Source organism: Rhinolophus hipposideros (assembly GCF_964194185.1).
Source record: "Rhinolophus hipposideros genome assembly, chromosome: 7".
NCBI lineage: Eukaryota > Metazoa > Chordata > Mammalia > Chiroptera > Rhinolophidae > Rhinolophus > Rhinolophus hipposideros.
This window is the reverse complement of record NC_138053.1, coordinates 89894291-90182648: the sequence shown is the minus strand read 5'-3', so window position 1 is coordinate 90182648 and position 288358 is coordinate 89894291. Positions and strand designations below refer to the sequence as shown.

The following is a 288358-nucleotide window of genomic DNA, read 5'->3' as shown; positions in this document are numbered from 1 at the left end:
CCTGATTTATACATCAACATGATGGTTTGCAATAGAGGATTATTCAGGGATTAATTTTTGCATACAATATGCTCTTTTTCTGTATATCAAAATGAGCATTACAATTCATTGCAAGACTAATAACAGAGCATATTCTAAGATTAACTGAATGAGCAGAATAAACAATGTTGAAATAGTAAATTCCTAAGAACAAAATGTGTTTTATAAAAGAAACATTCTCTCAAAACCTATAAGTAAACTCTGTATTAAATATCAAACCTTTCTAAAATATAATCTATTTATTCACTTTTCAGAAGAAAAGGACAATTAAAATGTACTTGCTGTTGCTATTGGAACTAATTTCACTGCAACTAACCCTAAATAGTTGTCATTCTGAGTGCTATCATTTTTAGCCCTTATTGACTCATTTGATATTAGACTAAAACAGGAATAAAAATAAGCTTTATGGCAACAAAGATGATACATGTCAGTAGAAACACATTTTGTGACATAATTCTCCTTATTTTAGTTTCTATTAGTCTTATTGAGAAAAATAGTCTTGGAGTTAAACTTTCTATTATTTGTCCATGTCTAAAATGATGTTTAAAAAAACAAAACACATTTTGAAATAGTCCATTTAGTCACTTTCTCCTGGGCCAACCAATCTCAAAATGACTATAATGATGACATATCAGTTTAGGAATGATGGCAACCACCACTGAGGAGAGGAAATTAATTTATATTTGAATGGGATCCATTATTTTTTTTCAAGTACAAAATCAGTACTCTCTCCCTTCTTAGCAGAAAATGTACTTGTTGGGATAAAAACATCCCATTCAGGCTTCCTGGACTCAGCCTTCCATCTGATTTAATCTCAACCGAAGGGGAAAATTACAGAGTTGATGTCAGTAAAAGAGGAATATCTGGTTTCCTCTTGGTTTAGAAGATGGTGGGCAGCTTCCACCATAGCCTCCTTCTCCAAACATAATGTTTATTTAGCCCATTGCTTTAATGACATAGTATCACCTCATACCACTGTATTTCTGCCTTCCAGTCACGGTAGCTGGTGGGGGAGATATAGACACGCTCTAATAATCTAGTACAAACTGAGTTGTGCTAAATGGTACAAAGGAAGCTGCAAGTCCCTGGGGGTGGTAGGGATGTGGGTATCTGGGAAAGCTTTCTGGAATGGTGGCAATTCAGTTGAAGCTTCTAGGACTTCAACAAGGTAGGAGAACATTACAGACCCAGGAAGGGACTTGTATAAAGTCCCAGCAACTTGAGTTCTCAGGTTCCATTCTAGGAAGAAGGCTGCAGGGAGGGATGCGTAGAGAATGTAATGGGATGAAGTGGGAGATATAACTGGGAAAGGATGGAACACCTTACTTACCTTTTTGTAACCCCCTTTGTCACTACTATGTGTAGGGCATAAACATATAGTCAATTTCTAGCACGTGTCACACTACCAAAGCACTACCCGGAACCCGGAAGTTGATACCAAACAGTTCATGCACTTCCCTTTGAGAATCTCTCAGCCTGTAATGAGTCGCTCTCAGGGGTTCCTGCGTCAGTCTCCCTATAGAACTTTTTTAAGGAAGTATAATTCTGATGATAATGTACAATATAAACTGGAGGCAGGAGAAGAGCCAGTGTGTTTTGGTTCAAAAGGGTCAGTGCAATACTCCCTAACTCATTTTATGAGGCCAATATTACCCTGATACCAAAACTTGGCAAGGATAACATAAAAAAAGAAAATTACAGACCAAGATCTCTGATGAATACAGATGCAAAAATCATAAACAAAATTCAAGCAAATCAAATAAAACAATGCATTAAAAAGATTATATACATCACGACCAAGTGGGGTTCATCCCAGGGGCACAAGGATGGTGGTTCAACATACACAAATCCATCAATGTGATACACCACATAAACAAAATAAAGGACAAAAATCATATGATTATATCAATAGATGCAGAAAAAGCATTTGAAAAGACACAACATCCATTTATGATTAAAACACTTAACAAAATAAGTATTATTAACATAATAAAGGCCATATATGACACTCAGTTGATATCATAATTAATGGTGAAAAACTGAAGCCCTTTGCTTCACAACAGGGCTGTCCTGTATCACCTCTGCTTTTCAACATAGTGTTGGAAGTCCTTGCCAGAACAATCAGGCAAGAGAAAAAAATAAAAGGCATCCAAATTGGGAATGAAGAAGTTAAATTGTCACTCTTTGCAGATGACATGATGCTATATATAGAAAACCCTAAAGACTCCACCAAAAAGCTATTAGAAACAATAAACAAATACAGTAAAGTTGCCAGCTACAAAATCAAAGTACAAAAGTCCATTGCATTCCTATACACTAACAATGAAATCTCAGAAAAATTTAAAAAGAAAAAATTCGTTTTGCAATTGCAACACAAAGAATAAAATACCTAAGAATAAACTTAACCAAGGATATGAAAAACCTATATATTGAAAACCATAAGACATTTTTAAAAGAAATTGAAGAAGACACAAAGAAATGGAAAGACATTCTGTGCTCACGGATTGGAAGAATCAACATAGTTAAAACGGCCATATTACCCAAAGCAATATACAGATTTAATGCAATCCCCATCAAAATCCCAATGGCATTTTTTAAAGAAATAGAACAAAAAACTCATCAGATTTGTATGGAACCACAAAAGACACTGAATAGCCAAAGCAATCCTAAGAAAAAAGAACAATGCTGGAGGTATCACATCCCTGACTTCAGCTTGTACCACAGGGCAACAATAATCAAAACAATATGGTATTGGCTTAAAAAAAAAAAAAAAAAAAAGACACAGAGCAATGGAATAGAATTGAGAACCCAGAAATAAACTCACATAAATATGGACAGATAATTTTTTACAAAGAGCGAAAAACATGCAATGGAGAAAAGACAGCCTCTTCAATAAATGGTGCTGGGAGAATTGGAAAGCCACGTGCAAAAGAATTAAACTGGACTGCTATCTGTCTCCATGTACCAAAATTAATTCAAAATGGATCAAAGACTTAAGCATAAAACCTGACACAATAAACAGTGTAGAAGAAAACATAAGTACTAAACTTATGCACCTTGGGTTCCAAAAGCATTTTATGAATTTGACTCCAAAGGCAAGGGAAGTAAAAGCTAAAATAAATCAATGGAACTATATCAAACTTAAAAGCTTCTGCACAGCAAAAAAAACAATGGACAAAATAAAGAGGCAACCGACTGAATGGGAGAAGATTTTTGCAAACAACGCCTCCAATAAAGGGCTAATATCCAAAATATATAAGGAACTCATACAATTTAACAAAAAAACCAACAAATAATCCAATTGGAAAATGGGCTGAGGACCTGAATAGACATTTCTCCTAAGAGGACATACAAATGGCCAATAGACATATGAAAAAATGTTCAACATCACTAAGAGAAATGCAAATAAAAACCACAATGAGATATCACCTCACCCCAGTCAGAATGGCTTTCATCAACAAGACAAATAGTAACAAGTATTGGAGAGGCTGTGGAGAAAAAGGAACCCTCATACACTGTTGGTGGGAATGCAGACTGGTGCAGCCGCTATGGAAGGCAGTGTGGAGGTTCCTCAAAAAATTACGAATAGAATTACCATATGACCCAGCAATCTCTCTCCTGGGTATCTATCCAAAAAAATCTCAAAACATTTATCCGTAAAGACACGTGTGCTCCAATGTTCATTGCAGCTTTGTTTACGGTAGCCAAGACATGGAAACAACCAAAGTGTCCTTCGATAGATGAGTGGATAAAGAAATTGTGGTATATATACACACTGGAATACTATTGTGCCATAAGAAAAGATGATATAGTACCATTTGCGACAACATGGATGGATCTTGAGATTATAATGCTAAACAAAATAAGTCAGGCAGAAAAAGCAGAGAACCGTATGATTTCACTGATATGTGGTATATAAAACTGAAAACAACAAAAGAACAAGACAGAAAAATGAAGAAACAAAAACTCATAGACATAGATAATAGTTTAGTGGTTACCAGAGGGTAAGGTGGGAGGGGGGTTCTGGAAGAAGGTAAACAAGGTCAAATATATGGTGATAGAAGGAGAACTGCCTCTGGGTGGTGAACACATAATGTGAGATATAGATGATGTATTACAGAATGGTACACCTGAAATCCATGTAACTTTACTAACAATTGTCCCCCAATAAACTTTAATTGAAAAATAAAGTGTCAGTGGTTGCCAAGGATTGGGGGAGAGAAGGATAAATAAGCAGAGCACAAGATTTTTAATGCAGTGAGACTATTCTGTATGATATTATAATGGTGAATACATCTCATACATTTGTCAAAACCCATAGAATTTGCAACACCAACAGTGAATCCTACTGTAAACCATGAACTTTGTGTGCTAATGACATGTCAAAGCAATGTGGGTTCATCACTTATAACAAATATACAAGTCTAGTGCAGAATTGTTGATAATGATGGGAGACTGTCCATGTGTGAGGGCAGAGGGGATTTATGGGAAATCTTTGCATCCTCCACTTCATTTTGTTATGAACCTAAAGCTGCTCTAAAAATTATATTCTACTCTTTTGAAGTCTCTGACAAGAAATAATTCCAGCCTTCACTTGTCAGATGGCACATGTAGGTGCCATTTATGGCTCGAGCAGACATCGTTAGTAAACCCACAAAGACAAAATCTCTAAAGGAGACAGAGGGTTGGAAGAGACGCAAAGAGTTTGCCTTAAGGCTGTCAGCCTAGGCAGTGATACTCTGTCATTCAAGCAGTATGCAGATTGTATTTTCCAAGATGGCCACAATAAGAGTCCCATCCCACATTTCTTCTTCCTACGTGATGCTGACATTTATCCCACAGAGGAGTGGAGCTTTGTTCCTTCCCTTAAATCTTGGCAGGCCTGTAATGACAGCAGAATTGATGGTATGGAACGTCCCACGGCTAAAACATAAAAGGCCATGTGGATTCCACCTGGTCCTCTTGAGACATTTGTTCTGGAACTCAGCTACCATGTTGTGAGGAAGTGGCAAGACTGTGTAAAGGCCAGGGGTTACTTTCTGGCTAAAGCTCCAGGAGGTCCCCAGCCAACAGCCAGCATCAACCTCTTGACACGTGAGTAGGTGAGCCACAAGATGACCCTAGCCCCAAACATCATTAAAGCTCCCAAGCAAACACTACCTAAATGCAGTCAACACCCACAACAACGAGAAAAAATAATAAAGTGACTTTTGTTGCTTTGGTGTGATTACTTATGTGGTAATAAATAACCACATAAGTGCAACAGGTGCAAAAAGAAGCCCAGGTGGGTGGTTGTTGCTATTTAATAAACCAGTAGAAAACAATAGTTAATAATATCATGCCTAGTTTTTACATTCATTTTTTAATATGTTGATCAAGCTATCCAAGATCTCTTTTAAGGACTACCATATTGCCCACCATTCCTAAGTGTGCTACCAAGATTGACAGGATCCTGCTTTCTCCAAGGCAAATGGCCTATAGGCGCCAGCTGGCTAGGTAAACACAAATTATGTTCAAATTATTATGTATATTTTTAATCTAAAAGAATTGCTTATCATTCCATAGGTACTGAGCTGATGGGATCAAGTCACAAGATATGAAATCCTAGAGATACAATTCATTTTTACCTCCTTATTTTCAACATATTAATTCATCTTTTACTTTTTCTGCTGATGCAGTCACACATCTCCTGGGATCACTAGAAATCTTGGTAAGGCCCATGGCATGCACTTTAACCTAATTATAGCAACAACTCCAATGGCCTATCATTTACTTGGATGCAATGAGATGCATGACTTAACAGGGTCACATTCTTGGGTTAATTCCTCTCTTCAGTCCACTAAGATGCAGCTGCTTGAGCACGTCCAAGGACGTAGAATGTGGCCACTCATGCTTCCAAGCCAATCTCCACCCCCTTCATTCTCTGCAAAGAAATTCTCTCTTACTTTAGGGCAAAGAATAACATCAGCTCTCTGGCTTCTGCTGCCCAATTTTTCTTCTTATTTGTATTATCACACTCCTCATCTATTTACAGTCTGAGAATGATGTGTCCTTGCTATTCCAAGTCAAAATCATCATCTTTCTCCTTAAGCCTACCCTTTCCCACCTTCTCGGAGATTTTCCCATTAATAATTCCCTCTTTCCTGTATCTTCAGATCCTCCCGCTTTCCTGACTCTTGATGCTCTGCCAATAAAACTTTTTTAATTTTCCCATTCTAAAGATTAACTTTTCCTTCTGTTTGCATTTCTATAGATACCACTCTATCTTTCTTTTTCAAGCAACCTTCTCAAAAATCTTGTCAATATTGTTTTCATTTGCTCAATTCTTATTTATTACTTATTCTAGTGTCATGTGGATATTGGCCACCCTATTTGAATTGTTAAGGTTACCAATGATCTTCTGAAATTATTTCTAGTCTTGTTGAACTTGATCTTTGTAAGTCTTTAGAGATTTTAGACCATTTCATACTTTGGAAATAGTATATCTTCCCTGATTTCCGTGTCACTCTCCTAATTTGACCTGCCTCTTTCCCTCCATTCTTCCCTTCTTCCTTCCCTCTGTCCCTCTCTTCATTCTTTCCCTCTTTCTTCTTTTCTTCCTTTCTCTCAACAATATATATGTTCTTGTATCAGTCAGCTTGGTCTGCCATAACAAGATATTATAGAAGAAGGGGTGGCATATAACAAAAATTAATTTTCTTTACAGTTCTGGAGGCTAATAATCCCAGAGCAAGGTGGCAACCAATTCAGTTCCTGGCGAAAGTTCTCTTCCTGACTTGCAAATGGCCACCTTCTCACTGTATCCTCTCATTTGCCTTGTATGTATGCAGACAGAGAGAGAAATCGTTTTCTCTTCCTCTTCCTATATGGCCATCAGTCCTATTGGATTAGAGCCTTCCCCTTATGACCTCATTTAACCTTAATTACCTCCTCAGGATCCTATCTCCAAGTACAGACGTATTGGAAGTTAGGACTTCAACATGAATCTGGGGGAGGGCATGGGGGAGACACAATTCAGTCTATAACAGGTATAATTTGTCACATGAACATTAGGCAGAGGCACACAGGTCTAGGTTTGCTTGCAGCAAAACCCCACAGGTGCCTCTTTCTTTCCCCTCTGCTGCCCTTAGTGAATTATTGGCTTTTATTTTCATGCCTGCTTCTTCAGAGTCCCAACATGGAAGCTACAGTTATAATTATCTCATCCTCAGACAGCTTCGTTGAGGGGCTGAAAACAGGCAAATCTATGTGCTGGGTTTATTTTTTAGGAGCAAGAAAAACAATAGCAGCCCTCTGACTTCCCCTATTTCTTCCTAATCAGAACCATCTCATGTGCTCACTGGCAAAGGGGAATGTCCATGATTGTTTTATCCTAATCAATATCCACTCTCCACGGGATAATGGAGAGGCATTATTCTATAGCACATAGGGTTCCATCAGCCATGGAGGAAGGAAGCCACACATGACTTCTCTCTTTCTGACTATCCTTTCAGTCTTCATAATGTCCTCCTCTTCAATTAGATCCTCAAATTTTGGCCTTTTCCAGGGTTTCTTTCTTGGATTAATATTTCTCTACACTTTTTCCCCAGATAAACTTATTTATGTCCACTGTTTGCATTATGCCTTACACATTATAAATTTCCAAATCATCTTTTCTAGTCTAAATCTCTTTTCTTGGTAATGTTAAGTATATCCAAAGGTCTTCCTGGAATGTCTGCCAGGTTTTTGCACAGATATCTCAAAATCAACAGTCAAAAAATGAAACTCCTTTTTTTCACCCCCGCTGCCATTCATTTTCCAACTCATTGCTATTCTCTCTGTTGTTTGGTGTCGCGATGCTGTAACCATTTACCCAAACAAATAAACCACTATCATCTTAGATGCCTTCTTCATTTTTGCCTACCACATCTATTTAATTACCAACTCTCATTGTCTACATCCTAAAGATCTCACAACCCTCTACCCGTTTCATCCCCACTGCCACTGCCTTCCTTCTCTAGCTTCATTTCCACTTTCCTTCTGTCTTGTTATAATACTTATCAACCCAGGGCCTGTTATACTGATGCATGTATTTGTTTGGCTATCTTTTATCACTACCAAACTTTAAGGTACAAGAGGGCAAGAACCATCCCTTGCACATTTTTGTACCCATCACAACTACAACAAGGTACATGGTATACCTTCATGAAACTACGCATAAATTCAATTCAGCTGCTCAAACTCATATATACAGAAATAATAATGCAATCTCCTTGCACTGGGCTTTCTTTCTCATCTCAGCATAAGATATTTGAAGGAAGAACCTCTATCATTCACTTTCCTTATAACGTCTCAAAATACTGGGTCCAGCACTTTCTGCTAGTGATGACAAAAGCATTCAAAAATATTATTGGATTAACTAACTCCTGAAAACAAAGTGATATATCCTATAGTTGTAAATGGACATTACATTAATTTATTTTTCCATTTCGTACACAGTGCCTTTCTATCTGCATTGCACATAGATTTCCAGAGTGAGTCATCATGAGAGTGTTTAATTCTATAAAATGGAATCTTGGATCAGGTCCATGGTGTCTTCTGGATCTCATGTCTTATGATTCTGTGATTATAAGATTACTGAGGGGAGCAAGTTTATTTTGACATAAATAAGGCCATTAATTGAGAAAGGGAAAGTCCTTGATGATGTTCTGAAGTAATTGTTTGGCTCAAAGTAAAGTCAATATTTTACTTTTAGTAACATGGGATAAATCTTAATTATTGAAGGTTTCAAAGGTGTGATTTTCATTTTGTAAAACAGCTTAGGAACAGAAATGGAAACGTATTTCTTTGAATTGGGGTCAAAATTTGAAGGTATCACATCAATGATTATATCAGAACTACTGAAATAATCATAGCTATTAAGATATTCTTTCTTCAATGAAATTTTATCAGTGTAATAACTATTTCCAGAATACACCCCTATAATTAAAGCTAAGACAGAATTAAAGTACTAAAAAACAATCACACTGCATTTAAACAGTTTGTCTAAGTTGAGAGAAATTTGCTTTGCTTTGAAGAACTCAGAAGTGGTTTTCAATTAATTTGTCACAACTGAAAAAGTTATTCCTCAGGGATATTGTGGATACCTGATCATGGCATTGTACACCAGAAGCTAAACAATAATGAATGCCAACTATAATTTTATATATATAATGTGATGGTTCAGTGTGAGGTCGGAGGGATAGTGGATGGGGGGAGGGGGGTTCACAGTGTGAGGGATATAAATGATGAACGTCTAAGTATTACCTTGTTTTGTACACCTGAAACTAATAAATAAAAAAAAAAAATCTTTAAAAAGCAAAAGCAAAAAGCAAAAATAAATAAATAAATAAAAATTAAAAAAAAAAAGTTATTCCTCTAAGTAAGTTCTTATTTCCATTTCGCTATTGACTTTCTTCTTGTTTTGAAAGTTTTGCACTTGAAATTGTCATATTTACTCATAAATTTCCCTCATGTTTCTCAAGGTGTGAGGAGTAAAGCACCTTATATTTATAAAGTGTTTTACAGCATATGGTGTCCTTTCTGATCTATGTAATTATCTAAACTACATGTTAATCTCATAAGGTAGATAAACCAGATATAATTTCACAGATGAGGAAACTGTCACCTTTATCAAAGATGACATGATTAGAAAGTGACAGAACCAGGACAAAATTCAATATCTTCTGATATTTATTTAGCCTACTGCTCTTTGAAACTTGGCAACCATTTCAAAGTTAACAAATAAATCTCTCTCTGCCTTTTCTAAAACATCATTTGGATCGCACTGGAATGTCCAGAGTACAAAATTGCTTATAAGCTTTTGTCTACTTCTTTTTTTTTGCCATTTTAGGTTTGAAATGGCAGCTCTTGGGATCATATCCAACGTTTATACTGCGAAAATTTTATTTCCCAGGCCTTGGGAAAGTCTAGCCAATATTGTTGAAATACAAAACAAACAAACAAACAAACCCAAAAGACTGTCCTCATGTAATATTCATAAGACAAATGAATGTTTTAAAACTTGCAAAGATGGCTGAGTTAAAACTTCACAAGTTGTGTTTCAAAACACGTTAGAGGTCTTCTACTTGTGGCCATCACAAAGTAACTTGTACCAGATTAAACTTCTCACCAGACAGAACTATAAAACTGGACAAAATGTAGAAACTGATTATTTTAAGATAACAGGCAACACAAATCTGTGGTCCCTGATAATCAGAGACATAAGATGTATATCATGGTTACACCAGCTTTTTTCCCGCAGGCACTCTGCAAAAAATAGTGCAGAGGGAGGGAGCCCAAAATGCCGAGGACTCACTGGGCTGAGGAGGCAGATATCATAGCTCTGGCTGGACATTGTGAGGCAGGAAAGGAGAGCAGGGAGCTGTGCTGAACAAGAACATAAAAGAACAAAACAAAACTCCAGAATTCTGCATATAGTACTCCTTACTCTTTGGTCCAATACATAACTGTGTATGCATGGGGCAAAATCCATACGATGGTACAAAAAAACAACTACTGAACAAAAGAAAATTACTGGAAAAATTTGAGTTGAACAACTACTAGGACTCACTGAGGTTGGGAGACATTTGAGTACTGGCCAGACAGAGTAGAGACATCTCATTGAATAACCCTGACATTGAATACAGACCCAGGGAAAGTCATGCTAATCTAGTTCCACAATAAAATCTACTCTATAATTTCCCTTAAAGAGCTTAAAAATGAGTCAAGCTTTTAAATTAACTATTATATCTGTTGGAACAAAACTTAATATTCTATTAAGGAAGACTGCGAAAGCCAGTTATTCAGCAACATAGCATCTATAGTATCCAGCCTGTGATAGAAAATTACTAGACTTTTTGAAAAGGCAGCAAAATATGATGCAGCACCAGAAGAAAAGTCAGTCAACAGAAATTGTAAATAGTTTATTTTCAGCGATTTTTATTGGGATAAATCTCAATCTTTAAATGTTTTAAAAATATGATAGCATTTTGGAGAACTATTTTCTAAAATAATAGAGGGATAAAGAGAAAATCTTAAAAGGAGTCAAAAAAATAAGAGTGACTGTTAACCTCATTAGAAACAATTAGAAGACAGACTATATTAGATTGATATCTTTAAAGTACCGTGTTTCCCCGAAAATAAGACCTAGCTGGACCATCAGCTCTAACATGTCTTTTGGAGCAATAATTAATATAAGACCCAGTATTGTATTGCATTATATTATATTATATTACATTATATTATAAAGACCCGGTCTTATATTAAAATAAGGCTGGGTCCTATATTAATTTTTGCTCCAAAGGACACATTAGAGCTGATGGTCTGGCTAGGTCTTATTTTCGGGGAAATACGGTACTGAAAGGATAACTAAAATTAAAAAAAAAAAAAAGGAAAACCAAAAAATCTAAAATTTTGTGAAAATATCCTTCAAAACTGAAGGAAAAATAAAGACATTTTAGTCAAACAAATGCTGGAAGAATTTGTCACCAACAGACAGCACTACAAGATATATTAAGAGAAGTTTTTCATACTAAAGGAAAATTATACCAAATGGAAATTCAGCTCTACACAAAGGAATGGAGAGCTCCATGAAAAGTAAATATGTAAATAAACATAATTTTTTTCCTCATTGCTTAATTCTAGAGGAAAATGGTAGTGTACTATTGTAAGTATTATAATTGATACTTATATTAAATCAAACAGGACATAATTATAAGGTATGGATTATCAGACTGGATTTTTAAAAAGTAATATGCTGCTTGTAAGAGAGAAAAGGATGAAAAAAGTATACCTCTGAAATAGTCATCATATGACTTCTGGAGTGGCTCTATTAATATCAGATACATTAGACTTCAGGACAAGAAACATTATCAGAGTTAAAGAAGAACACTCCAAAATGAAAACATGGTCAATTCACCATGAAGATATTAAAATTGTAAATGTGTATACACCTAACCATAGAAATTCAAAATACACAAAGACAAAACTAATGGAACAGAAGGGAGAAATAGGAAATTCTACAACTAAAGTTTTAGATTTCAGTATCCTTTCTCAGTAATAGATATAGAATAAGTGTACAAAACACTCTGTGTGGGTATAGACTTGCACAATGTTATCAACAAACTTGACTGACACAATACGCATTTTTCCCCAAAGTGATCATGGAGCATTCACTAATATAGACCATGTATTGTGTCATAAAACAAGCTATAATACATTTAAAGAATTGAAATCATACAGAGTATATTCTCTGATAAAAAAGTAGTTAAGTTATAAAATTATTTAAAAATAGATATCAGAAAACACCCAAATATTTGGAAATTAAGAAACTATGTCTTAACCCCTAAGTCAAAGAAGAGGTTAGAAAATGAATAATAATGGGAATACCACATATCCAAATTTATGGAATACAGTGTTTAGGGGGAATTACATACTTCTACATACTTACATAAAAAGGAAGAAAAGATTAAAATGAACAGTTATTGCTTTTACCTTAAGAATATGGGGGGGGAGTGCAAATCCAAAATAAGCAAAAGAAAAGAGATAATAATGGTAAGAGTGGATATTAGTGAAATAGAAAACAGATGTATAATAGAGAAAATCATGAAAACAAAATTTAGTAGATTGAGAATATTAACAAAATTGGTAACACTTAAGCATGGCTGATCACAATAAAAACAAAGACAACACAAATCACCAATATCAAGAATGAAAGAGAGAACATCAGTAATGACCCATAGACATTAATGAAATAATAAAGAAAGTTTATGAACCACTATATATTGATAAATCCAGCCATTTAAAGGGCAAATTACTTGAAAGACACAAATTACTGAAACTGACATAAGAGGAAATGGAAAATCTAAATAGTCCTACAATAATTACAGATGTGCATTTTTATTCAAAAATCTTCCCAAAGCAAACTCCGGGTTCACATGGCTTCACTCATTAATGCTACTGAAAAATTAAAGAAGAAATAATATCAATTTCATAAAATGTATTAGAGCTCAAAGCATGGTTTTTGTCTTTACTTTTTTACCTTCAGAGCAGCAGTAGTGTTCGAGATTGGCCCAATCTCTAAAAGATATGACTATCATACAAATCTTACAAATGGGGCTGAGGAACTAGAACTAAATCAGAACAAGAAATCTAATTTAAAACCACCAATGTTTGTGATTCTTCCCTGAGCTCAGTAGTGGGCTAAGGGCATCAAGTCAGAGAGTTCAGATAGGTTTTACCCTGCTCTGCCTCAGTTATACTCTGCTATATGATCCTAGTTACCGCCTCATTTTTCTGTTCTCTTTCATGAGTTATCCAAATTCACTGCTTCCACTTCCTCTTCTCCCAGTCCCAGGAGAGACATCTAACTCAGCCTAGAAATGGGGAGAGGCCAGGGAATCTTCTATGAGGTGGTGATGTCTATGCTGGGCCCTGAAGGTTGCACATGTATTGTGTGCAGAAGTAGGCAAAGAAGCCAGGAAAGGCAGTGTGGCCAAAAGTACAGACATGAGAACCTTGGCATGTCAAAGAACGGGAAGAGGTTCTTCCACGTAGGACCAAAGAGCAATAGAGGGATTCAGTCTGAGGCCACATTCTGCATGTGGCATGCTTTTGAGGATCTGATCTTTAAAAGTGGGAAGCTACTGAAGGATTGCAAGCATGATTAAATTTGCAGTGTAGAAGGAAAACTCTAATAGTACGAGGGAAGAAGTGTAGGCCTGTTTATTGGATATTGGAAGACGATGAGAGTCTGATCCATATTAGAGACAGTGGAGAGACAGAAAAGAGGGTAGTGGATACAGGTACAGAATCCATAGGACTTTGTGATGGATCAAATGTCAGGGGTGAGGAATAAGAAGGAGACTGATTCCAAGGATTCCTGCTTAGATGGCTGTGTGGATAGTGTGTCATTCACTAAGATAGGGGTCCCATGGCTGTGTGGATAGTATGTCATTCACTAAGATAGGGGTCCCATGGCTGTGTGGATAGTGTGTCATTCACTAAGATAAGGGTCCCAGCAGGCTAGGTAGATATTATGCCTACACTTGTGAATGGATGAGTTTTGAGGTGAAATGTGGAGGTCTGTTAGGCATTTGTATATATCTCACATTCAGGAAAGAGGACTGGAGACTAATATTTGAGTTTCATCAGTACATGAATTGAATGTACAACCATGAGTACATAAAATGAAAAAAAAAGAAATATGTGTCTATTGAAGCCATGTGAAAAGATGAGATCTCTAAGATATAGAAAAGGACATTAGATAAGTAGAGTTAAAGAGGAATTTTCATGTTACAGTTATGAATACATAATTTTTTAAAAATAAATTTCATTGGGGAATATTGGGGGACAGTGTGTCTCTCCAGGGCCCATCAGCCCCAAGTAGTTGTCCCTCAATCTAGCGGTGGGGGGTGGGGCGCAGCTCAGCTCCAAGTCCAGTCACTTATAGGTGCAGGGGACACAGCCCACTATCCCATGCAGGAATTGAACCGGCAACTTTGTTTCTGAGAACTCGCACTCGAACCAACTGAGCCATCCAGCTGCCCCTCCAGCAGCCCAGAGGGGAGCTCGTTGTCCTCAATCCAATTGCAGAGGTTGCAGCTCACCTGTCCATGCAGGAACCAAACCCGCAACCCTGCTGCTCAGAGCTCAGTCTCCAACCGAGCCAACTGGCTGCCCCCTGAATATATAATTTCTATGTAAGCAAACACTTTCCTTGCTCCAGATCCAACCTGTATATTCCTAACTTCTGACAGTAATTTCAAGGATGACTTCTTTTAATCATAAAGGAAACTATTTGAACAAAACAACAAAAAATCTAACTCAGTGATTATCTCTTGATTACAAACTATTAGGAAAAATATTAAATGTACAAATGTGTACTAATGATGGTGGCACCATAGGTTAGCAAAGGTTAGCAATGATTACTTCTCCTTCAAGCTATGAATTTTACAACAGATTCCCTCTCCTCTACAAATGCTACTCCCAACACCTCATCCTCCTGCTTTCTGTTGTCAGAATACCACACAAAGTCCTTTGAAGCTATAATGCAAATTCATATCCACTCTTCAACAAGACACCACCAATAATCTGATGGTGAAGTCAGATGGGATTTACTGTGAAGCTATTAACAATTAGCCTTGTGTTCATTTGGATGTACAGTTTCTAATATTTGCAAAGGTAAGATATTTTTATATTCTTTTCTCAAAGAGGTCGCCCAAATTATAGGAGCTGCAGCTAACCTGCACCTCCCCCCCAGAAAAGGACCATAATACAAATGTTACAGATAATAGATTAATGAAATTAATCTAATATTTTTTAATTCATTAAATTAAATTAATAAATTTGAGACTTGGGCCTCACACTCAAGTCTTTTGACATCAGGGCCTTTGTGCTTTCCACGATAGCAGGAGTTCTCCATCCTGGTTGCATCTCTGAATGCAGTATTGAGTATCTGAATGCATGCCTAACGGGCATGCAGTATTGAGAATCATTGCATTAATGCTACCTCTGTTAACATTTCTTAGACTTAAATGAGTTAACAATTCTGAAAACACATTCTCAAGGAAATTTTCCAAAAGCCAAAATAGTGAAACAACAAAATGGAAGCTCTGCATTTATTTTTAAATAATCAGTTCATTGATGATTCAATTATCCAAAGTGTTTTTCCTATCAGGAGACATTCTAATATGACAGACTATTTATATTTGTTCTACAATCAGTTATTGATAATTTTTCTGACTTGGAATGCATAATTACATTTCTAGCATATCTCTGTGTTGTAATCCACATCAGTTGGAATCAAATTATTTTTGTTCAGGTTTTATTTAGTTGTCCTTTGAACCTTCCATTGAGGACCACCACCTACACTGGTACCTTCACCTCATTGATATGTTGTCCCTTGCCTGATAGTCTAGGTATGGAGGAGAGAAGTATTTCCCTCCACAGTGGAGTATTTCCCTGCTATTGCCTAGTTTAAGCCTTACCATTCTTTATGAAAACTATTTTTTCAACCTATCTTTTCAACAATTAAATTCCATCTCTAATAAGGGGCGGAAAAGCAAGAGCAACTATATGTGACAGAAATTACTTGAAAATTTTCAAATCCCCTAGTGATTCTTTGGGTATAGAGTTTGCTGTTGTTTCGTTAACCTCTTCATCCATTTAAATTAAAGTGTCATTTCCTACCTTCCAAGTACATTTTTTTTCTCCTTTTACGCAACTCAAATCGACCTGTGATGTAGGAAATAGATAACTGAATAAAAGTCTTCGCTGCTGGTCCCAGCTGAACAGCTATGTAAAATTGACCAAGATTCTTAAACTCTGTGAAACTCTTTTATTTTTCTTCTGTAAAATTAGAATATAAATATTCTAATATAAATCTGTCCAATTAATGCAGTTGGTCAATGACCAAACGTGATAGCTCTACCATGTTTTATTTGACAGGAAGATATTTGCTCTTTGATTGCAAAACCTTTGACTAAATATATGTCAGTTTAGAAAGCTGTATCATGAAGTATATTTCCAAGAAATAGTTTATCCAACTAAGATTTTCACCTGAGTGAAACTTTACCACTAAACTACAAGAAGCCTGATGTCTTTCTTCACTAATTGGAAAGGATTATTTACATTCAATATTTCCTTTTATTTAGAAAATGTCTCCTAGGAAGAAATATATTACCATAATTTGAGAATACGATGTTTCTGAAAGGTTTAAAATATGATTAAGATTGAGTCATTTCAAGGGCCACTCTTGATTACTAGATATGAGTACCTATAGAATTATTTCCTTGTGTAACATTATTTCTCAAAGCTTCTGAAGTCAGTAGAAGCTCTCCAAATGTGGGATGATAAAAATCACAGCAGCAGCTAAAAGTCCATGAAAATGCTAGAGCAAAGACTGCTGTTCACATAGTCATTGAATGAGACAGAAAACACATATATTACCTATTGAACAGATAGATCTCTCATTTGAGAAATAATGAAACAGATTAAGTAGTTATATCAAGAAGATATTTTGTTGTAGAGTTGGGATTAAAACCCAAATCCCCTAAATCAAAATGTACAGCTCTTTTAACTACTCCATACAAACCATCAAGATAGTCTAAATATCTTTAGATATTTTCACATTAAAATAGCAAATTTTTTAAATTGGTGGGGGTGGGGAAAGAATATGTTTAAAATGTAAGGAAGCCACATGTTTAGATTTTTATCCAAACTTTAACAAAGATTTCCATTTTATAGTGTTTTATGAGAGTTGTTCATTCATATAACATCTGAGTTCTTGATTCCAACATAGATTTTCTATTAAACTATTAGAGTCTAGTTAAAACATATTTAATTTAGTTGCTTATTCATATTTGCAGGACTGATCTTAAGTTAGAATTTAATTATAGAAATCATTATACTAAATTAATCTCATTGGAGTTCATTTTATTATCCTTATGCAGCAATTTTCAAAAAATTATCCTTAAGAAAAAAGAAAAAAAACCCAGAATAGTCTCATATAAATTCTTTCCCAAGAGATCGATCCAGTTTAAAATCTACTAAACAGCCTCATGAGGTAAATATTCTTCTTTATTCAGGCCAGGCATTAGGTGTACATTTTCAAAGTAATGATTATCAAGATGTTAGCATCACTAAATATTGTCAGTTCTGCAAAATTACATGTAAGGTGTTCTGGACATTTTTAATCTGCATAAATTGTAAAGCAGGGAAAATCACCTAGAAAATTTAGCAAAGATAATCAGTCTTGGCTTTGCCCCTGGAGTGGGGGAAGGGGCATTCTACACTAAGCCTTCTACTACAGCTGCTCCCAAATTCTTGTGTGGCAGTTGCAGATAGGAATGCTTTCCTCATAAATGTTTAACTCCAAGGTTATGGCCCTTTCTTTAAGAACTAGACTTCATTCCAGTTGTTCCCTCTTAACAAAGGATTGCAGTAGGTGGATATAAACTTGTTATCAAAATAGAAATTATTTTTTCTGATAAAGAAAATAGTTCCCAAACATTATGACGGTAAGAGGGCCTGATTCCGTTGGAGTCCCAGCTCTATTATGAATTAATGTTGGAGAATCCCTCTACCCTCCCTGAGACTCGGTTTCCTCCTGTGTAAAATGATGATCCTTATAGCCCATTCTATGTCAACTTTGAATCCTCCCAAATGCCCAACTTCATTGTTCAAAGCAGGCTTGTGAGTTCTTCACCAAAGGCTAAGATTATACAAAAAGTCAATAATTTATTTTGCTAAATTCAGTGCCACAACCCTTTCTCTGTTAATGAATGAATGAATGGAGTACAAATAATAACAATTATGTAGGAGCCAAGAGAATGAGAAGGCTGGATATTCATTGTTAAAATGACTAATAACCTAGATTACCATAAGATGTTCAGATATATCAATGGAGTGGATGAAAACATGTCTTCTAGGAAAAAAATAATCTCCCCATTTGAGGTAAGTGATTTTTGTTGGGTATATTGTTTGCTGCTCTCTTTCTGTTTTATGCACACAGAAAGGGCAAGCTACACTTTCACATAAAATCCACTCAGAAAACAAAACTGATGAATTCTGAGAAGTGTGATGAAGGAATTTAACCTTCTGCAGGAGGGTACATCTGGTGAAAGTTTCCATCCAATTTTTAGAGATGAATCACCCACTGCAATGACTATGACATAGTCTAGAAAAAAACATGGGACCAAGAGATGGAAAAACCTGAATTTGTCCCCCCCAAAGAAGGGGGGAACACATCTTTCTTGTTTTACTTTGCATCCCTAGAACTTAGTTCAGCACATGACATATAGTAAGCACTTGAAAATGAGGAACTTCTATGCTGCTTCCTATGTAAGTGTGTGCTGAGGTCTCTCCTAGGGAGGTATAGCTACAAGGCATTAAGAATGAAGAAGAAAGAACAGAAAGCAAATGAAAGGTGGTATGTATGCTTACTGAGCCAGGAACAGATTGCCAAGACAGACACAGCTGGTTCCTAGCACAGGATGTCATCCAGAACCATCCACCAGGAGGAGGAATTTGTTTCTCAGTCCCTCCCTATGTCTCATCTCTCATTCCCCCCACCCCCCCGTGGCATTGACTCCCACACACCTGAGAGATGTTACCTGGCCCTGCTGGGCAGCTCCTGGAGCAGCCATACTGCTTTGCCCACACACAACGCCTCATCTGAGCCCAGAAATAGAGTAGGTAGAGGAGGTAGAACCTATGGCTAAGTCAGGCTGAGCTTTGGCACAGGAGTGGCTCTTCCTTCAGAGGCGTCATGGAGGTCATGCCAAAGGCCAACACCCCCAGAACACCCACCCCACCAGGCTTAGAGAGTCTAATGGCTCTGAGCAAATGGCTAAGTCCCAGGAGACAAGCAAAACTAAGTGAATGTGGGGAGGAGATAAACTGGGTCAGGGACAATGTGGCATTTTAGAAAATTAGTTGACCCAAGTCTTAGTTTCCTCAGCTTTAAAATGGTGATCATACGTATGTCTTCATATGTCTTCACATGTCCTAAGGGCATCATGAGTATAAAATGAGACACAACTTCAACCTTCTTCTCCTTCTCCTTTCTCTCTAGTATCCACCTCACAAACCTCCTATGCAGGAAAAAAGTGCCTACCCACCATCTCCGTGTTTAACACCAGGTGCTATTAAAAAAAAAAAAGAAAAAAGAAAAACCCACACAGCCAATCAAATTGGTATTGCCAATCTCAAGTGGGCTCTCCTCCAGGCCACTCAACCTTGGTGCATTTCCGCATTAAGCTCACACTCTCTCTGAGCCTTTGTTACTGGATCAAACCAGGTCCAATTATTCAGTAGTTGCCAGCCAAAAGACAACTCGGAGATACTTTTATAGGAAGGATCAAACTTTATTGTGAGCTGGCAAGCAAGGAGGATGAGTGGGAGGCGGGGTCACTTCTCAAAGTGGCATGTCCCCAAACAAAGATCGGATTCATCTTTATTAAGGGAAATCATGGAATAAATATCCAGGTGAGCTTCATTATGGAATGTATAGGTGGGGACAGTCCTACACATGTGCAGTTAGAAAAATATGCCTATAGGTACATCGCATGTTTAAAATTGGCTGAAAATCTCTGCCCCTGAGAGGACATTTCAGTATTATAATGAAAGTATGATGAGAATAGGTCATGAGGAGGTCAGCAGAGGGTCCTCCAGGCTGTTTTGCCTGGCTTTAGATGGTTTCAGACTTATCAGCGCCCCCAGTCCTGCAAATCACCTTGAAAAACCGCTCTCTCTGGCAATCATCAATGCCAGGGATGGCATAGGTACAGAAGAAAGTGTAATTAATTAAGTCTCAGTCCTTCTGTTAAACTCTTAGCAAATTACAGGATGTGGTTACACAAACCTTATAAAATCTAGGGTGAGCTAAGTGAGTACACATGTTAATCTAAACAAAGTTATTAATTCTAAATAAAACAGTCTATGCTAGACTACCTGCAAGGCGCGCTCGCTCTCTCTCTCTGTGTCTCTCTCTCTCTCTCTTGGTTTCCACACACCACAGGAGAATCTTTTTGACAACCAATCCTTTTGTCAACCAATAGGTTATTCAAAATGCTTTTTGATATACACACTCTGATTTTTGCCATATAACTCAGAAGGCATTTGAAGAATTAAATGGTTTTGCTAGAACAAAAGTCCTTCCATTGTCATCTATTTATTTCTGTGAAAAGTTTTTTGGGATTATATTAATAAAAGTAAATAAAATAGGAAAATATTGATGTGGAACTCTGTCTCATTCTCACAAAAAGTAATATTAAACAATGGATACTTAAACTACTTGGCAAAAAAAATAAAATCCCTCCGCCTATCTCATTAACAGATACATTTTCAGTACCTTTTATATGTTTAACAATTACTGTCAAATTTTATAATGCATTATATTATTTTGACCAATTGTGAGCAAATATTAATGTAAAAAAATTCAATGCACAAGAAAAATATTTAATACTTAGAAGTTTACTGTTACAAGACTTTCTTAAAATTTAATTTCAATGTCCATATTTTAGTGCAAACATTGCTCAAAAAAGATTTCCAAACATAAAGATGTATTATGAAAAAATTCTGTAAAAGAAATCAAATGGAAGGGAAAAAGAATGGCAAAAAATTTCCAACTCGTTCATGAATATTTTAAATGAATTACTGAATATCAAATTGTTATTGTATGTTGATCTTACTAGATATACTTTAAAAGACCACCACACAATAGTTTTATCTTAACATTTCAATAACTACAACATGCCTGCTACATTGTGATTTATAATTAGAAATGTTTTTAGCCTTCATCCCTATTTCATCAGCTCCTAAAACCCTTGGGATTTCCTGAGTGACAGAGTGATACAGGTGTCTTTTGTTAGGTTAATGAGGTGGCTTTTGGACCCACTACGGATGGGAACCAGAAAAAAACCAACCAACCATGTGATTAGAGGTTTTGAACTTTCATTCCAACACACCCCACCCCTACCTCCTGGGAGGGGAAAAGGGCTGGAGGTTGAGTTAAATTGCATGATTTATTCAATCATGCCTATGTACTAAAGCCTCCATAAAAAACTCAAAAGGATGAAGTTTGGAGAACTTCTGTGTTGGTGAGCATGTGCAGAGGGCATGGAAGCTCAAAGCCCTGTCTCCATACCTTGCCTATGAGTCTCTTTCATCTGGATGTTTCTGAATTATATCCTCTCATAACAAACTGGTGATCTGGTAAGTAAAATGTTTCCCTGAGAGCCACCCTAGCAAATTAATCGAACCCAAGGGAGGGTTCGATTATGTGTTCAACTAAATTGAAACATGATTCTAACATTTTTATAACAGTAGTTATATTTTATAGTATGTCAGCTTAAACATAATTTCTAAGGTCCTTGGATAACCTATACCTTAGACTATAATTAAACTGAATTAATTAATGGAGAGCCTTTGGCTATCAAGATAACTTTCATGTAAGATAGAATACTGAAACATAGACAGCTAAGTCATACACACACACACAATCACATCCCAAATATACATATCGCATAATATATATATATACATCCCAAAAGTATAGCCATCCTATAGCTTAGGGAAAAAAAAGAGCAAAAGTGTACTAGGTCAGGATATCCAGCACTACCTCTAGTGCAGAAGCAGAAAACTTCATGAAAGCACACGGCTAATCCAAGACCTCAGAACAAGAATGAATTACTTAGGACTGAAGGAATCGATGAGTGAATAGTGTAAGCATTTATTTTAATGTTTCATTTTCTCATGGGTATATAACAGAGTCTGTCCTTATGCTCTCCAAGATGGGGCAGAAATTATTCTGCTGAGACTCTCCTTCCCCCAGAGCGTTCTCTTCCCATCTATCAAAACACTTTCTCTGGTTTTCCTCACCGCCTATTCATAATGTCAATGGCCAATGGATAGTAACTAAAACACAGCCAGGCTTAAAGAGAGCCCAGTTTGGAGTAACATGAAGTTCTGTCCAGACCCTTGCTATCTGGGCTAGCTTATTTTCAAAGCCCGCTGACCACCTGTGGGGACAGAGCCCCAGAAAGCAGTTTCCAGGCTCTCGGCCTCACGTGGAAAGGTGCTGGCTCAGGTAGTAAATGGCCATCAACTGTGATTGGATGGCCTTCAGCTGTGGCTAGTTGGCCGTCAGCTGTAACCAGTGAGCCATTGGCCACTAATATAACTGCCGTGGCTACGCTAGCAGAGAATGGGGGCTAGCAAGAAGACGGTGGCTGAGCCTGCAAGCGAAGCAGTGAGAGTTGCGAACAGTGTGGCTCCTGCTTCCTGTGTCTCCAACCCAGCCACCAGCAAGACTATAGTAGTATGACTCCCCTATCTATGGCTCTGTGGGTGTTCCTTTTTGGCCTCACTGTATCCTGCGTTCTTATGTGGGGAGCGGGAGCAGAGACCCCATCGGACACCCCGCACGACACCACCATATGCCCGTTACTGTCTACATGAACTTCTCTTGCAAAAGAGAAAATATATTTGGGAATAAAAGTTTTTTTCATTTATTTCGATGACTTTAACACAGGAACAAAATTTCTTTCAAGCAAAACAATGTACAGAAAACCTTTCTTTTGATGAACATTCAAGTGTATTGATAAGATAATCATCATAAGTCATTTTAATGGTAAAGAAAAAAATAACTGCTACTTTTTCCAATGCTTCCTATATAAGGATTTCAGTTCAGTTATTTTTGACCTCTTCTTTCCATCTTGTCAGCCTCTTCCCATCCCATATATAATACTTAACCATTGACCTGCCTTTTGGAAGCTACTGCCAAAGTAGAATGTCTCTTTTCCCTTTATTCTCCATTCCTACTGCCACTAACCTACCTAAGACCAGGGTTACTTCTAATCCAAACTGTGACAACATTGTCCTAACCCATCTCTCTAACTCCAATCTCCTCACTCCTTCAGCCTAACCTCCTCACCCCACTGCCAACAATCTGCAGCCTTAATTATCCACACAGAACTCAGCTATAATCATTTAATTACTTGGCTCACAGAATAAAACTCATATCCTATCGTGGAATTGCAAGACCTTCTACCATCTGGTCCCACCTTCATTTTCCCATTTGTAGGTTTTAGGCCCCTCACACTTTCCAAATGTGCTGCTTCTGTTCAGAGTTCCCTTTGCTTAGGAAGCCGTTCTTTTCTCCTATGTATAGCCCATCTGTGTTTGCATGTTTGAACTATACCTGGGCCACACTTTCCTCTAAGAGTGTTTTCTGATCCTTTTTCTTATGTCTGTTAAGAAAAATCGTCTCAAACTTTCTGTTTCTAGAAACGTTGATCTTTACCTCTACTCTGTGTATGATCATTTACTGCTCTTATGTTCTGCTTGGCATCAGTGGATTCCTTTGAACCTCTAATGTCTCTATATTGATGGTTAAGCTTTAATTCTTGTAGGAGAATTAGAATACTTGTCCTGTTTCCCATCATCTCAACTGATTATTTTGGGGATTCAGGATTTAATAACATCCCCAAGGAGCTCCCACATGAAAACACTATTTTCAATGTCATGTATAATAAGCTCATATAAAGATTCTTTAATTATCTCAGCAAATGCCTGATTCTGACTTTGCTGTTAAGACCTTAGTCTCTGTGAAATTTCATGTTTACTTGTAGATTTTCTCCTGGTAGAAAACATAATCCTCAAGGTTATGATTTCCCTGCCCTGTAGAACATTAACCAATTTTATACCTAACCTACTTGTCATATTCTAACATTTTTTCTCAAAGTGCCAGTGAATACTCAGTTCCTCAAAATACTTTTTGGACCAGGTTTATCATTCAGTGTTTCCCTCATTAATGAGTTAATAAAACTCTGACTTATGTCATTCTATATTTGCATGAGAATGTTTTTAACTTTTTAAAAATTGCATTTTAACACTATCACTTAGAAGTACATTTAACACTATCACTTAGAAGTATCACTCAGAAGTATGACTCCTCTTAATTTCTATAAAAATCGGTTTCACTTGTAGTTTTCTGTGCTGTCCATTTTATTAAACTATCAGCTCCTAGAGGTCAGGCCTCTGGAAAAATTGACCTTTAAATTCTCTAGAGACTTTACATTGTACCTTACAAGTGGTACACGCCAATAAATATCTGTTAAATGTAAGTGAAAGTATAAAAGAAAAACTGACTCTTTTTTTATATAAACTACTTAAATCATTTTAATTGGAAAATATTGGTTTTAAATATCTATTTTAAAACATAGATTTTTTCCCTCCTATTTCACTGGAAACAACTTCAGAAGCCCTCAAAGAGCATGCCAGCTTGATACCTTCTTTAATTTGAAAAAATTGTCTGAAGAGTAACAATTTCACTAAAGGAAAAGGCCCAGTATCTTCAATACCATACTTTTAGTATTTGTTCTTATAAATAACAAATGAAGTCTCTCAAAATAAACGATCATAATAAAATAATCACTGAAAGCAAACTGGGAAATGTCCAGCATAATTTTAGTAAAACAAAAATATCTCTGATTAATGTACAAAAACAATTAAGGAAATAACTTTTTATCTTAGTGTTTTTTTAAATTTTGCTTTACATGAAGTTCTTGAGAGCTGAGATCACTTATGTTAGCATGATCTGATTACTCCAGGTAATTCATGCCTTGGAAGATAAGACTGTAAACCAATAATTAACTTCACCTTTCGCTCCAGGAAATCCTTGCAAGCCCATATATCAAGGCAAACAGTTTCCTCATCCCAGGAAACAGCTCTCCCATCAGAGCAATAGTTTGCTCACCTATGCAAACAGTTTGCTCATCAGAACCCTGCTTTGCTACATTACCAAACCTATATTTTTATGTCATGGGCCTTCAGTCCTACTCAATCTTTGCTTTGAAAGACCCATCTTAAACACTTGGTCCAGAACTCAAAACTCTATTTAAAAAAAAACTAACAAACAAACCAAAGCCAACCATAAAACACCACCCTTCCCTAACCTCTTCCTCTTAGGATAAGATGATGATTTCCTTTGCTACAGGAAATTTAATAAATTCAGTCAACTTTGCTAACCAACAGATCTGTGGGGAGGAGTCAACATGCAATAATCAAACATCACAAAAGAATTATCTAGTACTCCAAAAGCTAGTGTTGTAGGAAGCCTTATGATGGTTTTCAAATTATTCTGCTGTAAGTCATTGGCTGATACTGAATACTGCATGTTAAAGATAGAATTAGACCTCTAAAGGATACTTAGAGTTTATCGATAACAACGTTATAGAAATGTAATCCAAACTGTACTGGGCACATGGTGTGTCTTCCTTATTTTTCTATATGACTGTTCTGTGGAACCCACAGAGAAGATGAAAACATGAATGAGTTTTGAAATGGTTGGGCAATCCATCTTACCCACACAATATCCACTACTCAGAATTGACTCCAGGCAAAATTTTAAAAATAGAGTTTATCTTTGAAATTCCCATTTTCTCTCCTTTATAGATTTTATTTTCTCCACTCTGTCAGGAAACCAAAACCTTCCTATAGCCCTCTTGCTTCTATTGCTCACAGGCCTGGATCTTATCCTGAATCAGTCATTCACACCTGGGTATCACTGGGTTTCCAACGCTTTATCTTTTTCCCTCCCCCTCATCCTCTGCCTTAAAGTCATTCACCTGTGCCATCTCCTCCATTGTACTTTCTCCCAAGGTATTTTCATTTGAAATCTTTTGTTGTTGTTGATGATGATGATGATAAAATGAAAATATTTATCCCCTGTTAAAGGAATTTCAGAAAACTAAGAAAATTTTGGCAGGACCAGAAAATTCCCTATACTTAGTCCTTTTAATGTGTCCTGTTAGTCTGTAAGAAAGCTCAGTCATACTAACACTAAGATAATTCAGATTATTGCAGTGAAATAGGCAAAAATATCCGATAAGAATAAGTTGTCATGCTGCATGCAGGGTCTCTAGTCCCGCTCCCCACATAAGAACGCAGGACATGATGAGGCCAAAAAGGAACACCAACTGAGCCATAGATAGGGGAGTCAAACTACTGTATTCTCACTGGCGGCTGGGTTGGAGACACAGGAAGCAGGAGTTACACTATCTGCAACCTGCCGTCCACTTCTCTGCAATCCGCAACCTGCACTCCACCTCTTGCTAGCTCAGCCACCATCTTCTGGCTAGCCCCCATTTTCTGCTATGGCAGTTATATTAGTGGCCAATGACTCACTGATTACAGCTGATGGCCAACTAGCCACAGCTGATGGCCATCCAATCACAGTTTTTGGCCATTGACTGCCTGAGCCAGAACTTTTCCACGTGAGGCCGAGAGACTGGAAATTGCACTCCTGGCTCTGTCCCCGCAAAGGAAAGATACTGTAAGAAGCAACCAGATAAATCCACATGTGACATTCTGGAGGACAACTGGCCTAGACACATCAACAATTCAATGTCATTAAAAACAAAGACTTTTCTAGATCAGGGGTCAACACATCTTGTCTGTAAAGGTTCAAATAGTAAATATTTTACACTTTGTGGGCTGTATGGCCTCTGTCACAAGTACTCAAATCTTTACAGAGTGAAAGCAGCTATGGACAGCACGTAAATAAATGAGAGTGTCTGCGTTCCCATAAAACGTTATTTACAAAAATAGGCATTCTGATGGATTTTTCCTGCAGCCCTTGTCCGAGATGCCAGACTTACTATAACAACAAGATACATTACATAGTCCTGGTTTAGGTTCTTGGAACAAACCAGCTGTAAAGACATTAGGGGCAATTTGATATGATTGGGGTACTGGATGGGATAGCTTTGTTTACATAGAAAAGTAGAAAATGTTAAATGACAAAAGCAGATCATTCACCACATATGTACCCAAGCCCCACACGAGGCTCCCCAGCCCTGTGCTGGGGAAGAAGCATTCCCACAACATCTGACAGCGAAAATGAGCTGGAAACCCAGACACCCTCTTAAAGAGCTTTCCCACAGACTTGCCTGCTTGCAAACACTCACCTGGTCTCTGGTGGAGGCTCAGCAACAGGAGAGGTACCAGAGTCATACAGGAAAAGACTGAGTTGTGTGGCTTTGCAGTGAGGGATGAAAGGAAAGGACCCATTATCCCTGTGTGGAGCCTGCCTCACGTGTAGCCTACAGCAGGGCGTCTTTTCCATGTTGAACCCTCTTCCGAAGGACCAAATCTGAGATGGCACTGGTGTGGTGAAATCCACCCGGTGCACTACTTTGGTGACACCCAGAATCTCTACCCTACTAGGCTAGTACTGCATCGCCCCAGGGCACTCTGGGCTGCTGAGTGGCGGGCTCCACCCCCACAAGCTTTGGAGGCCTTTTACAGCAGCAGACAGCCTGCAGAGGCCCAGGAACTATTGGTGAAGGACAGTAACCCAGACCCTGCACTGTGGCCCCTCGGGGACTCTCAGGGACCTGCAGGCCTGAGGAGAGCAGTGGCTGACCACAGTGTTCACAGGGCATTTTTATGAAGTGGTAGCAGGCCCAGCAGGAAACAATATAGCAGTTATTCTGTTAAAAACTACTGCCCACCCACCCATAGCTCCCTGGAACCAGGCCCCTCCCACTTAGGGCTGCCTTGCCATGGGCATTCTCAACACCAGGTCAACCAGTCTGGCCCACACACCCAAGGAGGCTCTTTCAACATCTGAGCCTTACTGGCTGCCAGCAGGGAGTAACAAATACAGGGAGCCCTGGGCCTTTTGCTAAGCTGCCTCAAGACCAATACTGGTGGCAGCTGGTCTTCATTCGCATCTAGGCCACCCCACATGACTCCAGGTCCAGCACAGGCAGCAACCAACCACATAAAGCTGTGTAGCTACCACTGGGTAGCCTGGCTGATCACAGGCAAAGCTGAAATGGGCCTTCATGGGAGACTCTCCCAAGAGACATCAGAGAAGACACACTGAAAGTCTGGCTTCAGATCACACCAGAGCATTACCCGGTTAGCCCCACAGTTGCATACTCAAAGGATAGACTCAACAGGCACAAGAGCCCATGGGAGCAACCCACTTGGAGGGGTCAGCCCCTACACAGCAGCTCATAAACTGTGGGTGCAGCCAACCTTCACAGTCAGTCAGCCTGGAGACAATCCCATCCACTGATCCCCCAAAAGTAATCTAGCTATAACAAGAGAATACACAAAAAGGACACTTCTAGAAAACATGCACAGGAGATCAGGGAGGTTGCACCACTGGACCACACAGGACACTTACTACACCCAGCAAAGACTGAGAGACATAGGAGATCTGCCCAATACACAGGCGCAAACACAGAGAGGCTGCCAGAATGAGAAAACAAAGAAACATGTCCCAAATAAAACAGCAGGAGCAATCTCCAGAAATAGAACTAAATGAAACAGAGGCAAAAAAAACCTACCAGAGACTGAGTTTAAAATACTGGTTATAAGAACGCTTAAGGAACTTAGTGAGAATTTCAACAAAAGCATAGTAAGCATAAAGAAGGACATAGGAACCATAAAAAAGAATCAGTCAGAAATAAAGAATACAATAACTGAAATGAATGTACTAAAAGGAATCAACAGCAGATTAAATGAAGCAGAGGTTTGAATCAGTGATTTAGAAGGCAAGGCAGTAGAAAACACTGAATTGGAACAACAAAAAGAAAAAAATGTTAAAAAATGAAGATAGTATAAGGGGCCTCTGGAACAACATCAAGCGTAATGACATTTGCATCATAGGGGTACCAGAAGGAGAAAAGAGGGAGCAAGGAGTTGAAAACCTACTTGAAGTAATGACTGAAAACTTCCCTAACCTGGTGAAGAAAATAGACATATAAGCACAGGAAGTACAGAGAGTCACAAACAAGATGAACCAAAAGAGGCCCACAACAAAACACCTTATAATTATAACTGCAAAGGTTAAAGACAAAGAGAAAATTCTAAAAGCAACAAGAGAAAGACAACTAGTTACTGACAAGGGAGCTCCCATAAGATTGTTAACTGATTTCTCAACAGAAACTTTACAGGTCAGAAGGGAGTGGCAGGAAATATTGAAAGTGATAAAAAAAAAAAAAAAAAAAAAAAAACCAAGGGTCTACAACCACTAACACCCAGCAAGGCTATCATTTAAAACTAAAGGAGAGATAAAGAGCTTCCCAGACAAGCAAAAACTAAAGGAATTAATTACCACCAAGCCAGTATTACAAGAAATGTTAAATTTCTTTAAGCAAAAGAAAGAAGAAAACAAACAAATGAAGATTAAAAATATGAATAATAAACAGGCAATAATTATGTACATATCAATAATCACTTTAAAAGTAAGTGGATTAAATACTCCAATCAAAAGACAAAGAGTAGCTGAATGGATAAGAAAATAAGACCCACACATATGCTGTCTACAAGAGACCCACCTCACATTGAAAGACACACATAGACTGAAAATAAAGGGATGGAAAAAGATATTTCATGCAAATGAAAATGGGAAGAAACTTGGGGTAGCAATACTTATATCATACAAAATAGACTTTAAAATGAAAATCATAATAAGAGACAAAGAAGGACATTACATAATAATAAAGGGATCAATCCAACAAGAGTACATAACCCTAGTAAACATTTATGCACCCAACATAGGAGCACCTAAGTACATAAAGCAAATATTGACTGACATAAAGTCAGAGATCAACAGTAACACAATCATAGTAGGGGTCTTTAACACCCCACTGATACCAATGGACATTTATTCCAGACAGAAAATCAACATGGAAACAGTGACCTTAAATGACACTCTAAACCAGATGGATTTAATTGATATTTTTAGAGTATTTTACCCCAAAGCAGAAGAATACACATTCTTTTCCAATGCGCATGGAACATTTTCCAAGATAGAGCACATGTTAAGCCACAAAACAAGTCTCAATAAATTTAAGAAGACTGAAATCATATCAACTGTCTTCTCTGGTCACAATGGTGTGAAACTGGAGATCAATCACAAGAAAACAACTGAGAAACACACAGACACATGGAGGATAAATAACATCTACTAAATAATGAATGGCTCAACAAAAAGATAAAGGAAGAAATCAAAAGACACCTTGAGGCAAACAAAAATGAAAACACAATGACCCAAAATCTATGGGACACAGTGAAAGCAGTCCTAAGACGGAAATTCATAGCAATGCAGGCTTATCTAAAGAAACATGAAAAATCTCAAATCAAGAGTCTATCTTTACATCTAAAGGAACAGCAAACAAAGCCCAAAGTGACTACAAGTAAGGAAATAATAAAGATCAGAGCAGAAATAAACAAAATACAGGCTTAAAAAACAATACAAAAGATTAATGTAACCAAGAGCTTGGTTTTTGAAAAGGTAAACAAAATTGATATAACTTTAACCAGACTCATCAAGAAAAAAGAGAGAGGACCCAAATAAAAAAATCAGGTAGAAAGAGGAGAAGTGACAACATCACAGAAATATAAAAAAAAATTTAAGAAAATACTACAACAAACTATACACCAACAAATTGGACAATGTGGAAGAAATGGATAAATTCCTAGAGGCATACAATCTTCCAAGGCTTAGTCAAAAAGAAACAGAAAATCTGAACAGATCAATTATCACTAACAAAATTAAATCAGTTATCAATAAGATCCCAACAAACAAAAGTCCTGAACCAGATGACTTCACAGGGGAATTTCACGAAACATTCAAAAAACAATTAACGTCTATTCTTCTCAAACTATTCCAAAAAAATCCAAGAGGAGGGAAAGCTCCCAAATTTATTTTATGAGGCCACCATTACCCTGATTCAAAACCAGACAAAGATATGACAGAAAGGAAAACTATAGGCCGATATCCCTCATGAACATAGATGCAAAAATCCTCAACAAAATCTTAGCAAACCAAATTCAGCAATACATGAAAAAGATCACACACCATAATCAAGTGAGATTCATTCCTGGTATGCAAGTTTGGTTCAATATCCACAAATCAATTAATGTGATATACACCACATAAGCAAAATGAAAAATAAAAATCATATAGTCATATCAACAGATGCAGAAAAAGCATTTGACAAAATTCAGCATCCATTTATGATAAAAACTGTCAGCAAAGTGGGAATAGAGGGAACATGTCTTAATGCAATCAAGTCCATGTATGAGAAACCCACAGCTAATATCATACCCAGTGGGGAAATGCAGAAAGCATTCTCCTTAAGATCAGGAATAGGACAAAGATGCCTACTTTGACCACTTTTATTCAACATAGTTCTGGAAGTCCTAGCAACAGCAATCAGACAAGAAAAAGAAATAAGAGGTTGGTGCCTGGTTAGCTCAGTTGGTTAGAGCGTGTTGCTAATAACACCAAGGTTGCCGGTTTGATCCCCACATGGGCCACTGTGAGCTGTGCCCTCCTTAAAAAAAAAAAAAAGGAGGCATCCTTTTGGAAAAGGAAGAAGTGAAACTGTCATTATTTGCAGATGACATAATACTATATAAAAAAAAAAGTCCACCAAAAACTATTAGAATTGATAAATAAATTTAGTAATGTAGCATGATACAAAATTAATATTCAGAAATCAGTTACATTTTTATACATTAGTAGTGAACTATCAGAAATAGAAATTAAGAAAATGATACCATTTACAACTGCATCAATAAAAATACTTAGGTATAAACTTAACCAAAGAAGTGAAAGACCTGTACTCAGAAAATTATAAGACATTGAAGAGAGAAATTAAAGAAGATACCAATAAATGGAAACATATACCATGCCAATGGATAGGAAGAATTAATATCGTTAAAATGTTCATACTACCGAAAGCAATCTACAGATTCAATGCAATCCCTATCAAAATACCAATAGCAATTTTCACAGAGCTATAACAAATAATCCTAAAATTTATATGGAACCATAAAAGACCCTGTGTTATCATGGCAATACTGAGAAAGAAGAACAAGGCTGGAGGTATCACACTACCTGATATCAAATTATACTTCAAGGCCATAGTAATCAAAACAGCATAGTTTTGGCATAAAAACAGACACATAGATCAATGGAACAAAATAGAGAACCCAGAAATAAATCCATGTGCCTATATGATCATTTAATCTATTAAAAAAGAAGCAATCATTTACATTGGGGTAAAAACAGTCTATTTAATAAATGGAGCTGGAGAAACTGGACAGATATATGCAAAAAAAGTGAAACTTACACCATATACAAGAATAAACGCAAAATGAATTAAAATGAATTAAAGACTTAAATGTAAAACCTGAAACCATAAAACTCATAGAAAAAAATAAAGGAAGTAAACTCTCAGACATTACCCTTAGGACTACTTTTACTGATATATCTCCTCAGACAAGTGAAACAAAAGAAAACAAACAAATGGGATTACATCAAACTAAAAAATTTTTCACAGCAAAGGAAACCATCAACAAAACAAAAAGACATCCTACTGAATGGAAGAAGATATTTGCCAACGATACATGTAATAAGGGGTTCACATCCAAAACTTATAAAAAGCTCCTACAACTCAACACCAAAAAACCAAATAATCCAATTAGAAAATGGGCAGAGGACCTGAACAGCCTTTTCTCCAAAGAGGACATACAGATGGCCAATAGACATATGAAAAGATGCTCAACATCGCTAATCATCAGAGAAATGCAAATAAAAACCACAATGAGATATCACCTCACACCTGTTAGAACGGCTATCCTCAACAAGACAAATAGTAACAAGTGTTGGAGAGGCTGTGGAGAAAAAGGAACCCTCATACACTGTTGGTGGGAATGCAGATTGGTGCAGACAGGAAGGCAGTGTGGAGGTTCCTCAAAAAATTACGAATAGAATTGCCATATGACCCAGCAATCCTTCCACTGGGTATCTACTCAAAAAATCTGAAAACATTTATCCATAAAGATATCCAATGTCCGTTGCAGCTTTATTTATGGGAAAGTTCACTTTTAATTTATAAAATATAGAAGAAAATTATTTACTCAAAATCCTTAAAAATTAATATGTTCCTTGGGTGACTGGAAAGAATGAAGAAAGCTTTAAAATTTCATCTTTTAATTTTTGTATAATTTTTTATGGTAGGAATACAAATAAGCTAATTTCTTTTTAAAATATATTTTGTAGAATGAACTAAAACAAAAATGATTCCACAAATAAATAAATCTCCAATTATTTTAGACTTTCTTCTAATTTTTGATAGTTTTTGGAACTGTCCTCAACAGAATAAGAAATAGACTGCACACAGATTTGTGACTTATAAATCACATTTATTACTGCCCACAGGAAATTTCATACTTAATGTATGCAATGAATTATGTGTAGCAATAAATGTATGTCATTAAAAATACATAGAGAGCTATTAACTCTGGATTTTACATTTTATTAAAGGAATTCTGTAATGCATTTCTAAGTGGTTATTATTTAACATATCTGAGGCTGAATTTATATAAGGTAAGTATTTCTGAGTAAAGTGTATTATTTGACTCATATTTTATTTTATTTTATATTTTTACTTTACTTTGATTTTCTTCCTATAATAAATTTGAGACTGTAGTTGTAATACTTGTGTAGGCACATTTGCTTGGGCCAGGTATTCAGAAAAATGTAGTAGAGTTAAGTGAAGTCCCAGGTCAGATGATGACAACTTACTCTACAAGTAGGTGCTAAGGGTACTTTTCCTGCACCATGAAACAGTGACCTCCACACCGACACATAAGCTTTCTTAGATAACACACTAGACTTCTGTGGACTTCCCATTTCCTCTTTGAAAGTGAAGGTGTTTGGATGACTACTTCTGCAAAGGCCCATTTAGAGCTGTATGCCATGGCTTAATAATTGTGTATCTCATTCATTCTTCTTTCATATTCATTTTTTTCATTACAAATTAGAAAACAAACCCTGCCATAAACAGAGCACAGCTGGCTTCTCACTCCTATTCCCAGTGCCCTCAGCTCATCCTCTATTTGCCTCAGATCAGTCCTCCCAACACGGCTATCCCTCTGTCCTGAGCAGCCAGGCTCTGCCTCACTCTTGCAGGCTTTCCACAACCCACCCAGTCTCTATATTAGCAGCATGCACAACAGTTGAAAGATGGTTTTAAGTTTCCTTCTTTGCACACTCTTCTGCAAAGTCTCTGTACTTCTTTAAACTCATGCTAATGTCAGATGTGATTGAAAAGGCAGCAAGTCGGGGTTATGAATCCTGATTGTCAGACTGTAAAGTTCCACACAGTGAGATCACCATACTGATGAATTCCCCGATTCTTCTCCCAGTTTTCCCCTTTCCAGCCTGCACTCCTCTTCCTGTCTTTTTCCTTTGACATGTCAGCCCATAAGCACGCCCTTCTCCTCTATATATCACAATGGTTTTAGGAATAATCATAAAACGAAACTAAAGTTAATAATGGCCAGAAAAGAAATAGACACAGTGACAATTTTATGAAGTTTTGCATATAAAACTTGACAAAAATTAAAAGAGTAAAAAAATAAAATAAATATTGCAGTGTAAGATAAGAAAAAAAGTCACTGTAATGGGTTGAATGGTGGCTCCCCAAAAGATTTGTCCAAGTCCTAACCCCTGGGACTAAAGTCACTGAAAATACAAAGTGATCTCAAGATGAGATCATCCTGGATGAACGAGGTGATCCCTAAATCCAATAATAAGTGTCCTTATAAGAAGAGGAGAAAGACATGGGGGAAGGCCTTGAGAAGAAGGTGGCAGAAGTTAGGATTGTCAGCAGCCATGGGAATGTAGGAGGGAGACACGAACCAGATTCTCTCTCACTCTCCGATAGGAACCAACCCTACCAACACCTTGATTTCAGATTTTTGGCCTCCAGAACTGTGAGAAAATCAATATCTGTCTTTTTAAGCCACCCACTCTGTGGTAGGAACCTAACACGGGAGTGGATTAGTACTTTTTATTACAAAAATGTATTTTTGAAAAAGGACGCAAGATTTTTACCCCCATTTGAGCTTTCACGGTAATGAATAATAGCATAACGTTTTCTCTTTTCAAGCCTTCCCTTTGCAAAGTTCTCAGTGACTTCATCAACATTGATCTTCACACATTCTTGTTCAATGCACAGCATAATGAGATCTGTACATCGAGTTTCAATCAATAGTTGATTGAATCCCACTTTTTGTTTATTTTCTTTTAGAAGAGTTTCACATTAAGCCTCAGACCTACAAGCGGTTAGGAAAAGTCTTAAATGCACGAATAAGTTTGGTAGAGAATCATAAAAATCTGATCTTGCAATAAATTTCAGGAACCACAATACTACCCATGTCTTTGCTATCCTTTCTAGCAACTTTTAAATTTCTCCCCTCCATTGAAAAATTATAAATACAGACAAAAACTCCAAGTGGCCACGTGGGGAGGCAGAGTGAAAGTAACTTGTTTCATTTTCACATTCACAGAGCTATCACTGTTTACTTGGAATCTACTCTCTACACACACGAACATGTAGTATCAGATGGATGGAAGACACAAACCTTACATAAATCGAGAGCTCGAACAATTCTGAAACTTTCCCCCGAAAGGAATGTGAGTAGCTGAGCCTGTCTGTAGTGCAGGCTGACTGTATAACTGAGAATTCTCCAAATTAAGTTCCAGGTAGAATTTAATGTGTAAATGTGTAAATGTGCTAATTGGAAGCTTACATATGTATTTTGTTTTTCTTTGCTTCAGGTGCATAATTAAAAGTCAACGATAAATGCAGCAAATGTTTAGCTCTTACACCAATACCCCATCAGGGGGGAGGAGTAATTGATGATTACTGAGGGTTTGGAATTGGTGATGTGTGCTGATAATAAAGAGTCCGACTCTTGGTCCACTGTTACTACTGTTTGCTCCATAAACAGCGCACCCCTTCCTGCTGTACCCACAGTGGACTTCTCCCACTACCCTGCCTTTGGTATTCTATTGTCGTGAAGGACAAGGAAAAGGAGAGGGATGTTATATTCATTTCCTAGGGCTGCTGTAACAGTGTTACAAACTAGGTGGCTTAAAACAATGGAAATTTCTTCCTTCACAGTTCTGAGACTCAGGGTAGAATTCTTGCTGGCTTCGTCCTAGGAGCTTCTGGTGGTGGCCAGCAGACCTTGTCCTTCCCTGGCGTACAGCAGCCTCCCTCCTGTCTCTGCCTCTGTCCTCTCATGGTGCTCTTCCTGTGTGCCTGTACCTGTGTCCAAATGTTCCTCTTTTTATAAGGTCACCAATCATATTGGATTAAAAGTCCATCTTACGATCTCATCCTAACTCAATTACATCTGCAAAGACCCTATTTTCACATTCAGAGGCACCAGGTCTTAGGACTTCAACATATCTTTTTGGGGGACAAAACCTCAACCCATAATAGAAGTTTACAATTTCCCAGTGCTTATTAACTGTAAAACATTTTGCATTTTTTAATGGAGAGGTCGTTTGAGGTACCTCCTTAGTAACCCTACGAATGATTCATTTAAAATGTTAACAATTCCTTTTTAGTAGCAATGTACTTAAGGGTGTATATACTTTTTTTTTTAATCAGACCGATGTTTTTAAAAATTGACTATTAATTTCTCCAGGCCATTACAAAAAGAATCATGGAGTTTTGTCTCACTAATTAATATTGCTTTTTTTCCTGGAAGTTCTTTTTATCGCTATGTTATTGAAAACACTTCTAAATCACTTCGGCCACTTTGTTAGTGCTCTGTTTTTTTTTAACCCATATATTTTTCCTTTTCCAAGTTTTCATTTCTTGGATAATTTGTGGTCTTTTAAAAATTATCAATAATTTGTGTGTGTGTGTGTTTTACTTAATAAAACATCCTCATATATCTTTAATTTCTCCCTAAAGCCTTAGGTAACTAAAAAATACTTTTCTCATTTAGCTTTACCAAAGGTTGGGAGGCCATTTAGCCTAAATTATGAGATCTTGTAAAATTCTGCCCTTCCTCCATATATGTTCTGTCGTTTTGTCTTTTTATTACTTGTTTCTCCATTTTTAAAAAAGCTCTGAACATCCATATATCTTTTTCCCTCTTCCTCCTAGTTCTTTAATATGAAAACTTTTTTTCTGTACTGTACTGGGTTTAGTATTGTATATATATTTGTGTCCCACAATTTTTCTTACTATTTTTTCATTTTAGTCCCTACTTCCTTTAGAACTGGAGAGTCTACTAGTTCCTTCCCAACATGGCTGTCTGCCAAAAGGCCCCGGACTTCATGGCATAATAAAATAGCAATGATGTCATTTATGTATGTGTAACTTATACCCTGACTACTGCCTAAAATGTTTTGGGGAATTTAAAGAGAAATTCAATGATCATATTTGTTGAGCCAAAAATACCCCAACTTTTTCACAGTAGAAAAGTTTATCGTGTGGATTCTCATCTGAATGACTTTGAACATTCACCTAACAATGTTAGAGAAGATGAAATGTGTGGGGACAGAGCCAGGAGTGCACTTTCCAGGCTCTTGGCTTTACGTGGAAAGGTGCTGACTCAGGTAGTAAATGGCCATCAACTGTGATTGGATGGCCATCAGCTGTGGCTAGTTGGCCGTCAGCTGTAACCAGTGAGCCATTGGCCACTAATATAAGTGCTGTGGCTACGCTAGCAGAAAATGGGGGCTAGCAAGAAGATGGTGGCTGGGCTAGCAAGCGCAGATTGCAGTTAGGACTGTGGGTTGCGGATTCTGTGGCTCCTGCTTCTTGTGTCTCCAACCCAGCCGCCAGCGAGACTATAGTGGTATGACTCCCCTACCTATGGCTCCGTGGGTGTTCCTTTTGGCCTCACCATATCCTGCGTTCTTATGTGGGGAGCGGAACCAGAGACCCCGCGTGCCACCCCACATGACACATGGCGCAGCGAGCCGGGTCTCCTGCACAACAAAATGTTTTTCAAGCCACCATCATTCTCAATTTGAGGTGAACATATAAAACTGTAATTAATTATAGGCATTGAACAATCAGGTGTAGACCACAGATGAAGCTTTTTCATGATCTAAGGTGGTACAGCTTCTGAGAAGAGGCACTGGAGAAGCTGGGTGTCCCCTGAGCAGACTTCTAGTGACATGAGGGCACTAAGTCATGGTCCAAGGCCCAGCAGGAAACAGGATTTATCCCGAGGCTCTGATGAAAGAACTCCTCACAGAGGCATGGGAAGGGCTAACAGAAAACACAAGAGACGGTGAGGAACAGCAGAAGTTCTTCCAATCCTAAAACTGGAGGGAGGAGGACAGGAAATGGTGTGGAAAGAAGCCTAGTGAGAGTTGGAGCCTTGAAGGAGGAACCATGGCTTACTCACAAAGAAATCAGCTACTGAGAGAGACAGGCTACTGAATAATGGAGGTGAAAATACCCTTCTTCTCTCCCCTCCCAACATCTGAGCCCCTGCCAGTGATTCTTTTTGGCCAAACCCAACTGGAAGGGCAAAGGAATCCCTCCCAGGGTTGTACTTCCTTCCAGGCAAAGAGCAGGATGAGAGGCTAGAGAATACATTTAGGGGGACAAATGGAGACCAGCTGGCACAAAAATGCACTGAATTGGCTGGTTAGCAGAAACTAATAAGCCCTAACTGACTTCTATTTTATTGGTTGTGTACGGGCATCATTTGAGAAACTGGGATCTCTTGCAAATTGCAATTCAAGCTGAATAAAGTGACATCATTTCTGAATTACTCAAGTTTAATTTCACACCATAACATTCACATTATTCAAGATTACTGAAAAATAGAAAATAGGAGTGAATAAAATAGATATAAGAACTTGACTTACATTTGAATCATATTCAAAAGTCACTGGACTGGGGTGTGTTTTTTTTTTCTTGACTTAAATATTGTCATCACTAGTGGTTGTCTGATCAAAATGTGCACCTGATTATGTATTCCACCACTGGAATCCATGTGGACACTACCAGGCAGTTTTCAAAGTGTGTTCTCTCATTTTATCTAACGAAACACAAAGGTGGTGGGAAGCCAGTAGGACAAGAAAGCAGAAAAGAAATGTAAACTTCTGCTATGAGGCAGACCCTTCCAATGTCTGACTTCATGCATTGTACCCAGATCCCAGAGAGTCACTAAATTGTTCAAGGTCACACAGTTAGTAATAGACAAAACCAAATTTAGAGTCCAAGTTGGCCTACTCCCAAGTTCTTTCCATTACACCACACCACACCCATTATACAGATAAGTACACAGGCCCAGAGATGCCATCTATTACATTAAATCAACATTGACAGGAAGAGCTAAAGTCCAGAGCAGAAGCCTTACCTGGTGCAGTCTCTAGTACATTGCACCCAGAGCAGGGGCCACAAGGAAAAGCATGTGTTGAATATACTGGAAGAAGAAAGCCCACCTAGAAGGCTCGGAATGGGAGGGGCCGTGTTCCCTTTAATTACTGACCTCACTATCCTTGGGAACCACACGCAATGTGGCCGGTAGGGCTCACACAGTGTGTCCTTCTCCAAGCTCCTTCTTTGGGGGAAGGCCATCCATCTAGGTTACTGCAGTAATAGTCCCAATGAAATTCAACCAGGAGACAGAGAAATTATGGCTCTGATTTATGCTGCTGTGGTAAACTGTGAGGTGAATTGCAATAAAGATGATGCTGTGATGTCCCGAGTGAAAAAAGAAAAGAAAGAAACAAAGGAAAAGTAACAGGATTTTCTATGTCAATGAAAGTTAACAGAAGGATAGGGAAAACTAGGAAGAAAAAAAAGTAATGTTAATACGAAGACCTCAGAGTAAATAAAAACCAGAGACCCTGGCAAGAACGTTTGCTAGAGTGTCAGTATCATGCCCTTTAATATAACTGTCAACTTCAAAATAGATGTTATTGAAAGGCGAGTGTAGTGAACGATTGTTTTTCTGCTTTAGAGATGTTCCATTTGGCAGAGAGAGAGGACGTTTGTCACTGTGTGTACCAGACCTAATTAGGCTGACACCATGAGCAAATATGTGGCGCATGGGACAGTACTTTAAAAGGAAATTATCTTATTTCAAATAGGTGGTCTCCATTTTTAGCATATGATTATTTCAAATTCTATATGATCAGTGAGGAAACTTGGATTGGCATTTTAAACAAAGAAGAACAATTATCAAATACATTAATAAGGATCTAGTGCCATTTGCCCCCCAGTGTTGACCAATGTTTTTAAACTATTTTTTACAGTCACTGGTGCCTCGTAGGAAGAGGAAATATAACTGAATTTTACAAACATTAATTTCACACATAATTATGATTTTATATGTGGAATTTGTCTGGAAACACTTTATATTCCCAGAATAGAAGCAGAATGTAAATCCTAGAGATCTGTGTGGTTTTCTATCACAATAGAAAGGAAGGGGAAACTTAAACAGCAAATGTGTTAATTAGGAAATTGCAAGGGAGTCTTGGAGGTTGAGGGGGCAACTTTTGATCCCTCTGTAAGCTAAGGCGGTCCACTGCAGCAGCTGGAGGGGGGAGAAGTAGACTGAATGTTTGTAAATGCAATCAAAGGAAAGCACTACATATGCAGAGAACACTAATTTTCATCAGTGGATCCCCATGTGCTGTGTGCGTATGTGTAGACAATTCATTATTATCATCACTATATATAACTCCAGTCAGTCTGAGCTAGGAAAGAACAGCTGTCTCCCACCAAACAATGTGCCTCTGAGGAGTCCCTAAGCAAGTCTCTGAGCAATCAAAACTGATTAAAAGGATGGTATTAAATAGCAGCCAAGGCAAAGCAAAGGGGGAGAAGGATGGAGAGACCATTACTCCAAAATCAGACTCGTATCAGCCATAGGGATCACTAAACCGTGTAATCATGCTGATAGCTGTTTACAGTCGTGATTACTTGTTCTAATGAGGAAATTAAAAAGTTCTTTGTTATGCCACATATCTAGTTATGCAGGTATAAATCATGTCATGTTCCCAATACACATAGTGTGAGGTTCATCCTCATGCATTTGTATAGAGTGCAAACACAGCAGGCATGAAGAATTCAAATTATTGATGTTCTCTCTAAAGTCAGCACCCTGGGAGGTTATAGATTGATTCCAATGATGCCCTCCAAAACTTTTAAGTTTCTCTTTTTGCGGGGGGGGAGTGCATCAGTCTTTGAAGAGTTTCTCTCTCTCTCATACACACCCAAATCCACATGCACACATGCAAATACACACAAGTGAACGTGCACAGAGGAGACAACTGATTACACTATTGTCATTCTAGATTTAGTGAGGGGAGTTACTAAATATATGTTATCCAAGATTGCCCATCATTACCCAGTAGTAGTTCACCCTTTTTTCTGTAATAATAACCCTCTGATATTTAGCTGGTATGTGGTACATAACTACAGAGAATAAAAGCAGATTTTTCTGCTTCCCACACAGCTAGCTAGGCTCAGTCATGTGGCCAGATTCTGGCCAATGGTGTGTTAGTGGAGACAACGTGTGCAACTTCCAGGTTAGTGTCTTATAGGCAAGGAGGTGCTCTACCGTCTTCCTTCCTACCTTCCTTGATGGATAGTGAGTCATCTTGGAACAGCCAATTGTGTCATAGGGATGGCAGACTAACAAAATGGAAGGAGCCTGGGCCCTTAGAGACTCTGCAGAGCAGAGCCAAGATACAGCCTGAACTCTTAAAACAGAGAAAAATCAACTATCTTGTCTTAGACGTTGCTACTTTGGATCTGAGTCACTTAAGGACTTCTAGCTAATAGAGTTATTTAAACATTTGTTAAGTCTATCCTCACAGTGAAACAACCTGCCACTGTGATCACAAATCTTCCAAAGGATCTCTGAAGAAATTCTCCAAGAGGAGCTGCAGAAAATGGCTCAGCCATTGAACTGTGCTGTCTGGCTGACATCCATGTGACAAGAACAAAATCATGTGGAAAGATACATGTCAGTGTGTGTTTAAAAAGAATTATTTGCATTACTTTTTAAGTATATAAGGGTTGCTATATAATTATAATTATATAAGCACCCCTCTGAACAAACATAGGCCAACAGTGAATACATGTCTGATCACATCTGCATTAGAATACCCGTCATCACCTGAAGGAATTTCAGAATATTCTTCATAATCACATAAATCTCTTGAAAGTTCCACTAGAACATATCAAGTCTCCATATACTACGAATCCTACGAGAAGGTAAGCAACCTCTATCTTTCCATAAATGATTGCGATTGTTTATAGTATCTTATTCTGATCCTTTGTTTAATCAACTGAAAGTGGAATTCCAGTTTCCATTAGGAATTTACTATTTGAAAGTCTGGGGAGCAGCAGAGCTGATATTAAAGGAGTTGTCTGTGGTAAGACCTGGCCAGGTGTTGAAAGCACCTATTCCAGAATTAAGTATTGATTTGGTGTCCTGGCTGCGCCCGTTGTTAGATGTTTTCATTACTTCCCATATCTATCGTTTCCATGGGGCTTTACTCCTGTCCTAGCTGCTGGAGAGGTGAAGTGAATTGCCATTTATGTGAATTAGTCCTTGGCTAAATATTCCCCACCTACGACAGGCCACAAATGTGGGACAGAAGCCAGCTACATGAGGTTTACACCAGAGAAAAAGACTCAGTGAGGAAGCGAGAGAGCAAATCAGAAGGCAGAACAGAGATGGAATGGGGTGTTGGCCGCAAACACCTCCAGGTCTGGCTTGTCGGGATCCATTGGGGACCATTTGGAGGCCAATTAGCAATGGTGCCAAAACTGCATCTGGGCGAGAAGGATGGTGACACCTTTAGCGGGGTCTAGGGTTCTCTCCTCTTTCTTTCTCTCCTCAACAAAATGTGAGGTTCCTGCCTTTCTCCTGGGCTGCTCAGACATTGACTGACATCCTCGGGCAGTGGTGACAGGAAACCAGTATCACGGATGGTAAGAGGTGTTGGTAGGGTGTTTGGGGTTGTGTGTGCATGTACACGTGTGTGTGCATGTGCGTGTGTGTGCATGTGCGTGTAGGCGTGTGTGTGCATGTGTGTGCGTGCGCATGCGTGCGTCTGTGATTTTTGAAGTTTTATTTATTTATTTATTTATTTTGGGGTATCATGAAAACTCAGTTTGAGTCCTAGATTTTTTGGTTGTTATTTAGACTTTTTAGTGTGGAAAATTTCAAACATATATAAAAATAGAGGAAATAGCATGATAAATGTTCAGTTTCAGCAATTTTGTTTTATCCATAACCACCACCACCAGCACCACCTCCGCCCCCGGATCATTTTAAAGCATATCTTAGGCAAACATATAACTTCATACAGAAATATTTCAGTGTACCAGTCTAATATAAACCTAGAAAGTAAGTTTTAGCTTACACTGAGAAGAATATTTCTTTTGTTCTTTGCAAAAAGTACAGTTTGGATCCTACTCTTCAACAGGACAAATTGCTAATGTACTTCTCTCTCTTGCTTACTTTTCTCTGCCTCCAGAATAAATTCCATCAGGAAAAATTACTTCACTCTCCTCCTGTGGACCCTGAAAATTCTACCCATTGCTCAAACGACAGTAGGAAAGAATAGTGCTACATCAGTTCCTTATACAAGTATATGGAGTTCTCTTTCACACTCAGTAAAAAGAATTTTCACGTAGTATAAATGAGAGGTCCAAAATGTCGCTTCCACCAGTGGCTCAGTCCACTGCCATTCTTCAGGCCCCTTCATGTGTTGTGAAGGCCCCAACATGAATCTCCAAGTTCGTCCCTTCCCACTAGTACTTCCTGCACGTAGCCTTCAGGGCCATAGGTCTTAAATACCATGTTCGTCATGTCACTGCTGCCCCTCAAGAACCCACATGGCTTCCTATTACCTAATAGTCTTCTACCTGACTTTTTTTTTGCAAGAATCTCCACCAGTTGTGACTTCAATTCTTATTCATCCATTCATTTCTCCACCTCTCCTTTCCAACCAGCACAAGTTGTTAAGTACAATCGTCACATAGTTTTCCTTCCCTTTGCCACTGTGCAATTTTTCCCCCATGATGCGATTCTCCTCTTTGGGTGCAACTCTTTCGTGTTTGGTTGTCATTGTTCCCATTTAACTGTATTTTCTTCCCTTGCGGATGAGGTCAAATAGCAAGATGAAAAAAATTACCTCAATTAATTTTTTAGGTGGGAATATCATGGGTCAATTGTTTTTTAGAGGTCATAAACAAAAACATGGGTCCTGTCACATTAAAAGCTTTAATCTGAGTGGAATTCCGTTTTTCAGACTGGACTGAAGCAAAGAGTAATGGCTACTTATTTGCTAACCTTCCTATAGCAAGCTTTTGCTTATAGAATTGTTTTGTGAAACATGATTTGATACATAAACTATGTTACACCATACAGTGATCATTTATGGAATATGGAGTACGACGTGAAAACAGGTCTCAGACTTCTTCATTCATTCAGCAATTTTTTACTGAGCCCCTATTATGTTCCAAGCATTGAGGTCTCATTCTAAGCCCTAAGGAGATATCAGTAAACTAAATAGACTAAATGCATATATTCATGTAACTAAAATTCTAGAGGAGGATCCTGAACAAACAAATAAGGAAATAAGTATATAATGTAATCTCAGGTACCAATAAGTGCTATGAATCAAAATAATCCAAGATTAAAAGAAAGAAATCAATACATGGGATGGCCATTTTAACTAAGGTGGTTAAGTAACATTGGAGAAGAGACCTAAAAAAACCCATAAGAGCAACCTCTTTAAAGACCTTTTAGATGAGTGTTCCAGTGGGAGGGGCTACAAAGTACAAATCCTGGGCCATATATGACCTTGGTGTATGCACAGATCAGAAAGAAAGCCCACGCTGATAGACTGGAATAAACAAAAGAGGAAAATGGTAGATGATGAGATTATTAAAATGGGCAGGGGCCAGATCATGCAGTAATTTATAGGCCATATTAAAGTATTTGGATTTTGCTCTGTTTGATAGAAAGCTGTGGGTTGGAAATATACTGACTTGCATTTTAAAGGTTCACCCTGTGGAAGTTATGATGGAGCAGGGAGATGAAGGTGACTTGGTCTAGGGTGGAAGAAGGGAACGTGATAAAAATTGGGGTTGGATTCATGTATTATTTAAAAGTAGACCCAACAGGACTTGCTGATGGATTAGAAATGGCATATGAAGGAAAATATGAAATTGGGAATCAACTCTTTGATTTCTGACATGAATAACTGGAGGAGGATTGGTTTGGGGAAGGGTGGAATCAGTTTTGAGTTGGAAATAAGCTTGAGATAACTCAAGGAGAAGATGTTGATGTGGTGGTTGGTTAGAAAAGCCTGGAGCTTGGGGGAGAGCTCAGAGAGAGGCATAAATGTTGGGGACATAATCATATAGGGCATTTAAAGCTACATTTGGTAAGATAAATTAGAAAGAAGAGTTTTGAGAACCGAGCTGTGGAACCTCCCAACATTAAGAGAAGGGCAGAAATGGATTCATCAAAAGAGCAAAAGAAAAAAAAGCCAATGGGGTAAATGGACAACAAGGAGAAAGTCATACGAGGCAAATAAAGTGCTTCAAGGATAGAGTGGCTACATCAAACGTGCTGAGAGTTCAAATAAAATGAGTATCAAGAATTTTATGTTAGATTTGCCAAGATGGAAGTCATTAATGACTTAAACAAGAGCACTTTTGGTGAGTGAGTGAACAGGGATAAAAAATTAAATAGAGGAGATTAAAAACAAATTTGAGGCAAGGAATTGGAAATAGAAAATATAGACAGCTCCTTAAAGAAATTTTGCTTAAAAGGTAAGCAGAGAAGTGGGGTAGTTTCTGGAGATTCTAAGATCAAAGGAGAATTTAAAAAAAAAAAACTTGTGGCACATTGTCGCCTTTCTGTGTATGGATGAGATGGATCCAGTGAAGACGTACCAATTGGCCCCGTAGGAAAGAGAGGCGATAGTTGCAGAAGTAAAGTCGTTGAGTCACTGAGCTAGGATAGGACCCAAGCACAGGAAGAGAAGTTGGCCTGTGATAGAATCAGGCACCCTCCATCACATCAACACGACAACAGGCAAAATAAGAGGATTTAGACGTTGTTAGGTTGATAGATTTGCTGGCGGAAAATGAGGTTGTTCTTCTCTGATTGCTTCTATTTTCTAAGGGAAATGAGGAGCGACATAATCAGTTAGAGAAGAGAAAATGTCAAACAGTTGTCTCAGAGAATGGGAGAATTCATTGATGAAGGAAATGTAGCATATTTCAAGGCAGTTCTGAGGTCCTACTTGAGATCCTGTACTCAGGAGTTTTCTGCAGCCACAGTCAACTGCCTGGAATAAATGTCACGAGTTGAGCTTAACTAGAGTTAGGGTTTTATAGTCAAGTACAAAGGTGAGCAAGGGAATGAGGATATTTGTAAGGGAGTCAAAACGGATAGAATACAGAATCTAAGCTGCACAAGGAGGAAAGTATGAACATTAGAGGGACAAAGAACAGTAAAAGAGAGGTAGATCAGTTGATTAGAGGTTTTCAGAAAGTTGAGAGTTCTTGGACTGGGAGTTCTAGGGTCAATGAGCTAGGAAGTTAGGAGGTAGTGTAGGGTGTGAGACCCTGGAAGTCAAGATGATGGTGGTTGTTCAGTCACTAATTATGAAAAGACCTAGAGTATAATCATTCTGTAGAGCTGAGCTATGTCATATGGTAGCCAGTAGTCATATGTGGCTACTGAAGCCTGAAATATGGCCAGGTCAAAACAAGATACGCTGCAAGTGTAAAGTACACATTAAGTTTCAAAGACTTGGTACAAAGCAACATAAAACATAGCATTAGTATTTTTATATTCATCATCTGTTGGTAGACTATTAATTATTGCCAGCGGGCAGAAGATTCAAAGGACTGTGTGATTGTTTGAATTTGAAGAGGTATGGGAATTAGTGTCCTAGAAGGATGACCTGGGAAACCTGGATCTCTGCTGACTTGGAAACCATGGTAATTAGACCCTATGCTCTCGCACAGTGTATAAAGGATCTGGTCTCCTTCTCATCTGGGTCTCTTGACATTCACAGGGGTGACAGAGTGGTGTCACTGTGTGGAAGGCATGATTGTGTGTTCTTACCACGAACACAGCAGTTCAAAGTGTGGTGGGAGGCAAAAGCACAGGGGATTTTGGGGAACCACCACTGCCCCGGCCGTATTTTAAGAAGCACTGTTCAGGTTAGTTTTTACTTCTCTGCTTGGCACATTAGGCTGGATAGTGTCCCCAAATTCATGCCCACCCAGAGTCTCACAATGGAACCTTATTTGGAAAAGGGTACTTGCCGATGTCATTGGTCAAGGATCATGAGATGAACTCATCCTAAATTTGGGGTGGGCCCTGGATCCAAAGATTGGCATCCTTGTAAGAAGAAGAGAGGACCCCGAGACACAAAGGAAAGAGGTTATGTGAAGACGGAGGCCGAGACTGGAGTAACGCATCTGCAGCCTAAGAAACACCAAAGATTGCTGGCAGCAGCCAGGAGCTAGGAAGAGGCTCGGGACAGTTTCCTCCTCAGATCCTCCGAAAGGTACCAATACTGCTGACATCTTGATTTTGGACTTCTGGTCTCCTGAACTGTGAAAGAATACATTTCTGTTATTCTAATCTATCCAGTTTGTGCTAATTTGTTACCATAGTCCTAGGAAATGAATGCACTTTGTATTAAGTGTATTAATGGGGAAAGGGTTAGGGCTTCAGAATGATATTCTATCAAGTCACCCATGAAGCTAGACATGTCATCAGCAGTTCATAAATGTATTTCAAATTAACCCAACCACTTCTCAAGTCTATGGGAACAAAATTTCTTATACCCCCTTTTTTTAAAAGTTTATTCGACTGGCAATTGTTAGCAAAGTTACATAGGTTTCAGGTGTACAACTCTGTAATACAACAAAAAAGTTTTTCTTACACTCTTAAACTGTTCACATAAAGAAAAATTCAGGGAGCCATTTAAAGCCATTTCCTTACTGTAATACACTTTGTGTGAGTGGCATAAAAGTTGAGCAACATTGTTTCAGCCACCTGGACACGGGAATATAAATTCCTTAATGTACCCCGTTTCCCTCCATTAGTGTTTGCCAAGCTAGAAAGTCTACATATATTTTTCTAAATTGCTCTCTCATTGAGGTCAAATCCCCTTATTATTCCAAGAAAAGCAAGTTCAGGAATTTCATTAAAGTTCTAAAAAATATTAGCCTCCATCCGCGCAGGCATTTTTACAAAGTCCATTTGTGCTTTAGAATGGGAGAAGAACACAATCATAGTCATGATATTAAGCTTTGTACTGATAAAGCTATTTTCTACCAAATGATTCCTGATCTCACTTTCTGGGTTAGGAAATGGCAACAATTGGAAGTTGGCGGCTGGACTATGTCCTCTTGGATTCAAGTGACACTCTTTACCCAAATGACATTGTTCACTAGTAGGATTTTAATGTTATGGCCAAATTATTTAGATTTTTAAAATCTGCTGTCTAACCAGTTTCTCTCCCCACTGAAGGAAAGCACAAAAGGAAAATTATAAGGTACTCTTGTAGGTGGGCGGGTGACCTGGAGAGCATCAGTCATTGCTTAACCCAAAATGGCTTTGGGGGAAATAAGAGTGAATGATTTAAAAGGCATAAGACAAAGAATGTTTCAGCCCTGTGGGGATAGGGGGCAGGAATTGAGATGAAGGAAAAGCGCCTATGTTTCTCCCAGCCTCGTGCAAGCATGAGTGTGGACATTTCTCTCTATCCCAGTGTGTCACCCCTGGCCGTCCTATGTTTGGTATCTTTCACTTTGAGGACAGAGGGAAAAATCAAAAGAGGGAAAGGTGATATAATCAGAGAACAGTAGGAGTGGAAAATAGGGGACTAGAAAGAGAAGGGGATAAGACTTAGTTTTGATTGATGTAAAAACAGTATAATAAAAGTTGCCAAAAGAAAGCAGTGCAGAATTTTCTTTATTTCCCCCTCCATGTCTCTACATCAAATATTGGTGGATGGGCAACCAGAGTGGCAGGCAATGCAGACTGACCTGAATTAGGAACAGCTTGCTTTGACAACCCTCCCAAGAATGTTGATAAACCTGGCTCTAACTAGAGCAGCAGGAATCCTTTCCTCCTCTTTTCATTTCACATTTATGATCCTTGGGTGATGCTGATTGAATTAATTTTACAATATATTTATCTCTCTTACTTCTGTTCCACCAAGCTTTTTTTGCACTTTGCTCTACTAATATGTCTATTAAGAAATATTTTTTAAAATAAATAATACATATACACATTAGCATGAGAAATAGCCCTGCAGAGTAGTAATCTGTGGAAGATATATACAGTACTTTTTTCAGAATCATACTAGTGCTTAAAATATTCAGGGGGCTCCTTTTATGAAATCGCTTACAGACCCTATGACAAATCCCTCAGAAACAGAAACTGCTCAGTGTGTCATAGAAACTTAACCTTTGAGTATGGATGAGCTTTCTGGAAAATCAGAAGCCACTCAGAAGGAATAATGGAGCCTAAGGTGGGTGGTCAGATTAGGTGATATTTTTGTACAAAAAACAAATTCACAGAAAATTTGTTATCGAATGGAAAATGCCTGCTATTGGCATAACTACTTTGGAATACAATACAACTCTTAGTTGTATTACAACTAAGAGGTCTACATAAGGAAGGATATATGCAACATTGTTTATCACGGTGAAAAGCTATATTTATACAGTGCAATACTACAGTAGCCAAAGCCACATGTATCAACATGGATTAATCTTAACATAATTTTTAACAACAGAAAAAAAAATGTTTCAGGTGGATATATATGGTAGGATGCAATTTATATAAAGTTTTCAAATTTTGCAAAGCAACTATACATTTTTTATGGATGTATACATATTAATGAAAGTATAAAAACATGCATGCGAAGGATAAACAACAAATTTAGGAGAGTACTTAACTGGAGAGAGAGGAAGGATCATGAGAATGTTGAGGCGTATATAATCTACCATAGCCATCAAGGTTTATTTCTAGGGGGGGAAAAAGAAAGAAAAAAAAATTTGAACAAATAGGGGAAAATACAATTTGACAAATTGGTGAGAATCTGAGTGTTTATTATAGTACACCTGCACCTTTCTAATTGCTTGAAATTAATTGCTTGAAATATTTCATTTGGGGGGATAAAAATAAAGATAAGCAGTGATCAAAATAGACACACACAAAATATCTCTGCTTTCATGAAACTTATCAACCAGTAAAGGAAGTCAGAGTGCCATGGAGATTCTTTTTCTTTTTAAAGTAGAGAGCAAAGAAGGAAAACTGGAACCTGCAGGAAAGAACAGATTATATTTAAGCATAGTGGCCAGGGTAGACCTTTCAGAGAAAATGTGCTTTGTGCAAGAACTGAGAAGAGCTGAGGAACCAAGCTATGTATTTTTCTGGGGTAAAAGCTTTTCAGGCAGAGGGGATTCCAATGCAAAAGCCCTCATGTAGGAGATGTCTAGAATGCTCCAGGGAGTACAAGGCAACCATTGTGACTGGAGCAGAGGGACATGGGAAAGAAGAAGATGAGGTCTGAGAGGTGACAGACATTCAGGGCTGAGGACAGGGTGAGGCAAGAGAGGCAGTCATCTAGAACACAAAATGAAGAGACTCCAGAAACTCAGTACTCAAGAAAATAATGTACTACAGCAACATCCTTTAAAAGTCAAATGAATGCAACCAGGCCATGATGAACAAAATATCAAAATTTTAAATGAAGACAGGATCAGTATTTTATTCAGTTTACTGATTTTTCCTTTTACCTCAGAACCAACTATGGGACAACCCGGCACTGACACTAATCTTCTCTTTATTCAAATTTTTAGTATTTGATTCATCATTAATTTTTTTGTATTAATTTTGGTTTTAAAAAATATTCCAGTGAAATATTGTTTATGTTGGTGGTCCCCTTCAATTTCACACTTGAGACTATGGTTTTCTGTGTCTCTGTTGAGTCTTAGCCTTGAAATCATTTTGCACTTTAACAAACAGCTCCCCATCTTTATAAAAAAAATGGACTTTATATTTTTAGAACAGTTTTAGATTTAGAGGAAAATTGAGAAGGCAACACGAAGGGTTCTCATACACATCACATCCAGTTTTCCCTATTATTAACATCTCACATTAGTATGGTCCATATATTACAATTAATGAACTAATTAATTGTAATTCCATTTACATTCTTATTAACTAAAGTCCATAGTTTATTCAGATTTCCTTAGTTTTAACCTCATGTTCTACTTCTCTCCCAGGATCCCAAGCAAGACACCACATCACAATTAGTCACCACGTCTCCTTAGGCTCCTCTTGGCTGTGGCCATTTCTCAGATTTTCCTTGTTTTGGATGACCTTGACAGGTATTTTGTAAAATGCCCCACTACTGGAATTTGATGTTTTTCTAATTATAAGACTTGGTTATAAGTTATCAGGAGGGAGACCGTGGAGGCCAAGGGCAATTTTCATCACATCACTTCATGGGTATAGACAGTCACGCTGATTCTGACTGTTGATGCTGAACTTCATCGCCTAGCTATGGCAGTGTTTGTCAGATTTTTCCACCGAAAATTTATTCTTTTTTTCCTCTTCCTTTCCATACTGGATTGAAGTCAATATTTGCAGCCCACACCTAAGGAATGGGGAGCTGTACTCTCCCTCCCTGAGGGCGGAGTGCTTATATAAATTGTTTGGATTTTTGCACAGGAGATTTCTCTCTTCCCTGCATTTGTTAATTTACTCACTTATTTATGTCAGTATGAACACATGGATACTTATTTTATACTTCAGGTTATAATCTAATACTACTTTATTCATTTTGCTGCTCAAATTTGTCTAGTTTTGGCCAATGGGAGCTCTTTCAGTTGGCTCCTGCGTTCCTTTGACAGACTCTATCATTGTGGGGGTTTGGAAAGAGAGGGGGACTTCCTTACCCCCTGAGGCTAGCAGATGCTCTAGACTGATGTAGTACATTTCCTGGTAGTCACTGACAAGTGAGGTCTGATAAACCTGGATGTGAACTCAGTCTCTGTGCTTTCTATTGTATCATATATATCAAGCTCAGTAAGTAGGGCTTCTTGTATGTGTTAATGAACTACTTTATCATATATTATGGACGCTTTGCATTAGTTACATTAGTGACATTAAGTACCTAGTTGATCACTGAGGATGGAGTAAGAAGTCTCATAGGCCTTCCTGTAAACTTTTCGCATGGGGAGATCCCCTGTGTTAGATTATATTATTGTTCCTGCACATTCGCTGCCCTCCCTGTGAGAGCATGATACAATCCTGACTGGTGTCCTATGACTTGCAATGCTTCCCTGTGCAGTTTAATTCTCTGTCCTGGGCTACTTGGCCATATGGCTAGCTTTGGTCAATGGAACATCAACGGAAGTGATATGTGCCATGTCAGAATAAATGCTTTAAAGGTCATCATATGCTCTTGCTCTCTTCCTTCTGCCCTGAGAATGGAATCTTCTAAATGGAGGCTTCTCCTTCAGTCTGAAAGCCCAAGAAACAAACTGTTGTTGTTGTAAGTGATTTCAGGCCTATTTATTACTGCAGCACTCCTAGTGAAAACTGACTAATATAATTGCTTTCATCCAGTTGACACCATCTCATTTCAGCCTCTGCTCTGGCTACCAGATCAGCTCATGCATCTAGCAACTTCGTCATGCGAGTTCAATCTGACAGTACCTCGCTTGGACCTGTGCAAATGTCTTGATTTCTGCATTGGGGCTTGTCTATTTCTGCAGCATGGGATTTCCATGAGAACATACTTGACATTCTGACACATAGAACTTAAATGTACAAGGAGTGTTATCATCCATGAAGCTAACCTTAGCAAACAGTAAACTGGGGTCAGTGGAAATTTTCTTCTTCCTTTATCCTTCATATAGTCAGTTCAGAGACACATTACATAAGGCTTCTCCGAAGTTCCAACAGAATAGAGCTCTGGCTGCCCAGAGGATTGGCCAACCCAGTAATGCATCTCTGTATGGGCTTTCGTGCTTCATTTCCTACTCCTGCATTTCTGCTCTCTAGAATCACATTCCCAATTAAGCTATCTGGACATTCCTAGCCTTTGTCTTAGGCTCTGCCTTCAGGGAATCCAGGCTCAAACAGAGTCCTGCTTTTCCATTTGCTGTACATGTAGATTGTGTAGTAAGTGGAACCTGGCCACTAGGGCCCATTTTCTGTCCAAACCTTGGCTACTTTTTCTCAAAATTTCTTTTCAATATTTCACTGCCTCTGTTGATTCTAATGATGTAAACATTGAAAGCATTTTTTAGCCTATCGGGGCTTTACAATTTCTTTTATAATCTGACCTGTGTAATAAGTGTCCTATTGCTCTAGCAGAATAATCCAAATTGGAAATAAAGTATTTGAGAAGTTCTTAATTTTATGTTAGAGTGAGGGTCCCACTGGGCTTTCTTTCCTGAATAATTATGTAACTGCTGGGTCATTCTGTTCCAAAATCCCTGATCTGATCTTTGAAATAAATGAGTCCTGTCACTTTTGCACATGTGTGTTCTTCTGCCATCCCAAGAATATGATGAAGGTGGCCAATTAAGTTCACAAACTCATCCTAGAAAAAGTGGTATATATCTCATTGCTGAATACCACTACGGTCACCTTCAAAGTACTCCCCTTGGGAAGCTATGCACCGATGACAGCACCCAGTCCACCCTTCAAAGCAATTTTGGAACTCTTTATCTGGGATGGCCATCAGAGCTGTTGTCATGTTACCCTTGATGTCCTGAATGTCATCAAAATGTCTACCTTTCGTGCTAGCTCCGGCAGCACATATACTAAAATGTCTACCTTTCAATATTTCCTTTATCTTCGGGTAAATAAAGAAGTCATTGGGGGCCAGATCAGGTGAGTAGGGAGAGTGCCCCAATACAGGTATTTGTTTACTGGCTAAAAACTCCCTCACAGACAGTGCCATGTGAACTGGTGCATTTTCGTGATGCAAGAGCCATGAATTGTTGGCGAAAATTTCAGGTCGTCTAACTTTTTCACGCAGCCTTTTCAGCACTTCCAAATAGTAAACTTGGTTAAGTGTTCATCCAGTTGGTACAAATTCATAATAAATAATCCCTCTGATATCAAGAAAGGTTAGGAACATCATTGCAACAAATTTGAGAACTTAGTTGTCCAGTCTTGTACATATACAATCACTTAAATACATTCCTATGGGCAGTATTTCTTCCATAAAATATAATTTACCTGACTATTCGCAAATGGCCAGCAATGGAAAGAATAAGCTTCTCTCTTGGTCATTACAGCTTTATGCGAATGTCGCCTAATTAAAAGGATAGATTTGGTAGTGGTGCTGAACCACAATGAAAGATAGAACATACAAATCATGGTGTTATTTCTATCACCTGCCCCCTTTATCTTTCGGTGCCAAGGCATGGGGGTACAAAAGTAAAGGAACAGGACTACCAAGGGGCTCTCTGGAAATCTCCCCAGTAATTCAATGATTTGAAGCACTTCCTGCAGGTCTCCAGAACATGTGTGTGCACACATGTGTGTTTGAGTGTACATGTGTAAAGAATTCTGCATGTGTGTGTGTGCGGGCACACACACACACATATGCAGATAAGTTCATGAACTTATTGCAACCATGTTGATAACCTTTTTTCATATCACAGGGATTATTTACTATTCATTTGTACTAACTGGGCAAACAGTTAACCAAGTTGACTATCTGGAAGTGCTGAAAAACCTCCATGAAAAAGTTAGACGAAAACAACCTGGAATTTTCGACAATTCATGGCTCTTGCATCATGACAATGCACCAGCTCACAGGGCACTGTCTGTGAAAAAGTTTTTAGCCAGTAAACAAATAACTGTATTGAAAAACCTTCCCTACTCACATGATCTTATCCCCAATAACTTCTTTTTTCACCCAAAGATAAAGGACATAATGAAAGTAAGACATTTTGATGACATTCAGGACATCAAGGGTAATACGACAGCTCTGATGGCCATTCCAGAGAGAGTTCCAAAATTGTTTTGAAGGGTGGAGTAGGTGCTGAGGCCAGTGCATAGCTTCCCAAGGGGAGAGATTCGAAGGTGGCCGTAGTGATATTCAGTAATTAGGCATGTAGCACTTTGTCTAGGATGAGTTCATGGACTTAATTTTCAGACCTTGTATAGCATTAAGGACTGATGATGAAGAACGGCAGCTTCTGAAGGATTTTCAGAGGCCGACTACTCAACAGAGATGAGGACTGAACACAATCTTAGCTGAGCTTTCAGCCAGAATAACTATTTTCTAATAGTAACATCAGTGAGTTAACATTTTCACAACTGTCTACCACTGATATAAACGTTAACGGATTTGAGGGAAGTAGGAAGTAACGGATTTGAGAGTGAGGGCAACCAATTTTGCTGTTTGGACAGAATATGCAGAAGGCAAAGAACTTTTCTTTCACTCGTGTGGACAATAGACCTCATGAACAGAGATGGATTCCTCTCAGGATTCCTGTGCACACAACCCAACTGCTTCAAAGAGGAGGCCAGATTGCGGGACAGGCTGATCAGCAGCTCCGTGATTCAAACAATGAGTCACACCCTGCGGTGCCTCGCTCTAATGGGCAAAGGAGCAAGTGCCCCTTGTCTGTGCTTTGTGTCACTCCAACTTTATCCATTTTTTTCCTCCCTTTTTCTAGCCTTTTGGTTTTTTCCACTCTGTTGAACACAAATTTTTATCTTAAAAATGAATACACTTCAAAATGCACACAGTCGTAATTACCTTATGGTACTTAATTATCTTTTATCTCCGATAGTTGTATGGCAACTTTTAATTCCTCAGAAGACTTTAAACTAGTTCCTGTTTAAGTATTGAATCAGGGACTTTAGAAAATTATATTTAAATTAATATTGAAGAATAATACTATTACTTAATGTTAAGTATCTTTTTAAAAATGACACTCAAGGTATTTTCACAGATAATTTAAATGGACATTTAATTTATAGGAGTACATAATTTGTGACATTGTTTCAGTCTTACAAGAACCATCTTGTAAAAATAATGGTTATTTAAATTATATTTTAACTTAGCTATACTCCCAAGTTGACATTTACGTACTCTTAAATATTTGCATAGGTAATAAAATGTATTTTGACTTATAAAATAAATGTAAGAAAGTTCATTTAATTTAGTCCTTGTACAAAACACCCCAAATATTCTGTTTTTATGTTCCATTATCTTAATAAGACAGTAACTTACTCTTCAATAAAAATAAGATATACCGCCATCATTTAAAACCAAAGCTCACAAAGTAATTTAACTTTTCAAATGATTTTCCTTGAGTGGGTATATTAAGTGAATCTTAAATTAAATTTAAGTGCTAAAATTTATTTTACCACGTGCAATTGCAACCTCCTAATTCTTGGTTTGGAAGTCTTCATACAAAATATTACTGACCACAACATTTCCAATTTGTTGTTGGCTCAAAAAGGCTGTGTCCTCTCTCACCTTCATGTTGCCTCTACAGTGATGCCACTGACAAATTGTGGCAAACTCTGACCCATCTTTTAATGCAATAAAGGTGTCACCCAGAGGTGTGCTGGAGCTGAGTGCTATAGGCTCCTCAGACCTGACTGTCCCCACGACCTTGCAGCTCCACGTTCAGTGACATTATATTCGTAGCTTGAAATTAGCCATGGTGGAAATATTTACACCACAGAAATCAGCAACACTACAAATCACGGTGTTTTTTTGTTTTGTTTTGTTCTGTTTTCTTTTTTCTGAGAGCTCGTTGTTACCATTTATCTGCCCACCACTGATATAACTTCATTGGTGAAGACCTGAGCTAATCAGGCAGAGCCTGAGTACTGATGAAGAGAGGCTAGGTTAGCCTGTGGAACCAAACAATCCTAGAAGCTCAAGATCTTATCAGAACAGAGGTTTATTTCTCAACTCGAGCTATCTGCTGCCAGTCTAAGTAATAACTACTACCCAGGTGGTGCCTCAGGCTTACAGGCCCCCCCACCCCCGTCCTGTACTTGCACCATTTGGAACACGTGACCCCCGTGACCCTTATGGTCCATGCTGCAGGGAAACAGCACATTAGAGAGTCTCGTGTGGAACTAAAATGCTTCACTGTATTAGTTCCCTATTGCTGTTATAACAAATTATCACAAATTCAGTGGCTTAAAACAACACGGATATATTATGTTAGAGTTCTGGAGGTCAGAAATCTAAAATGGGTTTACTGGGTTAAAATCAAGGTATCAACAGGATTGCATTCCTTCCAGAAACACTAGGGGAGAATCCATGCCTTTCCTAGCTTCTACAGGCTGCCTACATTCCTTTACTTGTGGCCCTCTCCTCCATCTTCAAACCCAGAAGTGTAGACTCTTCAAATCTTTCTCCTGACTCTGGTCCCTGCTTCTCTGATCACGTCTCCTTTTTTTCATCTGCCTCTTTCTTCCATCTTTTAAGAACACGGTGATTACGTAGCCACCAGGATAATCAAGGATAACTTCTTTGTCTTAAGACCTTTACCTTAATCACATCTGCAAAATTCCTTTTTCCATATAAGGTACTATAATCACAGGTTCCAGAGATCAGAATGTGGATGTTTTCAGGGCGTCATTATTCTGCCTGGTTTAATTGGACTCGTTGATGTAAGAAATATCTAAACCTAGAGAATGTTTATGAGTTTATTTGAGCCAAACTGACAACAATTGCTAAGAAGCAAAATGTCAACGAATCGAGAAAATGCTCTGGGGAATGGCAGTTTTGCAGCTTACTTTACACGTTAGAATCAAAGGAGGAGATGTAAAGAGGGTTACATGAAATCCATTGGTGGTAGATTCAGGGGACTGGAGAAAGCAAAGTGGGGAGATCACTGGGACTGGATACAAAATCAAATGGCGAGACACGTTCTTTGACATTTATGGGTCCAGGATAATTAACACTTACAGCACACAGAAATGGTATGAAGGGAACAAAATAACGAGGGGTTCTGGGGTCTCCTGCTCTGGTGCCGGTGGTTGTATTCTGATGGATCTGGAAAAGGAGATTACTCTAACAGTTCCAAGGGTATGTTATGTTAGATGCAAAAAGACAAAAGACAGGTTCACTCAAGGTAGATTGACCTTTGTCAAGGAAGCTACAGGGCCAGGATGTGACTACCTGCCATGACCTGCTTTCAGTTAGGAATTTTTATGTTCAGGCCATCCTATGTGGTTACTTTTGGTGCCTGAGTTTGTAGGACCTGCCATGCTAGCCTATCCAAGCTTGTCAGGTTTACTGTGTGGCCCCCTTTTTTGTCCACAGGCTAAACATGCTTCTGCAAGAAAAATAAACATTTTCACAGTCTTTGAAAAGGTTAGTATTGTCATTATTAATTCAGCCTTCAATCCAGGTTTAAGTGTGTGTGTGTGTGTGTGTGTGTGTGTGTGTGATACAAATATACATACAATAGGGATATATAAATATACATATAGAGGTAACCCCCGTATAACACATCACTTCTATAACACGGTTTTGCTCTAAAGCGGTTCGAGAATTGGGAAAAACCCTCATACAACACGGCATCCTAGAAAATGGATTCATTCTAACACAGTTTGAGAATTAGAGAAGTCCCCAAACAACACGGAGAGTAATAAGAGCTTATAAGAGCAAAAAATATCTCATTTGAAATTAGGTAAATCCCCAAACAACACGGAACATAACAAGAGCTTTTAAGAGCAACAGATACCTCATTTGAAATTTTTCATTCGAGTGTGGATGTCGTATCAGATTTGACTGCAGAATTTTAAAATTTATTAGAATTTTAAATCCATTTTGTTTGTGGAGTATTAAGTTCAGAGGATTAAGATATCTTGCCAAAAAGAAAACACCCTCAGTTAATGGTGCTTACTAGTAGTGATGACGAAGAAAACATTATTTAATACATATTAATATGTATTAATATATGTATTAATGTGTTAATACATACATTAATACATAATATATGTATGTTATATTTTTGGTGAAAGTCGCTTTAATAAAGATATTTCTCTTAATTATAAAAATATAATAGTATTTTTTAATTTTTGGAACCTAACCCCCTTTTTTGTACTAGTTCTTTGTTTCGTATAACACAGATTTGCATAACACAGCATTTTTTAGGAACCTAACAACCATGTTATACGGGGGTTACCTGTGTTCCATTACTCTTATCATTTGCTTCTTCAAGGACCATTCTTAGAAGATGCGTACTTTGGGGAAAATTCTCCTATTTCTTGGTACTAGTAGAGAGAGAGGAGATGGAGTCTCCAAGCATTTCTGTCAAACAACTGTGGCTCCTTGTAATTCTTTACTGTTTATTTTTATATAGGACGCATATTGGGACTTAAGTCCAAGAGTTAGGCATTGTCATAAGTTTTATGCATCAGCCAGTAGGATGTGGGACCCCCTTTTCCTGGCTAGGGACTCTCCCAGTCACTAACAATCAACCCCTCACACGAGTTTTCACGCCTGTAGTTCCGGGGAACCTAGGGTCTCCTCTATGCCTTTATGTTTCTCTTTAAAAGAAGAATTTAATTTGATGAAAGGGCCTATTTTCTTTTTTTCTCCTTTTCTTTTTGTCTTCTTTCTTTCCTTTCTATCTTCCTACTTTCCTTCTTTTCTTTCTTCCTTCCTTCCTTCCTAATGAAAACTGGGATTAAAAGTCTCTAGAATTTTAAAGTCCTATACTGAAACACATGATTTAAAATGAGAAAATATATTTTGACTCAATCTGATTCATAAAACAGGGAAATTTATCTTCAAATAATCACCTTTAGGAATGATTTTTGTTGTTGTTCAAAAGCTAGAAATTAAAAACAAATGTAGAGTCTTACAGGGTAAATATGTTGACCTATAGACTTCCTTATGATTTATAAGTATATAAAAAACACTGAATTTGATAAATCAGAGTTGAACAATGTCTAATCAGATAGCCTGTTAATGAGAAGAAATGTGCGTTGCTTGATTCTTGTGGAAGGTGAAAGCCAATATGTTTGTGCTTGGCGAATTATAGAAGTCTATTTAGGTGCAAACATGAATAGTAAGTCAGTTCCCCCAAACAATTGTATCACATGGTAGAAAGCATGGATGTTACTTTTCTTGATCATCAATTTTACTTCTATTGAAGCCTCTTTTCCCACCACTCTCTTGAAAGTGAGAAAGAAGAATGTATACCATTTCATCCACATGCAAATTCAGAATCAAAGAATAAGAAATCTTTTTGTTTTAAGCTTCAGAGTGATCTACTCTCTCTGGCAATTACACAGGTCATACAATGGGAAATGCAAAAATCTAGGGACCCACTGAAGCTTAATTACTCTCCGTTTTCCTCTGATCCCTTCTTAGCAGCCTACATCTCTGCCTTAATTCATAGCTAATAGAGGGCAGAGTCAGGGTTAATAGCCTGCAGCTCAACATTCATTAAGTCATTCACTGATCATTAAAACATCCTGAAAGTGCTTTGTGTTGAAGTTTTAATAGCAGCAATATATGGAGACTTGCTGTTCACAAATACTAATAAGGAAATAAGGAAGTGTGTGCCTCTGATGGCTAACATTAATTCTGATTACAGTTCCACTTTCTTAACATGAATTCAAAAACAAAATTTTAAGAAAACTTCCAGAAGGATGAGATTTCAATAGAAGTTTCTGACACAGGAGCAAGTGTCATAATTTGGGGGATCAGTGAGTTCTCTTGGTGCTAACAGAGACATGTATGGGAACTGCCATGGAGCTGGCCTGGGATATTACTCTAATCCTGGTGTAGTCTTCCAGTCTATCCAGCAGACATCAATTGAGTACCTATGATGGAAAGGCTCTAGACTGGGGACAGAGTAGTAAACAAGTTCGATATGACCTTATGAAATCTCTATTCTAGTCACCTAGAAAAATTCCCTGGCCTCTTAGACGGAAGAATCTGGAGAATGATGAAAGAAATCACATAGGTCTATACGCATCATCAAGAATGGGTTTCAAACACATTACAAACGTTTTGCACATATAGCTATTTGTGTAACTTTAAAAGTATAAAACAATAACATAGATTGTCTCTCAACATTTAAGTAGGTTTATGAGTATTTTCTAAAGGACTGGAGATGTATATCGAATAGTGTTTTATTTTTTCCAAGTTGGGGGGGTGAAGCGTAGGGAAGATGGAAATGTAGGATTCGGGAATAGAATCAGGATGGTCAAAGGAATCTTATTTGTAGGATTCCAACCCATTTATTACAACATTGTTGTTTTTCTGCCAAAAATAAATAAACTGTATCTAATCATTAGGAAATATCATAAAGATACAAGTTAAGGGACATTTTACAAGATAACTGGCCTATACCCATTAAAACTGTCGAGGTCATAAAAAACAAAGGGAGCAGAAGAATTGACTAAAGAGATATGACAGCTAAATGCAATGCATGATTCTGCATTGAATTCTGAGCCAGAAACAAAAAAATAGCTATCAATGACATTATTGGGACAATTGGAAAATATTGACTGGGCTATGACCTAAATAACAGTACTGTACCAAAGTGAAAGTTCCTGATTTTGATCATTGGAGTGTCCTTGTTTGTAGTAAACACACATGAAGTATTTTGGAGTAAACTAAACACTAGAATTTATCCTCCAATTTTTCAAAAAATAACTGTAGAGAGAGAAAGAAAGATCGAGAGAGAGAGAGAGAAGGGAGGTGGGAAGGAGAAGAAAAAGAAAAGAATAAAGCAAATGAGGTAAAATGTTTGCAATTGGTTTATCTGGATATAAGATATAGAGAAGTTCTTTGTATTATTCTTGCAATTTTCCATTAAGTTTAAAATTATATTTTAAAAATTTATCAAGAAATGGTAATATGTCCCTATATTACCAGCATAATTGTGTTTAGTATCTACGTAAAAAAAAAAAAAAAGAAAGATTAGAAGCAAATATGCCAAAATATTGACAGGGTTAATTCTTGGTGATGGGAGTATGGGTTTTTTTTAAATTTCATTTGTAATTTTCTACGGTTTTGAAATTTCTAAGAAGAAAAAGAAAAATCTGGAGGATTTAGAGGAGAGCCAGTTAGGTCTAGGCCTCAGCACAATTCAGTGGGGATTTTGGAGAGTCAGAATGAAGTTAGGACTTATCTCTTCCGTCAATATATTGACACCTCAGGGCCACTCTAGACCCAGTCTTCCCATCCAGGGCCTTGACAATGGTCTTCAAGACCCAGGTGTAGAACTTTGGTGGTAATTCCATTTGGAGTGTCCTTGTGCCTAAAGGTGAACTCCTCTGCCTTCAGAAAGATGGACCAGGAGGCCTCTGTGGGCCCTGGAGGCAGGCTGAGGGCCACCTAGGCAAGGTATTCCAGGATCCCAGGACAGGTAAGCAATTCATATGGGCCTGTTCCATTGATGAAGACTCCTCACCCCAGGGGAGGAGTGCACACAGTCAACGGTCAGAGTGGGACCATCTAAAGCAAGGTTCAGGGAACCAGAGTCTAAGGGTGGTGTGACCCCAGGGTCTGACCCAGGATCCAGCTAGGGCAGATAACAGGACAATCGTGCTCCTCCTGCTGCTGAGAACACCCGAGATTCTAACTACAGCTCGCTGGTCTTCCACCTGTTCCACAGGATTCTTCTTTGCTTCCTCTTTTGCTTTCTCTCCCCTTTGTTTTTCCTATTTCCCAACTCCTTCCTTTTATTTTAATATTTGGTGTCTTTCTTCTTCACTTTTCTTCTTCAGTCTAGACCTCTCTGTTTACACAGCCAGCCCTATCCGGCAATAGAGTGGTGTGCAAAGTAAGAATTTCCAATCTTTATTGGTGCCTCACAGGTGAACTTACGTTATAACACCTATCATTTCTAGGATGCTTCATATAAAAAAGGCCTCCAAGCCACTACCTACTCATCTGTTTATTGATTCATTCCTCCTACATGCTTTTATTGAGTGCCTGCAAAACACCAGCTTTTTTAAATTTCACCAGAGCAGTAAAAGCACATAGTCTTTGCCTTTTTCTTTCTAGTGTAGGAGACAGCAAGTAAACCAAATAATCCAGGTCAGAGGAATTAACACTTGATAATGTGAGCAAGAGGTTGTGAAGACACAGGCTAGAATCCTAGAAAAGATGGTTCTGAGCTGAAGTGCTGAAAGGTGAGTAAGTGCTGTCTAGCTGAAGAGGAAAGTGAGGACACTCAGAAATGATAACATGGAAAATCCTACAGGTATGAAATAGGATGTCTTTCTGCATGGACCAAAAAGTGAATGTGGAGCAGTAGAGGGTCCAAAAATAAAAAACTGAATCAAGGAGAGCCATACACACATGCTTGAGTTCAGGTTTTTCTAAAGGTGAAAGGAATTGGCCACAAAATGATTTTAAAATGACAGAGTGACATTTCTAGCAGAGTGGTTGAGGGGGACAAAACTGGAGGCAGGGAGGTCTCTTAGAAGGCCTCTCCAGAACTCCAAGCAAGAAGAGAGGAGGGGCTGGATGAAGGAGGCAGATTTGGGAGACACTAGGAAAGGGGATCCTGTAAGACTTGGTACTTGATTGGATAACAGGGGGAAGGGGAGCTAGGGAAGTCTAGGGAAAGTGTTTGGTTCCTGATTTAGGCAATATATTAGTCAGGGTTCTCCAGAGAAACAAAACAAATAGCAGAGAGAGAAAGGTTGATTGACTAATTGATTGAGTGATTAGCTGATTGATTGATTTTAAGGAATTGTCTCACATGATTGTGGGGTCTGGAAAGTCTGAACTTTAAAGGGCAGGCCAGCAGGCTGAATACTCAGATAAGAGTTGATATTGCAGTCTTGAGTCAGAAATCCATTGGGTAGATGAGCAGTCTGGAAACTCATGCCTGCTTTCTGTGTTACAGTCTTGAGGCACAATTCCTTTTTCTGAAGGAAACTTCAATTTTTACTCTTAAGCTCTTCAATTGATTGGATGAGGCCCACTTGCATTATGGAAGATGATCTGCTTTACTTAAAGTCAAGTGATTGTAAATGCTAATCACATCTACAAAATACTTTCACAGCAGCATCTTGACTAGTGTTTGACCAAACAATTGAGCACGATAGCATGGCCAATTTGACACATAAACTTAACCATCACAGGCAGCTACTAGCATGATGGTGGTACTAAGCATTAAGTTCAAGAACACAGGAAGAAAAACATTTGAGCTGGAAAATGAGTTCAGCTTCAGACATGTTGAGTCATGAATGCCCGTGAAACCACCAAACAAGCTGTTGAGGAAGCAATTTGATATATGGATTTGGAACAGATCACAGAGTTGTGTTTGGACTGTGCCAGTAAGAAGGGAATGTTTTTAAAATGAAGATGAGTTGGAAATTTCAAATATTAGAGAGAAAAACAAAGACGCCCATCAAATGTGCTAGTCTGGACCTCAATCATAAGACTGTTGAGAACGTGGAAGCTAAATGGTAGAAATAGGAAAAACTGAAATTAGTTGAGTACGTATGGACTGCTCTTTGAGAAATCTTCCCAGACAGCCCACTTATTTCCAGGAACATCAGATGCAGCAAAATTATATTTAAACAAGAGTCATTAACTGGAGTCCAAGATACAATTCAGAGGAAGGGGATGAACTAGGCAAGGGACACCATTACTATGTTACCTTGTGTGACACACCACTGAACTACTCTGATCTTTAGTCCTCTTATCTATAAAATTGAAATAATTATATTTGGCTTACAGAAATGAGTATTAAATTATATGTACATATATAAATTAACAGTAAATTGAAAACAGATACAATTTTTAGTACTTATTATAAGTTGTCGTTCCTATTAAGCATTTACCCAAAAATAAAAGGATCTTATGTCGAAGAACTTGGTTGAGTCTTTACTGAAAGCCTATATTATATTCTTTTATGCAAAACCATTTAGATTTATTTCATAATTTTATAGATAATAAACACAGATCTTGGAAAATAGAATCTCAGAAAACACTGTAAACATTGAACTATTATTTGAATTTTTGCTGCATTAAAAACCATGTGGTTAGGCTTTCCTCTTTTTGTATTTATGAACTAAGCGCTAACAAAAATAACAAACTTTTTCAAAGGTAACAAAAATAATTTCAGCATGAAGCTGTACTTGTATTCTTAACTAATTAGGGTCTGCAATCTTTTCGATAATCTGAACCTTTTGTTATCTAGGCAAAAATGCATCTAAGTTTTTATTGCAAAAATTCAAGACCATCTATTTTTAAAAGTAATTGTCATCGATTCTTTTCTTCCCACTGAAGCAAGTTACTGTGAATTCATTAAAAAAGGAAAAGAAATGTTTAAAAAAAAGAACTTAGTGACTGACAAGCATGGCTTTCTGCTCTCTGAAGACAAACTACTGATGAGCCATTGGGGTAGACCAGAGAAATTGTTGGCTGGTCCCTGGATGTGTCCACGTTTACAACGGGATGACATCTGTACTCTGATTACTGATGTGAATAATGCACATTTATAGCACTTAAAAATCTCTGCTCCTTCAGTGTTCTCATACCAGTACCGTTATGTAGGTGAGATTCATTCATAAATATTTATTACCAATACTCAGCTATTAGAATATCCAAAATCCAGAACACTGACAAACACCAAATGTTGGTAAAATGTGGAGCAACAGGAACTCTCATTCCTTACTGATGAGAATGCAAAATGGTACAACCACTTTGGAAGACAGTTTGGTGGTTTCTTGCAAAACTAAACATACACTTACCATAAGACTCAGCAATCGTACTCCTTGATATTTACCCAAAGGAGTTGAAAACTTACATCCACACAAAAAACTGCACTTGGGTATTTACAGAATAAATAATACTTAATATTGTCATTAAATTATTAATTTAATAATATAATTATTGATTTTAACAATTGATTAAAATGAATTAATAAATGGAGGCAAACTTGGACACAGGGAAGAGTTGGGAGCTGTTGCTGCAACACACAAGAGAAAGGGGCAGGAGGTAGGGGGTGGTCTGGACCAGCACAGTAGTACTGGTGATTTTGATTAGAAAAATATTCAGATTGTGGTATCAGCAGGACTTGATGGCTGACTGAATAAGGGAAGTGAGGGAGACAGAAGAAATTATTTGCCAATCAAAATAACCAAGTTGCTTTCAGCTTATGTTAGAGATTGAATGTTTATGTCCCCGCGAAATCCATATATTGAAGCCATAGCTCTCAATGCGATGGTGCTTGGTGTGGAACCTTAGGATGATAATCTGGTTTAGATGAAGTCATGAGGAGGTAGCCCCCATGATAGGTTAATGTTCTTACAAGAAAAGAAAGAGACCAGAGGGCTCTCTTTTCTTCACCAGGTAAAGACACAGCAAAAAGATAGCAGTCTGTGAGGCAGGAAGAGATCCTCACTAGGAACCGAATCTGCAGGTCCAAACTTGATCTTGGACAGACTCTCCAGACTCCAAAACTGTGAGCAGTACATGTCTGTTGCTTAAGCCACCCATTCTATGGCATTTTGTTATATCAGCCCAAGCAAACTAAGACAGTTTATAAATGTAACATTCATTTCCGTACCATCTGCACTTCCTTGAATGGTTTTATATTCACATAGCCTTACCTGGTTTTAAGTCATTAATAACTGTAATGTAATTAAGTACTTCATTTTCAATAGTTTGCAGGAATATGTTCACTGAAAAGAATTTACTTTTTTTTTTTTTAATGCCTTCATGGATCTCCTTTTATGCTCTAACATTTGTATGAAGCTTCCACTATGGGTAGTGTTTGACATTTGTGATATAATTCTAACATGGTATTTGCTCCCACAGGTGAATAAACATAAATTCAGATGTGGGTCAAGCATGCCCTTATTATTAAAAAGAAGTTATTGAAAGCAATTGTCACTGATGAATGACATATGTGTAAATACCTTTCAAAAAATAAATACTGAATATTATAAACACATTAAATTTTATTTCAAGATTCACTAATGTTCCTATCTTTATTAAATTTGAAAAATAAATTTTTACAACAGCTAACAGCAAACCATGTTGTAGTCTATGCTCCTAGAGAAAGGCCAAGGCTAATGGATACATTCAAAGGTTAAGTTTCCGGGCCCTAGACCAGGTTTGATTCCTGCTGTTGTATAATTGCAGGCCCATGGCTACCCTCGTTGGTTAGCAGGCTGCACTAATGAGGCCAGAGCAAAAGTTCAAATCCTCAGGCAGGCAATTTATTTTTCTCTGCTTGTGGTGATGGCTGGAACACCTATCCCAAGCCAGGCATCTGAAATGTGCGCCGGTCGTCACTGTGTTAAAGAGAAAGTGCCAAGGGCTTAATGAAAATCTGTCCCCTCACAAAAACATCTCAAAACACACGTGCAGCTAAATAGAGGGACGGCGGTGTCACCTTCAAACACAGGAGTAGAACATTCCTCATGTTACAACAAACAAAATTCCTGCCAGAAGCAACTCATAAATGTCACCTAGAATGATCTTAAATTAGACTCCACATGAATAATTTCTTCATTTTTCATCTTTGACCAAACAACACTAAATTTGCCATTAAGTAAAAACCATGTGAAGTGCACATTTACTTGCTTCCTTCCTGTCTCCCAAAATTGTTATGAGAATGAATCGGATAATATCTTGGAGGCATTTTAAAATAATAAAATATTAATCCAAATTGTCCCCTTTTGACCCAGTGGGGGAGTAGATATATTAAGTTTTCATAATATGAAAGCAACGGACGACGCAATTCAGCCTCAGACAACAGTCAATTCAGAAAAGAAAAACAGAATTTCTAGCCTGCTGTCTGAGTGAAACAGTTGAGTGAATTAATGATAAATTGGAAGCATGAAGTGGACAGCGCCATAGATAATTCTGACATAACCATTCTTAGATGTTCAGTTGACTAGAATTCAGAAGGTTGCCCCCCCTTAGAAACTATCTAGCAGGTTCAGTGACTTTATTAACAAAAGGTCTCCCTGGGACACAGTCCCACCTGTGACACGGGGCTCTCCTTGGCATGAAGACCTGCAAGAGATACCTGGCTAGCTGGCTAACTGGATATTCAGGTAGGACCTTAAATAAAGGAAGAGGAAACAGAAGTATGGGAAATTACAGATGCCTGGGTCTGGCCTTTAGATTTGTAGCTGACTGAATCCATAAACCAAAATTCCAGAAGTCACACTTGAACTGTCCTTCCCGTGCACATGTGATCATTTACTTAAATGTTCTTCTCATGCACGTCTAATCATTCTACTTCCTAAACGTTAGTCAATCCTATCCATTCCACTCCATTCTCTCTGCCATCACTCTGGTTCCGATCTCCACCATTCCCTACCTGGATTATGTGAACCATCTTAAAACTCCTTTAATCTGGTTTTGTTTCCTGCCATTTTTTTAGCCACATTACTGCAAAAGTTATCTTTAGAATAAGTGCAAGTATGCCTTGAAACCCTCAATGGCTCCCCATGGACCTTCAAATACAGTCCTTACAGTGGATTGCAAAGCCTCCAGCAATGGAGCCTCATTTCAAAACTCTCTTCCCATCATACATTTCCTGCTCCAGCTACACCAAACTTATTCCCGTTTTTCAGATGTGCCAGTCTTTCTCTCAATTCCAAAACTCACCAATGTTTTACCCTTTGGTGAAGCATTCTCTCTCCCAACAATCCACTTCACTGAACGCCTACTCAGCCTTTAGATACCAGCTTAAATGTCTCTACCTTTCATGAGGAATCTTCTTGGAGCTCAGGACTTGGTCCCAACCCCTGTTTTCTGCTCCCCTAATACCTTACACCTCCTGTTATCCCTGTAATGAATATTTATTATACCAATTGTAGTAATCAATTTAAATCTTGTCTTTTCTGCTAAGCTCCAAGCTCAGGGAGGCAAGGACAGAATCTGCCTTGTCTCCCTGTGTTTGTAATGAGACAAAAGCTCCATGAGCTCAGGGATTTCCTTTATTTCTACTATATTCCCAGCTCCAGAGCAGTTGTGATCATAGCAGACACTAAATACATTCTTGTTGAATAAATAAATGAATGGTAGCCATTCAAAAAATGTTTGTTTAAAAGAATCCATGAAGGAAATTCAAGGCCACACAGAGCTAAAACAAAACAAAACAAAACCTCAAAACTATCAAACTCATTGGAAATATTTTTAAAAAATCAGAATAGTGATGATTTATTTCTTATTTCACATCAGGAGTATGATCTGCATCTGTTGATTGCTCAGGACACTCCCTCTTAGTAGGCAAACCTACTTAGAGATCCAAAGGGTATTCCATAATCATAGAATTCATTTCAAAAGGGTTAGAGGTCTTAAAAGACATCTCCACCAAACCACAGGCATTGAATGCATTGTATTCCTTTTTTTCTACATATTTCTGACTGATGAACGCCATAGTGGTGAGGGGGCAGGAGATTGATCTGATCCAAGGAGGTAAATATAGATGTTCAATATTGTTAAACATTCCTCAGTGCTCAGTCCTTGGAGCAAGGATATTTGTTTATGGTCAGGACATGAGCGAGAGTTGCCTCTTCTGCAAAGCAGGAAGGTTAAGCTACATCCTCTCTAAAGTCCCTTCAGACTGAGCATCATTTCAAAAGTCAAGAAACTAAAAGTTAACTACAATCATGAGCTTTGTCATTAAAGAATTCATTGCTATGCTTCGAGGCATAACCAGAATGAAAAGTTCTAGAATTGGGAGTCTCACGATAAAACTTCTTTCTGTGCTTTCCTGATTACTCTGGGAAAGTCCGTGAGGGTATTTTAATTAACCTAATTAGAAGTCAGAAAGTCAATCTCAAGAGGCACGATACAAGATCTGACAATTAAGTTCGCGAACCTGCCACCACACACTTGCATTGGCAGCACTGTACAAACAGCTCAGGAAAGTTTCATAACGTTGGTATATCAGTGTCTCACAGCTGTGTTCGAGTCGACGTGTGGCAGTGTCTTGCTGAGGGATGTTCGTTATTGTAGTTGCGTGTTTTTATGTGATGTTGTGAGAATGTCTGAGTTTGAATTAGAGCAAAGAACAAACATTAAATTTCTTGTTAAACTTGGCAAGAGTGGAAGTGAAATCAGGGACATGTTAATCCAAGTTTATAGGTATGCCATGAAGAAAACGGCAGTGTACAAATGGATTTAATGTTTTGCTGAGGGGAAAAAAATGCATCACTGATGAAGAGAGTTCAGGGCGGCCAGTAACGAGCAGAACTGACAAAAACATTGCAAAAATTCGTTGAATTGTGTGTCAAAATGGTCAGCTGACTGTAAGAAGCATAGCAGACCAAGTAAACATTGATACAGAAACAGAAAAATCTTAACTGAAAATCTTGGCATGAAGGTGTGTGCAAAAACGGTCCCAAAGGAGCTCTTGCATCACGACAATGCACCAGCTCACACGGCACTGTCTGTGAGGGAGTTTTTAGCCAGTAAACAAACAACTGTATTGGAACACCCTCCCTACTCACCTGGTCTGGCCCCCAATGACTTCTTTCTTTACTCAAAAATAAAGGAAATATTGAAAGGAAGACATTTTGATGACATTCAGGATATCAAAGATAATATAACAACAGCTCTGATGGCCATTCCAGAAAAAGAATTCCAAAATTGCTTTGCAGGGTGAAGTAGGTGCTGGCATCAGTGCATAGCTTCCCCAGGGGAGTACTTCGAAGGTGACCATATTGATATTCAGCAATGAGGTATGCAGCACTTTTTCTAGGATGAGTTCGCGAACTTAATTGTCATACCTCATACATAACTCTTACTTTTAGATTTGAGCACAGATTATAACAGGTAGTTCTTCTAGAAAATTTGCAGAAAGTGCTTTCCCCTACATGTTTACAGAGACAGCCTCTTTCCTCTCTCTGAATATCCAAAGCTCAAATATGACCTGGTATACAAAAATAGGCCTCACTTGCTATAAAAAAGTGAATAGCATTTTTAAGAAACTTTTTAACATAGTCAGATGTCTAGCATGATAAAGGGAAATTATCTCTATAGTAAATGCTTACTGTATAGGGAGGTAAATTTGGTAATAGAGTTCTCTAAAACACCATGTTCGTTCTTCCTTCTCCCTCTGCCCTGTCAACACGAAGGATGATATGAGAACAGAGCCAGAGTTCTGAAGAAGGAAAATAAATTAACTTAAATTAAAGGTAGAGAGATTTTAGTCGGGCATAAGGGGAAACTATTGATCTTTGCTATGACAAAATATTGAAATAGCTCAATCAGAAGTTGTGAAGTTTCTATCTTTGGGGATTTTCTATAAAGACTAAAAAAATTTTCTTCTTGGGTCCTTTATTTGTTCATTCATTTATTCATTCATTTGACAGAAACAATTGATTACCTAATGACTGATTACCAAAATATGTAGAAAGCATATTTCTGAGCTAAAAAACAGAAATCAGGACCATGTGGTTTCTTTTGGTTTGTGGCATTTCTCAAATGTTATGAAGTGTTCAATAATATGCATGTGGAGAGAATGGCTAAAAGAAGTTCACCTAGGGAAACATTTTGACACAAGCAGAGAGTTATCTTATTGCTTATTATCATATATGGTTCTTTGTGATAAAGAACATTTCTGTGAAATGAGGGTAAGTCATCCAGTATAATTTACTTCAGAGGGGAAAATGACCTCCAGGGATAGTGAGTTCTCCATTACCAAAGTTATCCAAAAACTAGATGACCATCTGTCAGATAGGTGCTAGATGAAAGTCCCATGTTTTATTTGGAAAATAAAAATAATGACCCTACTGTCTCACTTCTAATTGGCTGGCAGAGAAGGACAGAATCCTAGACACTTAGGTAGGAAGGAGCTTTAGAACTCATTAGAACCAATTTATCGTTTTAGACTTGAGCAAACAGACCTAGAATAACGTTGCTGAATTTGTGACATGCAAATCCACTTAAGCTACTTATGACTGTTAACATTTTAAGTGTATGAGACCTAGTTTTCCATGTGCGGGAACCCTGAGAGTCTTCAGTTCCCAAAGCTCTGTACTAACGTATTCTACATTTGGGAAAGCAAGCGACCCCAAAAAAGTTTCTTTTGTTTCTGGAACAATTAAATTATCCTCATGAGGATAGCTGTTGTAGGTTGCTGTTTTAAAACAAAACGAAACCAAGAACACCTTAACAATGTATATTAAACACAGTTCCAGGGCCTAGCAGATGCTCAATAAATGCGTATTAGCTGCCAATGGAAGAGATACATTAAAAACAAGCCCACCCACCATTGTTTGCATTTATTATAAATACATATTTTATGGAAACATATCATTATGAGCAAAGCAGTTATAACTCTGAGGCTCTGGGCAAGTAGCCAAAGTGATTCTAAGCCACACGGTCCAACATCACTGTTGTGTAACTCCACACACCTGACACGAGGATTAAATCACCTTATCACGTCTGCCTCTCCTGGCCGCTATTCTCTTTCTCCTTTAGTCAGCAGAACTTAAGGCTTTCCTAATTTTTATTGGTTCTTCTTTCTTCTGTGATCACAGAAATTGGTTCTTCCTTCTAGGATTTCTCATCTTTGTCCCTCTTGCTATTTGGGGCTGGATCACTCTTTGTTATGGGGGGGACTGTCCTGTGTATTCTGTCATAGTAAGCAGCATCCCTGGACTCTATTTACTAAATGCCACTAGCACCTTCTCACTCCCCAGTTGTGACACCCAAAATCCTCCAGACATCACCAAACGTCCCCTAGGAAGCAACACCACCCTAGTCCCATGGTAAGAACCACTGCTTGAAAGGAATCTGCTGGAAACAAAGAAGTCAAATCAAATTTAAATTCAAGGAAGCATCTGAGAGTTGAAAGGGTCTAAAAGAACTCCCCTCCACGGAGTAGGAGCTTGTTTTCTTCCCAATGGTTCCCTTGACCTCGGAGATCTCTCCATATGCAATTCTCCAGAAATTCTTTTTTATGACCCTCTAACCACCACTGCTGCTTTGGGACCATTTCCTCTTGTGATAAACTGTGCCATCCTTTTCAGTTCTAACCTGTTTTGTAACTAAAGCACTATGTTTGTGGGGAACACCAAATTTATTGCATTCAGGCAAATAATCAATGATTGGGTTTTCTTTTTTATGGGGGAGGTTCTTAATGAAAGGACATGGAGTGACTGGGAAGAGAGTGGGGAAGTGGCTTAGGGAACTGTGCCTGGCCAATGTAAATTTACCTGATTAACATATTTGTTGATCCAGTGATTCTAGAAAGTTCTTTGCAAAGTTGGGTAACTTTGGTCACATTCTGATGCCAGCCATTTATCCAGGGAATTAGAATGTGACCAAATGCAATATGGGGTAGAGGTTTCCTGTATGCTTGTCTGTGCAGTACCCTCATTTAAATTCCCTCCATCTTGCTAATTTATGGCAAAACTCCATCCAACTCCATGACCGAAACAAAATAATGCAGCTCATTAACAACCACCAGGGAGTATTTAGGAAACATGCAAAAGGAACAGTTCCTTTATTTCCTTTCCCTGGAGTCTTATTTCCACTCTAAGTTTTTCTCCATTTCTTCTAGTTTGAACTGAAAATTGGCTTGAAAAATAACTTACCACTATAATTCATCTCTGAGCTAGTATTTTTTTTTAACTTTTATGTTTCCTGAAGTGCATGTGTTTCACTTCCAATTCCAAATTCCAACGAGCAAAATGAACTCATATTTTTCATCTCCAATTAAATAATTCATTTCTCTAATTCTAAAGTATTCATTTCATCCCATCATGTTGACAGAAACTCATCTAGCATATTCATTAGAAATGCACCTTTCCTTCTGTCCCCTCCCTTGTGATGTTGCGTGTCATGATTTTGGTACTTGTTTCAGAGTACGCTGAGCCACAAAATCAATACCTCATTAAGTTATTTCAAATCGGTGAACTACAGCTGCATCAGAGCATAAGCATGAAATATGGTTTCATCAATAGAATCCCAGACTCTGTCTACACAAAGACAAAACAATTGGGTAATTTAGTCATTCTGTTTTTTTTTCTTTTTAAAAAGTCAAATGGGTTTCTTGGTGTTGGGTAGGCCAAACAATAATTTGCTTATTTTTGTTACATCCACGGGCTGTGAGAACTGATAGACTGTCATGATGTTCCTAGTCCATTTCTTTGAGTTCCCGTAAGACTATAAACAGAGGAATGCCTGTTCTGTCCTTAAATGCTGCCAAGAAAAATTCTCTGCCCATTGCCCATGCGCGTGTTCTTTCCTTGTCTAACAAGCATGAGAGTAACCAATTATTCAGTAAAAATCGAACATTTACTATGAATAAAGCCCAAAATTAGAGAGATTTTTTTTTAAAGATTATGAGACATGAGCCCTATCTTCAAATGGCTGGTAGTCTAGGTAGGGGGCCAAGACTAGCATACATGAAAAAAAAAACCCAAACCTGCCAACAATCCAAGGCAGAATACTGGTCAACAATGTGGACGAGGAGCCAACATTGGAGAAGATCCAAAGAAGATCCAAATCTTCAAGGTCTGGCAACATTTTTTAACAAACTTATTAGTTAATAAAGTTTTTACCTACATTCCAAATTGTACACTATATCTAAAACAGTATTCTTCTGCATAGGAAAATGTGCTGACTTTGTTAGCAAATTAGTCTAAGTATTACAAATTAAATTTATGCATTTAAGAGTATGTGCTGTCTAGAGACAGAAATGGACTCATCACCATGAAATCATCCAAGAACCAAAACAGCAAGGATCTGACTTCTTCTGACAGATGAATTTAATAAGTGAATTCTAAATTTTTAGAGCAAATAAAGTACTTTTTACCCTCAACAATGGCAAGAGGCTGCCAAAGTCCAGATGAAGATTTTGGAAGCACTTCCTCTATATACCACAGGCTTTTAAAAGCACCAGGCGATGCCTCAGGGCCCTCACAGCCTGGCTTCGATTGCAGGGCCCCTTGGTAAGGACTGTTTTCTCTTTACACTCTTCCTCAATTTTCTGTTCCTTTTTCAATACTAGTGTTTCTTCTTACCTTATTTTTCTTCTTTTTAAATTATTTAAAATAGTCCCTTTATTGAAGAGAACCCATATTCAGAAAAAGTATACTGATATTAACATGTAACTTAAATTATTTTAATACAGAAAGTGGACACAACGTGTAATCAAAACCCAATTCAAAAAATAGAGCATTGCCAGCAGCAGAAAACCCTTTCATATCGTCCATCTCCCAGTCACTGTCTTGACTTCTAAGAACAGAGAATTAGTTTTTCTTGTTTTTTAACTTTATATAAATGGAATCATACAGTATACCTGGCCAGCTTCCTTTGCTGAAAATTGTTTATGAAATTTATCTATGTCGCAGTGTGTAGCAGTGGTTTATATATTCACATTGTTCTTTAGTATCCTATTATATGAATATCCTACAATTTATGTATCCATTTTACTGCTGATGAATATTTGGCCTGTTTCCAATTCAGGGTTATTGCAAATAATGCTGCTATAAATATTCTTGGTAAACACACATCCACATTTCTTTTGGGTGATACCCAGAAATGGGATGGCTGGTTCAACAGGTATGTATAAGTTCAGTTTTGGTAGATATTGTATTGTTAAAGAGTTTCCCTGAGTGGTTGTACCAATTTGCCTTTCCAATAGCAGTCTATGAGAATTCTCATTTCTTCATATCTTCTCCACCACTTGGTTTGTCAGTCTTTTTCAGTGTATCCATTCTGGTGGGTATATGTAGTATCTTGTGGTTTTAACTTGCACTTTTCTGAAGACCAATGATGTTGACCATCCTGTCACATATTTACAGGCAATTTGCATATGCTATTGTGCAAAATGTCTATTCAAGTCTTCTACCTATTTTTCATCTCTTTTTTCTTACTGATTTTTGAGAGTTCTCTATATTTTTTGTTGGAAATATCTTCTCCCATACTTTGGCCTGTCTTAATTGTAAGCAGTTCCAGTGTTGGTTGATTCAGCAGTTTAGCAATGTCAGTTTTTCTGTACATCTCCTGACTTTTCCTCCAGGGTTTCAAGATGGCTACCACATTGCCAACCAAGCTGTCCTCTCATAACAATATCTAAAAGCAGGAAGGAAGCAGAAAGAAGGCTTCTTTTTGCATGTCTATTTCTTTTTATGTGGGAAGAAAATCTTTCTTAGAACATCTTTCATTCTTCCAACAACAGACTTCTCCATTTTCACGAGCCAGATTTGGGTCACATGCCAACTCCTAAGCCAATCACTGGCCAAGAGGAATGGGGTTGCTATGACTGGCTCAGAACAATCACCATTCTTCTCCTAGGGAAGGGTCTAAGAAATTATCATTTTCAGGTTTCTAAATAAAATTGGTATTCTGTTAGCAAGGAAGAAGGAAAAAGGGAAAATGAATATTGGCTAGGCAACCAACCACATTTACCTACCACACTCATCAAGTGAACTTCAACTGAAATTTGAGGGTAAAATGAGGTAAAAATAGCCATTTAAAACTGTAAAATTAAGTTTTAAATTTAATTTTAATTTAAATTGAAAAACATAATAGGGTGTTCAAGGTATTATTTACAGTTAAGTAAAAATAATGAGGATTTTGGCCTAGAAATAAATGTATAGCCCTAGATATTGCTGACATACAGAGAATGGATTAAAATGACCTTGGAAATATTACTATAAGCAGGCAAATACAGTCACAGAAATAGTGGAAGGTCTTGGTAGGATTTTTATCATAGTGATGGAAATTATCCAATTAGTTATAAATTATTAGATTACAAATAATTTGGGAATAATAACTGTGTCTGTATTAATGACAACAGTGTATAATTATGGACAATTTGACTGTTTATACAGAGATCTGGTATATATTATCTCCTTTGAACCTCTTAACAACTCTGTCAGGTAGACAGGGCAAATGCTATTATCTCCATATTTATAGATGGTGAAATTAAGAAAGAAGAATTAATAAAGAGAAATTTAGAAATTAATTAATAAATTAAGAGAATATATTCTCTAAGATCACAGAGTTGATTTATGCAGTTGATTAGAACTCAGGTCTCTTGCTTCTTAGATCATTTATCTATCTATTACATCCAACTGTTTATTAATTCATTTATTGACATATGTAATAACTAAAGATCATTAATAATGAGCAAATTAATGAAATACTTATGTTAATATTTATCAGCTAAAGATTTTCATATTTAACTGATGGTTACTTTCTCTGGGGGAAGAAAGATAGAGAGAACTTTTACATACTCATTTACTTTATTATTTATTTGATCCAACATCCTAGAAAAGATTATGAAGGTTAGCCCTCCAATACAATGTGGCCCCAGGTATGTTGTGTAATTTCCATGACCTTTTTTTCTCCAAAGTTATTGCAGAGGATGTCTTGCAATCATAATAAGAACCACAAGGGCCAGTCCAGCCACAACATTGGTTATCAATAAGCTGAGGCAGGCACACAACAAATGGGTTTGCCCATGTTTGTTGAAGGAATTTAAAAAAAAAATCAAAAGGAAAAAGAGATTGAAGATCTAGAAAGAGATGTGAGGGAATAAAGTCAAGTATACATATAGGTGGAAAATGGAACCTTATCAAGCAGAAGTACACCTCATTCTGGGACTGAAATGACTAACGCAAGATGAAGAAAATAAATTTATAGGTGGGAAGAAACTAGGAAGATGGTGAAATACATGTCAATGGCTTTAGTTTGGGATAATTTGATAACAGTAATAAAAATGAAAAATGTGCTTGGTGTCATTATGTGCAAGACATTCTGCTACGCATTTTCCCTGAATTATCTCATTTGATCCCTTGAACAGCCTTCTGAAGTAGATGCTATTATTATTATGCCTAATTTGCAGATGAGGAAACTGGGGTTTGGGTAGATTAGATTGCCCAAGATCACATGGCTAGCACAGAGCTACAGAGCTAATGATCAGTACAGCACTGAAACTCTATGGCATGAGATCTCTAGATCCACTGGTTACATCTCTTAGCTTGAAGAATGTGAGGACCGAAGCTTGCAGACTTTCCTCATGGTACTGGGCACAGATATTCATCCTCACCTAGGCAAGAGGTGCTAAGTGACAAACACCTTAAGGATTTAATATATCACCTCTTAACAATATATATATACATATATGTATGTATGTATATTCCATTTTCCATAAGCATAACATTAAATTAGCTTAGTTCACATAAGGCTTAAATGGTATTTGATCTTAGTTTTCTATTATTCTCAGCTGATGATTCTTAAAATATTGTTATAGCTGAATCGGCACTTAAAAGAGTCAATTTTTACAATTTCTTTTGAAAATTAAAGTTGCTGTGTCAGTAATAAGTCAGGAGACTCAGCATTTCAATTGAAAATGTCCAATATCTTCCCATTAATTATCTTTTTGAATAAGGAACATAAATCAAATGAGTCAACTTTACCCAAACCTGATAAAATCTTGATATTCCAAAGCAGCATATATGGAAGACACAGTATTTCTGAACCACCATTTCTGGGAAACACACTTTCCTTTGTGGTCCGGAAGAATGAATGAATTTGTGACAATCTCTCTGTAGTCTTCTCTCCATTTGTCCAAGTGACCTGGAGAATTGGATGAGGAAGTTAAGAAGGTATAAGTACATTATCTGGTTAGAAATGCATGCGATCACCAGGATTTGTTTTGCGTGAGTGAGTGTGGGTGTCTCCAACTGCCCAATAAAACACTTCTCTCCTACATTGATTTCATGCCTTGCCCATATGGACACTCAAAAAACTGGGTCTCCAACAGTATGGATGAAGGCATATGTTAATACTATGAGGCCCTAACCTCCTTGTCAATACATGCAAAATCCAAGTAAGTTATTGAATAGTTTCTTTGGCTCTCTCAAATTAAAAAATATTATCATAGCTTTTTTTTTATTATTATTTTAGTCATCATGTACCTAGCAGGCTCCTCCAAAACAGTGGAAGCTTTTGCAATGACTTGCATAATATCTGTTTCATAGTACTCAACAAAAAATAGAATTGAATTGAAAATATAAGTTGTAGAGACTAATATGATGTATATTTAGGGTGCGTTGAGTAGTATTATCAGTATCCTATGATCTAAAATATTTCTTACTAAATTCATATATATACTAGTTGAATACACTGATATTTTGGTTCAAACAGGAGAAATTTTTACTTTCTCATTGATTGGTGAAGATACTGTTATTCCAGAAGTTTTAACCTTTATTTTTGAGCCACGTGTCCCTTTGACAATCTAATGAAACCTATCTTTATAATTAAAGGAAAAGCTTAATTTCAGTTAGAGGTTAAAAAACAAGAATGTAGTATTATTTTCCACCTGTGTTTGCAGCCTCCCTGAATTCTATGATACATGGACACCAGGTAAAGAAGACCTCTGAAATCAATTTGAAATGTGCATGTTATGTCCACAATGTAGGTAATATTCTCTCTTTATTGTCATTCTATTTTTTTAACAATGTGCCAGATTTATTGCATATGTTCCCGTGTCTTGCATATAATCCCTCTACTCTTCCAAACATTTTGAAAGGAAATGTCCTCCATGGATAACTAACTTCGAATAATTGTATATGGCTTTTCCCCAAACTGGTAACACTAGCTAGAATACCCCTGTGCAGGTAAGATGAAAACAAAGCACCCGAATCTCCATGTTTTTCTCTTTATTTTCTCCTAATTAGCCACATGGTCTACGCTGGGGAGTAGAGAATAAACCACAGTGTTACTATATGTTTAGAGCCAACTGCGTGGTCTTTCTCTTCCTTAACAAATGCTTAAGCCACACAACTGGATCTTGAAACTAAATCCTAAGGACAACTTTTTAAAATCACACATATATCAGTTCCTCAGTTTCTCCTCTTCCTTATCATACATATTTATGGAACATTCTTTTTATCATGGAGTGAGAATTTGCTAGAAGATCTGAGGCCCCAGTAGAAATTCTAGGTTCTGTTTGTTATGAAATCCTAGGTAAATAATCACTCCAGTAAATGGGAAGGAAGAGCTGAAAGATCATTGAAGATTATTTAAGTTGTCCATTACAACAAAAAACAACAACCCTCTAACATTCTTCACCCAACTATTTTAATGAGAAAATAATTTGAACAAAGAAATGGAATCCTTTGGTGGCTTCTTTTTCACGTAAGCTATAAGCCTCATTGTTATAAAAGGTATGTAGTTGGCAGTGGGTGGGAACTAAGCCATTTCCTTAGATTGTACTCTTGCATTAGTCTTTTTAGAAATAGAGGAGCTGAAGCAAGAAATGGAGTGTGCCCTTTTATTACTTTTTTTCCCTTTAAACTAAGCCTTCTTTCAGTGATCCATGTCTACATTCTCCAAAAGCACAGCTTCAATTTTCTCTGTGAAAAATGGGCTCAGGCTACATTCTTCTCTGCTGGATGTTTAATTTGTTCTGGCCTTTCTGGAAAGCATCATTCTCCTGGGTTCTGCCAGCAGCAGAGCAATGGCCCCGCAGTGTGCCATCAGGCTCATCAATGCGAACAGCAGGCATTGTCCGAAACAGAGAGAATACCTGGCTTTCGACATTGAGAACGCTCTGTCTGCAGTTTTCCATCTTGTGTCTCTCTCCAAATCCTAGTCAGCATGAGACACTCACTCCTTAGCTAGGAGCAGCTGTTGTGAAAGAGTCACTGGCCAGAAACATAACCAAAAGCCTCTGTGGCAATGAGTCTTTTGAAACTGCTTGAGACAATGCACTGGATCTGAGACAATATCCAGGGAGAATGTGCATTGTAATCCCAGTGGCTTGCTCAGCAAGGTCCAGTGTTCTGTTCTGTTTTCTACTTGCAAACCATTATCCATGGCTTAGAAACCAGGCCTCCAGGAAGGGATTATGTTCTTCAACAGATTGTATCATACTTTGATGCCTTCACTGATTTCCCTTCCCATTCTCACTAATGTTCCAATCGTGATCTGAAAGCAACCATGGTTAGACCACAGCAGCTCTGAGCTGGGCCTCAGCAGGTAGAGGATGAGTTCTGAGCACAGAGGGACTTTGCAAGTGTCTGCTGCCACAGGATTAATTTATTTTGAGAAGTTGCTTTATATGATTGCCAACCATGGCCCTAAAACTTCATAAAACCTCCACCAAACTTGAAAGGCCCCACTACACAGTAAAAATGCTATCAAACATGAAAGTCTTTTCATTCCTTATTCATTGAGGTCAGGGTTTCTTAAACTTTTTTTGTGTGCAATGGATCACTTTGGCATTTTCATGAAATCTATAAACTTAGAAAACGTGTCTGTTTGTTATTAAATCCTAAGGTAGAATAAATAATTTTAGAGAGGAAACCAGAGATACTGAAATATCTTTATCAAAATATCCAAACTTAAATTTGGAGGTTTCTGGTCCCCCATGTAAGGAGCTTAGAAGTCGCCACTCTATTCTAACAAGAAGCTGAACAAACTGAAAAGTCAATAACTCTCCTTAGAGTCATCAGAGAAGTTAAGTCATAGAGCATACCACTGGCCCCCAAATTAGAGACAGACGGGCAGAAACCAAAAATCACAATTTAGTGGAGCAGAAACCCATGTGCAGAAACCACTTCCGGAACATGTTCCGGGTAGCAGAGCCTGAACTATAATCGGGGAATTGCTGCAGGCTTGGTTTAGACAAGCTTAAGAGTTAAAAACTCTAGAACAGTCTCAGGGTGGGTTGTGGGGAGGTAAAGGTACCACATTTTCGTGACTTTTACCTGAGTTCTACCATATCTCACAGTGAATTCTGGAGAAAAATCCCCTGTGCTTCTGGAAGGGGGAGGTAAAAAGTAACCAGTTTGAAATGCTCCAGAGCATTCTCTTTTTCTTAACCAGGACTGCCCTCCAGGAAAACTAGTTAACCACTAGTTAACTAACTACCTGAGGGAAGAGACATAACCAACTAGAGCTAGCTCTAGCCTTCCATGTGAGGAAGGGAAATACCCAGCTCCAGCCCCACCCCAGCCATTCTGTCCCACCTAAAGGGGATGAGAGGGGACTGAGAAGAGCTGGTAAAGTTCAGTCCGGGACACAGGCTCACCAAAAGATGAAGGACAAAGACACAAGCAACTGGCTGAATCATTCATTGCTTGACTTGAAAACAAGGGAAAGTAACCAAACAAAAAAAGAGATATTTTCAATGGGGAACATTTTGTAATTTTATAGGCAAACAGGAAGAGAGACCAGGAAGGTATTGAAAACGAAGGAAAGAGAAAGATTGGCACAAGATGTGGCAGCATGGAGTCTAGCTCCCAACTGGAAAGGGTGGCATTTAAGAGAACCCCAGATCTCTGTTCCTCTGAGACAGGAACCATTTCTAATGCTAAAGTGGAAAAGAAAGAAGGTAGGGCACACTCGTCAAGTAGCACATCTTCTCTTTGTTAGGAGGTCATGTTATTGGCTGAAGGGTTGATAAAGGTGGACTGGGTTTGAGGCATGGTAAAAGCTGGGGGGCATGCCAAAAAGACTTGGCCAGAGACACAAAAAGCACACAAAAATGTGGAGCAATGTTGAGGGACTGTCTACATTATTCTTTCTTAATTCAATATTTCACTTCTACTCTTAAAAAACTCGAAGTGAAGTGAGAACAACTGACAGAGATATAGGAGTCTCTCCAAGAGTGTTTGCAAGCCTGAGAGCAGGAGCTGAGAAATGGCATGGTGTCCTACCTCCAGGAGGTAGAGGTTGGCAGGTCTGGTGAGGAGAAAGGACAAGGGGTTGGAGTCTGGTGAGAGTTGTTCAAGTCACTGTGGAGCCCCATTGAGACGGGGAAGATGGAGCAATGCTTAACGCATGCCATCCTTATGAGATACCCATCCAACAAACATTACCACCTATACTTTACAGATGAGGAAACAGGCTCAGAAAGATGAAATAAATTCCCCCAGGTGACCCCACTGGGTAAATGATGAGGCAGGATTTTTTTTTTTTTTTTTTGCCAGGATTTTAACACAAGTCTTTTTGAAAATTTTCCGATTCCCCACATCTCACGCAGAGTAGCAAAGGTTAAGTTATAAACCTGAGTTACAAGTGTGATGGCTGCAGAAGACATGCAATCGGGCACTGATTACATCGATTCTGAACGCCACTTTCTGGACAGAGGAAAACTCCGTCCTGGGTAGGAACCATCAGTGATGCTAAGAACCATCAGTGACTTTAGCTGAAAGCTCCCTACTAAATGCTGCTACTCAGGTGGTACCTGAGTGAAACACTAGTTGACACCTTAACAAAACGGAGCCTTATGAAAAGCATCACTGCACATCTGGGCAGCAATTCACAACCTAGTAAAAATGAAGCAACTGTTTCTTTTCCTGGAAGAGTCCTACAATCTCCTCCTTGGCAAGCTCCAGTCTCCTGTTAGTGTTCGGTTATATAGAAGAGCCTTGAGGTTCGTCTCATATGTGGTGCCATTCTTCAAAATTATGGCCCTTAACCAAAGGCTGAACTCTAAAAGTTCAACTGCCATGCCTCTACTCAGTCAGATGAAGGATAAAGACACAGACAACTGGCTGAATAGTTCATTGCTTGACTTTGATTTTCATACTTCACTTCTAGAATGTTTTACTCTGCCCCCGCCTCTGTCTAACTCAGGCTATCTTCTTCCACACAAGTGAAGCTCTAAAAATAATTAAAATGTATTTATGGGCTCTAATGGGGGGATGGGGGTCCCAGTAATAACTGTGACATGCTGTGTGTCCTGAATTTAGAGTTAATAGCCAACCTTCTTTCTCAAAGACCCGATCCAGAAAAATCAATTTGGTTGAAATTGCTTTATATTAGGAGTGCTATAGATAGTTTACTTCTTGCTCCCAGCAGAGTTAACTATTCTCAGGCCATTAGAAGTGTGAATTGTTATTTCTTACAAAATATAAGAATGGCCCAAAGTTTACAATACATGACCAGCCTGATGCTGCAATGTTCACACATTTCACATTCACTTGTTTCACCCTGATAGCGGGAAGTGTGACTACCATTTCCAACTATGGCAAAAGTGAAAGCATTCAGTGATATAGGAATGCTTTCTTACACAAGGTCAGAAAGCTTAAGACCAACTTCTGAAATATACCTGGACTGTAGATTTTTATATAACTACCAAGTTTATCCAAAAAGTTAGAAGTGGAAAATGATTTTCAGAAATAGAGATTATCTAGCCCTTTCGACAGTATGTGTGTGAACAGCTCCTTTATTTCTCAAGTACAAGGTCTCTCCCATTCCTGGAACAGACCGGCTATGAGCCGCTTTCCCATTTGTGGAGAATAGGAGGGATTTGGGGGAGGGGGTTTCTGACTTGGGGGGTTCAAAGTGGCAGTAGTACACACAAGCTATATTTGGGTGACGCTTTGACAAGTTTAGGCAGGAAAGACTTGTCACAGCATGAGACTGACCTGAGACTGCATTGGGGCCACCATCCAGAAGAGGAGGAGGGCAGGGGAACTCCCGGTGGTGAGGGAGATCAGAGAGGGTCCCTCACATCTAAGTGACATGACTCGGCAGGCCAGCGGGGAGTCTGTGGGTCAGGGGGCTTCCAAGGGCAGCAGCACTGACTTGGGGTCTTTATATCCCCGGGGTTTATCTTTTATATAACCAGCAGATATGGGGCAGTGTCACGGGGTATGCAAACAAGGCAAGCTCTAAATGGGGGGGAAAATGTGTTTATTTGGGGTATGTTTAAAACAATTGAATGTGTGAAAATTTGAGTTTGACTCTGACAGGCTTTTGAGCTAATGGGTCTCAAACTGCTGTGAAGAAATAAACAATCAAGGGGTCAATACGCAGAGGCCATCTTTGGCTCATTTGTATAACATCATCTCTTCCTTCCATGTCCTCTCTCACTGCATGGAGTTGCTGTTCCTGCTCAGTCACACCTCATCTAACCCTAGAATCCCAGGTTCTAGGGTTCCTGCCACCTCTACGTGGTTGTGCCAGCCCATCCCCCCCAATCCTATAATTCCTTGGTTCTCACAGAGACTGGGGTTGTGACGCTCAGATCGTTACTCCGTCTCTGATGGCGCATCCGGCCTGGGCTTTGTCTCCATCCCTGTGTTTTCTCTGGTACCCAGGTGGTTTCCTATCTCCTGACTCTCTTCCCCTTTATTTTTTCATTGTTGTCTTAATAGGACTGATCTCAGGCTGCAATTAATTCATTTCAAAATGTGTGTACTTTTTAAATGTTATGCATGTTCACCTTTCCTGTACTAGAGAGTGAGTCACCTGAGAACGCAGACCTCCTCAGCTTTGCTTACCCCTGAATTACCAATGCCTGGAAGGGTGCTCAGTGCAGAGTTGATGCAAAGTTACTGAATGAAAGAATGAACGGAGAGATAGTATATATGCCTCGTGGCCGTGTAATCTAAACCTTCTCTGAGAATGAAGTGTACCTTTCTTCAAAGCCATTTACTTTAAGTGATCATATTCATGTGTAAGTTCCAGGAAGTTTGCTTTAAACACAAATCGATGATTAAAGTCGCTTTATCCTACCTTTCAATATTGCATCCCACAGGGATCACGTTTTCATGATTAACTTAGGTTTGGGACCAAAAAGTTGCTCATATCAGTGACTACCCAGGAACAGTCACCACAACACGATATTCGTTAATCACGTGTTTCTGGACATGCGGCTTTAAAACTGAGAAAATGCTGCTTACATTTCATTACTTTATTAAATATTTATTAAACATCTATTACGTGTCACGTACTAAGCTAAGTCTGCAAAGTCAAAAATGGTAAAGGAAGACAGACAGAATATAAATTACGATATTCTCTACACCAGGATTTTTCCAAAATGTGTTCTGAGCAGCATAATACAAAGATACTTCTTTGAAGAAAGTCCATGTTTTCCATAGTCAGAGGGGTTTGGGAAACCCTGTAGATGAAACCTGCTTATGAAGATCTATCATGCAGATGAAAATGGAAGAGGCTGTGAGAAGTCCTGTCATTTGAAAGCAATCCCAATGCAGAATTTTTGAAACTTAGATTTGACTATGGAAATCCTAATCACATACCTCAGAACTGTTCTTTGGGAAAATATTCCTGGAGTATGCTCTTCTAGTTAGCTCAGCTGCAAACAAGCAGACACCAGAGCCCAGAGCAATTGGTCATGTGAGAAACTTGAGTTGCAATCCAGGGAATAATAATAAGGACTCAGGATCTTTCAGGTCAGCAGAACAACCTTTTCCAGCATCCATGTTTATCCACATTTGCATTCGGGCTTTTAAATATAATTGGCAATCCGCTTACAATATTTAATCACCCCCACTAGCTTCTTACCAGAAGCAGCACTGATCATTTCATTAATTTCAATAAAGCGTTTGTGCTGCGACTGCTTTATTATTGTAGCATACAAAAATAGGCAAAGTATATGGTTTACCAGGTCTTACTTAAAGCAGCACGGGTTTAAGAGACTGAAAAACCCATTTCAGCCATATTCATAATAGCTAATGTGTCTTGAGTTCTTACTATGTGCTAACCTCTTTACCTAAATTATTTCCTCTAATTCTAATAACATTCTTATGAAGTACCTGCTAATATTACTTCTGACTGACTTAGAGCAAACAAAACAGCTAGTACATGTACATGTGTGTATGTGGGGGGAGAGGGGAGGGATCTAAATCCAAATCAGGCAATCTGACCCAGAACCTACTTAATTACTACACTAAACATATAATGATCCTTGGGGATTTGCACCGTCCCATACAGTAGCCACTAACCCCCTGCAGCTATCAAACACACACGAATTGAGAGGAGGCTGAGGGAACTTCCACATCTGAAGATGAATGATGAAAAAGAATTAAAAATGGAGCCTGAGAATGAGGAAACTGGGCAAATGGAGCAATCTGGAAGCCAGGTGAAGGAAGTGTTTCAAGAGGACAGAGAAATCAACTGTATCAAGTGCCAAAGATCACATTAGATAACTACCGAGAATGGACCACTGAACTTGGTGGTGTTGATGGCAGTGATGGTCTTAGTAGAAGTAATCATGGTGCCTTCATAGGGATGAACACATGGCTAACGTCCATTCAACCAGAGAAGAAAAGTTGGAGATGGAGAGCAGACAACACTTTCAAGAAATTTTGCTCTAAAGGGAAGGAGAGGAATAGGACGATATCTTGAAGGTGAAGTAGGTTCAGGAGAAGGGTGTTTTTGGTTTTTTTCTCGAAATGGACAAATAAAATATGCTGATAGTTACGATTCAGTAGATTGGGGGGAAATTGCTGATATAGTTGAGAGGGCTTTTAATTGCTGGAGCAATGTCCACGAGGAGAGACACCAGTGGACGGGTTATTCACAGAGCATTGGCTCAACCATAATAAGAGAAGTAACATTACATGGGCACAGACACAGGTAGATGGGTAAGTGTGGTGGTGGGAACTATGGCAGTTCTCTGCTGGTTACTCCATCTTTTCAGGAAAATAGGAAGGTCATCAGCTGAGATGTGGAGGTCTGAGAAGAGAGGAGAATGGAGGAAACTGTCACCTAGCGAGCAGAAGGTTGGATGAGCTAGGGAGCATACTTGGGCCTACTTGATGTTAGCAAACAGGAATTTAGAGTGACACCAATCCACACTGCTGTGTGTTTTTCTCCAGCTATATTCATGGAGACAAAGAAATGCTCCTAATCAAGAAAAGAACAAGGGGGCTGAGATATTGACAAGGAAATGATTTTAATGATTGAGCCTGGAAGGTAAGGAGTGAAGTTAGGGCATGAGGGCTGTAAGGGACAGTGAGAAGATGATAGGACCCTTGGGGGCAGCTGGGTTGTTGGACGGTTGGAATCAGGATACTAAAGGGAGAGAGTTTTAAAAGTAGGGTGTAGGAGAGATGCAGAGTTTGTAGTTATTGAATGACAAAGAAGGAGTGAGAGTCTGAGATGAAGGCGGATAAGATCGGTAATGCATGAAAGTCAAGGAACCATGAGGCTACCCAGGTACTAAAACCCACAAGAATTATGTCTGGAGTAGGATTGGAGCCAGTGAGTCAGGAGCTAAGATCTTTTAGGAAGGGGAAGGAGTGACAGGGGAAAGGGACACATAGGCAAGTGGCCCAAGAGGACCACAGTTGGATTGGTTTAGCTGTTGCGAGTGTAACCAGACTTAGAATGGATGGGATTGGACAGACTCAACTGCTTGATGCAGCCACGAAGCAGCCAGCTGTGTGAATAGGAGTAGACAGAAACATGGATAGAAACAATCTGAACCCATCAGGCATTCTTCCCTGTGGCATATCTACATAGAGAGCAGCCAAAGCCTGTAAAACTCTGACTGCCAAAAGCATGCTATGATATTGCCTCCTATTTGGTTCACAAACACATGCACACATTAACAGAGTAAAATGAACAACTAGATTATTTATTATCGGGGTCGGGGGGTGGGGAGGGGAGAGGACTGTCTTTCCCAAAACCCAGTGAAGCCTTTCACAGCCAGATCTTTAAATACTTGACAACTACTGGAGAAAACTGTCGTTTTAATTACTTTCATATGCAACATTTTCAAAATCCTCCTCGTGTAACTATTGCCACCTACCCTTTAATTATTCATCTCTTTGTTTCAGTCACCAGCTCTGCCAGGGTAAGCCCATGCCAGCGTTCTCATCCACCGCTTCTCTCTCCAAATCTGGAATAACTGTTTCTCACGTCCTAAAACAGCCATGTTTACCAAAATAAATGGTCAATGGAACAGGCATCGTATTCAAAATCAGGAAGCAATTAATGCCACCGGGCCCATAATTCAGATAGTCATTTAAAGGAGGGCATTCTTGAAAGGTAAAGAGACCACTTACACTTCATCATGCTCTCCCTTCAAAGTCTTTGTTGCACATATCCTGACTACCTTAAGCTTTCTCCCCTCAGACATCAGCTTGGCTCACTTCTTACTTCAGTCTGGCCTCTGTTCAAATGTTATGTCCCCAGTGAAGCCTGCCTTGATAACCCTCTCTAAACTGGCACCTTATTCAATGCCTCTCTCACCCATTGAACTACTCTTTTACTTTTCTTGGTCGTTACCTGGGACTGTGTCTGTTTCGGTTACTAGGAGACACCCAGAGTCTAGGACACTGGATCTGACACAAAGCGGGCACTGCATAAATATTTATTGAGTGAATGAACAGATGAATGTACAAATGAACAAATGAATGAAAGAAAGGCCATCCTGGGGAGAGAAAACTTTTACAAATGTTTTAGTTTCATAATAAGAAAGCAGTAGTTTAAAATACACTTTGAGGAAGTTTAAACCATTAAAATAGAGCCATGTCACAGAAGGGAATATAGTGAAACTTTTTGTTGAAAAGAGAATTCTACTGAACCAAGAAAAAGCAAAAAAGAAATGTCAATCTAGAGGATAATTTTCCTTGAAAGGTAAGTACTCAAAAACAAAGTGTTATAATGGAAGTGTTTCATCAAGCACATTGCATGCTTGACAAAGCACTTTCATTTAGTGTAATTTATGTCATGGTTGGTTTGAGTACGCCAAGATACACACATATTAAACATAACAACGACACAAAGGTGTACACAGAACTCCTTGTCTAGCTGTGAGAAATAGGTAAACCTTACTTCTGATTGATAATCACATTGGTATTTATGGGAATTGCTGTGTTAAATTACACCAGGTATTTCTTGCCAAAGGATCAATTTAATGTGCTACCCTAAGGAGCATCAGTGGTCTGAATAATTTCCTCCTTATAGTTTCAGGCATTGTGAGACAGCATTTGCAGATATTCCTGGCTGAAGTCCAACTCCGTATTCACAAATTCATTGATTTGGTTGGGGGAATGACGGAGGAGGATGGCGTGGATGGGGGATGGGTAGGCACAGAGGCCCAAGCAAACCAGCTGAATTATAACTTCCATTCTCGGTGCAGACCTACAAATAAAATATAACTATAGCCCAGTTTCAGAAATTTCACTACTATCCTGCTGTTTGTTTTCCATTTTCAAGAAAGAAACTCTTCTAGCCTAGTGATATTACATATATAGATATTTGTCTGTCTATTCATTTCCAAGTATGCCTTATATATAATTCACTCAGCCCCAAGATTTTGCTCCATTCTTTTGTTCCAGAACCTTGGGCATCACCTTAAGCAGAAATCTACAAATGTCCTTCTGAAATTCTTTGCCTTAGTTTGGGTAACCTAACAGTCAGAAAGGAAAAATATTCACATCTACCCTAGACATCACACCTAACTAGCTACCCAAGTTAAACCTTTCATGAAAATGTCTATTTTTTAAAAGACTTATAACTTGTTTTCAAGATTTTAATCCACTTCCCTGATACATAATCCTGTGGTATGTGTCACATATCTTACCCAAGTAGTAAAGGGACTATGTACATAGTTTCAATTTGATAGAACTTGAGCTTGACTGTCTTTAGTCTCAAACTTAGTGCACAATCTTCCAAGACTAAAGGACTTAGAACAAAAAGAAGGTGAAATGTGTTTCTAGCATATCAGATAATCTTGCCCTATATGCTGAGAGATTTATCTTCTGTTCCCTAGCTAGTGGCCACTAGCTTTCTTTTCTGAAGTCACTCATTCATTTACCCGTTGTTCATCAAGCCTTTCTGTAAGCACCTACTGGTGAGACGAAAGGTGTTGAAACAGTACAGCTCATCAGTAATGATTTCCTATCTTGTTTTCATTACTGTCCCTCTCACGCTGGAAGGCACAGCCTTTGTGATTTGCAGAAACTCAGTGTTTCACATTCACCTAGTGACCCCCTCAGAGAGGGGTCATTACCTAACTTCAAGAAACAGATATTTGGATGCATAATATTCCCTTGAGGGGGTGCTGCCTTTATCTTCTCGGGTATTTCAGGATGTCCATGAAAGATGCTCGCGGAACATATTCAAAGACCCTTGATGGACTAATTTCATTGCACTATGCTGGACTCAGGAAGTGGTTCTTCTCCAAAGAGTCAGATCAGATGTCCTATGGCATTTGATGTTTTCTTTACCTTCTTCCGCCCTGAATAATTGATCAAAAAGCATTCTCAAATTCTGAACAACACAAATACAGAATGAATTATTAACACAAGCTTCCCCTAATCATGTTGTCTTCCTCTTTGACTTTATCCTCCTTGCCACTCTTATCATGACTCAGTAAAAAAATTCTCTATCCTGTGCTCTTCCGTCAACAGGCTGGGTACTAGAAATGTTTGTGTCTTGTTTCTTTATCTGTAAATGGACTTAAATGATTTTATGGCCTGCAGCTAGGCTACTTTGTCATTTTGATATCAAGATTTAGGAGTAGGAGTGATTTTTCCCCCCAGTGCAATCCAGCTGCTTTTCTAAATGAAGATTTGAGAAATCTCCCTATGCTGGGTGAGGTCAAGGCTTAGAATAGAGGGATACGGTTAAACTGGTTATTAGCATAATAATGGAAGCAAGTCATTGCTAGCACTCGTTCAAAACTGGAAGCAGATGAGGAGAAAATCAAGTGGGAGACGGAAATTAGGGTTTAACTGCTCATTAACGAATTCTCTGGAGAAGATTCTTCCAATTGCTTCCTTGTTCTTTTACTGCATCTCCTGGCAGACTTCAGGCCTTTCCCTGAATGTCAAAAAGTTTCAACCTGGTGGGTATGCTCTGCCTTTATTTACTTCTTGCCACTTTTCTCTTCATCACTCCTCTCTCCACCTCACCCCAGACCCCTTTTTCCTTTTGTGCCAATCGCTATTTTCCAAATCTGAAATGGAGCTGAAAGACAGGGGAGGGGCGGGGAGGGAGACAGAGAGGGAGAGAGAGAGAGAGAAACAGAGGTGTGCACTGTCTACTGGAAGCAGAGAAATACACTTAAGAGCAGGGAGTGACTGTCATGCATTTACTTTCTCTGCTTCCCTTTGTTCCCGGTCCAAGAACTTTCCATTGAGATGTGGTACAGTGTGACCTTGTGGGCATGAAAGAAGACTTGGTGCTGATGGTGAATGGTCTAGACTAGCATATCCGTAATGAGTGTGCAGCCTAGCAAGATGTGGTGCCTTCAGGGAGCCAGGTGTCTGGGACTCTGCAATGATGGCTATGAAGCCAGCAATCTGTCAAAGCAAGTGGAAGGGGGGTGGGCAGGGAAAGGGAGAGGTGAGGTGGAGAGAGCAAGAGATGGGAGTGAAGAGGAAGAGAGAGGGGGTGTGCATTGGGCTCTGACAGTATTTGCATCTAAGTCAGTGCATTTCAGCCAGGAAAACTTGGCTAGGTCTGGCGGTGGATGACATCAGACTTTAAAGATGTTTTACTTCAGCACCTTTAAAAGGATAGCTACGTCCACAAATGTCATGTTGGCAGTCTAAGTAACTTATCCTGTGTGACAGAATGCCATACCTTAAAATGGAAGATGTATTATGCGTCACTGGAAAACACTGCATCTGATGTACACATGTTCTCACAAATGGTTTCTTACGGGGTTATGAAGATTAGACGGAACTTTGCTTACTTGGGTTTCCCATTTATTGTAAACATGTCGTGGACCAGGCGTTGGAGCAGGAAAGGATGAGGAAGGCATGGTTTGTACTTTTGAGAAGCTGATAACTCTACCAGGGTGGGATATCGGTCCGTCTTCTTGGTGGCCAGCAACAGCAACCTCTCTGGCTGTTTTCAACAAAGAAGGTATTTTTAAAGGACTTTGTTGAGTAGCTCAAAGAATCACCAGATAGCTGGACACACACTGGAACTAAGAGAGGCCACTAGTGCCCAAGGCGTGTTGAGGAGCTGTCTGGTCGGGCCACTAGTTGTGACAGCATGCCCTTTTGTCACTTAACCTCGCCTTGAATTCTATTCATGACGGAACCCTGTTACGTGTCCCCACACATCAGATGTTAATCTAATTATTAAATGTAAATCCCTGCCCCGAGGGGAGCCCAGCTAGAGCACAATAAACATTTGTGGCTGTGAAGTGTCGCTTAGGTCCAACGCATCTTGTCAATGGCATCGGCTTCTGTTTAAATTAAAATAGAAGAAGCAGAACATAGAAATGATGGCTTCCATTTTATTGAGCATCTTTCGTGTGCCAGGCACATATCATGTGGATTATTTCTAATCGTTGTTTAATCTGGACCCCCAAGTCTCCACCAAATAAGCCTGAAGCAAACAAGCCTCTGCGGCTCGCACAGGGGTTCCATTTCCTTGCAAAGTCCACTCCCTGCACCCAAGGATTTTGGGGGTGGGTCAGTGTGAGCTGGGCTTCTCAGGTCTGTTGAGGTGACCTCAGAGTCACATGGACACCACACCACAGAGGCTGACTCCATGTCTCAGGCCTCTGTCCTTTGATTAGCTCCCACTGGCACCCAGCCATGCCTCCCTCAGTGTCATCTGGGCAGAGGCGTCCTCCAACAAGGGTGAGGGGAGACCGTTTTTGAATCACACTCACAATCTCCATTTGCTCTTCTATAAAATGGGGGCTCCCAATTTTCTTTTATCTTATGGTAACATTCTCCCCCCTCAGTGGCTTGCCCTTCCTCCTAGCCACCTGGCTGCAGCTGGACCTTTCTCGTCTGTCGAACATACCTCATTATTCCTGAATCCCAACCATGGACCTGATTTTTGTGTCTTTCCTCACTGAGGAACCCCAGTCTCTGGAGATGTATATTCTGAGAAGGGGGTTTCTTGCCAGGATCCACTCCCGCATTAATAGTCAAATGATATTTGTTCCATTATCAGCAACCTAGCAAGGAGATATTATTATCCCTGTTTCATGTAAATGCTTCCAGTATGAAATGTGGTAAAATCAAAACAGTTATTTTGCCAAGCTGACAGAATCATGGGTCATTTTTTTCCTTTATTGATGTTAAATTATTATTTGCTCATAAAAAAGCAAATAGACTTCCTAGGAAACTCAAGGACTTACTGCATCTGTCACAGAATAGTAGACCAAATATTAAATGTATAGAGGAGAAATTTTTAATTATATCCCAAGGACTCTGAATATAAAACCCCACAATTGTTGTCAGCAATCATTGCCAAGAAAGCAATATTTACCTTTATGGTGACCTACTAGGCCTTACAGGATTTGTGTCTACCACCCCCTTTGTTGTCACATTCTCTCATTGGCTCACTCCAGCCATGTTAGCCTCTTGCTAGTCTTTTGTTGTTGTTGTTCTTTTTTTTCTTTTTTTTTTTCTTTTTTAAGATTTTATTGGGGGAAAGGGAACAGGACTTTATTGGGGAACAGTGTGTACTTCCAGGACTTTTTTCCAAGTCAAGTTGTTGTCCTTTCAATCTTACTTGTGGAGGGTGCTGTTCAGCTTCAAGTTGTTGTCCTTTCAGTCTTAGTTGTGGAGGGCGCAGCTCAGCTCCAGGTCCAGTTGCCGTTGTTAGTTGCAGGGGCACAACCCACCATCTCTTGCGGGAGTCGAACCGGCAACCTTATGGTTGAGAGGACGCACTCCAACCAACTGAGCCATCTGGGAGCTCAGCGGCAGCTCAGCTCAAGATGCCATGTTCAATCTTAGTTGCAGGGGGCACTGCCCACCATCCCTTGCGGGACTCAAGGAATTGAACTGGCAACCTTGTGGTTGAGAGCCCACTGGCCCATGTGGGAATCGAACCGGAAGCCTTCGGAGTTAGGAGCATGGAGCTCCAAACGCCTGAGCCACCGGGCCGGCCCTTGCTAGTCTTTTTATTGTTGTGGTTTTGTTTTGTTTTGTTTTGTTGTTGTTGTTTTGGTACTACAACTGACTCCTTCTGAGCAAAGAACTTTAGACCCTGCAGCTTCCTCTGTCTGTTGGACTCTTCCCCCAGGTGGTCTCATACTTCTCTCCCTCCCATCCTCAGGGCTTTGCTCTAATATCCCCTTCTCCATGTGACCTTCCCTACAGCCCTATCTGACACTTAAGCCCACTTCTCCCATTCCTGTCCCTTTCTGTTTCATTTTTCTCTTGAGAACTTGCCCTCATCTAACACTGACACCATAATAGCAAACGCTCCTAGAAGGCTCATTATATGCTGGGCCTGTTCTAAGAACTTTACATGCACGCTCTCATTTCACCCTCTTGACAACAGTGCAAAGTGGGTCCCCTACTGATCCCATTTCACAGATTAGGAAACTGAGGTGCAGAGAAATGAAGTAGCTTGCCCAATATCACACAACAACCAAGTGGTGGAGTCAGGATTTCAGCTCCATGCAGTATGGCTGGAGAGTCCACCATGCTTTTACTACTTAATGCGTGTATTTTGTTTATTTTGAGACTTCCCCCACTATATTGTAAGCTCCGAGAATTTTGATTTTTTTTTTCTTTGCTGTATCCCCAATGTTTGGCACAGTGCCTGGCCCATAGGTGTCTAATAGATATTTGCCTAATTAATTAATCAATTAGCTAATTAATATACAAAAAGTATGACAATTACGTTCACGAACTTAATTGTCTTTTTTGTACAACGCTAATACCTACTTCAGTTTCTGGTATATTCTTGCCTAGTATTCAGTGCCTAGTAAATATTTTTTAACATGATGTAAATCCATAATGGCACATTTGCTTAACCATGTTCTCCCATTGCCCTGCTCAGGAGGAAACAAGTGAATTTTAGAACAAATTTAAGTGAATGTTAGAACAAAACTCTTTCTATTTGACTTTTGGACAAAGACCCAAAGGCCAAGGACACAACAGTAAGTGCCAAGGGTCCCACATTCCAAAACAGTGATTCAGAACAGGCAAAGAAGGGTTGAGGCTCTTTTCCAAAGGCAGAGGAGAGTGGGAAGGTCATGGAGAGAGGCTGGGCGCCCCTCTGCAGCATGATAAACTCTCAGCTCCAGAAACTGAACCTGACAGCAACAGTATCTTCTGAGACATGCATGTCAGCTTTCATCTCTGTCTCTGTGCCTGGCCTCAGAACCAGACAGGAGCCACGCCACAGCGCTTGGCCTCAGTGATGGGCACCTATTCTCAACCCATGCTCCCCAAGCCTCTCCCCGGCACACCTGACAGGAAGCAATGCTGAGGCTCCATCTCAGTTAATCCACTAGGATATGCAACCATCTTGAAATATGCTATAATTCACATCCACCCTTTTCACCTGTGTCCTGCCCCGCATCCTAGATACCAGGCCTCCACGCCCCCCATGAAGACAAGAATCATGATGAAGATCAGAATTATCTGACTGCATTGCCTGCCACCTCTTGGAATTAAGCAAGGTCAAAGCACCAAATCACAACATTTCCATTCTCTTTCTTAACCTGTTGGGTTAGGGACGAGTGACTTTAGCTGTGCTTTCTCCCATCTCTGCAGAAGAGCTCAGACTGCATAACAGTTTCATCCATGGAAGCCGGCAGCCTGCCCTTCCCCAGTGCAACTCTCCAGATACAGTTTCCATCTCTGGGCAGCTGCCGGCCGGCCTCACCATCTGTCAGGCTGGCCTTCTGCCCATGGGAGGATATAAGCCAGTGGTTTACGGCAGCCAGTGAAGGCGCCCAGGAAGGTGGGGATTTGCTGGATCAGTGGCACTGTGTTTCCACATTCCAGCCCTCTTGCTGGAAGCCCTTCCTGATGACACCTGTTGACAGTTGTAGTAGTGGAAGAATCGACATCTGACAGCATAAGGAGCTCCTGCCCCAAGCAGGGTTGGTAGAGCGATGACTCCTGACGCAGCCTCTACTGCTCTTCCTCAGCCTGACACCTTGTGAAAGGAAGGTCTTGGAAAGCTCAGCTCCATTTGTGTAGTCCATCCCTGCTCTTACATTACTCAAAACCACCCGGGAAGGATTTGCTAGTGGGGAAGAATTGGACCAAACTGACTTGATTGTCTCCTTGCGATCTCTGATTGCATGTCTGCATAACAGAAATAACTAGAACATGGTCTCGGCTACAAGATTGTGTGTTTACTTTCATTGTCAATTCATTTCATGGTATAACTTCTCAAGGGAGGGAAATTGGTGTATAGAAACTAGCCTGTCTCAGACCCCCAGTGAGCCGCATTCCTATCAACTTGTGCTCTATCTTAGGACAGAATGTCTGCCATTTGAGGAAGGGAGGCGAGTGCAGGAGGTAGAATGCGGAAATAGGCATAAAGAGAGGATAATTAATTACATATGCCAATTTGCAATCAAGTCAGGATTCTGATAAACTTGTCCCTATGCACCATGTAATAAAAAAGAGAGAAATGAGCATTTTCTAGGATACGTTAGAGAACATCTGTGGAGGTCGTTACAACCCTGTCAAGCTAATCAGGTAGCATCTAGAACAACTGAATAGAAGCATACTCTCCTCCACAGTGTGAGAGAGTCTAGTAGTTTCAATGTCATCTTTACAAAAACACACAGTACCAATTTGGAGGCTTTGGGAATGGAGCTGAGGAATGGAACACTCCCAGACGTACACTCCTTTTAGGGGACAGAGAGCCATGAGTCTGGTTTAGCTGATTTATGATCCCAGCCAAGAATCTATGGGAAGGCCCATAAGCCCAAAACCAGGCCTCAGGGGACCCTTGGCCTGCTTCTATCCTGAGGCCACAGGAAACAAACCACACCCCAGTCAATTCTCTGTACATTTGCACATTCATCATATAAGGGAATTACAAAAAAGCATGGCAGAAACAACTCCCAATTACCTTCTTCCCAAATGCCAGTGGGATAGGTGTCTGCGTGCAGGGCACATATTACTTTTAGGGACACACCTGGGTGAGGGAAGCTCTGATTCAACACTTGCATCATCCAAACCACTGTATGTTAGAGCACTCCTCTGATCCTGCAGCTACTGTCTACTTCCTTTTCCGGTTATGGACTTTCAAGAGACTAATTTATTTATTTGTGCTTCAGTGAGACTTAAGTTTATGATGGTCCATAAACGGGCACTGCTGTTCAATGATACAAGCTCTCTGCTGGGTTGCAATGCCAGCTGGGGGGAGAGGCTCCTCTCGCGCTGTGCTGGAATTCTTCTCCCACTCCACAAATGAGTCCCTGGTCACCAGCTAAATTGTGTATGGCACAGATCACTATCCACCATTTGCTGAATTGAGACCATGCAATTTACTTTCCTTCAGAAAAGAAATCTAACTAAAGCCAAGATGTTGGAGACCATTAAACATATTTCCATCCATTAAGTAGGCCAGGAAATTGCTTATTCCTTTCACTGACTTTCTCTACATGAATTGAAATACTCATGAAAGACGCATAAGTGTAGATTATGAAATAATATTGATTTTCCAACTTCAGTTTACCTACTTTAAAACACGTTCATCCTCAAACATAAATGATACATTATTGGAACATCATGTCACAGTCTCTTTATATCCTTAAGTGAAATGGGTCTTGCATCATTAGCAGACTTCCTAAATGGACTTAACAATTGTGATAAAATTATGATCTTAAAGATCTTGGATATAAAAAGAAATAACCTGATGGGAAGAATATGGCTCCCCAGAGCTAGGAAATGGCTTGTTCCTAAACCACATGCTCCCTTCTGACCTTTGATTTCCATGTGAGTTCTTCAACCTAACTTCGGTGTCTCCCAAGGAACAAAGCTCTCCCAAGTGACCTACTCCAATAAGTCTTCCTTTTTCTGCTTTACTTGCTCTCACAGACCTCTTAAATAACCTTGCTGTCAAATATTTCTCCCATTCTCCCATCCCTTTCTTATGCATTCTTATCATTAAAGCTTCTAGCTTCTAGGAGAGCATTTCAGATGAGCACTTCTAGACTTGTTTTTCCTGAATTCTCTGCCCAAACCAAGCATGTATGCTTTGCACCATTTTGCTTGCAGGTACATAGTTTGAATTTCTCTTGTCTCTGTGCTGTGTGTGCACGTGTGTGTGTGATGCTTCTCCAACTGGATCTACAGATGCAGAAGCTCTCGTTATATGTCTTTTACCTCGCTGCTTGCTTAGAGCCTCTAAGGCAGTACACAGTCAAGACAACATACTCATCAAATGAACTCAATGATGGACTCTCATGACATCTTAAAATTCAACTCCAGAGCTATCCCTTTCATGATATTACACATCCCCCAAGCCCATGTGGGAATTAAATTTTCCCTCATGTGGGCTTTTAGAGCACTTTTCCGTTATTGTAGTACTTATTATAGACTCCGTCTTGCAACATATCCAGTTGTGCGTGTTTCTCTCCCCTCTGAGCCAATTATGTACACCTGTGCTAGCTTTACATGTATTATCTCTAATCCATACAGTGATCATTCCATGCAGATATTACTATCTCCATTGTAAACACCAGAGCTTATAAAGTAATAAATAGTGAGTAAGAAGCTGAGCTAAGATACTATACTTGCAAGGTAATTCTTCTGCCCTTTTCCTGGGGTTTTCTTTCAAGAGAAGTGAACCCCAAGAGATCCAAGATAGCAGAGCAGATAAACACTGTGCCTTTCATGAACACATTAAAATTACCACTACATTATAGAACAATCAACCTGGAGAGTAATCTGAAATCTAGCTGAACAGGAGTTTTATAACTAAGGATATAAAGAAGAAGCCATGTTGAGACTGGTAGGAGGGGTGGAAATGCGAAACTGTCTAGCCCCAAACCTCCCTGTGGTGGTTGACAACTGGGAGGGATATTTCAGCATGAGGGTTCTCCCATGAGGAGCAAGGGACCCCCAGCCCCACACCAGTCTCCTTAGTTCAGAGCAGTGGTACCAGAAAGAGGAGCCCCCACCACAACTGCCTGTGAAAAACAGTGGGGATTCTGACCATCCTGATAGGAGGGAAGGCTGCAGGAAACCCAGCTTTTGCTGAGTAGCTCCAAGCTCAGCACTGGCATCAAACCAGAGTCTACATTAACCTGTTGACTACACTCTTCCCACTCTAGTGACTCCCTGAGACTCTGCCTCATGCAACTCATGTGCAGCATGAGGCTTTATCAGTAGCTGAACTTTAAGGGAGCTGACAGGTGGCAGGCCTCGGGATGTCCTGGCATTGTATGGTGCTATCCCAGGCCCACTACTGGTGGCAGCCATTTTTGGTTTGCAGCATGGCCTCTCCCACATGCCTCCAGGTTTAGCACAGGCAGCAGACAATCGTGGATCACTTTGTAGCTTCTACCAGGTAGTCCCTGGCTGCTCACAGGCAGTGGGTGACCTGGGCCTGCACCGGAGCTCATCCCAAGAGGCCCAAGAACCAACATACTTGGAGTTTGGCTCAGACCACAGCAGAGCACTCCCCAATTAGCCCCACAAGCAGCACATCCAAAGGGCAGTCTCAACAGGCACCGGAGCCCAGTGGGGAAAATCCCACTCCGTGGGGTAAGCCTCCCACACAGCACCCTGTAAGCTTGAACATGGCCAAACCCCATGGCCAATTAACCCAAGGGTCAATCCCACGCACTGACATGCCAATAGTAATTGAGGCTCAACTGTAACAAGAGGGCACACACAACCCACACAGAGGACACTCCTGGAGCATCTAGAGGAGTTGACCAGGGAGACCTGCCAAGGTCCCACAGGGCCCCTACTACATAAGGCCATCTGGCCAAGACTGGGAGACATAGCAGATCTATCTAATACATAGAAAGAAACAAGGAGAGGCAGCCAAAATGAGGAAATAAAGAAATATGTTTCAAATGAAAGAACAAGAAAATTCCAGAAAAAGAACTAGATGGTTACATAATTGTGCAGTTGGATTTTATGTACTATAGGCTGACAAGCTTTATGGCTTAGGCTATATAATATTTTGAACTTGTTAAGTGAGGGCAGCTTATGACAGCCTTGTCCACAGACCATTAACAGTCAGAATTGCTTGCATAGGGCTGGAAGCTGATAAGGTCCATAAGCCTCAGCAAAAGAGCAGGGCAGTGGAGGAATCAACAAAGGCACAGGGGACCAGAGCCACCAAAAAGCACCAGGGCTCCAATGGTGGTAGCAAGGGCACCACAGCCAAATATGATTCATACAGATGCCTTCCATAGCAGTGCCTCATGGGACCTTTGTAAATCAATGCTGGCCCTGCAGACCTCAGCAAAGGTATGGGTCATTAGCAAGTGAGGGCGGCCTCTGAGTAGAGATGCTACAGCTTGTGACCTACAGAGGCGCAGGTTTTCCTAAGCAGACATGGCTGAGTCAGTGGTTCAGCCACATAGAAAAGAGCCTCTTAGATATCAGGATGCAGAACACGTTTGCTGTTCTTAAATTACAGTGCTAGAGAATTCCTTTTTCACTACAGAGTGCTGAGTGAGGTCCTAGATTTAAACTTTTAGTGTCAGGCACCAGCAGGCAAAGCACTGGGAATTGCAGATTGGTAGGTTATGGACCTACTGGGTGGCCAAGACAGAAACATCACCTACTTGTGATGAAGGTTACAGTAATTTCAGATTTCTAAACTTAGCAAGAAGGCAGCAATGCCTCAAATGCCACTGTTTGAGAATGGAGATGTGGATTTCCTTCTAGGCATGGTAAATGCCTTTGCTAGGAGAATTCTTTTCCCAATCAATATTAAGTTCAAAGCTCATGGATTCCATACACTATTAGGTTGGTGCAAAAGTAATTGCGGTTTTTGCAATTATTTTTAACCTTTTAAACCGCAATTACTTTTGTACCAACCGAATAACATACGTGCTCTGACAATTAAGTTCAGGACTTGTTGCAACGATGTTGCTAACTTTTTTTTATATCAGAGGGATTATTCATTATGAATTTGTACCAAGTGGTCAAACAGTTAACCAAGCTTACTATTCAGAATTACTGAAAAAGTTAGACAAAAATGACCTGAACTTTTCGCCAATTCCTGGCTCTTACATCACGACAATGCACCAGCTCACAGGGCACTGTCTGTGAGGGAGTTTTTAGCCAGTAAAAAAATAACTGTATTGGAACACCCTCCCTACTCACCTGATCTGGCCCCCCAATGACTTCTTTCTTTACCCAAAGATAAAGGAAATATTGAAAGGAAGACATTTTGATGACATTCAGGACATCAAGGGTAATACAATGACAGCTCTGATAGCCATTCCAGAAAAAGAGTTCCAAAACTGCTTTGAAGGGTGGACTAGGCACTGGTGTCGGTGCATAGCTCCCCAAGGGGAGGACTTCAAAGGTGACCATGGTGACATTCAGCAATGAGGTATGTAGCACTTTTTCTAGGATAAATTCACAAACTTAATTGTCAGATCTCATAGTCTGGAGAAGCCAGAAGCTGGATGATTTTCTCTAGCTACCGTCTCCCAGATTTTTCTGGTTCTCTGCTATGTCCTGTGGCAAACTACTTTCTGGGGTCTAAAAACCTAGTTTTGCAGGGAAGAGCTGTCCTTTGAGTTAGGGATTTGCTGTTTTCCTCTATTTAGTGGGTGTGTGGGGGGAATCAGATCTCTGATACTTGTGTGCGTCCTGTTCTCTCTTTGAACTCTTTGAAAAACAAAGGTACCCAGGAGGGGACTTATCATTGAATGAATACTACATCTACAGCCTAAAAGGAATAATGCCCATTTCAGGTAGGACGAACCCAGGCATCACCTCAGACGAGACCACAAAAGATGGCCCACAACTCCTAGGAGGGAGCCAAAATTATTTTCTTAATAAGAGTAAAATAGCATTTGTTCTTTTCATTTGTTTACTGATGGTGCAAACTCAAAGGTCTGGTGTGTAAACTGCTGGAACTTTAGCAGGCGTGACGCCCAGCTGTACGAGCAGTCATTGAATTCTTGACCACCACACATTCAAAAATAATTTTTTTAATCCACTTTCCCTTAAGAATGTCCTTGACAAAACTATAAAAAATATGAATTTTACTAAATCTCATCCCTTGAGTACATGGCCTTTTAATATTCTATGTGACAAAATAAGAAATCTCTCATGGGATACCTTTGCCGTGTACCATATTGCAAAGGTTGTCTCGAGGACAGGCACTTGTGCAAGTGTGTGAATTCAAACCTGAAATAGCCTTTCTTTCTTTTCTTTTTTTAAAATGAGCATCTTTTTTTACTTAAAGGAACTACTATGGTTATCCAAACTTGGTTATTTGGAAACTATTTGCTAAAAAATGAACAAACAGCATGTCAGTTCAAGGAAAACAGCAGACAATAATTGCCACCAATGATAAAATACAAGCTTTCAAGCCAAAATTAGAGTTTTAAGAAATGTGTATCCACCACTATGAGCTTGATCATTTCCTAATCTGAAAGACTTTTCTGATGAGATGGATGGTGATATTAACAAATGTGATTTTTTTTATATTGTATAGTGAAATATGTCAACATTCAGGAGATCTGCCTACCTCAGGGAACCTATATTTTCCAAATGACCAAAATATGGAACAAAATATTAACAAAATTATGTATGGGTAAAAGATCTTTTCAAAATGTCAGATATTCCAATAGATTTTAATGTAATGAAACATGAAAAGTACATTTGATATTGTTTCAGTTTCTACATTTAACTAAATTTTAAGAAATTAGCACTTTTTAAGTGTTAGTAGAGTATCAAAGAAAACTCCACAATTTTCTAAAACAGGTTTGAAAATACACTTCCCTTTTTCAACTGCATATGTGTGTGAGGATGGAGTTCCTTCAGATTCTTCAATCAAAAGAAGAGTTTTACAACAGATTAAGTGCAGAAGCAGATATGAGAATCCAGATGTCTTCTCTTAACAAAACATGAAAAAGATTTGCAAACATGGAAAAAAAAATATGGCACTCCTTTTCACTATATTTTTTGTTTTGGAAAACATTGTTATTTTTAATAAGTATACGTTATTTACATTAATTGTAATGGGTTTGTTTTGTTATGGTTAAGTGAATTGATAAGCATTTTTAAATGTCTCGGTTTCTATTTCTAATATAATCAACATTGACCACTACTTCGGGGTTCTCAACAATTGTTCAGAGTTTAAAGGTAGGCTGAGATAAAAAGATTTAAAACTATTGACATAGGCAATGAGAACTTTCTGGCTAAAACAGCCAGAATATGAAATTAAGGGATGAAGGGATTATAAGATCTTTGAATTTTTAGCTCACGTGGAAAACAGAACTTCCTTCCACACATTAATTCTTGTGTATATGAACTTCAACTTGCAGGGAGATTTCATCTTTGGACTATAATTTCCTGCTGGGAAATTTATAATAGGAGAGGGTTTGAAGTCAAGTTGGGATATCTATGTTGTTGTACTATATATTATTGTACTTTGTTAATAATGTTGTCCCTTAATTTCATCTCAGAATTTCTGAATTACAGATACCAAAATGAATGGAATTGGACCATGTGGCTGATAATAATTAGGAATAGAAATGGAAGAAGGATTATGTTTTCAGCCTTGGGTTCAGGGTGGTGTTGGCTTTGGTGTCATTAATGCATCTTTCTACCTCATCCCAGAGAGTGTCTATAATGGAAAAATCACACGTGTCCACAGAATATCTGAATCCTACATCTGTTGCTAATGATGAGCAGTGCAGTACTTTTCTTCTTTGGCCACAACAAAAATAAATAAATAAAAGTTTAACCCAATCATGTCAACACATAACTACAATGTAACATGATGCGTATGCTGATAGGAATGTGTGCTTCATATATAGAAAGACTAAAGAGAGCTGTTAACACAGTAGGGCACAGGATGAATGTTCAATATCCACAAAGAAATTAATGTGATATACCATATAAACAAAATGAAAAATAAAAATCATATGGTCATATCAATAAATGCAGAAAAAGCATTTGACAAAAATCCAGCTTCCGTTTATGATAAAAACTCTCAGCAAAGTCAGAGTAGAGGGACCATAACTCAACATAATAAAGGCGATATATGACAAACCCACAGCTAATATCATACTCAGTGGGGAAAAGCTAAAAGCATTCTCCTTAAGATCAGGAACAAGACACTTTCACTACTGTAATTTAACATATTACTGGAAGTCCTAGCCACAGCAATCAGACAAGAAAAAAAAATAAAAGGCATCAACATGGGAAAGGAGGAAGTAATACTGTGATTATTTGCAGATGACATGATAGTATATACAAAGATCCCCAAAGATTCCTCCAAAAAACTATCAGAACTGATAAATGAATTTAGTTAAGTAGCAGCATACAAAATTGATAATCAGAAATTGGTTGCATTTTTATATACCAATAATTAACTATCTGAAAGAGAAATTAAGAAAACAATCCCCTTTACAACTGCATCAAAAAATAAAATAAAATACTTACAAATAAATTTATCCAAGGAAGTAAAAGATCTGTACTCAGAAAACTATAAAACATTGAAAAGAGAAATGAAAGAAGATAGAAATAAATGGAAACATATATTGTGTTCATGGATAGAAAGAATTAATATAGTTATGTCCACACTACTCAAAGCAATCTATAAATTCAATGTAATCCCTATCAAAATACCAATGGCATTTTTCACAAAACTAGAACAAATAATCCTAAAATTTATATGGGATCATAAAATACTCTGAATTGCCATGGCAATGCTGAGAAAGAAGAACATAGCTGGAAGTATAATGTTACCTGATATCCAATTATACCTCAAGGCCATAGTAATCAAAACAGCATAGTTTTAGTGTAAAAATAGACACATAGATCAATGGAACAGAATAGATAGTCCAGAAATCCATGTGCTTATATGGTCACTTAATCTATGATAAAAAAGCAAGAATTTACATTGTGGTAAAGACAGGCCACTCAATAAATGGTGCTGGGAAAATTGGACAGATAATGTGCAAAAAAATGAAACTTATACCATATATAAGAATAAACTCAAAATGGGTTAAAGACTTAAATGTAAGACCTGTAACCATAAAACTCCTAGAAGAAATGTAGGAAGTAAACTCAGACATTACCCTTAGTAATATTTTTACTGACATATTTCCTCAGACAATGGAAGCAAAAGAAAAAATAAACATGTGGGACTACATCAAACTAAAAAAAATTTTCAGAGCAAAGGAAATCATCAACAAAACAAAAAGCCATCCTACTGAATGGGAAAAGATATTTGCCAATGATACATGTGATAAGGGGTTCACATACAAAACTTATAAAAAACTCATACAACTCAACAACAACAACAAAAACAAACAATCCAATTAAAAATGGACAGAGGACCTGAACATTTCTCCAGAGAAGACATACAGATGGTCAATAGACATATGAAAAGTTGCTCAATATCACTAATCATCAGAGAAACGCAAATAAAAACCACAATGAGATACCACCTCACTCCAGTCAGAATGGATATCATCTATAAATCACCAAACAATAAGTGCTGGCCAGGATATGGAGAAAAGGGAACTCTCGTGCCTTGTTGGTGAGACTGCAAGTTGGTGCAGCCACTGTGGGAAACAGTATGGAGGTTCCGCGAAAAAGTAAAAATAGAACTATCTTATGACCCAGCAATTCCACTCCTGGGTATTTATCCAAAGAAATCCAAAACACTAATTCAAAAAAATATACACATCCCTATGTTTACTGCAGCCCTATTCGCAATAGCCAAGATATGGAAACAACCAAAAGTCTCATCAATAGATGATTGGATAAAGACAGTGTGGTACATTTATACAATGGAGTATTACTCTGCCATAAAACAGAATGAAATCTTACCATTTGCAACAGGATGGATGGACTATAGGATATTATGCTAAGTGAAATAAGTCAGACTGAGAAAAATACCGTATGATCTCACTTACATGTGGAATCTAAAGAATAGAATAAATGAACAAATAAAACAGAAATAGACTCATAAATACCGAGAACAAACAGATGATTGCTAGATGGGAGAGGGTGGGGGGTGGGTGAGGAAGGTGAAGAGATTAGGAAGCACAGATTGGTAGTGACAAAATAGTCACAGGGATGTAAAATACAGTATGGGGAGTATAGTCAATAATGTAAAAACTATGTATAGTGTCAGATGGGTACGAGACTTATCAGAGGGACCACTTCTTAAATTATATAAACGCCTAACCACTGCCCTGTATATCTGAAACTCATATAAAATAGTATTGAATGTCAACCATAATTTCAAAAAGAAAAAATATATATATGGTCATGGGATACAAAGTGCAGCCTAGCAAATATAGTCAGTGGTATTGTAATAGCTAGGTGTGGTGTCAGAGGGATAGCAGACTTCTTGGGGTTATCACTTTGGGAGGCATGTAAATGTCTAATCATTATGTTTTTTGTACACCTGAAACTAATAATAACAAAACATGAGACACACACACAAAGTTATACTCAGAAAACTCGGCGTGTTCACAAATCTTAAAATCGTCAATCAGAGAATAAGATTTCAATCACTGTCACAAAGTCTGCCTAGTAGAGGAAAAAAGGAGACATGCAACCCCAAAGAGTTTTAAACAAGTACAAAGTAAAACATACTATGCTTACTACTTAATGAACTAGAAAAAAATAAACTCAGACATCTAATTTTCTGATGACTTTAATTAATACCAATTACATGATGTGAAAATATCTCATCTACTGAGATATCTCCAATTGGGGATCTGAAAGCACTTATCTTGGCATTACACTTTATCCAATACACCACACACCGTGTAGTGGTTAAGAACACAGCCCCGGAACCTGACTTCCTGGAACCATAGCTTGGCTCTGTAAGTGCCACAGTTTCCTCATTGCTGTTATTGGCCCCCAAAATTGATAGGTTGAAGTCCTAACCCTAAGTACCTCAGAATGGGGCTATATGTAGAGATAGGGTCTTTACAAAGGTAATTACAGTTAAATGAATTCATGAAGGTAGATCCTTCCAATATGACTTGTTATCCGTGTTAAGAAGAAGAAGAGGGGAGGACGCAGGCAAGCACAGAGGGAAGATGTGAGAGGACAGTGAGTAGGCAGCAATCTACAAGCCAAGGAGAGAGGCCTCAGAAGAACCAACCCAGCTGACTAATTGGTCTTGGACTTCCAGCCTCCAAAACTGTGAGAAAATTCATTTCTGTGGTTTAAGCTACCCAGTCTGCAGTAATTCATTATGGTGGCTTTGGGAAACGAACACATCTGCTAAAAAGGACAGTACTGAATCCACGTCATAGGGTAGTCATGGGGATGAAATAAATCAATACATGTAAAGTCTTAACAGTGACTAACATTTCCTACCACTTACTATATGTGCCAGCACTAAGAGCAAAGCCTCACTTACTGTATATTTTTATTATTGAAAACAAAAGATCAAGGTTTACTCAGTGAGAAGAAAATGTTATTCTGACCATAATTTTAGATTTGCTGTTAAATATTAACTATGGGGCTCACCTTGCTTGCAAACTTGGGGAAAAATTGTCATCCTCTAGCATGTGTGGCTGCCATGTGTAGTTTTTGATCGGTACGTGGATCAACTTCCATTTGAGGAACGAAAATAATTCACTGAGCCTCATCCAGGGGGATTCATGCTATTTTATGTGTCAGACACCTAAAGGAGATGTTCAGTTCTGACCCACATTTCCCCTTTTTAGATGCCCTAACCTCTTTCCTTGGAGTGGTAGGAAGTTGGATATAAATGTTTAAGTGCTGTCAGAGGATACTTGCTATTTCTGTGGGAGGCCGAGACAGCTGGAATAAAAGCATGGTTCAGGAAGAGTCAGAAAAGCAGCATGAGAGTAGCTAGTAGTAAACTTGCCTGGATGGGGCAGGGAGTGAAGACAAAATGTATACATTAAGCGCCTGGTGGTAAATTAAGAAGCTTAATGCAGGTTATGATATGATGACAAACAAGCACGTTGGGTGCAGTGATTTTAGTATCGACACATAGGAATAACTGAGAAGCAGAGACTGTGCAGTGATCCTAGAAAACCTGAAAACTTCTTACCATCACGGCGAAGGGGTCACTTGACAAAGTCACCTTGAGAGGAAATTCCCTCATAACCCTTCTGCTGGTTTTATAAAAAGACTACGTGCCAAGAAACCCAGGACTTCACAGTCCACCTGAAACAGCTGTGCTGAGTTCTCCATTCTGGCCCTGAACCAGGGGAAAATTATTAAGGTCAAAGTTAATAAAACACACTAATGGGGAGAAAGACAAATTTGGATTTCAGAAGACTTCAGCCCAGTTTCTGTATGCCAGGGACATGCAGTGACTTGAAATAGATGGCAAAATATAGGCTAGTGGAAGTACAGCTGACTTTGTTTAATGACTATTTAAGAATCACATATAATGAAGACATAGGCAGTACTGTGGACTCTTGAACAATGTGGGGGTTAGGGGTGTCCACCTCCCCTATGAAGTCGAAAATTCCTGTATAACTTTGGACTCCCTCAAGAACTTAACTACAGTCGTCCTTCAGTATCCACTGGGGATTGGTTCCAGGACCCATCTCAAGTACCAAAATTCGAAAACGCTCAAATCCCCCATATAAAATGGTCTAAAACAATGCACATAGTCAGCCCTCCACATCTGTGGATTCCCAACCGTGGATGGAAACTATTGTTTTCTCTCAGTGGTTGGTTGAATCCGTGGTAGAAACCGTGGATACAGAGGGTGGACTATATTTATTAAAAAGAATGTGCGTATAAGTGGACCCTCGCAGTTCACACCGTGTTATTCAAGAGTCAACTGTATTTATGCATAATGAGTGATTTAAAGTGTATTTTTTTATTTTAACAACTTAAAGTTTTATGTTGTTCCACATCTTAATCAAATATCTTGTGATTAACAGATAAACTTCAGTTCAGCCTCTTGACCAACTAAATGATCATAAATTCCACATTTATTGCATCAGGTAATTGAATTCTTGGTCATTCTTTGTTTTATTGTCTGTTCTTACTCATACCTCACCCCCAAACCCACTGCTAAGATGACTGCCCCATTCATTTACAACAAACCATCTTCCAGGAATTAAACCAACTTCTTAGTCTATGAGTTATTTTCTATATATTCTTAATGTATAGTTTAGTTTAACTCAATATGTTAATTTATTAGGCATATGCCAAAGTTGGATAATTTTGTCCCACAAAAGCCTAAGCCCCACCAAATTAAAAAGACAAAAATAAAAAGCAGAACGTTTTCTTCCCTCTAAGTTAGTTAATGTGATGTTAAGTATTAAGTTGCCCCAAATAACATTTCCTGTTATGAGCTATTTCAAATATGTTGGGAGTCTAAAAAAGTTTTTTAAATAAGCTTGCCTTTATCCTGCATCGTGGAGTCATGGCTGGAGGGTTGGGGCTGGAGCTACACTGTCAACTAGGAATATTCTGTATAGCAGTTTGATTTTTTATACATTGTAGACATACAATTACTAGCTGAGTGCTGACTGCAAATTTACAACTGAAAAGACAGGGTTTCTTTGCCAAGCTGTTAATTGAGTTTACCATTGTCAAACTAGCTGTCATTTTGATTTGTACATAAAACCAAAATGATAAAGACATCACTGGGAAAAAAAATTCTTGGACTTACATTTACAAAAAGAATATGCTTGATGATTTGCAGACTCGTTTGATTAGATTAGCTGATGTGAACTTTAAAATTCATCAAACCAATTATTTTACTGAACTGACTGCTAATTCATTTTTAAAAATGCAAAAGTTAGCCCCTTATGTAGAACTTAAAATGCTACTCTGTATCCTGACTTTGTCTTTCAGATAGATAGCTGTAGGCCTTAGGTTCTTTAGTGGTTACAATTTCTATTTGCACGCCTCCTGCTCCACCTTGAACAACCCCAGGTAAACCACATTTAATCAATGAGGAATCATTATGTTGTAATCAGTAGTAATGTCATAGACTTCTATGAGACCCTGCAACAAACAGTCTCAGGATAGGAATGGAAATGGAAAACATAGAAATAAAAGTGTCAGTTTCCAGACGGGAGAGAGAGGCCTCCCTATTGTTTCTGCTCAATGATGGAAATTGTTATTACTCAGATGGATATTAAGGAACAGCAGGAAAGTGAACTTGCATTGTTACAGATTCTCGCACACAGTGACTGGGAGTGTTAATTTGTTATCCATGTAACCGCATGAAAGTTATCAACATAATTTCCTCTGACAAGTGATTCATCCTAGGAAAAAACAAAAACTATGAAACCTCTGTGGGTAGTTATCAGACGTCTGCAAATTGTTTTTCCTTCTCCCACCCAATCTGTAGGTATTCGAGCAGGCTTGACAACGCTAATGCTATGCAAAGGGAAGCCTGTGATTTACCGAGGCATATCCTCTTGTATAAACACGGCAAGGTTTATTATCACTTATAGAAAGTGTCTCCAACGGGGTGACAATGCATGTTATAAATAGTGTTTTCTAAAGATCAGAAACAAAATGAGCTGGGCTTGGCATTTGAAAACGCATTGCAGACAGACCAGGCTGAATTAGTATGCACCCTGGAATTATCTCAGCCTCCTAATGGCACTAACATTTATTTTTACTTAATCGCAGGGAATGACAACTGGGAGAGGAAGACAATAAGTATAAAAGAATGAAATGTGCCAGATAGAGAGAATTCAACATCCTGACCAATTTCAGCCTCTCTCGGGAGAACTTTGTGTCAGCACTTAAAGAGGAAAAGAGAGGAGGAGGCACCATCTTCCTTCTGTTCATTTGTTTTGACCCTTTACTTCTGTTTGGGCCGGAGACTAAGCCATGAGTCATTCTGCGTAGAGAAGGGAGGGCAGAGGGAGAGAAGCGGAAATGGAAGCAAGTCCTCTCTTATCTATTGGCCAGGGCTTTATTCGAGAAAGCCTAAATATAATTGAAGCTAATATTATTAGCGTGCATCAACTCTCGGATTTTTTTTTAAAGATCCATTTGTTTGATACGCTCATTTTCATAAAAGCTTTTGCATGAGTTTGATGCTTTTAACTTTCACTCTATTAACCGAAAGTGGTCAGGAAGAAACTGAATATTCCAGAGCAGCAATGGGTTCTTGTTTAAAGACCTCAACCAGATCGTTGGCGTATAACCACCAGAGTCCCACTGTTTTTTTTTTAGAGTGGTGCTGCGTAAGACTGAACACTTCATTCTTAGAATGATGCCCCACCTTGCAACGCCCTACATTCAGAAATGCAGAGGAAATGGTTTGACCAATTTTAAGTTTTTACTGTCAACCTACCAATAGTTAAACGGCTGTCTTAATATTTCTGGAAACTTCTTTTATTTATTGTTCATTTTTTCCAGCCCTCTCACACAGGCACCACTCAGTTGTGAAGATAAGATGTAAAGTCATAGCACAGCGGCCAGTACACACAGATGTTCAACTATTTCTCGCCGTTCTCCTTACGTGTCCATAGCCTATGTCTGCCTAACGTGGCTTACATCATATGGTGGAGGATTGATTTGTTTTGAGATCAAACTAGGAAAGGGGCCAAATGAATGAGGAAACAGTTGATTAGGCACCAACACACTGAAGAATGAACAGCGTCTGTGGATTCGGAGAGGAAACACGAATACCAGTTAGGGCACTTAATAGCAACACGACTTTGGGCAAGTTACTCTAATTCTCCGAGTTTCTGTTTCATCTTCTGTAAAACAAGGTAAATAATACATTGCAGGATATTTTTGAGGCTTACATAAAAATACACAAATCAAATACTGCAGGTCCTCGAATAACATCATTTCATTCCACATCATTAAATGTGGATGAAATGCCACAGGAACTTAACTCTTATTCACATCAACTAGCCTATGGTAAAATGGGTTTTGTTGTAGGTCATTCCGCTTAAAGTCACAGAACCTATCAACAACATTAAGTAAGGACTTACCATATTAGAATTAAAATATACTTAACACCTAGTCCTGTATTTGGCTCATAGTAAGTACTCAATAAATATTTTTATTATTAATTTAAGTAAACACATATTTTGATAATAATGTTATTAAAAAGAAAAAACAATACTGATATTTTCAGTGCAGATACCATGAAAACTTCTTGTTTTGAAGGCAGCAGGCCGTAAGTCCCACCAGTAGAGCAACCAGATTTCATACAAACAAATTTGTTCTGCCAATTTCACCATTTGAACACAGTGGAAAAGAGAAGAAGATGGTTGTCCATTCAACAAAGGGGGAAAGGAAAGGAATTTTAAGTTTTGAAATGTGTTCTCAAATAAATCAAGTGCTTAGAGCTGGTAAAACGAATTTAGGCTATTCACGACTTTCCCTTTCTGAATCAGGCTGCAGACATTTAGGGATAAAATCATGCCCTCTAATTTTCTTGTTTAACTCACTCCTTACTTGGCTACAGATACAAGTAAAAACAAGCTAATGGGAACTTGAAGTCCAAGAGCTTCCTGGATCATAAACATATTTTCCAAATGGCTGGAAAAGCTTCAATATTTTGAATCCTGTATTTACATCAAAATTATGTCACCACCACGAGACTGATGATTCAAGGACAAGTGACCTGATCTCTAATTTAATATCAATTTAATCACTGGGTCACCTTTACATAAGAAGCCAACATCGATTTCCTAATTCAGCAACATAACCTCAAAAACTTTTTGAGTATTTGAATTAAATGAATTCAAATATGGACCTAAAAGTTCAAATTCATATTTGCGCTCAGGGAGCTGTTCAAATGAAGCCCATACCTGTTATTTGTCAAATATTTGAACTCCCTGGCTGATTTCTAAATGTATTCATTAGCTATAACCCCCTAAGAAAGAAAAGAAGGTCTGTGCCCACTGAGAAAACTCAAGGGCACTGGAATGTGGACAGTAGCAAAGGATTTTGAAAAGAAAATTATTGCCTGAGGACAGAGAGAAGAAAAAGGTGCAGTGCTCTTGGTTTCTCAGACGGCCGCTATCATTTCTGGCCCCAGAGAGCTGTGAGGGAAAAAAGAAGCTCTTGTTGACATCATGAAGGTGGAGAAACAAGACAAAGGCAAAGAAAAAGAGAATAAGACAGAAGAAACTCCTCTGCTGCAGGGGACCTGGGCCTATGGGGATATCTGACTGATGCCCAGGCACTTCTGTGATTTCCAATGAGTACACCGCCTACCCTCCTGCCTTCCGCCCCCTGCGTCCATTCAACATATATCACTAAGCACCTGCTATATGCTAGGCAATGCTGGGCACTGTGGGTGATCACTGTGGATAAAGGGACACTCTGTTCTGTGCCCAAGTTCAATTCCAGGAACCACAAACAATTCTTGTATACTTGGACGCCATTCCAGCCTCAGAAAATCCTATTTTACCAAGCACAGCCCAGAATCCTAGTGGTAAGACTTCTGTCACCAGGTTTTAAGCTCCTAGAAGACAATGACTGTTTTCCATGCACTAAGCGCAGTGTCTTTCACATAATACGAGCTCACAATATGCCACGAATAAACTAATGTGAGAGTGGATATTTCAAGTAGAATTTTAAAATATTTTATAATTATAAAATATATCGCGTTGACTGTATATATAACAAACACTATAATTGGTATTTATTTATATTTATTATTTAACGAATAATACGATAAGTCAAGACTCAGCTAAACAAACAGATTTTTAAGTCTTTGAAGCCCTCTACGAGCATTTCTCCAATTGCCGCCCAATTCCTCAGTTCCACAGTGTAATAACTGATATCACTGCTTACAACCTTGTTGTATTAGACTCCTACTTCTCTTTTACTCCCAAATCCCATTGATTACCCAGTTCCGTCCTGATGGTGGAAGTGTATCCTTTCCCTCCAACAGACACTTCTATGGCCCTGCAGTCATGTTCCACTTAAGAACGGGGATTTATTCTGAGAAATGTGTCCTTAGGCAATTTTGTTGTGCGAACATCACAGAGTACACTTACACAAACTGGGTGGCATAGCCTACGACACACCTAGGCTGTGTATATATTATCTTATGGGACTGCCATATTGTGTATACAGTCCAGTGCTGACTGAAACATCGGTGAATGACTGTATTTCCACCTGTCATATTTCTCCCAAATTATTGAATTCACCCTCTTCATGGACTAAATTTTTCTTATTCACATTTTGCTAATTAAACAAATCTTCCCTAAGGTATTATTTCTGTAAAAGAACAGCTTGAGCAGTGAGATAGCTTTTGGGTTTGTTAAAATGCATTTCCGGCATGTTGATATCATACTAGTCTCATTCTCTCGGGTACGTATGGCATACACAGCACACACAAAGGAACTGTGACAACAGACCTCACGTTTCTTTTCATTAATTTGTACAAATTAAAGCTGCTGGCAGTACATCAATCGTTATTAATTAACCACCTCCTTGTACAGGGCACTGGGTGAGGAGCTGAGGGGGATATAAAGATGTCTGAATAACAACCTTGTAGTCTAGAGTCCACACAATCAATTAATTCCATTGGTTGACTGTTTGAATTCCTTGTTATGTTTACAGAGACTAACGGCCAGAATTGTTAGTCCTCTATTATCTCTCTAGCCTTTAGCCCATTAATTAACTGGACCTCCTAATGTACTACACACATCCACTTCATAACTTACAGCCACAAATATAGTCATTTTTAAATCCTGGTTCAAAAGATATTTTGTTTCCTCCCATTCCTAACCATAGCAAAAGCCATTGTCCCTGAGACAACTCTAATGCTTCCCCAACCTCCTTAAGTCCAAGGACATTGACTTTACCAACTATTGAAGGGAAAACTTTTACATCTCTGTCCTCCAAAGGAGTCCTCTATATGCAATGCTCACACTGCCTCCAAATTCCTCATTCCCAGAGTAAAATAACTAACATCATCGCTTAAAACCTAGTGTCATATTAGACTCCTTTACTGCCAAGTCCCACTGGCTACTCGGTCTTGTCCTGGTGCTGTGATGAACCCGCTCCCACTAGTAGACATTTCCATGGCTCTATAGCCATGTGCCACGTGAGGGCTGGGACACTTCTGAGGACTGTGTCCAATGAAATGTGAAGAACCCCATTTTTCCATTTTGGAAATCACACTATGTTTTCTGTGAGGCTGGAGCAAAACATGTTAATGTGCTGAGAGGAATTGGGTAATTTGGTCCCTTTGCATTACCAGCGGACAGAGTAAGATTATCATTGTTTTGGGAGCCCTCCAGGAGAGGGGATGAATTATGTAAATGTGCCAGGACTGGTGCTGATACCTGAAGGCAGTATCTGGCATGCCTGATTTCTCAGAGCATGCGGGAGCTCACAGTTATGCCACTTGATAAAAAAAAAAACAGTCCTTTTTATTTTTGATTATACAGTCACAGACAAAAAGTGAGGCGACATTAATGGTGTCTCAACTAAAAAAAAAAATAAGTAGGTTTTATAGATAGCTTTTTCTTCTTGCAGTGAAAACAAAGGGCATCCTTACAAAAGGCAAAAAAACACACCAAAAACTGGATTAGTTCAATGAATTCGGTATTCATTCATTGGCTTTCTTAGCCAATGACTTCTCTTAAACATCTTATTTCTCCAGACCAACGTGTGTCATACCACCTGTGATGAAATTGCCACAGGAAAATGCGGTTTGAAAGTTTGACAAGGCGTTCATCACCGGGGAGGTGATAAGGCACGATGAGGTTTCTGTGTTTACATGCATGCACTGACAATTCCAGCATTAGTAGAGCACAGCTTTGTCAGTCATTTTTCTTCTCTGAAAAAAATGTTTATGACCATTCCCTGGACTGACGACCAGGCCATCAGTTACCATTTCAGTCTGCCATGTGACCTATGTGAGTCAGTCTTCTCCAGAGAAACAGAACTAATAGGATATGTGTCCATATAGGGAGAGATGTACTTGAAGGAACTGGCTTTTGTGATGGTGGAAACCAGCAAGTCCAAAATGTGCCAGCGTAGGCTGGCAGGCTGCAGAGCCAGGGAAGAGCTGCAGTTTGAGTCTGAAGGCCAGGTGACGGTAGAATTCCCTCTTCCCTTGGGAAGAAGGCCTTCAACTGATTGGATGAGGCCCACCCACTCACATTATGGAGGGTAATTGGCTTTACTTAAAGTCTGCTGTTTCAAATGTTCATCTCTTCTAAAAAGTAACTTCACAGAAACATCCAGAATGATGTTTGATGAAATATCTGAGTACCATGGCCCAGCCAAGTCAACACAGAAAATTAACCATCACATGACCCAAGTGGCTTAACCTCTCTTTAAGGGACATTTACCCAAGGTTTCAGGAACTATGGTTAGAAATGTGACATCATGAGAGCTTTGGCGGCTGAATTCCAGACATCTGTCCTCCGTGAGGACCTTGTAAGCTCTTTTCAACTCAGGCTACTTTTCTGGAAATTATACTCGATTCAGTGTTAACCAAATATGGGTAGGGAGCTCCTGCTCTGTTTACTTTGCTTTATTTTATTATAACAAACAGGTATATCGTGGTTTACAATGTAAACTCGGATACACTTATTAAGATAAATCTAGGCTTCAGGGAAGAGCTTTTGTTTCTGTATGCCGTTTTGGGCTGTGAGCCTCCTTGTCTCCCGGAGGCAAGTCTTCCTAAACTTGCATTTCTTTGTAAGGTATAAAAGGTATGAGGTATAAAAGTTGAAGAATTGCTGTGGGAGCTTCTTCTGGGTCATCTTAAGCTCTTGCCCCCCTTGAATAGGACATTTTCCATTGGCTGTCTCCATGAAGCTAAAGCACAGCCGAACCACTTAGCATCGCTAGGCCAGAACACTTTCAACTCCCGTCTGCAAAGGAAACAGGGACACCGTTGGGTGTATTCATTCTGAACCCAAGTAGGCAAACAGTTAACCATGTCTGCTGAGCACACAGGCCTGAGTCCAAGAGGGGCAGAACCGTGCCTCCTTCCTGGCTGCTGGAAGACGACAGGGAGAGACATGAAGTGTGACTCCTGTAGAGCAATCCAGCGCTCAAGCTTAGGATAAGTGCGCTCAGCAGGAGGAATCTCTGAATTACTGTTTCCGATAAAACAACAGCATATGACCTTTATTCATCAAGCAAGCTGTTATGGGGCACTTACTATACAGTGACAGCACTCTTCTAGCATGCTGGTTAGGGTATGAGTCGTATGTGGGGCTTGCTTTCAAGAGGTCTGTCGGGATTCAAACATACATAAGTATGAGGGAGAATCACCAACAGTCGGCTTCATCCTAAGTATGTTTGTTACATAATTGAATTTGATCATTCCTTTTAAGTCTTAGCGAAAAACCAATTGCAGAAAGCCTTTGACTTAACTCGATGATTTCCTCCTACTGGAAATTTAAAGGAGAAAATACCCTATTATGTAATAAATTGTCTGCATTAAAAATACATTAGTAATCAATCTTCAGAACATCTGGTGACAGCCACATTGCTTATTAAAAAACAACAACACAGTCTCTTTTCTCCGAGTGTGCCTTTTATGATTCTCTTAAAAGAAATTCATTAAACTCAACCAGAGAAGAAAGTAAACTGCTTTACAATATATTAGTATGCTATAAATAAGAAAATGCTTTGCATAATATTTTAATTGGTATTTTAATTTAATGTATTGCTGTCTAAAATGTCTATTGCAAAAACTAAAGAACAGTTCTTACCATTGACTGGTAAACCCTAGAAAGAAGACTAGCAACAGCATTTATTGTTCCTACGCTTCTAATGAAAGGACCAAGGATTCTAAAGTTCTCTTGGAACTATCCAAAGCAAATGGCATTTTCCTCCTTACTTGGAAAGCTCAGTGAGCCCATGTGGTCCGGTGTCCTCAATATTCCTGGTTAGAAAGGCAGATGCTTCAGAAGGTGCTTTGGCTCTTATACATTGACGTTGATATATTGCATTTTCCTGTTTTCAAGCCCTAAATGTGTCCACGGTTCTTAGTTCTGACTTTTTGTCAGGAGAGACAAAAAGTACCACAGAATCTAATCAGCTATGGCTTTGGCTTGCCTAGTTTCAGACAAGGGGTTCATTTCTATATTTGATGGATGAGGAGGCGTTATTTACAAAATAGAAAAAGAGGAGACCCCCACACAATGACTCAAAACTCCTGGAAGCCGACAATCCACTCTGTGTCCTCTGTGCTCAGAGAGATGGGTGGGAAAGAAGTATCTGGAGAAAGAAGGCTGAGGAGCTGCCGGATCACATGACATCCAGCCAAGTGAAAAGAAGATGGTAGTAAAAGGGCATGAAAGGAAAGAATCATTCGAGGTTTGGGGAAAAGGAGAAGAATGTCACACAGCTGGGAAGCTAAAAAGCAGAGTTAAAGAAATAAACTGTTATTGTGGAAATAATAATGACACAGCCAAATTCAGAAAATAAGAGGTCTTGCTCTCATTTTGAATACCTCTGTCTCCTTCCCCTACTTGCTCTCATTCTCATCAACTCCAGCACAGTCCTCTTTCCTTTCTTTTCTCCTCTTCTCTGTTTCTTTTATGTGTATGTGGCCTGTTTCCCATTTGCTTTTGAAGTCACCCTCCCACAGTCACTGGCTGGAAGAAAAACCTGGTCCTCTTCCCATTTCCACCATTTACTGGACTCATGATCTTTGACAAATTTATTATCCTCTCTGCACCTCAGTTCCATCAGGGGTAAAATAGGGACATTAGCAGATACCTCATATGACAGGTACATGGAATACTTTCCCCAGGAGTGCTGATGTCAAGCCCACTGTTGTGTAATTCCGTAATTCCTCGGGGGTGGGGGGAGATGTTTATATCCTGACCCCTGATCCCCGAGGCCTAACTGCCCACTCACCCTCAGTGTACCCACCATCAGCTCCCAACCCTCATGCCAACTCTGTTATTGCCAATTCCTGAAGTTCCCAAACCTGACTGATCATCGGAATCACCTGAAAATTTGTCTCAAAATGTTAATTCCAGGGACCAATTGAATGAGAATCTCTGAAACTACTGAATCAGAATCCCGGGGGTGGGGGGTAGAAGGAGGATAGCGTTGGTTTGTAAACAGGCCCCCCACACCAGAGGGCAAAGAAAGAGGCAGCCCATCCGGATTGGTAAGTGGCAGGTTTAACAAGCAAGGAACTTATGAGGCTTGTCTTAGATGGCTGCAAGATCTTTGCCAGAATCTTAAGTGTTTATATAAAGGTCTTGACTGGGGTTAGTCCTGTGAATTGTCCAGATGGTCTCAACAACACTTTGCTCTCTCAAAGCTGCGTCCATGAAATGGCTCCCGCTGTGGGAAAGGTGGGTAGAACGCACATTCCAAGGACAAGGGAAGGGTGAGAAGCCACGGATTTCCTTGGTCCAGCTCACGGGTCAATCCCAGTCACATGCCCTCCTTGATGACCTACTCCAGCATGTGGGACTCAGAGGCTCCGCATGCACTTCTTGCAAAAGCTCTTCGCTTAATAATTCTGAGGCATCCTCAGGCCCCATTCAAGTTCTATTTTCCTGTGAGGAGCATTCACCCAAACCAATGCCTGCTCTGTGGCCTTGCTTTTGGTGACCAGTAATGTTCTAGAAACCAACTTAAGTGGTTTTCCTCCCCCTGGAGTTGCCTGAGTCCTCCCACTGAGACTGTCTCATTCCTGCTCCTGGCCGTGTCTTTCCCAGACTGTCCCATCCTCTGCACTGACTCTCCCAAGCCCAGCTTTCCCATAAGGCAAGCCACCCTTAGCCTTTTACCTATTCTTTCCCCTGGAACATAGACAGATGATCTTCTCACATCCAGGGTACATATCTGACTACGCCTACTGGTCCCATGCTTAGCTCTTACTCCAAGACTGCATGGCTGTTTTCTCCCAAGACTTCCTCCTTTGCAGGGCATCAAACAATCCTTCTAATTAGTCATGCAAATCCCACATAGTAGTGTGTCTCTCCTGATCCCACTATAAACACCTCACATCCCTTATCCGGGCCCACTATGTGGGCATGGTGAGCCCTGAAAAACAAACCCAGCCTGTTGGGATTTTCCTGCTAGCACTGAGTCAATGGAATGCAAATGTTTCCTTGGCAAAAGCCTCAGGAAAAGCCTGAGAAATCTCTGCATAAAGACGACAGGAGCTGCCCACATGGCTGTAGGCATCTCATTCAGTGCCCAGACCCGGCTGTGACTCAGAGCCAGTCCTGGCCACTGCCACTTTACATGTATGTATTTTGTTCCTTTCATCAGTGTTCCCTGGACACAGAGAATACATCACACACACACGAACTAGAAGGACGTGAATGAAGGCACCGTGTGTGCACATGTGCAGCCTTAAGCCTGGTGCCAGAAGAAATGAACTATGTCAGTGTTCGTGACGAGGAGCTGCCTTGGGCACAGCTCCAAAGAGCGAGTGTGCAAGGGAAGTTGGAGTGAAGAGAGTATCAGGATGTTTTCAGCTGCAGGGTCCTAAGTACTCAATGAAAAGTAGCTCAAACAATAAGAGTATTTATCTCATAAAGCTAGAAGACTAGAGGAAAGGTAATTCCCAGATTGGAGCAACAGTTTGATGATAGATTCCAAGGTTCTTTCCATCTCTTTGCTCTGCATTCACCGGGATGCAATGTCTTCCCTCAATGCTGCAAGGTGGCTGCCACAGATCCAGGCATCACCACAGTCATAACAGCATCCGGTGAAAAATATTGGTGTTTCCTCTTGTGAATCTCTTTTGATTAGGGAATCCACCTTCCCTTAAGATCCCCCTCATATACGCACACATACAGCATTCTTCCTCTTAGATCTCATTAGCTAGAACCAGCTTCCAGAAAATGTAGGAACATACCTGCAGTGTATATGTCCTGGTGGGAAGCTGGATCTGTCAGGAATTATAAAACCATGGGGCAGAGGCAGGGGCAGAATGGCGGTGGAGTTAAGAGCCAACACTAGCTGTCCCAGGGGCTCAGGACTGGATGAGCAGAGGACAGAAGAATTTTTCCTGCCTGAACACTGGGTGGTCGCTCTTGGTACCACTGTGGAAGTTACCATCTAGACATATGTAGATGTACCTCAGAGGTGAAGATCCAGATACCTGGGCAGCACCATTTTCAGTCACTACTTAAGGATATCAAAAAGCATTTTACATCTTTCCAGACAGCAGGAGAAACCTGAAAGACACACACTACATAGAACCACAAATTCTGTAAAAAGCTGCCTCAGTCAGCTCAGGTTGCTATAACAGACTCAGTGGCTTAAGCAACAGAAATTCATTTCTCACAGTTCTGGAGACTGGGAAGTCCATGATCCAGATACCAACATGGTCAGGACCTGCTGAGAACCCTTTCCAGGCTTGCAGATGGCCGTGTTCTTGCTATATCCTCACACGGCAGAGAGAGAGAAAGCAAGTTCTCTCGTGTCTTTTCTTATAAGAGCATTAATCCCATTCGTGAGGGCCCCACCCTCATGACCTAATCATCCTCCACAAGGCCCCACCCCCTAATACCATCACATTGAGGGTTAGGATTTCAACATATGAACTGGGGAGGGACACACACATTCAGTCCATAGCAAGGCCGAGAGGAAAAGAGGAGAAACGGGTGGGTTCCAGTGCCTGGACTCACAGCTCAAACTTCTGGCTAACGGTGGGCAGAGTCCACCAAGCACACTGAATAATCGCTGAGGCTCACCAGGGTTTCCACAGCGAGTAGCTGAACTGAAAGAAAGTGAATAAAGGCACTATTACAGAAGTTAATTTCACTCTAGAGCTTGTGAAGCCTGCAAAATTGCGGATAAGGAGAATTAACAAGGAAGAATGTCAGCAAGTAATTGTTGAAGCAGAGGCTTAACATCAGAATCTGGGCTGGAGGCCAAATCTTGGCCGTGGATCATGGCATGACCTTGGACAAGGCACTCCAGGCAGGGTAGGGCCTCCAGGACATCATTTAAATAACATGCAGCATGTTCTCAGTCAGAAGCGAGAGGAAACAGGGATTATTCCCAAACAGGGTACTTGGCAAATTCAAGTGGCACAAAAGTTAGATCTCTAATACTCACTGACACAGTGAATAGTGAGCGAGACCCTGCAGTGTTTGGCAATTCTATAACTTCCATAGTGGTGCTACTTCTATGGAGAGAAGGGGCTCCACACCTGTCTAGCCCTCCTTACACGCCCGCTTAGCTCTGTACCCCCCCGCCCCTCCCCTTAGCTCTCATGTATCTGGTGCTTTATGGGGCCAGAGGCTCTGCAAGCTCGCTCCTTCAACCCCTGAAGCATGTCACCACCTTGGAACTGTCTTCTAAGCCTGTTTCTTCTGTAATATTTGCATTTTATCAAAACTTACCATTCTTTTGCTTTAGAGGCAGTATACTAAGAGTGGATACAAGTGTAGGGTCTGGGGTCAGGGCAGTGGGGGTTCATGTCCTGGTTCTATCACTTGTAACTCTGTGAACTTGGGCAGGCTATTTAATGTCTCCACGCTCAAATTTTCACACAAGAAAGAGAGAGAGAGAGAAAGAAAGAGAGAGAAAGAGAAAGGAAAAAGGATTAGAGTAAATACCTCAATGGATTGATGTGAGAATTTAATGAGTATTACAGACTGAACGTTTGTGTCCTCCCACTTCCCAATTCATATATGGTAGTATTTGAAGCCCTAACATCTAACCTGATGATATCTGAAAGTGATCAAGTTTGGTGATCAAGTTTAAATGAGCTCATGAAGGTGGGGCCCCAATGATGGGATTAGTGTCCTTATAAGAAGAGGAAGAGAGAGTTCAGTGTATCTCTCCCTCTCTCTTTCTCTCTTTTGCTCTCTCTCGCTCTATCTATCTATCTATCTATCTATCTATCTATCTATCTACCTGTCTGTCTATCATCTATCTATCTATCTATCTATCTATCTACCTACCTACCTACCTACCTACCTATCTATCTCTATCTATCTCTTCCCCCATGTCAGGACAGAGCAAGAGGGCAGTCATTTGTAAGGCAGAAAAAGAGCTCTTATAAAAATCTGACTATACTGGCACCTTGACCTTGAACTTCTAGCCTCCAGAACTATGAGAAATAAATGTCTGTTGTTTAAGGTACCTAGTTTATGGTACTTCATTATGGCAGCCCCAGCTGACTAAAGCAATGAGTTAATGCATGGAAATAGAATAGAATGAAAGACACTGATTGTGGAAAGGACTTATAGACATCAGTTTGTTGATACCCTCTTAAATTTTGTGTCCAAAGTGAGTGTCCTATTCATCTCACCTAGTCCCAGCCCTGGTTACAATTCCCTGATACTTGGGAAGCATTCAGTGACAATTAGTTGTTTACAGAGATTAAAGACAGCAATGTATTCATTAATGATATTTTTACAAATATTTTGGAGTTTATTTCCTAATTGTTCTGGTAAGGAAATCCATCCACAGATCCCTTTCCTGGTGTTTCTGGGTCTTCGCATTGTAAATGAGAAAGAGGTCAGAATGTGATGAAAATAGCATAAGTTGTGTCACGGCCTGACGCAGAAAGATGTCTGACCTGTGGTAATGGATCAGCCTAAATTTGGGTGGAAGAGGTTTGACCAGATAATCAATCTCCATCCTGTTTAAATACAGAACAAGTTTAGGATGGTTCTTTTTTCCTCTGAGTCCCACCTGCCTCTTTAGGGCTGACTTGTGTCCTGTCTGAGCTGGAAACTATAGAAAAGATTCTCACTTCATGTTACATCCCAGCCACCCACAATTGATGCCCCTCCTGCATGTGATGGGCATTGTGACAAACATCACCAAAAATATTTCTCCTTGTGATCCCCCTGGATATCTGTAGCCCTTTTCATTCAGGGAATTTAAATTAGTTTCCAATACCCACCTATCTTTACAACATCCCAATGCATCAGCCCAGAAGAGACATTATTTCTTCTACTTTTAAGTGAGGATACTGCATAAAGCAAGCTTACACCTCACCTAATCAGCGCGTAATGAGGGAGTACAAACCATTCATTGACACCGTGATTCTTGCTCTTCTTTTCCCTAACCCCCCAAGTTCCTCTTCCTCTCTTCACTGCTGCTCTCACCTCCAAGATTCGAATATTAGAGTTCAGTTGGATCATTAGCAAAAAGATCATTGCAAAACACTTTTAACTGGGATTCTCATTCCCAATGGGTAGAGCTCTTCCCAGCAAGTATGCATGAAAAGGAATCTTTCTATTCTAATTATCTAATTATGGACCACCAGGATAATCATTGTGGTTGTTGGTCAAGAAAGTAAAAAGGGAAAGAGCAAAGGTACTGAACATTTGTGGGTGGCCAGAGTCCTGATGCAGTGGTTATTTGGGGGAGTAAGTCAAACCATGACGTCTACATGAAGAGGCCAGAACAGGTCACTAGTGCAAGTAAGCCATCACTGAACTCTCGTGAACAAGAAAGAACCACCATAGAATTCTGGCTCTGTTGTAGGAGTCAGGAAACTAGACTCTTGGTCCAAGATATGTCCCTAACAAGGTGTGTGACTTTAAGAAACTCATAATATCTGGATCTTGGCTACCTAATCTGTAATATGTGGGATTTAGACTAGACAAGTGGTTTTCTACATGGGTCCCTCTGACAAGTGGAAGTGACTTAAGGCTACTTAAGGGAGCAGGCATGAGGGACCCACGCTGATGGGACTCAGGAGGCATTCTGCTCAGGCCAGAGCAGTTTCCCTTTAATCCATTTTATATTAGGACACCATCAAAAATTTCTATCTAAATAAAGAGCTCTGTAGTTGACAATAAAACAAAACAAAACAAACAAAAAATGATGGAATGGATGGTCTGAAATATTTCTTTCAATGTCACTGGTCAATGATTTAATAAACCAAGTGATATGTTTTATACATTTACCCTCTGTCAATGTCCTCCAGCCAAAGATATCAGGAACACACCATCATCCAACAGGCTGGGTTTATTTTTTTGTAGCAGGGAGTGAGTACATTCATCAAGAGGAATCATTAAGAAGGTATTAGAAGGAACGTATTCTAGGGCTTGTGGTTTGGTTGGGTCATTGGCAAAGGGGGAGGTAGGTAAGGGGAGGTAAGCCAGTTCTAAGGAAGTGGGGGTTTGGTCTAGATTGGGTGCTGTCAGAGAGTGGGAAAATTCTGTGATTGCGTATATTAATACAGCTTATCTATAGGGAGAGTAGACTAGAGCAAGGGTAAAACTATAATTGGTAAAGAAGCAGCAGTCACTCATTTCAGCTGAGAGAGAAGATAGGTGGGATTTTATGAGCTGCACAATGACCTTGTTTGGTCTCACTTCATCATGGCCTCAGTGACTGTGTCTGATGTGTTCTGTGAGATTGTTTATGAGCAGAACAGCAGGGTCTAGTGGTGAGCATCAGGCCAGCTCCCAGATGTCAGGGTCAGCTTTTTATTTTCTCACCTCCCTTAAAAAGATGTTTTAACTTTAAGACAAATACTTAAGTCAACGCCTACCCCCCTCAGATTTCCTCAATACCATCAGATGTTTCTGTGAATAAGCTGGTGAAACATTCATGTGAAAAATCTTCCTCACAGTGTCTCTCTCACCTCCCTCCCCTCACATACCACAGCCCACCCCACCCAGAGCTACTGAGAGATTTGTCTGCCCTGTGTTTATATCCTTGAGAAATTCTGGGAGATAACACAAAAGAGTAAACAAAGAACAAAAGGGGAGATGGATGAACATAGCTGGAGACATGTCGAATTTTTCATTAATGCAACTCAGTGCATCAATCAGCCAGACAAAATGAAAACTGCCTGTTTTTCCTTCAGTTGGTGACCAGCCAGAAGCTCCATTAGCAGCAAGGTGAACTCTTTTGTAGAGAAATAATTTGGAAAGTATGTGTGTCCCCTTGAAAGAAAATGAAACTGAAATGAAAAAGTCTAATGGAGGAGAGATCCAAGATGGCAAAGAGGATAAACACTGTGCCTGCTTCCTTCTGTGAACACACTAAAATTACAACTAAATTATAGAATATTCATCCTGGAGGACTATCTGAAGTCTAGCTGAACAGAAGTTTTATAACTAAGGATATAAAGAAGAAGCCACATCTTGACTAGTAGGAGGAGCGGAGACACAAATCAGGCTAGCCCCAAACCCCCGTGTGGTGGTTGAGAATCAGAAAGTCTATCTCAGCTGTGAAAATTCCCCCTGGAGGAGTGAAGGACCCCAGCCCCACAGCAGGCTCCCCAGCCCGGAGTACTGGTGCTTGGAAGAGATGCTCCCACAACATCTGGCTGTGAAGAACAGTGGGGATTCTAATCATCCAGGTGGGATGGAAGGCTGCAGGAAACACAGATGTCCTGTTAAAGGGCCTGCACACAGACTCACTCACTCACAGGCACTCATCTTGGGCTCTGGAGGAGGGATGGCAACTTGGGGGGTGTTGGAAGCATACGGGGAGCAGACTGAGGTGAGTGGCCTTGGGGCAAGGCCTGGAGGACAGTCACCATTTTCCCTGTGTGATGTCCTTCTCCTGTGCAGCCCACAGGTGGGCACCATCTTTCCTGTGTTGAGCCCTCCCTCACAAGCCAAATCTGAATCTGAATTAGTCTGGTGAGCTCTGCTGGGACCCTGCTCTACCCAACTCCACCAATGCTGGAGACACTTTCTCAGCGAGCAGCCAGCCCAGTCCACATTGCACTTTCTTGAAAAACTAGTGGAGCCCACAGGCTCCAGGCAGGGGCAACTGGCCTCAGTGCACTCTGAGACTTTTGATGAGTACCTCCAGGCTCAGCATTGGTACCAAACCAGAATCTACACAACTCTTCCCACTCTAGTGACTCCCTGAGACCGTGCCACACCCAACTAGCATACTGCATGAGGCTTTATTGGTGGCTGAACCTTAAGTGAGTTGGCAGGTGGCAGCAGGCATTGGGGTATCCTGGTTCTTGCAGAGCTACCCTCGGCCTGGTACTGGGGGAAGCTGTTTTTGGTGCACAGTATGGCCTCTTCCATGAGTCTCCAGGTTTAATACAGGCAGTGTACAACCATGGATCACTCTGTAGCTCCTACTAGATAATCCCTGGCTGGTCACAAGCAGTAGGTGACCTGGGCCTGCACCAGAGCCCCTCCCAAAAGGCTCCAGAACCAACCAACATACTTGGGGGTTGGCTTCAGACAACAGCAGAGCACTGCCCAACTAGCTCCATAAGTGACAGGCACAAGAGCCTGCTGGGGTGAATCTCATTTACTGGGCTAAGCCCCCTGCATGGCATCCCATGGGCTGTGGATGTTGCTAAACCCCACAGCCCATCAGTCTGACAGTCAACCCACCCACTGACATGCCAATAGCAATCAAGGCTCAACTATAACAGGAGGGCATGACAACCCATACAAAGGACACTCCTGGAGCACCTAGAGCAGGTGACCAGGGAGAATGTGCCAAGGTCCCACAGACACCTACTATATAAGGCCATGTGACCAAGACTGGAAAACATGGCAGATCTATCTATCAAATACATAAAAACAAACACAAAGAGACAGCCAAAATCACAAATGAAATGAAATCACAAATGAAAGAACAGGAGAAAACTCCAGAAAAAGAACTGAACAAAATGAAGGCAAGCAACCTACAAGAGACAGAGTTCGGAACAATGGTTATAAGGATGCTCAAGGAAATTAGTGAGAATTTCAACAAAGAAATAATAAGTATTAAAAAAGGACATAGGGACCATAAAATAGAACCAGTCAGAAGTGAAAAATACAACAACTGAAGTGAAGAATGCACTAGAAGGAATTGCCAGCAGACTAGATGAAGCAGAGGATCAAATCAGCTATTTAATAGACAAAGTAGTTAAAAACACCCAATCAGAACAACAAAAATAAAAAAGAATTTTAAAAATAAGAATAGTTTAAGAGACCACTGGTACAACATCAAACATAATGACATTCACATCATGGGGTACTGAAAAGAGAAGAGAGAAAGCAAGATTGAGAACCCAACTGAAGAAATAATGACTGAAAACTTTCCTGACCTGGCAAAGGAAATAGACAAACGAGGTGTGACCAAACAATACAGTGAATGTTTAAATTAAAAAAAAAATTATTACAGTAAAAGACACATTGCTATTAACCCCCCTCAAAATATTCCCCCTCACTTTGAACACACTTAATTGATCATTCTTGCCACTTTCTGAAGCAGTTCTGGAGTCCTCTTTCATGAGTGTCTTTAGTTGTGCTGTCATGGCTGCCTCGATGTCCTGCATCAATTCAAAACGTTTAGCTTTCATGGTCATTTTGACTGGGGAAGAGCCAGCTGTCACATGGTGCCAGATTCGGTGAATAAGGTGGATGAGGACACACCGTAATGTTTTTATTTGACAGAAATTGCCATATACCAGAAACAATGTGTGACATGGAGCGTTGTCATGATGGAGGATGATTTATGACACACTTTAAAACACACCTTCTCTCAACCATATCTCACACCCAACTGACTGCACTGAACAAGTTGAAACTTGTCACACACTGTCACTAAGGTTTGATGTGCCACTTCCCACATTGAAGATCCCTGCCTTTCTGTTGGATGGCACTCAACAGCAGCCTTCACCGTATATTGTGATCACAATGGAAAGGCTCCATGTCACACATCGCTTCTGGTATGGCAACAGGGATGAATGGCAATGTGTCTTTTACTGTAATACATGTTTGAAATTTAAACACTCACAAATTTTTTATCATACCTCAAGCCCAGGAAGTATAGAGTCTCAAACAAGATAAACCCAAAAAGGCCCACACCAAGACACATTACAACTAAAACGCAAAGGTTAAAGACAGAGAGAATCCTAAATGCAGCAAGAGAAAGGCAACTAATTACCGACAAGGGAGCTCCAGTAACATTGTCATCTCTCAACAGAAACTTTGCAGGCCAGAAGGGATTGGCAGGAAATATTCAACATGATGAAAACCAAGGACCTACAACCAAGGTTACTCTACCCAGGAAGGCTGCCGTTTAAAATTGAAGGATACATAAAGAGCTTCCTAGACAAGAAAAAGCGAAAGAAGTTCATCACTACCAAACCAGTATTATAAGAAATGTTAAAGGGATTTCTTTAAGATGGAAAAAAAATCAAAATTATGAATAATAAAATGGCAATAGCTACATATCTATCAATAATGATCAATCTTTCAATGTAAATGGATTAAATGCTCCAATCTAAAGACATAGGAGGGCTGAATGGATAAGAAAACAAAACCCTTACATATGCTGCCTACAAGAGACTTACTTCAGATCAAAAGACACACAGAGATGGAAAGTAAAGGGATGAAAAAAGATATTTAATGAAATTGGAAATGAAAAAAAAAATCTGAGGTAGCAATACTTATATCAGACAAAATAGACTTTAAAACAAAGGGTGTAGCAAGAAACAAAGGAGGACCTAGTAATCCCACTTCTGAGTATTTATCTGAAGAAACTCAAAATGCTACTTTAAGAGGACCTGGGCCTCCATATATTATTACAACATGGTTTACAATAGCTGAGATGTAGAGGCAGCCTGGGTGTCTGTCGATGGAAGAATGGATAAAGAGGAGGTGGTATATATACAATGGCATATTGTTTGGGCATGGAAGGGAATATGTTCTTGCCATCTTCAGCAGCATGGATGGACCTGGAGGGTACTATGCTGAGTGGAGTGTCAGACAGAGAAAGACAGATGAAATGTCATTGTGACTATATATGGAATGTAAAGAACAAAATTAACTAACAGCAACAAAAATAAAAAAACCTAGAAACTCATAGGAGCAGAAAATATTTTGATGGTTGCCAAATGGGAGGGGGCTTGGGGATATGGGTGAAAAAAATGGGAAGGGGTTAAAAAGTACAAATTGATTGTTACAAAATAGTTATAGGGATATAGGGCATAACAGAAGGAATATAGTAAATAATATTGTAATAACTACATATGGTGTCAGACGGGTACCAGATTTGTTGGGGTGATAGATGGGAGGGGGTTGGAGGGCAGAGTAAAAACGGTGAAGGGACTAAGAAGTACAAATTGGTAGTTACAAAATAGTCATGGGGATGTAAAATAAAACATAAAATACAGTTAATGATATGGTAATAAATATGTACACATATAGTGCTAGGTGGGTACTAGACTAGTCAAGAGGATCACTTCTTAAATTACACAAATGTCTAACCACTATGCTGTACACCTGAAATTAACATAAAGTGATATTGAATGTCAAGTGTAATTGAAAAATTAAAAAAGGGGGAGAAGGTGAAGGGGAATAAGAGGTCCACACAAATCAGGTATAAAACAAACAAGTCATGGGGATGTAAAGTACAGAATAGGGAATAGAGTCAGTAATATTGTGATAGCGTGGTACAGTGTCAGATGGTTGCTGGACTTATCATGGCGATCACTTCTTTAAGTATATAAATATAGAATAACCATGGTGTACTCCTGAAACTAATAGAATATTGTATGTTAGCTATATTTTTAATAAAAATATTCTTAAAAATTCATTAAAAAAGAAAGAGCAGATGTTGACTTAGGACAGAAAGAAGTTTAAAAAATAAATAAAGATACCATGTTCTTAAACAAGGCAGCTTGTGTCAACTTCCCAAACCAGATACATAGATTTGGTGTTGCTTCAATCTAAATATCAGCAAGATAGTTTTATTAATAAAATGTTACTTTTTTCAAGACTAATAAATGTACAAAGTAGCTATTAATAAAAAAATGAGAAGAGTTGCTCTAATACATAAATAAATGAATAAATAAATAAATATGAAATGGACACTTTATTCTTTGCAGGGGTACCAGGGATGAGGGGATATGAAGATCAATTATATTTGAACTGTGAGGATATGTGTGTAAAAATTATTGAATAAATCAACTAAAAACCACTCTTACTTACATAGCAAAATATACATGCTTTGCTTGCTTTAAAATAAAATAAAAATTACCTATGATTTCCTTGCAGGGATAGGGTTATTTAGTAGATTAAATTATTAGCAGGAAATATAGCATTGGGCACATTGTAAGTTCCTGGTTTAGACTTTCCTCATTCTTGTTCAGCCCTGGAAGGATGACCTTATCTGTCTTAAGATGAGAATGGCAATGATTCAGAGGAAGGAAGCTGGTGAGGAATCAAAGATCCACATTTCCAGTCCCACAGTGGACTAGGAGTATGACCTTGGGAAAGTCACTGAGTCTCTGTGGAGGTCCAGTGTCCTTGGCTCTCTAATGTAAGATTTGGACAAAAGATGCTTGAAGTTCCTTCTAGATGATGTGACTCACATCTTCTCTGCATCAGAAATTGATGCTTTTCTTCTGTGGTTGGCTGACCCCTCAAACATGAGATCTATAGATTGGGCTCCAAGTAAGTATAGTGAGCATTTTTGTTGGTTTTGGCCTTTCAATATCTGTATTAGTGAGGGTTTGCCGAAGAAATAGAACTAATAGGATAGATAGAATAATAGATAATAGATAATAGATAGATATAGATGCAAACGAGAGGAGATTTACTACAGGAATTGGCTCATGCAGTTATAGAGACCAAGAAGTCCAACAATCTGCCATCTGCAACTAGAGAACCAGGATAGCTGAAGGTAGAATTCAATCTGAGTCCAAACACCTGAGAACCTGGAGATCCGATGTCTGAAGGCAGGAGAATGGATATTCCAGCTTGAGAAGAGAGAGAAAGAAAATTCACCTGACCTTCACCTTGGTTTTCTATTTGGGCCTTCAGTGCTTTGGGTGATGTCCATCCGAGTAGGTGAGGGCCATCTTTTCTACTTGGTCTACTGAGTCAAATGCTAATCTCTTTCAGAAACACCCTCACAGATACACCCAGAAATAGTTTTACCAGCTATGTGGACATCCCCTAACCCAGTCTAGTTGACATACAAAATTAATGATTAGAGCCTCTATTTACACTATGATTAATAATTTCTATTTAAAAGCCCGTTTTGTTTGAGGACCTCGCTGCGTCAGCAACACACTGTTAGCAATCCAGGTGGTTTGGATGAGTGCCTTCCCCTCTGCAAACCAATCAGAATAATTCCATCATTTTGGCCATCATTTTGATTGGTCAAATGAATACCTAACTTAGTTTTGTTCAATCAAAATGAGTCTTTCAACTTGAGAGAACTAGGAAGAAGTCTTTTTAATCTGGGAGGACTGGAATCTGATTAAGTCTCTAATCCAAAACAAGTTTATGAGAAATACAAGGGGGAAAAAATGTATTAACTATTTGGGGGATGCAAGAAGCAACTGTGGGACTCTTTAGAAAAAATGACCTAGTTTCCCCAACAGAAGACAACAGAATAGGGGGTAGGGGGAGAGAACATATAGATACAAAGAGATCTAAAAAACCTATTAACCAATCACTACGTATGGAACTTATTTGGATTCTGATTCAAATATCAGAAACAATTAAGAAAGTGTGAACAGAGAGGGTATTTGACAATATTAATACCCTACATTAATTTGATTAATTAATAACTATTGTTACAATTTTTAGGTGTGACAATGATATTACAGGTATTTTTTTTTAAAGAGTCTTTGTCCTTCAGAAATTCAAACTGAAAATCTGTATATGAAATAACATCCAGGACTTGCTTCAAAATAATTGTGGGGTGGGGAGGGAATAAATGAAACAAGATTGGGTGGGTGTTACTAACTGTTGAAGCTGGTGATCGGGAAGCTGGGTTCATAAGATCATTCTCCCTAGTTTTAGATATACTTGAAATTGTGCATTAAAAATTTTTAAATGAAATTAGACATATACTTTTTTTATACAATAATTCCACTTCTGAGAAATGGTAAAACTTATAGACAAAAAAAGATGTTCATTTGAAGATTATTAAGAATGGAAGAAAACTAAATGTTGAAACACAGGTCAAGTAGATTACAGTAATTCTGCAATGATATGCACCCTTCAACTATTCTAGGGATAGTTTTTATAGACATGGGAATGTGCTTATATAATATTAACTGAAACGAATATCAAGATTATAGTATTATCTCAAATAAGTGAAATATGCATCACATAACAATACAGTGAGATAAGAAAGAATTTTATTCTTATAACAACACTGTGAGAAGGAATCAAATGATAACTACTTACAAAATGAAAACTGAACCTCAGTTGCGGAGAAGTTGAAGGAACTTTCGCAAAGGTGACCCTGGTAATCTGCTAGTGGTCCTAAATCATCTACCTCGGCCTCCCGGCTTCCTCTCTGCCAAGACCCCTTTCTGCAAGCGATAAGTGTCACCATGTGTCTGACTGCTAGCCGCTACCCATTAGGCCCAAACATTATTTTTAATCCCTCTGCTCTGGTAGATAATGGTTCCAAATTCCAGGGCTGGAATGATAAGGGCTCCCCCATACTAAGCACTGGGAGCCAGAGCTGTTTGGTGTGCCTGGGGCTGATGATAAGTGACAGTACTAAGTTGTTCCTGTTAAATTTAATTCTCCTGCCTCAGGTTGCCCTGCCTCGGCCCCTCCAGAAGGATGGTGTCCCGCCAGCCCATCTTGATTCTGAGGAGTTTTATCTGCACCTCATGATTAGCCTTCTATTTGTATGCAAATAAGGACTGGCCTTTGTTGCTTGTGTATTATTTGCTATAGTAAATAGTACTGTGTTTCCCTGAAAATAAGACCTAGCTGGACAATCAGCTCTAATGCGTCTTTTGGAGCAAAAATTAATATAAGACCAGGTATTATATTATATTATATTATATTATATTATATTATATTATATTATATTATACCTGGTCTTATAGTAAAATAAGACTGGGTATTATATTATATTATATTACATTATATTATATTATATTATATTGTATTATATTATATTAAAGACCCGATCTTATAGTAAAATAAGACCTGGTCTTGCATTAATTTTTGCTCCAAAAGATGCATTAGAGCTGATTGTCTGGCTAGGTCTTATTTTCGGGGAAACACGGTAGCTCTTCTGAATCCAAAGAGTGGTGGGAATGTGGGACATAAGGACAGGAAATGACCTTATAGAATAAGGAGTCAAATTTCTTTATTTTAAAGATGAGGAAACTAGGACTCAGAGTGACCAAGCAGAATTTTCAGGGGCATTTTACTAGCGAGTGCAGCCAGTCCAAATATTGAGGCCCCCATCACCCATATTATGTCTACCCTAGAACCCGGGTTCAGCTGGAAAAAACCACCACAGACTAACATCAATCTATTAATTACTCTGTGTGTGTGTGTGTGTGTGTGTGTGTGTGTGTGTGTGTGAAAGAGCGAGAGAGAGACAGAGAGAGAGAGAGAGAGAGAGAGAGAGAGAGAGAGAGAGGGGGGCTGACTGACTCAGAAACAGAAGAAAGGAGTAGGAGTTTTTATCCCCAAATCGTTGGCTTCCACACTGTGGGACTCATCCCCTTAAAATGGGGATTGTGCTCAGTTAATAATAAACGTAGTCCGTCAATTCAATGAACTTCTATTTTTTAAGAAAAAGACGTTTTTATCCTTTAAAGAAATGTAGAGGACTAAATTATTGACCAATTAAATTTGGTAAACAGTCTTGTTCATTTGATACTGTTAAATTAATTAAACACGGAGGCCGTTACACTGAGGTGGCTTTAATGCCCCCACACCTACATAAGCAAACCAAAAATCTAAGCCTGTAAATGTCCTAAAGTTACAAAATCAAAACCTAAGAACAACTAATCATAGTCAACTAGGCTTTAAGCTACAGCCAATCAATCATTTCCTTGCTTTGCTTCAGTCTTTTCTCTGTAAAACTCTCTTCTCAGCTCCTTCCAGTTTGGTGCTGCCCAATTCCAACTGATTTTTTGCTCAAATAAATTCTTAAAATGTTTACTATGCTCCAGTTTATTTTTTTATCAATACTGAAAGTACAAAAACTACCAAATGAATGCCTAATAAATATTTTAATGTAAAAGGAAAAGAAACCTCATTAACAACAACAAAAGAAGATTAAGTTTTATTACCATATAAAAAAGGGGGGGTGGGGGGACAAAAGGAAATTCTGGGAGGTTCTGGCTATGCCTATTATCTTGATCATGGTGATGGTACCAGGGGTGCTTGTGTATGTCCAAACTCATCAAATTGTCCACATTCAATATGTGCAGTTCTTTTGTTTTTCAATTATATCTCAATAGAACTTCAATAAAATTGTTTTTAAAAAAATTGTCGGGTGTGGGGTGGTGGGGACGGCCGGATGGCTCAGTTGGTTAGAGTGCGAGCTCTCAACAACAAAGTTGCCGGTTCAATTCCCGCATGGGATGGTGGGCTGCACCCCCTGCAACTAAAGATTGAAAATGGCGACTGGACTTGGAGCTGAGCTGTGTCCTCCACAACTAGATTGAAGGACAACGACTTGGAGCTGATGAGCCCTGGAGAAACACACTGTTCCCCAACATTCCCCAATAAAATTAAAAAAAAATTGTCAGAGAATGCTATTATAAGTCAAAAGGGAAAGATAAAAGATGGGTTAAAATAATAATTTGAGGATGAAAAGAAAGAGAGTAACAACCACAATTAATTAAAAAGTAAATCATTATCATTAGGGGTGGCTGGTTAGCTCAGTTGGTTAGAGGGTGGTGCTAATAACACCAAGGTTGCTGGTTTGATCCCGGCATGGGCCACTGGGGCCACTGTGAGCTGCACCCTTCTTAAAAAAAAAAAAAAGGGAAAAAGGAAATCACTATAATAGACATCCATGCAAATAATAATAATAATAATAATAATAATAATAATAATAATGGCAAATGAGTCGTGTTCATCATCTCCATCTGCTCTGGTAGGACTAGAAAATGCCCTGGGACGATAGCCAAGCACTCAGGCCCAGGCAAGAGCACAGAGAAAACAGAACTTCCCACCGTCTCTCCTAAACAAGGGAGATTCGCGAGTTCTTGCCACCGATAGGAACACCACCCAACCCTGAGGACAAACCTGTACCGTGGGGGTACAGTTCTGGAAGGGAGCAGCCTTTCTGAGGCCCAGCTGATAAACACGGAACTCTGCCTGACTGGCTGGTAGAAAACTGATGTGGGCGCAAGAATACTAGTAAGTGCCTATCTTTACCCCAAGCTCCAGTCATTCTGGCGATCGCGGCAACATGCTCAGGAGTGAAATTCAAATGGAAGGCACTGGGCTTTAGATGGCAAGATGGGCAAGAAAGCCCCAAAGGGCCGTCAGAAGGGCCTACAGAGGATGTCCCAAATGATTCAGGGGGTGCTCGGGGGGACCTAGGAAAGGCCAGAGTGGTTCACACATGCAATTTGCAGAACTGTGACCCCTGTGGGCAGCCAAGTCCCTATGTTGATGTGCTTGGGATATATATATATATATATATATATATATATATATATATATATATATATATATATATTACCAGGATGAGGAAGGGTAAGTTACTTGTGCTCAGAGATGAGGGTGAGATTGGGACAACATGGCAAGGAGCCTCCCACATCCTGCCCACTCCCATTCCCATCTCAGCCAGGCTAGATTTGAGCCCCAAGAAAGAGGTCGTAGGTCAAAGCATGAGCTAGATATCTTCAGGGACTGGGGAGGGGGGGCCTTACCTACTTTACATATATGATCTCATTTAATTTTCCAACTTTCCTATGAGGTAGGTACTATTATTATCCATATTTTACAAATATGGAAACTGAGTCACAGAGTGGGTAAGCACTTCTCCCCAAAACACACAGCAAGAAGTGGAACCAAGATTCTATCAGAGATGGTCAAATTCTTATCCGCTGAGCACCACTGCCTCAGTACCTAGGGCCTAGGTGACAGAAGACATCTGGCCCCAACCTTCCCAGAAACCAAGGAAGTGAAGGGGAGCCGGCTCTGGCAGACACCTTGGAGCAGGAGCTGCAGGGACCCCCTGACCAGAAGTGTAGAGCAGACGGGGAGAGGATGCCCCACCCCCAGACACCCCCAGACACGCCCGGGCCACACATCCAGGGTCAAGCAGGAGCCTGGGTGTTGTCAAGCAAAACACAAAGGTTTAGGCTGTGATAAAGGACACACACATGCACACACGCATACACACAAGGGAGGGGCTGTAATCCAAGAGGCACAGACTGAGGTAACAACATAAAATGTGCTCTGAAGGGAACAAGGCAGGTGTAGAAAGGCAAAAACCGTATGTAAGGACTGGCCCCAGTTAGGTCTGGCCGCATTTATGTAAATGAAGGATGTTGGCTAGGTTAACGGGGATTGGTTAGGCCCATTATTTAGATGAAGGATGCTGGTTGGTTAAACTGACTGGCTTCTTCCAGCGTAAAGAAGGCAGATGGTGTGGTTGCCATGGTAAGCTTGAAAGTTCAAGAGTTCAAGAGTGGGACATGCGGAAGGCAAACTTCTTTATGGTCTCCCAGCTCAAATTTTCGTTCCCTTGACATAAACGACGTGGCAATTTCCATTCGGAGTGCTCTGAAGGCGTGGGTGTTGGTGTCAGCGGGGCCCACACAGGCTCCCAGTTCTGGATGGGAAAATGGCCAAAAAGAGGAGGAAGACTCTCCTTTCCGCTTCCTCCAAACTGCCAGATGACAAAATTAAAATAATTTAGTAACAAGTTTGATGTTCTTTATTCAAGACAAAACAATTGATGTATGGGAGGGGTCGTGCAGAGCGTTTCACAAGCAGTGAAGATTCTTCTTGAGGGGCTTTGGGCAACAGTGAATTTTAAGGAGCGAGCGTTAGAAGAGGCAACTCAGAAACATGCAGGATTGGCAGGGAGGTCACAGATTTCCTTAAAAGACGGCAGGTCTTCCTATTTTCTAGGGTGAGGTGAGCCTGCTAGGGCTGAACTGCAGGATTGAGATTGGTGTGGTAGGTTTCCTTGGCAGGTCGTAAGTACAGGCTGACTTAGGCTTAGGTTTGTGTCCTGGGCCAGCCTCCGTCTGCAAGTCTCAATATACGAATAAACGTTATCATCGCCTAGGCCTTACCCAGCCTCATCCTTCATTGGACTCATGCCGAGGCCTCCATGACTCAAATGACAGGCATAAACTGGAGAGGCTTAAGCTGTTATTATAAACTGAACTAATGACACCATCTCGGAAATCATCAACCTCAATGAGCCCAAAAGACTTAGAAATACTCTCTGGGCTCCCAAACTGGTGTAAGAAAGTGGGCATTGGTGGAATGGGAGATGTAAAATCTCCCAAATGAAGTGGTTGCATTTACTATTCAGAAGAAGAAGAAGCTGGACCACTCTCGTGTCCCCTGGCATCTGGGTCTCTCACCAGGTATGTAAAATGTGCCCAACTGCCACCATCAGCAGACTGTCGACGCTGCTTCAGCAGAGGGAACTGGTAGGAGGTGCCACCAGAAGAGAGCCGACCTTGCTCCTCCCTGGGGACCCAGGTGACAAAGACTGTGGAGTTTTGCTTCAATTAGGAAAGACCAGCTCCCACGGTACCCTTCTTTGTGTCCCCAAAGGAAACCAACACATTATTATTCCTCTGTCATCCCACAAGTTCCTGAGCCTTGAAAGACCCAACAGGGGTGGCAGCTGGAGCATGGCTAAGGGGACAGTGTCACCTTTAATTGCTTCACACATGGATGCTGGTTTATGGGGCCTTCATCTGTCCTTAACACCTCAGCCGGTGATGGACTTCCACTGTGGGAAATACATGCCCGTCCTCTGCACACTGTTTCATAACTGACAGGAAAAGACGCCCTCTCGCTCTGTAAATTGTATCTGGCCTTTCCAGCCCAGCAGTAATTAATGTTTGTTCTCATCCAATGGGCAGATTCAAAGAAATACAGCTCCCATTAGCTCCTGCTCAACTAAGAAAAATGTTCATCTGTTCCTGTGACTCAAATGCTGCTACCAAGCTGGAGAGGTGCGAATCACGGAGCTGGAAGGACCAGGGAGCCCAGCAATGCCCCCAGCCCAACAATGTCCAGACTCCTCTTTTTCCCCTCCCCACCCATTCCACGCCCACCCCCCAAGGAACGAGAAGTATGATAATGACTGATGTTCACTGAGCACTTACTCTGTGCTGTCCTAAACATACACGTGAACCAACTCATAAACGACACACAGGGACTAGCTCTCACAGGATGAACACGAACTAGGTAGGTCAAAATGGTGCCGAGGAATGAGCTCTTTAGTCATGGTCACAGATCTATGACCCTGAGGGTCACAAGAACGAACAAGAATTTGAACAAGAGTTCAAATCTACTCCTGCAACCTATGAGCTCTGTGACATTGGGCAAGTCACCAGGAGGAGAATCTTGTTTTATTGCACTTTCAGTAAAGATACTGCATTTTTTACAAATTGAAGGCAAAGCTCCCCACCAGCAAAAAGATTATGACTTGCTTTATTGCAGTGGCCTGGAACAGAACCCACAATATCTCCGAGGTATGTCAGTACCGGATCAAAGCCCAGTGGTAATAAGGTGATGCTCTGGGGTGGACGTCTGCATGGGCGAGTTCCCTTCACTTTGTTTCCTTTCCTCAGCCTACACTCAGGCAGCCGACTCCCAAATGAAATGCTGGTGATTGGTCACCAGGGGTGTGAGGAAAAAGAAGAGAATGGACCAGCCAAAATCCATCACCATCCTTGAAAATAACACCAGTGGTGTCATGTTTGTACACCTATAAGTTGGAGCTCAAGATTACCAATTGTAGGGGTGTTAACTGGCAGGACCCCTATGGAGGACAATTTGCTAAATACGTCAAAATTCCAAATGCACATATCTGTTGACCTAAGTGATTCTACTTTTAGGGATAGATCCTAAAGAATGAGGGGAATGTGTGTGCACGAGGATATTTATGGCTATATTGTCTGTACTAACATGAGACTGGAAATATGTAGATGGGGAACTGACTAAATAAATTACAGTATATTTATACAATGGAATTAATACGTAGCTATAAAAAAATAAAGGCAGCTTTAACTAAATTCAAGTGGAATAATCTCCAAGATATTTTGTTAACTGAAAAAAAGAAAGGTGTGCTTGGTATATTTTTAAAAAAGTCTCTAATCATTTGCTCATATACGCATAGAATATCTTTACAAGAAACTCAGCCTGGTACTAATCACTGCCCCTGGGTAAGGACTTACGGTGAGTTGAGGCCTGGTGTAAGAGAAATATTTATTTTCTCTGGATAAATACCCTTTTTCAATATTGAACTTGTGCCATAGGAACAAATTAGGTGGGCCTCATTCAACCCGTTGAAGACCTTAAGAGAAAAAGATTGAGATCCCCTTAAGGAAGAGGGAATTCTGTCTTAAAACGGCCTTCAGACTCGAGACTGCAACACCAACTCTTCCCTGGATCTCCAGGCTGCTGGCCGACCCTGCACATTTCAGCCTCCCACAATAGCATGAGCCAATTCCTTAAAATAATGAGAGACAGAGAGAGACAGAGAGAGAGAGAGAGAGATGCATTGGTCATGTTTCTCTGGAGAACCTGACTCATACACTGTCAGAGGGACAAGTCCTGTCATCACAGGTCACACAGCCCTCTTGATGCAGCCTCTGCTAGTCTCTTATTTATTGTACGCGTATGTCCAATCCAGCCAGCTAGGCTGTAAGGTCTTGTGAGCAGGCACTACGCCTCCATCATCAATGTGTTTCTAACATCCAACAGAGAATCTGCATCAGGAATGAGTGACCACGAAAGATGTGTTGCTGAATAAAGCAGCACTTTTAGTGACACTGGTTCTGATGCTAAATTCTTGGTTTGGCTCATCTACAGGTCAGCCTCCAAACTAACTCACCGCAGAAGAGGAGCAGGAAGGAAAAGGAAAGAGAAAAAAAAAACACCCTTACCAGTTGTTTTCAATTATCAAGACACATTATCTTACATGTTTTTTCTTACACAGCCACCTGAAGACCTGTCAAAGGCAATTATTGTTCACAAGTCATCGAGCCAGCCCCAGCAGTGAAACTTCCACAATGGGGAACTTAGCTTACACTGCTTTAAAATTAAAATCAAGAATTCTCTTTTGAAATAAGATATATTTAAATAGAATAAAATATAAAGAAAAATGTTATCTGTGATTGTCACCCTCCCTGCAGAATTTCATTGCCCATTTTAAAAGAGAAAATTATGACCCTCAACTTCGGGATCAAAGTACCATTCCTGAAAATCAAGATTAAATCCCAGATTAGAAACCTCTGCAGACGGCCTTCACAAAAGTTTTTTTTTATCATTTGCCACAGTTTAAAGGATAACAAGATTAATTCATCTTTGACAAGTCATCTGAATCTTTATGCGAATAAAGAACCAATTGGGTTAGTTTTCTGATCAATAATGCTATTTTCAATGAGCGCCAATGCCAACAATCCTGTCCCCTGGGAAAACTGATTTATAAGCATGTCAAATGGAGATTTTCTTTTACTTCCTGTTTTTACTGCTCTGCCTTCAGCTGTCAACCCAGAATGTAGAGGTTCTCCCCGGAGAGCAAGGAGGCCAGAGAGTGTGAGGCCTTCAGAGGTCATCCTTGAAAGCAGGAAACACTCAGCTTTGACCTGGTCTATTGAAATCAATACGGCATGGCCTAGAGAAAGGAAGCAGGTGGTGGAGTATAGTTACATCAATATTTTTCTTTATTATATAGTTTGCATTCAATTCTGCTACAAGACAAGAGGATTAAGTTGACCATGAAAGATACAAAAAGAATATGTGATGAATCATGTCCCAAACGAATTTTAATCAACACTGTAAGATTTGTGGGAGAGGCTTGTGTTTCTTTTAATAGAGTTATCTTATTTCTTTCCATTCTGTTATGTGGAAAAGTATGGTATGAAGCATAAACACGAGAAACATGACCTGTTAGTCCCACCATCAAAAGATACAACTGCTAACATGTTAGCATGTTTGATCACAAGAGTTTTTCTATGCATTTTTTATATAATAATGAATCCTGCTTTTCCATTTAACACCATAGCAAAATAATTTCACATGTGATTATAACTCCTTATAAAGATTCTTATTATCCTCTAAGTCCCCAGAGCTAATGAGCAATAGAGGTGGGATTCTAAACCTGTTTGACCCACCTCCAAAACCCATAATCTTCCCACCCAACTACCTTAAAAAGAGTCATTCCTTTTGATCCAGTAAATCACCTTTTGGGAATCTATATGGAATCTGAAATGTGCCAGAGGAGCCTGGGACATCTTGAAATGCAGAAAAGCAAGGAACTATTAAAGACTAAATAGGTCACGTAAAAGGACAGCCAACTTGAAAGAGACCCCTTCAGTCCAATGGCACAGTATGACCATCCAAAAGAATAATCACGTTCAATGAAAGTACTAATATACAAAAATTCATAAGTTCATGATACTTTTGAAAAACTTACTAGTTGCCATTGAAGGTTGTTGGACACCAACTCATTACTCTGAAAATTGATATACACTAAGTTGGTGCAAAAGTAATTGCAGTTTTTGTAATTATTTTTAACCTTTGAAACTGCAAATACTTTTGCACCAACCTAATAGAAAGAATCAAGAATTGGTCCTGCCTTTTCTATATAAATTGTATTTCAGGGCAGACAAATAATTGATGAAGATAATTCTTCTTTATAGAGAAGAATGGCTAACTAATGCAGAAGGAATGACAATGAGGAAATTGTAACTTCAATCCTTAATAACACACCGGATGTAGGCAATGGTTGCCGGCGAATGCTACAGCCCTAGATGAAATTTCGGAGCATCTTGACATCAGCTGGGATGATGACTGACATTACGGAAAGTGAGCCAACCAGACATCATGAGCTCTTGATATGATTTCACAGGAAGTTCACAGGGTAAGAAATATTAAGTAAAACACATCTGAACTTTAATTGAATCAAGTCGCAAATCTAACTACCAGTTTATAGGGAATACAGAGAACAGAGGAACAAGTTAAAAACATCATAGAAAAACAATGGTGCAATTCTGGAATATGGGACATAAAGGATAAATAATCCAATTTTCCCCAACAAATTCAACGACACGAGAGGGAAGAGGGCCTATGTAGACTAAAATTCTTAAGACATAGGGTAACCATGCAGCTTATGGTCAGTATTAGTTCTTAATATTTAAATAACCAACTGTAAGAGAGCAACTTTGACACAATTGGGGATATGTGAGTATGCACTTGGTATTAGAACATTGAAGATATTGTTACTTGTTGGGTATGAATGATAATACTCAGGTGGTTATTTTTCTTAAAAGTGGAAAACCATACAAAATACTTTATGAGAAAAATGACACAATGTATAGTATTTCTTCAAATATTCCAGGAAAAAAAATTATGGGGCGTGTGTGTGTGTCTTGGGAAGGGACAGGAGATAGAGATGGATAAATGAAACAAGATTTGCAAACTTTTGATAATTGTTGAAGCTGAGTGATGGGCACATGAACGTTCATTATACTAGTCTCTCTATCTTTGTGTGTATTTGGAAAATTCCATAATAAAGAAAAAAGAAAAGAAAAAAAATTGATGTTTAAGAGGACATTAAAATATATAGAAATGAAATCCCATACACAAGGACTAGAGAAGCATGGAATAAATTATCTGGAAAAAAAACTGTCAGAAAAACCTGCTTCATATGCTTTTTGTTGATTTCTTATCTATATTTGAAATGGAATAATCCAAATATTATCTGACTAATTTTGAAATTGATGATTAAAGAAATGATAAATTATCTCCTACATTCTTTTGATAACTAACACTACCACCAATTTCAACAGAAAATGTATCAAAACTATCAGTTTAAGAAAGAAATTCAGTGAATTACAAGATCTGTTCTACACTCAGTGAACATGTCTTTCCTGCCGCAAAGAAATAATTTGGAGACAGAGAACATAAATTCTGCAGAGCAATTGTCTATAATCTTCTTTAAAGAGGTGAAGGTGCTGATTTTTTCTTTTTCCCAAAAAAATCTGATGCTGTAGATCACAAAGTGAAACAAAATTGTAAGTGGTGGGAGGAAATGAACACTCATAATAGTGCTGCTTTTCCAGGGATACAGTGAAGCAAGCCAACAGCATTCAGGGGTTAAAAATAAGTCCATTCATGACATGCCCACACACATTCCGTATAATGACAGCTGAAGATCTAATTTTAAAAACACACTACATTTTCAAAATACCTCTGAAACATTTATCTAAACAATGGATTAGAACTTGATTAAAAAATAAATAATTGAAACACCGAAAGCTCATTGAAGGAGATGCTAGCTGGATGCCTTCCCATACAAACACAGCCTTTTGTGTTCAGCAAAATGTTTTCTGCTGAATGAAACAACTGAACATTTTAATTTTCAATTTGTGAGGGGAGAATGATTTCTTCTTAGTCACTGGTTTGTTTTTAACCCCAGAGTTACAACAACTGGGAATATAAAGGCATTTATAAGATGCTGAAACCAGAGCATGCTCCTAGGTCGGGGTCCTGGGAAGCAGACCCTGAGATGGACACACAGGTCCTGCACTGGGGAGCGTCTCAGAAACCCCTCTGTGAGGGTGAGGGAAGCGGGGTGGACAGAGGGAGAAAGTGAGCTGTGACGCAGTTGCAAAGAGGTCTTAGCCAACACCACAAGGAGATCCCAGCTGAAATGGCCCTTCCGAGTTTTCCTCATGGAGGCAACGGCACCAGGCCTCACTAGCCTCACGTAAGCCCATCTCTAGATGGCTTTGCAAATGGGCTGTAACTTTGGGCCATTCCTGAGTGGGACTCACTGATGAGTCTGGTCCCTACGTAGCAGTCATAGGCACCTCTCCTGACTGCTTTGGAAATGGATGCGTTGGTCCTGACGGGAAATCTAGGGAGTGAAACTCCCTGCCCGTTACCATACACCTCTCGAGCCGCCCAGATCTAATACCTTCATAGAGTAATTCCATCCTATCTGAAAATAGCTCCATATGATTCTGAACAATCTTTCTGGGGAAACGTATGAGGAAGGTTTAGCGGATAAACTACAGCCCCTGCCACTACAGGTGGTGCCATTATCTTCGTCTACTGTTCCTTCGAGGCTCCCCACACCCTCAGAAAGCACTTCCACTAGTCTGCGTTGCTCCTCTGCTGGGGTGAACCAGACTCATCCCTGAGTGCTCTGAGCCCTAGGTCACCATGAGGACATGGTTGTGGTGATAAATGGCCAAATTCAAGCCATAGCTACTGTACTTGCTCATTTACCATTCAAATTTGGCAAGGGAGTACACACAACCACCTGGAAATCACCTGGCTAGACGCGGCTGCAGGTAGGCAGCCGCTGTAGCTTAAAGTCTGATGGAATCCTTACTGTATACCCTGAGGGTTCTCTCTCTGGGGACCAGGATCCAAGTGACTCTGTGCAGTGACAAGCAAACACAAATCCCTGAAGCAGAGCACTGGGAGTAATGGTAAGTGGGGCCAGAATGGCTTCCAACTCATCTAATGAACCCATCACCTTTGCCTACTGGGAGCACAGCACTGTATGTTGGCCACTGATTTAATGTCACCTCATCCTCACAGGGTATCACTTCCAAGCTGTCACCTGAGCTGTGTTTTCAAAAGGCTCTATTGGGCAACAGCTTCTGGGCGTGGTATGGTGTGGGTGGGATTCAGTGGGGTCCTTGGCCCAGGGTTACGACATGTAGGATTCCGTGTCAGTTTATCCATCAATCCACAGACTCATGGATGGAGTCCCTGTGGGCAGGAAAGGCAAAGGAAGTTTTTGAATATTGCCGATTCCAGTCAAGATACGTTATTGTCGATTCCGTATTGAAAGGGATCCCAGGTAATCAAACTGCTAACAAGTGGTTTGTCTCCTCAGGAGAGGATGTTGTTTTGGGGTCACAGTGTTGGCTTCTGTTGCTGGCAGGTTGGGTATTCATTAGTGGCAATACATACATTCGGTATTTAGCTGACATTATGGCGGTCTGCTCGCAGTTATCAGGATCCCTGGGTTTGCAGGGTGGCAGAATGGTGAATTAAATGACATGATGGGGGCCACCAGCCTTGTAGTGCTGAGTGGATTAAGGGTGGCAGAATGGTGAATTAAATGACATGATGGGGGCCACCAGCCTTGTAGTGCTGAGTGGATTAAGGGTGGCAGACCTGCATTGGAATCAGCGGGTTGGAAAATAATCTTATTTCCATTAATCTTAGAAAATGTATGTTTAGCTCACATTTCACTGTTTAATATTAGTGTGTTGGGTGTTTATTTAGAAGTTTGGTGATGTTTGTGTGACCATAAGTATGCCGTAGAACTTCACCCTTGTGTCAGTTAGCCTGTGGTAAAATCGGTTTTGTTATGTTGTTTTGCTTCAAGTCAGTTTCCAAGAACCTACTGACGACCTTGAGCACTTACTGGACTTACAATTACCACTTTCCTCGAACCTCTGAAATACACAGATCGTGCACATACCAATGCATTCCCCCGCCCTCCAAGCTCTCACCACAGGGAAAGTTTTGACCGTTGCAGGGCTACAGCCTGCCCAAGGCTAGCAGTACTCCACCCCCCACCCCCCAGGGACGGTGTCCTTCCTGACCGCCCGCCAGCTGGTGACCCAGTTCCAAATCCCATTTAAGAACCTCCTTCCTTGGACCATTCCTGGCACCAATGGTTTTAGTTATGCTTCTCAGAGAAACAAACTGCGATGGAGATTTCCATGCAGGACTTTCACCGGGCAGTGCATTCAGGGTCAATATCTACAAAGAAGGAAGAGAAAAAGAATTCCACGTCGGGGGAAGCTGAACTATGATGTAGTTGCAATAAAGGCCTTAGGCAACCCCATGGAGCATTCCGGAGCTGGGGAAGCCTTCAGCGTTGTCCTAATCAAGGCAAGGCGGCAGCGACTGGATAAGGCTACCCCTGCAGAGGGGCATTGTAAATGTTCCTAAAGAAATTCCAGAGAATGAAGGCAGTAAAGTAGCAGTAGTTTACTGTCTATAGAAATATTAAAATCCACTTTTAATGGGTAAAATAAGAAAGGGGGGGTTGAGGGGGAAGGACAGAGAGGGAGAGAAGGAAGGAGAGAAAGGAAGAAAGGAGGAAGGGAGGGAAGGAGGGAGGAAAAGAGAAGGAAGGAAGGAAAGAAGAAAGGAAGGAAGAAGGGAAAAGAGAAAAAGAAAGGAAGAAAGGAGGAAGGGAGGGAGGGAGACAGGGAGGAAAAGAGAAGGAAGGACGGAAGGAAGGAAGGAAGGAAGGAAGGAAGGAAGGAAGGAAGGAAGGAAGGAAGGAAGGAAGGAAAGGAAGAAAAATAAAAGGGTAAAGGCCAAGTCCTCACAACTCGGTGCAGCAGTCATTTCTACTTAACATTATTATAAAAAGTTTGTCTACTTCCCTGCATTTTAACAAACAACATTTGCTGTTTTTTGGCGTGGCTGGGGAGGGGGACATTTGAAAACCATGATGCTGAATTCACAACAGTGGCAAACCTAAAGAAGTCTGCTACAATTAAAACTATATGTGAAATTGGAATCAACAAAATAAAGTGCCTACTAAGGTATGTAGCATGTATAGACGTCCAAATAAATGTAACTTATGTGACCCTGAACTTAAATTTAGCACAATGGTGTAGGTAGAGGCAGAAAAAATAGGTTTAAATTATTTTTATCTTTGTAGCTGCAAATTATTTTAATCCCTCCCCCCCCCAAAAAAAAACAGTAGTTGAAGTGGTATCTTGGGATGCGCACGCCTTGTCATAAAATTATCAATTTGGATTCTGTTGAATTCTTCAGAAGTTTACTTCCACGTACCTGTAATTTTTTCACGATTCAACATTAATTCGTAGCCAGGACTTTTATTTTCAAACAGCTTCAGCCTTTATTTCTCTGTGAAATTCTGTAAGTTGGAGATTATGAGCGTGAAACAATCAGATAGCGCTCTTGTTTACAGGGTTTTGTATGTGTTCAGTTTCCATCCATGTGAATGTAGTGAGTAATGCATTTTATTTGTTTCTAAAATATATCAACTCACCTTATCTTTCTTCTTCAGAAAATTAGATTTCTGGCTAGGTGAGTTTTCAACAAAACTAAAGACAAACTTTCTGTGCATTCATTAAGACATTTATTTAGGAAAAAAAAGACGAAAGGTCTGTTGATGCTGTTAGTTTCATTTCAACACACACACACACACACACACACACACACAATCAACATGTCTAAGCCCCTCTCCTCACCCAAAGATGACACACAGTTGGACTTGGACTTTAGTTTGTAGGCAACTGCCAAAGAAAGGAAGTCAGAGGCCGCTGCTCCGTCCCTGGGACCCCGGAAAGCGGGTTGAAAGGCAAAAGCTAGCCCAGCCCTTTCTGGATCCCGAGATGCCTGCTTCTTGCTCACGGAGTTGAGAGAAGTACCTGAGGCCGCACGGGCACCCCTCGCTTGGTGCCAGCACAGCAGCGTTTGGTTAGACCCACAAGCCCTTACCCACAATGCAAGACTCCCCAGAGCTCTGAATACTGAGAGATTTTTTGTAAATCTTTTGGTATTGAAACCTGGCCTGGACAGACATAAGGCAATTTCTAGGACTTGGTGTAGGTGGAATAAGTTCGCCTCTAGAAACAGGAATGTGTTCCATTACCAGTGGTCCTCTAGGTCCCATAGAGATCTGACGCACCCTATTAACTTTTTAAACCCCAAAATTTATGAATCTCTAAACACATCTGACTTCCAGCACCTAGCTGGTTCTCAGATAGGGGTTGGGGATCTGCCCTTGCTGGCTCTTTTTCTTCCCTTTTTGCGAACATGAACGTGAACCCCCTCCTTCCTTCTTTGGATGTCACCGGCCAGTCTGGGATCAAAGCCACCCTTGGTCAGCCATCCTTCCCTGTGTCAGAACCTGTTGGGCACGTTGTCTCACGTTTTGGTATTCCTACAAAGCCTCTGCCAGGGATTTGTAACTGGCCCTATTTTAGATGAGGAATCGGAGACAGAGAGAAACAAAAGTAACTTAGCAAAAGTCAAGAACTCCCAGGCAGAAACCAGGATCGCACCCCAGTCTCTCATACACTCGCTGCTCCTTCTACACACCGAGCTGGGATTTACTTGAGGAAACACTGTTTCTTAAGGAACACTCAGTATGCAGCAACGACACTTCCCCCTTGTACTGAGAGGCAGTTAAGTGTAATGCAGTGTTTCTCAAAGTGCGATCCTGGTGTCCAGAGACCCGTTTGGTGTGTGGGAGGGGGATTGCCAAGTCAAAGCTATTTTCATAATAAGATGTTATCGGCCCTTTCACCCTTGTTCTCCTATAAAGTTATAGTGGAGTTTCCAGGATCTATGTAACATGTCATACAATAAATAGACTGAATGCAGAAGCAGATATGACAGTCTAGGTGTCTTCTGTGACCCTGGATGTGAAAGATAACTGAAAATGTAAACTCCATCCACCCTCGTTATTACAGGTTTTTTTAAAAGAAATATTTTTTTCATAAAAATATATTAATGTTAACATGCAATGATTTTATTATTTTTAAATAAACATTTAAAACTTTTCTCAGCCTTAACTTCTGATACAGTATATAGTGATAGATGCGACCAACAAAAACGGAAGCTCTTCAGGGACCTGGATATATTTTAAAAAGTGGAAACGGGTTCCAAGATCAAAAGATTGAAGAACTCCTCGAGGGTAGTGGTTAAAAACGCAGCCCCTGGAGGGGACTACCTAGATTCATAGTCCAACATTGCCACTTACTAGCCCTGCAGCCTTTATACCTCAGTTTCCCGACCTGGATAAATGGAAATATTTCCTACTTCAGAGTTGTTCTGAACACGAAGTTAGTTAACACACGTAATGTGCATGTAACAATATCCTGTGTATAAGGTATTTGTTTTTGCTCTTATTGTTACTGATTTTTACATATTACATTTTTTGTGCTTATTTCCAGGAGAAATACCCCCCAAGTTTCAAGATGAATAGAAAATATATACTACCAAATTACCCAAATAGATTTCATTCACTTGAATTAGAAATAGCAAAGACTTGTGGAAGGAGAGTCATGTTTCAAGCATAAAGTGACAATAGTTTTCATTTACTGTCAATTTAATATTCTCCTCCTCTGGCACTAAGCATTACAAAAATCTCTTCAGAAAAAACGAAAACCCCTCACCTTTATAAGTAGAGTCTTATGCTCCACACTTGCAGACGCTGTGTTAGAAATGGGTAATCCTGGGCAGGGCAACGTGTTTGAGACACATTACCCCAGGTGACAAAGGTACTTGAGAATGGAATACCAAATATAGTGATTAATAATCAAAGATAAGGGATAAGATAACGAACGCCCTGAATTCAGGATTTAAAGGTCATCTACAATGAAATCGACATTGTAGATTTCGGAAACAGATTTGATGTCTTTAACATAGTTTTAATGTTTTGCATAGTTTTAGGTTTATGCTAAATATAGATGCATTCTTTCTTCTGAAGAAATGCATCATGTTTACTCAGCAAACAGTTTATACTAAAAGGCTTTTTGGAGTTGAAAAAGTACTACAGTGACTAGCATGTACAATGAGGAGAAACAGCTTTTCCCTCACCTGCTGTCAATTAGTGATGTGTCAGAGTCCCATCAGACCGTCCAGAGCACCCAGGTTCAGCCCACAAGTGATCAGTAAATTATTATTCTAGCATTAAAATGTTTGCAGCAGTATTAAGCTAACCAAATCTTCCTAATGTCCATCAATTTTGGTGTCAAAATGGGCTGCGTACAAATGAGTCTAAAATGAAATGACACGTATTCTTCAAAGCACTTATCTCTAGATTGCCAAAAATGATCTTACAAAAAAGTCTGCACATTGAGCTGGCAACACTGCTGGTCTTCTGCATATGAATTATTGTGAATTCCAAATCAAAAACGTCTAATGGGATCAGAAAAGAGTTTAGAAATAACTAAAAAGAGTTTATTAGAAAGCAGCTTAACAATTATGAACCCACACATAACCAAAATTGGCAGAGAGCAAAATTCGTTCACGTTCTAGGCAAGAAAATGTATTTTATTTCATGTGTGTAACATGTGTTACTCATGTGTGCATCATGCATGTAACATTAATGTAAACATTCGATTCCATGTATTTCTAGATTTACAGGATTCTTGCAGAGCTGCTGCTAATTTCATTGACTAGAGGAAATGTTTGCAGTCCAGTGAGTGTGCTCCTTAGGACAGGATAATGCTCAGGCTTCTGTCCCGTGTATCGCAATATTAAGAATAACCATCTCTGGCTTTCTTCTGTGTCTCCTTAAAAAAGTTACTGACCGGTGATGGAAGGAGAACTGACTCTGGGTGAACACACAATGGGATTTATAGATGATGCAATACAGAATTGTACACCTGAAATCTATGTAACTTTACTAGCAATTGTCACCCCGATAAACTTTAATAAAAAAGAAAAAAAAAGTTACTGACCTGTCTTGAGTCTATTTCCTCATCTGTAAAAATAGGAATGCTGCCTATACCTCATGGTGGAGGAAAAGAAATGCTGCATGAAAAGCAGCTTATACACACTAAAACATGAATTCACACCCCACAGAGCAGGAAGACTAGATAAGCCTGTGTCTAGTCTGCAGACACAAAGTACAAACAACCAGCACAGCCGCCGGGGGCTTCCGTAACATGCAAGGGAGGGAATACATTACATTTGCTCACTTTTTATCCCACTTTATTTTCAAAACAGCTTTGTTGAGATATAGTTCACATATCATACAATCCACCCACTTAAAGTGCACTGTTGATTGGCTTTTAGTGTATCTTGAGCTGTGCAGCCATCACCACAATCAGGTTTGATCCCAGTCTTGATGTCTTAAACTAAAGACAGACATGTCAATTCGCTAGGGCCATATGGCCCTGAGATCACTCCCAGGAGGAAAGATTCCACAAGCCAGGGCGAGCCGCCGGCTGCCGCGCCGAGCGCCAGCTTAGTGTGGATGAAGAAACTTTAATAGCTTTACCCTGGCATCCACCATAAATGCAGACAACTAGCTGTCATAAAGGCAACAAGCAACAGGGGAAATACCCATAGGGATTGGATTACAAACATGGATTTAGCAAAAAGTTAATTTTGGGTTACTTTGGATTAGTTTTAGATTTAATCAAAACGAAATGTGAAGAATAAAAAACTGGAGAAACAAAAGCACTATTGCAACAACATTGTAAGTGGGTAAATTTAAAATGATCAAATATGAAGTTAATATGAAGGAATGCCAGCATTCCCTATTAAGCTTCTACCCTTGTTTGGCAAGTTCTGCCTACTTCTCCCATGTGACAGGAATAAGAAAGCAAGAAAGAACGTGTGGCTGTGAAAGGACCAACGTGGGGGAGAACTGGTAGCTGCAGAACTGGGAACAGGCAGGAAACCCAAGGGATCCTAACTACGAAAGACAGAGAGTGAGGAACTGTGTGCCACGAGAAAGAAAAATAGACACATTTCCAATGAGAGGATAAGCAGGAAACAAACTACCAGACAGTCCCGTCCTTTCCTACACCACAAACAAGGCCCCTCAAAATAAGCACTTTGTCTTGTTTCTTATCTTGTTCATGCAAATGTAAGGAAATGATGTTTAAATCTCTCTTTGCTTTGTCCTCCACCCAAATAGCATTTTACTCCAGAAAAGCAAAAACAAAATCATACAAAAAACCCACAGAATTTTATAGAATTGAGATGAGATAGTGGATTTTTTTACAAACCCAGAATCAGAACTAAGAAGGTATCTTACTGAAGCCTGGCAGTAGATAAATAAACGGAGGGAGTATTTTATAGATCAGCAAGCACAATGTCCTCGCTGCCCCCCACAGGTGAAAATGCTCAAAAGCAACAGGGTATGGATAGAAGCAAGGTACAGTCTAGTGCGGGCTGGTGTGGAAACGACGCTGGAAACCAGCAGGTGCCAGCGCCGGGGAGAGGTGAGCACCGTGGGGGGCTCGCTAGCTGCCTTGCAGCCGTCAGGCGTAACCAACCAGGGTTATCACATTGAGGGAATGAAAAAACGACACCGATAAGAGCTACAAAACAGTATCACGTGCATGCAGTTAAGTGTAAACTAAAAATATACCTCATGGGAAGCTCCACCTCATTTTCCCAAGATACAGATTTAAAAATGTGTCAAACAACCAAGGACCCAAGCTGGCAGAGTATGTGAACACTGTCCCCGTTTCCTCCCATGAATACAGTAAAATCACAACTAAATTATCAACCTGGAGATCCACCTGAACAGAAGTCCTACATTAGGAATATAAGAAGCCACCATGTCATGCGGGGTCTCTGGTCCCTCTCCCTGCACAAGAACTCAGGACATGGTGAGGCCATAAAGGAAGACCCACGGAGCCATGGATGCGGGAGTCACACCACTAGTCTCGCTGGCGGCTGGGTTGGAGACACAGGAAGCAGGAGCCACACAATCTGCAACCTGTTGTCCGCTTCTCTGCCAACCAACCCACCCACCAACCCCACTTGCTAGCCGCAATCCACACTAGCCAACTCAGCCACGGCAGTTGTATCAGTGGCCAATGGCTAACCGGTAACAGCTGATGGCCAACTAGTCACAGCTGACAGCCATCTACTACCGAAGCCAGCACCTTTCACGTGAAGGCGAGAGCTTGGAAACTGCTCTCTGGGCTCTGTCCCCACACTCTGTGAGACTGGTAGGCGGGACAGAGACATGCACAGGCCAGTGCCACCCTTGCCTATGGCAGCTGAGAATCAGGAGGGATCACCTCCGTGTGGAGCAAAGGACCCCAGCCCCCCCCACCTGGCTCCCCAGCCCAGAGTACCAGTGCAAGGAGGAAGAGCCCCCACATCCAGCTGTGAAAAAGTGGGATTCTAACCGCCGGGTGAGCCTGGAAGGCCGCGGGGGAACCCACACGTCCTCTTACAGCGCCCGCGCGCAGACTCACTCACTCACCTCGGGTTCCAGCGGTGGGTCAGTGATTCCAGGGCAGTTGGAGAAAAACGAGGAGATTGAGCCGTGTGGCTTGGGACAGGCAAGAACTGGTGGGACAGCCACCATTTCCCGTGTGGTGCCCTGCTCCCGTGCAGCTAGCAAGCGGGCGCCATCTTTCCTGTGTTGAGCTGCCCCCACGCCCATGGCCAAATCTGCATCTGAATTGGTCTGGTGATTGGCACCATGCCTCATCCAACACTCCTACTGCTTTATCAGCAGCTGAGCCTTATGGGAACCAGCAGGCAGCAGCAGGCCTCAGGGTGTCCTTTTTGCAGAACCACCCCAGGCCTGGTTCTGGTGGCATATCATCCTCTCCCACGTACTTCCAAGGTTAGCACAGGCAGCAAACAACCTCAGATCACGTTATAGCTCCTACCAGGTAGTCCCCAGCCAGTCATAGGCAGTGGCTGACCTGGGCCTGCACCAGAACCCCTCTCAAGAGGTCCCAGAACCAACACACTTGGAGGCTGGCTTCAGACCACAGCAGAGCACTGCCCAATTCGCCTCACAAGCGGCACACACAAAGGGTGGTCTCATCAGGCACCAGAGCCTGCTGGGGCCAATCCTGCTCTGTGGGGTAAGCCCCTCCCTTCCCCCACACAATGGCCTGTAAGCTGTGGATGTGGCCAAACCCCACAGCCAGTCAGCCTGAGGGTGCATCCCACCTACTGACATGCCAACAGCAATCGAGGCCCGACTATAACAAGAGGGCACACACAACCCACACAGGGAGCACTCACAGAGCACCTGCTAAGTTACTCTTCTTAAAGTCAAACTAAGTTTGGAGCAAACAAGTCACTGGAGTTTCCCATATTATTCTGACAGCCATAAATCAGATAAGAGCCGAGGCAATGAAGACACTGTCCAGTAGACAGGTCCTGAGTCCAGTGGACACACCACTCACGCTGTGAAAACAGAATCTTTAAACCCCGTCCAGAAATGATATTTGAAAGCCAGTATGACTCTGCCTTTTATTATCAGGTCAGAACAGATGAAGCATAGGGAGACAGCAGCAGTAAGGCTCCGTTGTAGAATGTGGCTTCCACTAGTGCTCAGGTAAGGACACGCGTGAAGGAGATGATGACTCGTGAGCAGCAGACACTCAGAACATCACCTGGGCCCTGAAATGCATCTGCTTGGTGGCGTTGTTCTTCATGCCTGTCTTCAGCATCCACTTGGACTTCATCCTTTGGACATACTGCATGTCCCGCTGGCTCCTGAGAGCTGCCCCTTTGGTCAGGAAGGAGGTAAGAAATGAGGCAAAGGGCTGTTACTTGTCATCAAAGAAAACCCAATCTTTTCGAAGAATTTCAAACTTAGCTTGGGGCTCTATATTTACAGAAAAGTTGCTAGGTTGGGGTCTCTACACAATGCGCCAGGGGTTATGTGCACCCTGGAATTGCATACCAGAACTTCTCTCTTTATACTTTTCTCTGAGATAAACCTCTTTTGTTTTCACCATCTGGAAAGCGTCTATAAGCCCAAAAGGTGAAGGCCCACTGATGTGAGGGGCAGAGACAGGCAGAGATTATAATCAAGTCAGAGAATTCCTGACAACAGTAACATGAAGTCCATGTCTGCTACGTTTAAGTGGCCTCACAGCTCCCAGGCAGCCACGGTGAAGGCAACCACGTGGATACACACAGTGGCAATGAAAATGGGTTTCAGTTGTGCAGAGCTTTCCAGGCCATCAGGAAAGCTCTCCTCTTACCAGTTCCAGTCTTCCAGTGGACTGATGTTTTCCTGAAGAGCTAAGGATAGAGCTTCATACAGCAGACACATCAGAATAGATTTAAATATTTCACAGCGATGAGGTATCCAAAATTAACAAGCCAGTGGCCTGCTTTATTCCTCTGACTCTTACTAAGTCTTCTTTGGGAACGTCACAGAAAGGAGTGACAGCCATCCTTGATTATGTGCATGTACTATACGACAAGTGCCTTATGATATTCAACACGCATGAGTCTACGCGGTAGGTCCTATTATTACCATCTTCATTTTGTAAGTGAGGAAAAAGAGGCCCAGGTGAATCACATCACTTGTGCTCATCATACAAGAACCTACCAGCGTATCAGACAGCTCATGTTACTTACCACGGCTCAAGCTATTTGCCACAAGGATACTATCTAGTTTCTCTGTGTAACCTCCTGGACAATTTCAACGTTTGATGATTATTAAATAATTATTTTGGTAACTATTCCCTTCTGAAAAAGTTAGTGGTGTATATGCAGTTTTAGAAAGTTACTGTGGCAGGAATATGAAGTTTTTAAGTCACATAGCTTTGGGCTTTTGCCGTAAACATATTAAGTGGTAATAGAAGCCAAAGAGCCAAGAGGCTAAGATTTCCCTAGAGAGGCCCCACAAAGACAACATAAAAGAAAGCGGCTTCAGCCCAGCCCCTTCCTGAAAACGAGTTCCTGGGCGGGTCCACGGCTGTCCACCTGACATACCTGTGCTGCCAGTCCATCCCAGGGCTCTGTACTGCTGGAGTACCCGGCCCACGGCCTTCTGATTCTTGGCAACTGCCACAGCTCTTGACAAGCCAAATCGCTGTTTATAGTATCTCATCAAGGAGCGATGACCCACTCTGGCACCTATTTTTCAAAGAGCAATATTTAAACACTAAGTTGAATAGTTTTTCAAGGCAGAGCTATAAAGCAAAGGCTTTCCAAATCAGACTTTTAAGGGTATTGAGCTGGAAAATGGATATGCCAGACGAAACGGCACTCTATCTTCTGAAGAAAGATGAAGCAGCGTATTTAAAAATGAAAGAAATAAAACCAAAGAGTAGGAAGATTATTTTAAAAGAATGGCAAGTCACCGGTAAGTGAAAAACTCAGCATCTTGTACTTACTTATACACAACACGCCTCCCTGGAAATTCACATAGCAACACCCACTAGTACAGCTAATAGGACCCTAGGAGGTAAGGGATTGTAACTTTTTTTTAATAAAAAAGGTTAAGCAGAGAATGGTCTTGATGTTTCGGACTACAAGCCACAGTCTAGACCTTTCCTTTGCTTAAATTCTCTATGGCAGCAGTTCTCAAAAGGGTGATTTTACCCCAAGGACAGGTGGCAATGATTGGAGACATTTCTGGTTGTTACAGATGGAGGGCAGCTAGGGCGTCTACTGCGCAGAAGTCATGTTATAGCTAAACATCCCACAATGCACAGGACAACCCTCCATATTGAAGAATTATCTGGGCCAAAATGTCTATAGTGCCTAGGTTGACAAACACTGCCCTAATGCTTTCTAAATGATGGAAATTATTGGGTGAACTAGAATTTTAAAAGAGGCTTAAATTGTATTCTCTCTACAGCTTTTGCTTATTAAAAAGGATCTAGTAAAACTATACAAGTCAATCATGTATTCAGAAATGACTATTTGGTTCTTTACAGGAAATTGCTGACCCCGACATCTCAGCTTCACAGCAGGTGAAAGGGAGGGGGCGGGCCTCCGGGCCAGTGAACTCCAGGCTCCCTCAGAGCAGTGGCTCTCAAAACGTGATCCTGGGCCAGTGGTATCAGCATCAGCTGAGGGCTTGTGTCCTCACAAGAATATGAATTAAAATTAATAAACCCAAATAGGTTTAACCATGTAGAGATTTAATAACAGCATACACAGGGCAAGAACCAGCTATTTCCACTGAAAATGAATAAAGGAAATAAGGCTAGGTAGAACCGTGTGTACAACTTCTAGGAAATTTGACATTTATACATATAAAATCATTTCTTTCAGAATCCTGTGTAGAAAGACCATAAACAGGATACTATGAATATAGCACATGGCTGCATTTGCTTTTAGGATCTAGACGTTTAATTTACATGAAAAAATTCTGTCCGTTTATTTTAAGTCTCTCTACCTGGCAAGCTACCTGAAAAGTTTACTTGCTACACAGATATGGAAAAGCAGCTACCTCTAGTTGACTGTTTTGTGATCAGACTCAAGGGATGACAAAAACAAACATCCAAATCAAAGATGCTATGGCCTTTGAATACCAATATGGATGAAAACACATTCTGCTGAAGCTGACTGTTTTGGCACCTTAGGAGTTAACAAAGCTCCTAGATCACAAGAAATAAAGAAAACACAGCACTGGGTAAACACTCAACTTAAATAGAGGCTCTAGCAGGAAGCCCCAGCATCATTCATTGGGGTTTTCTACTTATACGTTTGGTCAGGGTGCTCCAAGTTGGTAACGATGACTACTTAAAATCATTCAATGATAATGCTGGTCATTAGCACCTAATAAATCAATACTCTTATATTCTTAAGCAGCATTTGGAAATGTGTATTATTGAAGTTTGGCTTTTTAAAACATCCTTGAAAAGGTTTCATTACTCAATGCCAAGGTTTCCGACAGCTAGCATGAGAAATGCAAACACGCAGTGTTTCGAGCTACCCGTGCCCTGTGCCAATGACAGTGAGCACTGACATTCAGCGCAATGTGCTGAGAACAGCTCAACTTGAAGGCCCTCACCAAGGAAAATTATTTTTAGAACACACTGTTGACTGCCCAATAGGTAACAGATGGTTATGTCTGAGTTACAGTGAAGTCACAACCTGTCCATCTACCTTTCACCACAGCAATAACCACTTACAGAACTGTCCACTCCTACTTTAACAAACAGCCTAAGAACCGATGACATAAGATACTGGAAAGGAAAATACCTTCAACTGTACTTTTCCTATGATCGCCTCTGTACCTCTTGTGGGTCCACCAACAGCTCCATCTGGTCGGTGAGCAGCTAATGGGATGTGTCTTTCACACCAACTTACTCCACAGCAACAGAAGAGCAAGGGACTCCAGCGACTGAGCCAGACCACGTTTCAAAATTATGCCCACAGTGCCCTCTACCGGATGCTCTTTGTCACTGGCTCTGGGATCAGGTACTTGATCTGAATTAACGAGATTTAAGGTATCACAACTACTGCTTTTAAAACTAGTTTGAAACGAAATCTACTAAGTGTGGTGGATAAAATATGATTAAACTCTTCACATTAGAGTCCTTCTCAAATTAGCTTCTTGCTAACATCCGTGCCAAACCTTTCCATGGAAAAAAACACTTGCACGGCCTAGTTAAGCAATCAGGCAAGAGAAAGAAATAAAACGCTTCGAAACTGGGAATGAAGAAGTTAAACAGTCACATTTTGCAGATGACATGATTCTTTATATAGAAAACCCTAAACACTCCACCAAAAAACTATTAGAAACAATAAATGAATACAGTAAAGTTGCTGGCGACAAAAATCAATGTAAAAAATCCACTGCATTCCTATATACCAACAATAAAATTTCAGAAAAAGAAAAAAGCAACTTCTTTTGTAATTGCAACAAAAATAAAATACCTAGGAATAAACTCAACAAAGGATGTGAAAGACCTATACACTGAAAACTGTTAAGTCATAGTATATTCATAGTATCCTGTTTAAAAAAAAATTGAAGAGCATACAAAGAAATGGAAAAATATTCCATGTTCATGGATTGGAAGAATCAACATAGTTAAAATGGCCATATTACCCAAAGGAATACACGGATTTAATGCAATCCCCATAAAACTCCCAATGGCATTTTTTTAAAGAAATAGAAAAATCATCAGATTTGTATGGAACCACAAAAGACCCCAAATAGCCAAAGCAACCCTAAGAAAAAAGAACAATGCTGGCGGTATCACACTCCCTGACTTCAAATTGTACTACAAAACGACAATAATCAAAACAGCATGGTACTGGCAGAAAAACAGACATACAGACCAATGGAATAGAATTGAAAACCCAGAAATAAATCCACATATATGTGAGCAGACAATTTTTGACAAAAAAGCCAAAAATATACAATGGAAAAAAGAAAGCCTCTTCAATAAATGGTGCTGAGAAAATTGGAAAGCCATGTGCAAAATAATGAAACTAGACTGTTATCTGTCACCATGTACCAAAATTAACTTAAAATGGATCAAAGACCTAAACATAAGACCTGAAACAGTAAACTGCATAGAAGAAAACATAGGTACTAAACTTATGGACCTTGGGTTCAAAGAGCATTTTATGAATCTGACCTCAAAGGCAAGGGAAGTAAAAGCAAAAATAAATGAATGGGACTATATCAAACTTAAAAGCTTCTGCCCAGCAAAAGAAACCATCAACAAAACAAAGAGGCAACCAACTGAATGAGAGAAGATATTGCAAACACCTCAGATAAGGGGCTGATATCCAAAACATAAAAAACTCATACAACTCAACAAAAAAACAACAATCCAGTTATAAAATAGGCAAAGGACAGAGCAGACACATCTCCCAAGAAGACGTAAATGGCCAGCAGATATGAAAAAAATGCTCAACTTCATTAGGGAAATGCAAATCAAAAGCACAATGAGATATCACCTCACACCTGTTAGAATGGCTATCATCAACAAGACAAAATAATAACAAGTGTTGGAGAGGCTGTGGAGAAAAAGGAACCCTCATATACTGTTGGTGGGGAATCTAAATCGGTACAGCCACTATGGAAAACAGTATGGAGATTCCTCAAAAAATTAAGAATAGAATTAATCCGTCTCCTAGGTATCTACCTAAAAAACCTGAACACATTTATCTGTAAAGATATATGTACCCTGATGTTCACTGCAGCACCATGGAAACAACCAAAGTGTCCTTTGAAAGATAATTGGATAAAGAAGATGTGGTACATATACACAATGGAATACTACTCGGCCATAAGATGAAATACTGCCATTGGTGACAACATGGATGTATCTTGAGATTATCATGCTAAGCGAAATAAGTCAGACAGAAAAAGAACCATGCGACTTCACTCATATGAAGGATATAAAACTGAAAACAACAAAGGAACAAGACAAACAAAGAAACAAAAACTCAGACCTACACAACAGTTTAGTGGTTGCCAAAGGGTAAGGGGGAGGAGTGTGTGTGATGGGCACACAATGTGAGATACAGATGATGTATTACAGAATTGTATACTTGAAACCTACATAATTTTACTAATCAATGTTACCCCAATAAATTTAATAATAAAAAAAAGAACGTCTTGGCTATAGGTTAGGTCTTTCCAGAGTCTGTGTCTAAAAGCACAGTATTTCTCAGCACTCTACCACCAAACCAGTTACCTCACTACATCCAAGGCCACACCAAAGCGCTGTCCTGAGGCTTATTATCCAAGTTTAAAATAACATGACTCAGTAAGTGACCTGCAGCTGTAAACAAGGAAACCTAGGCTTTAAAACCAGGGACATTCAACTTTCAAGCTCATCTCATGCCGCTTTCTTTGACTATCTGATGATATAGTCTGCCCCAGTACTGCAGGGAAATATGATTCCAAGGCCCTGAGGCATGTTGTAAAAATAAAACATCTGCCTGAACATGCTAACCACCCAGGAAATACAGGTATTATTTGGATCTCATCATCTCTACCATTCCATTCCTTTTCATTCTCTCATGTATCTTCTGTAGCATCTCCCATTCTTATTAGCTAATCATAACATTGTAAACAATAGTGGATGCTTCTCGTATTCTTGGTTTCTTCATCTCTTTATACCTGTGTTAAATTCCCACCATTATGAATACCGTTCCCCAAAGTAGAAGACAGAATTCAAACTCTAAACCTCCCCCCTATAACCAGAAACAGACACCCTGGGCACTGTCAATCAGACACACCCATGCCAGCCTACCACTTGGAAGTCTGAGCAACACAAGGAAACAGGAATCAATTCAAACAAGAGTAAGGTCAAGATTAACAAGAAAAACCTAGGTGAGCCCCACCCCCAAATATTAATATATAAACAGAACAGAATAGATCTGCATATTTGAAAAGGAAAGAAATGACTGATCCAAGCATTCTGAGTCAGAACAGAAGTGAGCAAAAACACCAACCCAATTTAAACAGCCAACACAGAGCTAAGTGGCAGCCTTCAGAGCGTACCACATCCCTGAGGACACAAACACACACTTTGAGTTTTATGTTCTACTTCCCTCGGTATGGAAAAGAATGGATAAGAACATGCCTCTCCAACAGTTTCACTGGCATCAAGCTATTTATTTCTGACAAATGCACTTACCAGAAGGCAGAATCAGCTCCATGGTTTCATCATCATATTCCAAGGTCTTGTCAGAGGACAACTCGTCAATCTCAGGGGGCTCCTCCCCATCTTTGTAATCTGGGTAGCTACTCCTGGAAAACAGTGAAAGGGCATTAACAAATAGACTGATACCTCAAATTTAACTAAAAGACATACACTATATTTGCAAATGTGGCAAACTCACCAGCTACCTAAAAGGTTTGAGAGAAAACTTGTTAGCCTTTTTCTCTGTAGCAAAAGTTGCAAATGACCTAAGAACTCAAAATGGATCACAGAACTAAATGAAAAACACAAAACTATAAAACTCTCAGAAGACAACACAGGAAACACATAGGTACTATATAAATGTCTCATCACTATGCTGTACACCTGAAACTAAACAGTGTATGCCAACTGTAAATCGAAAATTTTTTAAAAAGTTAAATAATTTCTGGAATGGTGCTGTCCAATAGAACTCTGTGATACAGAAAGTTTCTGTGTGTCCAATATGGTAGCTACTAATCATTGTGCTTTTAACCACTGAGCTTTGACATGTAGTTGTACAACTGAAGAACTAGTTTTAAAATTTTAATTTCTAATTAACTTAAATAGCCACAGGAGTACATCCAGTAATTACCATATTAGACAATGCAGTTCTAGAACAAGCTTTATGTTCCTAGAAATGTTCACAAATACATAGAAAATAATTGTAGAAATGCACACTAAATTGTTAGCAGTAGATGATAACCCAAAAGAAAAACAGACAAGACTTGATCAAACACTTCACGAGACATCTAAATAGCCAATTAACATATAAAAGGTTTTCAACTACAGTAGTAACCTCCAAAGTGGCAAAAATGAAAAGCTCTCCCTCACTATAAAAGAGAAATGAGAAATCAGCAGGAAGATGCAAAAGGACAACAGAAAAAGGCAGGACTTTTCTGAACACTTGACTGTGTCACAGAGATTGCATGCCTGGCATGGTTAATTATACATACCTGCTTGTGTAGCACACCTGCTTGTGTAGCACACCTGCGCAGCACACTAGGATTAGCTGTTCAAGATTGCCCAGCATAGACTCGGTGCATGCCATACTATAAATTAGACAAGTCTCTAGGAAAGGGTGAATGAACCACCTATGGGATAATCTCAAATGACTGGGACTGGCCCAGTTCAGCAACCGTCTCAACTCCCTTAGGCGACAGCTTGTGATTCAAGGACTCTCAGGGAAACCAAAACATGACACCAAATTTCTCTGCCTCTGTTCATAAGGTAGCTGGCAAAACTGAACTCTTGACCATTAAACCATTAAAACAACACAAAACAAAGATAAAAAACAACCCAAGTTTTCACGTCACACAAACTTCAGTTTGGGTCTGCGATTTCTCCTTATCAGACGTGTTTAACCCAGTTACACTCAGTTTCTTATTTACAAAATGAGAGGGAATAACCACTCATAGAGCAGTTATAAAGTGTATATGGTACAGCGCTAGACACACATCAGGCACTGGCTTCGCTTCACATTACAATCCACTTACCTAAAATCATAGAAGTCGGCGAATTCCAAAGCGGCATCACCCTCCGTGAGCAGCTTACAGTGGCTTTTGTCGTTCATGTGCGCCTGCACAGCTTCTGTGGAGTAGAACGATTTCCCCTTCTCGTTGCACCACAAGCACATCTTCCCAACACCAACTTTCTCTCCTGGAAAAAGAATTTGAGGGAAAAAACATGAAAAAAGCTTTTGCAGCCAGATTAAGTCTCACCATTTATCTGCACGATTCATAAAACATGCATCAAGTTTCTGATCTTCATGAAATAAACAGGTAATGAAATCAAAGACTGATGAGAAACACAAAAGTAGCGTTCCCTTTAAGACGTGCCCCGCAATAGTGTGCTATTCCCTCCTTCCAAGGAAAGTTATTGTACTTACCCAAGTACCGAATCAGCCCCTTCAGGTCCGAAAGATACTCTATGTCGGGAATGAAGAAGCTGTGGATTTTAGTCATATGGGCCACGTTCTTCATAAGGGAGCTTGAGTGATGGGGACAAAACAGGCAGTCCGTTACGGGGATGGCACCAGGGGCGGCGCCTCCCCCGGCCGCTTCCTCCTCCGCTTCCTCCTCCGCTTCCCGCTCCAGGTCGTCCACCGACTCGGCATCCGCGCAGTCCGGTTCTTCATCAGAATCAACATCTTCCCAATCTTCAAGCAAAACACGGTTAGTTCACAACCAGAGGTGACCGCCAGGAAAGCAGCCCCAGAAACACAAGCCCGGGTGGGACGGTCCTGCATGTGGGACGACGGGGTGCTGGCCCCCCAGGACGAGCCCTCATTTAAGATGTCAGCGTGAGCTATTCCTGTACCAGCGACCCGTCTGTGCGGCTAAGAAACAGCTTCCTCTTTCTTCTGCAGCCCCGGGGACAGCCCCGCAGCCGCCTTCGCTGCTCCCTGGGTCTGTCTGCGCCCAGACGACCGGCGACCGCCGGATGTGCGACCAGAGAAACCAGCGACAACCCCCAACGCGCAGGGGGCAGGCGGCAGGCTCCCGCCGCACACTCGGCTCAGGCAGCTGCCTCGGAACCCCTCGCATCGTTTCAATCCGACAAATTAAGTGCAAAGCCGAAGTGGAAACTGCACAGTACAAATTCCACAGCAGAAAGCAGGCCCTCCCCTGCACGCGTGAAAAGCCTCCTTGTTCAAAAGCGAGAAATCCATCCGTCCCCGCCCCCCAGGACGTTTCTACACAGAGCGGACTCCGGGCGGGGTTTAGCCACCAGGCCCCTCGGCAAGCAGCCTCGCGGCCGCCCCGCACCCGCGCCCCGCACCCGCGCCCCACACCCCACGCCCCGCCCGCACCCGCGCCCCACGCCCCGCCCGCACCCGCGCCCCACGCCCGCGCCCCGCACCCCGCCCCGCGCCCCGCACCCGCGCCCGCGCTCCACGCCCCCCGCCCCGCGCCCGCACCCCCGCCCCGCACCCGCGCCCGCGCCCCCCGCCCGCGCCCCGCACCCCCCGCCCCGCGCCCCCCGCCCGCACCCCGCACCCCGCGCCCCGCGCCCACGCCCCGCCCGCACCCCACGCCCCGCACCCGCGCCCCACGCCCCGCACCCCCCGCCCCGCACCCCACGCCCCGCACCCGCGCCCCACGCCCCGCACCCCCCGCCCCCCGCCCGCGCCCCGCACCCCCCGCCCGCGCCCCCCGCCCGCGCCCCGCACCCCCCGCCCGCACCCCACGCCCGCGCCCCACGCCCACGCCGCGCGCGTACCGTCCCCGTCCAGGCCCGCCTCCGCGCTCCCCGGCTCCTCGCCCCGCCTCCGCGCCCGCCGCTCCAACCACTGCAGCCGGGGCGGCCCGTCGGCCCCGTGTCGGCCAGCGGTGACACGCCCTCCGCCCGCCGGGGCCGCCCTCTTGGGCGACGGCCGGGCCCGGATGGCCTGCTGGATGGCCGCGTTCACCGCGTCCTTGTCCACGCCGTCGCCGCCCAGCCCCTTCTCCAGGTTCTTGGCGTTCATGAGCTGCACCTCGCGCTGCACCGCCCTCCGCTCCAGCTCCACGTGCCGCCGGGACCCGAGGTGGTTCCCGTAGGCGTTGAAACACGCGAACTTCTTACTGCACACCGCGCAGTAGGTGGCCGTGCCCCGGCCCGCCTGCTCCGCCACGGCCCGCTGCGCCCGCACGCGCTCCTGGAAGCCCTCGGCCGTCACCGGGGCCATGTCCGCCACCTTCCGCTTCAGGTTGTAGCGGTGCCAGTCCGTCTTGTAGTGGGCCCGCTGCAGCTCCGCGTCGTCGAACGCCACCCGGCAGGTGATGCAGGTGTACGGCGCCGTCGCCGTCGCCATCGCCGGACGGGAAATAACGGGAGACAACGGGCGAGATCCAGCGAACAGCGAGCGTCCTGACCCGACGAGGCGCTCACACCTTAGCTTACCTCGGGGCCCACGAACAGCCACGGCAGCAGCCGACTTGCCCACTGGCTCTGCCGGAAGAAGTCGTGCAGGGGGAAGGTTGTTCCCGGCCGGACAGGAAGTCCCGCCTCCCCACCCGCGTCCTTTCCAATGAGCGGCCAGGGAAGGCGAGAGCTGCTATTGGCTACTCAGGCCCCGCCTTGTCGACCTGACGTGGGTGTTGGTACTAAATCGTGCAGCTCCAGCGTGTGTTTTACAAGTCACGGCGCAGGTCAGCTCGGACTCCGCTAACTGTGGCCTCCTACGTAACAGCAGCTCTCTAGGAATCAGGAAGCGTTCAAAGCTTAGGCGATGCTGGGCTCTTGCGCACGGCCTCGTCAACCCGTCGAACCTAAGTCCTTTCATCATCTGCTTGGAATGTCCTTTTTTTGCTAGCTAGCTTGTTTCCTTTTAAGGTTTCTGCCCAAAGGCCTTTGTTAAGAGACACCCATCCCTACCCTCTTGTCAAATATAGTGCCCACCCCCAACCCTTAAGTCTTTGCTAAACATAACGTTGCTCTGTAGCGCTGTGGTAGTTACCTATTCCTCTATACAAAATTATCCCCAAACTTAGCAGCGCAAAACAACAAACCTGGATTATCCGAACTTCTGTAAGTCAGACATGTGGGTGGCTGGGGCGGTCATGAAATTGCAGGAAACATATGGGCCAGGGCTGGAGTCAGGCGAAGATTTGACGGTGGCTGAAGGGACCCCCTTGGAAGATGCCTCGTTTACAGGCTAGTGGCGAGGTCTTGTTTCCTCCGGGCGGCGTGAGTGTCCTCGTCACGTGGCAGCTGGCTTCCTCCAAAGAGAGCAAAGGGGAAGCCGTCGTCTCGTGTAACCCAGCGTTGGAGGTCACACGTGTGCTGTGACCCACCATGTGCTGTCCCAGGCACGTGCTGCTTGGGGATGGGGATAGGTGCTGAGAACGAGTGGTAGGTGACGTGGTTGTGCAGACATCACACTGCACTGGCACCAACCTCGATGGCACAGCCCATCACACTCCAAGCCTGTATGGTACAGCCTATTGCTGTCAGGCTACGAGCACGTACAAAACAACTGAGATTAAACCAAGCACAAGAGGAAATGGTGCACTCAAGGGACGTGGTAAACGGGCGATGTGTGCGGCGGCTGCCAGTGTGACAGCGTACTGTTTTATACCACACTTGTTTTCATGGGAGGGTCGTGGAAATGGACTGGGAAAACAAGTTTGGTACAAAACAGTACATTCTAAATAACATAAAAAGTATGCTAACTACATACACCAGTGACATAGTCTTTTATCAGCATCAAATGTTATGTACTGTACATAGTTGCATGTGCTATACTTTTATACAACTGGCAACATAGGTTTTTCACACCAGCATCGCCACCAGTATATGAGGAATGTGTTGCGATGTCCCTCGGCTATAGAAAATTTTCAGGTCTATTATAATCTTACGGGACCACTCTCATATGTGCGGTCCATTGTTGACTGAAATGTCATTATGCGGTGCAGGTACTTACAAAGGTCAGCTCTATTTAATGTGGGAGGGGTTTACATTAGGGTACGAATGGGGTGTCTTTGGGGACCATTTTGGGAAATTGGCTACCACGAGTACTTGGTGTTTGTGACTGGTTTCCCAGCTTTAGCCCTGAAAGTCTTGTATGCCCGGAATGCCCTCCATCCAGGGCAAACCAGGATGGTTAGTCACATTATAGGTTCATCACCCACATCTGGACCGTGAGCTCCGTGAGAGCAGGGTGCTTTCATTGCTATATCCTAGAGCAATGCCAGAGTAGTGCTGACTCCTACGTTGCTCAGCATTTTGAAATGAATCTTTTGTAGTACAAAAGTTAAGTCTGATGGTGATTTGTATTTCAGGAAGCTTGATTTTGAGGTGATGGAGATCTTGTAAAATAGCAGAGACCTCTGGACAGAGACCCATTTTAAGAAATGTAGCTAAGTATTAGTAGTCATCAGCTGGGTTAAGCAAAACAATGTCTATTTTCATGCTTCTCTGAAGAGTCAAGAAGATGGCTATATGAATTAAGTAACTTCTGGTTTTACTTTTTCCTATGATTGTTCTTACCTGGTTCTTCCAGCATCTGTTCCTTCTTCAGATCATTATTTCCTCCCTGCCCCCTCCAGTCCGTTTCCGTGACCCTCCCATTTCAGCCTCTTTGAACTCTCCATGTTCTTTACTTTTCCTCCTCAGAGGAGCAGTCTTCTCCAACATATTCATTCTTCTTCCGCTGTCTCCTAGCCAGTCTCACTCTTTCCTCTTACCCTACCCTACGGTACTTAATCAAACTAATTTTCCTAAACCATTGTTCCTTTTATGTCACTTACTCTGTTGAAGAATGGTTGTTGCCTATAAGGGTGAAATTTAAATTCCTTTGTCTGGTTTTCAGTATCTCCTATAACCTTTCCCCCATTCTACTTATTTCCAATACGTGTGCTTTTTCCATGCTACTAAGCAATTCTCTGACACCAGCTGAGATTCTCTGACACCAGCTACATTTCACCTTAATCCTTACACTCTACCTGGAAATAGCATCAGACCCTACAGATTGTTACCTGTGCTTTGACCCATGGGCTCTAACTGGAGGCTCCCATCACCCCCTTCTCAGTTTGATTAATTTTCCAGAACAGCTCACAGAACCCAGGAAACTAGTTTACTTACTAGATTACTGGTTTATTACAAAGGACGTTATTGGATACAAATGAACAGCCAGAAGAAGAGATACAGAAAGTGTGGTCGGGAAGGGTCCCAAATACCAGAGCTCTGTCCCTGTTGAGTTTGAGGTGCCCCACCCACTTGGCTAGGATACCTAGAGCTTTCCAAAAGTCACCTCGTTAACGTATTAAAAGACAACTATATAGCTCTCATCACTTAGGAAATTCTAAGGGGTGTAGAAGCTCTGTGACAAGACCAAATGTATATTTCTTATTATAAATCATAGCATGACCTATCCTTTATAATATTCAACTGATTCTAAATTAAGACACCCCTATTTTTATTTTTGGGATGTTATGAATGTAAGAAATACACAATTAACTAATACAATAAAGATGGAGTCAAGTGCAATGAAATAGAAAGAAGCATTGGGATCTTTACAACAGAGAAACATCAGGTAGATCAGAAAAGTTTTCATTAAGTTGACATTTTAGAAGGGTCCAGAAGGAGGGGGGACATTGAGGACTTCTGCAAGTGAAAAAGGGATCAGGTAGAATAAATACTGTGGAGGAAGGAAAATAAGGAACATATTTAGAAAGAATGTAAGTCTGCGTTGGGTGAAGCGTAGGATGCAGGTAAAGAAGGATAAATAAGATGAAAATATTAAGGTATCATCGGGTAAAGTGAGGAATGCTAGAGCTTGCTGTTCATTCTTCATTTAGTAAACAGTAGGGACTCAAAAAGCGTTTCAGTTTATATGGGCATCGGGAATAGAGCTGGGTCTTCAGTAGACCCAGCAGCAGCAGCTGGAATTGAATGGAAAAATCCTACGAAAAAGGAGCAGGTCTACAGAACAGCTCAATGGTAAATGTAAGTCAACTGACTAAAGGACCTGTGACTTAAATTGTCCACAGCATATCCAGAATACTATGTTAATGTGTCTAATCACTGTTGAAAATGTTATTAAAACTGTTACCGAATCAATCATTCTATTGCAGAATTTAAATTGAGACTGCCCATGACAAAACAATTTAGATTTGAAAATATTGAAAAGTAGAATTCCTTTTGGATACTACGACACATGCCTTAAGATAGTTCACTTGATTATCAAACTGCTAATGTTATGGTACAGTCAGTAAAGTGACGGTACCCAGGATGATGTGGTTCCTTAGCGGTCCTCGAAGGCGTTGGGATGTTGATTTTTGATAATCACAAAATTTAAAAAGTTAGTAGGGTCACCTTGAAGTCAACTGATACTGCAATCACAATATTCGCTTGTGACAGTGTGGGGACAGAGCCCCAGAGAGCAGTTTCCAGGCTCTCGGCCTCACATAGAAAGGGGCTGGCTCAGGTAGTAAATGGCCACCAACTGTGATCAGCTGTGGCTAGTTGGCCATCAGCTGTAACCAGTGAGCCATTGGCCACTAATAAAACTGCCCTGTCTACGCTAGCAGCAAATGGGGGCTAGTAAGAAGATGGTGGCTGAGCTGGCAAGCGCAGATTGCAGTCAGCACGGCAGAGTGTGGACAGTGTGGCTTCTGCTTCCTGTGTCTCCAACCCAGCTGCCAGCAAGACCATAGTGGTGTGACTCCCCTACTTATGGCTCCGTGGGTGTTCCTTTTGGCCTCACTATCTCCTGCGTTCTTATGTGGGGAGTGGGAGCTGAGACCCCAAAGGCCGCCCCGCACGACAGACAGGTTTACTATTTTCACATTTCTATACTGCAGTAGCAACTTGGTTTTTAAAAGGAAAACTGTAAAGGGGATTGTGTTGTTGAGGTTAACTTTTGGAGGGTAACAAATATAGAATATAAAACTAACATACATTTATTAAATGGTTTGCAGTTTCTATGAATTCTGTGTTCAGAAAAATATTAACTAAAGTGTTACAATTTTCAGTAAAAACAATTTTAAAACATTTTACTGGCTCTTAGTTTTTGGATATCTAGATATGCCAAGTTTTGTTCTTAATAACAAGGAATAGGAATTTATAGAAAAACCTGGTTCTTACAGCACTTAAAACATATAGGTCAAATGGTTTCTGGATTCTCTGAAAAAGCAAAATCAACCTAAATCAAATACAATTAGTCTTTAATATTTGCTGAAATTCTGTTAAACTATTTAAAATTATGATCATTCTTAATACATATTTTTAAAAACTAGATAAAATCGACATATTAGAAAGAGAATAGGCTTTGGGGTCAAGTGACTTTTCCCCTTACTAGTTAGGTGCCTTTGAACAATTTAACCCTGTTCTTCTGAAAAATACTCTTAATCCACTTTACCATAGAGTTGTGAGGTTTACACACGATCCTAATGGTAAATGAGTGTTTTCTAAGTATTAACCGAACCGTTGGCAAACTTTTTCTATAAAGGGCCAAATAATAAATATTTTAGGCTTTATAGGCCTATGTTTTCTGTCACAACTATTCAACTGTTCGGCTATGGCATGAAAGCAGCTATAGGCAGTACATAAATGAGTGTGGCCTATTGTAATAAAACTTTGTATTTATGGATGATGAATTTTGAATTTCATACATTTTTCACGTCATGAAATATTCTGATTTTTCCCTCAACTATTTAAAAACTGTAAAAATTAACCTTAGCTAGTATTCCATATAAAAACAGGTTGGCCCACGGGCCATAGTTTGCCCACCCGTCTGAGACACTTAATCCTCATAACATACTATGAGGTAGGTGCTATATCTTAGTTTTATGGATGAAAGTAACAGGTACAGAGATGTTAGGTGATTTATTCAGAGTTCCACAGCTAATAAATGTTAGAACCATTAAAAATGACTAGTGTATAGTGTAGAACCTCACACATAATCCAGAGTCAGCTGAAATAATAGACATTTTTGCAAAATTTTTCATCCTTTTATTCCATAGCATTTATTGGATTATGAGGCCTAATATAGTGCTAGGCCCATTAAAAGAAACTTAAGAATTTCCTTGTAAGCAGGTACTTGATTTTGTTTTAATGCTTTAAAAGATGGCTTAGTTGAAACACAGGCAGGAAAAAAAAAAATCACCTTAGTTGAAACCCAGGCAGGGAAAAAAAAAATCACTATCTTGTTTTTATATAGCTTTTTTTTTTTTAACCCTAAAAGTGTTCTAGACACTTTCTTTTCTCATCCATTCTCAAAACATCCCTGTGTGAGAAGCATATTTCCGACATTCCATCCTAACTGAAATGCTGCAATGGAAATGGAGGAATAATACACAAAAATATATTTCTGGGACTTTCTCACTTCATCATGATAACAAGACCTACGACAAGAGTTTAGTAAAGGTTTTCAGAATAATTTCAACCTTATAACTAACATAGCTGGAGCAGTGTAAAGAACTTCATCAACCTAAATTATGAACAGAAAAGGTAAATGTTTAAATCACCTTTTCCTTAAATGTAGATTTGCTTTTAGCCTACAATCAGTAGTCTGCATTTTGTCACTTTCGTAAGAGGAAAAAAAGTTGCTGCTGACATTAGCGACTTTTGTAAGAGGAAAAATAGTTGCACCTATTTCATATATTAGAGTGAATGCCTAAACATGTGGAGGATGGTTGCCAATCGCAAAACCTTATAAAACTTTCTTTTCCTGATATAATACTAAACTGGGGAGGGGCAGTTTTTAAAAAATGCCTTTTGAAGATTTTTAGGATAAGAGGAAAAAGCAAAGACGTTTTAGAATGAGAATGTAAACACTGCTTTAATCCTGGGTTGACCTTCCACAGCAAGCTTGATCTTCCTGGGCCCTGCTTTATTGTTTCAGATGAAAATGTATGATCAATGTATGCTATTCCCATTGTATGGTTTTGCTCAGCATTTCCTACAGGAAGTGAACAAAACATTTTTCTACAACTCCTCTATAATTAAAAACAAAAAAATCCATACTTCAAATTTTAATGACTGCATAAATTCTCATGGTAAGGGATTCGTAGCCCCCCCTGTACTGGATCAACCACAGGGTTTATTGTGACTGTATCTTAAAATCAGAAACAAGATTATAATTCTCTCCCCACCAACACATACACACCCACCCCCAAACACCAAAAGCCCTTGACATCGTTATGTTGGTTTGAATTTAGAATACCATTACTGCATTGCGTAACTTGGTTGTCACATATATTCTTGAACAAACAATATTGAAGTGTATATACGGTGACAGTGGTACTGTGTATAGAGAGCTGGGATGCCTCCTCCATTGTGCAGATAGCACATTTTCTACCCTCCACTATCCTCATCCCCCCTCTATCCCTAAGCCCCTTTGAATGTATAGTTTATAACATTTGATTCTAGCGTATTTGAGTTTATCTTCTCTTGTAAGCTTGTCCAGTGACTTGTAACACATTCTTTAATTACTTGGATTATTAAACTTCTTTTCCCCTCAGTGAAGAAACTGAAATGACCTTTAACTGTTTTACTTCATAGCCAAGAATATTTTTTTTCAATGAAGAAACAGACACATTAAAAAAATAAAAGGATCCTGGTAACAACTATTTTATAAATATGTGACTGTATTTTTCTTCATGTCCAGAAACTCTTATTGACTAGAATTCAGGTATATTCCTCCCAAACCCACACAGGTCACAAATCTAACACCAGGTTTTAATTTGCACCAAAATGGGCAAGATAACGAAGGCACAGGGTCACTTTGTATGAATGCAGAACATCAAACACAGTCATGAGGCACTAATGACATAGAAGCAAAGTCAATCACGAAAAGCAAGTGTTCCAAGTCTGCAGTAACTTTTCTCCCTTTAAGATTTGGCAAAATTCAGTCTAGATATTTTAACATCTCAGAAAGAAAAAATAAATAAGAGATGCTACATTAAAATGTCAGATTACCTATAATTAGTCTTTAGGAATAAAAAGAAAGGGGACCACAGATTTCCTGTATTTTTGGATTATCCTTCCTTTCTGAGGGTCTCAGATGTCTGTATGTGTCTGTAGAAATGCCAGCTGGACCCGAAGATTGAAGAGATTGTTGGTAGTTGCTGACATGGTCCCTCAACACTATTAAAAGTTATACCACAAAAGCAAGATCCGCTTGATTTCTGCTCTTTAGTGCTTTGTTAAAAACCTAAGTCAAATTTGATTATTTAAAGGTGACCTAAAAAGTTTAAAATAAAGGAAAAAATACATTGTGGCTTCCCAATGAGAAACAGATTAAATATTTAAATTTCAATGGCAAATATAAAGATACTTTAAAGCCACACAAGTTTTTCTCCTGTAGGAGAATCTATACAGACTACAAAAACAGTTATTGTTTCTCTACTGCTGATGACCACGTCACACACAGAACATACCAGGAGCTAGTTTCATGGGGTTAAGAGACTTTTTCCATGAGGCTATACGAAAGATGAGAGCTTAACCTAGGTCTGGGCAGGTAGAATACCCCTATTACAAATCTATGACAATAAAACAACAAAGTACAGCCCAATCTTGGTTTACATCAAAACCACCATCTATGGGATATAGAATTACTTGCTTTCTACGGGTTAATACCACCCATTGCAAGACTAGAGCTGGCAATCAATGGAACGTGCCATTTACAAATAAGCCTACGTCTATAGCTACAGAAAAACATGGAAATGTATCAGCCTATCCAAAGGAGTTAAATACGTTTTTAAATTTTTTCCTAGGAAATTAATTTTGATATTATTTCCCAAGTCCTTCAGCTAAAGATGCCTTGATATTTTTTGTTTTTTTTACATCAAAATCTACCAAACACGTTGAACTGTTTCCAAGCATTAGGAACAGAGTAGCTGGCATAGCATGTATTCATGATTAATTGTTAATATTTCAGTGAGTTACAATAAACTGTTTTTGCATGCTTGAAAAATTAATTGTAAAGAAAACATAAGGAATACTTATGGAGGACCTCAATAATTTGGTGTGGTTTTTTTTTTTTTTTGCTTTATAAACAACCCCTAATATTCATCTCTCTATATATACAGTTGACCCTTGAACAATGCAGGGGTTAAGGGCACCCTCCAATGCCCCTGCTGCACACTCAAAAATCTGCATATATCTTTTGACTCCCCCAAAACTTAATTACTAATAGCCTACCATTGATCGGAAGCCTTACCAATAACATAAACAGTCAATCAATACATATTTTGTATATGTATTATATACCTTATTTTTACAATAAAGTAAGCTAGAAAAATGAAAATGTCATTAAGAAAATCATAAGAGAAAATACACTTATTTATTGAAAATAATCCATGAATAAATGGACCTGTGCAATTCAAACCTGTTTGTTCAAGGGCCAACTGTGTGTACGTATGTGTGTACATATATAAGCATTTCCATGCTTATTACATAAAAATAACTATCAGAAATATCAGTCTATCAATTTTAGTTGATATATGTCCAATTAATTCACTGCAGAAGGGAAATTAAGGCCAAAAAAAAAAAAAAAGCTAATCAGTAAAGCTCACAGTTCAAAAACATTTTTTTCCTTTTCCTTTTTTTTCTTTTTCTTTTTTTTTTTTTTTTTGCTTGTTTGAAATTTTTTTGGTAGTTTATCTGTGCTCTGTTATGCAAGCTGATTCCCAGACTAATGGCCTCCGAGTAGATTTGAAAGGAAGCCTGAAGACTTCTTATTTTGCTGTGCTTCTGCTTCCTGGTCTTGTGACAGTCCCAATTCACTCTCAATTTGATCGAGCTCTGACTGATCAAGGAGTTCAAAGTCATCCACTTCTTCAGTGTCTGTGTCCTCTCCTGGGCTGGGTGCAGCCTGAGTCAGGGCTTGCTGCGTGCCCTCTAACTGGTCCTTGATGGCAGCAGTCACTGCAGCTGTGATGACGTCCCCAGCCAGGTTGCTCATCAAGTGAAAGGTTTGGTCACTGCTCAGAGGAAGGGTGAGGCCAGCTGCGGACTGCCTCTCTTTGCTCGCTCTGCGACCACTGTCCAGCTGTTCCTTTTTCCTCTTGAGCTCAGTGGGCAAGCCAAGACTTACTTCATCTTCATCATTTGTTCCCAGGCCATTTTCTGGAGATGGAAAATCTGAAAGATCTCGAGCGAAAACTTCCTCACTAGGTCGGTCAAGATCTGTGAAATACATAACAGAGGTTCTTGTTGAAGCACCACCATAAATTTGAAATAAAAGAGCTGTCTCAAAATGACCTGATTTCACTCTGAATCCTTTAGGCAACCCTGGCATTCATCTAGCCTCCTGGTTCAGCTTAGGTCAACTTAACCACATGTCGGACCCCTCCCAAATCTGGGACACTATCTCTCCAAATACCACCTGTTCCCCATACATCTTTAATTTTCCTTGTAAGCACAAAACAGCGTACGGAACGACTGAAGATTCAACCCATCTAATGTTAGCTTGAGGCTTAAGCTAAAGTTTAAACGTTCACCATAAACAAAAATTCCATCCCGCCTCTGGGGAGAGAATTAGATTAAGCCAGTGTGAATATGTATGATCACAAAATAAAAAATATGTCAATTGGAGGTTTTTGTGGAATCTGGTACAGGAGATGTGGCCTATTACCTAACCTTAGCATTTTCACCTGTGGAGATCCGAGTATCTGTAACCTGCGTTTGTTTAAAGCAATGAATTAGAAGAAGCTATTGCTCTTTCTATTCCATATTCAAGCTCTGAGCTTGAATATGGAATAGAAAAAGCAATAGCTTCTTCTAATTCATTGCTTTAAATATATATATATATATATATATATATATATATATATATATATATATATATATACACACACACACACTTTTTAAGATTTGGGACATTTGAAAGCAATGCCCGGTTAGTAGGCAGAGAGTGATTTTATTTTATTTTTTCACTTTTCATAGAAAATCTTTCAGTATAATGGTTAACTCTTTACAACAGTGATTCGAAATCTTTTATGTAATTACTGAAATTTAAGCCTCGTATGTGGGCTGGATTATTGTTGCCCTTTGTTTGTGTAAACCTGAGATGGGATGCTTCAGAACAAAGTGTTTTCTTATCCTGCTCGTGTAGATATTTCGAGTTGAAGAGATTGAGTGGACCCAAGAGATCCTCTTGTCCTAATGCAGTTTAAAGATGAGGAAATTGAGGTGCACAGAAATTTTGTCACCTGTTCAAGGTCATACAGTTAGTAATGAAGAAGGCAAGCTGACAGTTGGGTCTCCTAATTAATCCCCAAATATGTCTCCTTTCAAACACTGCACAAGCTCCCTCTTTCTTCTGAAAAAGAAAGTGCGTTCTTGCTTGTAAAACTACATATAAAGCAACTTATTCACAATCTTCCATTATAATCTCATATTTTCAGTGTATGGCTCACAGGACTTGAAATAATCCAATGAGACTAGCAACAGTTACGTTCATGCACAAGAGTTGTGTCTCTGTTTTAAATTGTATTTAACTTAATTATTAAGTTGAATTATTAAGTTATTAAAATAACTTAATTATTAAGTTAAATACAATTTAAAACAGAGACACGACTCTTGTTAATTATTAATTAATTTAACTTAATTATTAAGTTAAATAGGTATTTTTGTTCGTTTGTTTTTTAACTAACTTTGAAGAAACATGAGAAACCTTGGAGTCAGCTTTGGATTTGGAGAACTTGCCCTCCATGCTTCCATCCCCTTTAGTGAGGACTAGCCCTGGAAATGTGGGATTAGCTTCTCTCTTCCCCTCCTCCCATTATTGCTATAAACAATGTCACCAGACATTTCAGAAGTTAATTTTGTTTGCTGTCAATATCCATTTGCTTTCAAAATAAAGGCGGATTTTAGACATTGACTTGCTCAGATTTTTTCTCATACTCAAAAAAATAGTATCTTTGAGATATAATTCACATACCATAAAATTTACCCCTTTAAAGTGTACAATTCAGCGGTTTTCAATATATTCACAAAGGTGTACAACCATCACCACCATCTAACTCTAGAACATTTTTATCACTCCAGAAAGAAACTCATACTAACTACCGGTCACTCACCATTCCCTCTTCCCAGCCCCTAGCAGCCACTCGTCTCCTTTCCATCTATATGGCTTTGCCTATTCTGCACATGTCATCTAAATTGGACTTGTGTGTCTGGCTTCTTTCACTTAGCCCAGTGTGTGGAAGGTGCGTCCATGTCACAGCAAGTATCAGCACTTCATTCTGACAGCCAATGGTATTCCATGGTATAGATATATTCCCTTGTGTTTAGCCATTCAGCAGTCGACAGAATTAAACGTTTCTGCAAGCACTCATACTCACAAAAAGAAGAGTATCTAGAAATGGGAGCGTACCGTCAGAAGTGTCTGTCTGTGGAGTGTATCCTTCTGAAAGGTTGAAGGTCCCGTTGTCAGTCCAGGAGACCTCGGATATGTCTGTGTCAGACACAGAGAGCTCTTTGGCGGCCACGTTGAGGCTAATCTGTGTCAATATAAATACCAAGCCCATTATAAACTTCTGTGGGAAATCTTTTGAAAACTCCACACGGACACCGAAAAATGTCAGAATCATAAAAACCAGATGAGTATTTTCCTTTCAGGACTGTTCAACCATCTTAGAGAAATAGGAGGAGACTCTTAGGAAAACCAATCAGCAGGAGTGCATGTCAACAAATTTACAGCCAAACCACACAGGAACAAATTGAAAACTAAACAAAAAATACCTTAGGACAAAGAGCTGAAAAGTCTAATTCACTGTCATCTTTGTGACTTTTTTCTTTGTCTGCTTCTGTTGAGAAAAAATTTGGAAGCTTTCAGTTTCCTGGCCAGCGTAGACATAAGTGTATTTTATTATCCATTACATCTCCTTACCCACATTCCTCATATTCTCCAATGCCTTCACAGAGCTAAATGTTCGCACAGAACAAGCTTCACCTATTGGCAAATGTCTGAATTCCAAGGCAAATGGTCCATCTCAGTGGTTCTCACAGTGTGGTCCCTCAACCAGCAGCATCACCATCACCGGGAACGTTTTTAGAAGTGTCAATTCTCAGGCCCTACCCTAGACCCACTGAATGAGAAACTGGGGGGTGGGGCCAGCAATCTACACTTTAGTAAGCCCTTCGGGCAGCTGTGATGCTTGCGAGAGTTTGAGAATCTATAAGGTCATAAGCCAAGTTAAAAAGTGAAAGTTGATCACATTGGTTTTTCCGGTATGTATTCTCTTCCTTCCCTGGTTCTTGCAATCCCGCTTATACGGCTCCCACACTCTTAGTCCTGCTTGTGCCATTTTTCATTTTCAATCGTCCACCCCAAAATAAAACAGTTTAAATAAAATAAATCATAAGTAGCAAATATAGAATGGTTGAATCCTTTTCTCCGTCCTCTGACAATTTGGATTAAAAAGTCAGTTTACTGTATGTTTCAGAAAAGAATAAAAGTCAAAACAGAAAAAGGCTATGTTACTTTGGGGGGATTAGTTTCTGTGATATTAGTCAACGGCTAAAACACCCTGAAATGTATGGAAGGTTGATTTTATAATAAATAGCCCCGATGTCTCATTTCACGCATGGAACCTAAAATTCAAACTTTACCTACCAGATCTCTCACGTTTCTTCTGATTAATATATTCGCCAATTCCAAAATCTAGTTTCAGCAGAACTGATTTGATTTTGCTGTATATTTTTTGTCCCATATCATTACACTTAAACAGTGGACACAAAAATGCACACAGTACTGAAATATAAGAAGGAAGAGAGTGTAGATAAGATGATCTTTATTTCAAAAGGCTACATCTTTGAATTTCACAAAAATATTTCAGTTTCCTGGACTGACAAATAGAATTTTTTTTTCTTAGGGAAATGCCTTTGTGAAGTTCATAATTTCAATTCTTCCCCCGTAATGAAAACATCTACACACACACACACACACACACACACACACACACCATACTTCTAGTCATTGTTTTCAAAGACTTGCAATTAAATCAACTCCCTTCCTTCAATCCTTTTACCGTCAAAATTTATACAAAGATTCCATGCTTTCCAGCCAATAATCCTGGATTAAAATCTCAACTCTGCTTTTTTTGTTAAACACCCCTGCACCATGGGGAAGTCACTATGTATTATTAACCTCTCCTCAGTAATATTGAGATCGTAGCATTATTTCTCGGGCTGTTGGAAACAATAAATGAGATGGACAGATACCATGTGGCTGATGTCTGCGTCTATTCGACCCGCCTCTCTGACCAACAGGCTCCTATCCTACATGAGTTCTATGCGGGAGAACACACTCGAGCTCGGGCTACTTGCCATCTGTGTTATGCCTCAGGAATACAAAAAGAAACGAAGGTTGTATCGTCTTCCCTAATGTTTATTTCTTTGTTGTTGTGAGGAAGTGTGCCCATTTACCTTTTAAATGGGAGCTGCAAATTCAAATATCTCTAGAAGCCAAGGTGGTACATGTAAATTTTAGAAGCTGGTGTGAGAAAAACGGGGAGATCCAAGTTAGATAAGTGGAGTATGCCCTCTCCACCGACAGGTGGCAGCACTAGACCATACTTTTCAGGAGAAGCAGGAAATCTACACCTGTTTTTTTAATGGCATTTTCAAGTTATGGGTGATATACAGTAAATTCACACATTTAAAGTGTCCAATTTGATAAGTTTTGACATATACATACAACTAAAACACTATCGCCACAATCAAGATGGTGAACATATCTACCACTCAACCTAATTATTTTGGGATTCATCCAGGTTGCTAAATGTTAATTTTTAGTGTTGAGTAGCAATCCACTGTATGGATAAACCACAGTCTGTTTAGCCATGCATCTAAGGATGGACATATGGATTGTGCTCCATTTTTGGTTACTACAATGAAAACTGCTATGAATATTCATGTACAAGTCATTTGTGGACGTATGTTTCATTTTTCCTGGGTAAACACCAAGCTGTGGAATGGCTGGGACCATATAGCAGTTTTTAAGAAACCACCAAACTGTTACCCAAAGTGCTTGTACTAGTCTCATTACCAACCAACAACAGTATGTGAGAATTCTAGTTGCTTCATATCCTTGCTAATGCTTTAATATGATCAGTGTTTTTCATTTTAGTCATTCTGGTGTCATGGTATCTCACCGTGCTTTTAATTATCTAAAAATAATTAAAGCTACAGAATAATTAGAGCTACAGAATGAATAAGCACAAGGGCAAAGGTATTCATGTTTGTGGGGGTGGGGCATAGAGCTTATTTATAGTTTTAAGGCATCGTTTAAAGGAAAATGAATCACTTATAATACTGCCTTTTGGCAACTATTGTTCCTATTTTAAACTATGTCTCTAGGAAAAGGAGAAACTTCGTACAGGTCGAAGGAAAAGAATGATCAACTTTCTTTATAAATAAGAACGCACCCCTCCTCTTCCAAACTATGGCAGGTCTCGCAGACCATTAAACGATACCATACGCATCACATAAATTAGCCACATGTTCCACTGTACTTACAGAGTAGATAGCTGAGTATAACCCCAGGAATGTAACTTCCCAAGATCGTAAAAAATGTGCACACACTGCAGACCAGGAGACAAAACTAGAAATTATAGAGATAAGATGTGACAGTTAGCAGAACACCAAGACATTTTAGAGCACAGGATACACACACAATTATTTATCTATCTGCGATCGATCGACCATGTTATGGCAAGTGTTTTCCAAGCAGTGTTCTTTTGCACTTAGGTCTAACGACTGCTGTGTTGAACCAGCCTTAGTCCTCCCTTCACACTTGGTAATAATCATTTTGACATTCCAGAAGTTAATTTCTGGCACAGAACACAATGTCTCCCATAAATCATGCCCGTGGCTGCATTACTGCCAGATGTAAGAGAACTGGAGATTTATAGGCCTCCGGAAACCTTCACTCAGGATCACTCACTGAAATACAGCAGCCTGGTAACTAAATTTGCAAGTTCTAACTACTTTGATGAGCCCAGCGAAATTCATAAATACAGCGAAACATGTTACAGAAATTTAGAGGCATTCACATAAATGTAACAGTAATTTGCATAGCTGAGAAGCTGCTGGGGTAAATCTACTGGCCATTACTATCGCCTTCCTACCATATCCGTCCCTCAAACTGACCCCACGTCTAGGTCACCTAGAAACCAACTACAAATGAAATTCCGACAGCGAAATGTGATTATTTCCCTTCTGTCAGTCGTGACCAAAAAAAATAAATAAATAAATCTTGGTTGTTTTAAGAAATTAAAACATCAAGATAGCAAAATTCTCCTCTAAAGTCTTCACATATTTTTTCACATTCTAATCTTAAAAATAAACTATCTTCTTTTGCTTTGCCTTTAAATTATGGTATTAAAAACTGCTACGCAAAAGAAAATAAGGACATTTCAAAAAGATGCACGAATGAGGGATTTATAACTCTGATCAATAACTGATTAAGAGGAAGGTCAAGGAGGATTGCAATTCAGATTAACTTTGAGTTTTTCGTTCTTTAGCACAGGGTTAACAAATGAACTAGTCAAAACGGGAACTGATGAGTTTATGGGACTAAATTAAGAGCTGTTTCTGAAACAGCAGAGGCCCTTGAAGAATCTGGAATTCTAACGGTAGAATGGAAGAGGAAAGACCATAAAAGTTGAAAGAACAACTAAGTCCATAAAAGCATTACTATATTCAGAATTCAGTTTTGCACAAGGATTTCATATTATCCACTAAGTTTGTCGCATCGTCCTCTTAAGTTAATTGACTTGGGGCCCAGTAATATAATCCAATGCGGTTTTAAGTTCAGAATCTCCTAAGACTGTTTAATCGTTTCAGTAAAACTGGCATAAAAAAATGCAACCCCCCCACCACATGGAAATCTATGCTAAAAATCACCTGCAGTGATTTAAAAAAATCCATCCATATACAACGTGGCTACCTCACTATGCTCAAAATGTGTCCAAGTATAGTTCTATTATTTAATACTAGTATTGCAGTTAAGAGAGATGGATATTAAATGCTGACATTCCTCAGCTCTTCTTTCCAATTATAGGTGGACCTTCAAGAAACTTGAAACGCAACAGGGGAAGGGAAAGAGTCCATTGATGGCTTTATGCCTCATCTTTGGTGTCAAGATCACAGCGGAAGCTGTCTCTACACACAAAAATATACAAGTGTGTATGCTTCTCCATGCAATCCCTTTCAAACCACTTACGACTCTTCTCATGGGTTTTCATCTTAACTGGAAAAATTCTCATTCCACGTATATAATCACTACAAATATTTTTGCCAAAGGTTTTCTTTCTTAAATAAATCATACAACAATCTTCACTTTTTGGATTAAAATTGAGACTCAATTATCTCTGAAAGCACCCTTGAAGGACGAGGTATTCATTTCCTCTCCCTTTGACTTCAGAACCAGGCCAGATACTATAAACTGAAATTCTCAATAAGAATTTCACCTTGGTCTGGCTGACAAGGTCAATCACCACTCATTTCAGTTAATGAGCTAGATATATACATATAAAAACAGAAAACCAATCCAATTTCAAAAGATGAGGGTGAGGATTTTCTAATGCTAACACTAACATTTCTGAATCTTGCTGCTATCAGCTTTTACAGCATGTGTTCCTAGGAGATGATATTCTGAATTGGAGAACACTTACAAGCTGATAAAATAGGTTAATTCATTTGCTTCTAAGTTTACTGCACATTTTAAAGCACATGCAATAATTCTCCTGTACTGGAAAACTTGCCTTGCCAGGGCTCTGCTGTTTGAAAAGAGACATTTCTTGAAGAAATATGCTGAAATTCATCCATGATTCTGCAATACAGTGGCTGAGCCTGGGCCTTTCCTCTGGTTTGGAATTGACAACTTCCCAGCTAAGGAGAAAAAAAGAAAACAAAAACAAAAATTTTTTAACTGAATTTTGGATGAGTCATTCAACATTTATTGCTTCAGCAAACATTTATTGAGCACCTACTTTTGGTCACACTCAGGAAAAGCCCTGTGAATTCGGAGGTAAACAAGTGACAGACATCTGCCGAACAAAGCTCAAATGCCAAGAAAAAACATACAGGCTACACCACCAGCTACACAGTTACCCAGTTACGATGAAGGATAAGCTGAGGAAGAGGTAGGTACAGGTTGGGGGCTTTGGGACATCTTCTCTGAAGCAGTCACTTTCAGTTAAAATCTGGATAAACAGGCATTTATCATAAGGGCTCAGAAAGTTCCAGAAAGAACAATGTACAACATACTCAGAGGTGAGAAGGAGCTGAGGGCACTAGTATTCTATTGAGGCCTGGCTGTGGCTCCAGCAGAGGGAACCAGAAGAATTTCACTGTATGAAGCTGGGAGAGGAGCAAGTGGCCCTGTAGGGCTTCTTAGGGACATCTCAAACCTTAAGGACAGGGAAGCCACAGTGCTTTAAAAGAAACCCCATCATGGAACTTGTCATCATCACCATCACCATCGTCACCATCATCATCAACACCAACAATGCATTTTCAAACATACTATGATTGGTCAACTCTACAGAAAATTGTTAAACTCATCAGGATCTCACAATACCTCATATTTCTCTAGGGTATCTTTCCCCAACCATCGTCATAGAATATGTTAAATGTGATGCATGTCCAGGCATGTGCTGTGTCCCTGCCCTCATTTTTCCGTAGGAACATCAATGAGCTAAAAACTAGGAACAACTGTTCCAGGAAGAAGACGCAAGCAAATTAAAAAGACGTCCAGTTCAAATCCCACTCTCGCAATCTTAACTCATCACAAAAATATACCAGTCCAAACAAACCCTGCCAAGGGCCCTCAAATTCATTCATTTAATAGATACTTATTGGTGCCCACCGTGATGAAGGCACTGCTGTAGAGCTAAGGACGTGGCCATAAACTAAACGTTTCCAGTAAAAGACAAGGGTTACTAGCGAGCTATCATCTGAGCTCTGACTGCAGGGGTTCAGGTTAAGGCTGACCTCTGGATTCAACTCCGGTAGACCTAGGACAAGTCAAAACGATCTTGGCCCTTAGCGCTCAACTACACAGAAATTGTGTACACATACACGTAGGCTGTTACTTTTTAATGTACTTTGAATACTAACGCAATTTGTATACTAAATAAAATTTCCTTTGCCAATATAAATCTTAGTCTAAGTTTAAATGAGAATAGCATTAAAAAAGAAAAATAAATATTGCATTTTCCTTCTTCTTTGTTCTCTCAGCCTCAACTAATGCTCTGCCAAAGAGTAACTGAGCTAAGCTGTCCGGGCTGATGCTGTTCCATGAGGCAGATATTTGCCAAAGGATGTCCTGCGGTCAGAAGAAATGAACTTTGGGAGATGCTTAGGTACCAGGGAGTGGTTTATGTAGCCGTTAACTCTTCTCCATCACTGACCAAATCTAGAACGTAGGTTTGCATACCTCATGAATGATTTCAGACCTACTAAAAGAAACACTAAGTACATGGCCACTTTCTGTTGCCAACATGTGTGCTTAACGGGAAAAGATTTTGTAGAGGAGAGCAAAAGCTGCAACAGCAAATGAAATAAGGAGGTTATTAAACAGTGGCCACCTTTCTCAGAACACCACAGACTAGGTGCAAATCAGCAAGGCTAGGCTAGGCTACTGTTCAGTTTAATGGACCATAAAGATGACAGAAATACAAATTTTAATTTCTGCTCTCTATGCATAAGGAGTAGTAGTTAGGGGTTTGGTTGAACTGTTTGGCAAATATAATTCTAATACTAAGCAATGAAAGACTTACAATGGAATGATTTGACTGTCATTCTTTTAATAATTAAAATGAAATGCACATTTCCTATTTAGAAACAAATTTAAAGCACATCATTTCATTAGGACAATGAACAAAATAAGTGAGTTGTGTTTAAGCAAAAGAGGTGCAACAGCAGTTGGACCTCAGAATCATAACATTGAGAGAGAAAAAAATCACAGAATATATATAGTATGTTTTCATTTATGTAAGACTCAAAATCACACTAAGCTAACAGATTATTTAAACAAGGAAATGATAAAAAAAAAACAAGATTCAAGAGAGGGGGGCCCGGGGGGTAAATGAGAGCAAGGCCCACACAGGAGCTTCCTGGGTACCGAGCATGTCTATTTTTTAACTTAGGGGATGGATACTTGGAATTGACTTAACTACTGCTCTTACAGCTACACCTATATATATACCTGCATACATATATGGACTCTACTTAAAAATATGTTGATACTTAAATGTATAATCATGCTTTTTATTGAATAACATCCTTAAATGATTGTATCTCACTTCACATCCAACAGTCAAAGTATAAATGTTACTTAAGGTTTGCCTCAGTTTATGTACAACGAAGTGAAAATAATATTTCTGCTGACGAGAGCCATGAAAAATAATTTTTTTGAATACATGCTACTTTGTATAGATGCTGGAACCTTCTTCTGATACTATGTTTAGGATACATGTCTCAGAAGTGAAACTAACAAGTAAATGCCTTAAAATTGGAAAGGAGCTTTATCTAATACTAAATCCCTAGAATTACCTACATGATCTGAGCAGAGATTAACGTTACAGTAAAGTCTTCGTACAACTTAAGGTGCTTAGTACAACAATTAAATAGAGTGGTACCTCGGTTTTCTAATGTAATCCGTTTAGGAAGACTGTTCGAGTTCTGAAATGTTTGAAAACAGCCAACAGCTAGGTCTCAGGATCTTGCACTCAGCGGAAGCTGAGTGACACGTTAGACTTCCAGGGCATGTTCGAAAACCAAAGCATTTACTTCCAGGTGTAGAGTGTTCATAAACCAAAATGTTCATCAACGGAGACGTTCAAAAATTGAGGTACTAAAATTTTAACTAAAAATTCTGTTTTGCATTTAAGGATCTTACCTATTTTCATAGTGAGCTTCAAATGGATATGAAGAAACCTCAATACCCATCCATCCATTACCTTATTCATTTATTCAATAAAAAGCTACCAAGTTCCCCCGTTTTTGTCTTCCATTATATTTGATGTGTTTAGTATTATTGTTATTTCAAGTCAACACTGTAGCATTCTTCCTTTCTGTGTCTACAGATATCACCACTTGGTTTTAAGAAGAAACAAGAGAATATACAATGTGTGAATATTTTCCCTAGCCATAAAAAGACATTCTCACATTAAATTTCTCCCCTTGAGAAAAACCCTGGGATAGTACGTTGGGACTAGGGTTTCATGGCGGGAACTCCCGCCTTTTCTCAGGAATTGTTTTCGCTTTCCCGTTCCCGAATCCAGAGATAAAAACTGTTTTCTGTTCTCCACGATGAATCGTTTCCACAAAGTGATGGCCGATACTAACAACCACCTGGGTTCAAGGAGCTGATTTTCCCGATTTCCCGACCAACTTTTCTCAGGCTTTGGGAACGGAAAAACGCAAAAAATTCACGAGAACGGGCGGGAATTCTCTACCAGAAACCCAAGTTGGTACAATAAATTGCATTGTTACTTAGATTTATATTAACAATAAAACCCTTAAATAATTATAATTGATATTTGAATTATTGTTACAATCAGCAACAAAAATGTGAAATTCATTGTGTACAGTTGAAAATTATTTTCTTTGGGAAATGTAGTAAAGGTTTGCGATAAAAATAAACGTATAGATGGTGCTGAATAAAACTGAATGGAAATATGCATGATTTAAAAAGGAAATGTGAACTCAAGGGCAAAGAAGAGATGTCACTCTATACTTCTTTAAATGAAACATGGACCCAGAAGAATCACTCTCTGGGAGTTTCATAATAGTTTTAAATTGTCCAGTGATTAATTCTGAGTACCACTGGAAAGACCATTTCTATAGTCTTCCATTATATAGTGTACCATCAACTTATGTCAGCACAATTCAATTATGTTACCAAAATGTAACATAATTAATATAGTTACGTAATTTAGAGTGAGAGAGAACATTTAATGTCAATGTTTCAAAGTCCCTTATTATTATAGATGAGGAGAGTAAAATCCAAGATTCCTCTGCCAGTTTGGGGCAGAGCCACAACTCGAGGACCAGACTCCTGATTTCCAATGCAGTTCTATTTCCTTTAAGCATGTGCCCTATTCAAAGGATGAATAAATTCAGCAACATTCTTTGAAGAAACCCCCTACTGAAATTCAGAACGAGAAGGAACACACGAAGTTCTTCCTCCCTCCTTTCTGGAGTTAGGAGGAATGAGGTGTGAGGGACCCAGACCCACGCATCCTTGTTTAGCCTTTTCTGGGCAAAAGAGGGCACCTTGTGTGCAGAATCCAAATACTCAGCAGAAACTAAGATTCCTGCTTGGTGATTGGTTGATGTTTAATACAGGTGATGTCTGTAGGTACACACACACACACACACACACACACAGTGGCTCCATAATGAAACTCTAGGTTTTCCTAGAGAGCCTTACCTGGAAAACACATAACCAGAGAAGGGATCTCCTGTGAATACTGGACGATGCTTGGAAAAGATCTTTTACACAGTGTGTGGCTCTCTTCCTACCCTCCTTGGTATTCATTATGTGCACCAAAATGTCCAAATAACATAAAAGGACGCTTAAAAATAGTGTGAAGCTTTACTGAGGCCTTAACCAATGAGTATAACTCTTCTATGATTGAAGCTCGTCCAGAGGAGAAAACTAGTCACCAGGAGTATCAGTATTAATACTCCAGGGTTGATTTTTTTCCTCCTTAGTTTCAGAGAGAACATGCATTTGCCAGGTTCAAAGTGAAGTCAAGTTCTTTGGCTCATCCACCCATCTTTCTTTCTTTCTGTCCTTTCCTCCCTCACCTACTTGCTCCCTTCCTTCAGCTTTCTCTTTTACTCACGCCTTCACTAGGTCTGAACTTGCTGCACACTCCAGCCAGAGGTAAGGACCACTGAAGAGTCCCTCCCTCGTGACCATCATCCCCAACCTTCTACATTCTTGGTGAGTCCATTTGAAGTGGCTCCAAGCAAGAAGCCACACGAGGCATCCTCATGGCCACACCATCTTTCAAATGGGCTTTGTCCCAGGATTTACAGGTGTGCAGTGCTTTCAAAATAAGATACCCAAACTATAGCAGATTCATGTACTTATGTTCTCCTTCTTAAGACACACTAAAGGACAGATTTTTGACAGAAGACATTCTGTATGGTCATGATAAGCATTTATTTACCAAAGAACCAATGTATGGTTTCACCTGTCTGAGAGAATCTAAGGGAATAAAAATTAGGAAGATGGTTCCTTAGACAAGCAGCTTCACTTTATCCCAGAAGGGAACTGGGTGGAATTCGAAGGCAACATCCCCTCTGTCTGCCTCCATATTCCTGTTATTAATAGAATACACTAGGGTATATACATTAGGTGGTCTGGTCAGAGTAACCCTTCTAGGCAGTTCTCAAGCTGAGTGTGAACCCCCAGGGTACTGTTTAAACCCCAGCCATCCAGGCCTCACTGCAGAGAGTCTGATGGAGCAGGCCTGGGGGGAAGCTCAAAAGTTTGCATTTTTAGTAGGTATCCCAAGTGTTTCTTACCCTAAAAGTCACTGCAAGAAACATTCCATGAGAAAGTTACACAGAATTCCCGTTGCAAAAATAAAGACAAGAGGCGTATTTGCTTTGGGCAAGATGGTCTATCAGGGACCCACAAGTTGCCCTCCCATTTGAAACAACCAAAAACAAACAAACAAACATAACACAAAAAAGGTAAGCAAAGAAAAACCAGACAAAATAACAAAACACTGGTTTTCAAGACCCTGCATGGTATGTAAAGAAGGTCAGTCAGTCATTCCTGAGAGATGGTGGGTCCTGCGATGGCCCAGCGCTGCCTTGAGCTTCTAGGCCACGGAGCAGCAAGGATGGATGCTGGTGACTACCTGAGTTGAGGAGACAGAACTCAGAGTCCAAAGACAAGACCAAAGAGGCAGGACACAGTGTGGCAAGCAGAGCCTGCAGAGAGAACGCTGACCATCGAAGGGGACCCCTGGAGTCTCCAGTGAGGAAGCTGGGGGCCAGGAACAAGTGACCAGAAAGGACGAGAAGGGACAGAGTCAGGGACAGAGTCCTGAGCTTACACAGGTCCTACCAACCAGACTGGAAAACTTCAAATTCATGCACACTGGGTCGTACCCAGAAGAGTCTTGCCTCAGGAGCAGAGAATAATTCTTCCTAGACTAAATGCTGCTCTGGTCCTAACAGGTCTTAAAAGCACACTCCAAAAGCATCAAACTGATTTTAAGTAATTTACGTGTGTCAGACGTAGGAATAAAAAGTGCCAAGTTTTGTTATGAACCAAGTAACTCACATGGGATCTGAATGATTTTATTTTCTTTGATACTTACATTTTAAATTATTATGTGCCTTTTTTTTCTTAAAATATACTTAACAAACACAGTGTTTAAATTTTATGTGAAAAGACAAATTAGTCTTTGTACAGCTTACTGGCTACATGCATGAAATGCAGGGTGCAGTACATAGTATTCTCCATGAGGGGGTGCTATAAGACAAGGAAATGTGACACGTGCTCTATAAATAGATTGTAATTCTGTAAGAAAGAGCATGTGTACGCAGCCTGTTTCATCTCTTTCACCCAAAGTGCCTCTGAAGTACTGCTACAAGAAATACTGCTGAAACAAATGCATCTTGGCATAGAACAAATGATAGCTCAGCATCATTTCCCTTCCGTTCGTTTCTATAAGCCTGTGCTGAGGATAGCAGGTGACTCCCAGTCATCAATCCTGGATTCAGGGATATAGGGTTGACTAAGGCACACCCTCTACTCAACAAGTGAGAGTGTATGTGTGACCCCTAAATGATTTCTCTCTCTTTCCCTCTCTCTCATTATATATGAAACTCACTTTTATAAATGACAATTAATTGTATTTAGGACGATTAGGGGGAAAAATCGAAAACGAAGTTGGGGATTGGGTATATGAGGAGAACCCTGTTATAAATATAAGACACTTTCTTTTTGTTATTGTACATTTTACAGGATAATAATCTTTCTCTAGTATATACTCGTGAACTTAAAAGTCAGAAAATGTTTTTATAACAAAGTTATGTTTCCTAGCAAAATATTCGAAGTTTTTAAAATATCAAAGCTCAAATCCTTTCCCGTATTTCTTGAGCTTTAGATTTGAGGACATAATTAGCAGCAAGAGACAGGTAACCTGTGGTGGGTGGAGAAAGAGAAGGGGAAAGCAGTGTGTGGGTGGATGTAGAGAATATGAATGAATCCTGATGGGGCTGGTTTGAGTTTTGGGGTCCTGTCAGCCCCGAAAGGCAAAACCAGCCATGGACATCCTCTTGGTGGGAGCCCATTCCCTTTTGGCCTCAAGCTGGTTTCAGTTTAGTTTCTGGCATTTGCAACACAAAATAAAGTCCTATATTTTTCAGTGGGAGCAATGAAGAGCTATATATTTTAAAGCAGGAGGTAGGAACAACTAATTAAAAAGAGTTATGGAATAAGGTTACACAGAGAGATTAGTGTCACAGTGTTATTTAGATGACAATTTTTAGTAGAATGGAACAATGGAAATAGGGTGAATAATTCAAGTCAAGGCAGTTGGTTAAAAGGAGGCTTCGGGCAGCATGAAATAAGAGTACGGGCCAACACTTAGCAGGGGCCAGGCACTGCTCTCGGTGTTGTAAACTTGCTATCGCATCCAGTCCTCACACCCAACTTAGAAGTGAGGTGCCGTGTATCATCCTGCCTTACAGAGGAGGAAGCTGAGGCCCACACACTTAACTGTCTCGCTTAAGGTCACAGAACGGATACATGATGGAACAGTTAAGCAATGGAGCTGAGGCTTCTCGTGACGTGAGGGGAGATACAGGAAGAATACTCTCTGGACTGGAACATGGGGGTTGTTCAAAGATGAGTGGGAAAGGACATTAGAGCAGTAACATGGGAAGAACACAGAAGACCTACATGCCAGGCGACAGAAATAGAAACATCTAAAGAACAACTTTGGTTCCCAGGTGGAACTAAGGACCGGCGCGCTTAGATTCATTGCTATTTTCTCTCTCCCCCACTTGAGCTCTTTCTAAGTCAGGACCCACAGTGACTCCACAAATGTGCCAGTGACAACCACAATCAGAGCGCCCAGGGTCTGAGTTCTCTGCACGTGCCAGGCACCGTGATAAGCGCTCTGTGTACATCTTCTCACTGAAGGTTCTCCACCTGAGCGCCGCCCCCCATCAGGACATCATTTAGTTTTGTGGCAATTATCCATTGTAGTTACTGAATGTTTGTACTGTTGTCTCCCATTTGACTTTAAATTTCATGAAATAATTCACAGACATGGCTCTGGCGTTAGCAGCTAACAGAGCTTGACATCTCAGACACATGAAATAGTGAATGAATGAATGACTATAAACAATGAATGAATATCAAAAAAAAAATCAGAAACAATTAACAGTGGTTAACTAGCGACATTATGTGTTATTTTTATTCACTTACCTGAATGCTTCTATATGTGAAATATTGGCAATAATTAGCATGTATTCCTTTATTTATATAATATATATATAATAATGGGCAAAAGGTCCAAAAAATTGGAAACTAACTTCCATTAATATGGAATAGTTTTGTTTTAAATTTTTTTCCCCTTGGAAATGGAGAGTTAAACTGCATTCCAAACTGCCTCCTTTAGTCCAAAAGTTTCCTTAACTAGAAATCAGTATTTTATGCGAAACTCCTCCTGGCAAAATGTAGGTCCAAGTGCATGACTTGTTCATGGGGAACCCTGGGCCCAGGCACACCTCCTGCAGACGATACTCTCACACAACCCAGGAGCATCTGTGATACCTTGGGGAAATCGGACGGGGGCCCTGGGGGGCTGAGCCAGAATGTGAAAAATCAACCAATACCCGGCCTTCACATGTGACAGATAAAAACGAGTCCCTGTTTTGTCTTTGTTGGGCAACTTCAATCCACTGGAGAGATTTCCAGATATTATTGTATCCTCTTAAACATACACTGGCACACACAGACACATGCACACACAGACAGACATACACACACACAGACACACACATACCTCTTTTTAATCACTTTTTAGATTTTCCATAGCACAAAGAACTTATACTGAAATACTCATTTCCAAACATGTTAGAAGACTACCGTCATACTACCTCCAGAGAACGTACATTACTTTACACTGTTTGATGTTATTTTTAATGTGTAGTAATTGGAAAGTGAAGCCAAACAATATTTTGCAGTAAATGAGTTATATCAACATCCCCTGTGACCAAACTTTTTAAAGAAGGGATTTGTTATACCTAAGTTGTCACCGAGCAATCGTGACAAGCAGCTGCTTCAGCCATCACACTTAAAAATAAGCTCTGGCGGGGCGCCCTCGCAGCCCTTTCATTCTCAGCTGGTGACTAACGGTCTCATGCTCTCTGTTGGTAGTGAACATCTGTTGATGGTAACGCCTGCCGAATTTTTCTTAGAAAGGTCAGTCAGTATCCAGTTACAAATTTGAACATTTTTTAGGGCAATGTGTTAGAATTTTGTTTAATCCTGTGGACACATAATATGTGGCTCTATGTGCATGCACAGAGAAACAATAAGAACAAGGGTACGTATCTCCGCACAAACACGCACAACGTTAGAACCATGACAAAGCAAATAAGACGTGTCAACTGGAGGATTAAAATAAGCAAACACAAGATTAAGAAATTTCATAGCACTGAACTTGAGGCCTTCACTTTCTCAGGCCAATTAACCCCGTGAGCAACTCCTCCCAAAGCCGGGCCAGGAGGCGCCACCTGGGTGCCGGGTTTCTCTGCCCTGAGAAGCTGAGCCCCACCTCCCACAGGGCAACTTGGGGTTCTCTCTGTGGGGCTCTCTCTCTCCTAAATTTCAAATGAAGCGGAGATCAGTCACTTTGTGACATTGCCCCTTTGTCCCTTCTGTCTCAACTATGCTCTGCCACTTCCTTGGGTGCAGAGGCCATCAATTATCCATCAAGATAATCTGGAAGGCTGCCGCCAACATGTTACTTCTTATGTGATGCTAGTTTCTATGATCAGATGCCAGATAGAAGTTATTTTCCAGCGTTTTCAATTTTGTTAACTTTTCAACAACCAGACTTTCATAAACTCAGGGCATGAACAATTTAAATTCCATTACTAGCTTGGAACAAGCACCTACTTGAGACCTGCAGGAGATTCAACACCCTTTCATTTGTGAATGCCAAGATTGGTTTTAATCACTCTCCCTGAGGGAAGAAAAGGTTTCTAACTTTATCCCTGAAGGATGGATAATATCTGAGAGTCAAGAAACATTTCTCAAGGAAAACAGAAATTCTTGTGAAGCAAGCTGGCTAATTTGGATATAAGCCTTTCTTTGCTTTCTATTTGGGACCCACAATTTCCAATGAAGTATAATCCAGGATTTACTGTAGTTGGAGTCAAAAGTAAGTATCCCCTCCCTGCTTTTCCACCTTTGGCCTAGTTATCTGAAACCTAAACTGTGACAATACTAAAGGATATATTTCTTACAGTGCAAAAGTTTTCATCAACAATATAGTTCCTAAGTTTGTTTCTCAGAGACCTTACCCATCTCATTGGGCCTGCACAAGTATATACAACCCAAACAGACAAAATGACTAAATTGCTCCAAAGCGCGTTTATTATGAAGGTCAATTAGAATTAACTTTGTTTGGAGAATTTGTCGTCAGTCTTTGTGGTAAGGGAGCGTTCCCCTGGAATACGGCAAATCTGGAGTCCGTGACTATCAGACTATCGGTTATTGAGATGCTGGGCTGTAAATTATAGGACAGAGTCTCACTTTAGTTCTTTAAAGAGTACAGCTCTCACTTATCTTCATTTACAAGCCAGCCATGGAATGACATCTGTGCACACCCTTTAAAGGAGCACACCCTTACCAAAAGGATCACTCTCATCAGTCATAGAAAGAAGAATTTCACGACAGTGTCTCAAAGCCTGCTAAACCTGCCATCAGCCTCCCTCAAAAGCGGATTTGAATAAGCATGTGTTCATGGTAAATTAGTACAATGCAATACTCAACGACAGCATGCAGGGGTCATGGGTATGTATTTGGGAGTGTGCATGGCACAAACTAGAAAGGGACACGTGGGAGAGCAGGTAGAGATGGATACCAGCACACGAAATGTGTGGCGGGGTACGGTGGTTGATATTATACTATGGAGTGAGGACAGATTTCAAAGGAAGTTATTTCTCCTCCTAATAGGTTCTTCAGGAAAATAATCATTTTTAAATTAACATGGCCTGTGTGCTTTAGAGAGAGTTCCTACAGGAATGCATCTCCTCCACGTTCTCATACATAGGGAAGGACAATAGAAATTGGGCTCATAATGAACAGAAAAGGAGTCAGCCTTCAGTGCATTCCTCCTTATCATTATAATAGTTATTGCGTGTTTTATAGCTGAAGATTTAAAGATTTCCTGAAAATACAGAGTTCCTCCAACATTTTCATTTCCATTCACAATATTCATGTGCTCAAAAAATCCTCCTTCTTAAAAACTAGTATTCCTTGGTGAAATGTAATTCGGTGCACGTCAATGAGACCCGAATGATCTCCGCTGAACGTGATGCTGCCAGTGAGAGAGGCCTGCCTATTACTCCATCTCCCTCCACTTCTACCTATTCAGGTATTCGTCTCTGCTTCCAGAATTCAAGTTTCTGTCAGTGTGTTTAGGAGAATCTGACTGCTGCCATGTGGGCTGTATGCTTGGGAAAACCGTCAAGCATACTGGGGATCTACTTGCCCAATATTCTCGCCATTTCTAGGAAATCACCTTCAGTCAATGAGGTAGCATAAGAAAGTGATGTGTGTGTTCACACCTACCTTCTCCCTCGGGCACAGTATTAAGCCCATAACCTTACTCCTCTCACTCTAGGCCACTTTTACTGGACTTGCCGGTCAGTCAGTACAATTTTAAATAGCTTCTGGTTTGTTCCATATACAGTTTATTATTGTTCCATTTTCTGCTTGTACTCTGCAATTCAGTGATATGAAACAGACTTGGTAAGATCCTCTAGTAAGATGAAATAATTCTTTGATCTACTTCAGTTATTTACTTTTCCTAGGCGAGGACCACCCAGAGCCACAGAGACAAAACTACTGTGAAATACCGTGTTTCCCCGAAAGTAAGACCTAAGTGGAAAATAAGCCCTAGCATGATTTTTAAGGATGCTCGTAATATAAAATAAGCCCTACCGTATTTCCCCCAAAATAGGACCGGGTCTTATATCAATTTTTGCTCCAAAAGACGCAGTAGGGCTTATTTTACATTGCGAGTATCCTGAAAAATCATGCTAGTGCTTATGTTCTGGTTACGTCTTATTTTTGGGGAAACACAGTAGCATTTAACTGGGCCTGGACATTCTAAGGGTTGTCTCCACCCAGCTAATTAGATCAATTAAGTGGTGCTACACATTTTATCCTGAGCTACTTGGGAGTTCACAACTCTAGGTGAGAGCCATACAGGTATAACAAGTATTTAGGGAAGTGACCACAGCCAAAATGGAACCAATGGAGCCAGATAGCCAAAGAAAGTCACCTGTCATTAAACAACACAAGGACTATTTTAAACAAACATGCGATGAAAGACAGAGAGGGAAATGGATATATCCTTTAGTCAATACGTTGGAATACATTCTATGCTTTAGACTTACTTGTATTTTGATCAGAACTGAATCTATCATGCTTGTTTTCCTCTTGTTTTCCCCCTACCTCATGTAACCATAATGCATTTTCAAGAAATGGAAAAAAATGGCTCATCAAAATGTTGGCTTCTTTTTTAAGTAAGATATATGCCATTTCTTCTCCTGTGATAAACAAAAGCCTTGTATTTTCTAATCTATGTAATCTTTAACCACACTATCCAGCTCCAACGTGGTCTGAATGATCTCTGTACATAGAGCCAGCAGACACCGCAGAAGCTAAGTGTATGATTAGGTTCACTCAAAAATTAAGTTTACTTTGACGATATAGAACAGAGGCCAGGAATGAATCAACTCTGTGAATTGTTATGAATCAACTCTTTGAAATTATAAGAGCAAATAAAATTCATGTTCTTTTAACACACTATGCTAAAGAACGTGGGGCTATAACACTACATATCAGGCACATGTGACCACAGGAGGCCATTCGACTTTCTGACCAGTTCAGAGGAGGACCTGGGTTTCCCAGATCTGTAAAAGAAGGAGCTGGACCAGACCGGATAGTGACCGTTCTGGAATCATGGCCCCCTTGACACACCTCAGGAAATCAGAGGGTCCATGGGTTGAGTACTCCTGGATTGGATGACCAATGACATCTTCTGCTTAAGGATTTTGTAATCGGCTATCCACTCACGTTTGCTTGAAAAACTGAGTTTAGAAAAACACTGAATAAGTCTTCAGCTTTTATGAAATAAACAACACTTACTTTCTCATGTAAAAAGCAGATTTGAAAGAGGAATATTTAAAGCTGGCGATGTCCCTTGTAACATCTCTGGTGACACTAATGGAAAAGAAAATCTTAGCAGCTGTCAGTAACACTTCAAGTACTGATGGCAAAGTGTCAGATCTCAGGACGAAAGAGTTTCCCAGCGAGCAGACCTCCTAAGAAGCCGAGACAAAGCCAGGCACTTCCACTCTCTGAGGCTATGAGGATATTAAAAATGTAAATGGCCCATTTCAGTTGTCCTGTAACAGAGAAGCTTACAGCCGATGGAATGCTGATTCCCAGGCCACCCATGCCGCGAGGCCAGAGCAGATGTCCTGACGGCTGCCTGCTGCAGGCTGGGCCAGCGGGGGCTGTGACGCGGCCTGGATGCTGCAACCTTCACTGGTTTGTTCCCTTTCAGTAAAACACACAACTAGGAAGTCTGGGTTTAGACAAAGCAATGACCTATGATTTCACTAGAAACATGCGTTGGAAATTCCAGAGATGGGGATTAGAATGTAAAGGCAAATTCACCCAAAACAATGGGTGCTGTTATCCATCAGGACCTAATCATCCGAGAGTTGTTAACAACTCTTTTCTCAAATTTTCATCACGGAGTTTCAAACAGCTAACATATCCTTATATATTATAAACAATGGTCAATTTTAAGCTGTTTTTCCAGTATTAGATAACATCCCCTTCCTTTATCTAGAATAGTATAGATTATCTATTCATTCCAAACCTTATTTACAAGAAATCAGTATGAACATTCTCAGATTTGGGGAATAATTTGAATGCTGACCGGAGACAAACAAACCAACCTAGTACATTAACTCAATTCAATTAATATTAACTTAATATACATACTGTGAGAACTGTAAAATTGCCAACTAATGTAGGGTATGGGGCAAAGACCGGTGCCTTGCATAAAATACACCCCCATGAATTATCTGTGATTTCTGGTTTCATGTATTTAAAGAAATAATTTAATGATAAGTCAAACAACCCATATAAAGAATCATTCTTATGCACATCCCCAACCAACCATTTCAGTTTTGTCCACTTTTTTTTTTAAAAAAGCAATATTTATTTGCAACTTGCCCTTACTGACTCTCTCCAGTGCATTCAACTTATTTCCAAAGAAGTAAACAGCTGTTATGTATTAAGATATAAGTTGACCTATCATTTCAAAAGTAAAAGTGACAGTGGTTTAAATGAGATAGAACTTCACTTCTCCCTTGTGTACAAAAGAAAAGAGTGGTCCTGGGCTGATATGGGATCTCCATAATGTTGGCGATCCAAGCTCTTTTTACATTGTTTCTCAGATACTCTCAACATCACACACTTCCATTGCATGACCCAAGATCATCACTGCAGCTCCTGCCACCCCATCCACATTTGCAGCCAGCAGGAAGGAGAAAAGGGAACCAGAGGGCACACCTTTTCCCTTAAAGTCATGGCCTGTGAGTTGCATGTAAAGCTTCTACCTATATCCCACTGGCTGGAACCTAGTCACATGGCCATGCCTAGCTGCAAGAGAGTCTAGGAAATGTAATTGAATTACTGGTGGCCATCATCCAGCTGAAACTTGAGACTGTATTACCAAAGGAAGGAAAGCTGGGTATTTGCAAACAAAGAGAAGAATTTCCCACAACAATACTTTTTTTGATCTCTTATTTCATCAGTTTACGTAATTTACAATTAAAATGATACAATTACAAAAGCATCATAAAGAGATTTGTAAACAAACACACTGATTTGGTAAGCACACAACTCCAATAGTGGAAGCAGTTGCATACTAGAGGAGGGATAGACAAACATTTTTGAAAAGGGCCAGATAGCAAATATTTCCCGCTTTGTTGGCCATGTGGTCTCTGTACTCAACTGTTGTGACAGCACGAGGACAGCCACAGATAACATGCAAATGAAAGAGCCCGGTTGTGTTCCAATACAATTTGATTTACAAAAACAGGCTGACGGGTGGATTTGGCCTCCAGGCTGAACTAGTCTGCTAGGTTCAAGGGTTCATGGACGTCAGCCATGTGGCTAAACGGCGTTGATAGAGATCAGTGATTAACCCAACAAGCTGCCTGGGAACCATTCAAAGTGCTTCTACCGTACAACACCTCTCACGTATTGTGCGTGTACCAAGGACTAGGAACTGCATTAGGAGCTTTAGCAGATTATCTCTAATCCCCACAACAACTTGACATGGTGGGTAAATGTCCCCATTTTCCACATGAGAATGCAGACCCAGCTAAGAAGTGGCAGCACCGGGATCAGATCTTTCCAGGTCTTTCCAGCTTCAACCCATCAGCCTCCCAGACTTGTTCTCCAACAGCTATATGAAAGAGTCCTATTGCTAATAATAAATGAAATACAAGCACACGATTTCTTGTCATATTACTAGTGAAACTATTATATGCTAGATTTGACTCGTAAAGTATTACAAGGTTTCCTTGTGATCTTAAAATAATCCTTGCCCTAGAAGCTTATCCAGGATTTAGCAAAGAGGTATCTAACCTTCAAATTTTTCCTGGCTAAACTTGCTACTCCCTCAAGCTTCAGAACATAGGTAACTAATGGGGGAAGGGGGGATCAAAGTGCCAGCAATATCACTGAAACTTTTAGGGTCTTTCAAAGTTAAATAAACAAAGATTATTATTCCCTCACCGCTCCCCCAAACCCCTCACTTCCATTCTCACCTTGGCACAGCGTGTTTCACTCGCATAATCATACCCTCTCCCCAAGCATGGCAGATCACACTAATTTGTCGTAACATTCTTTCCACAACTTTCTTGACAAACCCTCACAATCCTTATCAGAACTCCAGGCACCATTTCCAGCTTACAGGAGTTGGCACGAGATAATGAAGCCATCTGCCATCAAACCCTCATACCTTCCTTATGGAACACAAAAGCATCCCATTTTCCCCGTTGCTGTGCCCCAAAAACGGATTATCAGCTACTTCCTTTACTATCAATGCCAATGTTTGTTGTACCTTCGTTTACTGAACAAATCTCATTTCAGCAAGCAAATCCATTCAGTCTAGGTTTATAATTCATCTACCTGTGTATTCCTTTTATAACAAAATCTACATCTCAAAGACTTCCTTTGCAAAACCAAATAGGCTTCTAAAGGAAGTCTTCAAATTATTGAAAAATGGAGAAGCTAAGACTGTTCAGCATTCATGTTCAGTTTAATTACTTTGTAAGGAAAGTTATCCACTAAGTTATGTTATAAGCTATTCCAGAAACATTTTGTTAACTTCTTAGAAAAGAGATCCATGTTTAAACCTACAAATGCCACAAAATTTGTGAGTCCTACATAGAATACTCTAATAGATACTAGTAATTTCCAAAAAGTATAAACACATTTGTAATCGCCTCACCTTATTGGTGTACATTTTATAGGTATACATTGAAAATGCTCCACTGATTGATGGGCTTGTTTTGTTTTTTAAAATAAAGCACTTGCTTATAGTTCAACTAAAACACCACCAGGAGATGTCACTTCCCGAGTCACAGAGCAGTATTTGTGCACAGCTGCTTGTTCTGTTTACAGCCAGCAAGGCGGCCACATCATGATGATAATTACTACACGGCACTCCTCAGGCACCAGCACGTGTGGGTGTCTGCCCGACTCTGGAGCTCCAGGCTCCACCCCTGAAATACAGCGCTCTGCATAAATCAGTTTCCAGGCAGAGGGGACTTTGGGGTGTTGAGCCTTTCCCTCACCTCTTCCACACGGGGCACTCACAACTGCAGTGCCCCCCCACCCCCCACTCCTCCATCCAAGACAAAGAATCCACAGTCTGGATTCCCACCCACCCAAGACACTACGGAAACCACAGAGCAACATCTTTAATAGCCCTCAGTGGCAGTTCCCCAGTGGGTGACAATCACACCCAAGGCAGGCCAACCCTGAAAAAATGAGGCTGTAACAGGGGAGGGGTGGGGGGGGGTGGGGGATGGCCGGGCCTGGAAGGCTGACAGGAGCCTCCTTTCAAGGAAAACACCACTGCCCTCTTGACCACCACCTAATGCATGTGTCCCCCAGGGAGAGCCGGGACCCTCCCACTGTTTACCAACTCCTGCATCAGGACACTTTGTGACCTAGATGGAGTGCCATGATTGCTACATCCAGTTTTTGCCCCTTTCCTTTGCCAATTTGGAATTCAGAGACAGCCGGTACCGTGGGTGAGAGAAGGCAGTTGGTGGTGTGAAGATACAAGGGAGCGAAGAGATCAGAGTGAGAATAGATCAATGTATGTGAGAAAAAAAAACAGAAAAAAATACGGGTAAGAGCAGAGCAGGGGCAGAACTGTCTTGCCCGATTACATCTCACTCAAAGAAGAAACTGGATGAGGTCATATTACTCTGGCCAAAGAGCCAGAAGCCAGTATTCCCCCTGGAGGCCATTTTTATTTTCCCATTCAGAGTTTACTGGTGGTTTCATAAGAACAGCTGAAAAAACACAGAGTTTTAACTCACTTGTTCCTGAAGGTCTTTCCCCTGAGTTTGGGCTGATTCTCGTTACACAGTCTCCCTAGGCTGCCAGGGGGCCAACCCTGTTTGTTTCTGGAGAAACAAACAGAAATCCCTGGATTTGAGTTGAAAGAGAAGTTTGATTGCTGAAGCAAATTACTGATTTTCAAAGCCACCTTTCTTGAGGCACTGCAAGCTGATGCCCTATTTTCTCACACACAACATTGAGGCATTTCTTTCACCCTCTCTCCAACAGTAACTGATCTCTAGAACTGAATCACTTTTGTCCCTTAGTCCTAAGTTAAAAACTAGGTGAATGGAACAGTTCATTTTCTGGCTCTTTATATATATGGATATATTTAATTTGTGTGTGGCAGAGGCTGTTCTCTTGGTAATTATTGTACCTCAGTCCAGTCCATAAAGGAGGTCGTTTATAATACATAGAAAACAAGGGCTAAAATAAACACCCAGGGAGCAGAGCCAGTCTGTCCACAGGATGCATGTGTACAGGCCCAGAAATGATGCCCCGTAACCCGGGCCCATGGCTTGGGGACAGAGGCTGGGATGGGTATCAGCTCCTCACCAGATCTTAGTACATGGTCCCTCAGTACACAGCCATTCCAGCCATGCGTGCGGGGTGGCCCTACAAGGGAATGAGGCTAAGAGGCCCGATGGGAAAGAAAACAAGAAAGCCGAGGGAAGAAGAGCATACAAAGGTGTCTTCCAGAGGGTTCCATACACTTGCTGGAGGTGAGCGGTCATGTTACCTCCCAATAGCTACATCAAAGACAGAATTATGAACATTGAGAAGATTCACAGTGTTCCTATCATTAAAACAGACCAACTGCACAAGAGATTCATGCATGTCCTGAACGTAACTTCTGCCCGTGGCTTCTCAGCTCGCTGGCAGCTGTACTATGCAGATATCCTCGCTTCCCCCGCGAAGTGGCAAATCCTTTCACTCAGAGCACAGGTCTGCGGTGTGACACCCACACTCACTTGGGTTAAAGCAATCCTACGAAGGGTCAAAACTGTATGGACCCAGCACACACCCCTCGTGGCCCTATTCCCAGCACAAAGACCATGCAGACTGTCCAGACCAGACCAGCAAGGAATGCACCGGGCGACCCTGCATTCACCCTGGTTGAGACCACGTGGAGGCAGAGCGGATGGACGGCGTAAGGTGAGTCTCCCACACACGTGGTGACTGGAGATCGGGATATTCACAGGGATTAGACCACGGATGACTGAGGTGTTTTCACTCAAAGTGACCTGTTTTGTACTGCTGAAGGCAGGGTTTAACTTAAGTAAGCATCATTATTATTTATTATTATTATTACTATTATTAACTACTTTGTGAGGACCTACAGTGAGCCATTTACTAAAATTAAATATTTAATGTGGATCACCATATTTAGTCTATAAAAACTAAGTATCATTATGCCTGTTTTATTGATAAACAAAATGAAATCCAGAGTGATTAAGCGATTAAGATTTGCCCAAGGTCACCCAGCTAGTTAATGGTGAGGCTGGGATTTACAGCCAGGATTGAAAACGACTTTGCGTAATTCCAAGGACCATGTCTGTTACCGTCACTCTACAGAATGGTTAAAATAGATAGGTGTGTATGCCTAAAGATATGAGCTTCAAATAAATAAAAAGTTATTCTATATAAGTAAGTACAGTCATCAAGAAACTAGACCACTGGAGCAGTCCTCTGTTAGGAAGAGATGTCATCGGTAGGCAATTGTTTTAAGAGCAGGCGGTGGAGTCAGGTGGAAAGTTTCTCCATAGATGTTTTTTCAAATGATAACGGATACAATTTTTATAAAAACAAATATAAAGTAAAAATTTTTCTCTTTCTAGAAGTTTTATAAGAAAGCCCCCAAATTCTTTCTTCCCAAGGTAAAGTGAGGCCCCATCTACTGTCCCTTCAAGTCTGGAATTTTTGGCTGCTTGACCAACAGGATGTAGGGGAAATGATGCTGGCCCAGCCTTTGGAAAGTAGCCGCTCATATTTCACACCTTCCCATCCAATCATTCCCTAATTAGAAAAATTAAATGTGATATATCACTCTCATTTGTAGGGCAACACTGTTTTCAATAATATAGTAATGATACATGTAGGAAATTCCAAAGGGTAGACTCTTTTTCAGGCATTAAAAAAATGCTTCCAAAAATGTTTAGATGCCATTGGGAAGCGCTCAGGAGAGGGGGAAGAAAAGCAGTGTACAAAATTGTATGTAACATATATACAATTATTGTAACTTTGCCAAGAAAATCTGTCCAAAGAAATACTAAAAAGCAAAATATACCAGTATTTTTTTTAGGGTAGTAAGATGACAGTTCATCCTTTCTTCTTTAAATGCATTTTCCCCACACTATTTTTATATCTCCAAATAAACAGTTTTAACATCTTTTAGTTGAAAAACGTGACTGCATATGAGACTTGCCCCTCAGGCAAGCCCGTGTCCTCACATACCTTCTGTGGGCCCCAGATTTACACAGTGAGGAGAAGAAGCCAGACAACTGGATTTGGACACAGATTAACCCACGAAGGGACGAAACGCTGGGAGAAAGGAAAGCCCAAACAATGGCCTTTTCCTGTTAGCAACAGCTTCTCTTGGCAGCCCTGGGACAGCCCTTTCCAATGGCCCACCACACAGTAGCTGCCACCCTCCTTTGGCACTGGAAACCAAAGACACCTTCATCACATTTTAGGGATGTCAAAAAATTGGTCAGCCCATGTTCATAAAATAGAAATCAGCTTTAACAGGGGCTTGATGACCGGAAGCTTATTGGGGAGCTCCAAGGATTTGGGAAGCATACTGCCTGTTCACTGGTGTTGATTAAGATATCACACACAGAAAAAAACTCGTGTAACAAGGGCGGACTGTGTTGTTCTCTGTGTTCTTAATCAATTTCAAATATTAGCCCAGCTGGGTCAAAGTAGGATTTCAAAAGTGGTAAACATTTTCTATGCCTGAGAGCGATTTTCCATGACTGTGTTGGAGGGTGGGAAAAAAAGAAACCATTATTAATTCCTTTGACAAGTCTTTACTGAAATGCGTGTATATCTTGGGGCTGCATCCATGAAGAAGATAAGATGTCACACAGAATTAAACGCTAACTCCTTCATCAGCCCACAATCAATGTGTGTGCTGGAACCGACCTCCACAAGCTTTTCGGAACCAATTTGGTACATCTTTGCCCAGTTCCACTCTCAGTGACCTCATGTGGGTGGCTTGACAAGGAATCAACAAATGGTAGATCAGGGTTCCCGTCCCCCAGAGAGCCAGTTGTTACACGTCATTGACCAGCACACATTACCCACAACGGCCCAATGACGGGCTCCTGGATCTGTGTCCACTCACCTCTGCCACTCTCTCCTTCCTCCTGGGTGCCAACCATCCGGACCTTTCTCAGCGTCACACCCACCCAGTGCGTCACCACCATATGACCACACGTGTGTCTAACTGCACAGGCTCAGGACTCAGCAGCCTGTCTTCAAACAGCAAGTCCTTCACTTCATGGCCGCGCCAACTTTGCTCTCTCTGCGCCTAGTTCCAACGGACTTTCTCAGGCAACCAAACGCTGAAATAAGCTTGCTCACGGGAAACCCACTTCACACAAAGCTTGAGATGGGCACACTAGTCAGATTTCTTTTTGAGGCTATTCTTAGCCTCGCCTCATATTTTAAAGAAACAGCACTATCAAAGGAGAGGCTTCATCAATATAGTAAAATCAATCCTGTAATGGGCCAACTTGAATTATTCAAACATCTGGATTAAAGAGTCTACTTAAAGCAATTTCTTTCCAGCCTTCCAAGAGTAAAATTCAAGGTGATGGTCGCTGCCATTTCCAAATGCTAACCAGGCCAACGTGCTTTTAAAGAGCTGTGGGTTTCTTAGATGAAACAGCCCTCCGTCTGTCCAGAAGCCTGGTATGTGGCCACCTCACCATTCCAGAGCAGTAAGATCTGTGAACAACTGAAATTGCCACGACAGAGTTACAGTCGGCCTTTTTCAATCAAAGGGTCAATTAAGTCTTTACCACATTATATGACAAGTCAAGCAACAATGCTTCAGAGAGTCCTGTATTAACAGTCAACATTTTGCTTCTTAATCACGAAACTTCATGTTTTCTACTCATTGGTTAAATAGTAGACCCTTCGAAAGAACCTAGAAAACCAGCTGCTGTCTGTGACTGTCCCATGGTTAGCAGGACACCAAGTCATACTTCCTCACTATTGATTTATGAAGAGTCTTGTCCAAAAGAAAGACACTAAAGCCTGTCGCACACACAGAGCACACCCTAATGGGTCAGCTGCAGGGTCAGACTCACTGTCAGAAGCTGTTCTCTCTCTGCAGACGGTAAAGCCCCTCACAGGAGTCCAAGGACCTATTACAGGTGAGAGGACCAGTTCTCTGTCACCCAGTGGGTGACCACAAACTACGCTGTAATAAACAGTGCTGTCTTGAACTTCCAGTATATCGGCCTCCACCCTTGGGTTTTCTTGATGTATAATGTATGCTGGTTTCTGAAATGCATATCCACCTAATTCCCAACTTACGGATTTAGTTGTTCCAAAGTTAGCATTTTCATACCTCAGAACCCATGTTTCCATGAAAAGTTATAAATGGTGACGTTTTTTAGGCCTATTCACAAAAGCATATTACCTTGTAGTATTTAAGTGGCCCCCACCTTCCCCCCGACCCCCGGCTTCAAACCCTCTAATGATTTCTTACCACCTTAATTAACGTCCAACCTCCTACTGTACCTGTGAGACACTGCAGGCCTGGCCAAACCTCTTCCCCCCTCATTGTTCTCTATTCCTGCCTTTCTGTTCCTAACAGGTGTCAATTCACACACCCGTCAGGACCTGTGCCCATGCTGGGTCCACTTCTCAGAGAGCACTCTCCTTACATCCTCACACGGCTGGCTCCTTCAAACCTCAGCTCCAAGGGCGCCTCCTCAGCGAGGCTTCCATGACACATACTTACAAGGTACTCTCCCACATTACCTTTAAAAAGATGTTTCAGCCCTCATTGTCTGAAATATTCACTTATTTTTTAATGCAAGTGTCTTGTCTCCCCCATCCAGACTGTATGCTCCATGGGAGCAGGGGCCTGACCCATCCTCTCAGCACCTGGCAGAGCATTGGGCTCAGGTGCAGCCCTTGTAAGTACATACAGAGTGAACCAGGCAGTGAGGACATAATGATCTCGTGTGGAAGTGCGTCCATGAGACACTCAGAGCTGGTCTCGATGGCCCAGGGTCCAGCCCCCTTGCTGGCAACCGGAAAAGGGGATATCACGCCTATCACACCCCTCCCTCCACCACATACGGACCACATCTGAGGGCCTGCACTGCTGCCCCCACAGTGGGGCCTTATAGAAGGGGGGACGAGGAAACACCTAGAGCCACGCCTCTGGCCAGAGTCTAATTTTCCTCGTATTTCTTGATCCTGTCTGCTTCCCCAGTCACTGCCCGCACTTTTTTCCTTCTTCTTTGGCACCCCATGCTTCCTGCTTGGATTTCGGCCTTCCGCATCCTGCAGAATGGCATTCTTTCACACCGTCTCCCCACATCTCCTGACCTTGAAACTGGAATGGAGCCTTTAGAGGTTCTCACCAAGAGCGTTTACTACTGCAACATGGTAAACAGTGAGGAGGAGGGTCTCCCACCTGCCTCCCTCCCCTCCCCGGCAGTCATGTTCCTGTGCTTCCATTTGGTGAGTACAAAACGGTGCCGCAGAGCCGCTGGGCCATGAGTGTAGAAAGCAGTCAGAGCCAGGGCGGCTGTTGCACACATCCCGACACACCGATGAAGCTTCATATCCTTTGTTTTTTTCAGTTATTTAAAAGACTACATTCAGGGGTGGATGGATGGCTCAGTTGGTTAGAGCGCAAGCTCTGAACAATAGGGTTGCCGGTTGGATTCCCACATGGGCCAGTGAGCTGCGCCCTCCACAACTAGACTGAAGAGAACAAGCTGCCGCTGAGCTTCCGGAGGGGCAGCCGGATGGCTCAGTTGGTTAGAGCGCAAGCTCTCAACAACGTTGCCAGTTCAATTCCCACATGGGATGGTGGGTTGTGCCCCCTGCAACTAAGATTGAAAACAGTGACTGAACTTGGAGCTGAGCTGCGCCCTCCACAACTAGATTGAAGGACAACGACTTGGAGATGATGGGCCCTGGAGAAACACACTGTTCCCCAATATTCCCCAATAAAATTAAAGTAAAAAAAAAAGACTACATTCAGATTTAGCTCACTGTCAGTTACAGAGCAATTTGAGTCACCAAATTCCAAAATGGGACTAATATAACATGAAGAAGCCTGGATGTGAGATTCAACCATAATCTGTTCCACTCAAGCCCTAAAAACAAGATGTGCCAGCAGATCTACCACTTATAATAGTTATTTCTCATTTAGACATCACCAAAGGAGTTGTCCAGTGGCATTTAAGCTCAAATTTAGCAAGAATAAAATTCTCTCCCTCTCAAGAGTAATCTTTTATTTCTAGTCTAGCTCTAAACTTTCCCTCTGTCCAGGGTGCCCTTTCTAACTTTCCGCACAGATAGGGAAAAAAGAAACTATCGAAGCAAAGCAAAGTATGTTGTATAGAAAACCACCAAATGTTAAGAGCTGGGAGTTACCTCATTGAAATAAAAAAGCGGGGGGAAGGGTACATTACTTCAAAGGAGAGGGAGTTTCCCATTTTCAGCAGATATATTATCAGTCCTTGGTAATAATCATTTTTATTAGATATGGACTCTCCTTTTATGTTTATTCTTTGTAACCAGTAAAATATTCTTAGAAAATAATCTTATGTTTGTTTAGTTTAAACCACAAACTTAGTTCAAAATAGTTATAATTATCCACAATTACAATTTAATTGTGGTATTACATTTCATTAAGGCAACCATTATCATATTTCTGCCAAATCTCTCCTGTCAGTCTCTAAATGATCATGCCCCCTAGATACTCGTATTTATTGCAGGTATAAAAATCATCCATAAATACATTCCATTCAAGAAGTATTAATTAAAAATGCCAATTCTGCATAAAGTTCTATGCAGAGAGCTAGTGGGAATGCCAAGATGCTAACAGAAAAAGAAAAAGTCCTATTTTCAGAAATGTTAAAATGTCATGGGGGTGGGAATGATACATACAATACAGGTAGCTCAATCCATTCGCTCAAAACCAAGACTGACGTTTACATTTCTCTGAAAATGTTTTTTTAACTAGTTAGTTAGTCCATGTCCTAAACCTCGGCATTTTTATAAATAGCATCTTCAAGTACTTGATTTAATTTCTCATTTCATATAGAAAATTATCTCATTATTCAATTAAATGTCAACGTAATGTCCCCTTCGATGTACTGGGAAGAAATTTGGAAGAAAATAAAAATTAGAAAACTAAACAGAAAAGTAGCTTTGAAGGACATGATTGTAACTGATTATAATACACACACACGCATACACACACATCATATAACTACACTGTAAAGAGATACTTATCTTCATGACAGGGACATATATATATATATATGTATATACACATATACATATATATATATATATTTGGCATTCCTGTTTCTAGAGAGTTACCAGTTTCTACCCTCTTTGACAAAATTGCCAATTTCCCTTTTTTCCTATTTTAATAGCTCTCTTTCTACTTCTTCATATCCTAATTTCCATGATCCTAATTAGAATTCCAATGAAACTGATTCATACAAATTTTGTTAACATAGAAATGGGCCCCTCAATACAGGCACAAATTATGCTCATATTAGTGGGAATTACTGCCTGTTTCCTTTCCCGTCTCTATCCCGTACCCTTCTTTGAGCTAGATAGTAATAAAAATATCGCTACAATTAATTTACTGAATATGGGAGCTCAACTGATCATATTTTCAAAGACAAGAGTTGTGGTTAAAAGAAAAGTGCTGTCATATCAAAATTGGTATAGTGGTCTAATATTTAGCTTTTAGAAATGTTCAACAAGTCTTTAAAATGCAAACATTTTACAAAATGTTCACTAGCTTAGATTTCCAAAAACTATCATCTAAAGTTAAAAATCAAAAAGTTCAAGTGGACTTTACATGGTGTAGAGGGAAATACTTTTTAAAATTTTCATCCCATCATCTCCTCATTTAAGAAAAACACTCACACATGTTTCTAAGGGTATAGTTTAGGATAAGCTATATAAGGGTATGCTAATTTTATCTCTCTCTCTTCAATGTAAAGAAAATTGTTTCCTGGAATTAAGGGATAACAGTCCTAATTTTTTTTTAAATTTTAATTTAAACTACTTTTCAAATTAGTCATAATGTTTTTAAAAAGATAGCTAGCGAATGAAATACACTCAATAAAAAATATATATCATAATTACCTTTTGCCTGGTCCCGAGTCCTCACCTTCAGGCATTTCTGCCTTTTAGAAAATACTAACACAGTGGAGAAAGCTGCAACACTTCGTGCCGCAATGTTTTCTCCTCCACTGTAACGACGAGTATCAGGAGGGAAAAACCCCAGTGATCAAGTTCTTTCCTTTTTGGAAAAAAGCACTCCTCCCTTACAGAAAGTAGGTGTTTACAAACTTCCAAAGCGCCTGCCTGCCTTGAATGAAGCTAAGAGCCGAGTTATTATGACTGCTGTCTTCTAAAAATAAATAGGTCACCTCTTACTCCAGTACCGTGACAGGCAGCTGGGAGCAAGCACTGCCCAGCTGCCCAGCATTTTCTGTCCAGTCGTGTGAGAAGGTGTCACCACCCAGCTATTAACCTTTATTGGGATGACTTCGCCTAGTCCTGCCTACCCTTTCTCTTTCCTTTTTTTTTCCTGGCATGACCAGCACCCCACAGGAGGGTGGCGTGGCCTCGGGGAGCTGGAAACTTCAGCCTGGGCTATCAGATCTCTAACTCACAGGAGGGAGCTGGAGGGCAGAGAGCAAAATGGGCTGTACGTGCCAGAACTGAGAGGTTTGTTTGTTCTGAGAACGCTTAGCCACTCAGCAAAAGAGCGCTCACTCAAAAACAGAAGAAAAAAAGAAAGGAAAAAATGCCAATAAACAATTGTGTTTTGACGGACATTGTTTTGCAAGAAGATCTTTCCTTGGGTCATCTAGATTTCTCAACTCGGAGTAAGTATGCACACGTATGTGAGTCCCTGTGTTCCTTTGGGCAACATGGTTTCGCCCGCGGGACTTCCCTCTATCACCGGGGAGCAGCCTGACATTGGCACATGGCCGGGCTGTGAGCCTGAGATGTTTTTAAAGCGTGGCTTATCACTGCACAGGAGTCATCAATCACTAGGTATCCTCATTTGCTGCAACTTCTAAGAGTAGGACAAAAATCACTTCAATGCTACTTGCTTCCAAAAAGGCTGGGAGAAAAGTTCGTTCCTAGGTGGTCAAAAGGTACGAATTTCCATTTATAAAAAAAACAAGTCATGGGATGTAAGGTACAGCATGGTAACTACAGCTAACAAAACTGCACTGCATATTTCAATATTGCTAAGAGAGCAGATCTTAAAAGTTCTCATCACAAGAAAAAAATACATAACTATGTGACAACAGTGTTAATAAGAGTTACTGTGGTGATCATTTCATAACATATACAAATAGCTAATCATTGTGTTGGACACCTGAGACTCATACAATGTTATGTGTCGATTATATTTCAATTAAAAAAATAGAAAGTATAGCTCCTTGTTCATTAAAAAGAAAAACCGGCTAAGAGAAATATTACTGAGATTCCTTTAAGAATGTACCCTAAAAGCTTTGCACAAAAACTTGAAACCACTTTTTTTTCCTTGTTGGTGACATTAAGTAAGGCAGTTAAGCAAGATCTAATTATTCTGAAACAATATATATATTTTTTGTTTTTACGAACTTTTTAAAAAAATGTGTGCTCTATTGTCACGTTATAACTAATCAGAGCAATGTGTCTATAGCTAACGCATATTTTACATTTATATTTGTCAAAGTGATTTCTAGAGCATTAAAGAATTGAAGAGTCAAAGCAAATAACATATTAATCTAATTCCTTTTGAAAGTGTTAGCTATTTTGCGATACATGCATGTCACAGTTTGAGACAATTCTTTAATATTTCACTCAAGATCTAAAGTTTTAGACTTCAAAGTCTAAGATTAGGTTGGTGCAGGTACTCAAACACATAACTCAAATACCGTTGACCTTGAAAGAAAACAGTCATAGGCAGAGTTCTGAAGATCAGGTTTTGCAGGAGCTTCTCAGAACGGAAGCAATGGGCTGTGTTGTTAGAAATTCCAGGTTTAAAGTATTGAAACGTTGAAACACTGAAAATATTATCAGTGAGAACATTACAGCACTTCTATTTAACCTTATCAACAAAAACAAAAATGCTAATTCTGTCTCTCAGTTCTGATACTTCGACCCCGTTAATTTTACCTTTTGTTTTCCTAAGCTCCTATGTTACTATTTCTTGATAACTGAGCACAGCTTTTGCTGAACTTAGATGCTGGGTACTACAGCAGTGAATATATCCCTAAAACCAGCCTCTCAGTTTTAAAGGACAATTAACTGATTAGTGCTATAACAGGTAAACTGCCCATCACTACCACAAAATATTTACTAAAATACTTCCTTTAAGCACTCCTTCATGTGTTTTTAAACTACTTGCTGCAACCATGGATTCCCCTTTACGTATATTTGTTTTAACTCCTGAAATTCACAAGGACAAGAAGGGAAAACACAGCCAGCACAGATAACAAAACCAAGAGTGTAACTACATGACCGACACAAAGGGTGGCTTCCTTGCGTCAATGATACCTTCAGCCCTGCGTGGGACTGGGGTGCCAAAGGATCCCTCATCGTTGCTGACCTGAAATCCACTGGGCATCCCGAATTGGAGGATTCAAAGGATACAGAGGTGGGAGAGACGAAGGCCAGAGAAGCTACCCAGGATTTTCAGAGGCGGAAAATGGGGCCCAGCAGTTAGGGGACTTGCAGGTGACAACGCCAGGAGCCGCCTCCAGTGCAAAGTGCTCTTTTCCCTATGCCAGCTGAAGAGACAGCAGAGCCCGCACATTCTCGGGAAAGCTCATGTGGCCAGACACTTCCATTGTTTAAGTTTCTTACATCCATACTCTTTCAAAATCCTACCCACAAGATTCTTGACAAAACGGATTCCTGAGAACCCGCACAAGGGCAGGGTCTTGTTGAAAACGAGCTCAGAGTAGGCTGACTACAGTTTGGCCAAGAGAGGGTCTTTGTCACCTCTTAAGAGCAGGCACATTTTTATTTCTTAGATTAGCACTCAGTGCTAAAATTGTATGGGCCTTCCAGCACGGCAGCTCCACGTGGCTACCGAGCATATGACATGCGGCTAGTCCAGATTTTTAAGGCAGAATCAGAAAAAAAGAAATGTACAACATCTCACTACTAATTTTTATACTGACTACATGTTGAAATGATAATATTTGGGGAATACTGCTTACATAAAATATATTATTAAAATTAATTACACTTGTTTTTCACTTTTTCTTAAGTTGGTTACTAGAAATTTTAAACAATGTATGTAGTTTACATTATATTTCCATTGGCCTGTACAGCTCTAGAGCTACAATTCTCTACTTCCTTGACAAAACTGGCCTAAATTAGACATAAAACAAAAGTTACTATGAGAGCTAACTAACACAGTCTTGCCGACTGTTTCAAAAACGCTTCCGGGATAGCTTTTAATCAGAAGGGAAAAGACTACAGATTACAAAAGTCAATTGACAGGACAGTACTGAGAAGAGTCCACTGAACATTTACTCCCTCGATATCTTGGCCTCTGCTTTTCTCCACCTACAACCCTCTTCCTTCCCTCCAGCCTCCAAAGACAAGAGTAAGATCTGGTAAGTTCTTCAAGGCCGGGCTGGATCCCGAGTTCTTGATTCCCTCCCTTCCTCTCTCCTCCAGTTGGTACCACCAATGATCCATCTTCTCCCTCCCGAACTCTACTGGCTCTTTCCCCTCAGCCCACCACTGCCCACAGATCCCCTAGTTACTAACCTCTGTCTTCTGTCCCGTACAGCCAAAGGTCCTAACCAGTGGCCTGTGGTCATGTAAATATATATGTGGAAATATCTGGAAACGTATGTATGAAGAAAGGCAAACCAGGACAAGGGGAGAAGGATGAGGGAAAGAGAAGAGGAAGAAAGAGGAGGAGAGGAGGGGAAGAAGAGAAAGGAAAAGGATCATAAAGGACTTATACCTAGGTGTTAATTGTAGTTTTCTTCTCCAGCTTAAGGAAATAATGAATATTTTCCATTACATACTTTTTGCCTGTCTGTATTTTCCATTTTTCAGCAACAAATACAAATTGCTCTTGTGATAGGAAAAAAGAAATTGGTCTTAAAATACGAAAAAGAAAAAATGTTACTTTAAAATGGAAGGGGAAACATTTTTCTGTGGCTTCCTGTCACCAAAGGGGGTGGGGGCAATCCCTGTTCTTTCACATGGTAATTAAGGCCGGCAGGAGCACCAGGCTTCAAAATCTGTAAGAGTTTGGGAATTGACTGTCTGGGTAGACATGTGTAGAAAGAATGAGAAAGGAAATCCAAGCCAGCCCTCCCCCCACACACTGCCTCGGGGGTCTAAGTATTACCCTCCCCGTTTCATATCCCACCAGCGACTTCTAAAGTTCAGCAGATACAGAATTTGTTTACCACAAAAATTCAGACTATGTATCACCCACTTTGCAAAAGTGAAATAAGGATATGGAACTAGTATCAATGCCAAGCGGAAAAGGGCATTTTTTTCTTAGATTAAAAAAACATAATCAAAGAATCAAACCATCATGTATGTACATGGTATGAATGACCCATTCGGTAATGACAAATCTGATGAATAATCACAACATGCCACACTACTGAGAGATGGTCCCCTCTCTCTTGCTCTCTGGGTGGTGAAATCATACTGAGATTTGTCCTAGATCGGTGGCTTTCAAAGCAATAAAAGCTTTTTCCCCCAAATGGTATGTTATGGCCAAACCTTAGTATATAAGATACAACCATCAAAAAAAGTTACTCCGGTTTAAATGGGGGCAGGGCACTGACACGTGGCCTCACCTCTCCATCAAGGCAGCCCCTGAACTGGGTCCTAGGAAACCCAGAGCTGCTTAAAATGCAATTGGAAAACTGTGACCCAGATCATCTAGGAAGAGAAAGTGGGAACTTTCCTTCACAGTCTCTTCTCATGATAATTAGAACAGACTCAATTCAGTTACCCATTTTATCTTTTTACCTTTTTAAAGCTTTGCACATGGAATGTTTTCCTCAAATTTCTTTTCATCCAAAAATACCCGGCTCTCTAAAACCAACACACAGAGCCTGTGAAGTACCCCCATCCCTCAGCTTTCTGGTCAACCTCCTTCTTTCTTTTGCTGTATCATTGTAGTCACCCTACTTCCCAGCCTGGAACAGTCAGCCCCCAGTTGCACCTCTTCTCCTGATATGATTAATAACAGACCCCTTTCACTGTCATCAATGCACCTGTTTGGGCCATCAATTGTAGGGTAACCCAAGAGATCACCATTTTCTTTCCCCTACTAGTCGGCATGTCTATTTTGTTAATATGTGCTGGACTGTCATGTCTTGATTTGTCACATAATTTGTTATGGTCTCGCTGGGGACCCCCAACTGAAGCCAAATCTTTGCCACAGACCACGCAGTGTGGCCAGTGAGTGCCTCTCACACCTTTCCAATCCTGTCCATTCTACACCTGCTGTCTGACCCTGCTATGGTTGAACTGTGTTCCCCCAAAAGAGATACTGAAGTGAAGCTGTCTGGAAAGTGTGGTTTAGATAGAATGGAGTGAAGTAGCCCAGGGGATCCTGGAAACGAGCCAGGCTGGTGGAGGTGAAAAGACCAGGAGTGGAAGACAAATATGGGAGGAGAGTCAGAGAGGCAGGAAGGGAAAGTGGGTCAAGGAGAGAAGCTGGGTGGGAGCAAGCCGAGAGACTCAAAAGCCCCAGAGTTCTCTCCTGTGCCAGCTACACCTTTGTCATGCTCATCTCTTTGGGGGTCTCTTTGGTGTCCTAACTTTCTAATCAAACGTGTTTTTTAATGAAGTTCATTATATGTTGTTAACTTTTGAATTATGATATTTAGGAGTTAATGACCATTTGAATCCATGACGCTAAGCGTAAACACCACAAATAACCCATGTCCCCACTCCTTCAGTGGGCTCACAGCAGGAAGGCTGGGGGCATGGGGGGTGGAGAAGAGCGGGAAGTGACAGTGAATTCAGAGTACAGAGATAGCCTCGGGAAAGGTGGACAGGAAAAAGAAGTGACAGGAAAAAGAGGCAGCCTGGCGACTGCTTAAGGAAGAGAGGAGAAAAGGACTATGTGAAACGAGACATGTGCTCAGGCGTCACATCACCCTACTTCACTGGCCTGTTCTTTTGTTTGTTTTTTATTTTATCATGTGCTTCTCTGAGGCCCATTTTATTGCACTAAATACGGTCTCCACAAACTCTTGTTTGTGATCCCCTCTCCGAGAGCCTGTTGGTCACCTATGTCCAGTCTTGGTTCTATTTACCTCATCATTCCTTCTCTCCTTAAAGTATAGTTGATATGCTTCTCTATCAAATCCATTTTTTTCTTTATCTCTTCTCCCTCCCATCCTTCCCCAACCTCTCTCTTCCCTACCTCCCCCCAAAATCTATAAAATTCCAGCAGGAGTATAGACACTGGTAGAAATCAAATTCCTAGAGGGCCCAATGTTACCATTGCTTCAAGCTTCCAGCCACAGAACACACCTGTTCGGAATAATCTTGCTTGCTTTCTTATATAAAGCTCTCTTCTAAGGCTCTATGTGTAGTTCAGGGGTAAAGGTCCTTGACAGTCTTCGGTTCCAAGAAATTTAGAACAAACAGCCATAGGAGAAAAAGAAGTCTGGCAGACTTCACTGCTCTTAGCACACATAAGGAAAGGGAAAATTTCTAAGACCACGAGTCCCAGAGACAGAGGTCTCTGTGGACGGGAAGCCCTAGAGTGGCTGACCAAGAGTGGCACACAGCTCAAAATAAAACTTATCTCTTGAGCTTAAAAACAAAATGCAAGACAGAGGGCAATGAGAACCTTTTATTTAACTACAGATTACGCAATACTTTTCATTCCTAAATAGCGCCTGATAAGATGCTTGGCTATACATTTACTCAGTATTTTGTGGAGAAGCCAAACTGAATGGAGACTTTCCAGCCAAACAGGCCTACAACGGTTAACCATTATTTCCATATTAGTTTTCCCTATTAATGATTAGTGAAGTTCATCACCCGTTTGGAGATTATGGGTTGGGTGACCAGAAAGCCTCCTTTTAGTCCCTTTTCCTTTGTAGCATGTGACACCATTGTGGCTTTGGCTGGCTGGGCTCCACCTGCTGACCCAGCCGTGGATGGGGATGAGAAATCTCTTCAGACTCGGGAAGAACCTCTCCTCCAGGCAATGGGGTTTGAGGAAATGTGCTAGAGACCAATATCCTACAGCTTCTAGGCATTCTTGAAGAGGAAGCAGCCCCTTTAGAAGCATTTGCTACAAGAAAAGCTGGGCATCTGCTGATCTTGATAAGTGGGAAAGGAGAGGGCCTTCACTTACAGAGACATCAAAATTGCTCTGTTTCTCCTCCCTCCCTCACCTACTTATTCAATCATTTATGTCAGTGAGGGCTTCCGTGCCCTCATGAGGACGTTGCGTTATAACCCACTTCTATGTTATCGATTTTGGTGCTCGAATTGTTCCAGCCACAAGCTTGTTTCTACCCACCCTGCCCGCTCCAACTCCTCCTCTAACCCCTTAACGAAGAGACCTGGAGAGGCCACCTCTCTGTCCTGTTGGCACTGTGCCACTAGACCTGCCCAACTCTGGCCAGACGACACTCTCCAGCCGAGTTCAGAGTTAATCACAGAGCCGCAGCCCCCTCCACGACCATCCTGCTTCCTTCCCACCTACGTCAGCACCAGCCAAGAGGCGACGCGGGGAGGGAACCAGAAGTTGGAGGTGGGCCGACACAGGGGAACACAAGCCTGAGCCCACGCGTGTTCATCCATTTCCAAGGACATCTGTGAGACAGGGCACTGCTTATGCCCCTCCGTGCTGTGCCAGGTGCTCTGGGCAGTGTCCTTGGAGGTGAGCTGTGCGCACGCGTGAGCTGCCGCCAGTGCATTCTGCTGAAAGCCATGGCAACCTGCTGTTTCTTTTCCTTGCTCTGGTAAAATTTCCAGGATTGAAATGGAGTTCCAATGTCCTTTCTACATGTGCTGTTTGTCCTTACCTTCCACGTTTCTTTCCTATTTTGAGTATTAGAGGGAATCCACAGTTTAAAAATGGAAACGAGACTTGGCTTCTTGACCTGGGCCTGCTTTTAGCATCAAACCATTACAATATCATACACACACTTCATCATAGGTTTTCCTAGCTTCACGCTGCCAGATGCTGCCTTCACTCTGCTTATTTGTAACGAATGTGTGCAGTTTTTATATCCAACTTGACTTTATATTTTTAATAAGACAATAAAATCACAAGTTGTATTGAAATCCGTAGAGGGCAATGACTTTTTAAGACCCGGATCTAGCTTCCGTGTCCCGTTAAAATGTAAACGTCACCTCAGTCCTAAATATAAGTGAAGAGCAAGGGACAGACACACTGTGTCAGAAGCTGTACCAGAGGCCAGAAAACAACGTATGTCTTCACACCGTCTGTGGATGGAGGTGCAAGACGGATATCGTGTTCACACGTCTTCTATGGATGGCCAGGTCCCCTTCTTCCCCCATTAAAGTGCAACTGCTTCAAGTAAGAAGATAAACAGGGAGTCTCACCAACAGTGAAAAACAGCTGTTCCTGGGAGTTTCACAGTAACATGGAATTACAAACCCCAAAGGCAAAGCGAGGCTCCTCATTATGAGAAATAGGCTTCAGGGGATGAGATGGCACCTTTCTCAGGCCTGTGTGTCCACGGGTCCTCCAACGAACATGACACAAGCTCAGCCAAAGCTGGGAAACGAGAAAGAGCAAACACTGGGTTCCTAGGTTTGTTCGCCAGGGTTCCTTCCCAAAGGGGAACCTGGTGGGTGGTGTCTCACAGAGTCCGCCATGGAGGTGGCAACTGTCCTTTAAAACATGCTTTGCTTTGTTTTACTTAAAATTATCCCTCAAAAGCAGGATGTGGCCACATGTCTGTGGTCTTACCAAATCTGTCATGTAACAGAGCTATACATTCCAATTTCTTTACTTAGAAAAGTAGTGGTGGAGGAGGAATGGCTGAAATGACATCAATCAATGCTAGTTTGGGAAGCCTTTAGATGCCAGAAAGGTGACCGAATAGAAGTGGTAAAATAATATTAATCACAATAATAATATAACTAAAGAGAAAGATCACAGAATTCATAGTTATTTGTGGGGGTGTGACCTCAGAGTGGAAGGGGCTGTTATTCAAACATTTCAAGAAGTCATATAGTAAGTGGTCGTGTGATGCAGGCTGGGGGACAGATTGGTGGCTGCCAGAGGTGGGGGTTGGGGGATGAAGGAATTGGGTAAAAAGGTGTCAATACGTACAAACTTCCAGTTATAAGATAAATAAGGCCAGGGGATCTACAGCCTGGCGACTATAGCTAACAAAACTGTACTGTATATTTGCACGTTGCTAAGAAAGGAGATCTTAAAAGTTTTCATCCCTTTAAATTGAAATCTACAAATGAAAACAAAGTCTGGGATTCTGGGTTTTGATGTCTTGTCATTGATCGTACTTATTTTTTAAATGGAAACAATTTACTATAAAAAGGTCATCAGTCAATAAATGCTAAACCGCTAGTTGACAAGAAAATAACTTGTCGTTTGTGTCCCTTTGCACTGGAGCGTGTCTGTCTGTGTGAGGAACAGAGAAAGGTGCTTTTTCACTGCATTGGCCGAGTCTCTGGAAAAGGTTGCATCTTGAATTAGCAGCCTGTTTGCTGTTCAGATAAATATTGTGTTGCTATGACTGAAATCGTCCCGCCACGTGGGTCACCCTGTCATATAATTAGCCTCTTATCATATCAGGTGCAAATCAAACCAGCAGCACTCGCTGTTAATGTGGTAATTGGACAAACTAGAAACCCTCTTTTCATGTATCGGCATCTGACTATCACCACCATCCCGCCGAAGGTACCTGCACGGTTGTTTTACAGCTTTGGTCAACAGCAGAGTAAATAAAGCATCTTGATAAGTTCCCAGCTAGCTCATCCACTTTAGTTCCTTTTTTCATGTTTTTAATTGCATCCCTGCGCATTTTGTTAATTCACCGTGACATGGGACAGAGCAGAGAGTGAAATTTAACCTTGAGTGTCCTTCAGGTGCAAACACACCATCAATCAAGACACTATTGCCATTTATCCTGCGTGGTGGTCAGGTTCATTTTCAACCTCTGTTTCCACCAGCGTCAAGTCTAAGCGAAGCCTAATGTAGCTTTTCTGGCGTCCAGAGAGCTGTGCCCTGGACTCTCCCCATCACTTGAGTCTGTCCACCCTGCCCCAGAAGGCTAGGCTGCACAGCAGGTCCCCTTCCCCTCTGCCTATCCGAGGTGCACATCCTAACAAACAGGTTTGCACATGCATCTCCGTCTCACAGACCACTTCCAGGAAACCCACCCTGTCTCTAGTCCTCTCCTCTCTTGGCAGATTTTATTTACTTTTCAAATGGATTGCAACTCCTGGCCTGAGCAGTCAACCACAGAAGGGCAGAGTCTGTGGCATCTGAGCCTTTCATTGCACTGGGCTCAGTGTATGCTCTCCAAGGGGCAATTCTGCCACGTGACCCCTAGTGCCAGCCAGCCTGGTTCTCATTCTGGCTCTACTACCTACCTGCTGTGTGATCTCAGGCAAATTACTTAACCTCTCTGTGCTTTGTTTCCTTACCTGTAAAATGGGGAAAATAATAGCATTCATACAGTTGTGAAGACAATGCATCTGTAAATGTTGTGAAGTGGATTGGACTGGATTAAGTATATAAGATTGCATGAGAATGTAAACATACACAAAATACTGAGAACAGTGTCGGCATGTGGACTGTCCTACTCAAGGGTCTGCTTTAAAAAATACTCAAGAGATAAAGACACTTTATGTCACATTTTTCATGTTGCTCTCTTCAATCATAGTGATCTTCCCCTTCTCTGACTTTTGCCAGAATATCAACATAAGGAAAGAATGAATGAACACAACAATTTTTTAGATTTCCTCTTCTTTCATGTTTGGTCCCTCGTTACTGCTGGCCAGTTCACTCCTTGATGACAGGTAATGTAGCAGCTAAGGAGCTTACTATGTGTCAAGTGCTTTATGTTAACCATTTCACATAATCGTTACAATGTCTTCAGGAAGGTGGTGCTTCTTACTCCATTTCACAGATAAGGACACTGAGACTGAGAGGCGTGGTACCTTGTCCGAGGCCACAGAGCTTGTGAACGGCTGAGCCAGGGCCATGTTTTTCTTCTCCTGAATCACCTACTGCTCATAGCACAGTTCCAGACTCATCTAGATGTTTATTAACTAGTTTGGTTAATGACTGGTTCATTTAATAACTGCTGATTGATGCTAGTCGCAGGCCAGGCACTAGGGGGACGAAGATTAGAAACGGTCCCTGTCATCACCAAGTGTAAGTCTGGTAAGGGACACAGACAACTCAACAAGCAATTACAAAGCAATGTGATCAGTGCTATGGTGACAGGGAGAGCACAGCAATACAGAGAGTCACACACGACGAGCCGGGAGACAGGCTTGGGGGCTGTGGTGGCAGAAAAGGCTTCCCCGGGAAGTGCTGTCTTAGTGATGGGACAGGATTGCTGCGGCGGGGCTGGGAGCGGGGAGACTCCAGGGGGAAGCCAGACAACTCATGGCAGGTCTGAGGACCAAAAGGGGGCTGGTCAGAGAGAACTGGAGGAGGGACACGAGGGTCCACCAAGCACTAAACAGGATTTCTGTTAACAAATTAGGCAGCAGACAGCCCCGAGTTGGGCTTCTCTTTCACAACACACGCTGTGGGCAAACCGATTAGGAAGCTTTGCAAGTGCCCTTCTGCCAACTTCAAGGTTACAGAGGAAGGTCGTTCTGAGAGCATCAGGGAACCTGTCAGACCTCCCAAGGCCAGCCCCCTCGTTCCGCTGGGATGGAGGGAATGGACCCACGTCCTCCTCAGCCTTGAAAAATCTTCCTTAGAAAAGACACAGGGAGGCAGACACTTAGACCACACATGTCCTGACATCCAGTGGATACCTGGTGACAGTGTTAGTCGTCTGTTTATCACTCAAGTCTTTGGGTATCAGGGTGCACAGTTTTCTAGACCATCAGGGGTTTCCTCTCAACTTACTCGTTAGTGTCCAAACGTTTTCCTTTTTGTTTTTTTTCCTTTCTGTTTCTTCTTTTTGTGGGTTCTCCATGCAGACAATAAGGGGGAAAGACTAAAGCAATTACCTAGACAAAAATTTTTAAAACATTTTTACAATGCCTGTATTATACGCATATTTCTGAAGAAATTTATACAAATTATCTAAACACGGAGCTCACTGCATGAATTCTCTGTACAAAGTTATAGTTTGAGTGACTACAGCGGAAGTCGGCCTTGGGATGCCTTGCTGCTTATCAGTATCTTTGTTTTATAAACTGTTAGAGCTGATATAACATAGCTGCTGTGAAAGACTACGGTGAGATTTAAAACAATGCCGACTTTGGAGGTCGAGAATTTAGAATTATTTCAGCCCACAAAATAGCCAAATGTGATTTTATACAACATGCTATCTGAAGTCACTGCACATGGCACTTTGGAAAGATTTGAAAAAGATGAAGAAAACCCTTTTAGAAAGATGCTCATCCTAGATTCTGGACTTCGGAGTCGAACGGGATTTGCAAAGGCCTGAAATGCATGCTTCAGCAGTCAGTGGGATAAACATCAAAAGCCTTATGTAAACTCAGATTCTCTTAACTGCTTAACCCAAGAGTCTGATCACCACCCAATTCCCACCCCCTCCGAGGACAAGTGACACATTTCAAATGGGGAGGGACTCTGTCTGAGGCAGGACCAAGCTACATGTCTCCAGGTCTAAGCCTTTCCTTGACTCGTGCTCAGGAATGGAGGAAAACTTCTGTGGGAATCAGCAGAGGTCCAACATGAAGCTCCAAGGTGATTACGGGGACATTTCACATCCTCATGTTTCTACAACTGGACAGGATTCCTGGTGGCAAATAAGACTGACTTTCTCTGACTGGTTTGAACAGAATAGGAATTCACTAACAAGCAGCCCAGGAAGTCTCACAAAGGGCCAGAGAACCAGGTCACAATGCTGCCTAAATGTCACCACAGTACAGCACCACCAGAAATACCAGTGGAAACACCTGGCAGCCCACTGAATACTGGTGAGTCTAGAATCTTCACCACTGCTACCTCGGAAAATGGTCTACAGGCTGCCACCCTCACCAGAATGGGTTCCTGAAAGCCTGCTTCTTTCATGACCAGCTTCTAATTCCGTCTGAGGTCCATCCATCGGGCTGGCAGAGCCTGAGTTACCTGCTTACATCCTCGCTTCAGGGGACGCTGGGAAAGTGAGCTGTGGTTTCTATGTTGGCAAGGCATGGACCTATAAGGCAGAAAATTCCCCTTCATGGGACAGCGCTTCCAGAGGTCTGGGCAGCCAGAGAGAATGACGTGTTTTCCTTGCACCCACTGGTTCCCCATAATGAACATTTTACCAACCAAAAGAATTGAGCATCAGAGTACATTCAGAGCAGCCGAGACTTTGATTCTGTGTGAGAACTACACTGTCTACACACACTCTAAGAGCCGAGATACAAGTGTCCCACTGGTTTGGAGCCGTGAGAAGACAGGCTCCCCGAGGTTATCGTCTGACGTGCAGAGCACTCCACACTTGCCCAGCCCCACTGGAAGGCGAGAACGATGTATAGAGCGGGCAGAGAGGAGAGATTACCCTGCTTGTTTCAGCCAACCGTCTCAAGGCCAAGGCCATCATGTGATAATGTGTGAATGAATCAGAAGGGGTAGCCCGGGTATTTCTGTACTCATATCAACATTCACACTTCAACTCTAGCCAGCTCTCATTTTCCTTTTCTGAGTTTTTACATGCCACTCACAGCCTCTGTCTTATTCATCTGCTAGGAGTAGAAGTCCCCTCAGAAGTATACTCTAACACCAAGAGTTGCTACATTGATGAAACATCTCCGCCAAACTTCCAACAGGCAATGTCTTCGGCTCCCATTTTTCTTCTTATGGGAACAAGATCATACATACATTCATCAAGTATTTTTACTGACCACTTATCAAATGTCAGGCGCTGTGCTAGGCCTCGGAAATGCAGCGGTGGATGAGGGAGGCATGTTCTCTGCTTCATGGAGCTCCCAGGGTAGTGAAGCTGCATTTTAAATAAGTGAACACAAATAATCACATAGACACATTTTGTTAAGAGCTAGGAGAAGGTGGGGCCTAATGAGGTCAATTTTCAATCAGAACACCTGTACTGTCTTTCTGCTTCTCCCTCCGGCTCCTGCTGTCCAATACATGCAAATGTATTTTCCGTCCGTGTCCGTCCTATGAGATCTGACTTGATCTCATAGGGACGTGCTCTATTTGATATCAGGGACGTCACATGGGGAGAGCCCCCTCCACGAAACGGACGCTGTGGTTTGTGACACACACTGAGTTGGGAGTGACAGAAGACTTAACTGCCATGGGAATCTATCGGCCTGCCCTAAAATCACAGGGGAGCATGCAAAGCCAGAGTTTTACAAGTTCACTATCACCTTTGGAGACCGCCTTCCCCTCCCCACCATTTCACTCCTCTTGCTGGAAATGGACCATCCAAATTCCAGGATGGATCAGAATTTTCAGGCCAGCTTTTCACAAAGGAGGTGGCCTTGAAATCAGTGAGCCTCCGCGTTCACTCCCAGAGAGAAGGAAGCGCTCACACGACGCCCTGAAGCTAGATGGTGCTGAGAGAAACTCAGACTCAGTCCTTTGGTTTCAAACAGGAAGACGCGGCCTGCTCACCGTGGAGGAGAGTGACAGGGCTATGAGTCAGCATAAGTGGGTGACCTGACAACACATGAAATCGCCAACCTGGTCCACCCCCGGGACCTGGACATGTCAACACTTCAACACATTTTAACTTCTCTGCCAAGGTGCCACTAAGACACACACAATCTCAGGACGTATGTTTCCCGTTTCATTTTCTCTCATCCCACCCAAGAGGAAGTACCACCACCACTGACGTGCCCCAGGACACTGGATGAAAACCCCTGGGTCACCGTGGCACAGTTCAGTGCTTTGCCGAGACTGGAGGTCAGTGCACAGTGTTGGCGGCACCAAAGCAAAAGGATGCGTGAGGCTGTGACTTTGACATCTTGTTTTGGGGGAGCATTCTGGAAGACTAAAAGAATACCTTCCAAATATGGATTTGCTTGAGCTCCCCCAGCCCCAGATGAGCTCCCAAAATGGGGAAGGCGTATGCATGGTCAGAGGAAGGGTTCTTCACTGTACCTTATGCCGCAATGGTCCCAAGATAGAAAAAGGTCCAATGTCAACTTACTGCCTTCTGGACGCTTCCCCACTCTCCTCAGATGAGCCCTGTGCCAATCCCACTCTGCCCATCTTGTCCTTCAGGGTGAGAGAGTACACACTCCAGGGCTGGTCCCAAACAGCTGTACGGACCTGACACCACTTGTTCTCTGAGCCCTTCCCAAGGGGCCAGGCACACTGCAGACTTGCGTGGGCTTTCATCCGCACCAGGACTCCCTGAATTATAGCATTACCCATAGAGAAAAAGTAAGGAAACGAGGCTTTCAGGTTTTGGAACTTGTCCAGGCCTTGTACCTGTTGAGAGCGAGGTGAGGATGTTCTGTAAATGGCTCTTCTAGTGGCCTGAAGCTGCCAGCGAGGGTGTCCAGGCCTCAGCAAGGCTGCCAGCTGCCAACATTTGCAGGAACTAAACCATGGGCATGGCAGTGGGTCGTGCGTGGTGTGTGGCTATCACCACAGATCACATGAAGGCTTTAATTCTTTAAAGGGAAAAGGACAGTGTGAGGCACAGATGGGGTGGGGGGCAGGAGAAAGCGGACTGCACCTTCCAGGTGGTGCGTTCACATCCGAGGGGCCCTCTGTCTGAGGGAGAGAGTGACAGCCCTGCCTGGGACCACTGTCAGCTAGTAGGCAAGGGCCACTGCTTTGGGAGCACATATTGGGCAGATGAACTACAGGAGTTCCCAGCCTCAGGTATATCACAGAATATGGAGCAGCTCAGCTCTCATGGATATACACGGGAAGGAAGTGAGATTCAGCTTCCTGGTGTCTGCGAGGGCACAGCAGGGCCCTCAGTCTGTAGCACAGCCCCCAGCCTTGGAGGGGACTAGGACACTTAACTCCCCCACCCCACCTGCCTTATCCAAAACAGGGAGCAGAGGACACCTGGCTTCCACTCTGCCGACCAAGCCGCCAACCTCGGGGGGGGAAAATAAAAACACCGTGAGGTCAGTGACTGCCGGGCAGCTGCAGGATTAGAGGGGCCCTGGCTCCTCCTGGGAGTCTTGTTCTGAGCATGAAAGTGGGTTCAACTCAGGGGCTCTCCTACTTGTCACACACAATGAATATAAATAATAACAAGGCCAGGTGGCTAAGATGAACTGAATGCACACCATTCTGTATTAAATGCTGTACATACAGGACTTCACTCAAGCGTCCTCAAAGCTCCGCGGGGAGAATCGACTATTACACCCCCTTTAAACATGAGCGCAGTAAGGCAGCGAGAGGTATGAACTCCAGCCTGTCTTACCCACACAGCCTGCCACTCGGTACAACCACTGACCTCGGGAGACCTACCCTGCCAGCGGAGTCACGGACCTCACCTTAGACTCAACAAGGAACAAAAGCGCTTGATTGCTTATAAGAATCTATTACGGACACACTTTGTATTTCGAGATTTTTCCAGAGGGGATTGAAATCATCTCTTCAGACATGAAGTTCACATGTCATTGTAAGGCGCCTCAAAGAGCTCTGAATTAGAGACCATTTCCCCGGGAAGGAGAGAAAGCCTGACTTAATTCTCTGTTAGAATGAGCCTGGAGGAAATAAACAAGTTATTTTGCTCTTGTGATCACGTGCTCCGACCAGAAGCCAGCGGGAGAGTCCTTACACTTCAGTGACTAATCAGATGATGGGCCGTGAAACACACCCCTGAATGTCATCAGAGTCCAGGCATTTACACTGGGAATCCAGAAATAAGCTGTCACCAAAGGGATGTGTGTCCTCTGGAAGTAATTTCCAGAACATGTTTCATAATCTAGGGCCAGGACTCAGTGAGCCAGACAGGAAAGGTCAAAACACAGCCCCTCGTCCTGCCACACCCAGCCTCATCTTTTTCTGCCCACACAAACTGCTCCCTGCGTGCTGCCCTGTCCCTTCTCAGCCACCACCAGGAAACCAGTTGTCCCAGTATGAACGTCCTGCTGTGTCATTTCACTATCGCTGAAGGCAGGTCTCATCCCTTCTTCTTCAACATGTTTTGAGTAACTGTCCAAAATTAACGAGTAGTTTACTCACCAGAGATTTAGATGCCAAATAATCACTGGTAACAGATTCTCCACTTAATAAATGTGCCTGAATTGAATGACATGTTTTAAAGTAACTTTCCTTTTTAAAGTAATGTTTGCCGGGAGTAGAAAACATGAATGACACTTACATGCACAGATAAGAATTCTGCCCAAGGGAAGCACACATTCAAATAATTTCTTTTTAAATGTAAAACTTATGATGATCTTATTTGTATTCTTGGCTGCTTTCAGTTAGGACAGAGCATTTGGCTGCTGATAAAAACGCAGACACTCACTGAGTCGCTCACCCAAATCGGATCCCCTGTTGATGGGGGGCCTAGGCATCTAAACAACAGCTTTCTCCTTCCGACCTGAATTCCCCAACGAAAAGTGACCAACACAATAGGCTGTATGTCCAGTGGCAGTGATCGCTATCCAACTGACGCATTTGAAGCACTTGTAAATTTCTTATGAGCAAGTCAATCACCTCATTACACTTGTTTATTGAGTAGAGTCACTTATAAAGTCAATAATGATAAACCCTGAGAGGACAAAGCGTACTGCTAAGTGGGAAGGCGGTGGGAGAACTGACGAGGCTGGACTCGGAACTCAGGATTAAGGGACTGACTTCACACTGGTCGTCCTCTGCGGACACAGGCCAGGGCTACATGATGGATTCATTTCTACCATGAATTCAGTGATGACAGAAAGGATCTTAAAAACTGAGACTCTGAAACCCCTTTGATTCCGAGCCCTTCAGGAAATTCATACACCTGCCTGTGAATGATTCACTTCGGTCACTGCAGGAAATCAAATCTGGGAAAGGCAGGCTTGTTAATGAGTAATTTGGAACTAACTGATGATTATATACAAGGGAAAGGAAGGAGAGGGATAGAGTGTGCCTGTTCCAGATAAGCACAGGTGCTGGGCACCCCACATCCATCAGCTCCCGCATGCTGGGAGCAACCAAACAGAAAAGACCTTTCTGAGCACGGAAGGGGGCCAGGGTGCAAAGTGACTGTGAAGACATTTTTCACAATTGGCCAATATGTCCTGGGCGTCTTTTGGGGGGATCAGAGAGTAGAGCAGCTGCCTAACAGGGATGACTCTGAATAACTGAATCAATTCAGTCAACTGACAAGTCAACAAGTGCTTATGTGACATCACTGCTTGAGGTGCCAGGAGGAACAAACCTTAGACCTGCTCCTACCCCACGGTTTACGTGTGTGAGGAGACTCAACTAATCATCACATGTTTTTGCGTATTTTATTAGTTAAAACTGCCTCAATTTCACACTTGACTTTGTCCTTAGATGTAAAGAAATATCCAAGTTTAACAATAAAAACTAATGTATATGCCCATGGTTGAAACAACAACTAAAAGAGTGCTTTTATTCTTGTTGCCTAAGAAAAACTACGGGGGGGGGGGGAAACAACATGATTGTTTCATTAAAACATAAGTAGGGTGTGTGTGTGTGTGTGTGTGTGTGTGTGTGTATGTGCAGGGGCCATCACAGCCTCGTTTCTGAGATCTGAGGACAGAAACGTGTCATTTCCAAAGCAGCAACTTTGTTGAGGTATAATTTACAGAAAATAAACTATGCACTTACAGCACAAAATCTGGTGATTTTGACAGACACTGCCACCCACGAAGCTACCAGCACAAGGAGGACACAGAACACCTTCTATGCCCACCTAAGACACACCCAGCCACCCAAGTCACACTCCTTTGAAACCCAACTCAGCCCCAGAAAACCACTGCTGCTCTGCTCTCTGTCACTACAGATGAGTGAAAGCGTGAGCTTTAATGGCACTGGGGGGCGGGGACTACCCATCTGACTTGTACCTGAAGGTTCTTCAGTTTGGGGGTGGGGGTATTGATTTCCCCTTACTCATCTACATACAACCATAGCCGGTGACAGGCTTTCCTAAGAAGACAGGCCTGGGGGTGGGGAACTGTTAGTTATCGAGTCGGCAGAACCTTCTGCCTCCCCCTCCCCCCAAACCTTCTTTGGTTTTTGCTGTTATGACAGGTAAGCAAAGAAACTGAAAGCCATCCCCCAAGTAAACACCGCTCAGACCTCAGGTCTACACTTGTCCATCTTTACACTGTGCCTCCACAAACCATCCTTTGGTTTTTCAGTGGGTAACACATTATTCTCAAAAGTCAAAGGACCTGTTAATAATTTTGACTGAAAGACATAGGTGCCACACAGCACACATGAAAGGGACACCCCAGCGTTATAAAAGGGTGTCGGAACTAGTTCTGGAACCATCTGTAGAAAGTTTAATAAAATTCCTTTTGGCTTCTAAATGGAACAGCTCCTACTTTTATTTGTGTTCTCATTCACGTATTGGTGTTGACAGCTGTGCTTGCTTTGTTTTATTTGAACCAGTTTTTTGACATATGATTGACACACAACAAACTGTGCGTGTTTAAAGTGCATTACTTAATAACTTCTGACATTTCCACACCCATGAAACCACTACCAAAATCAATACAATGAACAATTCCATCACCCTTCCAACGTCCCCTTCCCTGGACTCCAAGCGCCACGTCAGCTCCCTCAGATTCCTGAGGGCACCTTCAAGCTGCTTCAATTCCTGGGTCCTTGTATTTCTTCGTTCCAGTTTTCATACAATACTGAGTCCAAATAATAATTCCTCCTTTATTAAAGATAGATTAAGCGGTTTCTGTTTGTTGTTTCCAAGAAGCTTCCTTGGAAAGATAGGTAAATTAGCTCCCCAAGACTCACCGTTCTCTGTGTCCACAAAGCAGCTTTTTTTTTTTTTTTTTGCTCTGAGTCATTTGAACACTGTCGCTCTGGGGGCCAGGAGTGCTGGATGGATGCCGCTGGCTGAGACAAAACGTACCACACGGGTAGTGAGCTAAAAGCCTTTGTCCCCAAGTGACAGACTCAAAACAAGTCCAGTCTTCACAGGTCATAAACTGCAAAGCTATGAGATTCAATGACCAAAATCCCAAGAGGGCAAAAAACACTAAAATGAAAATTTGCTTTGGTACCTCTGCTTTCCCATTGCACAAAACCTTGAAATTTCCTATTCTTGATAAACGTTCAACATCTGAAAAGACGTGTTAGAAGCAACATGTTACCTCAAAGATGGTTGTATAGTTTAAATATGAGACGTAATTATAGCAAGTGATTGGAAAACAGCAATAAAGAGGGTGCTGATTTAATGTACACAAAAATTAACACCTCACCCCAAGTTTGAAATATTAATCAACGCGTACAATATAAATTTGGTGGCCGTATTCCAGTATCCCTCCCCCTCCTTTTTCTTACTTGGTCTTAAAATTATTATTTCAATGAGCAAAACAAAACCAATCTAACTACAGCTGTGGACTTGCTCACGTGAAGGCACGATATACCCATGAAAACTTTCTCTGATGATTAATACTTACAGCTATTTTTATTCTGTAGCCACAGGCTCTCTCTCTTTATGTAGAACAAATAGCAACGGAAGCTCTTTAAAAATCACTTGAAAAGTGAAAATGACACAGCTCCAACTTTGCCTGACAATGTACAACTCTTGTTATTCCTACCACTTCTCTGACATTTGAGACCTTCTCCCTTGTTCCAACATCAAGGGAAATACAATAAAATCCTGACATGATATGAGGTCTGATGCTAGATCTCCAGCAGAGTGCCTTATGCGTAGCAGGACATTACTAAATGTTGGAAAAACGAAGCCACTTCCAAGCTCAAGACACCGACAGGGAAAGTGGCCCCAAAGTTGAAGTAGGGACCCAACATAGCAGCTGTTAGAGACCTATAGGGTACCCAGGGTAAACGTGCCCACCCCTTCTCTATTCTCAAACAAACAGATTGACATTTACGAAGCGTTTCATCCCTTTATGAATATCACAAGAGGTTCGAGTGCAGAATTTCTGAGTCATATGCAAAATAAAAGATATTTTCTCAGGGGAAAGCATAGATGGCTAATAGACTCCTGCAGAGATAACAGGAGACTTTGGTTACTTCGGAATAAAAACAACATTTTTAAAACATTCTACAGTCACGTCTCGACCATATTCTTGCAGAGTCCGGCTCCCAGCTGGCTCTCTGTTAACTGTTATTGAATAACCATGAGTGTTACCAACAGTGGGAATTTAATCTATGATACAAAAGCATTAACTCTTGTTTCAACAGCACTAATTTAAGCTGCAGAAATAGGTTGATGGTTTTGCCAAGACTATATCTTGTTCTTCCAAGTTCCCCTTTCAATGTGTACAAAGAGGACCTTCCATAAGTATAAGGGTACACAGTATGTTCAGTCCTGTAAAAGCAGGATTTTTCTAAAGCCCTTTAGCCCTGAATATATGAATACACACAAATATGCCATCATAATGTCAAATTTACCAATAATTTCATATCCTGAAATTATTCCTGAGTTAACTGCTCTGATTTTGCGAAGGGAGTCTGTGACTGAAAATGGTCCACAGCAAAGCATCCGAACAGCCCCTGAAGTAACTCCTGTAATTCAGGAGTCCCGGAGAGTAATAGCAATAGCAGGAAGGAGGTTCCAAAAAGAATATGAAAGGGAGCACTTCTCTGTAGCTAAGCGGGTCGTGAGATGCTGGAACTACTCAACCAAAGGGACTGGCAAACAATTCCTTCTCTAGGAATCTGAGTGCTAGACAGATTATCTTAATGATTTTGTTTCATTACCATCTTTTTTCAGAGGCTTGGATTACTGGTAGCTTTATCCTACTCTCTAATTCTGCATTCCTATGACTTGTGTCAGCCAATTAACTCCCTCTGCTTACCCTCCTTATTCACTTCAAAATGGGGGAGATGGGCAGGAAGAGAACCCCAGGCCAAGAGGTTACACGAGGTCCAGGCAGTGAGCTCGGGCAACAATAGTGACGCAGTATTGGGGTATCACCCCGGTCACAGCGGCCTCATCCACTTCTCACTGGCCTCCCTCTACTTCTCAAAATCACCTGCTGAGCAGAGAATTGCTTGTTTTCCATTCCAGAAATCAGTTATTAGTGCGAGAGGAAAACTCTCCAGGATTTTAGCTAACTACTCCCGACTATTGATTACATTATTGACCCCATATTCTAACCAGCAGGAGAAAATTCATTTATTACAAGCTGTGTATTCTTTCACTGTTGGTGGATTTTCATGCCTTGAACGCAGAACAAAGACAAACTTACAAGTTGATGTCTAACTTTCCACATGCCCCACACAAAGAGCATAAATTCCCCCAAACCAGGAACATGTCTCCCCTTCCATGAGGCAAGTAAAAATGGCTCAACTCACGCACCGACACATTTATTGAATATCTTGTATCTGAGCCAAACTGTGGGGAAAGGTGGCCTTTCCCAGTCCAGTTTAGTGAGGACCTAGATTGGGACAGTCCTGTTTTGCCCTCAAATTAGTTTCAGATCTACTTCTCAATTTAAAAATACAATTTCTTTTCCATTTCGAATTTCATTCAATTACTGAGTCTTCATTATCTATTCCAAGAATGGTACATCCATTAAAAGTCCTTCAAAGCAAGATGATTTCATTCCAACTTAGCTCCAGAGGGTGGGGGAAGACCTTAAATGTACAATTTATTCAAAAGTAATATCCATTTCTGACGAGGATGTTTAGCTTGACACACGCTGGAATTCAGACAGTTTTCTTTCCAAGACAGATGACTCCTGAGTCATGATTGAAAATATCACCACATGTTTTAATAAAGATAACACAACTGACCCCGCAAAACTGAGGCAAACATCAAGGAAAAGATCTTTTAGAAATGCGTTTTCAGTGGAAGTAATAATACTATTCAAAATCTAAAGCTTGCAGCTCAGGAGAACTGAATACTGAAAGCACTTCTTGTGCTTTAAATGGCATTAGATGGCTCTGAAATTATAGTTTAAAAATACTCTCTAAGAATACAAGCCAAATGACTCCAGGATTATAAGTTCTCTCTCCCAGTTGTTCAGGTATTAAAAACAAGCACAAGTAAGAATAGCCTTGAAAAAGACTAACAAACAGCATATGAGTAACACAATCTACCCAATAAAAGTACTACATCATTCGCCTTTCCCCCTTTTTACCAAATACCTCTAAATAATAATGTGGTCTCCCTCTCAACTGCCTCCTTCCTGCGTATTCCTTCCTCTTTCAAAAATAAACAGAACTGAAAAGGAAACGTGACTAAAACGACGCGTGAGGAGCACATGTTTGGGTCCTCCCTTCAGAAACATCACTCCTGCTGCTGGAGGTCCCGAGGCTGCCTAGAACGCAACTTCTCCCACTGGCATTCCAGCATCTGCCAGCTTACCTAATGCTATCTTCAATTTTCCAGTAGAGATTTATGGGCTATGAGCAAACCAATCCCCTGCCCAGGTCCCCCTCTGCCCCAGACATAATCCTGGCCCTAGTGACAGCCCAGACTCTTCCTGCAAGCTTTTCCCAGCAGCTGGACAGCTTGTGCAAGGCCCTGACTGCTGGTGAAACACAGTTCTCCCTTTCCACATACCGCGTCTGCTTCACCCACACCGTCACACTGTTCTATTCTGAAAACAAAACCAAACAAGAAACAAACAAACAAACAACTTCTCACTAGTCACAGTAGTCAAAAGGTGGGAACAATCTAAATCATCAGATGATGACTAAATAGGTAAAATGTGGTCTATCCAATAATGGAATATTATTCGGCCATGAAAAAGGAACAAAGTTCTGACTCATGCTACAACATGGATGAACCCTGGAAACATTATGCTCAGTGAAAGCAGCCAGGCACAATGAGGCCATACATTGTATGGTTCCATTGATAAGAAATACTCAGAGTAAGGCAAATCCACACAGACAGAAAGCAGATTCATGGTTGCCAGGAGCGAAGGCAGAGGGCAGGGAATCCTTAACGGTTATGGGTTTGTTTTTGGGGAGATGAAAATGTTCTGGAACTAGACGGTGTGAGGTTCGTACAACACTGTGAATGTACTAGTGGTACATTCATGGTAAATTTTATGTTACGTGTATTTTACCACAATCAAAAATTAGTAACAAAAAACAAGCTGCTGCTTTTCCTGGTCACTGTTTATTTTCTCTCCATTTGTTCACCATATTTTCTAATGTGTGGTTCATGCTACCAACCTCTATTTTCTTATCATTAAGCCCCTGACTTTGGTTTTTCACTCCAAAAGAACTCTCCTTCTCCATACACATAAACAAAAAGCATGGAGAACGATTTCTAACAGTCTCCACGAACATTCTGATACAATCCAGTGATCTTCCTCAGTGCTTGTAGAGCACATGTAACAGCCTTCTCCTTGAAACACTCTGCCCCTTCCAGGCTTCCATGCGTGGGGTCTTCACGGCATTTCTCGGCCATTCTGACCGCGCATTTCCCTTTTCCAGCTCTCCTTGCCCAGCAGGAACAGTCTCCCAGGCTGGGCTGGGTTCCTTGTCCCTTTCTACTGTCTCAACAACTTGATCCCTTGGGCTATCATCACTCTAACCCTCCTTGTTTGAGGATGCAGAGCTTCCATTAATTGAGCTCAAACTGTATTTCAACGGACAGAGATGTGACCGAGAAAACCTACCCTCCACATTTTCAAAGGAAGCTGGTTCTCTTCCATATTAAGGAACATTACATTCGTTTATCATCGCTGCAAATTACCCAATTTAGCGGCTTAAGACCACACAGATTTATCACCTTACAGTTCTGGTGATCAGAGCCCAGAATGGATCTGCTGGGCTGCATTCCTTCTAGAGGCTCTGGAGGGGAATCACGGCCTCTTCCACTTTCTAGGGGCTGCCTGCATTCCTTGACTCGTGGCACCACGCTCCATTGTCAAAGCCAAAGGCTCAGCATCTTATCTCCCCTGACCACCTGCTCCCTCTTATAAAGACCCTTATGATTACACTGGGCCACTTGGATAATCCAGGGTAATCTCACCATCTTATTGTCCTACCTTAATCACATCTGCAAAGTCCCTTTTACCATGGAAGGAACATAGTCACAGGTTCTGTATGTATAAATTGTGCTATGGCATGAGATGTGGACATCTTTGGGGGGGGGGCAGTTCAGGGGTATGGGATGGATGTGGAGGGGTTACTCAGTCTACCACAAACACTCCAAGGTCTCCAAGACAGGCTTCCGCAGCCGTTTCTTTTGCACACTTTCTAACAAGCAGGGACCTTTGCCCTCAATATTTCACAGGTCAATTCACACCTAGAGGTCAAGAATTCACCAAGAAGTCCTCTCTCCATGAAAGTGCAAACTAAGCAATTTTTTGAAATTCAAGATTCAAGAATACTGAGAGCTCAACACGTGTGTGTGCATGTGTGCGGCGGCGGGGGAAGAGGGACCCATATGTTCCCATTTATTTCCAACAGAGGAAAAAGTATTAAGTCAGGGACCAGTGAGGAAAGGAGAGACTCCTGAGAGCACATAATAAACAACATTCGAAATATTTCATAAGAGAGTGGCTAGAAATAAGGAGTAAAATGGTGACGCAAAGTGCCACTGAGTTCTTAGAGGCCTCAAAAATCATCAGCTTGTCCCTAAACTAAGAAGCACAGTCAACTGTCATTGACGTGTGAATTTCCTCCCCCCAGTCTGTCTTATTCTCCACTGATGCGTCCTTCTAGCCCTTCTCTTACTCCCTGTTCATTTTTTTCACTCCCCCTACCACCTTAAAATACATGTGTACCCATGCATATGTGTGCATGTATACAAACATTACCTTTTTCTTGTAACCTTTTCCTTGTATTTTCTTCTTGTAACTGGAGCCATACTAATGTTTTTGCCCTGATGAAATATGCAGGTCCTAACAACACTTTGGAGCCAGGAAGCGAGCTAGGTTTCAACAGTAGCTATCATTCTTCGCTTCTACAACATGCTGTGTCCCATCTCTCGTGTGCCCTCTAGTGGCGGCCAGCACAAGAACAGTGCAGGTCCTGCAAGGAAGTACTACTAAAATAGGTGTAGTACCAAGAATCGGTACAGATTTTACACAAGCTCTCAAATATACAGTATACAGGGCACTGTTCACTTTCTGTGTTAGGCATTTCTTTTTGTGATCGTTGGTACTGCCCTGTGGTAAACTCAAACTCACAGAAGCAACGATCTGTCTGGTAAAAAAAAGAAAAAAAAAAGTCCAGTGAAAATAGAACGTATAAATAAATTGTGCTATGGTCACATGATGAAATATTACACAGCAACAAAAAAACGCAGCGGAGCTATACACAGCAACATGGATTAATTTTTCCAAAAACTGTTTAGTGCTAACACACTAGTTCTAGAAGACTATACAAATATGGTACGACTTTTACAGACCTCGAAAACAAAAATTTTATGTAGGAATACATGTAATTTAAATATATGTATACTTATACATATATTTATATGTATATTTATACTCTATATTCACATATTTATATGTATACACACATTATATGTATATATTTTTAAAAGCAAAGGAACAAACAGCACAAAATTCAGGACTATGCTTGCCTTTGGTGTGGGGAGGGGACAGGGGAGTGTCAGCCCTGGTTGGCAGACAAGTTCCCGTGTGTTCGTTTTATTGTAATGTCTTACAACTTATGTGTACATTACATATATTCTTGAACATATCAAATATGATCACTAAAATATAACTAAAGAATATGTATAGGTAGGTAGGTCGATTGATAGATTGACACATTGATGGCTGATAGCTGAGAGATGGACAGACAGACAGATAGTCCAACAGAACCCAGGTATGTGTCTTTCAGAAGAGAACGCGATGTCTTCCCAGATCCATTCCTGTTTGGCCCAAAAACTAGTTTGGAGCATAAGGCTGTGGAGATCAGTCTTCCTCTGGACACAAAGAGTTTCCAAGTTTTCCTTAAAGAAAACATTCCTGGAGGATGGATACCTAAATCATGAGCATATGCACTTAGCCCCCTTCACCTTGTACCAGGAGACTTCACTGTGATTGTCGCTGAGCCTCCGATAGGAAGAATTAAAGGACTTTTATACCACCCCTCGCATACCACCTGACCTTGGAAATAATAACATCGCTTTATTACTTAACAATACATTGGTCATTTTTCTTCACCCAATCCTATGAGACTCAGTGCCAAGGAACACAGGGGCTGGTCAGGCTACAATGCCTCTGACTTATTTCTGAGGCTCCATCCATCCCCTCCTTTGAGCTCAGCTGCTTCTCTGGACTTCGGCCCTGACCTTTGTTTCAATGACTGGGCCGTGCCAGTCTCTCTCCTTGTAACCGGAACCCCATCGCTGGATGGCAGCTCTCTGGCACTTAGGTGAACCGAATACCTGGCATGGCACTGCTTGCACGTGCCACCTCCCACATCTCCAGTCTCTGGCCCAGCCCTGCCTGGTACAACACCCTCCTCCCACTTTTAGCGACCCTCTTATCTCTCCTCATGATAAAGGCGATGCATGTTCCTTACAGAGAAAGAATAAAGGGAAACAAAATCAAGAAAACAAAATCCACCTGTATTCCCTTCACACGGAGATATCTTATTTATATACCAACATGGAATTATAATATACTATGTATTATACCTCCCTGCACTTGCTGTAAATCTACAATTTTTTTTGTAATTAGCAATAAAGGGTAAACTTTCATATCCCTAAATATTCTTTTACAACATGATCTGAATTAGCTATATAATATCCTATTTATTCCAGTTACTATGCCTGCATTTAAAAAAAAAAAAAACCCTTAATGATATAAAAGAAAAATCAGTATCATACACAGCTTCTACCTCAGGGCCTTTGCACTTGCTATTCCACCTGCCTAGAAGCTCTTCTTCCAGACATGTTTCACTACCTCGCTCCTTCAAGTCTCTGCTCAAAAACCTTGTTCAGGAAAATCTTTCCTGGGCACTTTATTACACTTGACCCTCCCTGCCCTTCTTCACACTCTCTAATCCCCGCAATTGCTTTAGTTTCCCTGAAACAAGGTTCACCATCGAACATTATCTATTGTAGTACGTATTTATTTTCTGGCTCACTCACTAGAACATCAACTACATTCTACACGAGGAGACGGCTGTTTGTCTGTTTTTGCCTTTTTTCCTTCCACAAATGTCTAGAAGTTCTGGCAATAAAGACATTCAACAAATACTTGTTGAAAGGATCGATAAATGAATAAGCACATATATATAAGCTTACAAAAAACTGGAAGAAAATAAAAATTGAAAGTGAGTTTAATTTCTGGGTAATGGGGTTATAAGGGATTTGGGTTTTCATCTTTTAATAAGTTTCAGTTTCAGTTTTCCAAATTAGCATGTATTACTTTTTTAAAAACAAAGTTATATTTTAAACGTTATTAGGCAAATATGACTATAACAATGTTTGGGAAATATATATATATAACTATATATATGGGAACTATATAACTATATATATGTATATATATGTGTGTGTGTATATATATATATATATATATATATATATATATATATATATATGTAGAGAGAAAGAGAGAGACTTCCAACTACCTGTGAAGTCTAATGTATATTCAAATAATTGCAACATAAGCAGTTAAGAGAAATGTTAACTACTAGTCATTCTTCCTTCTCTGATAATTTAAATTTACTGATGCAAGAATGCTATTAGGAAACAATTAGTATAGTATAATTATTTTAGATATTTATAAAGGAACTACATTTTCAAATACTTAATAACTTAGACTCTAAATCTGCAAACATGGATTAAAATGGTCAGAGCTGGAATTGTCATTTGTTATCAAGTGTTGGTTGAGACCCAAAGGGCTGCCATGGGAAATGACAATGTGCACCTACTTTTACTTATGCAAAGATGTAGTTCTAAAATAATGGGGAAAATGGTTACTGAACTCATGTTAAATCAGATTACTATGGAATTACATTAAATGTTCATTTATTTAATGAAAGTGTTAATTTAATTTAATGAAAAGTATAATCAAGTGTAATAGAGTGCTTTTCACCTAAGGAGACCTAGGTACTAAGTCATTTATGGTTACCTGAGGGCTGCTGTCCCCGGGGAGCCGGACCCCTGGGATTTTGCCCATGTTTTGACTTGATAAATCTGCTTGAATGTAAGGAGCATGTGTTACTCATGAAAGGAATATGCAGCCAGAAACAGGTCTAACAATTCACAGCTCTTGTCAGTGAAGCCAGTGGGTGATGAAATGCACTTCCACTTTCATTTTATTTTTAATGCCTCAAGAAATTTATCAGTTACTGTCAGGAAGATCCACGTCAATCGCATGGATGGCTTGTCCCCTGAACGCAAAATCCAGGCATGTGCTTTAGTTTGACAGACACCTGAGAGAAAAGAATGGCCCTTACATGTCTAGCATAAGGCATTTTTAAAAACTCATAAACCATCTTTTCTATAGGTACACACCGATGGTGAAGAATAAAGCAGAATTCTCCACACCACTGTCCTCCAAAACAGCTTTAAAAACTGCTGATCGTCCTTTGTTCCATGCTTATCTGCAAATGGGGTAATTTTCAAAGTACCACTTTTAAAAAATGAACACAACAGAATAGAATCCAGATGAAGAACTTTGAGAAACTTTTAGACCCTTCTCAGTAGCTCTGGCTAAGAGCTATCTATCCGTCAATGAATGGATCCGCTCTTTCCTGAAAGAGGAAGAAAAGGGCTTTGACTTTCCATTGTGCAACACATACTACAGAATTGTGCTCATTTATTATTTTTTTAAAGGGAATAAAAGGCCTATTTGGATTTTTATTTTGGCAGGATAGAGACTTTAAAAGTGGTGCTTAGCTCCCAGGCTACCCCAGACTTCTGTTGCCAAAAACTTACCCAAGCACATAGATATGCTTATGCTACAATCCAGCATATTCTGAATTTAAGTGAATTTTTCTTTCCCTGAGGAAAATGATTTTTTTTCTCATTTAATGCAACCTAATGTATCCTTTACAGCAAAGTTTTCTTTTAAAACTCATGGAGATGTGTGGGTCCCTGTCTATAGTTCTGATTGCAATTAAACTGAAAAATACAGCTTCCAAATATTATGCCTTATTAGAAAGGTACAAAGCAGAAAGTTACAAAATACAGGTTATAAACACATTAAAAAACGCTAAAACTATAAAATCTAGTAGTTTCAATGCACGAGTCAGAATTACTGCTGTGCCAAAACAACAAAGAAAGAAACTCTTAAAACTACCATGTTAAAAAGAAACAGGCCCAAAATGGAGTCACTTGTGTTAAGCTCATGTCTCCGAATCAATATTTAGTACATGTCCTAACTGCAGTTTCAACCTTCCCCAGGAATGTAATCTTAACTGGTCAGTCTAGAATTTTCTGGTGACCACCAATGAGATCATCTGCCACATGGGCCCTTTCTTTCCATCCCCCAAAGGAAGATGAGGTAATCAGCTTTCCTTATTCCTTCGCCCTTCTGCCTATAAAAGCCTTCCAATTTGTACAGCTCCTTGGAGCGCCTTTCTATTTACTGGATGAGATACTGCCCAATTCACAAAATGGTCGATAAAGCCAATAAGATCTTTAAAATTTACCAGGTTGAATTTTTGTTATTCAACACATGTGCCTATTTAATGCTTTTTACCTGATAATTCACCCTGTCTATGCAATTTTGATGAGTAATGATGATTCATAAATACAGAATACACAGTTTACACACTAAAGCCTATTCCTCCGAGGAGACAGTTTAGCAAATGCTAGATGACTTTTCACTTTTAACAGAGACATAATATTGTGCTCAATGATTTAATTAGACATCTCTTACTTAAATGCCCCAACTCGCTCTGAGCATATGAGCTGGGGCAAGCTCAGAACTTGGGTTTTATAACCAAAGATTCTTGGCTCCTCTTCCAGGGGGTTGGGTTAGGGGGGAGAACCAGCTAGAATGCTTTGGTAGCTATGTGGAAACGGACAGGACAAAGGGCATTTCATCCCATGAAGTGGGGCCACACAACTGCTTCTCCTAAGAGCAGGTGAGAGAGAGTCTGGCTAATGGGAGCCATCCTGCAATGTGACCAAGCTAGAGGTAAAGAGCTCACAACTCCTGCTAATCCGTGCTAGCTCTACAAAGACTGACTGTGCTTGAGATAAGGTAACTAGATCTGATGCCCCTTATACCACTGAAAAGCCACCTCCACTTCCTGTGAAGGACACCATGCCCACTCCGGAGGCATGGGGCTTCCGGGGAAGTCTATTAGAAAGTCCCAGAGCCCACAGCCATAATATTCAAAATCATTACTTGCCATGAAAAATACCAGTATTTTCTGTAATTTGGCACTGAACAATGAAACAAGGTTTATGATGAGAACAGCTCCTTAATCTGGGTTATAATGTATAAAACTGTTGAAGAACTAGGTAAAAACTTTTTTTGAATTATTGATATGTATGTAAGTAAAGTCACACTTCTTTCTGATTTATACTTACTTAGTAAAACTTGGCCTAACTGAAAACAATTTTGTGTTTAAAATATATTGTGCACAATTTTTCCTTTGTTAACTAAGGATTTTATTCAGTCAGCTGCCACAGTCACATGCAGAAATAAAAAGCTTAATATTATACTATGTATAGATCAAGTTTCATTTCAATACTAGGAACGAGTAGTCATAAAAGACGTTGATTTGGTTAGGTGGACAGACGGCTCTGTATAAATCCTGTTCACAGATTGTAGAGTTAGTGCTTGTTGTTTATTAAAAAAAATGGATCAAGCATGAGCCCTTCTCGGAATTTCCTCACTGAGAATCACGTTTACACGGAATTAACTTTCCAGGTACAAAAATCAATATGTGAAAAACATCTGATTAAAATGATCCAATCTTTATTGTTGACGACAATATTGGAAATTAGATGCTGGCTCTACCGTTATGTACTATCATAAGGTTAACACATCCTTCACGTCACATAATTACCATTTTGTTGTTGTGGTACATTTCAAGTTTACTCCATTAGCAACTTTCAAGTATATAATACAGTGTTAAGTATAGTCCCACGCTGTATACATTAGGTCCCCAGAACTCATTCCCCTTATAACAAAGTTTGTAACCCTTTGACTAACATCTCCCCATTTCCCCACCCCGCAGCCCCTCACAACTACCAATCTACTCTGTTTTTGAGTTCAGCTTTTAGATTCCATATATAAGTGCGATCACACAGTATTTGGCTTTCTCTGTCTGACTTATTTCACATAGCACAATGCCCTCAAGGTCCATCCATGGCAGAATTTCCTGCTTTTTTTGTAAGGGCTGAATAAATATTTCGTTGTGAATAGATACCAATTTTATTTATCCATTTCATCTGCCAACAGACACTTAAGTTGTTTTCATGTTTTGGCTATTGTGAATAACGCTGCAATGAACATGGGGGTGCAGATATCTCGTGAAGATCCTGTTTTCATTTTCTTTGCATATATACCCAGAACTGGCATTGTAGGATCACAAGCTTTACAATGGCTTTATGAATAGAGAATGGTCTGTTATTTGCTTCCTTTCTAACAGTGAACGTATGATCCTTAAATGAACCAAGTAAAGTCCCACGAAAAGAAGGTCTGGCTCATTCTGCGACTGAAAAACTACTAGCCAATGCAGAGAGAGGAAAAACTAACTCTGGTTTGCTAAGCTGGGAACCCCAGCTGTGCAGGGCATGGTGGTGGTGGGTGCTGATTTCTAACACCTGCCAAGTGAAGCACGAGGCTTCTAAGCTCAGCACCTGAGACCGTGAAAGGGGAAAGATCCTGACCCACATGGCTCCCAGGAGCAAGACAGCATGTCTCTCTGCCTCCAAGGATCCTCTTATCCACCACTGTATTTTACGCTTAAAGTGGTTTTAAATTTTTTAATGTTAAAAACATAAGCACTATCCGTACTAGATGCCAAGAATCACTGCAAAAAACGTACCAAATCATCAAAAGAATTCAGGGGAAAAAAAACATTTTAATTTCACATATTCAGTGTGAGGCATAGAGAAAAGAATGACATTGCAAAATGGAAACTGCAGTGAAAAAATATTGGATAGTATCCCTTCTAGAGTGAATTAAATCACGTTGAAAGAGGCACTGGCCAAACAAGGACAAAAATGGATGACAGTATGAAAGAATACTGATGATTCTGACTCTGATCCCACCTTCTGATCACCAATTATAACTGTGGTACCGATTCCAATGTGTGAAGTTGTTCTTTCCCCCAGAACACCAAAGCGATTCTCGGACACCAACTGGATGTCCTACAATTCAACTCAATTCTGACTCTCTCTACCTGGAGACTGAGTCAGGTTCCCATAAGTCAAGAGCTCAGTTCTACAACCCTGCCCCCGTCCCTTCAGATGCCAATCACAAGTCCAGGTTATCACCTGTACTTCTGACCAACCAGCTATCGATTGTAGGTTCCCACGACCCCATCTCTCTGGGTTCGATTAATTTCCTAGAGCAGCTCACAGAACTCGGAGAAACATTTTACTTCCTGGATTACCTGTTTATTATAGAAGAATATGACTCAGAAACAGTCAGACGGAAGAGATACACAGAACAAGATTTTGGGAATACCTTGGGGAATACTCTCTCCAAACCTCCACATGTTCACCCACCCAGAAGCTTCCCAAACCCTGTCCTTTAGGGTGTTTTTTTTAATTTATTTATTGGGGTGACAATTGTTAATGAAATTACATAGATTTCAGGTGTACAATTCTGTATTACATCATCTATAAATCCCATTGTGTGTTTACCACCCAGAGTCAGTTCTCCGTCCATCACCATATATTTGATCCCCCTTACCCTCATCTCCCTCCCCCCACCCCCCTTACCCTCTGGTAACCACTAAACTATTGTCTGTGTCTATGAGTTTTTGTTTCTCATTTGTTTGTCTTGTTTTTGGTTTATATACCACATATCAGTGAAATCATAGGGTTCTCTGCTTTTTCTGTCTGACTTATTTCGCTTAGCATTATGCTGCTCAAACTCTTCCAAAAAATTGAAGAAGAGTGAGTACTCCCTAACTCATTTTATGAGGCCAACATTACCCTGATACCAAAACCTGGTAAGGACAACACAAAAAAAGAAAATTACAGACCTATATCTCTGATGAATACTGATGCAAAAATCCTAAACAAAATTTTAGCAAATCGAATACAACAATGCATTAAAAAGATTATTCATCACGACCAAGTGGGCTTCATACCCGGGGCACAAGGATGGTTCAACATCCGCAAATCCATCAATGTGATACAGCACATAAACAAAATAAAGGACAAAAATTATATGATTATATCAATTGATGCAGAAAAAGCATTTGACAAGATACAACATCCATGTATGATTAAAACACTCAATAAAATAGGTATAAAAGGAAAATACCTTAACATAATAAAGGCCATTTATGACAAGCCCTCAGCTAATCTCATAATTAATGGTGAAAAACTGAAGCCCTTTGCTCTACGTTCAGGAACACGACAGGGCTGTCCCCTATCACCTCTGCTTTTCAACATAGTGTTGGAAGTCCTTGCCAGAGCCATCAGGCAAGAGAAAGAAATAAAAGGCATCCAAATTGGGAATGAAGAAGTTAAAATATCACTCTTTGCAGATGACATGATGCTATATATAGAAAACCCTAAAGACTCCACCAAAAAGCTATTAGAAACAATCAATGAATACAGTAAAGTTGCTGGCTACAAAATCAACGTACAAAAGTCCATTGCATTCTTATATACTAACAATGAAATCTCAGAAAAAGAAATACAAAAAACAATTCCCTTTGCAATTGCAGTAAAAAGAATAAAATACCTAGGAATAAACTTAACCAAGGATGTGAAGGATTTATATGCTGAAAACTATAAGACATTTTTGAAAGAAATTGAAGATGACACAAAGAAATTCCGTGCTCATGGATTGGAAGAATCAACATAGTTAAAATGGCCATATTACCCAAAGCAATATACAGATTTAATGCAATCCCCATCAAAATCCCAATGGCATTTTTTAAAGAAATAGAACAAAAAATCATCAGATTTGTTTGGAACCACAAAAGACCCCGAATAGCCAAAGCAATCTTAAGAAAAAAGAACAATGCTGGAGGTACCACACTGCCTTTAGGGGTTTTAGGAGGCTTCATTTCACAGGCATGGTTTATTCAATCACTGGCCATTGGTGACTGATTCAATCTCCAGCCCCTCTCCCCTCCCAGAGGTCAGGGGATGGAACTGCAAGTTCTAGCCTCCTAATACATCGTTAGCTCCACTGGCAACCTGCCGCCCATCCTTGGTGCTTTCCAAAAGTCACCTCATTAACATAACATAAGACAGCTTTATCCCCTTCATCATATAGGAAAACCCAATGGTTTTAGGAGGTCTAAGCCAGAAACGGAGACGGAGACCAAATACATATTTCTTATCACAAATCACAAGATCACAAACACAAATCTCTCATATTACATCATAGACTTTTTAGGACTGGGTGGCATATTCAAAATGATTCTCTCTCTTACTTTCTCATTCAGCAGATGAGAAAATTTGAGGCCAAGAGAGAAATGAACTTGGCAAGACCACTAACTGGAGGGGTTGTTGAAATCAGGACAGAAGATTAGTTGCACCTGAATATACATGTAGGTGATTCTGAAGTGAATGAGACCTTTGCCAAAAAAGGTTATTTCCATTATCATGCCCTTCCCCAAGCACTAAAATGTTACAAATCTAAAAAAGAAAAAAAAAAAAAGAAGAAGAAGAAGAAAAAAAAAGAAAAGCCCTATTATAAGGAGCTTTCCTTGACCAAACTCAATATGAGCAAAGTGAGTTCCTTGGTCCTGCTGTGCTTGCTAATATTTTCTCTAAACGATTATCAAACACCCAAAACAGCTTCGATATTAAGTGTGAAATTCTCAAAAGCGAGCAGAAGGGTCATAAAATTACCCTTTACACCTGAAATAAGCATTACTTCCAAGAGCACAGCTTTTAAAGTTATACTATACAAAATACCAAGTTATGTTTTTCTCCCCATAGGATTTTAATGGCATTGTTTTATCCTACTTTTTGTGCATTCATTTCATGCTGTCCACGTTGATATAAATCGAGCACTCCAACCACCTCTCTTTAAGAATATTTTTAAGGCAGAACTAAAAAAAAAATAAGTACCTATAAAATTCATTTTACTAGGCTATTAATCCTTATGCTTTCCTCATTTCTCCACTTCTCATATGCAGTTGGCGAAGTGAATTATGTTCCCCTCATCAACTGCCCTTGCTCTTTTCTCTCCCACTTGCAAACAGCACTTTCCTTCAGGATGGGTGACGCCAAATGAAAAGGGAAACGACTTGTCTCTGGCTGGGCCAGGAGTCAAGAGGTCGGCCAACATTTGCTGCACCCGCACCCCCAAGAGCTTCGCACCTGCTCCTCCCACCCCAAAGACCTACAACTGACAGCATGTTAACCTCACGAATGTTCCAGCAGAATCCCACGCTTGTGTTGCCCTATTCTTCTCCCACTACAGCAGTGCGTTCCCACCCCAACATGAAGCCTGAGAGGAAATCCCCAATGAAAACGCCTCCTCCCTTCACTTCCGGTCCACACACTGGGTGTCACGATATATCAACATTGCTCAATATTATAGCAAGATATGAACTATTCCTTAGAACGAGGCTTATCTTGATTCTTGCCCTCAGTTCAATTGAATTTTCTTGTATTTTTCCTATTCTTGTACATTACTATAGGATTAAGGTCCCTGTCACTAAAATATTATTTCAGAGACCCATCTTGGCAGCTCAGTTACCTCCCTCCCCCCGGCCTTCCATGAGCCACAACACTGCGACGAAGGTCCCTACCTTTCACTGAGGCTCCTCCACAACTGTGCACCTGCAATAAGGAAAGTAACACGTGAAACTTAACCACGGCATTGTTCTGTGGAGGCATTTCTCAACTTAGAAATACTCCGACCTACTTAAAATGCAATGCTAAATCTTTAAACTCTAGAAACCATCCAATCACACAGCGTATACCTTCGATACCATAACTAACTCAGGCAACTAGTCCACAAATACTTATCGAGATCCTACTACATGCACAACACTCGACTAGGTACCATGGGGGATGGAACATTGTAGAACATATGGACCTGGCTTGGGGACTAGACTTCCCAGTGGGGCAGGCAAAACCTGCACGCAAGTAGACATGGACCAACGTAGGGGGTGCAGAAACTATGCACGCAGTACAAACCATGAGAGTGCACGGAAGGCACAAAATGTGGCTGCTCAAGAAGGCAACAAAAACAGGGGTGGCATGAAAGTGAGCTTTGACATGGTATTGACAAAACGGGACCGAAGGCATCTTATTTGAGAAAGAAGATTTTTACCTATGAGTATTTATTCTTTAGGTATTTAGAGCTTATATCTAGGCTCAAATGAAATCAACAGGAAAAAAAATATGTACATAGATCTCATTTGCTTTCTTTTTTTAAAAAAAATGGATGGAAATACTTATTTTTTTTCTGTTTTACATTTTTTTTATTGGGGAACAGTGTGTTTCTCCAGGGCCCATCAGCTCCAAGTCGTTGTCCTTCAATCTAGTTGTGGAGGGCACAGCTCAGCTCCAAGTCCAGTCGCCGTTTTCAATCTTTAGTTGCAGGGGGCACAGCCCACCATCCCATACGGGAATTGAACCGGCAACGCTGTTGTTCAGCGCTCGCACTCTAACTAACTGAGCCATCCAGTTGTTCGCTCTCTAACCAACTGAGCCATCCAGCCGCCCCTCATTTGTTTTAATTCTCCAGTAACTGTCTTCATTGGACTATGTCTTAATATTACACTCCCAGTTACCAGCTCTAACAAAGTCCAATGTAAGAAATGGCCATGAGGCAGTGTCTGCAATTTCCATCAAACAAATGCCACAGATGCTGTCTCTTTTGTTCTTCAGTGCCTCCTATCAAAGCTCTATGTCCTCAATTCTTCTTAAAACTTAGTTGCAGGAAAAAGTTTCTCAGAATTGCTCATATCCTTTCCTCGGATGATCAGAACTGTGTGGTTGGTGCTGTTTCCCCTTCTGCCTTGACTGCCAGTCAGCTCAGGATAAAGCTGGTGCGCAGTCACGGTCACCACGTCAGACTGACTCCTACTCTCCTGCTAGACCTCTCGTATGCAGCCTTAGTTTCTATATTCTGCCTCCATTTTGTAAGCTGTCTTCCACAGTCAGTTGGCATATCAAAACAAAGAAAATGAACAACACAAAAGACTCCAAGGAATGATGAACACTCGCGAGGTCTCCACTAATGTTGGAAAGTTGGACGGACTAAATTCTAGGGGCACCGACTCACCTTGTCATATGACATTTCTCTGACAACAGTGGAGCCAAGAGTGGAGAAAGCGGTTAACAGTGTGGGCTGTTTGCGTGTTCGTTTTGTGATTAAAAATTGGAAAGAATGAGTGTGGCTGCTGGCAAGGGGACAGGGACCTTTCGAAGGGTAAAGACAGCATCACCACAGTCACTAAGCACAGGCCCGGTAGGGGCAGCATAGGGCCGAGGGACAGTGCAATGGCAAGAGGCTGAGCAGGGAGACACCTGAACTGAGGACAAAGAGCTGGTTCAACAGAAGCACGGGGGGCAGCCTGGCCAGAGGGTCCACTGAGGACTGACTTTCAGCCTCTGTAAGGGTTGGAGGTCAAAGGCTAAGGTCAAAGACGAAGCCACATGAGGAGGTGATGGAATCTGGACTGATGTACAAATCATCAGGGTATAAGGCAGAATGACAGAGAAAGGGCGGTTCACAAGCCACGGGGGCTCCATGTTCAATAGCAGCCAGAACGTGGCACAAATACATGGTGTGGATTTCACAGGGGAAAGGTGGAAAAGACAGGGGTTGCAAACGGGGGAGCCTGCTGAGCCCTCCTCCCTCCCACTGCCCAGGGCAGTAGTTGAAGAGCATCTTAAAGAGAGCTGGGGTGGAAACCTGGTTCTTTTGCAGTGAGAGAGAAGCAGAAGGAGGTTAGGGAAGAGCCTAAGGCTGCAGGAGGCTTTTCCACACTGCAGAAGAGTCCTCCGGAGCCCAGACGAAGGGGTTAAAGCGGGAACTACACACTCAAAGTAAACAACAGTAAGAGTGAGAGAGAAACCCACCACGGCTAGCTAGAGGGTGCTCGTGCTGGAGACCTGGGTTCCCGGAGCTTTCGCAAAGATTAATTCACAAGAAGGATCTCCATACTTTCACTCATCTATTGCATATGAAGCATCTAAGATGGTATTAGAGATAATAATGGAGGGGAAGGACAGATACAATTAGGTACTTAACAGTAGAAGTTTAATGTCTTTTCCCAGAAAACGTTGTGAGAGGAGGGGAAGTCGAGAGATGGAAGGAGACAGGACGGCCCCATGAGCCCTCATGACTTTATCATCCTTTCCTTGTAGCTGGTGTGGTGCTATAAGCCAGGGTAGCTAATGAGAGTGTCTGGCAGTTCTGGTTGAAGCCATGGCATTACCATAATGGCATCTGGATCTAATTTGAGGCCGATTCTAGGCCTCCAAAACACCAATTCATCACAGCCGGGCCCTGGGGCTGAAAGGCCTGTCAAGTTGGGCTCTCGCCAACTATTTACAGGCCTCAAATGAGTCTTTGTCCTAGAAGACTACTTAAGAGAATGAAGCAGGCACCAGTGTTTCTTCAGTCACAGACTGAGGAGCGCTAGGAAAGCGTTAATCCTATTTCTCCCTCCACCCTCACCCCGCTTTTCTTTTTACGCAGCAGAAAATGCTGTATTCAGAGCAATGTCACCCAGGGAAAAACCCTGACAGAAACACTGGCCTGTGACAATTATCTACCCCACAGGATGGAGCGTGAGAGCTCCACTTGGGCAGAGAGACCAGGGTGCGCGTGGACCCCACTGGAAGCCTGGCACCTACAACAGGCCCTGGCACTCAAAGGCACTCAGACTTACTGACGAGGGCACAAACCCCATGTGGTTCCGGTTACGTGTCAGAGTTGAACAGACTGTTACTGTCCCCGAAGCACTGCTATTTTACCCTTTTATTCGACCCTCACACAGCCCTGTGGTAGGTGTTGGATTTTCCCATTTCACAGGACAAAGAGGTTCAGATTGTGTAGGAGGCTGAACAATGGCTCCCAAAGGCATCAGCTCTTACTCCCCGGAACCTGTAAAATGTTACTTTGCATTGAAAAGGGATTTACCAGATGCAATTAAGCTAAGAACCATGGGTTTATTCTGCATCATCCAGATGGACCCCAAATGCAATCACAAGGGTCCTCGTAAGAGGAAGGCAGAGGGAGACCAGACACAGACAGGAAGAGGAGAAGGTAATGTGACCGTGAAGGCAGGGACCAAAGTGTGACGCAGCCATAAGCCAAGGACACATTCAAGTGCCAGCTGGAAAAAGAAGGGAGTAGAACCTTCCCTAGAAGAGAATACAGCCCTGACAACACCTTGACTTTGGCCCAGGAATGGTGATTTTGTACTCTTGGTCTCCAGAACTGTGAGAGAAGAAATTTCTGTTGTTTTGAGCCACCAAGTTTAGTAGCAGCCACAGGAAACTAATACCGTCTATGAAGGCTCAGAAATGAAGTGAAGGAGCTCAAGAACTAGACCCTTTAGGCTTGTATTCTTCCAACTCTAGCACCTTAATTTTTCAGAGGACTGAGTGTTTGCAATGCAGATGTTTCCAGCAATTGGTGAATATGAAAGTTCCATATTTGCAAGAACATTAAGCCAATAAGTCAGTGCTGCAAACAATCTCTGTGTAAGGGACCAAGAGTGAGAAAAGGACAGTTATGAAATCTTTCAATTTCATCCTCGGCCTTCCATATTTGTCTGTTCCTTGTAACTTGCCCTGGAACCAAGTTTGTTACACCACTGAAAAGACTGAGATGCTCAGCTTGCTCTGTGAGTCAACTTCCTCCACTAAACTAAAATGACTGGGTATAAAACTTGTTAGAGGCTATTTCTTCTAAGAGGTCCTGGAGGGTGAAAATGTTACAAAGTTGATTCAAGGAAAACAGGCTATGTAAGTTATGAATCAAGGTACAAACATGGGAACCACGAGGCATTGATGTGGCCGACCCTATGCAATGTCCTACTGGAATGGGCCACCTCTGCGTGGCCTTAACACATCTTGCATAAACAGAGAGTATCAGGGAAAGTGTCTGCGAGGGTGAAAAGTCAGGGAGTCTGTTCTCTGAAACAGAAAAGGGGGACAGAGAGGCAGAGAGGAGAAGAGAGGGAGACGAGGAAGAGCACATGCAAGAACATAATCTAAATCTGCAGATTCATGAAAAGGGGTAGCTGGACAAAAACAAATTTGTTCACCTTCCCAAAACACTAGAATGAAGAAATTACCTTCAAATCTTAAGACACATCAATGTAAAAATAGACACACAAACATATTTAAAAAAAAAATAGTTAACATATGATTTAATTTATAACTACAAAGACTTAAAATATACACTGGATTTAATCCCACCATAAAACATCATGATGGTAAATCATAACAGCTTTCATCCCTGGTCTGAGTTGGCATTTGGGAGGAGACGAGTGCCCCCCACCAAGGTCTTGGTGGCCCTGCCAGGACTTGAACTCTGGATAGGTCTTATGCGCACCGATCCTTATGGACCCCAACCAAAATTATCCCTCCATTTGGGGTTACATTTAGTGAAATCAAATGCCTCATTGTAACCTTCTCTTAGCTATTTTTAATCAAATCAATCATACCACATTAAGGTTCACAGGGCTCAATGATTCCAAGGAGGACTCTTTGCCCATTTACAAAACTAGCTCCAAGCCTGGTAGAAGAGGCCCCTCCAACTATGGAAAAACTTGACTCAGATTTATAAAACAGACAAATTAGTCAGAAAATACTTTAAGAAATTTTTTTAAATAATTCAAGTTCTCACTTTTAAATTTAATGTTTAAAATTAATTCATTTTTCATTACCAACTAATTTAAAAAAAATGTAACCATTACTTAATGGTCCGTAAGCTCTGAATTATTTTTGCCCACTGAGGGAGAAAAAAAATTATATAAACTAGTCCATTTTCCAATGGCCCAGTTTTATCATGTGGCATGTACTAAATATTTAACTGTTATCCTCATTGCAACCTACTTAAGTATCAAAATGGTATTTAAAAATAACAGCACTTAGATCCAAAAGAGAAACCAACATATACAACCCTTTGGCCCAAGAGCAGCAGCTATAACTAGGGACAACATCAGTTAAATAAATAACAAACATTAAATAAATGTTTAATAAGTAAATATGTAATCAACATTAAAAATAGCAGTCAATGCCTGTATCATCTGACTTTTTGCTCCTTTTCAAAAGACTACTTTGGTGAAAGTGCCTACACAAAGATTGGAAATTCAGGGTCTAGAAAATTAAATACCATAAAAAATGAATTCTGAGTTTTCTTACCTCTCGTTCTAGACAAAACCATATCCTTTATTATTTGCATAATAACACGCCCAAGTATCATGATGGAAATCAGGTGATACACTCTCCATGGAGTCAGTGCAAGGAACCTATCACAGTAAAAACAGACAAATTGTTATTTCGGTTTCAGGATTTTCATCTTTTTTTTTTTTCCAAATTAGGTTGTTTCTGCCACAGGAAATAAAAAATACATTCAACAATGATTTCACTTTTCAAAAGCCCAATGTGACCACATGAAAGTTATTTAATAGGCACCAAAGTAAGCAAAATAAAAATGCTTGAACCTTGTGTATTTTTGTGCTAGGTTTTCTGTTCTAAACTCTAATTTGGACAGAGGATCTGCTGGCCTGGGTATGGCCCAAATATTGCTTTGCTAACAGATGGAGAATGGAATTGACCTGAAACAGAATTATGATGGGCTAAAAAGGCAGAGCTGCAGGGTTTTCTAATATGCACAGCAGAGCTACCGTAGATGCCCTTTACTTGCTCTCCTCTGTTTTGTTTTTACTCTATGCCATATTCATTTCTTTAACTACTACCCCTTCCCCACCAATTTCTTAAAAAAAAAAAAGCAGTTATTAAGGATCCAATTTGCTAACGCTTTCTCTTTAAGATCACTACCCTTTTGTGTATCTGCCCACCTCCTCTCCAGAGGAAAACAAAGAATCCTTTATCATGAGGCACACAAACCCTACAGTACTTTTTTTTTAATTGGGCTTATAAAGAAATGGAAAGTCACAAGGAACTCTGAGGCTTCATATAGAGGTCGAAGCCCATTTTACACAAGTTAATTACTACTAAGTTGCCAATTAATATTAAATTTGATGTAATCATAACGCATAGAAAAATTAACTTAACATATGTCATTCAATGCTAACTGCAAGGCCCTTTAGAGAATATAGTGAATTCAAGAACATGTGAATACTGCCTTCTAGAAGCTTACTTCCCGATCAGAGAGACTAACACAGACTGAGCTAACAAAGCCCAAGACAATGAGTCTTAGGTGTTATAACAGAACATGAGCAAAGAGTGCAAGGAAGCAAAGAGAAATGGCTTAACTACGTTAGGGGAAAACTTACAGAAGTGACATATGACCTTGGTCTGGGAGGATGGATGCAATTCAGAGGAAAAAAGGCTGCTCCCATTGGAGGATACAACGTGAACAGAAGATCAGAGCCAGGCTGGGAGACTGGCAAAGGGAGAAGAGACTGAGGAAACAGGCTGGGGGCAGACACTGTGCAGGCTCTGAATGATAAATAGGGCATTTGTCTTAACGATGCCAGCAATAGAGAGAAAGCCAAAGGTATAGGGCAGGAAAATGAAATGCTGAGTGATTTAGGAAAATGCCTCGAGGCTGCAGAGAGGACGAGGTGGGAGAGGCAAGAAGCATGGAGTCCAGGACATTTACCAGAAGATCATGCAATGTGTTTGGTAAGAAGTGGGCAACATGAGCTACTGGTGAAGTTGTGTGTAAAGCCTTCTACCAGAAAGTGGGCAGCCGAAGTTTCCAGTTTGATTCTAATGTTAAATGTGTGTGACATAAGTTAAATGAGTAAAATGAGTAAAATGAGTGGGTAGAACAGTGGGCTCTTAAATATTGGTCTGCAACTGCCACCAGGCTGACTGCCTGGAAAGCATGTTAAAATTCAGATTCCCAGACCCCAGGGTCCTCCTCTCGGTCCTCTAAAACAGGGAGTCTAATTACTAATATTTAAATTCAATAAGTATATATTTATGGATTGCCTACACTGGGCCAGGCACAGCGCTACCAAAAGGGTACAAGAAGCACAGAGGGAAGGAACAGACATTAAAAAACAAAACAAAACAAAACATAATGCCAATATTCATGACTTTGGTAACAATTTTTCCTCCACTAACCAACCACTGCTTACTCTATTTTTTGAGTTCTTATGTTTGTTTTAATCAAGATTTTTTTTTTTGGTGTTTATTTTCTTTTTGGCCTACCAGCTCCCTATCAGTTTATGATTAATTCTTGCTATCCTCTGTGTGCCAGGCTCACTCAGTATTCCCCACCTCACAATTCCAAAATTTTTCATGGTGACCCACAGTAAGAAATTCATTTACATCTAAATATATACAAATAAAACCAAAATTTTTAAAAATAATATTTATCCTCACAATCTGTGATGCCTTCTGGTACTTTCCATTCGGCGCTATTTTATTTTTAAATGCTGACTGTGACTCACTAAGGTGACTCAGGATCCACACACGAGTTGTCACTCACAGTTTGACTCACACTGCCTCAGAGGCAATCTGCAAACGTTAGCTTAGTGTGTTTCGGCCTTTGCAGAATCAGGCAAAGCCCTAGGAGAGAGAGAAAGTTCCCTCAAGTGTAAAGATCCTTAGAGCTAGCCAGGAAGAAGCCATTTAAATACGAAGAAAGAGAGAAAAAAGAGGAAGGAAGGAAGGAAGGAAGGAAGGAAGGAAGGAAGGAAGGAAGGAAGGAAGGAAGGAAGGGAGGGAGGAAGGAAAGAGAAAGGAAGGAAGGGAGGAAGGAAGGAAGGAAGGAAGGAAGGAAGGAAGGAAGGAAGGAAGGAAGGAAGGGGCAAAACCAACTGAAATAGTGAAGGTCATTAGTTACTCTTTTAGCGGAAGTTGCAATCTTCCAGGAATAGAAAAATTAGGTAATGCCAGGACTTCAGCCCAGAGCCAGGGCTTCCAGAAAACTTCATTTGAAGACCACTGCCGTAGCAACTCGGAAGAGCACTGAAGATGATGCCCCCAAGTATCCTGGCATGTTGGCCAAAGGTCTCAATAGTTACTACAAATCCTCAGCCCCATGAGAAAGCCACCCCAACAACTGCCTGGGGGAGGAGGGGTAATGCCAAAATTGCATGGTGTCACATGACTGTTTCTTCGGTAGGTTAGGATCTTTGAATCCCAAGAATTAAGTACAGACATGTTTCAAGAAATGAATCCCTAATATTAATAATTTGGATCTAGAAAAACCTGTGCACATTTGGTGTTTTAATTATTTACACTATCTAAGATGATTCATATCTCATGGCTCCAATTTAAAATATGTAGTTGTATAATTCAGACTTGTGATTTGAAATTAAAATCTTAGGAACACTTTGAGTTGAATTCATTTTATAGAAATTGCCTGATACTTGGGAGGGCTTGGATTGTTAGATGTCACTTTTCTAAGCTTCTACTTTGGTAAATTTCAAACATATACAAAAAGGGAGGCTAAGGTATAACAAACCCAGCCTCCACAATTGTCCTTTCATGGCCAATCTTGTTTTATTTATATTCCCACACACTAAGTTCTACCCCCTCATCCCCCACCCCCCACCCCGAGATTATTTGAAGCAAATCCAAAACATCATATAATTTGCAAATATTGCCATTTATTTAACTTTCAAAAAATGACTTTATAACCTAAAAACAATACTACTATCATGCCTTAAAAATTGTTTTAATTCCTTACGGTCATCATATATTCTGTCAGCATCCACATTTTCCCAATCATCTTTTGCACACACATGCACACATGTACACATGTACACACACGCAGGATCTAAAAAAGTCATACAATGAAATTGAGAGATGCACATTTTATGTTTCCTGTAATTTACAGGTCTCCTGCCATCTCTCACTCTCTCTTTCTTTTTGGCTTGAAATTTTTTGTGGAAGAAACAGACTCATTTGTCCAGTAAAGTTTTCCAGAGGCTGAGACTCGCTCACTGTATCCTTGTGGTTTAGTTTAATATTTTCCTCTACTCCTTGTGCAGACTGTAAAAATTGGTAGCTGGGTCTAGAGGTTTGAACAGATTTAGGTTCAACTGTTTTCCCCTGTAAAACCACAGGATAGGTGTATTTCCAACAGGAGGTACACACTGTCTGCGTGCCTGGTGTCCCTATTTTTGTGATACTGGCAGCCACTGATGCAGCCTGTCGGGCTAGTAACTCCTCAGGAGACACGTGGGGGTGACAGCCCTTCATTCTGGCCACAGGTGTTACCTGGATCACATCTACAAAGAGAAACTTCCCATCCTCCATGTTTGATTACTGTGAGAGGCAGATCTCGGAGGAGGCAGGGTCAGGACTTGATTCTTTCTCTTTATTTACCAGCTTTCAAGAGAATGGGCGGTTCCTTGGTGTCCTCTAAAGCAGGGGTGTCCAAAGGGCGGCCCGTGGGCCAAGGCCCGCAATCCATTTTCGATTGGCCCGCAGCAAATTCCAAAAATATATTTAGTTTACTTAAATAAACCAGGTGAGGCAATACGTACTTCACCTCCAGTGAGTGGCCCGGCTGTGTGTGTATTTTACCGCATAAGGCCCTTGGTGAAAAACACTGAAAAAAGTTTGGCCATCCCTGCTCTAAAGGTTACGAAGTTGGTTTTCTTCAATATTTTTGTTTGTTTAGCGTTACTATGAACATATGTGATGTGCCTCAGTCCACTGTGGCACTGTCCCAACTCATCCTCAAGTGTCCCCTTCTGGCTGGCGGGAGCTAATTCAGGGTGGCTCCCAAGCCCCTTGGGAACAATGGTCGTCATCTTTGACAATTAAGTACTTTAAAGGGACAGAGAAAATATAAAATTTACAAATGCATTTAAAATGTTTAAAGGAGTGTAACTAAACTTTTTAATGGAACCAATCATTCATCAACGACTATCTTGGAAATGGCTGTTAAAATCTCCTCGATTTATAAACAAAATAGGTTATGTTAGCTAAACTTCAAAGCTCAAAGACAAATGAGGGTTTTGAATATGTGACCTTACTATATCGAAATTTATTTTTTTTAAAGTTTCCAACCAATGAAAACTGTCTTATAGGACAGAACACCCAAAAACGGCCTGTCTGGTCCTCGGTGATCTGACGCTGGCGTTCTGTAGCACCACTCAGGAAAACGCTACACTCTCCTCTGCTCCCTCATGAATTCCCTCGGTTAGCACCACCCACCGCTAGGGAAATACATCTCGTATCAGGAAGCTCAGCCTTTCCTGCAGCACCCTATGATCATTGGGGAAAGGGCAAATTCTGTTTTCATTGCATAATGAGTGTTGGTCGGATGCTAGAGGAGCCGTGGGGAGTACACCGACAACCAGGCCTCCGCCTGCCCAGCAGAGCCGGAAGTACACAAGTAAACAACGATACTTAACCCTAGTACCATTCAAAATGCTGTGGGAGCAGAAACGGGAGCCGACAAGCACATAAGGAAGTCAGAGACAGTGCTCCAGAGAAGGTGGCGTTGAAGCTTTGCCTTCCCAGAGAAGTGGACTTTGTCAGGTAGAGACAAATGCATCCCAGGTTTGGGAATGGCATGAGCAAAGGGAACTGCACGAGTGCATGGAGGCCAGGCCAGAAGGGTGAGAAAGCTTGTTCTTCGAGTGTGCCTCTCCCGACCCAGTTCTGCCCTCCGGAACCAAACTGTGGACGAGTGAAATAGCTGATGTTCGGTGAGTGTGAGCAGTGTTCTCAGAACTTCACATGTAGTCACTCACTCGGTACTTACACGAATCCCATGAGGAAGGCACTGCCATTACCCCATCTCGCAGGTGAGCAAAGAGAGTTTAAGCAACTTGCCCAAGACCAGGGAGACATGGGACCAGGAGGTGAGTCCAGACGCTTGGCTCTAAGCAGGCTCTTACCACTCTGCGAAATATCTCCCAGACACAAGTTCCTGCCTCTCCATTTGCCTATTATCACATGAAAATAGCTGGGAGGCCTGTCACCAATTCATTAGTGGGTCTGCTCAGGTGTGCCAAACGGACTTCGGAGATGCCGGGAGTGCACCTCAAAGACACCAGCAGTCCCCTCCAGAGTTGCAGGCACTGGGGATTTATGCGCAGGCCTCCCTGAAGCGCTGTGGTCTTCGGGACACACATCTCCCTGACGCATCCCACCCCTCCACTGGCCAGGCTCCAGGTGGTGACTCTTCATACCAAATGCTCCCACAGCGTCTGGTCCCTACAGAGTCGGGGGACTGGGAGGCTCCTTAAATCCCTTTGTTCTGGACGCCATAGCTCTACTACAGGCTTTCTGAAAAAATTACTAGACTTTATTTTTTTAGAGCAGTTTTAGGTTTACTGAAAAACTAAGCAGCCAGTACAGAGTCCCCATGGGTCCCCTTTCCCCTGTGTACTGTCCCCAGTATCAGGACCTTGCCTCAGTGAGATCACTGTTATCATTGATGACCCAATACTGATACACTATAACTAAAGTCCAAGTTCTCATCAGGGCCACTCTTTGTGTTGTACATTCCATGGGTGTGGGCAATGTCTAATGGCATGGATCCACCATTACAGTGTCATACGGAGTATTGTCACCGCCCTGAAACGTCCTTGGCTCTTCTGTGTATGCCTCCCTCTCTAGCCTTTGGAGATGTGCTTCTTTCACTTAGCAGGATTTACTTAAGTTTGTTCTGTGTCTTTCGTGGCTCATTTCTTTTTATTTCTGAATAATATTCCATTGGATGACGTGCCCTGTTCATCCATTCACCTACTGAACGATAGCGTGGCTGTTTCCAGTTTGGGGTAATTATGAATAAAACTGCTCTAAAAATTTACATGTAGGAGTTTGTGCGTTCGTAAGTTTTCAACCTCTTTGGTCACAGACTTCTTTTCAACAACTCAATCAGTGTGCTGATTTTGAATTGTGCTCATTTTGAATTTACAGGCAGTTAAAACCCCTAAAAATTCTATTTTTCAGATGCAATTTTTTGAATCTAAGTATGTCCTGTTGAATTTGATGTTGTTTGACACAACCTATCATTCGAATCTGCAGCCGTAAAGGTGCCATCAATCACACCCGTTCTCTTGTCCAGCTTCACGACACCCACACATCTGATATCCGTATGTCATGAGTCCCCGTCCACACAACTGATCAAAGAGATCCATCAGGACTGGATTTCCATCGCTGCCCATTAGCAACTGCGCCCAGAGGGACCTCCATTTACGAATCAGCACTTTGCGAAGATGGCAGGTCATCCAATTTGCCACTGTATTCTTGTCCCTATTAGTCCACCTTGTCCACAAAGACATAATGTGAGATTCTCTTAAACATCTTGCTAAAATCTACTGCATTCCTAAGGTCTAAGTGTCAGGAAGTATTGACTGGCTTGGCTGATGCTGAGAATTACTTTGAGGTAAGGAGCTGTTCTCAGTGGAAGAACCAAACACCCTTAGAACCTGGCAAATGGTATCACCTGGCACAGCCTGACTTCAGCCCCGGGGTGGCCCTGCTATATGCCCGGTCACAGAATTCACAGAAACTTGTGGTGACCACCTCACCCATGGAGAAATCTGGAGGCAAAGATGGCTACACCTAGTGGTCAGAGGATTCTTAAATGCTGCAGAATAATTATTAAGAGAGGGGTTGTGGTCAAAATGCAGGATGCCCAAGAGACCAGGAGAAGCAGAGTGGTCACTGACTTTGAAGGGGGAGATGTTCTGTGGATATGCGCCACTCTCAGAGGGCCTAATTTTTGAAGTCCAGTGCAAGCTGAAAATGCAGAGATCTCACTGTGGGTGGAGAAGTCAAAATCCCCATCCCACTATTCTATATCCCCAAGCCATGAGAAAGGGGAGATCCCCAAGACAACTGGAACCTTCATTCCAGGGATCGGGACCTTGATCCAGGGTGGGTTAGAGGCCTCTGCCCAGTCACCATTCAATGCACCAAGGTGCTACCAGTAAGCACAAAGGCAGGTGACCACCTTAGCTTGCAGCTACAAGGCATGTGCCCTAAGAGAAGCCTTCTCACACCTGTGCTCAGGCCCCAGCAAGGGGCAGATGGCCACAGTGGAACACAAGCCTCCCTCCACTGATGCAACCTGGCGCTGGGCAGAGGATCCTGGGCAGTCAAGCAGGGCAGGGTGGGGAGGGCGAGGCTGGGCAGAACTGGCACCAAGTGGCAGGGAGGGGCAGGCAAGAACCCCATCCCGGGGAGATGGAAACACATGTGAGCCGAGCCCCCCCCCCCGCCCCGGTCATGCTTCATTGACCTGTCAGACTTCACTTACAAAATACAAACTGAAAGATGAAATCAGTCAGAATTGCAAGACAGCCACCTCAGAGCATTAATCCCCAAGGGCGGGCCTTCTGAACACCAGGCTCTGTGTTCACCAAGCATCCACGCCACTCGCCCATTTAGTCAGCCACACCCTCATCGTATCTTGGAGGGGTGGTCCCCATTACTGACCAATAAGGCTTTCTTTCTCCTTAAAATCGTTTAAAGTTCAGTAAAGCAGGACACTGACCCTTGTCTTTATCCAAATTCGCCTTGAGACCTGTGGCTGCACCGATGGGTCCGAGAACCGAGACCACCACTCACTACACATCTCTACATCTCCAGCAATCATAACATCTTCCTGTAGATTGATGGGCTTTCTATAAGCAATTAAAGAACAAAAGCCATTCCATCTTTTTAAATATCATTTCTGTTTACTAAAATAGTTACATGTACTTCTTTTTGCTGACATATGAGTAAGGCATAACTTCTATCTGACAAAGTATATTCCAGATTTTGGAAACCAAAACAGGCAAACACTATATATAACAACTATAATACATATACACATATCTTGATAGGTAAACATTACATATGACAATTTATGCTATATATAAATATACAAAATCATATACAAACACACATTTATAAATACAGTCTTCTCTCGGTATCCGTAGGGTACCAGGACCCCATGGATAACAAAATCCGTGGATCCTCAAGTCCTTTATATAATGGTGTAGTATTTGCATATAATCTTGCTGTATACATTAAATCTTCCTGTATACTTTAAACATACATCTTCCTGTATACTTTAAATCATCTCTAGATTACTTATGATACCTAGTACAATGTAAATGCTATGTAAGTACTCGTAGTTGTTATACTGCACTGTTTAGGCAATAAGGAGAAGAAAAAAGTCTAGAGAGCCATTCTAGTTGCTAGTTGGGGTGCTGCCCCATTCATGAGTCATTTAATAAAACCAATTAGATTTCCAAATTTATTCAGTTGAATTTTGTTTTCTAACAGATTGTAATTAAATTTGGTCATTTTTTTCTTGTTAAAAGAAAAGAAAAAGAAAAAAAGTCTATTAATGTTCAAAAGAGATGTAACCATTAAGCCTAACTATACAGTAAATGTCTGCAACAACATAACATTGTTTTTCGAATATTTCCATCCATGGTCAGTTCAATTCATGGATATGGAACCCGTGAATATGGAGGGCTAACTGTATATAAAATTTTATGTGTATACGAATACCCATTTGTCTTACAAAGGCATACTGTATGGTTTAGCTGCTATCAGAAAAGAAGTTCTGCAAATCGCTACATGTCCTTTCCTTCAGCAAGCTGCGTCCAATTTCTACATCTCAGTACGATGGTTTGCTTTAAAAAGTACCACATTACCCAGCTGACTCACGATGAGCTTGTGATTTTTACAGGCCACAGATGATTTCTAGCCCTGCTTATATAGAAGCATTTCTGATTCTTTTTATTTTTTTTTAAGATTTTATTGGGGAAGGGGAACAGGACTTTATTGGGGAACAGTGTGTACTTCCAGGACTTTTTTCCAAGTCCAGTTGTGGACGGTGCCATTCAGCTTCAAGTTGTTGTCCTTTCAGTGTTAGTTCTGGAGGGCGCAGCTCAGCTCCAGGTCCAGTTGCCATTTCTAGCTGCAGGGGGCACAGCCCACCATCCCTTGCCGGAGTCGAACTGGCAACCTTTTGGTTGAGAGGACGCGCTCCAACCAACTGAGCCATCCGGGAGCTCAGCGGGAGCTCAGCTCAAGATGCCGTGTTCAATCTTAGTTGCAGGGGGCACTGCCCACCATCCCTTGTGGGACTCGAGGAATTGAACTGAAAACCTTGTGGTTGAGAGCCCACTGGCCCATGTGGGAATCGAACCGGCAGCCTTCCGAGTTAGGAGCATGGAGCTCTAACCACCTGAGCCACAGGGCCGGCCCTCTGTTTCATTTTTATATTGCAAAGTTTGTCTGTTTGCTTTTTACTTCCTGCTTTTTGTTATACTTTTTCATTCTCTGCTTTGGCCATATTATTTTGAATTTTAGTCTTGTTTTTAAGCCGACTGCCATAGCCCACTTGATATTGTTGGGATGGTTTACAGGATTAGTCTCTGTTATCTGTGTCAGCTTAAAAATCAGACTTGATCCATATGATCAAGGAAAACAGGTAGAGATGCCAAGAAAGCCTAAAAGACTGTAAGGGTCAACCCTCTACAAAAGGTTAAAAAAAAATAGAGGAGGTTGGGGAATCCCCGATTTATGTCCACTGTGGAATGCACCATTTTAAAGGAACAATTTCCTATCAAATCACGGGCTCTGACTAACATCAAATCAGTCTGCACTTGGAGCTCATGAGTCAGATCCATGAGAGTTGGGCACCAACCCCATGAAGATGTTCAAAACGAAATGCCAGGCTGCGAACTAAATTACTCTCAGGTAATCTGCCATCTTGGCTTTCTGTGTACCATCAGTCAGGGTCACAGCTTTGTCTTGTCCCTTTACTGACTTTCAAGCACTCTGCATGCATATGGGGCCCCAGGATGCCTGCTCAGCCTCGGCAATGCAAGAAGTCACAGCAAAGTGACCAGGCTGGCCAGAGTGCCAGGACAGGCATTGGGCTGTGTGGACAAGTCACATGACAAAAAGGAGACCAAGGTACTACTGCTACCTTCCAGACACTGTCACTCAGCGGTTACTACAAATCTTTAAAAATAGTTTAAAATAGTTGTATATCCACTTGACAAGGAAAATCTAACTAAATTTTCCATTACTTTATGATGAGTTCTGCAAAGTCAAATTAAATGGCTCAACAGAATCCAACTTTATTAAGAAAAGAAAGGGATAATTCACAAAAATAAATTAAAAAAAACTTCTTTGGTAATAGATAAAAAAGACAATAGTTAATTCTAGGTGTTAAAACCTAACCCTCATTTCTGTGAAAGGAATAGTGTCAACAGCTAAAATATACATTTTTGTTTTTTATCTTCAAAGAAAGAAAATCTATGAACAAAAGCACTAGAGTCCTCCATAGTTCTGATGTCGGAATTAATTTATAGTATTTGCTTATAAATCTTTCAAAATAGAGATCCAAAAAGGGGATTTTGTTTTCCTTTACTGAAATATATAACCATAGACTTTGCCTAGACGGAGTCCTTTATGTAGTTGGCTTTATTTAATATTATGGTGGTTTAGATCATAAAAGAAGGGCCACCTAAGGCATAATGATTTATCCAACAACATTCAAAGTCCAGATCATCCCATTTTGCTGAAAAATAATGCTGTCATCTTCCCAGGAGTTTGGCATACTTGCAGCCATCTATCTGCCTGATTATCACAAAATTCTGAATTTCAACTAAAGTTGGCTTTAATTTCCCTGGCCTTTTATGCAGATCCTGCAAAACTAGTGTCTGAAGATGCTACATGAAACTAAATTATTCACCATTAAGAAAAAATAAAGGTGCCAAGTAAACTATGACCCTCTGAATTGTAAAATGCATCCAAGCCTCACACCTGTTTAAATGTGTGTTATGTTGGGGAGGCGGAGTTCTAGTTCTTAAAACTCAACAAAATATAGAGTTTTAAATAACTTGGAAACAAAAGCGTTATCAAAATGGAGTGAGGTAAAGTAATAACTCAATTACAAATGAGAGAGTAAACTCAGAAGCCTTTTTTTTTTCCTAGAGAAGTACTTCTTTAGTTGTGATGACCAAAAACGTAAATTAGAAGCAAGAGAGGAGAGAAATATGAAAAAAAAAATAAAGGGGTGAGCTTCCTTCTACAGGAAGATGAGAACTTTTGGAAGGCACCCACAGGCAGGGAAACGCTGGGTGGTAGCAACCAGAAAGTGTCCAGGCGGTGGAGATGGGGGACAGGGTAATAATCCAGTGAATTCAGGGAACGTGCCAGCTCAGCAGGGCACAGCGGAGAACCCACAAGACAGCGGGGAGGGCAGCAGGGAGTCTGCATGCTTGAACCCACAGAGTGGGAGAAGCCAAGGGCACAGCTGGAGTGGAATCAAGTCCATCTAAGGTCAAGGCAAAGCGAAATCAGCCTGCTCTAGTCCTGCTTTGCACTGACTTATGACAAAAGCCAAGGGCAAATCAAGTCAGGAGCAGGTCAGTGCAGTGGGCCCCTTAGCACCACCTAGAGTACAACATCTTCCCATCCACAGCCTCGCACCTTCTACCAGAGGTAATCTCTGCAGCTCAGAAGGGGACTTCCACACTGGAGGGAGAGTACCTCTGCAGCCCCTCCAGCTGAGTGACCAGTAAGTTAACTTTTAACCACCAGATTCGGTCACAGAAAGGAGCTAGAAAAGAAGAGATCCGATCAAAGTCAGACATTGCAATGTAGCAGGAGGGTAAGAAGGACAAAGAGAATTAAGAGGGGACGGCAAAAGGGACGTGAAGTCCAGGAGCACGGAGGGGAAAAAGAAATAAATACATGAAGGTCAAGAAACTGTTGTCACGAGCAACCTGGTTGGTTTGTTTGGGGTTTTATGCAAACTGCAATGAAATACACTGTATTCCTGGCCAGTGGCACCTGCCATAGTTCAATTTTGGCCCAAATCACAGCTGCACAGGGAGGCCAGCAAGCTGGTGGGGCACAGCCAGTGAGAAACACCCCACGTCCTCCTCTCTGTGCCTCAGTGTTCTCGTCTGTAAAGTGAGGCACCGGCAAGGTACGCCCTTCCCCAAACTGGCTGGCCAGCAGAATTACTTTGCGGCCCTTTCTAAAAACACAGATTCCTGGGCCCCACTCTGGACCTAGAGGATCGGAATCCTCAGGGGTGAGGCCTGGGGATTTACTGTGTTCACAGCCAGCTTTGCCAACACTGGACTGCAACGGTCGCTCTGGCCACTGCCAGTCAAACACTCTCTGAGGCCATAAACTGCAAACTAAAGGTCGACCATGTGACCGATCCCAACATCAAGCTGCACTTTGGGGCCTCTCCCTTCACAAATAAATCCACACACATACTGGCAGCAAGGCACAGTGGCAGGTGCTGAGGAGGTTGTGAAGAACGGCTTGTGGGTGGGGAAGAGGGCCAGACACACACTAATAAATTCAATGAACCCTATGGGCACACCCGAGACAAAAAGAAAGAAGCTGGTGTGGCTATAAGAAAGAAAGAAAGACATCCTGCCGTTTGCAACAACATGGCTGGATCTTGTGAGTATCATCTAAGCGGAAACAAGTCAAATGGAAACGGACAAGAAGTGTGATTTCACTCCTATGTGGGATATAAAACAGAAAGCAACAAACAAACAAAGCAAACAAGCTCACAGACACAGACAATAGTATGGTGGTGACCAAAGGGGAAGGGAGTTGGCAGGATGATGAACAAGGTAAAGGGGTCAAATACACGGCAAAGGAAGGAGACCAGATTCTGGGTGGTGAACACACAATGCAACACAACGGTGATGTGTTACAGAATTGTACCCTGGAAACTCCATGGATTAACAAATGTCACCCCAATAAGTGTAATTCAATGTGTAACAAGGACCTACCATGTGCTGTGTATTTTCATGTTTCCATCTCATTTCAGGCAGCAGCCCAATGAAGTTAGATATGTGGAAATTATATATTCATAAGTAGATGAGGATGGAGCAATTTGTCTAAAATCGTGCTGCCTGTAACTGAAAGAGTTGGATTTGCTTTGACTCCAAGCCCACTGCTCCACGGAGTCCCCTGGCACATACGTTAATCAACTGATCAAAAGCACCAGAATGTTCTAGAGAGCAGAGTTGAAAGAGCATTGTCACATTTCCTCCTGCCTTGTCATTGCCCATCCAGTTCTGCTCAACCACTGATTGGCTCACATCCACATTTTGTCCAAGAGCCCGTTCCAATGTACCTGGCCCTGTCCAGGGTCCCGAAAAGGAATTCCGCGGCCCTGCAGTTCCGCGATGGGCGGCACAGGTACTGCTGCAGGTGATGCGCTGCCTCCTCGCCTCCCACAGGAGCCCTGCCAGGGCGCTTCTTCCCTCGTTCCTGCCAGTCCCCTTCCAGGGGAATGGCTCTTGATCGTACCCTAATAACCCATGGTCCAAGATGACGGCCACATACAGACGGGCTCCTGGACTGACCACTCCTTGTCAGCATCCCAGGCTCAGCAACACGATGTCACACAGCCCAGACCTCCCCATCCCAGTCTGAGACCATGAGGTTCCAGGACTAGGACTGAGCCTTGCATACCCCACGGGCCAAGTGTCTGGACTGAACTGCCTGCTGCAGTCTCCATCTGTGTCGAGGTTAATGAGCCCTGCAGTTGGCTCTGTCAGCCCCACACACATGAGGACTCAGCCTTTCTCCTCCCAACTCCTGCGACAAAGGCCAACATTCTCTCAGGCTGCTACACTCAGTGAACAAAGAGAGAACAACGGACATATCTGAACAAACTACAAGGAACTGTGCGTATTAGAACCAACAGGTGACTTAAGATCAGAGAGTGCACAGTATCCTGACTTACACGCTGCCCTGGCGTACTTAGGTTTGGACAGTAAATTATATGGTCACTCTAATAAAGATCCAAATGATCACATGACACAGAAGCAACTGTCCGGTTTGTTTCAAATGTCCAAAACATAAAATAGACTGAGCACTGAATTAGTGTTCTGTCCTCCTGGGAGGGCCATTATCTTAAGGCCAAATTCAAGTGTCCTTTATCAGCTTCAGCACTGAAGCTGCATGACCAGGCGAGATGGCCCACGGTGACCCCGTTACTGAACACACTGCTTTGTCTAAGAACACAGGGGAGCGGCCTCCCAAACAGACATGATCTCAATATCAGAACACAAGATCCAGTAGTTGACCCAGGAACACATCAGCCACTTTCATTTCTTATTCATGCCAACATGTTAAAAAAAAAACCATGTCATACCCAGAACTGGATGTGGACTCTTGTCATTGTAGTTTCTGGATACAGTCAAGTGACAGAACAGTAATGACACTCTTGGGCGTCTGTCCCCATGAAAGGCCACTCTGGGATAGGGAAGTCAAAGCTAAGGATTATAATCCTCCTTGGTGCAACTGTCCTGACTAACCCAGGGTGCCGATGTTTTCAAAACTTCAGTCAAAAAAAAAAAAAAAAGGGAGCCTGTGGTGTGTGCAATGGACGTCCTAGTGGCTGGCATGGGAGGGGAAACGTGTGGCCCGTTATTCCCAGTGCGTGGGGAGCTACGACTCTCGGGTGTTCTGTGGCCACACTGGAGGCACAGGAGAAAGGAGAGGTAAGTATTTGGGCACCAATATTACGTATCAGTAACGTGCACTCTGGGCCCACACACCGATGGACACTGTCCAGTGGATTTTGATGGCAGGGCCGCCTCAAGGCCAGAGACTACGTTCTGTCATCCCAGGTAGGAAAACCCTTTTTGATTCTTTCCTATGCATCCAATTAAAAAAGAAGACAGAAATGGAGAAAGGGAGACAGGGAGAGAATGCCTTTGAGTGCACAAGAATGGGAGAGGGCTGGCTGCCTCATGGACCTCGGTCTTCAAAATGTCTTATAATACTCTCTGTTTCTAGAACATTCCAAACTGAGAGTGAACCTGGGATGAGAATGAATCTCTTTCAATGGCTGTCAATTTTCCAAAGTACCTCAACTGCAGCCCCTGATCCTGGGACTTCCAGGACCCCTCAGCAGGGTTTGAGGAGCGGGCCGAGCACAGCCCCTCACTCATGCAGGTTATAATGTCCACTCAGGGGCAGTGTGTGCGCACGTGCATGTGAGAGCACAAAAAACTATAACGAGAAAGCCCTCTCACTTCAAACCTGCACAGGTAGATTTGTTGAACCTGGACCCCAAAGTCAAGTTAATTTATAAATTGGGCTCCCTTCAGCTATAAAGTTATTTTTATATATAAGATAATATTTTAATGTCGTGCTTTACATTTTGTGATGTTTTAAAAATAGCACAAACAAGGAGCAACCCGAAATTTAGTGGAACATCTTTGGGTGGAAAACTGTGATTCTGGGAAAAAAACCACAGGGCGAGGTCACTAGCCTGAGTGAATTCATAACCCGCAGGCCACAGACTCAAGAAGGGCTGCTGTCTCCAAAATCCTTACTGCTGTTTTGCGAGGTGCCTATTTTCTACAAATGAGGAAACTGAAGCTCAGAAAGACTATGGCACTTAACTGGGCTCATCTTGCTAGAAGCTATTCACCTCATTCCAGAAGCCTACTCCCCAGCCACAGGCACACACACGTGCACACATGTGCGCACACGCATGCACACACACACGCACACGTACATACTTGCTTGCCTCCATGAGTATTTAGTTCTACTATAGCGCAGTCCAAAAAGCAATGGAGAGAGCTTAAATATCTACTATAATACGGAATAAGTACAAAAATATAAGGAAATTGGCAAAAGGAAAATAACCAGAGGATAAAATAACCAGAGGAGAAAATATTATTCCTGTCTGAGACTAGCCCACAAGAATTCAAGCCATAAGTTGAGATGCAAGAAGACAGCCCCAAATTTGGTTCTGAGAGGAACTGTTCAGGCTAAGAACTGGATACTTCATCATGAGGAGTCCCTTTTCTGACTCCAGTAAGAGAAGACTAACACAGACAACATTTCCATATCTTCTTACTATGACAAATATCAATCAGTAAGACACAGTAAATGAATAGTGAAATAGTGAATGTCAGACGACCACCTGGGAGAACCCGGGAACCACAATAACAATCTGAACAGCAAGATCACACTGACTTGTTCAAAGAGACTCTATGGGAACATTTGTTTGTTTTTAATGCTTCTCACTGTTTGCCCAAAAGGAGCTGCAAAACAAGACAAGAAAAATGGTGACTGGAAGTGTTGCAGGAAGAAACAAAGTCCCCTTCATCACATACAGTTTAAAAACTCACCTGGTGGTGCTAGAAGGTGCAACCTTTACCCAGCAGGTAAAGGTTGTCTGTTCCCGCACCCTCTGTGCACACACGGGCGTGCTCAGCCGTACAAACAACCCTAACAACTTTAATTAAACAGGAGAGACAAAGCCGTCCCTTAGCACAGCCCTCACCAAGCTCCAACGGAAAACATGTGTCTCTCCTGATAATTCTGCCTGAGATTTCCCGGACCATATTAACAGTCCAAACAAGACACACAACGCCCGTGAAAAACAATGTGGGGAAGAATAAAAGAATACATAATAAGGAAAGATGACAGTTTCTCACTAAGCTCTCCAAATGAGTGACTCAGCTGCTGTGTTTACAACCTTTGATGGTAAACACAAACAAGAAAACGAATGCCTCAGCTCAACCACAAACATAGTCAGCGAGCCCCATGAGCCTGGAATAGCACAGGACCTGCACTTCAATCACAAGCCTGCACTGCAACCAGATGAGGAGTGAATGAGAGGCAAAACCGTGCTGACAAAGGACAGAGAAGCGCCCTCCGTTAGTCCTTAACATGTCTCACCAATACCCCACCATGCAGTCCGCTCGCTACGTTGGGCCTTCAAATCTGCGATACCCAAAAGGAAATGGTATTCTGGGCTCTTTGGCAAAAAGCGTTTGTTTTCAAAGTCTGTCAAAGGCACAAGAATGAGTCAAAATGCCATCCCATGGACAGCTGTCGCATTCAGTAGCCACATGGCACTGAAAACCAGTCTCCTTGGAAGCCTGTGATCAAATTAGACCGCTCCATTGCTTTCCCAGAGTGACGTGTTTTCCTTTCACAGCACTCATCTGGAGTCCTACTTGTGTATTTATTTGCTTGATCACTTGTTTGTGATCATTTCTTGACCCCCAACCTCCATAAGGAGAGGGCCCACTTGCTCCTGTTCACTAATGTCACCCCAGCACTAGGCCACCGCCTGGCCCACAGGCAGTGACCTAGTGCTGGGGTGACATTAACATACTCATTCATCGTGAAATCCCTAAAGCCCCCAATCATTAACAGTAACAGCTTGCCAAAATGTATGGGGGCAGCATGAAAATTTGTGTACAATTTTCCAACACCTTTTGGGAAGCAACTGATGGACATGGATGGACCTCGGCTTCGATTAATTTTTCTCTCTTTAAGGAAAGACCTGGGCTTCTCATTAGCTATTGGGAAGTCAGTCTGGCTCTCCTAACTGCCCGGGTGCTAACGCCCAAGGTGTGGGTGGTCACATCAAGGAAGATAGTGTCCTGGCCAACTCACGCATCCTCATCCCGAGGGGCATGGCAGCCCACGTGCCTCCCTCAAGTGTAAGAAGCCATGTGTGGGCAAAAGCCACACCACCACACCACACACGTCTGGGCTTCTCTTAGGCATCTGGGAGTTCCTCTAGCCAGACGCCAAAGATCATGAATGACATTCTGGGGGCCGTAGCCCAGAAACGGTTCTTTTGTTAATGGCCACTCTCTGAATCCTATAGGCACGTGACAACCATGGGCCCGTAAGCCTTAAGATATCCACCTGTCTGCACCAGGCAAAGCCCACCCACAGCAGAGCTTCCACAGGCAACAGCAGAGCTAAAGGTGGGCACACACACAGAATTCACATACACACAATTCACATACACACAAGCATGCTGAACTTTTCAGCTTTATTTGGTGGTATTATTAAAAATGAAAGCGATCAATTTCTATTTTGATAAATGAAAGCTAGTGTTCACTAATACTCGTGAATTGGGGGAAAAACACAGAAAATCAATTTTTAAATCATATTTTCCATTTTCACTGGATTATAGTTAAACATCTATTTTAGGAAACTTAGAACTTGAGCCAAAAGTGAAATTGTATTGTTAAATATCTTTAAATATTTAGATATCATTTATTTTTAAAAGGTTAAGAGCTTAATGTACCATTTTGCATAAACCCTGATAAGAAGCTGGTTGGAGATTCTCCCTAAAATTTTCTGATGTTATACACACCATAACAATACAACTTGTGGTTTTGAATTTACCCAGAAGATATTTGGAAGTTAAATTCAAAAGGTAAACTAAGAAAACATATATCCATTCCTAAAAAAAGGTCAATTAAAAGAGAAAGTAAGGTTTCAATGCTATCAATACCCCAAAACATAGCCACTCGGTGAGAGGAGCGCCACCATGTAACGTCCCTCCTCCCGCTTACGGGGCCATTTCTTCCTCACACACAGGTGGATCGGGATTTTAGCAACCCAACTTAGAGCCGCTGAGCCCCAGGTGAGAGGCCACGGGGCCGCCTTCTGACGTGTGGTGAAATTCTCCTCGGGTGCTGGTGACAGCACATGCAGTCTTGTGCACCGTGGTCCCTAACCTGTGTTCTAATGGACAGCTCTGGTACCGACTTTTACATTTTATTTCCCAAGAATGCTTGATTTTTTTTTTTTTTAACACTGAGTGCATGTACGGGTTTTGGTTGGGAACACCCTGAATTGTGTGTGTGTAGGAGAGCTTTGATGAGAAGAGGTCAACAGCTATTTTAAAGAGGTTTTATTGTCGACACCAAAAATAGCCCTTACGTTGTATTTGAGAACTAACTATTAAAGTGACCGTGTCCATGTTAACAAGTCTCAGCGTTGTTTTAGCAAACACAAGTTATCAACTTGTAGTTCACATAAAAATGTTTCCATTGACCAGTAAATGCATTTTCAAGTGACGAGAACTCTCCCTACGAAAGGTTTTCCCGGATGGAGTCACCCTCATCATTTGATAAAAGGTGGTACTGCCATTAGCTGGATGGTAGACATCTTGTATCAAGTAGGTGTGGTCCAGTCAAGCCATTAGGACTGACAGCGAGAGCAAGTCCCTCAATTGTCTCCTTTTGTCCAAAACGACTTCCACAAACTCTGGCGCTATGACAAGGGGTAAGGAGGGATGATGAAGTCTGAAGCTCACAGCCAGGAGCTTTTGAGGGCCCCAGCAAATCGTGGGGAGATCTGTCAATACACCCACGCCAGACTCTCAAGGCCCCCAGAGATGTGGCTGGGTTAACAAATTTTCCACCCTGACCTGAAAAGTCTGATCACTGATCGTGGCACTTGGGAACATTATTATTTTGCCTTCCTAAATTTCATCACGCTCATTGTTTCAACACTTAGCAGCACGCAGTTTTAAAAAGGGGTCAGGAGACTCTGATATGGGTCATGTTGTCACCAGCTCACTGTGGGGACTTGGGCCTCAATTTCTTCATCTCTAAAATGAGATGATTAAACTGGAGCAAAAACTCCCTATCTCTTGTTCCATCCTACAGATGCCTTCTTTTGAAAGGGTTTAGCTGCTAACAAAACAAATAACCTGGTTTACTAGGTCAGAGCCAGTGCAACTTGATCGTAGAAATGAGTATCTTCCATCGGCTGTTTGAAATACGGAAAACAGGTTAGGACCTTCCAAGTACTGGGGAGCTAGACGATTTTAATAGATTCATTCTATGATTCTTTGGCTGAAATCTGCTACGCTGTGTGCGTATTTCCTTCAGTGCTACACAGAACGCCAAACCATGAACTAAAGGGACCCGGTGTTCTTGAGAGGCCGACAAGCAGAAAGTGGCACCCGTGCGGCATGAAGCTCCAAACCAAACCTAAAGTGAAAATAGTAGTGACTCTCTCAACTCATTGCATCCTGGTCTATGACAAGATAGGGTATTTGTTTTCAGCGCTGTACTAACAAGGTCAAGGCATGAATCCTCTCTACCTTTTGGTTCACTTAGGTGCAGCCTAATCTAGGGTTCCCGCAAAGCCAGACTCGATACCCACCCTCCAGGGCATGACTCAGCAAAGCCCACAGGATCCACACAGCCAGAGCAGTCTTCCTGCACAGCTCCAGGGGGCGCCACTCAGGCCGTTTTCTGTGTGAGTACTCCTGGGAGGCACACAGAAGCCCAGTGCTCAACTCCACAGCGCTACAACGGACCGCCAAAGTCATATGCAGCTTTCATATGGCAAATGTTGAATCTGGGAAGTAGGAAAGTCAAAAAGAGATACTTGAAGCTTGCCCTGAAAATCTAAAGCATGAGCAATAGTCACACAGCGAGCAGCCTGGCCAATTTCCTGCTTACCTAAATACCAGAAATCCGAAATCAACAGCTGGACCAGCTCCAGGTCATCGATAAGAGACCAGGCACTGGAAAGGCGTCCAGCTGCTCAAAGGCAACGCTGGAAACAAGAGAGAAGACAGGGAGGGCACTGCTTCAAAATTCTAAGGGAAAATTACTTCCAACCCAGAATTCTAAACCAAGCCAAACTAGCAATCAGCTGGGTGAGCTAGAGAGAGTTTCTGCACACAAGTTCTCAAAACATGCTTTTCCTTTGTACTCTGAGTCTCAGAGCAAGAGCACGTGCTCTCTCAATACAGAATAGCTCACCAAGAAAGAGTCTAGTAACAGAAGAAACAAACAGAAATGAGAAACAAACCTAAGAAAGCCTTAAACCAGCCTGAATATGCTTCAGGAGAAGCATTGGGGGCCTCCCCTGACCCGGTTTTCAGCCAGGGTCCAGTCACTGAGCTGTAACACAGGACAGAAGGAGCCAGATGACAACGTGGATGTCCTAAAGGGACCGCAGCCCCAGGGGACAATCACATAAGACCGGAACAGGAGGATTTGGCTCCACGAGAAAGGAGAAAAAGAAAGAAACTGAAGTGTCAGCCTGATATGCTTGACCTTTATCAAAGGAGTTTCCCAGAAATGTTGGAGAGTTAAAAAGATCAACTAGAAAAGAAATGCTAAGAATAACAGGAAAATAAAGTTGCACAAGAACTGTAAATGTAGCATTCGCCTTAGTTCACATATAAACAATGCTTACACAACTTTAATGATAAAAACCCCAAATTGTGGCGTCATTGTAGGAGACGGAGGAGGGGAAGGGTGTGTATGTGAATTAGGGTAGGAGGGGAAAAAAATAATGTCTCAGATTGCTCAATCAAGACTTGGCACTTTTCAAATATATGGTGATGGAAGGAGAACTGACTCTGGGTGGTGAACACACAATGGGATTTATAGATGATGTAATACAGAATTGTACACCTGAAATCTATGTAATTTTACTAACAATTGTTACCCCAATAAATTAAAAAAAAAAAAAAAGACTTGGCACTTAAAGTGTAACTATGTTTGGTGACGGATGTGGCCTTAGACTTACGGTGGTGATCATTTCGCAATATATACAAATATCGAATCATTATGTTGTACACTGTATGTATTGTGGTTGTACACTGTTGCACATTGTACAATACAATGTTGTAATTCAATTATGCTTCAAAAATATTGTTAAAGAAATTACAAAGGTAAAAACAAAGAAATAGCAATTTAACAATATTGTTTAGAAAAGCCTAAATAGAGCTCAAAGTAGAAAATTAACAATAATTGCTCTGAGAAACAGAATGGGGAAGTGGAGGAGCAAGAGACTGCAGTATTTTTATTAAAAGTCGGGTGGAATTAATTGATCCAAGAGAGAAAGGGAAAACCAGAGAGAGTTTGTGTATGTGTAGAGAGAAAGAGAGTGATTGATTTTCATATGTAGTGTTTTTCACATCATTTACCACACATTCTGTAACTGTAGTTTTAATTTTTTTCTTTGTCTCAAGTGGTATTCATCAGAGTTTTAGTAAGTTTCTGAGAATCAGAAAAACAAACACAGAGAAAAATAAAATATCTTGAAATTGTACTAGGTGCCATGAAAGATACAAGCAGACCTTGAAATGAACAGGCAAGACCCGGAGAGGGTGGCAGGGACGACCCCCTGCGGAGGTGATTATGAGACTAATGACAGCGAAGGGGCTGTGGACAAGTTGGTGGGGACAGCAGAGCCTTGGAGATTGAAAGAGAGAGCCCAGGAGCTGGCAAGAGCTGCAAGCAGAGCTGGGAGGCTTTGCAGATGGGCCAGAGAGGAGCAGAATGATCTGCTCTCCTGATATCCTCCGGTGCTCCCTTCAATTACAGACACCACCATCAGTGCCAGCCAACAGCCCAGCCCGGCACCAGGGCACGGCAGAAGCACTCCCTAAAGATAAGACGTCACTTGCCCAACACTAACGCACCCAGGCTCACACCCCAGAGTACATGTTTTGGGTACCACCAAGCGTTGAGGAAGTCCACGTGACGTTTCATCTGGAGACAAAGAGCCATCCTTAGGTCAAAAGGGCAAACACATAAGGGAAATGAAATGAAGCTGGACCACTTGACAACTCAGAGAAATGCATCCCTGGTTTTGGTAGTTAACCCTGAAAATGGAAAACAAAGGTGGCAGTGTGGAGCCGTGGCGGATGCCAAAATTTTACTTGGAAAAATAAATTAACTTCTTTCCCGAAAGCAGATAAGAGGTAACCAGCTATGTGAGAGGCAGCTGATATTTTGAGGAGGAAACTAACTTTGTCCTCTAGAAGACAGAGGGGATAAGCCATATAACATCGCAGTATCATCTTATGCTGCACCCTCCCCTTGCAGTAGAGTGTATTTGATGGGGGCAGAACACACAGAAGCCTGGGTGGAATCCCAGCTCTGCCACATACTGTCATCTTGGGGCAAGCGACTTCAATGCCCTGAGACTCACCATTCCCCCTCTGCAAAATGGGGCAATGATCCCTCACTGGGTGGTGTGAGAATTAAATAACTATGTCAAGTGCCCAGCAAAGGAGGAACCCCATAAATGGCCATTGTTAAAATCAATCATCACTGAAGATATCACCAAATGGAATCACACAAGCCCACAGAAAGTGTGCCCTAAAACTGGCTTTTTATACAGTAGCCAAATTGGTTTAGTCCAGAAACCCAGTGGGTCTGCATGGCCACGCGAGTGCATGGCGTCATCTGAATTTGTCTTTCCGGTGAAAGGTCCGGTCAGAGTCTGGGCACAGATGGGAGGCTGGCTGCCCTATGGGTGACTCCAGCTCTTTCTCCCAGTTCTAAGATTCCACCTGCAGGATGCAAGTGGCCACACCTCGCCCAGCATGCTTTCACTTAGGTAGTGTTGCCTTAATTCCCCAAGACAAAAATATTTCATCCCCCCCAAAAAAACTGAAATAAGCAGAGAACAAAGCATGGTAGAAAACCTTTCTAAAGAGTCTTTGAAAATACTTTAGCGCTTTATGCTCCTATGAAAAGCATGTCTGTAAAGATATGCGGCTACCATGGACACATTTGAACTCTCTTTAGCAAATGAGAAATTTCCCATGCAATATTTACTGTTAATGTAATACAGCATAGGAGCGACCACAATACTAAACATAGTACTATCCCATTTTAAAAAATGCACCTTAAAAAAAAAAAAAGTGGGTCTACGAGGGCAAAGATGAAAATACAGGGAACTGATGAAAACGTATTCACTGAAGAAATGGCCAAATATAAATAAAACCAAGAAAACAATGGCATGAAGCAGCATTTTCCTGCAATCATTCGATTTCCTGACTTCCTTCCCCGTGAAAGCTACAGCCAGCCTCATCCTCCCTCAACTTCCTCAATCTCAGTAGTTCATTCTCCTCCTTTAAAAAGAAATTAGCTGCCAGTGGCACGTGACTCCAGGCCACTTCCACCACAGACACACCCACTACCCCCCCAGTCGTCAGGTACCAGAGCAGTGGTCTCCTAAGCCCAGCCCCTTCAGCCTTCCCCAGAGCTGCCTGCTGCCACTTCTCCCTCCCCTGTGGCACTGCCTCCATCCCCACAAATCCCAGGGCCCTTCGGAGTCCCCACCCAGGTGTCTCCAAGCATCTGAAGAGTGGGTGGAGAATGGCAGGGGCATGGTTAGGACTCTACAGGAGGAATGCAATGGAAACAGCTAAAAGGCGGCTTCTGACATTACAAACAGGGTATCTCAGTAGGTGCGAAAGCCAGGCTTCGGAGAGAAAGCCCATTTCCTAAACTGCGGGAACTCCACTGGGCAAGTCAGGAACTGGCCTGAGGACGAAATCGCAGAGGGGCCCAGGAGGACCAGGTAGGAGTCTTGCCCTCCACCGACACTGAGCTGTGCAGCTGGGGAGAGAAGGGGTGGTGGGGAGGGGAGGAGAACCCTCCCCTTCTGCTGTGACTGGGAAGGCTCCGGCCCTCACGCTCTCCCGAAGGAGCGCTTCCCCGTGGGATGCCCGCTGAGGACTTCGCTGGTTTCTCCGGAACACGTCTCTCTGGGGCTCGCCATGCTCTCACTCTCCTGCAAAAGGGGCTCTTTGTAGTCGCTCACCTAGTGAATGCCAGTTTCCTCAACATTCGCCCCAGGCTCCCTTCTCCTGTTACCCAGCAAGAACTCCCAAGTAAATTTCACAACCACCGTCCCCCTCCCACGCCCGCAGCCTGCACCACCCACACCCCCAAATCTGCACTCCCACCCGGCCTGTGCCCTGAGCATCAGCCCATATATCTTTTCTGCACTTGATGGCCCAAGGGCACATCAAATTCCACACCCCCAAATTGGGCTTGTCCCCCTCCTCTCCCACCGCCCCAACCCCCAACGTGCTGCAGCCTCAATGACCCTCAAAATTGTTAACATCTGCCACTCCCCATCTATCATCGTAGGCAGGATCATTACCCCACCTCTGCCTCTTCTCCCACCCAGGAAATCATTCAGTCCTCCTGATTTTACCTCCAGTCGGCACTGAACCCACCTCCTCTCCCACATCCCCACTTCCTCTCCTCACTGGTCTCTGGCTCCAGGCTCTCGCTCCCCTAATTCATCCACTGGGGCCAATGGAAAGCCAACACGCAGAATTTGGCACAGTTGCTGCATGAAGTACTAAGCTAAACTAACGGTGATTCCCCTTGCTCACCCAGCTGCAACAAGTGACTCATGCTGTTCCACAAACACCCCAAGCCCACTCACCCCAGGATCTTCACACACACCTTCCCTCTGCCTGGAACATTCCACCGCAGGGGTAGCTGCTTGGCTCAGTCCGATTTGCTCTTCAGGCTGCTCCTCTTAGAGACCAGCACTGACCACCCCAGCGAAGTAGCCCCTCCTTGTCATTCCCTGTCCCTTGTCCCTGCTTTAGTTTTTCTGTAACATCAACTCTCCTAGCATTTTGTAGATTCATTTATTGTCTTTTTCTGCCATCGCCACCACTAGAATAGAAGTTCTAAGAGAAAGGGGATCTTACTAATATTTTTTGTCTACTGTTACATCTCTAACACCTAGAACAGTGTCGGCATGTAGTAGACACTCAATAACTAATTGCTGAATTTTTGAATGGAGGTCTTGAAAGAGAGTAATATGATGGTATTTGTATCAGGGTAATAGACAGAGGCTGCTTATTTGATATAGCCCAAATCCCTTAGCACAGTAACCTCTTTGTAAATTGGCCCTAACGTTTCTCTTTCCAACCTCACTTCTGGATACTCCCCCTAGTACATAAAACCATCCTTCCCTCCTCTCCCCCTCCCCATCTCTCGCTCTCTCATTCTCTTTATGTATCTGTATAAGTGAATATTTATGAGGGCTACTGTGTACCCGTCCAAGCTTCCATGAATTAACTGAGCACCTAGGACGTACCAGCTACTCTATGCATTAGTTTCCTTCCCCTTTCTATATCCTGATCATCCTGTCTCTTCCCCAGTCACCAGACCTCCACATTCAATGCCAAGAAAGTGCCATTGGTTCTTCTTGGCCCATGTGTGACAACTGAGCACTCACAGCCTAACCGTGCATTCGAACGATTTGCTTACCAATCTGTTTCTCACCAGGGATCAGAATGTGTCCTAGTCATCACTGTATTCCCCGCAGCTAGTAATAATGATACACCTCATTCATCTGTACTCATTTCAATCAATCAGGCAGCTTTAAAACATTCATGACCGACAGGAGAAAAAGAAAAAAAGAGTAGCAAAAAGAAGCTGAGGTGAAGTTATTACCCAAAGAGCGTAACCGTAAAATTGTGCAGAATCACTAACGATGAGCTCTGTAGTTATTACATTGATGAGGAAAACCTGACGGGGCTCTAGAATGAGTGTTAATCTGGTGAAAGCAGCCCCATTTCTCAGGTCCTCAACCAGCAGCTCCTGGATCTGAGAGGTTCGAAGGTCTGAGAGAAGAACCTTACATGGGAACTTGTGAAAGAGCCACTGTGTCTCTTTCAGCCACTGAGCCACTGTGTCTCATGAAAAGCACATGGGCCACCGAAACACTTGCTGAAAGCTGGATATAAAATAACTACTCTCAGTGAACTGAATGAAGCCTTTTTACAATGCAAGACCACTGGTTCTTACACGAGCCCCCCCCTATTCAAGCTAGGGGAGTATCTTCCAGTTCAGCTCAGTGCACTAAACCTTTGACCATCTACAGCGTTTCTGAACCCACACTGGTTCCAGAAATCCAAGAACAGTAATTTATATTCCCCGCTCCCCAGAATGTACCCTCAGCATGAGGCAGGTGAGTCTCCCATGCTGACAGCATCCAGTGTCCATTCCCATTTACCCCTGGGGTTGTCCCTTACCGTTAACCTCACTTTAACAATTATACCTTCTCTTTAAGCCTATTCAATAAATCGCACAGAGCTTTCATCAACCATTCCAAATCCCCCTGATCTCCACTATTCCTAAATTGTACAGCCCTAGAAACTGTGACATACAATTCAGAACTGTGCTGCATTGCTTTAATTAATTCATTGAAACAGCCATGTCTCCTAAATCGGAGAGTAAGCTTTCGAAGACAAGCTCAGATTTTGGGCTTCTGGTCCACCCCCTGGCGCCAGCACCACGTGGACCTGGAGCTGAAATACTCAACTACTCATCCAAGGCTGCTACGCCCAGATGGAATAGAAATAGGTGAGGAACGTGGACTGGACTAATAGGCTGAAAAGGTTCTGCTAATGCAGAAGCAACCCTCTCCCAACATAATTATTTTTACCCTATGCTGAAATCATTAAGTGTAATTCTGTAAATGTAGGCGCTGACTGTTGGTTCCCATAATCTGTGTTCTCTTATTCTTTAGAGTGACAGAGTAAAAACAATACACTGGATTTGTAGAAAGAGAATGTGGCTTCATGACCCAGCCCCATGACTGTAGTCTAGGACTACGCTACCCAATATGACAGCCAGTAGCCATGTGTGGCTATTTACGTTTAAATTAAGTAAAATTAAAAATGCAGTTCCTGAGTCCCACCAGCCAGACTGCATACGCTCAACAGCCACAGGTGGCCACAGGCTACCCATACTGGACATTACAGATGGAAACTATTTCCATCACTGCAAATACTCTTAAACAGTATGGGCCAAAGTGTCGAAGTCATCTTTGATAATTCAATTAATTTCTAGGGGCCTTTGTTTCCTCTTGTGTGATAAGGGAACAATACCTGCCTTGCTGGGCTGTGAGATTTAAATGAGGTACTAAATGTGAACATCCTTAATAAATTTGGTGATTGTAGTTTGACAAAGTACACCTGTACAGTTACACATACAGGTCTAATTTGTTAAGAATCTAACGTTGGTCAACAGTGGCAGCTGGCAGAGGGGGTTTCTAGCCATAGAATAAAGAAATTCTATCGCAGGCTGTGTGTGCTGTCCAGGCAGAGGGGGTAAAATGCACACTGCTCAGACTGTCTCAGGAATAGCGTAGTCAAGGAGGAATACAGATGATGGAGGCACGTCCAGAAGACTCTGGAAAACAGTGAGTGGAATGAGCCCAGGATCTCTCAGTTGGGAAGAAGACTCAGAAGGAACAGAGAACAGAATGAATCCTGAAACAAACAAGGGACTGTACTGGGGAGGGGCCCAGACCTTGGGCCGCTGCAGAGATAACCAAGAGGTGGGTGTAACTCAGTGTAAGAACGATATTTGCTACTTAGAGTTATCTAGCAATGGACACGCTGCCTCATAGAGAAGAGAGCGGAGGACCCCAGAACGTGCTCAAGCACAGTGCTTCTCAAGCTGGAGTGGGGGAGCCGGAGAAAATTCAGATGATCTGGCCCAGATCCTGGGATTGGGGTCCAGTAGGTGGGGCGTGGGGCTGCATCTTTACAAGCACCCAGAATCTGCATCTTTACAAGCACCCAGGTGACGCCACGATACTGCAGGTCAGAGAGCTCTCTGAGGAGTGCCCTAATGCAAGGGGAGGGACCGCCAGTGACAGCGAGGGTATGCAGGTGCTCTTGGCACCGAGTGCAACCTTCCAAACCAGCTCTAGAGGACAGCACGCCAAGGACTTCCAGTGGGTCCTAGGCGTTCCAGACTGCACCCAGGCCCAGCCTGGGACACCACAAAAGTCACAGTACCCAAGGTCTCCTGCCCTTGCATGGTCACCTCAGGCAAATCGCTTCCTTAGTTTTACTATTAGGTTGGTGCAAAAGTAATTGCAGTTTAAAAGGTTAAAAATAATTGCAAAAACTGCGCTTACTTTTGCCCCAACCTAATATTTACACAGATGGAGGGTTATGTCATGCAATGCCACAGGCTCTGAGAAGAACGACCCGAGTAGACTTTTCTGTATGCCGGGTCCCCAATGGTGGGTTCAGAACCAAATCACATCAGAGAGCAGCGGAGGCTGCAGAGGCTGACTGCCCTACGACGGTGGCTGCATTGGAAGGCATCCAGCATCAGAATTAGGATGGGCTGGAAGGCTGAGAAGAGGGGCATTTTGCTCCGTCCCTGGCCTATCCGAGGCAACTGTCACGTGGCCTACAAAACATGAGTCAGAGCCTGCCACGCCTCTGGCTGAATTTTGTCAATAACTTTATTCATAATAGCCAACCCTGAAAACAACCCAAATGAACATCAATTAGCAAATGGAGAAACAAATTGAGGCATATCCCTGAAGTGGTATACTAGTCAACAACAAAAAGGAACAAGTAACCGATATATACAACAGTGGTGAATCGCAAAACTTCATGCGGAGTAAACACAGCCAGACACAAAAGGCATCATAATATGTGGCATCCTTTACATGAAACTTTAGTGAAGACAAATCAAATCTATAGTGATGGAAAGCAGATCCATTTCCAGGGTTAAGTACTGACAGGAACGGGACTCAAAGAAACCTTCTGCAGTGGTGCGGTGTTCTAAAGGCCAACGGCCGTGGTTACACAGGTGTGTACATTTGACTGTACACGTCGAGTGTGGGCATTTTATTGATACTATACTACAAAAAGTTAATTCTTTTAAAACGAAACCAAATGGGCATTTGCTGGTTCATTGGGTTCATTCTCTTTTATGTTGTGCTTGTGGGACAACGGGTGTCACTGGCTGCCTCGGAGAGGAAACTGGGTAGCCAGGGACGGGCGTGGGAAAGAGATCTTCAAACTGTTTACTCTTTTGTACTTTTAAACTTTTGAACTGTGAGGCGGTATTAGCTATTTTTTAAAATAAATAAATTTTTTTTTTTTAAATGAAATCCCTCTTTTTTTTTTTTTTAAAGATATATTTTTTTATACATATTTTTTATTTATTTATTTATTTATTTTTGTTGAGAGCCCACTGGCCCATGTGGGAATCGAACCCGCAGCCTTCGGAGTTAGGAGCACGGAGCTCTAACCGCCTGCGCCACCGGGCCGGCCCAATAAATAAAATTTAAAAGTAAAATAATTTTTAAAATATGTCCCTCATTGGGAAAATGAGGGGGATACAGCCCTAAAACCATTGAGCTATTGCCTAATCTAGTTCGGGTTGCGGAAAGCCCGCTTTCTGAGGCAGGGACTATATACGTGGTCTGTGCTTTGTCAATTCCTCCTGAGCTCTGAGTGAATACCATTTTTATTAGCATTCTTTAGTATTTTAGTACTTGAGTGTTAGTAGTTTAGTATTTCAGTACTTTTCATAAATATATACATAGATAAAAATGCATACACACACAGTTTTTAAATAATTATAAGCTGAACACCATGTAACCACCACCCAAATCAGAAAACCTGCCCCCCAAAACTTTCCATGTGCCCCTCTGTGATCATACCTTCTCACTCCTCCCAGAGACAACCACTCTCTTGATTTCAGGGATAAGAACATCTTTCTCATCTCCTATGTGTATACCCCTAATCAATGTTTTGCACATTTTAAAACTTTTTAAAACCTGAATTAATCTGCATATATTGTGTGCTTCTTAGCCCAAAATTACATTTGTAAAACTCATCCATTGTAGTTTATTTTCATTGTCATACAGTACTTTACGGGAGGAATAAATGTATCACAATTTACTTATCCATTAAAATGTTCATGGACATTTTAACAAGGCTTTTTTTTTTGTTCCCACTTGCTAGAGAGAAAAAACAAGTCCGAACACACAGTATGACCTTCGAGGTAACCACTGCCCCCAAATGTGTCTTCAGAAACACCTAGCCAGTCTCCTCTTCCCCACTTCCCTCTACCATGTGCCATTACATACGTTTAGTTAGTATACTGGTCGAAATATTAAGTACAACTCCTTCAGGCTGGAAGGTTGTTAATGATATACTAGATGTACCCCAATCATTCCTATCTATCCAGGTCTGGTCTGAGCAGAATCTCCTTATGAAGACCACACAATCACTTCCTTCCACAATGGCACCACTCCCCCCAAATTGCATCAAAATAAACTATCCTTTCTCTGACTCTTCTGACGTGATTTTCAAGATACACTAACTTCATGCAGCCTTGAGTTACACCCATTTGTCATGGCCATGTGTCAGTGTTGGTCCTTATATTACATAGGACTAAAATCTTACACATAACGGGTGGGTAAGAAATGTCAGAGCTTTATGAACTCAAACTCAAAATCCTGAAAGCTACTGCTGGTAACTGATACTAAGTCATTCAGAAAACGTGTTTAAAAAGTTAATTTCCAAAAAACATGAAGTAACATCAATTAAATTGAACACGTTATCACTCTTGCTTAAGATCTGGGTTCCCCATATTGCTAACATTATTCATCTTTTTGTTTTTCTCATAAAAAATACAAAGCATTAGCAGTCCTGGGACACAGAATGTTAAGAGTATCACATAACTTAAGATTACTTGCTAAGAAATACACTATTTAAGGAAAACAACGTCTTCTAAAAGTGTTTTAACCCCAGAAGCAACAAAGGGGCGGGGGGAGTTCAAATTTTTAATAAAATTAATAAATGGGTCATAAATTCCAGCTAACAAATATTTCATAATTTAAAAAGTCACACTATTATCTTTCTATCAAAGAAAATACATACACGGAATGCAGACACTGCAAATGGGAGAAGATATAAAACAGATAAGAAGAAAGCTCTAACTGGATTGAAGACCTGATATTGTGTGCCTCTCCATGAGACTCATTGAAAACAAAGAAGGCATCACTCTTGTATACTACCAAATATGCCTTCAATTATTTTATGCAAAAATCATTCTTTTCCATAGAGGTTATAAAGAATACATTACAGAAAAATTTTTGCAACTCATAATATAGAAATTAGGCTAAGGTTAATATAAAAAGAATTCCTACAAATCAACAGGAAAAAACCCAAGGGTTCAACTAGAAACATGGATAAAATATAAAAACAGACAATGCAAAGAAAACATGATTCTAATGGCTCTTGAACACAGGAAAAGATGCTCGACCCCAGAGAAATACAAATCAAAACCCCAGTGGGATACCCTTTTTCACCTATCAGATTTACGAGATCAAAAAGTTTGATAAAATGCTCGTGGCAAGAGTATAGAGAAACAGACAGTCATACACATTGCTGTTTGGAGTATAAATTGGTAGAACTCCAAGGAAGTGCAATAATTCAGTGATATCCATCAAAATTACAAGTGCACATCCCCTGTGATCCAACAATTCTTGGGAATTTATTCTACAGAAATTCTAGCATGTGTGTAAAATAATGCATGTACGAAGCCATTAGCTGTAACACTGAAATAACAAACATTTGGAAATGTTTGTTAAATAATTTGTGACAACCTTACAACGGAACTCTATGCAGCTGAAAATGGGCATGGACGTGATTTCTAAGATACACTAAGAAGAGGAAAGACCCTGATAGTATTTTACAATTTGCATAGAATATTGTGTATTTGCTAAAATGTGCACTACCTGGAAAGATACAGGAAACAGATAACATTAACAAGGAAAATTTAAACTTAAGAAAGAGAATTATAAAAATGTGTCCTTCATTGGTGAAATGAGTGAGACACAGCCCAAGGACAATTGAACTATTGCCCAATCTAGCATAATACAATAAATATATCCTCCTTATTTGAATGCTCACATAACTTCCTAGCAGGATAGAGAAATTTGGAAAAATCTTTAGGAACACAGAAGTAAGAGACCCAAAGTAAAGTTAATTCACATTTAGGGGCCCTGATAAGACACAGCCAGTTTTTAGAGAAAACCAGGACTAGCAGAGATCTGTTTTTTTAAAAAAAAATCCTTGAATTGCTGAGATTCACCTAGAAAACGGTAGGCTGTGTTATGCCTTGTGCATTTATTTGTTTCCTAACTGCAAGGTTAAGAAATCTGTCCTACAGCAGGCTGTCTGCTGCCTAAGCTGTTTAATGTGTACCGTGTGGGTCATGCTTGTTATGAAGACAGGGTTGCAAACAAAGACAGCTTTTCTCTGCCCTCCACCAGACTGGTAGCAGATGAGAGCGCATGTCCTTCAATGAAGGAGCCAGACACTTCCCCTGACCTTACAGGTGAAGAGTTCTCTTTGGAAAGACAAACCTGTTGATTGGGGGCTTGTCAGAGAACATTCCTATGTATTCTCTCTGTATTTCACCTAAAAATATGACTGTTTTCCACCCTGTGCACACCTGGGGAGGGCACAGGCAGGGTGATGTACGTAATCCACCGTTTGCCTGTTTTCTCATCATGCAGAAAAGACAGTAAACCCAATCCTCCAGAGAACAGAAAAACAAGTCATTCAGTGCCATCTCAGGTGGCTGACGAAGGCGGTGCAGTCTTGAGGGTGTACCTAAGCTGGTCCAGATATGCCTGCTGGGGGTGCAAGAACGAATACAAGTTCAAGCACGATTGCTCGGGCATGCTTTGGGGGAGCAGGTCAAGACCTGCGAGTTTTAGGAAGCAAAAAGCCGAAGTTTCTGAGCACGCTGGGCACACCTGTAGGTACAGGTGCAGGCAGGTCAGCCGACCACCTCGCTTGCGAGGCTGGCAACACAGACGGAGAATGACGACTGTGTACAGGGAAGTGTGGTCGGGAGGAAAGTTGTGGTGAGTGTCTACCTGTTCGAGAAAGGTGGCCGAGGAAGCAGGGTAGGGCTCCCACTTCCTCCTCCGCAGTGTCCAGCGCGCACTACCCACCCAAGGCCCCGGGCGCCCCAAGGTCACCTGCCCTCCCCGGCGTCCCCCCACCCCAGCCGGCCCCGAGCTCTCACCAGAACAGCACGTTGGCCCCGACGAAGCCCAGCAGGCTGCGCAGCGGCCTCTTCCAGCTCAGGAGCTCGTCGGCGCGGCAGCCCAGCCACAGCACGGGCTCCCCCAGCAGCCAGGTCACCGCGGCGGCCACCCCGCCGGCGGCCTCCTCCACCTGCCGCCCCGCGGCCGCGGCCGCCGTCGCCCCTTCCTGCAGCGCCTGCTCCTGCTGCTCCTCGGGCGGAAGCCGGGGCAGCGGCGCCCGCTCCCGCGCAGCCCCGGCCGGGCATCCTTCCCCGGCGAGCTCCGGAGGCGCCGCGCTCGCCATCTTCAGCGGCGCTTCCAGGCCGGACGGGCACGCGCGCGGGCGCGCCCGGCTGTCGGCGCCGGGAGGGCGGCGGGTCCCCGCGCGGGGCGCGCACCGCGGGGCGCCGGCTCGGGGTGCCTTGTGACGTCAGCCTGGCCGCGGCGGGGGCGCGTCCCGGGGGAAGTGGGTGCGGCCCAGCGCGCGCAGGGCGGGGCGGCGGGCGCCCAGGGGCCGGGCGCGGGCGCGGGCTGGGCGGGGTCCCCGGGCCGGGACGACGGGTCCCGCGGTCCCTCCCGGGTTGGCGGCGGGCGAAGCGGAGGACCGCCGCCGGGGGCTTCTCTAGGAGGCAGTCGGGACGACCGGCAGAACGCATTGCACACCTTCGCTGTCTCAGAGCCAGGGCCCCACTCGCGCGTCCGCAGCCGTGCAGGGCTGTACGGGGCGTCCCTGCCCGGGAGCGGAGGCCGGCCACCCGCGATCCCCCGGCCCAGTGCCCTCGCAGGGACAACCTACCCAACCGTAGCAGAGGTCTGTGGTGCTCTGGGAATAACGTGATGATACAAATGTCGGATTGAGAAGGAAAAACAAAACAACAAAAAACATCTGGGTCAATTACTAAGCTTCTGGCCGGTTTGTACAAGTGGGGAAACGCCAGGCCTCCGCGAAGGGGGAAGGCGCTTCCTCTCTGACTGTGGGCAAAGGCACCTGGCTCC

The 288358-nt window shown here is 41.2% G+C and overlaps 2 protein-coding genes across 4 annotated transcripts; both read right to left on the bottom strand.

Annotated features, from left to right (window-relative positions):
• Positions 1–155721: 155721 nt before the first annotated feature.
• Positions 155722–166892, bottom strand: ZNF622 (zinc finger protein 622). The gene is made up of 6 exons (XM_081053123.1): positions 166103–166892; positions 164769–165038; positions 164377–164539; positions 162839–162951; positions 157215–157358; positions 155722–155994 (listed from the first exon to the last, which is right to left on the bottom strand). Exons 1-6 carry the CDS (start codon positions 166674–166676, stop codon positions 155867–155869), a joined length of 1392 nt encoding a protein of 463 aa, XP_080909249.1. The 5' UTR covers positions 166677–166892; the 3' UTR covers positions 155722–155866.
• Positions 166893–174028: 7136 nt separating this feature from the next.
• Positions 174029–287763, bottom strand: RETREG1 (reticulophagy regulator 1; the record flags this gene model as incomplete). Of its 3 annotated transcripts, XM_081053120.1 has the most annotated exons (9): positions 174029–176497; positions 178689–178815; positions 179057–179121; positions 179931–180068; positions 181835–181919; positions 184084–184210; positions 247600–247630; positions 253184–253290; positions 287362–287763. In XM_081053120.1, the coding sequence occupies 9 exons, from the start codon at positions 287664–287666 to the stop codon at positions 176004–176006; spliced, it is 1479 nt and encodes a 492-aa protein (XP_080909246.1). In that variant the 3' UTR covers positions 174029–176003. The 3 variants fall into 3 exon arrangements, with proteins under 3 accessions (XP_080909246.1, XP_080909247.1, XP_080909248.1); XM_081053121.1 differs by lacking the exons at positions 247600–247630; positions 253184–253290; positions 287362–287763 and adding an exon at positions 210636–212353; XM_081053122.1 differs by lacking the exons at positions 247600–247630; positions 253184–253290; positions 287362–287763 and adding an exon at positions 210923–210981.
• Between the last annotated feature and the right edge of the window lie 595 nt (positions 287764–288358).

What these genes read in the sequence shown, in the direction of transcription:
- ZNF622 (XM_081053123.1), bottom strand. Translation starts at nt 166,676, where the DNA reads ATGGCGACGGCGACGGCGCCGTACACCTGCATCACCTGCCGGGTGGCG. An exon ending in GGGGCTGATTCGGTACTTGG is followed by an intron (nt 164,540 to 164,768) that starts GTAAGTACAATA and finishes TTCTTTTTCCAG; the next exon opens with GAGAGAAAGTTGGTGTTGGG. An exon ending in GCCGACTTCTATGATTTTAG is followed by an intron (nt 162,952 to 164,376) that starts GTAAGTGGATTG and finishes ACTGTTTTCCAG; the next exon opens with GAGTAGCTACCCAGATTACA.